Source organism: Pezoporus occidentalis, unplaced genomic scaffold (genome assembly GCF_034315485.1).
Source record: "Pezoporus occidentalis ecotype Australia unplaced genomic scaffold, CSIRO_AGI_Poc_V1 ctg279, whole genome shotgun sequence".
Classification (NCBI taxonomy): Eukaryota; Metazoa; Chordata; class Aves; order Psittaciformes; family Psittacidae; genus Pezoporus; species Pezoporus occidentalis.
In genome coordinates this window covers 732345-977704 of record NW_026914708.1, presented here as the reverse complement: position 1 = coordinate 977704, position 245360 = coordinate 732345, and the positions used below count along the sequence as shown (strand labels likewise).

Genomic DNA, 245360 nt, shown 5'->3' with positions numbered 1-245360 from the left:
CCTGCATGGTGCGTGCCTGGGGGTGCTGCCCCGCTGGGGTGCCGCTGAAATAAAGCACTGAGGATTTTGGAAGCTCTGCCAAGACCTTTGTGTGGTGCCCCCAGCCCGACCAGGACCCCGGCCTGGGTGCAGGATGTGGACCACGAGGGATGGGGCTGGGTGCAGGATGTGGACCACGAGGGATGGGGCTGGGTGCAGGATGTGGACCACGAGGGATGGGGCTGGGTGCAGGAGGTGGACCACGAGGGATGGGGCTGGGTGCAGGATGTGGACCACGAGGGATGGGGCTGGGTGCAGGATGTGGACCACGAGGGATGGGGCTGGGTGCAGGATGTGGCCCACAGGGATGGGGCTGGGTGAGGTGTGGACCACGAGGGAGGGGGCTGGGTGCAGGATGTGGACCACGAGGGATGGGGCTGGGTGCAGGATGTGGACCACGAGGGATGGGGCTGGGTGCAGGAGGTGGACCACGAGGGATGGGGCTGGGTGCAGGATGTGGACCACGAGGGATGGGGCTGGGTGCAGGAGGGAACCTCGGGGATGGGGCTGGGTGGGGATTGGACCAGAGGGATGGGGCTGGGTGCAGGATGTGGACCACGAGGGATGGGGCTGGGTGCAGGAGGTGGCCACGAGGGATGGGGCGGGTAGGATGTGGACCACGGGGATGGGGCTGGGTGCAGGAGGTGGACCACGAGGGATGGGGCTGGGTGCGGGATGTGGACCACGAGGGATGGGGCTGGGTGCAGGATGTGGACCACGAGGGATGGGGCTGGGTGCAGGATGTGGATCAGTGGATGTGGGATGTGGACCCTGGGGGCTGGGGTGTGGGACATGAACCCACCGCAGTATTGGGATGCAGGACGTGGATGCTGGGGCTGGGGTGCAGGATGAAGGGTGCGGGTAGAGGGGTGCTGGGGTGCAGGAGTATGTCCCCTGGGCGCTGGGTGAGGCCGGGGCTGGAGCCGGGCGGTGGCGGCGCTGGAGGGGCGAGTCCATCCCCCAGCAGCGGCTCCGCCCGCACTCGGCTGCTGCGGGGCCGGGCCCGGGGCCGGGGGCAGAGCCCCAGGGGCAGGAGCAATGGGGTGGGCGCAGCCGGGTGCGGGGCACGGTGCTGGGTCCAGGGGCGCTGCCAGGGCCTCGGGGTCCCTCTGCCCCCCCGCTGGAGGCTCCTGTGGGGCCGTGGTGGGGCCCTGACCTCACTGCGGCTGGGAGAGGAGCGGCCGTGAGCTCATCCCGCAGCAGCGCAGCCAAGGCAGGGCTGGTCCCGCTGCCCCTCCCGGCACCCCCCCGCGGTACCCCCGGGTGGCTCCGCAGCCCTGCTGCTGCCCGGGGATGGGGTCTGGCACGGGGACGGCCCTGGGGGCATCCCTGGGCATGGGGTCATCCGTGGGTATGGGGACATCCGTGGGCATGGGGGCATCCGTGGCCATGGGGGCATCCGTGGCCATGGGGGCATCCCTGGGCATGGGGTCATCCGTGGGTATGGGGACATCCGTGGCCATGGGGACATCCGTGGGCATGGGGGCATCCGTGGGCATGGGGGCATCCGTGGGCATGGGGGCATCCGTGGGCATGGGGGCATCCGTGGGCAAGGGGACATCCCTGGGGACATCCGTGGGTATGGGGGCATCCGTGGGCATGGGGTTATCCCTGGCCATGGGGGCATCCGTGGGCAAGGGGACATTCCTGGCCATGGGGGCATCCGTGGGGACATCCGTGGCCATGGGGGCATCCCTGGGGACATCCCTGGGCACGGGGATGTCCCCGCTGTGGCACTCCCGGCACCCCGAGGGTCCTGTACAGCCCCTGCAGCCCCCGGCTGTGGGACTCGCAGCTCTTCCTATGGGAGCTGGTGGCGTGACCCAGCCCCTTGGGTGCTGGTGCCCCCACCCGCAGCCGAGGGACCCTCACAGCACAGGTCAGATGAACATGGATGAAGGTCGGATCCTGCTGCTGCAGTGGGAGCGGGATCCCAAGGAAGGAGCCGGGTTCAGCGCAGCCGGGACCCAGGAGCCCACCAGGGAGGAGCTGGAGTCACACCGGGTCATGGGCTCCTAGGTGGGGGTCCAGGGGGGGCCGTGCTTTGCACTGGGCCCTGTGGGGCTGCAGAAAGACAGGGCTGTGGGATCGGGATGGGGATGGGACATGAGGGACATGGGGATGGGACATGGGGACGGGGTGGGGATGGGACATGGGGACGGGGTGGGGATGGGACATGGGGACAGGATGGGGATGGGACATGGGGACGGGGTGGGGATGGGACATGGACATGAGGATGGGACATGGGGATGGGGTGGGGATGGGACATGGGGATGGGGTGGGGATGGGACAGGGATGGGATGGGGATGATGGGGATGGGGCATGGGGACAGGATGGGGATGGGACATGGGGATGGGATAGGGATGGGACATGGGGACAGGATGGGGATGGGACATGGGGACGGGATGGGGATGGGACATGGGGATGGGACATGGGGACGGGATGGGGATGGGACATGGGGATGGGATGGGGATGGGACATGGGGACGGGATGGGGATGGGACATGGGGACGGGATGGGGATGGGACATGGGGATGGGATGGGGATGGGACATGGGGACGGGATGGGGATGGGAGATGGGGACGGGATGGGGATGGGACATGGGGATGGGATGGGGATGGGACATGGGGACGGGATGGGGATGGGACATGGGGATGGGATAAGGATGGGACATGGGGACGGGGTGGGGATGGGACATGGGGATGGGATAGGGATGGGACATGGGGACAGGATAGGGATGGGACATGGGGAGGGGATGGGGATGGGACATGGGGAGGGGATGGGGATGGGACATGGGGATGGGATAGGGATGGGACACGGGGACAGGATGGGGATGGGACATGGGGAGGGGATGGGGATGGGACATGGGGAGGGGATGGGGATGGGACATGGGGATGGGATGGGGATGGGACATGGGGGACATGGGGATGGGACACGGGGACAGGATGGGGACAGGACATGGCCGGAGTCTCCCGGCCCCGCAGCCGCAGCACCCACGCAGCCCCACAGGGAACAAAGACCCAGCTTGTGGCAGGCACCGGGCTCGGCCCCTGCTGCAGGAAGGCCCCGGGGCCGGACAAGGGGCCCGTGTGTGGCAGTGGGGACCCTGCCAGGACCCTGCCGGGGCCGGACACTGCCAGCACGTGCCAGCGCCGCGGGGCTGGAGGGGACGGGAGCGCGGCTGAGCGGCTGCTGCCATGGAGCTGCTGCCATAGAGCTGCTGCCATAGAGCTGTCACCATAGAGCTGCTGCCATGGAGCTGCTGCCATAGAGCTGTCCCCATAGAGCTGCTGCCATAGAGCTGTCACCATAGAGCTGTCACCATAGAGCTGCTGCCATGGAGCTGCTGCCATAGAGCTGTCACCATAGAGCTGCTGCCATAGAGCTGTCACCATAGAGCTGCTGCCATGGAGCTGTCACCATAGAGCTGTCACCATAGAGCTGTCACCATAGAGCTGCTGCCATGGAGCTGTCCCCATAGAGCTGCTGCCATAGAGCTGTCACCATAGAGCTGCTGCCATAGATCTGCTGCCATAGAGCTGTCACCATAGAGCTGTCACCATAGAGCTGCTGCCATTGAGCTGTCACCATAGAGCTGTCACCATAGAGCTGTCACCATAGAGCTGCTGCCATAGAGCTGTCACCATAGAGCTGTCACCATAGAGCTGCTGCCATAGAGCTGTCACCATAGAGCTGCTGCCATAGAGCTGTCACCATAGAGCTGCTGCCATAGAGCTGCTGCCATAGAGCTGTCACCATAGAGCTGTCACCATAGAGCTGTCACCACAGAGCTGTCACTATCGAGCTGCCGCCATAGAGCTGCTGCCATAGAGCTGACACCATAGAGCTGTCACCATAAAGCTGTCACCATAGAGCTGTCGCCATAGAGCTGTCGCCATCGAGCTGTCACCATAAAGCTGTCACCATAGAGCTGTCACCATAGAGCTGCTGCCATAGAGCTGTCACCATAGAGCTGCTGCCATAGAGCTGTCACCATAGAGCTGTCACCATAGAGCTGTCACTATCGAGCTGCCGCCATAGAGCTGTCACCATAGAGCTGTCACCATAGAGCTGTCACCATAAAGCTGTCACCATAGAGCTGTCACCATAGAGCTGTCACCATAAAGCTGTCACCATAGAGCTGCCGCCATAGAGCTGTCACCATAGAGCTGTCACCATAGAGCTGTCACCATAGAGCTGCTGCCATAGAGCTGTCACCATAGAGCTGTCACCATAAAGCTGTCACCATAGAGCTGTCACCATAGAGCTGCTGCCATAGAGCTGTCACCATAGAGCTGTCACCATAAAGCTGTCACCATAGAGCTGTCACCATAGAGCTGTCACCATAGAGCTGCTGCCATAGAGCTGCTGCCATAGAGCTGTCACCATAGAGCTGTCACCATAGAGCTGTCACCATAAAGCTGTCACCATAGAGCTGTCACCATAGAGCTGTCACCATAGAGCTGCTGCCATAGAGCTGTCACCATAGAGCTGCTGCCATGGAGCTGTCACCATAGAGCTGTCACCATAGAGCTGTCACCATAGAGCTGCTGCCATGGAGCTGTCACCATAGAGCTGTCACCATAGAGCTGTCACCATAGAGCTGCTGCCATTGAGCTGTCACCATAGAGCTGCTGCCATAGAGCTGCTGCCATGGAGCTGCTGCCATGGAGCTGTCACCATAGAGCTGTCGCCATAGAGCTGTCACCATAGAGCTGCTGCCATAGAGCTGCTGCCATGGAGCTGTCACCATAGAGCTGTCACCATAGAGCTGTCACCATAGAGCTGTCACCATAAAGCTGTCACCATAGAGCTGCCGCCATAGAGCTGTCACCATAGAGCTGTCACCATAGAGCTGTCACCATAAAGCTGTCACCATAGAGCTGTCACCATAGAGCTGCTGCCATGGAGCTGTCACCATAGAGCTGCTGCCATAGAGCTGCTGCCATGGAGCTGCTGCCATGGAGCTGTCACCATAGAGCTGTCGCCATAGAGCTGTCACCATAGAGCTGCTGCCATAGAGCTGCTGCCATAGAGCTGTCACCATAGAGCTGTCACCATAGAGCTGCTGCCATAGAGCTGCTGCCATGGAGCTGTCGCCATAGAGCTGTCACCATAGAGCTGTCACCATAGAGCTGCTGCCATAGAGCTGTCACCATAGAGCTGTCACCATAGAGCTGCTGCCATAGAGCTGTCACCATAGAGCTGCTGCCATAGAGCTGTCACCATAGAGCTGTCACCATAGAGCTGACACCATAGAGCTGACACCATAGAGCTGTCACCATAGAGCTGTCACCATAGAGCTGACACCATAGAGCTGACACCATAGAGCTGACACCATAGAGCTGTCACCATAGAGCTGCTGCCATAGAGCTGCTGCCATGGAGCTGTCACCATAGAGCTGCTGCCATAGAGCTGCTGCCATAGAGCTGCTGCCATAGAGCTGTCACCATAGAGCTGTCACCATAGAGCTGTCACCATCGAGCTGCCGCCATCATCATCCTCAGTGCTCAGGCACAGTGCCCAGGTCCCCCATCACACCCCAGCTCCATGGGCAGCAGGACACAGGGCTCCAACCCCTGCCTGCAGGTCTGGAGCAGGGCAGGACAAGAGAAGGCTCAGGGGGACCTGATGGCTGCCTACAAGTGCCTGAGAGGAGGATGGAGCCAGGAGGGGCTGGGCTCTGCTCCCAAGGAACAAGGGATGGGACAAGAGGAACCGGCCTCAAGCTGCCCCAGGGCAGGTTTAGATGGAGCTGAGGAACAATTCCTGCCCCAGAGGGTGCTCAGGCATTGGAACAGGCTGCCCAGGGCAGGGCTGCAGGCACCGGCCCTGCGAGGGTTCACACCCCGTGGAGACGAGGCCTCAGTGCCATGGGGCAGTGGTGGCCGTGGGGCGATGGTTGCCCTGGACGCCCCTGGAACCCCCCAGCCCGGTTGGTTCCACGGCTCTGTGCCTGCAGGAGGCAGCAGCAGCAGGACGCATCGCGCTCCCCGCAATGGAAAAGGCGCGAGGGGCAGCACAGGACACGGGAGCCGGGCAGGGTTTATTCAGGAAGCAACTCGGGCAGCGCTGGGTAGAGGCGAGCCCCGGAGCCCCGGCCCCGGCCCCGGCCCCCGCCGTGCGGGAACGCGCTCCCCCGGCAGCACCGGGGGCCACAGGGATGCGGCACCGGGCCCGGCTCACCCCAAACACCCCCCTGGGAGAGCCCAGTGCAGCCACAAGGGCCAAACCCGGGGCTCGCACCTCCGGAGCAGGGAATGGGGCGGCAGGTCCCACGGGTGCTGGGGATGGGGTGGCAGGTCCCCATGGGGTGGCAGGTCCCATGGGCGCTGGGGCTGGGGTGGCAGGTCCCATGGGGTGGCAGGTCCCATGGGTGCTCGGGATGGGGTGGCAGGTCCCATGGGGTGGCAGGTCCCATGGGTGCTCGGGATGGGGTGGCAGGTCCCATGCTGGGGATGGGGTGGCAGGTCCCATGGGTGCTGGGGATGGGGTGGCAGGTCCCCATGGGTGCTCGGGATGGGGTGGCAGGTCCCATGGGTGCTCGGGATGGGGTGGCAGGTCCCATGGGTGCTGGGGATGGGGTGGCAGGTCCCATGGGTGCTCGGGATGGGGTGGCAGGTCCCATGGGTGCTCGGGATGGGGTGGCAGGTCCCCATGGGTGCTCAGGATGGGGTGGCAGGTCCCACGGGTGCTGGGGATGGGGTGGCAGGTCCCATGGGTGCTCAGGGCAGGAGGGGGGTGCAGGGGTTCAGCCACCCTGAGCATCCCCTTCTCCATGCCAGGACCAGAGAGATGTCACCCAAAAGCGGAGGCTGAGAGCCAGGGCCGGGGCTGGGGGCGCCGGGGGTGCTTGGGGGTCCCCGGTGCCCCCGGGGCAGGAGCCAGTTAGTGCAAACGAGGTCTGTATTATTAAAGCTGGTGGGTTCGGGCTGGTGGCCCCGGGCCGGGGGGGTCAGCGCAGCTCGGGGGGCACGGGGCGGGCAGGGTCTCGCAGTCACAAGAGGACGCAGGGCTTCTTGGGCTTGGCCGGGGCGGGGTTGAGCACGGCCCTCACCGCCTCGGTGAACACATCCTTGATGCCCTCCTGGTTGAGCGCCGAGCACTCGAGGTACTTGACGGCGCGGATCTGCTTGGAGAGGCTGATGCCCTGCTGCGTGGTGATGGGCGCCTGGTTCTGCTCCTTGAGCCGCTTCATGGTCTCGGGGTTGTTTCTCAGATCCTTCTTGGTGCCGACGAGGAGGACGGGCACGCTGGGGCAGTGGTGGCACACCTCCGGGTACCACTTGTGCTTCACGTTCTCATAGGAGGGCGGGCTGGCGATGGAGAAGCAGATGATGAAGACGTTGGTCTGGGGGTAGGAAAGCGTCCGCAGGCGGTCGTACTCCTCCTGGCCGGCCGTGTCCCAGAGGTTTAAGTTAATAGTCCTGCCGTCCACCGTGTTCTGCGCGCTGTAGTTGTCGAACACGGTGGGGATGTACTCCTTGGGGAAGGCGTTGGTGGTGTAGCAGATGAGCAGGCAGGTCTTGCCCACCGCCCCATCGCCCACCACCACGCACTTGATGCTCTGCATCCCGGAGGCTCCGTGTGCCCTCAGCAGCCTGCAGGGAGAGGAGAGGGTCAGGGCAGGGAACAGGCCAGGGCTGAGAGCACCAGAGCCCCTCTGCCCGGACACCCACTCCCCCATCTGGGGTGCAGAGGGACAGGTCCCTCCATCCCACAGGTCCTGCAATGCGCGGAGCCCAAACACCCCCCAGTGAGGAACCGCATCCCCAGCCCAGGCCAAACTTGTGTCACCATGGCTCCTGGCCAGGATGCTGTAGAGCCCTGTGCCACATCCAGCATCGTGTGACATAGAATCAAGGAATGGTTTGGGCTGAAGGGAGCTTAAAGCCCATCCAGCTCCAACCCCTGCCCCGGGCAGGGACCCCTTCCATAGAGCAGCTTGCTCCAAGCCCCTGTGTCCAACCTGGCCTTGAACACTGCCAGGGATGGGGCAGCCACAGCTTCTCTGGGCACCCTGTGCCAGCGCCTCAGCACCCTCCCAGGGAAGAGCTTCTGCCTAAGAGCTCAGCTCAGTCTCCCCTGGGGCAGGTTAAAGCCATTCCCCTTGGCCTGGCCCTACATCCCTTGTCCCAAGCCCCTCTCCAGCTTTCCTGCAGCCCCTTCAGGCACTGGAGCTGCTCTCAGCTCTCCCCTTCACGCAGCAGAGGGTCAGGATCCCCTCCCTGAGCTGCTGCTCACGCCGTGGGGGTGCAGCCAGCACACGGGGTGGTTCTGTGCCTCCAGCCCAGCACACGGAAGGTACAGGCCGGAGGGCACAGGGGCAGCAGCCGCGGGCAGGTTTGGGCCCCGGGGGCTGTGGCCAGGCTGGAGCTGGGTGACATCCGCTCCAGCAGCTGTGTTTATCCCGGGGCCCGGAGCGTTTCCCTGCTTCCCTTCCTCAGTTCCCTCTGCAATTGCCATCAGGGGCCGCATCCTGCTCCCCTTCCTGCTGCAGGCTGGAGCCGGGCCGAGGCGCGTGTCCCCGCACGGGGATGCTGCAGCCCCTGTCCCCACCGGGACCCGAGCCCTGCCCGCCGGGATTTACCGCACCGGAGCCTGAGCGCGGCGGGCAGCGGCTCCTGTGCTGCAGGACGGGAGCGAGCGGGGGTGCCGGGGATGCTGCCTGGAGCCGGAGCCCGGCGCTGGGGTCCCCAGAGCCCCGGGACGCGGTGCTCGGGCAGGGGAAGGGGAAGGAGCCGGGCCCCGGCCCCTGCCCCCGATGGGGAAGCGGCTTCTTCCTCCTCTCTTCCTCTTCCCGCCCTGACACCGCTTCCTGCCGCCGCGGGGCCGGCTGCGCCGTGACCCCGGCCCCTGCCCGGGACCAGCGGGGGGGTCCCAGCGCTGCCGGAGCCGCCCCAGCGCCGGGGTCCCCATTGCCGCAGCGCTCCCATCGCGGGGCACCGGGGCCGCAGCACGAACCCGCGGCCGCCCCGCACCGGGCCCGGGGGGGGGTCACGCTCCGGCACCGGCCTCCGCCCGCCCCGGGGGCAAACCCAGCCCCGAGCCCCGGGGGTCGGGGTGGGGCCGCGGCAGCAGCGGGACCCCCCCGGGTCTGGGGGCTCGGGGCGGAGGGGCGGGAGCAGGAGCGCAGGGGCAGAAGCAGGGGATGGGGACAGGAGGAGGACGGGACAGCGGGAGCAGCGCGGGTGGAGCAGGAGCAGCAGCAGGGCACTGGGAGAAGGAGCAAAGGGAACGGGACAGCGGGAGAAGGAGCTGGATCAGGGGATGGGAGCAGGATCAGGGGCAGCAGGAGCAGCAGGAGGAGAGTGGTGGGAAAAGGACCAGGATCATGGTAGTGGGAGCAGAATCAAAGGCAGAAGAAGCAGAGTGGATGAAAGTGGGTCAGTGGGAGAAGGAACTGGATGAGGGCGATAGGAGCAGGAGCTGAGGGAGCAGGATCAGGATCGGGGAGCAGGATCAGGATCAGGGGAGCAGGATCAGGGTCAGGGGAGCAGGATCAGGATCAGGGAGCAGGATCAGGATCAGGGGAGCAGGATCAGGGTCAGGGGAGCAGGATCAGGGTCAGGGGAGCAGGATCAGGGGAGCAGGATCAGGATCAGGGGAGCAGGATCAGGGTCAGGGGAGCAGGATCAGGATCGGGGAGCAGGATCAGGGGAGCAGGATCAGGGGAGCAGGATCAGGATCAGGGGAGCAGGATCAAGGTCAGGGGAGCAGGATCAGGGGAGCAGGACAGTGGGAGCAGAAGCAGAGTGAGTGGGATCAGGGCTGAGGTGGGAGCCAGGGGGTCCCATGGCAGCCCCAGACTCAGGTCAGGGGGTCCCGGGGACACCCCATGGCCGGGGAGATGCATCCAGAGCCTGTCCCTGTTTGTGCATCCCTGGGGAAAGGACACGGGTGGGAAGAGCTGCGGGAGCCTGAGGCCAGTGTTGGCAGCAGAAGAGATGGGCAGGAGCTGTCTCCAGGGGCATGTGGGGATGGGGATGAAGTGGTGACACCCCCCTGCAGCTCCCCATCCCTTGGGTGACCCCTGAGCACCCACCGTGGCGCCACCACAGTCCCACCATGGAACACATTGAGCTCAATGCCCCGGGATGAGCTGGGACCAGTCAGCACCCTGCATCCCAGGAAAGGCCCGTGCTGAGTCAGCGGGTGAGGAAGAGGATGGGGCACATGGAAACGCTCGTGCCCATGACAGCATTGATGCTGCGGGGCAGGAGGCGAGGAGGAGGCAGTGGGCAGGGGACCTCCATGACCACGAGGATGCTCAGGGGCTGGAGCAGCTCCTGTATGGAGCCAGGCTGAGAACATTGGGGCTGTTGAGCCTGGAGAGGAGAAGCTGCGTGGAGACCTCAGAGCAGCTTCCAGTGTGTGAAGGGGGCTGCAAGGATGCTGGAGAGGGACTCTTCATCAGGGACTGCAGTGACAGGACAAGGGGTGATGGGTTCAAACTGAAACAGGGGAAGTTCAGGTTGGGCATAAGGCAGAAGCTCTTCCCTGGGAGTGTGCTGAGGCGCTGGCACAGGGTGCCCAGAGAAGCTGTGGCTGCCCCATCCCTGGCAGTGCTCAAGGCCAGCTTGGACACAGGGGCTCTATGGAAGGGGTCCCTGCCCGGGGCAGCTTTAAGGTCCCCCCCAGCCCGAACCATTCCATGAGGACCACAGGAGGGGAGGTGGGAGCTGAGCCCATTGGGGACCAGGACCCCCCAGCCCGGGCGGCGGCACCACCCCGGTCCCCACATCCTGACACGGGGCTGCAGCCCGTGGCCACCGGATGGGCGGCGCTGGCCCGGGGGCGCTGCGGGCCCGGGGTGAGCGGAGCCCGGCCCTGCGCTGCCAGCGCCCGCACAAGGCCCGCTCTGTTCTCCGGCAGCGCCTTTAACCCCTTCTGTGCCTCGTGGGGGCCGGGGCACATCCTGTGTGGGGCACGGCCCCGGGGGGCAGGAGGAGGAAGAGCCAGAGCGCGGGGGGGCTGCACAGAGCCTGGGAGCGCTGGGTGCTGGGGTGGGATTTGGGTGCAGGGCGGAGGCGGGTGGCGCACGCTGACCCCCCCCCCCCCAGCCATCACCCATCGCCAGCCCGGGGACGGGAGAACGGCTTCATCCTCCCTGCAGCACGAAAGGGGAAGCAAAACGCGCCCAGGGCATCCCCCGCCGGGGGTTTCCGCTGGGGGGGGACGGGGACGCAGCAGCCGCTCCCCGAGCTCCCGCCCATCACCGGCCCCAGGGACCCCAATCCTGGCCCCAGCAAAGCAAACCGGGCCCGGGGGCTGTGCTCTGGGAGCCTGCGCCCCGCTCTGTGCACAAGGGTCCCCACATCACACAGCACAGCCCACGCTGCGCCCTGAACCCTCCACACTGCACCTGGCAGCCTGCACCACACACCCTGCACCCTACACCCCACACCCTGCGCCCCACAGCCTGCACCCCACAGCCTTGCACCCCACACCCTGCACCCTCTGTGGTGCTGCATGTTGCAGCCCGTGCTCACAGGCCAGGCAGAGGGTCCATCCCATAGAGATGGACCTCCAAAGGATGGACAGTGTGTCCCTCATGGACAGACAGATCTGACCAGGACAGTGTGCCCCATGGACAGACACATGGGGTGTCCCCATGGACAGACACATGGGGTGTCCCCATGGACAGACACATGGGGTGTCCCCATGGGCAGACACACCCCATGGACAGACACATGGGGTGTCCCCATGGACAGACACACGGTGTGCCCATGGACAGACACATGGGGTGTCCCCATGGACAGACACACGGTGTGCCCATGGACAGACACACGGTGTGCCCATGGACAGACACACGGTGTCCCCATGGACAGACACATGGGGTGTCCCCATGGACAGACACACGGTGTGCCCATGGACAGACACACGGTGTGCCCATGGACAGACACATGGGGTGTCCCCATGGACAGACACACGGTGTGCCCATGGACAGACACACGGTGTCCCCATGGACAGACACACGGGGTGTCCCCATGGACAGACACACGGTGTGCCCATGGACAGACACACGGTGTGCCCATGGACAGACACACGGTGTGCCCATGGACAGACACACGGTGTGCCCATGGACAGACACACGGTGTCCCCATGGACAGAGAGCCCTGCCCAGCCCAACCCGTGCTGTGCAGCCGGCTCCATCTCGCTCAGTGGGAGCAGCCCCGGTGCAGCCCCGGTGCAGGCAGAGGAGTCCCCTCAGCTCCATCAATACTGAGCAGGGCTGCCCGGGGCTGAGCGCGGCAGCGGCAGCATCGGTGGGAGCCGGCACCAGCGCCCGGTGGGAGCGGGTGGGGGGCTCTGCCCGGTGCTGAGATGGGGTCCCTGCTCCGCGCTGCACCAGTGACACCGGTACCCCCGGCTCAGCCCCAGGCCCGGCAGCTGTAACCTTCCCACTGAGTCATAAAGTCATGGAATGCCTCGGGTTGGAAAGGACCTCAAGATCATCCAGTTCCAACCCCCTGCCATGGCCAGGGACACCTCACACTAAACCATGGCACCCAAGGCTCTGTCCAGCCTGGCCTTGAGCACTGCCAGGGATGGAGCATTCACAGCCTCCAGGGGCTGCTTTTCCTCGTGTCCCAGCTCAGCCCCATCCGGAGCAATTTCCCCATTTGATTTCCCCCCTCCAGGGCTGGGAGCTCCGCTGAGGGTCCGGCTCTGCCCCTCAGCACGGCCACGGTGCACAACACAGCAGCAGGGGCTGGAGCTGGCTACAGGAGCAGCCCCTGAGCCAGGGCCAGAGCGCCCAGGCCAGCACAGGGAATGGGGTGGACAGAGGGGTGGGTGGATGTGTGGGTGGAGAGATGGACAGAGGGATGATGGATGGATGGATGGAAGATGGCTGGATGGCTGGAGGGAAGGATGGGTGGATGGATGGATGGATGGATGGATGGATGGATGGATGGATGGATGGAAGATGGCTGGATGGATGGGTGGATGGAAGATGGCTGGCTGGCTGGAGGGAAGGATGGGTGGATGGATGGATGGATGGGTGGATGGATGGATGGATGGATGGATGGATGGATGGATGGAAGATGGCTGGCTGGATGGAGGGAAGGATGGGTGGATGGATGGATGGATGGATGGATGGAAGATGGCTGGATGGATGGGTGGATGGAAGATGGCTGGCTGGCTGGAGGGAAGGATGGGTGAATGGATGGAAGATGGCTGGCTGGCTGGAGGGAAGGATGGGTGAATGGATGGATGGATGGATGGATGGGTGGATGGATGGATGGATGGATGGATGGATGGGTGGATGGATGGAAGATGGCTGGCTGGCTGGAGGGAAGGATGGGTGGATGGATGGATGGAAGATGGATGGATGGATGGGTGGATGGAAGATGGCTGGCTGGCTGGAGGGAAGGATGGGTGGATGGATGGATGGAAGATGGCTGGATGGGTGGATGGATGGATGGATGGATGGAAGGGTGGACGGATGGGTGGGTGGATGGATGGGGCCAGGCCTCACTCCACAGCAAGTGAGCCTGTCACTGCTCACACCACCAGCAGAGGCACAGACAAGACCCAGGGCAGAGCACACCAGCATGGGGCCAGTTTACCACCTCTCAATGCTACGGTCAAGCCAAAGCCCCACATAGGGCACACACCAGACCTACCCCCATGGGCCAGCACCTCGAGATGTGCTGGGCTCAGGCACCTCCAGCATCACCAGAAATACCCCACTGCATGCTCCCATTTACCTGCACCTGTGATGCCAGCACCAGCCCCCCTGCTGTGTGACATCCCCCTGTGCCACCCCTGGTGCTTCAGCTCCACTGAGCAGAGTGAGCCCAGTGGGACCAGGCCCATGCACCCACCATGGATCATCTCCCCCCGGCACTTGGGGACCCAGGGGTGGCCCTGCTCGGCAACGGGACACACTGAGAGGTGGCCCCACAACCAGACCCACCACAGCCACATGGGACAGAGACACCCCCAGTGCACTGCGGTGTGTGATGGACACGGTGCTGTGAGCACTGCAGCGTGTGAGCACTGCAGCGTGGTGGCTGCTGAACACGTGCCACAGCACGTATGTGGCAGCATGTGACAGCGTGTGTGAGTGACGTGCGTGGTGCAGTGCGTGCAGTGTTGCAATGAGCATTGCGTGACGTGCCCCGTGTGTTGTAACTGGTGTGTTGTAAGCTGTGTGCAGCGTGAGGCCATGAGCGGTGGGTGCGGTTCATGCAGTGTGTGCAGTGTGCAGGATTGTACCTCTCAGTGGGTGCAGCATGAAGTGCAGAACCTGCAATGCCTGCACTGGGTATTGCAGTGGGTGCCGGGTGGGTAAAGGGTGCAGTGGGCAGTGCAGCAGGGGCAATGGGTGCAGTTCAGGGGGGTAGAGTGCAGGGGGAGCAGTGCAGGTGCTGCAGTGAGCAGTGCAACGGGTGCAGTGCAGGAGGAGCAGTGCAGGGGGTGCAGTGCAGGGGGTGCAGTGCTGGGGCACAGCGCCGCGGGAGCAGTGGGTGCCGTGCAGCGCCCTCTGGCGTGCAGTGCAGCCCGTGCAGCGCCTGCTCTCCCGTCCATGCAGTGCGCGGATGGGAAGGGGCAGCTCGTGCAGTGCGGGCAGTGACCGCTGCACGGCGGGGGGGCAGCTCCCGGGGCGGCGTGTGCGGGCTCAGCGCGGTGGCTGCAGTTGCAGTGGGTGCAGAGCCATGGATGCGGCAGCCCCGCGGAAGGGATCAGCCCGGACCGGTTCTGTCCCCGCTGCCGGCACCCCGGGACCCCCGGGACCCCCCCCCTGCGCCGCGCGGGCTCCGGTCCCGATGCCCCCTCCCCGGCCCCGACGGGCGGCTCTTGCCGCGCCCCGACCTGGCCCCCCCGGCCCCGGCCGCCCCATCCCTGCCCGCTCCCGGTCCCGGTCCCGGTCGCGGTCCCGCACTCACCCCGGGGCATGGCGCGCGGCGGGCGCGGGGCCGGAGCGGCGGCAGCAGCAGCAGGAGGAGGAGGAGGAGGAGCAGGAGGAAGTCAGCGGCCGCCTCCCGCCGCCCCGGGCGGTCCCGCGGAGAAACTTCCCCCCGGCCCCCGCCCGCCGCCGCTTCCTTCCTCCGCCGGGGCCGGGGCCGGGCCCTTCCCGCGGGGAGCTCCCGGGCATCGCCCCTCTGCCCGGAGGGGGGTTCCCGGTGCCGCCGCTGTGCCCGCCCCGGGACCCCCGAGCCGCAGGGAGAGGAGCCCCCGCCCCACGGCTGCTCCTGCGGGGGGTCAGGGATGGGGACGGGGACAGGGACGGGGCCAGGCCGGGGCTGGGGACGGGGGAACCGCGCTGCAGCGGTGGCGGTGCTGTACCGGGAGAAGGAGGGGAAGCGGGGGGCGCCCGGCCGTCGGGCACAGCGGAACAGCAGGCGGGGAAGTGGCAGCCGCTGCCCCGGGGGTCTGTGTGGGGATGGGGCGATGAATGGGAGAGGAGGGAGCAGAACCGGGCAGGGGGAGCAGCCCCCAGAGCATGGTCTTGTCCTGCTGGCTCCGGGCCAGGGGGACCCTGGTGCTGTGAGGGTCCCCACCAGGGCCAGGACACCAAGATGGGGGGTCTTGTAAGGGCGGGGTACCCCAGGATGGGGGTCCCCATAAGGGCCAGGTCCCACCAACGGCCGCCAGGGCAGCACCCACAGCACCCACAGCCCAGGACAGTCCCGTTCCCTGCACTAGGGCAGGAGGGTGTCATGGGAGAGATGCGGTGGCCCCGGGATGGAGGCGGGTGGGCTCCTCAAGGACCCTCATCCCGGGTGTGCCGGAGCCACAGGGACCTCCTGCCCTCACGCGGGACGTGCCCCCCTCCAGCACAGAGGAACCCATGGGACAGCTCCCCTCTGCTGGAAATGAGTCTGGCAGCTGCCCGTGGCTCCGGGCACTTCCCCATCCCCTCCGTTGCCAGCCCTGGCTCCCAACCCGGGCACCCTCCATGGCTGGCGGTCCCCATGGATACCAGTGCCCCCATCCCGCGTCCTGGGGCTGATAGCGCCCGCTTGGGGACAACAGTGACACCTCTCGGGTCGGCGGGGCTGGAGCGGGACGGGGTTGAGCTTCCGGACCGGCAGCCACGGAGCTGTTCTGGGGCCGGATCCGGCCCCTGGCAGGGAGCTCCGCTGTCAGCTCCGGGGCTGAACCCTCCGTCCCTGACCTTCCTGTGCCCCAGTGGTGCTGATGCCGCCGGGCCAATGGTGGCGATGCCACCAGGAGCATGTGGCCCTGGCAGGGTGCTGCAGTTCTCGGGGGTGTCAGAGTGTGGCAGCCCAGGCCCGAGCATCAAACCCGGTCTGTCCCCATGAGCTGGGGTGCTCTGATGTGTCGGGGTGCTCTGATGAACTAGGGTGCTCTAACGAGCTGGAATGCTCTGATGTGTCGGGGTGCTCTGATGAACTAGGGGGTGCTCTAACGAGCTGGAATGCTCTGATGTGTCGGGGTGCTCTGATGAACTAGGGTGCTCTAACGAGCTGGAATGCTCTGATGTGTCGGGGTGCTCTGATGAACTAGGGTGCTCTAACGAGCTGGAATGCTCCGATGACTCGGGGAGCTCTGGTGAGCTTGGGGTGCTGTGATTTGTTGTATGGTCAGAATGTTTTGGGGTGCTCTAATGAGCTAGGACGCTCAGCTGAGCTTGACTGCTCTAATAAACCGGGGTGCTCCCATGAGCTGTGGTGCTCTGATGTGTTCGTGTGCTCTGATGAGCTGGGGTGCTCTAATGAGCTGGGACGCTCCGATGTGCTGGGGTGCTCTGGTAAACCGGGGTACTCTGGTGAACCAGGATGCTCTAACGAGCTGGGATGCTCTGATGTGTTGGGGTGCTCTGATGTGCTGGGGTGCTCTGATGTGCTGGGATGCTCTGATGTGTTGGGGTGCTCTGATGTGCTGGGGTGCTCTGATGTGCTGGGATGCTCTGATGTGTTGCGGTGCTCCCTTGAGCTGGGATGCTCTGATGTGCTGGGATGCTCTGATGTGTTGGGGTGCTCTGATGTGTTGGGGTGCTCTGATGTGCTGGGGTGCTCTGATGTGTTGGGGTGCTCCCCTGAGCTGGGATGATCTGATGTGCTGGGATGCTCTGATGAGCCAGGGTACTGTAACGAGGTGGGGTGCTCCCCTGAGCTGTGATGCTCTGATGTGTTGGGGTGCTCTGATGTGTTGGGATGCTCTGATGTGTTGGGGTGCTCCCCTGAGCTGTGATGCTCTGATGTGTTGGGATGCTCTGATGTGTTGGGGTGCTCTGATGTGTTGGGATGCTCTGATGTGTTGGGGTGCTCCCCTGAGCTGTGATGCTCTGATGTGTTGGGATGCTCTGATGTGTTGGGGTGCTCCCCTGAGCTGTGATGCTCTGATGTGTTGGGATGCTCTGATGTGTTGGGGTGCTCTGATGTGCTGGGATGCTCCCCTGAGCTGGGGTGCTCTGATGTGCTGGGGTGCTCTGATGTGCTGGGGTGCTCTGATGTATTGGGGTGCTCCCCTGAGCTGGGATGCTCTGATGTGTTGGGATGCTCTGATGTGCTGGGGTGCTCTGATGTATTGGGGTGCTCCCCTGAGCTGTGATGCTCTGATGTGTTGGGGTGCTCTGATGTGTTGGGATGCTCTGATGTGCTGGGGTGCTCTGATGCGCTGTGCCGTTAAGCCAAGCGTGGTGCTCTGACCTTGCCGAGCGCCCTGATGTGTCAGGCTGCGCTGATGACCCGGGCTCCTCCACCGTCCCGGGGCGCTCTGCGAAGCCTCCGCCGGGGCTGGAAGCGGCTCCCGCCCCATCCAGGCGTCCCCCGCAGCCGCCCCTGCTCCGCTCCCTCGCCCCGCCGGCAGCGCCCGCACCTGCGCTTCCCCCTGCGCCCACCAGGGGCCGCTGCGGCCCGGCGGCCGGACCAGCGCGCGGCGGCGGCGCCAGGGCCCGGTGCGCAGCGGGGCGGGGGGGGGGGGAGCCTGGACGAGACCACGGCGCTGCGGGGGGGTGGCGGGGGCAGCCCCGGGAGGAGCCGCCTCTGAGGACCGGGAGCGGTTACCGAGGAGGGGGCCCCGGTGTCCCGGGAGAGACCGCAGCTGCGGGTGCGCGGGGACAGGGGTGTCCCGGGAGAGACCACGGCTGCGGGGGGGAGCAGGGCTGTCCCGGGAGAGACCAGTGCTGCGGGGGGGGCTGTGCCGGGAGAGACCACTGCGGGGTGGGGGGGCAGCCCGGATCCGGTGTCTCTCGCCGGGCCGGCGGCGTTGTCCCTGTCCGTGCCGGGGCAGCGGGAGGCGGCGCCCGGGCGGGAGCACCGGGGATAACGCGCGGTCCTTCAGCTGCTGCCGGCCGCGGGGAGCCCAGCCCGGGTGTGCGGAGCGGAGCGGAGCGGCCGGGCCCGGCGGCGGGGCCGATGCCGAGGAGGAGCTGACAGCGGCGGGGGAAGCGGCGAGGCCGACGCGGAAATGGATGTACGGTCGGGAGTGGCCCTGTGGGTGCTGTGCGGCCTCCTCCTGCAGCAGGGCCGCGGGGAGCGGCCCCCCGGCTCCCACCTGGACGAGAGCGCCATCGCAGGTGAGGCCCGGCTCGGCCCCCCCGTCCCTCCCTCCCTCCTTCTCTCCCGCGGCACCGGGGGTCCTGCATCACCCGGTGCCATGGAGGGATCCCGGCTGGGCCGCGCTGCTGCTCCGCTCCATGGGCTGGGATGAAGGGACCTTAAAGCTCCTCCAGCTCCGACACCTTGCACTGGAGCAGCTTGCTCCAAGCCCGGTCGCGTTCCCCGGTGTCCCGGTTGCTGAGGCCGGGTTTGCAAACCCGCAGCGCCGGGAGCAAGGGTCGGAGCTCCCAAAATAACCCCCGTTTGTTTGTGCGCCCGGGCTCCGGCCGTTCCCGCTGTGCATCGGGGCTCGGCCCTTACCCCTCGGGTAAGGACGTGCCCAGGCAGCCCCGGCGCGCTCCAGCCTCCTGCCCGCACCTTGCGCTGAGCCTTCCCCACCTCCAGCCTCGAGGAGCGGTCGCCAGGACCCAGCTGCCCCTTGTTGCCTGCCCTCCACCCCAAAATCCCCCCACAGAAAGGCAGGAGAAGCCCCAGCCCCGCCGGGTTTGGGCGGAATTCCCGGCCCGGGCTTTAGTGGCACGCGGCCGGCAGAGCAGAGCCAGCCCCGGCGGAGGGCTGGGGACTGGGGGCAGCGCCGTGGGCACCGGTGCTGCTGCGTGTCCTTGTGCCGGGGCCCGAGGTCAGAGCTGGGAGCCCGCTCCCTCAAACCTGCTCTAACCGTTGGTGTCGAGACAAGTCCCGAGCTCCCGGCCCGTTCTCTGCACAGCGCCGGTGCTTGTGTGCTGACACAGGACCCGGTGAGTGTGCTGCGAGCGCTGCAGGTGAGGACATGGGGCGCTCTCTGACCCGCAGCACTCGGCACGGCACGACCCTGCTCAGTGAGCAGAGCCGTCAGCATCGGGGCGGCTTCACGCTTCCACCACCGCCATCCACAGCCTGGATCCACTCCGGATCCAGGCACAGGCTTCCACGGGGGATAATGTGCTGGTCTGGGGTGGTGAAAGCGGGTGGTGAGCATCTCCATCCCCTGGGTGCTGCAGGGCGATGGTGTGTGAGCAGGGCTGGGGACTGGAGCTGGTGGAAGGCTTTGGTTACAGTGGAAGGTGCAGGATGAAAGTGGCCGCAGCGCCGTTGCTAAGCAGGAGTTTGGCTTCGTGTGTGGAGCTGGTTGGTGAGAACAGGGCAAGTCCTGGAACGTGGTATCAGGAGAACGATCGGGAACGCGGTGTCTGGTTGCTGGCAGGGCAGATTGTTTCATCCCGGCGGCGCGGTGCTCTGTGCGGCTCGCCTGGGGGGATTCCTTCCCTGCCCACTGCCCTCGTGCACGCCGCTCTGTGAGAAGTTGCTTTGTGGGTTCTTCCTTTGTGATCCCAAATCCTGAGGCCAGTTCACATCCCGTCCGCTCCATTAAGGAAACTGGATCTCTGCAGTCCTGCTGAAGCAAGGTTTATGCCTCCAAGGAATTTCCAGCGGAGTTATTTTTGGAGGCCCTGCAGAAGTGTGGCAGCCCTGGTGATTCAGCTGCTGGCTTGCTCCTCTCTGAGCAGAGGCAGAGCAGGGAGCAGCCCCGAGCCCTGCTCTCTAACAGCCCCCGCTGCAGTTGGGCCGCTCCTGCAGAAGAGGTGCTTCTGTAGCTCTTGTGTCACCACCGCTGGTGTATTTGGTTCCTTCTGGCTTCAAAACCCTGCAGAGCAGCCCGCGGGCCCTGCAGGGGATGGCTGCTCGCAGGCTGAACCACAGGCGTGTGGGTGAACGTGGGCAGTGAGGGATTTGCTTGGTCTGACCGTGGATAACTCGCAGTGTAACAGCCCCGTGCCCTGCCTGGGGCTCGCTGCTCCCTGCTCCCACAGCTTGAAGCTGGCGCTGACTCTGCGGTCGCTTGGCCATTAGCTCTGTAGCTCTTAGAGCTGCAGCAGTGCAGGAGGATCCTCGGCACATGCCGGTTTCCTTACGTGTTCCCTGGAAGCAGCGGGTGAGGCTGGCGGTGGCTGCCCGCGTCCGCGGCAGCGCGGGCTCACTGGAGCTGAGGGAGATGCGTGGTGGGCTCCTGCAGCTGCTCATCTCGGGCAGGCTTCCGAAGGGAGGTGCTCGGGTTTGTGACAGGCCATGAACTAAGGAGAAGGGAGCTGATGGCGCCGGTCACCGTTCCCTGCAATGGTTCAGGATGTGCAGGGAAGCGCTTGCAGGGAGCAGAAGTGTGAGTGCAGCAGCGTGGGTTCCTTGGGCTCTGGTGCTTTGATTCTGTGCACACTCAGGGCGTGCATCAGCATCATTTGGTGAGGATACTGTGTGCTGTGAGGATATTGTGTGCATCAGCATCATTTGGTGAGGATATTGTGTGCTTCTGGTTCCTAAGATGATTCTTAAATAAGAATTGGAAATGGGGTGGTTTTATCACAGGATCCCAGGGTGGTTTGGGTTGGAAGGGAGCTTAAAGCTCATCCGGTCCCAAGCCCCTGTGTCCAACCTTCCCTTGAACACTGCCAGGGATGGGGCAGCCACAGCTTCTCTGGGCACCCTGTGCCAGCGCCTCAGCACCCTCACAGGGAAGAGCTTCTGCCTAAGAGCTCAGCTCAGTCTCCCCTCGGGCAGGTTAAAGCCATTCCCCTTGGCCTGGCCCTACAGGCCCTTGTCCCAAGCCCCTCTCCAGGCTTCCTACAGCCCCTTCAGGCACTGGAGCTGCTCTCAGGTCTCCCCTGAGCAGGAAGCTCAGAGCTGGGAGCAGAAGTCCAGGGAAAACCAGACCTTCTCCTGGCTTAGGCTTGTTCAGAGCCAGACGTGGCTTTAACCCCTTCCTGCTCCATCAGATCTGAGGTCGGTTCCACTTCAGACGCACCGGAGCCGTTTGGCCAGGCCCGGAGAGCCAGCCCGGGGTGCGGTGTGGTTCAGAGCCATGGAGAGCAGCAGCCTGAGCCCAGCCCAGCTCAGAGCCCCCGGCCCTGGGGCACGCGTGTGCCGGTGCTGAGGCCCCGCAGGATGTGCTCACTCTCGCTCGGCCTCATTGTTTTCACCCGCTGCTGGTTATTTTTAGCCTGAATTTGTCTGGCTGCAGCTCCAGCCCCGGCTCTCCTGCACCCCCCCTCTAAAAGGGGCAAGAGAAGCTCCCTGTGGCCGTCAGTACAGGCACTACCTTTGGGTGCTGGGTTTATTCCCTTTCCAGTTCCTTGCTGTAGTCTGTCAGTTGCCCAAGTCTCACTGATTTAATGATGGACTCACAGCATGGCTGGGGTTGAGGGGACCTTAAAGCTCCTCCAGTCCTAACCCCTGGCACAGGCAGGGACCCCTTCCACTTGCTTCAAGCCCGTGTCCAGCCTGGCCTTGAACACTCCCGAGCTTTATTCTCCCTTCCAACACAAGCCATCCTGTGCTAATTCAATCTCGGTACAAACAGTGATCTCTCTCCATAGCCTGTTTCTCATTACATCACATTAACTGCTATCAAGCAGGTTGCTGCTATTAATTTTCCCTTGATTGCCTTCTGTGCAGAGCAGCGCGGGTGGACACTGAAATATTGCTGCTGCCTATTGCAGGGACCTCCCGGTGCGTTTGCACATCCAGGGAATGCTGCCTGCGAGGGGCTGGGCTTCGGATGGCCGGGATTCATCCTGCTTCCCTTAGTGGTGGTGCTTCCACTGCAGCTGTCTGCTTTGCTGCCTTCAGGCCTGTTCCATCTCTGTATGAGCAAGCATTCCCCTGAGCCTGGCTGCATTTGGGATTGAGATTGCTTTTAGTGATCCTGCACCCGTAGGGATGTGTCTGCCATGCTCTGCCTTGCTGGAGGCTGTCTGGGGTCTCATTTGGATGCCTCTTCTGGCTTCGTTTAGACAAATTTGGGATCCTGGTGTGAATTTTCTCTGTCTCCTGCAGCAGTTAAAAGATGGAATTGGGATAGCGTGGTGAGATTGACCCGTTCTGTGGCTGATGTGTGCCTGGGGGTGGGCAGGGGCAGGACCCTCAGTGCCTCAAAGCAGGGTTTGGCATTTACTTATACACCAAGGCACAGCAACGCCTCTTTCCCTTCCTCTCTTCTCCTCCTTCCCTGCCTTGATCCCTGCGTCGCATGGTTTCTGGGGTCACTGCTGTTGTTCAGGTGATGTTTAACACGTGGGATTCTTACCCCAGCCGGGGGGGGGGTGGTGGTTATAACAGGGTTATCAAAGTATTAAGATGATATTAACAGGAGAGCTGAGCGCACAAGCTCGGAGTTACTGTGTTTGCCTGTAGCGCTTGGAGCTCAAGCTGCATGTGCAAACAGAACATCAGTGCTTAAAATGAGGGTGCCGAAGGGGGCCACAACCACAACCTTTTACCCAGAGATTCATTTGAGAGGGGCAGAAGAATTCACTCCTAGGTGAGGATGCTGTGCCTGAGCAGCTGAGAGCTCCTGCACTCGTCATGCCAAGAGGAAGGGGTTTGTTGTGAGTTAATCCTCGGTTGCAAAACCTCCAGCTTGGCTGCTTTGGACCTTGAACTTGCAGCGAGATCTTTTGACATGAGCAGAATGGACTTAGGGGTGTCTGTGGGAAGCTGGATGTGGATCGCAAGTGGATGGTGGCTCCTTTATGCCAGTTTAAATGTTACCATTGCCAGGTGCTTCATGGATCGTTCCATTAGAGCATTTATTTGGTGGTGCTGAAGATTCCCTCACCCACATGATGCTAGAATTCACATTTGCCCTTTATTCCTTTGCCAGAGCCTCTGGTTTCACCCTCTGCAGTAAGATGCTTTTATGGGATGCCTCAAGAAAAAGCCTTATCAGTTGGAGGCAGAGGTCAGCATAAATCAGTGGTGGTGAGAAACAAGCAGCTGAGTGAGGTACCCTTAATCTGGCTGCTCCTTAAACTCCCAGTGCTGTGTAATGGAACCACTGCAGGATTCATTCCCTGTGTGCTGGGAGCCTCCGGATCCTCCTGCAGCCTGCCCAGGTCCTCAGCTGGAGGAGGACACCTCCCGCAGGAGCTGCTCTTTAACTCCGGTCAAGTCTTTCGAGGTACTCCTGCCACTGAGCAGAAGTTGCACATGTGAGCAGTGAGCAGCAGCGTCGGGCTGGGCAAGGGGGAAAGAGGAGGTTGGAGGATGCCTGGAAAGCGTGGCCAGGAAATAGTCCGTGTTCTCCAGCTTGACTGGAAACCGCCATGGATCGCGCAGCCTTTACTTCCTTTAGGAATGAGGCGCATTTTGAGGGCTCCTGGAATCCCAGGTTGTGAGGGACCTCAAGGATCATCTGCTCCAGCCTTTCGAGGCACAGCCCGACCCACACTGGATGCCCAGCACCCTGTGCAGCCCCATCTTAACAGTGTCCAGCCCTGGGGAGTCACCACTGCCCTGGGGACGTTATTCCAGTGGCTCCCTGTTTCCAGTGGGAATCTCCCAGGAGTGACTTGTGCCCATCACCCCTGGGCTTTCCCATGGGACTCCTTGTAGGAGGCTGAGCTGTGGGGCGCAGCCCTGCGCTCTGCACAGGGATCCGGTCACTCCGCTTGGTGCCCGGAGGTTCCTGGGGAAGAGCTGGGCCTCCCAGGCTGGAAACAGGCTGGATGTGGCCGTTGAGGCTTTTTGATGTCTCCATCACCAAATCCCATTTCCTCAGGGCCGCTGTGGTCCATGGCAGCCTGGAGCAGCTCCGGCTGTGCCATCTCCCACCGTGTGGAGTGAGGAGGAGCTCGGGTGCGGTCCTGGAATGGCCTCCCCCAGGGAAAACCAGGCAGGTCCATGGCGACTTCCCTCATGTCCTGCTTCAAACTGTGCCTTTTGGGTTGGCTTTCCTAAGGCGAGGCCGGGACATGTGGGGAGTCCCCGGCAGCAATCCTCCTGTCCATCCTTTCCTCCATGTGTGCTGAAGCCTCCTGGCATCCCTTGTGGGGTGGCCAGCAGTGTCTGTGGTGGTGGTGGTCTCCGAATGGAGGCAGTTTGCTTCTCTGCTGCTGGGTCTGTGGCTGGCTCAGGGTGTGGGGCGGTTCTGTCCTTGCTGAGTGCTGTCCCCTCCTGTTCCTCGGGCAGGGGACAGATGTCTGGTGCACGCTGTGCTTTAACCAGTGCTGCAGGGCAGCAGCCTTAGCATGCAGCAGCTTCAGTTCAAGACCTGCGTGGCTTGTGGTGAGGGAAGGGAAGGGAAGGTCATCCTGGTGTAATTCCGTGTGATCTGGGTGTAAAAAGGGGGGTGTACGAGCAGGGGATTGGGAAGCACCCCTTTGCCATGAGGTGATCCATCTGCTGCTAACAATCCTTCTGCTTGTCCAGCATGGAGGCTGATGGAAGCGGTGGCACTTGTCCCGGGGTAGTTGTCCAAGGCCAGGTTCGGTGCCAAGCTCAGTGACCCTTTTCCTCCCTTGAGCTGCACTTTGCTTTTGCCAGCTCTAATTGCACAGGCTATTAGTGTCGAAAAACCTGCTCAGCTCCTCATTTAGCTTTGCTTTTAACCCAGGCTACATGGGGAGAGGCACGCTCCCGAGCAGGCAGAGCAAGCTGGAGGCTGGGCAGCCCTGCTTCCTCCTGGGGCAGCTCTGGGCTCCGGCTGGAGGGACCCTCGGGTACCTGGAGGGGTTGTTTCCAGGGGTGCTCTGGCCATGCTGCAGGTTCCTGCTGTGACGGGATGGGGACAGGACCCCAACTGCTGCTGGGGTGAAGGTCTGCAGTGTGAGCTGGGAATCCCTCTGCTCCGCAATGGAAAAGGAAGATCTGATCACCTGTCTTTATGCCATAGTCAAGCACTATCAATAATGTGGGGTTTTTGGCCTCTTTGATGCTCTCCCCAATAACACAGTGGAGCCTTTGGATTCTTCTGTGTCCTCACCTCCTGCCCTGGGCGCTTCCCTGTGCTTCAGGAGCTAGGGAGATGTTTTATGTGGCCATCTCCTGCTGACCGTTGCTTGTGTGACCTGACCCAGGTGGGTCTCTGCAGGCTTTAATTGTTCCTTTATCTTCAATTTAATCAGCCCCATCACCCCTGTGTGACTGCTGAGGGTGCTGAGGCCCAAAGAAGCTGTGGCTGCCCCGTCCCTGGCAGTGCTCAAGGCCAGGTTGGACACAGGGGCTTGGAGCAAGCTGCTCCAGTGGCAGGGGTTGGAGCTGGAGAAGCTTTAGGGTCCCTTCCAACACAAACCATTCCATGATCCTATCATTCTGGGGTAAGGAAGTCGTTCAGATAACTGCATGTTTGTGTACGTGGATCATCTGTGCTTGTTTGCTTTATCTTTATGAAACGGTGTCGGGATGTTGGTTTGTTTGGATTATGGACCTATTTTTAAGTAACCCGTTTTTTCCACTTTGGAGAATGCATTCGCTCGTGTGCCAGGGCCTTTGCTGCCTGCATTTGGGAACCAGCAGGAACCGTGCCCTCTCTGCCTGGCAGGTACCTGGGTTATGAACCTTTGCTATGGGAGATGTCTGTGGGTCCAGAGGAGGGCACGGAGCTGCTGCGAGGGCTGGAGCAGCTCTGCCCTGGAGCCAGGCTGAGAGAGCTGGGCTGGGGCAGCCTGGAGAAGAGAAGGCTCCTGAAGGGGAGACCTGAGAGCAGCTCCAGTGCCTGAAGGGGCTGCAGGAAAGCTGGAGAGGGGCTTGGGACAAGGGATGTAGGGACAGGCCAAGGGGAATGGCTTTAAGCTCCCTTCAGCGCAACCCACTCTGTGATTCCATGACTCCAGAGTGCAGAGCAGGAGCAACCCGATAGGAAATGGTGATGTCTGTTTGCAAACACACACTCGTGCCACACGTTGGGCAAGAAAAGGAGCTATTTTGGGTAGCCGAGGGGTTCTGACATCGTTTTCCTCTGAAGGGCCGAGTCTTGAGCTCAGTTTAATTTATTCCTTCATGTTTTGAGCTCTGGTGCCTGGAAAGCTGCAGCTCCCAGTGGGTAGGAGCACAACGAGCATGGGAGCTGCAATAGTGCTCTGGGTCTGGAGTACAACTGAGCAGCCCTGCCCCTGTGCAGTGCAGCTTGGAAGGAGCTGCAGGGAGGGGAGACGTAACTGAGGATTAAAGCTGCTGAGCGATGCCTGCGCTCGGGGCCGTGCGGGTGCCAGCGCATGATGAACCTGTGAGGAAGCCGCAGGGAAAGCACTTGTGTTTGCCTTGATGCAGTCAGGCAGATGAAGGGGAAAAGCTCCTTTTTTGAGGGAGAAGCAGTTCCTGAAACCCTGTTTTCCAAGTCGCTGCGGTTATGGGTTCCTCAGGTGCGCTTTGCCTTCCAGCCTTGCGCTCTAAGCAGGTATCAAAGCGTGTTGTGTTGTGTTCTGTAGTGTGTTGTGTTGTGCTGGCCTGGAGGAGCTGCACTCGTTCTGCGGGAGCTCGGGGGTTCCAGTGCAGTGGGGATAACCCCAGCCCGCCCCTGAACCCTGGTGGGGTGGCTCTCAGCCCTCCCAGGGAAGAGCTTCTGCCTAAGAGCTCAGCTCAGCCTCCCCTGGGGCAGGTTCAAGCCATTCCCTTGGCCTGGCCCTACATCCCTTGTCCCAAGCCCCTCTCCAGGTTCCCTGCAGCCCCTTCGGGCACTGGAGCTGCTCTGAGGTCTCCCTGAAGTGTTTCTGTGAAAGTGGGTGCTTGAAGATCCTCCGTGAGCGCTGCAGAGGGGAGGCGGTGATCGGGGGTCCCCGTTGTTTCGGGTCTTTCTGGTCCCTGCGCAATGGACCAGCAATGTTTTACCTTGCTTTCGGAGCTGTGAAAGGATCGCTTGGCAGTGGCCCTGCCTTTTGCTCTGTGATTTGTGCAGCCTTGCCCGTCGGTCTGTGCGCTCCGCACAGGAGGACCTGGCTCCGTTCCTGCCCCGGAACGCCTCAGCCTGGCACACGGCAGCCTGGTGAAGCTCCCGAGGGCTCCGGGGGTGTGGGATCACGCGGGGCTCTGCTCAGAGACAGGTTCTGCCCTTCCAGGCTCCAGGTTCCCCCCAGGGGTGACCCGTAGTGGGACGCCACCGTGCTGGCACCGTGAGGGGGTTCCTCAGGGACATGATGAGGGTGGCAGCTTGGCGTGGCCCTCCTGCAGCTTGGACCTGCTTTGGGCACTCAATTAATCAAGCCCTGCCTGGAGCCCCTCTGGATAAAGGAGTTGCTGCTGCAGGAGGTGAGAAACTGGGGAGGGCGAAAATGAACTTGGACGATGCTGATGTGTTTGTGGGAGCAGTGACAGCAGCGCCCTGCGGGCAGGGGCACCGCTCCGTGACTCCTGCCTCGTCCCACCTCCAGCGCTGCGTGGGGAGGTTCCCTCTGGACCGCCCTGGTTCCTGAGGAGCTGGGCTCCCTGCCTTGTGGATAATCCGGTTTCCCTGGTTCCTGCTTGTTTTAACTTGTTGGGCCACTAAAACCAAAGGTGGAAAGGGACTTGTGGGGACAGCGAGGGCACCCCTGCCACGCTGCAGGAGGGGCTCTGTGGAGCTTGGCTCACAGCAGTGGCTGCAGGCAGGCAGTGGGAGATCTCTTGGCTTTAATCCCACCTCTGGGGTTTTTCCTCTTGGGAAGGGAGAAAAAAGGTTTGGTGCTTCTGTGCCTGGGTGAGGGTGGGTCTCAGCCCTTGGAGATGGTCGTTTAGAAGCTGTATTGAGCCGCATGGCTGTTCCTGTGCCGTCCTGGTGGCAGTGGGGATCTTCATGGAATCAGAGACTCATGGAATGCTTTGGGTTAGAGGGACCTTAAAGCTCCTCCAGCTCCAAACCCCTGCCACGGGCAGGGACCCCTTCCATAGAGCAGCTTGCTCCAAGCCCGTGTCCAACCTGGCTTTGAACACTGCCAGGGATGGGGCAGCCACAGCTTCTCTGGGCACCCTGTGCCAGCGCCTCAGCACCCTCCCAGGGAAGAGCTTCTGCCTAAGAGCTCAGCTCAGTCTCCCCTCGGGCAGGTCAAAGCCATTCCCCTTGGCCTGGCCCTCCATCCCTTTTCCGAAGCCCATCTCCAGCTTTCCTGCAGCCCCTTTAGCTCTTGGAAGACTCTTCCAAGCTCTCCCAGTCTTGAAGCAGGTGTTTCACCTGCCCATGTTGGATGCGGGAATTGCTCTCCAGATGTACCTGTTCCTTTCCATGGGCTAGGGAGGGAGCCGAAGCAGCGGGTGCTAGATGGGACTTGCGGTGAGGAATGGCATTGTCTGATACCACTGTGGAGCTCCACATGTGGAGCTCATCAGGAGACAGCTCCAAGCCCTCATCCTGCACCCTGGCCCCAGCTGCTGCTCCCTGCTTGCTTTAGCATCAGGCTCTGCAGCCGTCGTCCAACTGGTTTGATTTCCATCCCGTGGCTATTTTCAGCCCTGGGCCAGACAAGGTGAAGTGTCTGAGATGCTTTTGTGCTCCCTGTGGCTGTGCTGCATGGAGGGGTTCCCCTTCCCCTGCGGGCTCCCGCACCTCACCCCGGCCTGTCCTCTTCCATAGCCTCTGGCTGCTTTCGGGCCAGGTCTGTTTGCACCTGGGTCAGAGCCTTTGTAAGGACATCAGTGAGTCCCTGCACAGGCACCCTGGGCACGGAGACACCCAGATCCCACCACTGTCATCTCCCTGTTGTCCTACGAGGCTGAGGATGGGAGCACGGGGAGGACCAGGAACTTCGGTTGCACTTGACCTAGGTGGGCTCCGTGGAGGAGGAGCAGGAGAGAAGGCAGTGAGCAGGGGTAACCTGGGACAGAGGGCTGGGAAGAACGTGATGGAGTCCAACAAGGATGAGCGTCAGGTCTTGTACCTGGGAAAGCCCAGTCCCAAGCGCAGCCCAAGCTGGGGACTGGAAGCAGCTCCTGGAAAGGGACCTGGGGGTGCTGGAGGACCCCAGCTCCATCGCAGTGAGCAGTGAGCAGCTGAGCAAAGAAACCCAACGGGGTGCTGGGGAACATCCCCGGGGGCATCACCACAGGGATGAAGGTGCCCTTGTGCCACTGTGCTGGGCGCTGCTCAGGGCACCCCTGGAACATGGGCTCAGGTTGGGTCCTGCTGCACAGCAAAGCTGTGGCCGGGCTGGAGAGGGGCCAGAGAAGGGCCTCAAAGATGCTCCCAGGGCTGGGCAGCAGTGAGGAAAGGCTGAGAGAGCTGGGACTGCTCAGCTGGAGAAGAGAAGGCGCAGGGAGACCTGATCCATGTGCCAGGAGGTAAAGGGGGGCTGCAGGGAAGATGGAGGCTCCCTTTGGACAAGGAGTCCCATGGGAAAGCCCAGGGGTGATGGGCACAAGTTACTGCTGGGAGATTCCCACTGGGAACAAGCAGCCACTGGAATAATGTCCCCAGGGCAGTGGTGACTCCCCAGGGCTGGACCCTGTTAAGATGGGGCAGCACGGGGTGCTGGGCACCCAGTGTGGGTCAGGCTGTGCCTGGAGAGGTTGGAGCAGGTGTTCCCTGAGGCTCCTTCCCTTGGGATTGCAGGGTTCTATGATTGATTCTGGTGCAGCCTCACTGTAACTGCAGGGATGTGGCTGCACTGCTCCTGGTTCATGCCAAGAGCATCTGTACTGGGGCGAAAGTTGCCCAAGATGTGAGAGGAGGGGGATATTTCACCCCAGCTCTTCCTTATTCCAGCTGTAAATGTGTAAGTTGTTCGCTCTGGCAGTGGCACTTGTGATTCCTTTGGGACTGAGAGAAACTCACCCTGCTCTTCATTGGATCCCAGCCTGGTTTGGGTTGAAGGGACCTTACGGTTCCAGCCCCATGCCATGGGCAGGGACACCTTCCACCAGAGCAGCTTGCTTCCCCACTTCCAAGCCATTCCCCTTGGCCTGTCCCTCCATCCCTTGTCCCAAGCCCCTCTCCAGGTTTCCTGCAGCCCCTTCAGGCACTGGAGCTGCTCTCAGGTCTCCCCTTCAGGAGCCTTCTCTTCTCCAGGCTGCCCCAGCCCAGCTCTCTCAGCCTGGCTCCAGAGCAGAGCTGCTCCAGCTCTCGCAGCATCCCCATGGCCTCCTCTGGACCCGCTCCAGCAGCTCCACATGTCCAAAGTGTAAATGAACAGTTCCTGCTGTTACAAACCCATTTTACAGCCACCTTGTCTCCAGCCTGTCTCTTGGTTGCATGTGGATGAGGTGCGGGCTTGACCTGAGGTCTCCTTTTTCCACATCGGCCGCATTGTTCTGCTTTCCCCAAGCTCCTAATGAAGGGAAGTTGCCCAGTTTGAGGCAGAGGAGGCAGAATCACGGCCCCTTTCCCCTTAGTGCTGGTGCTGGAAGTGCTGCTCTCTGCCTGAGCAGACCACAGAGCACCTCTTCCTGTTTGATGAGGTACTAAATAAGGCTGAGAGCATCCGCGCTGCACTGCGGAAGCAGCTGTGTGTGTGTTGGGGTCTGGCAGAGAGCTTTCTGGTAGCCAGAGTTGTGCCTTTGGTGAGCACAGGCCTTTACCCTGAAGGTGGCTGATGGTGGTTGTGGATCCCAGTATCCCCAGCCCGCGGGGAGCTGGAACAGCCCGGAGCTGAGCTCCGAGGGGTTGGTTCCCTCTGACAGAGCCACGGGTTGCTCTCAGGTGGGTGCTGCTGCTCCGGGGTCCCTGCAGGGCCACGTGTGCCAGGAGAGCTGCAGGCATTGCCCCTCGGGGTTGGCTTGGACATACTGAGATGGGAGGTAATGTGTGATGCTCATGGTGAAGGGGGGAGCCTTGCCAGAGCTCTTGTCAAATACAAGCACTTGATAAACCAGAAGCTGTCTCCATGAGGCAGCCCAAGGGAAGAGCAGGCTCAGCTGCTGAGCGCAGCACATCCGTCACCTCATCCAGGACCATTTCAGGCTGGAGGCTGCGCAGAGGGGCTGCAGAGAGGCCGGGGTGCCCCGTGTCCCTCAGTGTGCCTGTGTATTGATGCAGAGGAGTTGTGTGTCTGGAGCAGGGGCATGAAGATGGGCACTGTGGTTCTCTTCTGCTTCTGGGGATGCTGTATGGAGCAGCCTGAGGAGCAGCTCCCCATGACCCAGCTTCAGGGTGCGCTGGAGCCCAGAACCCCCCCGTGTGCTGCGTGCACCCAGAGCGTGAGCAGCAGCTCAGGGAGGGGATCCTGCCCCTCTGCTGTGCTCTGGGGAGACCTGAGAGCAGCTCCAGTGCCTGAAGGGGCTGCAGGAAAGCTGGAGAGGGGCTTGGGACAAGGGATGTAGGGCCAGGCCAGGGGGAATGGCTTGGAAGGGGCTTGGAGCAAGGTGCCCCAGTGGAAGGTGTCGGTGCCCAAGGCAGGGCTGGAGCTGGAGGAGCTTTAGCGTCCCTTCAGTACAAATCGGGCTGGGATTCCTTCCCAAGTGCTGCCTGGAGCACGGACACCGATGGGGTTAAACCTTTAATGGGCCATTTCAGCAGGGCAGCTTGGCTGCAGCTGCCTGTAACACTGAGCACCGTGCCTCTGGTTTCCGCTGCTCCTCCAGCCCCACGTCCATGCAATCCTCACTCTTTACGTGGGAGAGCCGGCAGCCCCTCGCTGCTGGCTGTGGCGCAAGTACCACGTTGATGTCTCTATCAGGAGGACACCAGATGCGTGTTTCTGTTTGGATTTAACTATTTTTAAGCTGCCTTAAGCAGTGATGCTTTAATTCAGTCCCTTCAGGCTCGTGCAGCGATGGCAGTATTTTTATCTGTACTGTGGATACCACAGCTCCTATCTGCAGGCGGGAGGTTTATGTCATGCTCCCTCCCACGTGTGTTTTGATTTATTTTAAAAAGATAGTATTCCAAGACTAGTTTTTCTCATTTAGAAGCATGTGCCTTAAATAGCCTCCTGCGTGCTGGGGGCTGAGGGAGCCTATAATTACCTTACACAGAAATGAAGCGTTTCTGGATGCCGTTAGTGGGCACTTCAGTTGATTACTCACGTCAGCTCTAAACTATTACAGGCTGCTGTTTGCTTCAGCTTGAAGTGGATGCTCTGATGTCTTTTCCACACAGCAAAGGAACACAGCAGAGAACTTCAGAGGAACCAGAGAGTCGCAGACTGAAGGGACCTTAAAGCTCCTCCAGCTCCAACCCCTGCCACGGGCAGGGACCCCTTCCATAGAGCAGCTTGCTCCAAGCCCCTGTGTCCAACCTGGCCTTGAACACTGCCAGGGATGGGGCACCTCAGTGACCAGGATCTCACTGGTTTAAGAACACTGTTCTAACAGATGCTGTTGCTGTGAGGCGTGTGCAGCCCTAGGTCCAAGCTGCCATTGCCAGCGGGCACTGCTGAGGAAGGAGCAGGGTGATGTTGTTGAGATCATGTCCCCAGCCTCGATGACCACATCCGTCTCTTCCATGTGTAACTTGTGATTCAGCAGCCTGTGAGCTGCACTGCAGCACCCACACAGGCGGGGAGGGATGGGACAGGGAGGGAAAATGCTTTCTGTGGTCCCAACCCAAATGTAAGCTCCGCTGGGAATCATGCCATAGCCAGCGCTGGCTATGGCATCGCAGCAGTGGGTGCTGAGTGATGCAGGGCTCTCCTCAATTGTGAACCCTTCTGTGTGGAGGCTTTATGGGATGCTGAGGAACAAGTTGGTTGTACGCAAGTGTTTGCCCTCCTTGTGCAGCTCTGCCCAGCCGAGCACCCATGGTGCTCTGGAAGCGCTCGTTCTGGGACTAGAGCTCGGCATTCCCCAAACCAGGCTCTCCCATTCCCTTCCCAAGCCAACTGTGACTTATCCTGCTCACTGGAACTCCATGGGGCCAGTTTCTTACCGAGTCAGTAGTTATGAAAAAATCCTGTTTGTTCAGTTGAAATAATCTGAATGGGTCAAACTCGGCTCCAGCCTCTGGCCTTGTGCCTGTGGTGGCTTTGAATGGTGCATTCCATCCTTGGAACATGGAGGTGATGGAGATGGATGGATCACGTCGAGTCAGTCCTGGCACTCGCTGCAAGCTCAGGAGCTGGTCATTAGATAACCCACAGCACAGGCTGCAGGCACAGGGTGCCCAGAGAAGCTGTGGCTGCCCCGACCCTGGCAGTGCTCAAGGCCAGGTTGGACACAGGGGCTTGGAGCAAGCTGCTCCAGTGGCAGGGGTTGGAAGCTTTAAGGTCATTGCCAACCCAAACCAGTGTGGTTCCATGATCTGACACTGACCCTATGGCACGTGTGTGGAAAAGGTTCACCATGCCCTGGTGCAGTGCATGTACACACGTGTGTGGGAATGCTGTGACATGGAGGAGACATGGTGGTGCTGCTCAAGTCTCCTGGGGAGGGGAAAGGGGGATTCCTTTGTTCTGATGGTCTGAGTCACCTGTGAGCTGTAGGACTTGGGGACCCCTCGGGCAGGTTCAAGCCATTCCCCTTGTCCCAAGCCCCTCTCCACCTTTCCTGCAGCCCCTTCAGGCACTGGAGCTGCTCTCAGCTCTCCCCTTCAGGAGCCTTCTCTCCTCCAGGCTGCCCCAGCCCAGCTCTCAGCCTGCCTCCGGAGCAGAGCTGATTCATCCAGTCTGTGCTTTCTGCCTTTTAGCAATTTCTTTCACATAAAAATAACAGCCGTTAGCTCCTGGTGAGCCGTGCATCTCCATGCACCGCAGCCGCGCCGTGGGCTGGGGCTGACTCACATCTGCTGCGGGATTTGGGATTGACGTTGATTTCTTCCCAGCCCTCCCTGGGTTTGTGTCTTCCAAGGCACCTGTGAGGCTGGGTTTGGCCGTGCTGTGGTCTCCTGGTCTCTTCGTAGCGCAGCAGGGTTGATCCCAGGTCCTGCAGAGCAAAGGCTGGTGCCAGCGGTCACACACTGCATGGAGGAGGCCCTCAGTGCCGTGGGTTAGTGGTGGCCTTGGCAGTGCTGCGGAGCGGTTGCACCGGATCTTAAAGATCTTTTCCAGCCTGGTTGATTCTGGGACTCTGTGATTTGATGCACTTAGGACAATGTGTGTGTGGTGTGAGCAGAGCAGCCAGTGCATGCTCCCAGGTCCCGGGCGGCTGCATCCGCACTGCTCAAGACGAGGATGGGGTTGGATCTGGTGTGGGAAAGAGCTAAATCTCTCTAGAAGGGGGCACCTCGGGGGTGGGAAAGGCTTGGTGTTGCCTTGGGTTGTGTGGCCAGTGCTGCTGGGTCTGAGCTGCACATTGCCAGAGGTGAATGAACTGGTGAAAGTTCCCTGTCTCCAGTGAAGTTGCTTTTGAAGCACATCAGCTGTTAATGGCTGCCCCATCCCTGGCAGTGCCCAAGGCCAGGCTGGACACAGGGGCTTGGAGCAAGCTGCTCTATGGAAGGGGTCCCTGCCCATGGCAGCAGTTGGGACTGGAGGAGCTTTAAGGTCCCTTCAACCCAAACCAGGCTGGGATTCTATGAAGGGTCAGTGGCATGGAGTGAAGACATTCCTAAAGTCAAATCTGGCCAACTTTCACTGTTTGGTGCAGGTTTAATGGCTCAGGTTTGTTCAGCACGAGGGAAGGAGTGTGCAAGGTGGAATCAGTTACATGCTTCGTTTATTATCATGGAGTAACCCGATCTCAAGTTATTTCAGCTCCTTGGATCCTTTTCCTGCCTGTGGGATATTTTGGCTGCTGGTGCTCATCTTGTGAAGGAGCTGATGTATTTCCTGGCTGACCCTGGGCAAACCCTCCTCGCTCCCAGGGTGGTACTGGAACAACTTCTCTATCTTATTTAGACAGCCCAGCAGAAGCGTTCCCCAGTGCTGGGCCTGAGGGGGGCAAACAGGAACTTCTCAGGAAGGAAGTGGGTGACGTTGGCACTTTGAGGGCAGAGCACCCAAGCGAGGGTGCTGAGAGCTGGTCTGGGGAGGCCTGAGAGCAGCAGGGGGGGGACGACATAGAACTTGTACCTCCCCACCCCAACAGGGCAAGCAACAGGGGCTTGTGGTGGAGGGGGCATTGAAGCAAGGGTGAAGCTCTTCCCTGGGAGGGTGCTGAGGCACTGGCACAGGGTGCCCAGAGAAGCTGTGGCTGCCCCATCCCTGGCAGTGCTCAAGGCCAGGTTGGACACAGGGGCTTGGAGCAAGCTGCTCTATGGAAGGGGTCCCTGCCCGTGGCAGGGGTTGGAGCTGGAGGAGCTTTAAGGTCCCTTCAGCCCAACCCATTCCATGATTAAAAAGGGCTTTGCTGCTGGTTGTGGGAAGAATGAGGATGCTTGGAAGCGATGGGATGAAGCGTTGCTGGTGGCCAGGCAGTACGCTGGTGCATGGAGGAGATGAAGGCACTGATCGCAGCCGGTGCTGAGGTCTGACTGCAGTGCATAACCTGAGCAGGAGCCTCCATGGGTCACCGTGGGCTTTCTCCTGGGGCTGTCACGGTGATCCTGCAGGATCAGGGCATTGCCAGGAGCGATAGGTGCCACCAGCACAGCGGGCAGGCAGATCTGCCCCGAGTTCTGCACAGCCTCCTCTGAGCCCTGCTGTTAGGTGCTTTGGGAAGGTTTCTGGGAGCACCTTGCAGCAGAGGCCCCCAGGCGTGTTCCTGTCTTCAGGGGTGTATCAGAGATGCCGTGGTCTGACCTGGGCTGTATTTACATGTTTGCTAGACGGTTTAATCTGAGGTGGGTGCAGGGGGGTTGTTTGCATCCTGGAAGTGTTTTATCAAAGGGAAATGTGTGTCTTTGAACTCCTGCCGGTGCTGATGTGGTGGGTGAAGGTGTCTGGTTGGGTTACTGGTGAGGAAGCCTCAGAAGCTCTTTGCAGAGTGGAAAAGCGGTGACTTGAGGGAATTCCCCTTTACCTGCCTGCTGCAGACCCCACTGTGATCATATCCAGCCTGGAACAGGCTGCCCCATCCCTGGCGCTGCTCAAGGCCAGGTTGGATGGGGCTTGGAGCAAGCTGCTCCAGTGGAAGGGGTCCCTGCCCGTGCCAGGGGGCTGGAGCTGAATCAGCTTTAAGGTCCCTTCATCCCAACTATTCCATGATGCTATGATTGATTCCATGTCACTCCAGCTTTGCCTATGTGCCTATTGATGGTCTCAGAGGTGGTGGCACCTTCAGCAGCTGTTTGCAGGAGATTGCCTAGGTGATTGCAGAGCTTTTGTGTGTGGATGGAACCCCGAGGGGTGAAGGTGGGTCCATGTGAATGGGGAACGATGGCAGGAGAAGGGCTGTGCAGATGGCATGTGCTGATAGTGCCCGGGTCCTCATCAGGACACCCCAGGGGAGGGCAGATGTCCTTTTGTTCTGAAGGGAAGGATGGACCGCAGCTATTAAGAGATGATGGTGGGGTTTACAGGCCTGGAGGCACCAACCAGCAGGATGAAGAAACAAAAGAGTCCTGATGACTCAGTAGGTGGGGTGGGAGGGTGGAGGAGAGCTGATGGTGTCAGCTCCTGAGGGGCCCTGAAGTCCCGGTGTGGTCTGACACCTAAGGAGCAAGTTGGGACAGGTGATGAGCACCAGAGAAGCAATTGTCTCCTTCCAGGAGCTGCTGTAGCAAACATCTGTGCTGTGCTCGGGCTTTCTGGAGGAGGAGGAGCATCCTTCACACCAGTGTCACACACACAGCACAAGGCTTGCGCTTGCAGGGGCCAGGGGTTGTGTTGGAAGGGCCTGATGTGGGGTGTTACTGTGTGTGTGTGAGGCGCAGGGCAGGACTTGCTGGCCACTGAGCCCACATTAACATTATCAACCCAAGAGGGGACCTGGCACTTGAACAGGCTTTTTTGTGATGCTGGCCCTGGTCTTTGTTTCTTCATTTGGGGGATGTTACAACTGCATCCTGTGTTCCCCTGGAGATAACAGGGTGGCCCCTGCTGCCTGGAGCACCCTCAGGGCCATTCTGGTATCAGGGCAGGGGCTTCTGCTGATTCAGTCCCTTACAGGGGCTTTTCCTGGCCTTGATGCAAACACATTCCTCGCTGTTTACTCACTCCGTGGCTGTGAGCTGTAGGCTTGGTTATCAACACGTGCAGCCATGGCTTTAGTGCTCCTTCTGCTGCCTTGTATCACAAATCCCCGCCGGTTGTCCTTGTGGTTGCATGAAACCTGGTGAGATCACCTCAACCCATGTGCCTTGTGGCCTGAACGCTGGGTGGACGCTGGGATGGATGTGGTTTGGGGTTACATGGCTACAAGGGTGTTAACATGAAGAAACCACTCATGTTTTATCATAACATGACGTTTCCTGCTCAGAATTTGACCCTTGCCAGAGCGTTGCTGTAATAATAAGCACAGGCCTAGAACAAGATGATCACGGAGTATTTTGGGAGGTATGTTTTAGCCTGATTTCATTGTGCCTTGTGAAGCCCGGCCCAAAGGCAGGATAAATACCACGAGCATCCCGTGTTCCTGCTCTGTGCCCTTGAGATCAGCATGAGAAATCACTGCGGAAAGGCCCAGCCCAATGTGCTGAGCTGATCTCGCCATGCTTGTGCGGGGTAGGAGAGGGAAACCAAACCTGTGCACACCAGTGCTGGGCAGCCAGTGATGCTTCAAGTAACTCTGCCGAGTTCCCCTGCTTGCCAATTGAAAGCATTACACAGGCAGAAAACGCCTTCACGCTGCGGGTGCCATGGACCGCACCGGGCAGTGCCGTGAGCCACTCTTCCACCACCGGCTGCGTCCAGAGGTGTGATGGAAGAGCAGAGGCTTCCTGGCACGCCTGAGCAAGGGAAACCCTGCCTTCACCTTCCTGCAGCCCTGCCTTGTCCCTGCCTTCTCCTTCGGTCCCTGCTTGCTGCTGTTCCAGCTGGTTTCCCCTCATTCCACGAGTCCAGGTGTCATTACCTCCCGCAGTGTCCGATGGAGAGCTGGGCTGGCTGGAAGCGTAGATGGGTGCCATGGGCTAGTGGTGGCCTTGGCAGTGCTGGGACAGTGCTTGCACTGGATGAGCTTAAAGGTCTTTTCCACCCGGGCTGATTTTGTGATTCTAAGTGACACAGGGGGAGCGTTCTCAGCTCCCGCATGGCTTTGGGTCAGTGGTTTCTAGGGCTGCTGGGCTCTCCCGGCCGTACAGACAGGCACGAATCAGTGTGGAGTGAACTTCCTGAGGTCTGTGAATCATGGAATCAGGCAGTTCTCTGGCCCCGCTCCAGCACCTCAATGTCTCTGTTGGAGTGAGGTCCCCGGAGCTGAACTCAGGATTCGAGGTGCGGCCCCACCAGTGCCCAGTGCAGGGGCACAATCCCTGCCCTGGCCCTGCTGCCGCACTGGTGCTGATCCAGGCCGGGATGCTGGGGGCTTCCTGGGCACAGGCTGCTCGTGTTCAGCTCCATCACTCAGCACCCCCGGGTCCCGTTCTGTGAGCAGCCTTTCAGCCACAATCCCTCAAGCCAGGAGGGGTGCAGGGGGCTGTTGTAGCCCAAGGGCAGGACAGTGTTTCCATGGCAAATGTTCCCTCAAAGATAAATGTCTCCCAGATGCCTTATCAGTGGCGCCTGTCATTGGCAAACAGCCGACACCCGGGACAGTTCTTGATCCTCCTTGATCCCTGATGTAGCCTCTGTGAATCACAAGGGGGTTTCTTGTTGTGTGTTACCCAAGGAGCTTTGGGGGGTGTTTTCACTTCCTGGCTCCTGGCTGTTGGCTCTGCATCCCTGCTCTGCCGTTGCACTGGGTCACACCTCACCCGTGGCAATGTCGTAGGAAGGATGTGATCACCTTGGTGCTTACATGGACTCGGGCATGTGGCAGGATTTGAAGTGTGAGAAATGAAATGTGGAAGGAAGCCAGAAAATTCCGTTTCTAACAGGAGGCGGGAGACTTCTTCCATTGACGTTGTATAAACACGGAGCTCTCGCTCTCACAGCGTCCCCACGGATGCTGTGCCAGCACTAACAGCGTCCAGGGAGAAGTGCACTTCATGACATGGGAGGTAAATTCGAGGTGCACCCCCCCTTACCTCCTCCAGGGCATCGATGGACGTGGTGTGCGCAGGAGCAGCCCGGCAGGGACCTGCCCTCGGAGCACCAAGCGCTGAAGGGGTTGAGCTGGAAGCTCAGCCTTGTGGGGCCGTGCTCAGCCTTGTGGGGCCGTGCTCAGCCTCGTGGGGCCATGTGGGGCCATGCTCAGCCGTGTGGGGCCGTGCTCAGCCTTGTGGGGCCGTGTGGGGCCGTGCTCAGCCTCGTGGGGCCATGTGGGGCCATGCTCAGCCGTGTGGGGCCGTGCTCAGCCTCGTGGGGCCGTGTGGGGCCGTGCTCAGCCTTGTGGGGCCGTGCTCAGCCTCGTGGGGCCGTGTGGGGCCGTGCTCAGCCTCGTGGGGCCGTGCTCAGCCTTGTGGGGCCGTGCTCAGCCTTGTGGGGCCGTGCTCAGCCTCTTGGGGCCGTGTGGGGCCGTGCTCAGCCTCGTGGGGCCATGCTCAGCCTCGTGGGGCCGTGCTCAGCCTCGTGGGGCCGTGCTCAGCCGTGTGGGGCCGTGCTCAGCCTCGTGGGGCCGTGCTCAGCCTCGTGGGGCCGTGTGGGGCCGTGCTCAGCCTCGTGGGGCCGTGCTCAGCCTCGTGGGGCCGTGCTCAGCCTCGTGGGGCCGTGCTCAGCCTTGTGGGGCCGTGCTCAGCCTCGTGGGGCCGTGCTCAGCCCTTTGTGGCAGGGGCTGTGCGGGCCTCTGGCCGCTGCAGAGCCCCCGGCCGTGCTGAGCGTGGGGCTGCTCCAGCCCAGGCAGCCGGGCGGGCTGGCTTTGGTGCCTGACGCGGGGTTCTGTTCCTCAGCAGAGTTCTGCCGCATCGACAAGCCCCTGTGCCACGATGAGGACGAGCAGCTCAGCTTCGAGGCCGTGCGCAACATCCACAAGCAGATGGATGACGATGCCAACGGCAACGTGGACGTGGAGGAGAGCGATGAGGTACGTGCTCCGGGCTGCGCTGCCTGCCCCAGCTCTGCTCCTGGAGGGCTGTTCTCAGGGTAGTGCCTGCACTTGAGGAGTGAGGATTGAGGCTGCTGGCTCTGGGCTCTTCCCTGGCAGAGGCAGCAGTGTGCCGTCTTGAGCCGTTTCTGATCCGAGCAGTGTAGTTCAGAACTGTGATCTCTCGTGTGGGGCTTTGCCTCAGTGCTGGGGGTTTCTCAACACAATCTTCCTGCACACAAGGTATAGAATCATAGAATGGTTTAGGTTCGAAGGGACCTTAAAGCTCATCCAGCCCCAAGCCCCTGTGTCCAACCTGGCCTTGAACACTGCCAGCGATGGGGCAGCCACAGCTTCTCTGGGCACCCTGTGCCAGCGCCTCAGCACCCCCCCCAGGGAAGAGCTTCTGCCTAAGAGCTCATCTCAGTCTCCCCTGGGGCAGGTTAAAGCCATTCCCTTGGCCTGGCCCTACATCCCTTGTCCCAAGCCCCTCTCCAGCTTTCCTGCAGCCCCTTTAGGCACTGGAGCTGCTCTCAGGTCTCCCCTTCAGGAGCCTTCTCTTCTCCAGGCTGCCCCAGCCCAGCTCTCTCAGCCTGGCTCCAGAGCAGAGCTGCTCCAGCCCTCGCAGCATCTCCATGGCCTCCCCTGGCCTCGCTCCAGCAGCTCCACGTCCCTCTTGTGTTTATTCTTGGCCCTGGTGGGGAGTGAGCCAGGAGCTGCTGAGCCCGGGCTGGTGCTGAGCTGGTTCCCTCTCCAGAGGAGGGTGGTGGTTGACAGCCACCGGTGCCGCTTTGGAGCTCTGCTGGATGTGCCCTCGGCACCCCAGGCCTTGGCCTGATGGGGACAGTGCTGCACAGCCTGTGTGGCTTGTGGGAGGCTGACAGCATCTCCGTGGGGTCAGGAAGGTACAAAATCATGTCCTGCTGCTCCTGGGCCAAAAGGCTCCTGTTTTCCCCCATGACTGAAGGCACAGGGCAGCCGGCACCGCGCTGTCCGTGAGGACCACACAGCATCCCGTCCATGAGGAAGCCTTCCCCAGGGCATGTTGTTCCTGCTTCCCACATAAGGAAACCACCTTCCAGGAGGGAGAATCCCCCACCCAGGCCGCTGCAGCAGTTGAGTTATGGGGCAAATGAAGCTGTCACAAGGGCGCTTTGGGTTCTGGGATGGTGCCAGTCTCCAGGGCTGCTCCAGACCCAGCAGCCTGGAGCTCAGCACCCTGCAGAGCTGCTCCCAGGGCTGCCTGCTCCAAGGTTCCATTCCATTCCCTCTGCCTAAATCCCACTTCATGGAGCAATTACACCAAATGAAAGGCTTTCAGTTGCAGTCCCTTAAGTTTGGTGTTTCCTCTGGAGGCAGCTCCGGGCTCCACATGGTTTGGGAGCTGCAGCTCCACTGCTCCCACTGACTCCTGGGACAGCCCCAGGGAAATCCGCTGGCTCCAGGCATCCTGCTCACCCCTTACTGGAGTGAGGATAATCAAGTGTTAGGGCTGGGCACTAATGAGCAGTTCTATGTCTCTCTCAGTGCACCCATTGAGGGCTATTGCACAAGCTCTAACAGGATTAACTCCTCGAAGCTGTTGTACCCTCAGGTCCTTTTATGTCCGGATATTTCCACTGTGTGAGTAATAAAATCTGTTCCTCTAAAAGGCTTCAGAAGGCCCTGGTGCCATTGCAGTCAGTGCTCAAACCCCTCAGAGATGGCTCAGACCATGCCCAGGCCCTGTGCATCGCTTGTCTTGGACCTAGCAGCTCTCCTCCAGTATCGCTGTGTGCATTATTGTGGAACCCCAGCCTGGTTTGGGTTGAAGGGACCTCAAAGCTCCTCCATTCCCAACCCCTGCCACGGGCAGGGACCCCTTCCATAGAGCAGCTTGCTCCAAGCCCCTGTGTCCAACCTGGCCTTGAGCACTGCCAGGGATGGGGCAGCCACAGCTTCTCTGGGCACCCTGTGCCAGCGCCTCAGCACCCTCCCAGGGAAGAGCTTCTGCCTAAGAGCTCAGCTCAATCTCCCCTCGGGCAGGTTATGTTTAATCTTCATGCACCCCTCTTTCACCGGGCAGAGCTCCCACCTTGGGAGTGGGTGTAAAGGGTGGGATTTCACCCTTGATTTCCATAAACCTTTTGGAGAACCATGCAGACAGTGACTTGGGAAGCAGTGTGCTGTGGCACAGCGCTGGTGCCACCACAGCAGCAGGGGTGGGGAGCAGTGGCTGTGTCCCTTCAGTGTAGGATTATGTGCTTGGGATTGACTTGTTATTTGTCAGTATGTGGATCTGCAACAGAACAAAGATCTTAACATAGCTCCAGAACACAATGTAAGGGACTGATCTTGCCCAGGTGTTGAGCTGGGTTGGGTGAGCTGCCTCTTGCCCAGATGTTGAGCTGGGTTGGGTGAGTTGATTCTTGCCCAGATGTTGAGCTGGGTTGGATGAGCTGCCTCTGGCCCGGATGTTGAGCTGGGTTGGGTGAGTTGATTCTTGCCCAGATGTTGAGCTGGGTTGGGTGAGCTGCCTCTTGCCCAGATGTTGAGCTGGGTTGGGTGAGCTGCCTCTCGCCCAGATGTTGAGCTGGGTTGGATGAGTTGATTCTTGCCCAGATGTTGAGCTGGGTTGGATGAGTTGCCTCTCACCCAGATGTTGAGCTGGGTTGGGTGAGTTGATTCTTGCCCAGATGTTGAGCTGGGTTGGATGAGTTGCCTCTCGCCCAGATGTTGAGCTGGGTTGGGTGAGTTGATTCTTGCCCAGATGTTGAGCTGGGTTGGATGAGTTGCCTCTCGCCCAGATGTTGAGCTGGGTTGGATGAGTTGCCTCTCACCCAGATGTTGAGCTTGATGGGTTGGGTGAGTTGATTTGGGTGAGTTGATTCTTGCCCAGATGTTGAGCTGGGTTGGGTGAGTTGATTCTTGCCCAGATGTTGAGCTGGGTTGGGTGAGTTGCCTCTCGCCCAGATGTTGAGCTGGGTTGGGTGAGTTGATTCTTGCCCAGATGTTGAGCTGGGTTGGATGAGCTGCCTCTTGCCCAGATGTTGAGCTGGGTTGAGCTGGGTTGGGTGAGCCCAGATGTTGAGCTGGGTTGGGTGAGCTCTCGTTGAGCTGGGTTGGATGAGCTGCCTCTTGCCCAGATGTTGAGCTGGGTTGGATGAGTTGCCTCTCGCCCAGATGTTGAGCTGGGTTGGATGAGTTGCCTCTCGCCCAGATGTTGAGCTGGGTTGGGTGAGTTGATTCTTGCCCCGGTGTTGAGGTGGGTTGGGTGAGGTCCCTGCTAAACCACACTTCTCTGCTCTTTGCTTTTCTCTTCATCTTCTATCAGTTATTTCAATAAAAGGAAGAAAAGCAGTTCCCTCTCTTGAGGATGAGGCCGAGGTCATTTTGGAGCTCATGTTCAAGCACCTCTTGCCCAGAAGCAGATCCAGGCATCAGCAGAGCCTGTGGCTCTCACAGATGTTGGTCCTGGATGCACATGCCAAAGCTCCCATCCATGGCACATGGGCTCTGCCCTGGAGCACGGGGGGGCTCCGTGGCCAGAGCGACCTCTTTACTCCCATCCTGGTGTTTCCTTGGTCCGTTGGGAACTTTGTGTTCACCCTTGTTAGTTTGGCCTTTTGGGAGCAGGATTTGGCTGTGTTTTGAAGACCTGACTGGGCAGAAAGGGACCGACAGAAACAAAGGGTGGTTTCAGAATGCCCTAACTGTGGGTGAATTTTCACGCAGCAGCCTCGTGCTGCCCTTAACCCATCACTGCCTTTTCCTTTCTGGAAGTGGATGTTCAATGGAGTTTCAGCTGACAGCAGTGACCCCAATTAAAGCAAAGCCCTGTCCCCGGTGGGGATCTCTCCTAATTACTGCTCTATTTCTGCTCCACGCCCACTCCAAAGGCAGCTCCAGCACTTCAGGGGCAACTCTGGTGGAGGCTCATCCCGAGGAGTCCTCGGGTGCTGTTGGCCTGGTTTGCTAAGGAAACACGGTTTATGCTGCTGCTCCATCAGGCCCTGGCTCCTGTCAGCCTGGGCTCAGGTACATTACAGAAAGAGGACCTGGAGACAGGAGCTTGCAGAGAAGCACAGAATCCTGGAATGATTTGAGCTGAAGGGACCTTAAAGCTCCTCCAGCCCCAACCCCTGCCCCGGGCAGGGACCCCTTCCATAGAGCAGCTTGCTCCAAGCCCCTGTGTCCAACCTGCCCTTGAACACTGCCAGGGATGGGGCAGCCACAGCTCCTCTGGGCACCCTGTGCCAGCGCCTCAGCACCCTCCCAGGGAAGAGCTTCTGCCTAAGAGCTCATCTCAGTCTCCCTCGGGCAAGTTAAAGCCATTCCCCTTGGCCTGTCCCTACATCCCTTGTCCCAAGCCCCTCTCCAGCTTTCCTGCAGCCCCTTCAGGCACTGGAGCTGCTCTCAGGTCTCCCCTTCAGGAGCCTTCTCTTCTCCAGGCTGCCCCAGCCCAGCTCTCTCAGCCTGGCTCCAGAGCAGAGCTGCTCCAGCCCTCGCAGCATCTCCATGGCCTCCTCTGCCCTCTCTCCAACATATCCGAAGGGCAGATCTGTTTCTAAGGAGTCCTTGCTGTGCAGCTCATCCATGAGCTGCTCCTGGAAGGAGGCGAGGGTGCATCCTGCATCCTCCTCCCCGCCTGCTGACAGCGATGTTCCCGCACAGCAGCACCGTCCCCTCCTCCGAGTCCTTGGGGTTTGTTGTGGAGATCCTGTGCTGGAGGGAGCTGCAGGAGATCACTTTTCCCTCCTGTGCTCTGAGCTAAATATACAGAGCAGCAGCTGATCCCCGGCCCGGCGGGAGCTGGCAGCCGCCGCCTGTGCCGCTGGGTGACATTGCCACGTCCCCTCCCGGTCACGAGCTGACGGGCACCGGCTGCGCTGCAGGAGCTGGGCTGCCTGCGTTATCCCTCACCCAGGGCAGGAATGGGACCCAGGGAATGGCTTGAACCTGCCCCAGGGGAGACTGAGCTGAGCTCTTAGGCAGAAGCTCTTCCCTGGGAGGGTGCTGAGGCGCTGGCACAGGGTGCCCAGAGAAGCTGTGGCTGCCCCATCCCTGGCAGTGCTCAAGGCCAGGTTGGACACAGGGGCTTGGAGCAAGCTGCTCCAGTGGAAGGGGTCCCTGGATGTGGCAGGAGTTGGAGCTGGAGGAGCTTTAAGCTCCCTTCAACCCAAACCATTCCCTGATTCCATGATGAACTGAGGAGATGAAGTCGTTTTGATCAGAGATTATCAGACCAGAGATGCTGCATCTCAGATGTAGCTGCGCTTTGCCACAGCAGTTATGAGCCTGTGGATGTAAGAATAAGAAAGGCAGGTGAAAGGTTATCTCTAGTTTTAAATGCTTCTCTTCTCCCTCAAAGCTGAATCAAAACCTAATCCTGCTGTTTCTTCTTCTCCTAGTTCTTGAGGGAGGACTTGAATTACCACGACCCCACAGTCAAGCACAGCACCTTCCATGGGGAGGACAAGCTCATTAGTGTGGAAGACCTCTGGAAGGCCTGGAAGACATCTGAAGGTAATAAAACCCGAAGAAGCTACTTGAAACAGCCCGTTCTACCCCCCGTGCCATGAAAGGGATGAACACCTTGGATTTCATCTAACCTTGGCAGCACTGTGTGTCCCTCCTGGGGTGTACATGCTGCTGCCTTGGCTGCCCTGTCCAGTTCTCTTCTAGCTTCCTTTTTGGGTGACAGGATTGCATTGGTCTTGGTACTTCCAATCTGTTGATCCTGGCCTCTGACAATGGCCATAAAGGTATAAATTACTGTTTAGTTTCCCTGCCCTTAGAAATGTGCTTTGAAATACAGTCAAACACAGTCCAATTCCAGGTTCTCCTTCAAATAGAATCATAGAATGGTTTGGGTTGGAAAGGACCTTAATATCATCCAGTTCCAACCCCCCCGCCATGGGCAGGGACACCTCACACTAAACCATGGCACCCAAGGCTCTGTCCAACCTGGCCTTGAACACTGCCAGGGATGGAGCATTCACAGCTTCCCTGGGTAACCCATTCCAGTGCCTCAGCACCCTCACAGGAAAGAATTTCCTCCTTAGATCCAATCTAAACTTCCCCTGTTTCAGTTTGAACCCATCACCCCTTGTCCTATCACTACAGTCCCTAATGGAGAGTCCCTCCCCAGCATCCTTGTAGCCCCCTTCACACACTGGAAGCTGCTCTGAGGTCTCCACGCAGCTTCTCTTCTCCAGGCCGAAGAGCCCCAACAACCCAAACACCCCCTTTCAGGTGGTTCTGGGGTAGCAGCATCCTTAATGTTCCGCAGAGCTGTGTGGGAGCTCCCGTGCAGATCATGGTTTCCTCAGGAGGAGTTTGCTGAACCTGAAAGCTCCTTACTCTGGTGAAGAGAAGGGGGGTAAAGTCCTAAGCCTGGAAGTGGACACAGACCCATGCGATGCAGAACTGAGCCCGTGGCAGGGGCTGGAAACTGGGTGATGGCAAGGTCCTTTCCATCCCCAAGCGTTCCATGATCCTCTGTTGCGTGCAGGCTGTTAACAATTGGCATTATCCATCCTGGCGCATTCACCTGTGGAAGCTGAGTCACTGCTTGGAAACTTCCTGAAACTTCTCGATCTTGGAAGGAGCTTTAACGTTCACTGACTCTTCCCTGGCTGCTGCAGGCTGCCCCATGCGCTGAGCTCCTGCAGTGCTGGGTGTGTGCAGGCACCAGGAAGGTGTCCACGGGGGTCAGGAAAAGAATCACGGAATGGTTTGGGATGAAGGGAGCTTAGAGCTCATCCAGCTCCGACCCCTGCCACGGGCAGGGACCCCTTCCATAGAGCAGCTTGCTCCAAGCCCCTGTGTCCAACCTGGCCTTGAGCACTGCCAGGGATGGGGCAGCCACAGCTTCTCTGGGCACCCTGTGCCAGCGCCTCAGCACCCTCCCAGGGAAGAGCTTCTGCCTGATGTTTATTCCATTGTGCAGCTGCTCATGGATGGCTTTGCCTGAAGTTTGTCTGCATCTTGGCTAGGAAAGGGCAGAAATCATTAAGGGAGGTGGGAGAGCATCCCATGATAGTCCCCAGGTCTCTTTAATTGCTGAGCTGCTTTTGCTCTCCCTGTTGTGACACACACAGGACCTGGCATGTCTCTGGGCAGAGCTCCTGTGCCATTTTTTCCTTGTGTTTGGATTTAGTTCCTGCTCTGGTTTTGCCTCCCCGGCACTCTGCACATGCACTGATGAATTGTTACTGCTTCCAAGGGGTGGTCTCACAGGGGGCCAGTGTTGGAGTTTGAACTCAAGAACTGGTAGGATTGGGCTTGGAGAAAAGGTCTGCTCCGGATGTGGGTGCGAGAGGGCACCGGGGTCTGATGGGGCCGGGAGCCCGGGGGGGTGGTGTCTCCTGCAGCTGGTTTCAAGCCGAGCGCTTTTCCTGCCTCCTCTTGTTGTTCCTGGGCACACACGTAAAGTGAAAAGTTCTTTCTGCCCCCTTATGCAGAAATCCAAGGTGATGCTCATGTAAAGTGTAGGACTTGTCAGATGAAGCCCAGGGCTCTCCACTGGGGCAGCAGGTGGGATCCTGGCACAGGAGCTGCTCAGCTTTGCAGGAGGTGATGCTGATGCCACCAGCTTGTTTCCCAGGGATTTCTTGCCCAAAGAAAGACCTCTGGGGATGGAAGGCCAAAAAGAGGGAGAAGTTGAAGGCTTCCGAGGATCCTGGGGGCGGGGGGGGTGCAAAGCCAAGAGGTGGCTGTTGGCGTGGGGAGATGGAGGGACCTTGAGGGACAAGCCTGGAGTCACTGGCAGTGGTGGGGACCCCCTGGCAGGCAGCAGCGGTGCCCACGCTCCTTCTGTGCAGGCAGGAATCTGCATGGGGAGCTCCAGGGCCCAGCACTTCACAGAGGGCTCTGCAGAGCCTCTCGGAGTCCTGCCCCCGTGGGCACCATTCCCACCGCAGCTGGTGGCTGCTCCGGGGCAGGGACAGCCGCCGGCCGGGGCTGGGTGCCCTGGCCTCGTGCCCCGCAGCGCTCTTATCCCGCTGGGCTCCCTGCTGGCAGTGCTGCTCCCAGGGAACCGGCATCCCCCGGCCTGCTCCTGCTCTGACATCATCCTTGTGGCCACAGGAAGCTGGAGAGGGGCTTGGGACAAGGGCCTGGAGGGACAGGGCAAGGGGAATGGCTTGAACCTGCCCGAGGGGAGACTGAGCTGAGCTCTTAGGCAGAAGCTCTTCCCTGGGAGGGTGCTGAGGCGCTGGCACAGGGTGCCCAGAGAAGCTGTGGCTGCCCCATCCCTGGCAGTGCTCAAGGCCAGGTTGGACACAGGGCTTGGAGCAAGCTGCTCTATGGAAGGGGTCCCTGCCCGTGGCAGGGGTTGGGACTGGATGGGCTTTTAAGGTGCCTTCATCCCAACCCATTCCATGATGCTGTATCCACAAAGCAGGTTTCCCACGGTTCCTGGCTCAGCCACCATTAACTGTGGGGAGTTTCCCCCAGTGAGGGACTTTGCTGGCGCTGCGTTTGCCAGCGTGCATCCGTGACTCATCATGGAGATGACATCTTCTTTTCAAGCCTTGCTGCCGTTGCTCAGCGCTTGGCTCTCGCTCTGTCATCTTTCCATCAAAGGCGTTCAGCTCCCTGGGGGATGTTTCTCATGCTTGTGGGAGAAGTCACCGTTGACATTCAGGCTGTGCCGTGGAGCACTGAACTGCTGCAGCTCGCCCTGGAGCCAGCAGGAAACGGGACTTCTCTCCTCTTGGCTCATGGAAAGGGCACGTGAGAGAGGGACCAGCAGCATGCAGGGTGGTGACCGCCAGCACAGTGCTTGGGGCTGCTGGAGCCTGCCCCATCCCTGGCAGTGTTCAAGGCCAGGTTGGACACAGGGGCTTGGAGCAAGCTGCTCCAGTGGAAGGGGTCCCTGCCCGTGGCAGGGGTTGGAGCTGGAGGAGCTTCAGGTCCTTTCCAACCCAACCCATTCCGTGATCCTGTGACACTGAAGGGGTGCCAGAGGCACCGCCTGTGCTCGCTCCGTTGTCTGATGGCCTCATGGCCTGGTTTATTCTTTCCTGAGCTGGAAGCACAATGTAAAACCAAGCACCATGAAGCCTTTGTTGTCAGAGGCTGCTGTGGGGAGCACACCCGTCCTTTACCTTCCCTGGTGGTGTCTCCTAAGGGTAAACGTGTTGCAGCCCATCCTGCCTTCCTGAATCTGTAGCAGCCTGTTGTGCGCAGGACAGACTCCCAGGAATGATCACACCAGCCACCATGTAGGGGCTGAGGAGCTGCAGGATTGCCTGGAGCATCCCAGGGGGATTATTTCTTGGCTAATAGTCCACAGGATTTAATACCTCACTCCAGCTCACTGCGTACTCAATAGGAATGTGTTTAAACATCAGGGCTGTCCCTGCCTGTGGCAGGGGAGTGGAACTGGAGGAGCTTTTAGGTCACTTCCAGCTGAAACCATTCCGTGGTACTGAACTCTGGTGAAACATTGCTGAAGGTGACAGGGTGAGCTGTGCAGGTGATGTTGTGCTCTTGTTGCTGGTGCGATGACTTCGGTTGCTCACTAAAAATACTCAGCTTGCTCTCTGCCTCTCCTGCAGTGTACAACTGGACCGTGGACGAGGTGGTTCAGTGGCTCATTACCTACGTGGAGCTGCCACAGTATGAAGAGACCTTCCGAAAGCTGCAGCTGAGTGGACATGCCATGCCCAGGTCAGTGCTCCCCACATTGTCCCGTGTTCCTCTGGGACGGTGCCAGGGAATAAACCAGAGCTGAGGCGGCTCGTAACATCCCCTCTGATTCCTCGGCACCATAGAGCCAAGTGGCATTCCTGCTCCCCTCCAGTTACCTTTGGATGCTTCTCCTTTGCTGTGGTCCTCTGCAGGGGGAGATTTATCCTTAGGTGAGCATGTGTCTGCTGCGGGTGAAGGAAGAGGCTACACTTGCTCAGAGGAGCTGTGGCTGCCCCATCCCTGGCAGTGCTCAAGGCCAGGTTGGACACAGGGGCTTGGAGCAAGCTGCTCCAGTGGAAGGGGTCCCTGCCTGTGGCAGGGGTTGGAACTTCACTTTCTGGGTGTTATCCAAGTAGCATTTACATTCCCAGTTCAAGGGCTACTGGTTATGTACCTCTGCAGCACTGGTGTGTGGTGGTGGGAATCCATGCCCCTTGGTGCTCCAGCAAAGGAGACCTAAGCCTTGTGTTCCTCAAGAGAACGAGATGGGTGAAACCAAAGAGTTCAGTCCATCTCTATGGGTAAAGGTTATTGTCACTGAAAAGGGGCTCAAACTGACAGGGAGAGCTGGTTTTGAGGCAGTACGTGGTGTGCCCCAACATTTCTTCCATGTGAGAAGTGTGGTTTTATGGTCTATGGAAGATGTCAGGGGCTAGCAACAGAGCTCTGGTTAAAAACAATAATATCTGGGATTGGACACCAAAAGATGAGTTTTGATGAGAAATCAGGACCTGAGTTCTCAGTGAGACACACGTGGCCTTGGGTTTTCCTTCTTTCTTCATGTAAAGCCAAAGACACTGCTGCTTATCTCTTTCATGAGAGATCCTGTGTCAGAGGTGACAGTATCTGAGTGATTTCTTTAGCTGTGACAGCCTAAGCAGGGAGCTGTCAGCTCCTGCTCCTTGCGTTTCTCCTCCCATAAGCTCCGTGTTACTAATGTTTGCTCAGTTATTGATCCAAACGGACACGTCCAACCCTACTTTCCTTTCTGACTGATCTCCAGGCTGGCAGTGAACAACGCCACCATGATGGGCAGTGTGCTGAAGATGACAGATCGAAGCCACCGGCAGAAGCTGCAGCTGAAGGCTCTGGACACGGTGCTCTTTGGGCCTCCTCTCTGTAAGTGCCAGAATTGAGAGTCCTTTGGCTGCTCCTCACGAGGCTCTGCCTCTGCTCAGGCTTGAGCAGCAAAGATAGATCGGTGGGCAGCACACTTTGCCCTGCACAGGGGACCTCATCCCTGGTGTAATCCCTCTGAACCAGGGATGGGTTTGTCCCTGGGTCTATCAGAGCAGCTCCACAGCCCAGCAGCATCCTGCCCGCTGGGTTTCTGCTTCATCTGTGCTGCTGCAGACCCGCTGTCCTGCGGGATCTCCTGTGTCTCTAGGGTAAAACCTTCCCATGGTTCCTGTGCTTTGGTGCGGTGCAGCTGCCCAGGGCAGCGCCCTGCCTGCTCCCTGCTCCGGAGGGAAGCTGCTGCCGGGACCCGCTCCATCATCCCTGGGGCTCCTCAGTGACTCAGGCTGCCTCCAGATGGGGGAAACGGCTTTATCCTGGATGGGGAGGCATTTGGGATGGATGAGAATGAGGGACTCGGCTCCTTTGATGCTGATTGCAGGCGTCTCTTGGCATCTGGAGGCTCTCTGATGCTTATCTTGGCGCTGCTGGGGTGCTCCTTTTGCATTCGTTCTGTCTGGCTCATGTCTAGTGTCTATTAAAGGGACTTTTGTCTCTCTCCCTCTTACTCATGCCTTTGTCATGAGCTTTAGGTGCACTGAGGAGCTGAGCAGGGCCTGTTCCTGCTTGGAATCCTGCAGAAGAGATGGATTTTATGGCAGTTGTGTTGCCTGAGCACACATTGAGCCCTGTGTGCTGGGGCAGCAGCACAAGAGGGACATGGAGCTGGTGGAGCGAGGGCAGAGGAGGGCACGGAGCTGCTGCGAGGGCTGGAGCAGCTCTGCTCTGGAGCCAGGCTGAGAGAGCTGGGCTGGGGCAGCCTGGAGAAGAGAAGGCTCCTGAAGGGGAGACCTGAGAGCAGCTCCAGTGCCTGAAGGGGCTGCAGGGAACCTGGAGAGGGGCTTGGGACAAGGTTCAAGGCCAGGCTGGACACAGGGGCTTGGAGCAAGCTGCCCTAGTGGAAGGCATCCTGGCCCGTGGCAGGGGCTGGAGCTGGAGGAGCTTTAAGGTCCCTCCCAACCCAAACCAGGCTGTGAACAAGCCCAGCTCCCTCAGAGAGAAACGATGTCTTCCCCTCACTTTGTCGGGTCTGAGCCCCCTGTCCTTGCACCTTCCTTGTTTTCGGTTTGTTCAAATTCCTGAGAAAAGGTGCAGTGAGGTAAATCCTGGGAAGAGTGGCTGCACGGAATGAACCCGAGGCTTGGCACGGGTAGAGTTGGAACGGGGTGGTCCTGGAGGTCCCCCCTAACCCAGCTCCGCGTGGGCCCCTACGAGCGGGGAGGATGAGCAGCCCGGGCTCTACACTCGGCCTCTCTGCTCCGGCGTTCGAAGCACGTTCCTCCAGGCACCGTTTGCTTCTGCCTTCCCCCTTGGTCACTGTGGTGTCAGTGCTGGGGCCCGGGGCTGGCAGAGCTGCTCCCACTGCTGCCCAGCCCCGGGCTCCTGTGCTCCGGGGAGTTTTGAGGCAGCTCTCGGGTGCTCTGTGAGTGCTGAGTGCAGGGGATGGCTGGAGCTCGGGGGCCCTGCTCCGTGCCTCAGGAGCTCCTCGTGCCGCGCAGCTCCGCTGGCACTGGGGCAGGAACGTCCCGTGCTGCCCTGATGAAAGTGCTCGGTGAGGCAGTGAACGTCCTGCTTGGGGTTGCTCAGATCACGGAGCAGGAAGTTCGGGTTGTTGGAGGCTGAGCAGCTTCCGTGGGGGATTGCGGCAAGAGGAGACAGGCTTTCAGTATCGGCTGCACTAGAGTTTGGTGCTTTTTAGGAGGTGACACCTGGTGCTTTGTGCTCGTTGTGGTTTGTCTCCAGCTCACGCTGTGGTGTGTGGTGAGAGGTTGTTTATCCAAACCTGATTCCTTAAGGAAGGCGTTGCGAAACAGCCACTTTCAGCAGCCCGGAGCGATCGGCACGGTCGGGAAGTGCTCAGTGACCTTTGAAGCAGCTCAGAGCAGTGATGGATTTAGTGCTTCTGGATGAGTTCCTGCTACAGCCCTGCTCGGGTGCTCAGTGCAGGTGGTCTCCTGCTCTGTGCTGCTGAGAGAGCGGAGCTGCTGGTGGTGGGATGTGGCTCACACGTGCAGGTTTGTTCAGCCTGGAGAAGAGAAGGCTCCTTAAGGAGAGACCTCAGAGCAGCTCCAGAGCCTGAAGGGGCTGCAGGAAAGCTGGAGAGGGGCTTGGGACAAGGGATGTAGGGACAGGGCAAGGGGAATGGCTTTAACCTGCCCGAGGGGAGACTGAGCTGAGCTCTTAGGCAGAAGCTCTTCCCTGTGAGGGTGCTGAGGCGCTGGCACAGGGTGCCCAGAGAAGCTGTGGCTGCCCCATCCCTGGCAGTGCTCAAGGGCAGGTTGGACACAGGGGCTTGGAGCAAGCTGCTCTATGGAAGGGGTCCCTGCCCGTGGCAGGGGTTGGGAATGGAGGAGCTTTGAGGTCCCTTCAGCACAAACCAGGCTGGGGCTCTCCGAGTTTCATCAGGCAATTCAGCCAAGTTACTCCTGTGCTCGGGGCTGCCTTCCCTGGGAGAAGAAGCCCGCTTGGCTGGATTTAAACCATGGCAGCTCCCCGCATGTTCCTTCTCAAGAACAGCACTTGAGTTCTGGTTATCCTGCGCTTGACAATGAAACGTGCTAGGAAGCAGAATTTACACCCCGGCCGAGTGCTCCTTTGCGTTTCCTTGTCCTCTTCTCTGGAATGGAAGCTGCTGAGGTTTGTCCAGCGCTACGGAGCTGAGCCTGCCTGGCCCTGGGCACTGGAGGTGACGCAGCTCGAGGTGGGGCTGGCAGGGATTGCCCTGTGCTACACCTAAACCTGCCTTAGCTGAGGCCCTGTGCTGCGGGGCTGGAGCACAGCGGGAACAGCAGCTGAGGAAGCAATAAAGGAATAAAAGGCTGGAATAGGTGTGGGTGGTGGAAACCAACCCCCAGCAAGGCAGGCTGGCAGCCTCCTCGGGGCGTGAAGGCACAGCGATTCAAAGCTCCCTATCTGCAGCAGCTTGCCAGGAGCTGCTCCTTAGGAAGAGGATGTTGTGATATTCCATCCGGGATGGAAACGGGGCCAGGGTTCATCTTGTTTATTCCTTTAGTGCGGAATTTACAAGTGAATGTTCTCCAAAAACTGCTGGAACTCATCTGCGGCGCGTTGGGCGATGGGTCCTGTGCTGGGAACAGGAGGGGAGCAGTGCTTGGATGTCAGATGAGGGCTGGAGGAGGGTCCTGTCCCTCCCCGTGCGGGGAAAGACCCCTCCCTGCAGGCAGGGGCAGGTGTGTTTTAGCTGTCGTCATAAATCCCTCAAGGAAGAGACCTCAAAGCTCCTCCATTCCCAACCCCTGCCACGGGCAGGGACCCCTTCCATAGAGCAGCTTGCTCCAAGCCCCTGTGTCCAACCTGGCCTTGAACACTGCCAGGGATGGGGCAGCCACAGCTTCTCTGGGCACCCTGTGCCAGCGCCTCAGCACCCTCCCAGGGAAGAGCTTCTGCCTAAGAGCTCAGCTCAGTCTCCCCTCGGGCAGGTTCAAGCCATTCCCCTTTCGCCTGTCACCATCAGTGTCCCTGGTGAGCCACCCCCTGCACCCATCACCCCGTTCTGGCCATCCCTCACCAAGGTCATCTCCCTGTACCCAATATCTGTGTGTCCACTGATGCCTCCCAGTACTGGCTTTGCCAGTTTGGCTCCAGGATGGGTTTCCTGGTGCTGCTGGGCTCAGGGTGCTGCAGGAGGGAAGATGCTGCTGGTCTCTGGTCCAGCCCCGGTGTCCCTTCTGCTCACTGCAGAGCCCCTGGCCTGGGCTGCTGCACCTCCAGGCTGGCCACAGGACCTGTCTGCACTGGGGGAATGCTGCAAGTCACAGCTGAGGTGTTCCCAGAGGTTGAGGCTGGAACGGTCCCTGGTGGAGGGGAGCGGTGCTGCTGGGGCTGTGCTGGAGCAGCTTGTCTCACTGAGGAACAGCCCCGGTGGCTTTGAGATGGTGCCAGGGTAGTTCATCTGCTTCTGGGAAGAATACAGCTCCTGGAGCAGCTCGGCGGTGTCTGGAAGGGGTCCAGGTTTGCAGGAGAGCTGATCTCAGTGAGGAGGTGGTTCCTCCTCTTGGTGTGCATCTGGGACGCTGCAGCCTTGGTGTCAGAGCAGCACACACAGCCCTCGCCTCCCCATGCAGTGAGTGGGGTTTCCTTCCCAAGCTGGGATCTCACTTGCTGGGATCCCACAGCTCCCATCTCTTGTTTTTAATGCTGTTAATGCATTGATCCAGGGCTGGTGGGCTGGGGAGAGCATTAGAAGGGAATGACGCATTGATAGCTTTCAGCAGGAGCTGATGTTCAATCCATAGAATTCCAGAGGTGAACGTCACAGGTATTTAAGGAACAATTTATTGTCCTAAAGGTAAAATATGACAGAGTTCTTCATGAGCCGTGGAAGTGTTGCTGAGCCATGATCCTTACGGAGATAAGGATGGTCTCTGCCGAAATCCTGTTCATCATTCCTGATGGATGGGAGGGGATTATTCCTTAGCTTCAGGAACTGCGGCGGGGGGGTCCCTGAAAGCTGCATGGCAGCTCCTACCCCACTCCAGGAGAACAGGAGCAGCTTCTGTGCCCAGCTGTGGCTGGAGCCCCACCAACAGTTGCCTCCATCTGCTTTGCACCAGGGGCCCCAGGTCCAGCCCTGTGAGGATGTGCTGGTCCTCACTGCCCTGTGAGGATGTGCTGCTCACCACTGCCCTGTGAGGATGTGCTGGTCCTCACTGCCCTGTGAGGATGTGCTGGTCCTCACTGCCCTGTGAGGATGTGCTGCTCACCCCTGCCCTGTGAGGATGTGCTGGTCCTCACTGCCCTGTGAGGATGTGCTGCTCACCCCTGCCCTGTGAGGATGTGCTGCTTACCCCTGCCCTGTGAGGATGTGCTGCTCACCACTGCCCTGTGAGGATGTGCTGCTCACCCCTGCCCTGTGAGGATGTGCTGGTCCTCACTGCCCTGTGAGGATGTGCTGGTCCTCACTGCCCTGTGAGGATGTGCTGCTCACCACTGCCCTGTGAGGATGTGCTGGTCCTCACTGCCCTGTGAGGATGTGCTGCTCACCCCTGCCCTGTGAGGATGTGCTGCTTACCCCTGCCCTGTGAGGATGTGCTGGTCCTCACTGCCCTGTGAGGATGTGCTGGTCCTCACTGCCCTGTGAGGATGTGCTGGTCCTCACTGCCCTGTGAGGATGTGCTGCTCACCACTGCCCTGTGAGGATGTGCTGGTCCTCACTGCCCTGTGAGGATGTGCTGCTCACCACTGCCCTGTGAGGATGTGCTGCTCACCACTGCCCTGTGAGGATGTGCTGCTCACCCCTGCCCTGTGAGGATGTGCTGGTCCTCACTGCCCTGTGAGGATGTGCTACTCACCCCTGCCCTGTGAGGATGTGCTGCTCACCCCTGCCCTGTGAGGATGTGCTGGTCCTCACTGCCCTGTGAGGATGTGCTGGTCCTCACTGCCCTGTGAGGATGTGCTACTCACCCCTGCCCTGTGAGGATGTGCTGCTCACCCCTGCCCTGTGAGGATGTGCTGCTCACCACTGCCCTGTGAGGATGTGCTGGTCCTCACTGCCCTATGAGGATGTGCTGCTCACCACTGCCCTGTGAGGATGTGCTGCTCACCACTGCCCTGTGAGGATGTGCTGCTCACCCCTGCCCTATGAGGATGTGCTGCTCACCACTGCCCTGTGAGGATGTGCTGCTCACCACTGCCCTGTGAGGATGTGCTGGTCCTCACTGCCCTATGAGGATGTGCTGCTCACCACTGCCTTGTGAGGATGTGCTGCTCACCACTGCCCTCTGAGGATGCTCATCACTGCTCTGAAGTTCAGTGCAGAATAGAAGCTCCTTGGTGAGGAAAACTCCCAGCACAAACACTGCCTGAGGAGACTGGATGGAGAGCAGCCCTGAGGAGAGGGACTTGGGGTCACCATGACCTGGCAGTGGGTGCCAGAAACCTCCCATGTGCTGGGCTGTGTCCCCAGCAGTCCTTAAAGCTCCTCCAGCTCCAACCCCTGCCACGGGCAGGGACCCCTTCCATAGAGCAGCTTGCTCCAAGCCCCTGTGTCCAACCTGGCCTTGAGCACTGCCAGGGATGGGGCAGCCACAGCTTCTCTGGGCACCCTGTGCCAGCGCCTCAGCACCCTCCCAGGGAAGAGCTTCTGCCTCAGAGCTCAGCTCAGTCTCCCCTCAGGCAGGTTAAAGCCATTCCCCTTGGCCTGGCCCTACAGGCCCTTGTCCAAAGGGGTCTCAGGGCATGTTCATTCTATATGCAGACCATCCATCCCGCTGCATCAGTATATTCCTATACAGACAGGATACTTGGCTGGTTTTATCTGTTCCCTGTGCTGGCTCATGTCTGTTCCTCATTTCTGGCTCTCACTCAGGCAGAGCAGTTCCTACCAGGCCCAGACAGCAGCAGCTCACTCGAGTCACTCCAGGAATGGTGTTTCTGCTCATGAGGGTGGCCCTGTTAGACTCCAACACCTTCAGGCTGATCTGACTCCCAGTGCAAAGCGACCTACAGAGAAACCAAAGCTGGGCTGTGACCAGAGGGAGCCCATGGGGTGTAGTTTGGTGCCGTAACCAGGTCAGACTCCAGCACTTCAGCACATTAAAGATCACTGCAGGCCATGGGTGTCACTGGCAATGAGCCCCATGTGATGTGTCCCTTAGGATGCAGTCAGAGGAGTCAGAGCATTCTCATCCATCATCTGCTGCTGGGGCAGAAATGACCTCAAAAGCTGTTGTTTTTATGGCATATCTCAGCTGCTCTTGGCTGAAAAATAACTCTGAGCTGGAGATCCAGTACCAGGCTTTTCCGTGGTCTCAGGTTTAATGCCTTACTGCTGGGACACATCTGCTCCTCTGGCTGAGGGTCTGAGTCCAGCTTAGTGCCATCTTCTGCTCCACTGCTTTTGCAGTTGGTGTCTTCCCCTGTCCCTGTGGCTCAAGGTGATTTCTTCCTTAGGCTGAGGCTGCTCATGCCCTTCTGTGATGCTTCACCTAAAGCCTTTGAGTAGGAACGGCTCATTTTGGCCAGTTCTTTGTTTGTGTGTGTGTGTGTATTTGTACTCTTTATAGCTCCAGGCCATTGTGTGTGGTTTGTAACTGCACTGGTGTGGAACTCCTGCATCAGTGACGTGACAGCTTCAGGATATGAAGAGAAAATGCTGACCTAACCTGTCATCTGTGCTTGGTGATCGTGGAATCCCTGCCTGGTTTGCGATGAAGGGAGCTGAAAGCCCCTCCGGCTCCAACCCCTGCCACGGGCAGGGACCCCTTCCACTGGAGCAGCTTGCTCCGAGCCCCTGTGTCCAACCTGGCCTTGAACACTGCCAGGGATGGGGCAGCCACAGTCCCTGAGCACTCTGTTCTCACAGTCCCCGCTGTTCTGCCTTTGCAAGGAAACCCCAAGTAAATCCTTTATTGGGGCTGCACGAGAATGTAAAATCGTATTTCCAGCCTCTGCCCCCAAATGCTGACTTCCATCAAATCCAGCATCTTTTCTTCCCAATTCAAACACCTCAGCATCCTCCTTCAACACCTTTTCATCTTGGCTTCCCTACACTTTGCATAGCAGCAGTGATAACCTTTAGCTTCTGCATCTTCTGTCCTGAGATTCACAGTGGTACGGGGATGAGTTAAAGCAAACATCCCTGTCCTGTATTGGCTTCACCGTGAGATTTGGGTGGACACTAAATACTGCTCTTCCTTAGCTGGGGAATCCTGGCTCTGGTTTCTTCAGCACTGAACGCACACTCGGTGCCTTCCCCTCTCTCACGTCCGTCCCTGCTGTTTGCTGATGGATGGAGAGGGGGTTCCCATGGAGCTGGTGGGAGGTTCTGCAGCTTGGCCCTTTTGCACTGGGTCTGCCCCATCTCCGCAGTCACAGTCCCAGCTCCTCCATCCTTGTGCTTGGAGTTACTTGCACGGTGCTGGAGGAGCACGGTTGTCCTGGGGGTGCCTGTGTCCCATGTTGCCCGGCAGGGTATGTCTGTTGGATGTGGAACTGAACCAGTTGTCTTCCGCAGTCAAACGGAATCGATGTTTTCAGTATCGTCCTTCCCTGTATGGAACCTTCCCCACAGCTCCCTCTAACACCGTCTTAGGTCCCGTGTCCCGCTCTGGTGTGTTCATTGTCATCTTCTCTTGAATTCAGTGCTGCCTCTGGTCTCTTCCAGTGACGCGGCACAACCACCTGAAGGACTTCATGCTGGTGGTGTCCATCGTCATCGGAGTGGGTGGCTGCTGGTTTGCCTACATCCAGAATCGCTATTCGAAGGAGCACATGAAGAAGATGATGAAGGACCTGGAGGGACTCCACAGAGCAGAGCAGTCTCTCCATGACCTTCAGGAAAGGTACGTTTTGCGTGTCCACCCAGCCCGAGCATTCACCAGGCTGTCGCTTGTACCTGCAAGGTTCTTACTCGCTTAGGTTTCACAGATAATAGAATGGGTTGGGTTGGAAGGGAGCTTAAAGCTCATCCAGTGGAAGGATGAGCCATGGGCAGTGGAAGGCTCCTGCCCCGGGCAGGGACCCCTTCCATAGAGCAGCTTGCTCCAAGCCCCTGTGTCCAACCTGGCCTTGAGCACTGCCAGGGATGGGGCAGCCACAGCTTCTCTGGGCACCCTGTGCCAGCGCCTCAGCACCCTCCCAGGGAAGAGCTTCTGCCTCAGAGCTCAGCTCAGTCTCCCCTGGGGCAGGTTAAAGCCATTCCCCTTGGCCTGGCCCTACAGGCCCTTGTCCCAGGCCCCTCTCCAGCTTTCCTGCAGCCCCTTCAGGCACTGGAGCTGCTCTCAGGTCTCTCCTTAAGGAGCCTTCTCTTCTCCAGGCTGGACCAGCCCCGCTCTCTCAGCCTGGCTCCAGGGCAAGGAATCAAAGGGTTTATGGAGCAAAACATCCGTCTGAGCAGAGGGGATGGGAGCTCTCCTGTTGTACTCCCAGTGGTCACTTTGCTTTGAGGGCCTCCTCTATTTCAAGTAGGCACTTCCTATTCATTCACAGTTAAGTATATGGGAGCAGTGGAATTTCACACAGTGAAAGTACTCCCTGTCTGACTCATAGTGACAGTATATTGGGATCCCCACTCCCTGAAATTACAGTTTAAATCCATACCTGGAGGGGAAGAAGAGCCTCTTAAAGGTGTCACAGGAATCCTGATCATGCAGACTTTGGCATCCAGGCTGGTCAGGTTGTTTCATGCTGGCTTTTGATGGGGAAAAGGCATGCTGAATCCATAGAAGCAACAGAGGAATTGCTCATCCCCTCTTGAATCCTGTCTGCACGGTGATACCTGCCTTCAGGAGTGCTGCCTGGGAAGGATGGACAAAATACATCATTTTGGAGGATTCAGTAAGAAGCCCCACGCTGGACCCTGGGTTCTTGCCCCACTGCCCCTTTGTTTCTTGCCCTGAAGACAGGCTGAGAGCTGGGGAGAAAGGAGGGCTCCAGGGAGGCCTCAGAGCAGCTGCTCCAGGGCTGCAGCCTCTTCTTGCCTGTGTGCCATGAGCAGCCTTCAGGGTCTCTCTGCTCCTGAGTTTTGCTGGAAGGGCTTTTCCTTCGCGTGTGACCCCATCAGTTGGTGTCTGGGGGGGCAGACACTTGAGAGAGCACCAAGGTGAGGGTGCCAGACCGGGCACGTTCCCCGCAGGAATGCGGATACGTGACCTGTGTTCCCTTTGGCACAGGGGTAGAATCCAGGCATTTCCCCTGCACCTGCCGTGGGGCCAGCTCTACTCCGCAGCTGGTTCCACAGAGCTCTCAGGAATTCCAGAGCACAGGTTGGAAGTGGCCCAGAGAGAAGGAGGTTTATGTCCCCAGGCAGCAGGAGGTGGGAATTCCTCCCCATTGTCCACCTGGAGCCGCAGGGCTGCAGGCAGGGCAGGAGGTCTGCCTGGTGTCACTGAGGAGCAGGTCCCAGCAGAGCTCCAGGCACCCTCTGCTGTGGATGCAGGGTGTGGGGAACGACCTTGGGCCCTGCTGCCGAGGGCAGAGCCATGTAAACAAGTGGATGTTCCTGGGAATCAACTAATGCTCTAAAGCCAGAGAGGAAGAAACCCAAAACCACCAACACTGGACATAGCTGAGCCTTAAGCCAGAGCAGCTTGTGTTGTTTCTGCAGGGAGGGCTTGTCCTCTGCAGAGGGCACCGAGCTGGAGCTCAGGAGGTGGGAGCTGCATCCTTGGGCACTGTGGGGCATCTTGGTGCAGGATTGAGCTCATTCTCCTCTAAAGGGGGAATACACCTTCGCTTCTTCATCCCGGAGCCCCAGCGAGGTTCAGCTGTGGTCCGCAGCCGCTGTAGGAGCAGCAGAACCTCCAAACAGCATCAGTTGTTCTGAAGTTCTACTCAGAAACTTCTTTTCCAGAGCTTGAAGGGACCTCCTGTCCTGCCTCACTGGAGCTGGGTGCTGAGCAGACCTGCAGAAGGTGTGTGGTGCCTCTCCAGTTACCTGCCAGCTGCTAGTGCTGGTGCTGATGAACAAGTCCAGTGCCTCTGGAAGAGCTGGGAAGGGAGGATGGATATAAAAAGTCATTTTTTGTTCATCTTCAAAATACCTTCTGAGAACGTCCTTCACCAGTGACACTTTCCAGTCAGTTAAATGACCCATCAAGATCAAAAAGCTCATGTCCTAGCATCCTACTGAGGATGGAAGATGGTGTGAAGATATGGATGACATCGGCTTCTTGCCCTCATTGCCCTTTGATTCCTTGCTCTGGAGCCAGGCCGAGAGAGCTGGGCTGGGGCAGCCTGGAGAAGAGAAGGCTCCTGAAGGGGAGACCTGAGAGCAGCTCCAGTGCCTGAAGGGGCTGCAGGAAAGCTGGAGAGGGGCTTGGGACAAGGGATGTAGGGACAGGCCAAGGGGAATGGCTTTAACCTGCCCGAGGGGAGACTGAGCTGAGCTCTTAGGCAGAAGCTCTTCCCTGGGAGGGTGCTGAGGCGCTGGCACAGGGTGCCCAGAGAAGCTGTGGCTGCCCCATCCCTGGCAGTGCTCAAGGCCAGGTTGGACACAGGGGCTTGGAGCAAGCTGCTCCAGTGGAACAGTCCCTGCCCATGGCAGGGCTTGGAGCTTGGAGGGGCTTTAAGGTCCCTTCAACCCAAACCAGGCTGGGATTCCATGATGATTTCATGCTTACAAGTGTAGCTCTGTGTTGTCTTGTAGAGCTCAGGGCACGTGGTGCCCCCGTGGCTCAATCATCTGGGCCTGAAGGTGGCTGCACACACAGTCCGTGGTTCTGTCCATGGCCAACATGTGAACAGGGGCTCTGTGTCAGGAGAGCAGGAGGTTATAATGGAGATCACAGCGTTAGAGTGCCTTTGGGAATTAGCTGAAGGACAAAATTCCTTCCCTCTTCTGCGTCACAGGACAGGGGAATTTCTCCTTTCATGAGAGATATTTTGGTGGTTTGGGATTCGCACAGGCCTAGTATGGAAGAGCTTTAGGGCTGCTGCTCAGGGCAGAGAGCGTGGGCTTATCTGAGAACATGGAATGTCCTGGCAAGAGCCTCTTTGAATTGGGGAGAAAACACTTGAGTTTCTCAGCAGAGCTGTCCATTGGAACTGGGCCTTTTCCAAGAGGAGAGACAATGTGATGGCAGAGAGAGCCACGCTCTTCCAACTGGCCCACGAGGAGCCTGAGGAAGAGGGGTCCTTGCTGGGGCTGTCAGGGGCTTCACTCTTGGCCCCAAAGGCAGCGATGGGTCCCTGCTGCCTGTGCATGCCCAAGAGCACACCCAAGTGATGCCCTTCACCACCAGGCTGGGTACCTTGGTGTGTGCTGCAGGGAGCGGCAGTGTTTCCCTTTTCTGGTCTGGGATGAGCAGGAGCTGCTCCGGAAGGCCCACGGTGCCCCTCTCCAGGTGGGATCTTGGTCAGGTCCAGCTCACTGAGTGCCGCTATCCCTCTCCTCTGTCATAGGACACATCACTCTGCTGGTTTGCTTTCCAGTTTGGATGTTGATCTTGAGGGGAGATGATTTTACGAGCTTGAAATATTTCTGGTGGAGACGATTCCATTGGGGGCTTTTTCTTTTCATTTTATGGATAGTTTTACATGGTCACTGGGAGATCCGGGCTGGTCCAGCCTGGAGAAAAGGCTCCTGAAGGGGAGACCTGAGAGCAGCTCCAGTGCCTGAAGGGGCTGCAGGAAAGCTGGAGAGGGGCTTGGGACAAGGGATGTAGGGCCAGGCCAAGGGGAATGGCTTTAACCTGCCCGAGGGGAGACTGAGCTGAGCTCTTAGGCAGAAGCTCTTCCCTGGGAGGGTGCTGAGGCGCTGGCACAGGGTGCCCAGAGAAGCTGTGGCTGCCCCATCCCTGGCAGTGTTCAAGGCCAGGTTGGACACAGGGGCTTGGAGCAAGCTGCTCTATGGAAGGTGTCCCTGCCCGTGGCAGGGGTTGGAGCTGGAGGAGCTTTAAGGTCCCTTCCACCCAAACCAGTCTGGGATTATGATTCCATGAAAAACACCAAAACCATCCAGACATCACTGAAACCCTGAAGCATCTCATTGTGGTTGTGGTGGTGTCTCCTGCAGAGGGCCGAAGCTTTCCAGCTTCAATGGTTGAACCTTGCTGAATGGGTACAAGGACCATGTTAGTACTTCTTGTTGCCATATATATAATTCCTACCGATTTCATTGTGTTATGAGGAAAAAGAATAACTTCCAGGCAAGATTAAGACATGTCTCTGTTTGAAGGCTCTTGCAAGGAGAACATCCCATCTGGCTGGTTAGACCGGCTGAGGCAGATCTTCCTTTTTTGATTCATTAAAGCAAAGCTCCTCAGTTTGTAAAAACACTGAAAATTGAAGTTAATTTGAGGCTTAGTGGGAATCCTGGGACCACTTTGGAAAACGAAGGCAGTTCCTGCTGTGTGTTTGATAACTGAACCTGTGACTCCGGAGGTGATTTGGTTTCACCCTGGCCATGGGGAGCTTTCTCCTTGACGTTCCCCACAGAGACCCCTGTGATCCTAGCCCAGGGTCGCTCGGCGCGGGGCTGGGGAGGTGGTGGCCGGGCAGCCCTCGCGCGGTGGCCTCCTGCGCCTGTGCCTGTGCCAGCGGCGCAGCCAGCGCGGGGCTCTGCTGTCCTGCAGGCTGCAGAAGGCGCAGGAGGAGCACCGCTCCGTGGAGGTGGAGAAGGTGCACCTGGAGAAGAAGCTGCAGGACGAGATCAGCATCGCCAAGCAGGAGGCCCATCGGCTGCGGGAGCTGCGCGAGGGCACCGAGAACGAGCTCAGCCGGCAGAAGTACGCGGAGCAGGAGCTGGAGCAGGTAAGGCAGCAGGAGCGGCTCCTCGCCCTGCCTCCTCCCCGAGGAGCCCAGGGCTGCTCTGCTTACCCTGCTCTGCCTCGTCGCTTTGCCACTGCCCTGCGTGGAGGCAGGGATCTGAGGGTGTCTTCCCCTCCCCTGCACTCTGTAACCACGCTGCTGTGTGCTGGGGTCTGGAGCAACGGGCTGCGGCCACGCAGCATCCCGTCCTGTCCCACAGCAAGGGCCTTGAACCTGACCCGGGGCTGCACCCTCGGGTGACTTCTAACTCCCACTCCCAGCCCTGAGCCCTTTCTTCTGTATCTCTTCATGGGTTTAGCAGAGATTTGTGGTGACTTTGCTTGTGCTTAACGTGTTTTCTGATGGATCAGAGAGGTGTGAGAGGCAGATTTGCTTCCAAGGAAAGTCAGCACTAGATGAGAATACAGCAAAGTTAGAGTTGGGATGCAGTTCTCAAATCCACTAGTTTTATGTTTAGATGAGCAGGACAAACATGTCCCCAGCTTATACATCCTAATGTAGGTCTGGAATATTGTGTCTAAGGCTGCTGCTGGGCACAACGAAACACACTGGGTCCAGAAGGATACACAGAGCATTTGTGAAATAGTTCATTGTAGGCTCAAACCCTCAGACCTTCAGCAAAGGTTGTGGGGGAATAACGGAAATCAAGGATGGTGCTCATGGCATCTGCAGTAACAGAGGGCAGAGAGTGAGCATCTGGGAATTCCCTTTGCCCAACGCCACAAATCCAGTGGCTGCTTCCTGCTGCCCTGAGGGACAGCTCTGGCCTGACTGTAATTTATAGATCAGTTCAACCTGAGCTGGTGTGAGCTGGAATTGCATGAGCCAAGCAAGTGCCTTGGGAATTCCGAGGCCATCAGCACATCCCCAGCCTGACCAGGTCCAGTCTTTCATTGCCACCATGGAGGATGGGGAAGAAAACACAACAGGAATTGAGGGGTTCCACTGACAGCGGAGGAAGAAGTGTCCTGGGCCATCAGGTCACCAGGAACCACGGGGCAGTGTAGCCCAGGTGTGCTCAGTTTGCACACAGAAAGTTCCCTTCCTGCTTGGAATATCAACAGCCCAGAGATCCACAGGTGCCTGGGACCAGCTTTGCTCTGGTGATCACAGAATCCTGGACTGGTTTGTGTTGAAAGGGACCTTAAGGCTCCTCCAGCTCCAACCCCTTCCACTGGAGCAGCTTGCTCCAAGCCCCTGTGTCCAACCTGGCCTTGAGCACTGCCAGGGATGGGGCATCCTCCTAACTGCTCATCCAGCCTCCCCCCCGAGCCCCGTTTCAGGACACACAGCGGGACGTCCATACTCACACAAACAGAAATCCAGGCACTTTGGTTTGGGCCGCTAAAGAGGGGTGTGCAGCCTTCCTCTTGTAGCGCCAGGCCCTCGTACCCAGTCTGCTCCTCACCATCCCACCTCCCCTCCTCTTACGTTTGGTGAGACACCCGGGGAGCGGCGGTGACTCAACTGCTCTGTTGTTTCTTAGAGGCCTGCGGGAGGGATGCATTGCCAGGGTGAGTATTGGTTTTACCCAGCTGACCCACACTGTGTGCCTATAACATGATCACCGTCCCAGTGAGCTGTAGACCACCACCAGCATTAACCAGTCACTCCCACTGACCAGAAACCTCATCCCACTTAAGATATTGTTGGGTCCAGGGAATATTAAACCGAGACCCCCTTTTGCAGCAGATGGTTCTTAGCACTAAAGCGATACTGGGAGGGGCTGGGAGCTCCTGCTGGAGCCGGGGGGATGAGCTGGAGCTGCAGTGTGTTTCTGGGATGGGACTCTCCCATAGAGGGTTGTTCGAACTGATCCTCTCTCCTCACTAGCTCATCCTCCCCCAGACCATGACCCCAGCCAGGGCGGCAGCCCCAGAGGTCATTCCTTGCCCTATAAAGTGTTCTGATCAAAGTGGGATCTTGGGAATCTTCACAGGAGAACGTGGCCTCACAAAGTAACTCCTGCCTGCGTTGGTTCCCTGCGGAACCAAGGGGGTTGTTTTGGCCACTGCTCCTTGGCTGTTGTTCTGCACCACTGCCCTTTTCCACCAGTGCCCAGAAACATTCCTGACAAGGTCTGAGCACTCCTCTGCCCCACGTCCCTCGTGTCCCATTTCCTCATTCTCCATATTCCTAAATGCCGGATGCATGTGGATCGTGGTCACTTCTGCCTGAGGTAGGAGCGGCGCTGCTGGTGTCAGAGGGATAGAAGCAGACCTGCCTGGGGTCAGGTATTCTGTGCCAGTGATTTAGGCCATGTTGTGCTCAGCAGGACCACATCACACCTAAGGGATATAAGCAGTTGACCTCTCCTGTGTGGTGCCTCCTTGCTCCTTCTTGATGGATCTTGCAAATGTCCTCCAGGATCCATCCAGAACGGGACTTCACAGGATCTGTGTGTAAGCTGGTACCTGTGGCTCCCTGGAAATTACACCTGCAGGGCTTGTGTCAGGCTGCTGAAGTCTCTCTGCGTCTGTGCAATGGCAGAGAAGTGTTCTGGGTGCTAGCACTGAATGCTCTGTGTGAGGTTTGGGTCTCTCAGACTTGCTTGTCACCAGCTTCTGGTTTTGTAATGGCTCCTTTCTGCAGCAAGATGCAGGAAGTGTGTGGAGGAGGCTGAGCTGCGAGGGAGGAGAGTAACACAAACATGGAAGGGGTTGGAGGGGACCTTAAAGCTCCTCCATTCCCAACCCCTGCCACTGGCAGGGACCCCTTCCACTGGAGCAGCTTGCTCCAAGCCCCTGTGTCCAACCTGCCCTTGAGCACTGCCAGGGATGGGGCAGCCACAGCTTCTCTGGGCACCCTGTGCCAGCGCCTCAGCACCCTCCCAGGGAAGAGCTTCTGCCTAAGAGCTCATCTCAGTCCCCCTCTGACAGGTTAAAGCCATTCCCCTTGGCCTGGCCCTACAGGCCCTTGTCCCAAGCCCCTCTCCAGGTTCCCTGCAGCCCCAGCAGGTACCAGGAGGCTGTTGCCTGTCGATGGCCACGCTGCCGCGCTCCCTCTCCCTTGCCCACCACCTCTCCAAGCAACTTCTGCTCCTGTGCTGAGCGAGATGAGCCCTGCAGAGCCTTCCTCTTCTGCCGCTGTCTGACAGGGGCTGGGCTGGGCGCGGGCGCCGGGGGTGATGCTGCCGGGGCTGGGGTGCCCTCCGCTGCTGCAGTGCAGGGCTGCTTGTCCCGCAGGTCCGCATGGCGCTCAAGAACGCCGAGAAGGAGCTGGAGTCGCACTGCAGCTGGGCTGCGCCCGAGGCCCTGCAGAAGTGGCTGCAGCTGACGCACGAGGTGGAGGTCCAGTACTACAACATCAAGAAGCAGAACGCCGAGAAGCAGCTGCTGGTGGCCAAGGAAGGGGTGAGAGCATCCCCGTCCACAGCGTGGGTTGGGAGTGCAGCTGGCACAGTTGGCTGCTCTGCACCTTCTTCATTGCCGTTTTAATCATAGAATCCCAGAGTGGTTTGTTTTGGAAGGGACCTTAAGGGCACCCAGTTCCAACCCCCTGCCATGGGCAGGGACGCCCCACACTAGACCGTGTCGTCCAGCCTGGCCTTGAGCACTGCCAGGATGGTGCTGAGCCACGGCCTGGCCAGGGCATGCCCATGGCCTGCGTTACCACGTCCTCAGTGTGCTGCAGCCCAGGGAAGGTGCAGAAACGGGATCTCTGCCCGTGTGACAGCCCTGTGGGTCGTTAGTAAGCAGAAGGGTTTGCACCTATTAAGCATAATCCCTGCTTTCGGTCATTTACGTGCCCAGGCAACACCATGTTGAACATGGATATGATCTGTGGAGATGAATCATTTCTGCTTTCCCAGCTGGTTCAAATGTGCTGTGGCAACCAGAAAGCTCCGAGGTGCAGGGCTGCTGTTGTAACACGTTTGTGTCTGTGGACACACACGGCAGCCGGAGCTGGCAGAGTGTAAAACCCCTTCCTTGGTACGTGCTTCTCACAACCACACTAACTTTTCAGTGCTTTTCCCTCTGCTGTCCCAGTTCTCCTGTCCATGTCCTTGGTCTGTCTGAGTTTCAGGATAAGGCCACTAGATCTGTGAAGCTAAATCCCACTCCGCTTTGATTTCACACCCCTTTAAAGGGGAGACTTTTCCACAAAGGGGAAGAAAACCAACCTCAAACTAAAAACTGCTTCCCCAAAGCAACAGCCCCAGGGCATTAACTGTGTTTGGTAGTTTGGTCCTGGGAAAGCCAGAACAAGCTCCATCAGAGCCCTTCGCTGGAGGAACTGAACTGAGTGTTGGGAAATCGGGAGAAGGACCAGGAGGAGCAGGAGCCCCCAGCTGCTTCCTGGCTGCTGCAATCCCTCACCGGCTGCGGGAGGAGGGATAACATCCCTCGGTGAACCACAATTCACACTATTCACACGTGTGCAGACAGCTGCGGGGCCTATTTCTGGCTCCCCCATCCAGGACGTTCTTGGCTTGGAGGCCACCTGAGGTCCTCTTCTTCCTGTGACCTCCTTCTGTTGATGTTGCAGGCTGAAAAAATCAAGAAGAAGCGAAACACCCTGTTTGGAACGTTCCACGTTGCTCACAGCTCCTCTCTGGATGATGTCGACCATAAAATCCTGACTGCAAAGTGAGTGCCTGCTGAATCCCTTATCCCTGCTCCCCTCTCCTCTCTCCTCTCACAGATGTGAGCGTGCTGTAGCCTCCAGTGCTCCTGGTCTCATTTTGCTGCACTTGTGTCCTGTTGGCTGAGCTGGGGTTGGACTTGCTGCTTTTAACCAATAACCTTTAAATTGGGTCAAACCAGCAGTCACAGTTAGCAAGAGTAATTCAAACTGTCAGAAGGATTCGGGATGTGCTGGGATTCTTAACCCTTTACCCTGGGATGTCTGTTTACCCCGTGGTGTGTAGAATCCTGGAGGTGGAATGGGAGATGTCTCAGGCACCGGGATCCAGAGCTGACCCTCTGGACTCTGCTTGGGCACTTCGAGGTGTGTTTGTCTTTCATTGCCCACATTTCCCTGTGTGCCCCCTGCTTCCAGGCAAGCGCTGAGCGAGGTGACGGCGGCGCTGCGGGAGCGCCTGCATCGCTGGCAGCAGATTGAGCTGCTCTGTGGCTTCCAGATCGTCAACAACCCGGGGATCCACAGCCTGGCATCAGCCCTCAACATCGACCCCAGCTGGATGGGCACCCCCCGGCCCAACCCCTCGCACTTCATCATGACTGACGACGTGGATGACCTGGACGAAGAGATCGTGTCTCCCATGTCCATACAATGTACGTAGTCCTGTGCGCTCGGCCTGGGGCTCTGCGGGTGCTGGGTGCTGCAGCGTGGGGCAGGCCTGGAACAGCAGCTCATGTGTGCTAGGGGGAGCTGAGGTATCCGAGATGGATTTTGAGTGACCCAGGCCCAATTGTTGGTGGTTAAGGGTCAGGTATCATAATCCCGGACTGGTGTGGGTGGAGGGGACCTTAAAGCCCCTCCAGCTCCAACCCCTGCCACGGGCAGGGACCCCTTCCATAGAGCAGCTTGCTCCAAGCCCCTGTGTCCAACTTGGCCTTGAGCACTGCCAGGGATGGGGCAGCCACAGCTTCTCTGGGCACCCTGTGCCAGCGCCTCAGCACCCTCCCAGGGAAGAGCTTCTGCCTAAGAGCTCAGCTCAGTCTCCCCTGGGGCAGGTTAAAGCCATTCCCTTGGCCTGTCCCTACAGGCCCTTGTCCCAAGCCCCTCTCCAGGTTTCTTGGAGCTTGTTTAGGCAATGGAAGGCTTCTTCCAGGCTTCATCAAAACCAGGTCTGTGTAACTGGGTAGAAATTGGGGGGAGGAAATGAAGAGCCTTGGGGTTGGCATCTGTGCTGCAGGCCATGTCTGTCCATGCCATTAGGCTTTGGGTAGATGCTCTGAAGGTCTGGAGGTGAATGCCATGGTTGGCTCAGGGTGATGGGGGGATGAAGGCAGAGCTCTGAGAACCTGGGGTGTCTGCAGGATGTTAAGGCAGGAGGAACAGGGGTATCTGTGTGTTCCAGAGCCTAGCAAACACGAGGGGTTGGGGATTTATGGGGTTGGCTGTGCATAGGGAATGTTTAAAGCCTCAAACACATAACCGTATCCTGTTAGTCCCTGTGATTGGCACTTGCCATTAGAAACCATGGTAGGCAGCTCTCTAAAACACTTGCAAGGTGCAGCTGAGGGAGGGGTGTCTGAAGGAACATCCTAAGGAGCACCCAAAGCACAGAGGATGGGAGCTGCACGAGGCGTGAGGCTGCCTCCCAGGTCTGAAGCCTCAGCTTCTTCACGCTGTGCTCAGGACACCTCAAGTGAGAGCTTTGCAGCAGTTCTGTCAGTGCAGGGGCTGGCAGCCTGGCTGCTGCCTGCATCCCCCCTCCCTTCCACAGTGCCCATCCACATCCCTGCAGGAATAACTGTGTGGAGCCAGCGCTGGGCACCGCATTCCCAACGCGAGGGAGCGGTGGCCTTTCCCTGGCGGGTTTTTCCCTCTTGCTGTACCCAGACTGGTTCAGGATTGAAGCGGGGGGGTTCTCCTGCCCAGCCCTGTCAGGGTGCTGCTCACTGCCCGTGGTGGTTCTCCTGGTAAATCCCTGTTCTCTCTCCTGCTGGCCCATCCCAGATGCAGCCTGGCTTTTCGGGCGCAGGTTCAGTGACCGCTCGTCTCTGTCCTCGGAGGAACAGTCCCTCTGGAAATACCCTGGTTTGGTTCTCTTCAGTTATATCTTCATTTGGTTTGGTTCTGCCCTTTTTCTGGACTAAAATACATACACCAGTTTTCCAACTTTATGGCACGGCTGAACTAATGGCTGTACCTCTCTTCACTGAGCCCTCAGCATCTCGACTAACCCCGGGGAAGAGTCTGGTGGGATGAAGAAGAATCACAGTTCGCTGTAGTTCTCACGTGCTCTTGGGTTTGCTGTTCAAAACAATCCAGTAGGAAGTCTGGAGCCTTGGTTTCCCTTGGTTTTAGTCCTGAGGTGGAGATGAAGGATTCAGGCTGGGCTGGGAGGAGGTGGTACTGTCCCCTTTCCCATCCCACCTCCTTCTCCGGCCACTCCACTGCCAGCCAAGGCTGATCCTGGTCCATCCCATGGGGCTGCTGTGGATCACAGTGCCTTTCTTCCCTTGGGATCCTTAAATTAACTGAGGAATGCCAGCTGTGTGCTAATTTGTCCCCCTGTGCCCCATGCTGGGCCATGGGGATGACATGCGCAGCTCTGAGACCCTGAGCCTCCTGGTTTTGGCTGGAAGCCTCCCCTTCATAGAGTGATGCCAAATGCTGGCTACTGTGGATGGAGGAGGATGAGCACATGCAGCAGCAGGGCAGGTCATGCTCTTCCTCACGATGAAGAGCAGGGTGTTCGGCTAATGTGGATAAAACCTCCAGTGCCTGGAGGGAGGTGATGCTTGAGGGAAGTGAAGGGCTGCTGTGGCTTCAGTCCTGAGCTTATCATAGGGTATGTGGTGAAAAAGGAGAGCACGAAGGGGTGAGGTGTTGAGTTGGTAGATGAGGAATGAACAGCAGGGAGAAAACAAACCCTCTACAGGGAAAAGCATGGCCCAAGAGAAGGAGAAACCTGGAACAGAACCCCCCAGTTATCCTGCAAAGCTGGATCCCTGTCAGTGCTCATTGCTGCTGCACAGGAACAACAGGAGCTGGAACAGCCTCTGGTTTCCACAGAATGGGTTGGAAGGGACCTTAAAGCCCATCCAGCCCCAACCCCTGCCACGGGCAGGGACCCCTTCCATAGAGCAGCTTGCTCCAAGCCCCTGTGTCCAACCTGGCCTTGAGCACTGCCAGGGATGGGGCAGCCACAGCTTCTCTGGGCACCCTGTGCCAGCGCCTCAGCACCCTCCCAGGGAAGAGCTTCTGCCTAAGAGCTCAGCTCAGTCTCCCCTCGGGCAGGTTAAAGCCATTCCCCTTGGCCTGTCCCTACAGGCCCTTGTCCCAAGCCCCTCTCCAGCTTTCCTGCAGCCCCTTCAGGCACTGGAGCTGCTCTCAGGTCTCCCCTTCAGGAGCCTTCTCTTCTCCAGGCTGCCCCAGCCCAGCTCTCTCAGCCTGGCTCCAGAGCAGAGCTGCTCCAGCCCTCGCAGCAGCTCCGTGCCCTCCTCTGGCCTCACTCCCAACAGCCCCAGGTCCCTGCCCATCCACAGGAGCAGTTTCCTGCAGCCCCCACCAGAGCAGGAGGTTTTGTTCCCACCTTGACTCCGTGTGACTTGATTTTACTTAATTCAGCTCTGCAGCTCTTAAGAGAAAGAAACCTCTCGAACCGTAATGTGGGTGATGTCAGGAGCTCCAGGGGAGGCTTCCCCATGGACAGTGCAGTAAAGTGGGGAGCAGCAAACCTGGGTGGTGGGACCTTGTGAGGGGAACTGTGATTCACCCCAGGGATGTGCCAGCACCAAAGCTGCCCCAGTTATTCCTGCTCATCCCTTCTTCCACCTGAAATAGAGCCCAGCTGGGATCCCTCACTGTGACGGTTGAGGTCAGCTGAGCTGCAGATGTGTGTTCCAGCTGTCGGGGTTTATAGCAGTGATTTGCTGGTTCTTTGATTCCCAAAGGAGCTCTCTTTCCACTCCATTCTCAGCTTTCCTCTCTTCACCTTTTTAACCCATTTGTACATCCATTCGTTATGTATATAAGAAATCCTGAACACCTTATCTCCTGCCAAGGATGGAATGTCTTGTATGGAAATCACAGCTAATGGGTTAAATAGGACCCCTCTGGTTGTGTGCAGGGTGGAGATGCAGCCCCTTGGATCCTTGGTTTTCCATCTGCGATGCTCTGCTGATGGAGATGAGCAGCAGAAATGGCCATGCAGGGAAGGAGCCTCCCTCTGCCTCCCTGCAGGCAGACCCTGGCTCCAGCTCCGTGTGTAGGTGCTGTGCAGAGGTGGGGTAGGGAACAGGCTCAGGTCCCTGACCTGCGTTACTGGGCAGGTAGGACTGGGTGGCCTGAAAGATCATTGTGGCCAGAGCATCACAGAAGGGTTTAGGTTGAAGGGACCTTAAAGCTCCTCCAGTCCCAATCCCTGCCACGGGGAGGGACCCCTTCCACTGGAGCAGCTTGATCCAAGCACCTGTGTCCAACCTGGCCTTGAGCACTGCCAGGGATGGGGCAGCCACAGCTTCTCCGGGCACTACCAAGGCATGAAGCATCCAAAGGGTTTCAATGTCTGTGTTTGGGTGGGATGAATCATGCCCTGAAAGTACCAACTTCAAGTGTGCTCTGAAGGGAGCCTGGGTGGTAGCTCTGATGTCAACTTGGGCAGGATGAATCATGCAGCCACTTTCTGCTCGGAGCAAGATGATCAGATAAGGTGTTCAGCAAGCACCTACGTCGGGAATGTCAGAGTTTTCCGTGCGCTGGGCATTAATCCAGCATGTGAAGCAGTAGCACCACCTTAATGCTTCTTCTGCCATCAAAGCACTGTAGCTTGTAGCGCAAGGTGGGGTGGCCGCCGATGCGATGCACGGTCTCTTTGCAGCTCCTTCAGCCTTGTCCCCTTTGTCTCCTGCAGCTCCTGCCTTGCCCAGCACAGTTCGCCAGCGCCTGGTGGACCCCCAGCACGCCCATGGATCACAGAGGTTGGTAGAGAGTTATGTGCAAGGCCAGAATGAGCTGGGGCAGCCGGCCCAGTACCGGGCGGGCAGAGTCTCCCTCCGCCGAGTGCACAGCCTCTCCTCTGGACAGTCCTTGAGTTCCGAGCTGCCCGGCACCAGCCCATCACCTGCCGCCGCCACCGCCTCCTCCACCTCTTGCTCCTCCTCATCCACCTCCACTGCATCTGCTCCTGCTTGCCATGTCCACCCTCTCTGTTACCATCACACCACCTCCTCTTACTTCCTCCAGACGGACTCCATCCCTGATCTGCCCCCTCCTGATGTCACCTCTGGAGTTCGCTGTCGCACTGAGAGCTCTGGGTATACTGCTCTTTCTTTTCTAGCTCCCTCTTGCCTGCTGTGTCTCAGAGCTGGTGCTTGCTCGGGTGCTCTCTCCCCCGCATTCCTTCTGCCCTTTCCTTTTGGGCCTTCATGTCATGATTTACCCCCGTGTTTGTTTCTCCAACCGCTCTCCCGTGCCAGTGGAGCCTCTAAGGAGTGCTCCATGGTCCATCCCCTCCTAGCTGGGAGCTCAGTGGGTGCACAGCCCATGAGGAGTGCCTGTTTAACTGTAGCTAAGCCAAAGAGAGCTCCTGGGCACTTGCTACCGCTCAGTCAGTCGGGGGGATGCTCCTGTGAGAACCAAGGTAACAACTGACCAAGGAAACACTGACCTTATTTGAAGCCTTGACTCCCCTGGGGTCTTCACAAGCGAATTGCAAAGGAAACACGAGGGGTGGCTCCCAGGAGACGGGAGGTGGTGCCGAGGGAGGGGTTGGAGTCTGTGCTGTGTTCAGGAGGGGGCAGAAAACACCCAGGAGCTTTGTGGTTGGGGGTGACTGTTGGTAGGGGATGAGTCATGGTTGTGTTTGGGCTGAGGAGCTAAGGGGGGGGAGTTGAGCTTCTTATTGCTGGATCACAGGTTTAACTTGGTCCTAACAGCCAAGCGATGGCTCCTTGGAGACCTGTGTGCGGTAGGAACCGTTCACATCCCTAAATCCCTGATCTCTCCTGATTCACCTGCTGCCACTGGAGAGGTGAATGATTGGGTGGGCCGTGGACGGGGGACTCCTGTCTGGTCTAACTGGGGTGCAGTGAGCTGGCCTCCAGCAGGCACCCCAAGCTCAGATGTCCTGCACCCCAAGCAGAGGATCACCTTCCCTGGGCAGCTCTGAGGGCGTTCTTCTGAATGAGGTCCACAGGCAGCAGTATTGGAGGTGCTCCCCGCATGTGGGGCATGGATGCATCCAGCCCCAGAGCGCTGTGTGAGCCTGAGCCCAGGCAGGAGCTTCGTTTGAAGCTGTGGGGTCTGGGGTTTGTGTGGTTGGAGCCACAGGGTTCAGGGTGTTGCGGGTGCTCAGTGTGGTGTCAGTGCTGCAGCAGACAGTGGAAGGGCTGTGATGGGCCTTCAGGGAGTCATAGAATCATGGGATGGGTTGGGATGAAGGGAACTTGAAGCTTCTCCAGCTCCAACCCCTGCCACGGGCAGGGACCCCTTCCATAGAGCAGCTTGCTCCAAGCCCCTGTGTCCAACCTGGCCTTGAGCACTGCCAGGGATGGGGCAGGCACAGCTTCTCTGGGCACCCTGTGCCAGCGTCCCACCACCGTCCTCCCGGGAGCTGCCTGTGACCGTGGCTCAGTTGTTCCATCTCTGTTCTGTGCTTTGTCTTTGGTGAAACTCAGAGTGCTCTCCTTATCCTCAGAGTTAGGGAGCAGGCTCTGGGAAAGGGCTGGAAGTCCCTCAGTGAGGAAGCTGAGAGGGGCAACGTCCTTTCGTGTTTATTTATCCAGGCAGGACAGCATTCCCGATCACCACTTCTTCATTCATCCCAGCACGCTGTACCATTATTCCTTTTATCCATAGGGACCCCTGCCCGTGGGGGTAGGTGTCTCCTGGTGTCTCTGTTGTGGATGTCTCCCCCCTTGGGAATGTGTGTGTCTCGAAGCTGAGCTGCTGTTTGGAGCGGAGCATCCCTCAGCCCCAGGCATTGGGATTCTGCAATACTGAGACAGGGGAATTCCTGCACTTCCCCACAAGGAGCAGTTAAAGAGCAAGGTCTGGGGTAATTCAGGGATGTTTGGTTTGGGCTTAAGAGGAGGAGTGCAATTAGAACTGAAGTGAATCACTGCCTACTTGAGCACAGCTGCCAGGTTTGACTGATAAAGCTGGGAACGCTTCTGGTAACATCCCACATTCCCTGTTTGCCATCGACCTCCCTGCCTCGGTGGGAAGGAGGCTCATCCCAGCAGCGTGCGGCTGGGGACTGCTTCAGGAATAGCTGCGTAAGCATCATTTCTCTTTGCAGCTGGGCCTGTGACACTTAATCGCTGACCAGGGTAAAGTCTCAGTCCCCTGAGAGTGGCAGAGGGAAATGTGGGATGACTTTGGGATCCCCTTTGACAAGGCAGATGGTGCTGGGAGGTCCTTAGGAGACAATTAACAGGTCATCTCCTCGTTCCCCACGGGCACTGTAGGCTCAGTGGAAGGCAGGACTGGTTTCTCTCTCTTCCCATAGCAAAGACCATCTGGTGGTGCAGGATTGTTGCTTTAGCAGCGGGGTTTTGCAGTGAGAACTTTCCCCTGTAGAAGTGATGTGCTTCAGCTCCACAGTGACAGACGACTCCAAATCCATCCTCATCCATTCCCCGTTCATTTCAGGGAGCAGAAATGAAGAACTGGGGGCCCAAATGCCTTCTTACTTTGTTGCTTTTGGTTTCCTGTCCAACCGCATCGCCAGCAGATCCCGCTCAGATGCTTCCTCAGAAGCAGCGCCGCGGGGGCATGCCGCCGCACGAGCCCATGGCTCGCTCTTTCTCTTCCATGTAACCGGTCTTGGAGGCCCTTCCATGCACCCCTCGAGCTCCAAGGCCTCCCAAAGAGGCCAGCAGAACAGATGGGGAAGCTGAGGCTGAGAGAGGCTTCCAGGGAGTCGTTGGCAAGGATGAGAATGGAACCCCCCCATCCCTGGCTCCCGCTAGGAGGGGAGCGCTGCCCGGGGCGCCTGCATCGCTTTAGCCCCTCTCGTAGCCAGCAGACGCCGGTGTTGGTGGGACCCCACGAGAGAAATCCCCTCAGCCAAGCTGATCCCCCCCAGCTCTCAGCTCGGGGTCGCTCCTGCCCATGCGAGCTGTGCGGGGCTCCCCTGGTAGGGAGCTGCTGTCCAGGCAAGGCCAGCGCGTGGCCGCCGGTTGCTTTCCTGAACTCCTCACTCTTTGCTTCTCTTTTGCAATTGGCTTCAGAGGATCCGGTGCAAATAAGGTCAGAGCTGTTCCCGTTTCCAGGGCTGGTGTGTGGCTGTTGCTGTTCATGCTGGGGACTGGGTGTCCCTGGGAGGGGGAGAGGGGTTGGAGGCTGCTGCGTGCACAGAGGTTTCTGCTGCCAGAGCCTGCTTCCTGGGGATAAACCCGATGGAGATGGGAGTGTAGGACCAAATCCCCATGCCGGTGGCCCTGTTGCAGCCGGGATGGGAGCTGGCAGCCAAAGCAAAAGGAGAGTGTCAGTAAGCATAGAATAATGGAATGGTTTGGGTTGGAAGACACCTTAAAGCTCCTCCAGCCCCAACCCCTGCCATGGACACCTTCCATAGAGCACCTTGCTCCAAACCCCTGTGTCCAACCTGGCCTTGAGCACTGCCAGGGATGGGGCAGCCACAGCTTCTCTGGGCACCCTGTGCCAGCGCCTCAGCACCCTCACAGGGAAGAGCTTCTGCCTAAGAGCTCAGCTCAGTCTCCCCTCGGGCAGGTTCAAGCCATTCCCCTTGGCCTGGCCCTCCAGGCCCTTGTCCCAAGCCCCTCTCCACGTCTCCTGCAGCCCCTTTACCAGTGACTCCAGCAGAAAGCATCTTTCACAGCTGTACAGAGTGGAATCTTGGATTTGCAATGTCAAAGCCCTTTCTAAAGCCTCGGACTGTGTCAGGGTGAGCCCAGTGGAATAACAGCCATATGGCAAATCTGATTCTGCCATAGGGGAAGCCTTTGCTGTCCTAGTGCCTATATATGTATTTATATATATATATATATGTACAGATAGGCTATAGCTGTGCAGCTGCGGGCGTTGCTGGTGAAGGCAGGTGATGGTACGTGCAGCAAGGTCTGTGTGAGGCTGGTGGACCAAGCCCAGCTTTCGTGTCAGTCACCCTGGGCTTTCCTGCAGCCCCTGCGCTGCGGTGTAGAGAGGAGCCACCAGGGGAAGCCACTCGCTGGGCTGCAGAGTTGAGGCAGAACGTGTAATGCTCTGTCGCTCCCTCATCCTCCTGCCCTATCCTCTCTTCCTCCTCCACCACTGCCAGTCTTCCCTTGCTCCATGCTTTGCTCTCTGCTTCTTTCCTTTGCCAAGTCAGCCCATTCCCATTTCCTCGGCCTCTCGCCACGGTGGGTTCAGGTTCTGGAGCAGCACAGTAGGAAGCGGGTAGAACAGCAGCAGCACGAGCATCCTGCCTTCACGTAGTGAACGCATTGGCTTTGGTCTCAGACTGTCAGGGTCCCCAGCCATTCACACAGAAAGCCATGAGCGCTGCGGCAGCGTGGCTGGGATTGAGGGACGTGCCGACGTGAGGCTCCTGAGTATTTCCATGTTCAGTTGGCCTGAGCTTTCCAGGAGGATGAGAGTTCAGTGGCTCTGCTGCACCACAGAAGTGCTTCCTCTGAAGGCACCTTCCCGTGATCCCATCGAGGCTGGCTCTGTCCTGGGCCACCGTTTCCTCTTGAGCGTGTGCCACAGGATTCAGGAGCACCAGCCTTGTGAAAGTCAGCGGGATGGAATCCTGGAATGTTTGGGTTGGAGGAGACCTTCAAACAGAGGTCATCCGGTCCAGGGCAAAAACCAGCCCTTTTTCCCTGAGCCTCTCCCAGAATGACTGGCATTGTCCCGGTGATGTTCTTTTCTCCCTCTTGTCCCAGCGCTGGGCTCAGGAGTATCCCCTTCTCGTTGCTCTCCAGCAAAGCCAGTGTGCACCAGGGAGTCGTGTCCCCATGGATTCGCACCTCCCCGGCACAGAATCCCAGCCAGGTTTGGCATGAAGGGACCTTAAAGCTCCTCCAGTTCCTGGAGTGTTCCAAGGGCCACCTTGCACTAGAGCAGCTTGCTCCAAGCCCATCTCCACTCCTGGGCTCTCTCAGCGGATCCTGCGCTGGATCCTGCCCACCCGCCAGGGTTTTCAGTACCCCTTTTCTCCATGTATCCCCACGGAGCAGTTCAGCAAGGACCCAGGTTTATTCAGTTGGTTTGGTTAAAACCCACCCTTGTTCCCATCCCCGGGGTGATGATCAGAGGAGGATCTTTCCTGCCCCTCACCACACCTCGTGCTGTGCAGTTGCATTGGGTGCCGTTGTGCTGCTGTCACCTCCTGAGCATCCTCCCTGCCCTGCCTGGGAGCCTCCTCTGCAGCGAGAGCTGCTTCTCTCATCTTGCCTCTTGTGCTGCCTCCAAACCCTGATGTTACTGGTGGTGGTGATGCAGTAGGAGAGGATCCAGGGGCTCCTCGTGCTGTGCTGGGTGGGTTTGGTGCTGAGGCAGGACACAGTGAAACATCCCAGGGCTTGGCCACATGGGGGGCTATGTGCTGGGAACAGCCAGGCCCGAGGAACCGGTGAGCGCCTCCCTTCCCTCCTCCCACCCTTCTGCTTCCCCTCGTTTCTCTTCTCTCCATTCCCCTTTCCCCTTCCATACTCCTTGCCTCTGGCCAGCACAGGCTGTGGGTGAAGCAGAGGACAGGTCCCCCGTTACCAGTGCCAGGGCTGGTGGCCTTGTGGCACCCAAGCCTTGAGGCCAGCGTTAGGGTAGGTGGCAGCCAGAGCTCTTGGTCCAGCTCCACATTTCAGCAGGGACCGTGGGGACATCGGGTCCAGCAGCAGTGTGGGAATCCCCATTTCTCCCTTCTCCTACCTCCCACTCTCCGCTTCCAAAAGGGCCTGGGAGCCCCCCAGACTGGGCAATGCTCTTAAGCACCATTTGCAACCCCAAGTGGCACCAGGCTTGGGGGGCACAAACCACTGTGCAGCAGAGGGTCTGCAGGCAACGGCTCAGGCATGGCATGGGGAGCAATGGACCTCTAATTCCTGCCGCCGGGATTAGAGGTTTGTGCCTGGCTCACCCAGGAATAAGGGAGGCAGCGGCTCCGGGGCAGGGCAGCAGCACACACACATGGGTGTGAGCTGGGGAGTGCAGAGGAGCCCCAGAGGAAGGTGTCCCCACTCCTGCAGCTGGAAGAGCATCGGGGTCAGGGTTCTGCGATGCTTGGTGCTGCAGGGCCCCGCTCCACCAGGATCCAGAGTGGTCGCAGGGAATGGGAGGGAGCTGCCGGCTCAGCACAGCCCAGCAGCACCCAACCAGCCCTGGGTGAGGCTCCCCAGTGGCTGCAGCCACAGCCGCTGCCTTTGGACCTGTGAGCTCAGGGTTGGGCGCTTGCTGCTGCCTCATGGATCTGCCTCCATCCCTCTGGTTCTGCCTCCCTGTCCAAGTGCTTCCTTCCAGCTTCCCCATGGGATGAGCGAAGGTCGGTGCAGGCAGCGAGCAGCCCCCTGCGCTCGGGGTCCCTTTGCCCCATGTCCTGGGCTGGATGAGTCCCTCCATCCCCAGGGGTGCCCGACGCAGTCTCCTGGCACTGGGACAGCAGCAGAACCATGGATGAGGCAGTGGGAGCAGTGGGCTGCCCTGATCCTGCTCCCATGGCTCACGGCAAGCCACCGGCACAGGATGGGGCTGCCTTCAGGAGGGTTCCCTGCACTGCCCATGGGCCGGGGCTGCCCCGAGGGGTGTCCCTGCACTGCCCATGGGATGGGGCTGCCCCAAGGGGTGTCCCTGCATTGCCCATGGGATGGGGCTGCCCCGAGGGGTGTCCCTGCACTGCCCGTGGCTGCTGCATCCGCGTGTGCAGGGGTGGGGGCCGTGTCCCCGGCTCCGTGGCTCTGACGTCCTTTCCCTTCACCTTCTTCTGCCGCAGAGACTTGACTCGCTGCGACTCCGAGTCCTCCATCCCGCACCTGAGCGAGCACCAGCGCATCCCCAGCTCGGCGCCCAAGCTGCTGGCTGCCCGGCCCAACCTGCTGACCCGCTCCATCGAGGAGGCTGTCCCCGGCCCCCCGGCCAGCGCCGCGCCCACCCCCAACGGCGGCAGCCGGCAGGGGGATGCCTGCGGCCCGGCGGCGCTGCCGGAGCGGCTGCCCGAGAGCCCGCTGGTGCTGAAGAAGATGCTGATGGCGAACCACGGCCTGGAGAAGCCGTGCGGGCCGGCCGAGGGGAGCCACCCGGCGCCCGGCAGGCTCAGCCACCCGGAGGGCTCCCGCTCGCACAGCCCCAGCTCCACCGAGCCCGACACGCCGTCCCCCACCTCTGACTGCCGCGGCGGCAGCGCCAAGAGCACCCGCATCCCGCAGCTGGCTGCCAAGAAGAGCGCGGGGGACGAGGACAGCAGCGCCACGGGCGACGAGGCCGAGCTGGGCCCGAGCAGGAAGAAGTTCCCGCTGAAGATCTTCAAGAAGCCCAAGAAGTAGGAGGAGGGCAGGGGGGGCACGAGGGGCCCGCGCAGCGGCGGCGCTGGGGCGGGAGCGGTCCCGGCCCCCCCCCCCTCCGCGCGGAGCCGCCGCCGCACTTTATTTATTTCCTCATCTTGGAGAAGAGGAGCGAGGACGGAGCCGCCCCCCCCCCAGGACCCCCCCCCCGCCGCCGGCTGCTGCGGCCCCTTGGCTTTGCTGTGCATGGCTTCAGCCCCCGCGCCCCCGCCGCCCGCCCGCGGCCGGGCTCGGTCCCGGTCCCGGTCCCGGTCCCAGCCCGGGTTTTGTCCTTTCCATTGGGTTCTTTGGTCCTTGCGCTGCTCCCATCCCTGCCCGGGCCGGGGGGGGGCGGCTCGGGGGGAGCGGCCCCGCTCCCCGCTCCGGACGTGCCTGTGGACATCACAACGGTTCTCGTGTCCCGGGGCCTTCCCCCCGCGGCCTGGCCGGGAGCGGGGGTCCCCGGGGGTGCGCTCTCGGTAAGCAGGAGCAGTCCAACGCCCTCCGAGGGGGGCTCTGCCCTCGCTGGTACTTGTGCACCCGGGAGCTCGGCCCGCAGCGCGTCCCTGACCCACATCCCGCATCCCGGGGCGGCCGCAGCACCGCAGGGTCTGTGCGGTGGAGCGGGGCGGGGGGGGAGCCGTGGCCCCATCTTCACTTGCAAGGAGAACTGAGGAGCTCCTCCGAACCACGCACGTCTCGCTGGGACCCTGGGGATGGGGAGCGCGAGGGAAGGGCTGCCCTTGGGTGCAGAGCCGGGTCCAGCCGCTGCAGCCACACAAATGGAGGGGGTCCCGGGTGCAGGAGCCGTCCCTTGTCCCCGTGTCCCCATTTGGCAGGGCTGGAGGGAGGGAACGGGAGTGTCTGGCTGGGGACAGGCTCCATCCAGACGTGGGGTCAGCCTGGGGGCCCTGCTGCTGTTGGGCACCGGCACAGCCCATGGCAGGTCGTGTGGTCCGTCCCAAGCTGCTCCCCGGGGCTCAGCAGCTCCCGTCCTCCCTCCGTGGGTCACATCCCGCTGGTCTGAGCCCTTCTCTCAGCACATGGCCCCCATCGCAGGTCTGGATGCTGCGGGGAGCACCCAGGTCTGGGCAGTAACTGTGGCCAGGTCCAGCTCCATCGCAGGGGTGAGCCTGTTCCTAGGGATGAGCCTATCCCCAGGGCTGATCCCGTCACTGGGGCCGAATCCTGCTCCATCCCCAGGGATGAGTGCTTCTCCATCCATAGAGCTGTTCCCATCCTGAGGGATGAGTCCTGCTCCATCCCAGTGCCGGGGCTCCCAGCGGAGCCTCCTGCATTCCTCATGGCTGCTGCCTGGCCCGATGTGACCCCCTGAGCTCTGCACCAGGCCGGGGGTCCCTGTCCCTCCATCCCAACCATCCCGAGCTGCGCTGCTTCCCGACGAGGATGCAGGAGGAGGAGGAGGCGGGCGGGATGCTGGGACCTGCTCTGCACAGTGACACGTGTCTGTCCGGGGGGGGGCTCGCGCGTGTCCCGTGTCCCATAGCTGGTAGGTGACGATCCCACTGTTGCTTTGAGGCATGAACAATTCCTCTCCATGACTAAGTGCCTGATTCCCGTGCACGGGAAGGGAGGGACGCCCCGGGACAAGGGGGGGCCCAGGTTGGAGCTGCGGGTGGTGGCGGAGACCTGGAGCAGGAGGTTGGGGACCCGGCGCACGGCCACTGTTGCTGCATCTGCCAACTCCTGAGGATGGATTTTAGGTTCTTTTATTTGGGGGGTCATTTCATAAAACTTTTAAATCCAATAAAGCATGTAGTCTATTTTACGAGCCCACGGCTGCTGCTCCTGCTTCCGGCCCTTCCCTGATGGGCTCTGTTTGGTCCTTGCCCGTGGGGGGGATCTCCCTGGGGACTGTGCCCCCAGCAGCCACAGCCTGGTGCTGTCCTCTCCATGGGGTCTGAATCACACCCAGCTCCTCAGCACCAAAACTGACCCCGTGCTGCTTGGGTTGGTCGTAAATCACCCGTACTTAAGAGTCATGGAATAGGTTGGGATGAAGGGACCCTAAAGCTCATCCAGCCCCAACCCCTGCCATGGACCCCTTCCATAGAGCAGCTTGCTCCAAGCCCCTGTGTCCAACCTGCCCTTGAACACTGCCAGGGATGGGGCAGCCACAGCTTCTCTGGGCACCCTGTGCCAGCGCCTCAGCACCCTCCCAGGGAAGAGCTTCTGCCTAAGAGCTCAGCTCAGTCTCCCCTCGGGCAGGTTCAAGCCATTCCCCTTGGCCTGGCCCTGCAGTGCTTGAAGATGCTTTGAACTCTTCCAGCACATCTCCCTGTGGTCCTCTCGGTGTGATTGTGGCCGGGTCGGGGACACAAGATCCCGGATCCCACCGGCACCCATTTGCTGTCCTGAGAGCGCTGTCCCTCCGCAGCCCCCGGGCCCCCTCCCCGGGAGATGAGCAGCACCCGGGGCTCCCCACCTCCTCCGTTGCGGCAGCACAGGAAGGGGAAGCACCAGAGGCTGCCCGGCCCCACGCAGTACCCAGCCAGGACAGCAGGAACTCTTGCTGCCCGGCCCATGTCTCCCGGGGGGCGCTGGGGGCCGGGATCTCGGGCTGAGGGGCTGGTCCTGGCCAGCGCTGGCCGGTGGGGTCGGTGGTTGGAGCATCCGTATGGAAGATGTTGACCTGCGGAGGAGAACGAAGTGTCAGGAACCACTGGCTACAGCCTCCAGACCCCACAGGGCTCCTCGGCAGGGCTGGGCATGGCCAAGCTCTCCCTCAGAAAGGACCTGGTTCCCAAAGGGCTTTAAAGGTCTCCCTGAAATGGGAGCGATAGGCCGGGGGGGAGACTGAGCTGAGCTCTCAGGCAGAAGCTCTTCCCTGGGAGGGTGCTGAGGCGCTGGCACAGGGTGCCCAGAGAAGCTGTGGCTGCCCCATCCCTGGCAGTGCTCAAGGCCAGGTTGGACACAGGGGCTTGGAGCAAGCTGCTCTATGGAAGGGGTCCCTGCCTGTGGCAGGGGTTGGAGCTGGAGGAGCTTTAAGGTCCCTTCAACCCAAACCATCCTGTGAGTCTATGGTTGTACCTCCAGCTCCCACTTTTGCTGGGATCCTGCCCGTGCACTGGGCCAGGGGACCCATGGCCAAGGGCTGGAGCCATCACCTCACACTGCACCAAGGCAAGGCGGTGCTGGATGCAGGGAAGAGTCATGGCGCTGTGCACACTGTGCAGGCCATTGCGTGGCATGGCAGAGGTGGGGGGACCTGCAGGACACCTCTTGCTACCTCAGACCCGCACCCCGGCCCGGGGGCACCTCTGCTGAAGGGGGGATGAGCACGCTGGGGAGAGGGAAGGGACATTCGTGCCTCAGTTGTTATCATGGTGCAGGCTGGCAGGGCTCTGGGAGCCGGCGAGGCTGCAGCACGGCTGCGCTGCTCCCAGGGCTGCACAGGGAGCTGCAATCCCACAGCAGGCTTGGGGCTCCCATCCCTTCCACCAGAACCAGCTCCTTGAACACTGGTCCTGCCCCCCGGGAAGGTCACAAGGATCCCCCAGGGCATCCGTACCAGTGCCACAGCCGATCAGACAGCTCAGCCCAGCCGAGTCCTCAGCCCGCAGGGGATGGAGAACGGGCCCTCGGCAGCGTGGGGTTCTCATCCCAGCTCTGCCCCCAGCAAGCCCAGCGCTGCTGTGACTCAGTTTCCCCACCCGCTGGTCCCCAGCACCGGGACCTGAGGCTCCAGCACCCCGCGGGTCCCGGCAATGGGATCAGAGGCTCCTGCACCCCGCGGGTCCCGGCAATGGGATCAGAGGCTCCTGCACCCCGCGGGTCCCTGCAATGGGATCAGAGGCTCCTGCACCCCGCGGGTCCCGGCAATGGGATCAGAGGCTCCGGCACCCCGCGGGTCCCGGCAATGGGATCAGAGGCTCCGGCACCCCGCGGGTCCCGGCAATGGGATCAGAGGCTCCGGCACCCCGCGGGTCCCGGCAATGGGATCAGAGGCTCCGGCACCCCGCGGTCCCGGCAGTGGGATCAGAGGCTCCGGCACCCCTCGGCTCTGAGCAGGCACGGTCCTACCGGGGGCTCCGGCGCGTTGCGGTGCCCGGTGCCCGGTGCCCGGCATTTCCTGCTCGGCACGGAGGGACGGGGGAGGGACGGGCACGCTCCGCTCCGCTCCGCTCACCTGCAGCAGGTACAGCTCCGCCCCGGGCAGCCTGGCTTGGGGTGCAGCATCTGCTGCAGGAGTCCCCATCAGCCCCCCTGGAGCCAACAGCCCCCCCGCAAACGGTTCTTGCCGCTCGCTTCTGCAGCCGAGAGATGATTCTCTCAGCATCAAGCCTCTCTTGGGGTGCGGTTCCGTATCGGGCTCCCCAGACACCCATGGATGAGCAGCCCGGTGCCCTCTCAAGGCGTGGTCTCACGCAGAAGGGCTCTGGGACATCAGGGCTGTGGCACTGCCAAGATCCCAGCCCTGCTGCAGAGCGGTGTGAGGAGGCAGACAGCGACGCCAGGCTTCCACCCAGTGCTGAAAGCCAGCAGGCGTGAAGGCACGAGGGGGAGGTGGGGAGTGGTGTGAAGGGACACAAAGGGGACTGCTGCCCCCCAAGCTGAGCAGCCTCCGGGTGGAAGGGAGGAGCAGCTTCAGGAATGGCTCCATCTCCCTTTCCAGGTTATCATGGAATCACATGGTTTGGGTCGAAGGGACCTTAAAGCTCCTCCAGCTCCAACCCCTGCCACGGGCAGGGACCCCTTCCATAGAGCAGCTTGCTCCAAGCCCCTGTGTCCAACCTGGTCTTCAGAGAAGCTCTGCAGAGGAACTGTGGATGTGTTGTGTTGTGTCTCCAGCTTTCCTGCAGCCCCTTCAGGCACTGGAGCTGCTCTCAGGTCTCCCCTTCAGGAGCCTTCTCTTCTCCAGGCTGCCCCAGCCCAGCTCTCCCAGCCTGGCTCCAGAGCAGAGCTGCTCCAGCCCTCGCAGCAGCTCCATGGCCTCCTCTGGCCTCGCTCCAGCGGCTCCACGTCCCTCTTGTGCTGCTGCCCCAGAGCTGGATGCAGGATGCAGGGGGTTCTCCCCAGGGCGGAATCACCCCCAGACACCCATCACTGTCACCCTGGTTTCCAGTGGCTGTGCTCTCCTATCCCGTTTGCTGGGAAACGCCGGCAGCCAAAGAGGGATCAGAGCAGGTTTCCTGGGGTCAGAGCGCTGCTGCCTGCACAGGGGCTCAGGGTCAGAGCAGGAGCGGCGGCTGAAGAAATCTGTGATCTTCTACCCATGGGAGTCAGTGCTTCTCCTGCAGCTCCCCTGTTCCAGCCACGGAGTCACCTGCTGCTCTGGTTGGCATTTCCGCCTCCTTCCCTCTGCGTTTCCATGGGATGCTGGGTGAGATCCCTGATCCGCTGCTGCTTCTGCCTGTCTCGCACCACCACATTCCCTCTTCATACACCTGACGCACTGGCCCTGCCTCTCGTTGGCCATTGCCACCGCTCTGCAGCCGCAGCCAGCGCCTCCTAACCTTTGAATGGAGGAGGTTCCTTAGAAGGAGGAAGTAACCTTGAACCAGAACTATCCCCCCCACCGCAGCAGGGAAGGGGGATTTCAAAGGTTCAGCAGAATCAACCCTTTCCAACCAAGAGCCTTTTGCAGGATCCGAGTAGGTGGTGGATTACTTGTGCAGTGACGCAGGAAGCTGGCGACCCCTCTGAGGGGCTGTGTAAAGTCTTTGTGGGGTGGCTTCAACCTAATCTCAGTCAGGAGCAAAAAGGAAGCTGATCATGGGAGGAAACCAAAGGCAGAGTCACTCTGCCCAGGCATCAGCCACAGTGCTGCTCTACTGGGGAGTGCAAAGGCCGAGACCTTGGGGAGAGACAACCAGAATAAGGCAGTCTCCTCTAATGAGCAGCATTTCTGCACAAGCTGCCGGGTCAAGGGGTTGACTGTAATTCCCCCCAGAGAGGGAATGGAAGAAGGGTTTTTAACTTGGGAAACTTTGGTGGTCTTGTTTACCACCGAATCCCAGAGTGGTTTGGGATGAAGGGACCTTAAAGCTCATCCAGCTCCAACCCCTGCCACGGGCAGGGACCCCTTCCATAGAGCAGCTTGCTCCAAGGCCCTGTGTCCAGCCTGGCCTTGAGCACTGCCAGGGATGGGGCAGCCACCACGTCTCTGGGCACCCTGGGCCAGTGTTTTACCACCCTCGTTGTAAAGGATGTCTTCCTCATACCATAGGCAAGACAAGAGCGTGTGGGCAAGAGGTGGGAGCCATGTCCCCCTGCTCCATGGCAGGGTCACATCCTTTGGGTTTTGACTTCACATCGCATGCGTCTGAGGTTCTGAAGCAATCTTGATTTGGCTTTGGTGCTGTCCCAGCTCAGAGCTTGAGTGCCCTTGTGCCGGCCCCACGTGCTCTGTGGTAGCTTGGATGAAGCAGCCTGTCCAGGGAAAGGAGGAGGCACTGTGTGACAGCAGGAACCTGCTAGCACGGACACCGCACCGCGGCCACCGCCGGCTCCGGGCCGGGGGAGGTGAAGCCTGCGTGGGCTCAGGAAGTTTGGTCTCGTTGCTCCGTTTCCTTCCCAACCTCACCTCCCTGAGGGCCGGGTTTGCCTTGGTCATTGCTCTCCCCAGGCCGTGCAGGAGGGGAGCCGGCTGTGTGCAGCTGAGCCCACCACCCACAGCCACAGCCCCACCAAAGAACGAGTGCTCTGCCTGTTGCTGCCTTGTCAAAGAGCAGCGAAGGAAACACAAAGCTTGAGCACGAGGGTCCGCGAGAGAGAACAGCTCAAACGGATCCCAGCGCCGTGGTTCGTCCTTCCATAGGCTTAGCTTCAATCAAACAGAGAAACAACCCCAAACTGATCCCCATTTCCTGATCAGCTCCAGAACGTCCCTGCACGTCTTTGAGACGGGAGCCCTTTGAGCTGTCGCTGTCAGTGCAGTTTGTCTTGCTCAAGCTGAGCAGGACCAGGCTGAGACGCTGTGCACTGAGGACACTCAAGGCAAACGTGGGCACTGAGGAATCACTAGTTGCCATTTGTGCTCCGAGGCTGAACAGAATCAACATCCTCATGTGGGAAGTGACGGCGCTCACAGAGCCCCAGACTGCGGTGGGTTGAAGGGAGCTTAAAGCTCGTCCAGTTCCAACCCCCTGGCACGGGCAGGGACCAGGCTGCCCCAAGCCCCGTCCAGGGCAGCTCAGCCGAGGAACTGCTGCCGGTTTGGGTTGCTTTACGCACCGTAAACCTTTGGGTGCTTTGGGTGCCGCTGCCCGTGAGCCCTGCCTGGACCCCAGACGTTCTCCTGCCTCTGCAAGGAGCAGGCGCTGCGGAGGGAGCCGATGCCTGCGCAGGGGGCAGGGAGGGGCTGACCCTCGGAGTATGCAGGGGCAGGGTGGCCCCCGATCCACGTTTTGGGGCGGTCATGGGCTCCTCTCGGACCGCAGGAGCTCTCTCTGGAGGGATGCTGAGGGGAAAGTGCCCGGTCCTGCACTGGGACCACCACAACCCCATGGAGCGCTCGGGCTCGGGCAAGAGTGGCTGGAAACTGCTCGTGGGAAGGGGCCAGGTGGTGCTGAGTGACGGAGCCGTGCGGGACCGCCTCTCGCTCATTGGAGCGCGAGAAAGACAACGTCCGCGCCCGCTTTAGTGCCGGTACAACCGGTAACTGTTGGGCGCGCCGACCATCGCGGGACGGCGGCGTTTGTGCCTCCGCGGCCCCCGTACGCCGCGCCCTCTCACCGCCCTGCCCCGCCCCTTCGGGAGCGGGCTGCCCGCCGCCATCTTGGAAGCGGGCAAGGCCGGGGGCTGGCGGCGGGGCGGCGGTTCCCGGGAGCAGCGGCGGGGCGGACGGCGCGGAGCGAGGGCGCGGAGCCTCCGCTGGCCGGGCAAGGCCGCGCTGTCAGCCGGGGCCGCGGGGCAAGGCCGCGGTGGGGAGGAGGCCGTGCCCGGACGCAAGATGTCGGCCCGGGGGCGGAGCGCGGTTGGCGGGAGCGGGAAGCGGTGGGAGCGCGCCTGGCGCTGGGGAGCCGTTGGGCCGCCATGCACGTCGTGAAGCGCGGTGAGGGGCTCATGGCGCTGGTGGGGGCGGCCGGGGCCCCGCTGCTCTGCGGGGCTCCTTTCACGGCATCTGTGCAGGGGACGGGGGAACCTCTCGTGGTGCCCGGTGTGAGGGACTGGGGCCCCCCGTGCTTTGGGGGCCTCCGCATGGCCTCGGGTGAGAGGGGATGGAATCCCTCTCGTCTGGGGGGGTCCGTCCTTACCGCCACGCCGGAGGTGAGCAGATGGGGCTCCCCCTCTCTTGTGGGGGGTCCCTCTGGTTTGTGCACAGCCTCCGGGGCACGGAACGGTAGGGTCTGCGCTGGAGGGACCCTGGGGTGAGGGAGCCCCGCCGTGATTCGGGGGGAGGGATGGGACCCCTCAGTCTGCCGTGGGAGCCCTGCCGCCTCCCACCACGGCACCGAGCTCTGGGCTTGGTCCCAGGAGGGGTCCCCAGCCTTTGGGGGCCCTCAGCTGGGTCCCCCCCTCCCTGCAGAGCTGCTCCTGGGACTTAGGCAAAGTTTTGGGTGCCATGGGGTGGGAATGGCTCCTCCTTGGGCCTGACTGGTGGACGTGAGCAGGGTGTCCTTGCTGCTCCCCCCGGAGAGGGCTGGCTCCTTGCGGGAGGCGCTGGGCAGGAGCACGCCGGGCTTCACTGGTTCCTGACTAACGGGACCTGTTGTGCTGCACCCTCTCCTCCCCAGATGGACGCCAGGAGCGGGTCATGTTTGACAAGATCACGTCGCGCATCCAGAAGCTCTGCTACGGGCTCAATGCTGACTTCGTTGATCCTGTGAGTCTGTTCTGCATCCTCTGCTCTGCCCCCTGTGGCGCTCCCCCCTAAAATCCCGGTGTTCTCCAGTTACACTTCCTTGGCCAAAGCCAAGCGCAGTGGCCTGTGCAGGGGCTCTTGGCAAATGCATCCGTGGTGTGTTTCTTCTCATTGTGTTCCGAGTTTCTTTGTTTCACAGATGCAGAGTCTGAGACTGTGGTGGGGGAACAATCACTTTGCCTATTACTGTAAACTGCTTTTACTTCAAACATTCTTGAAGTCGTTGAGCTTGTCCTTAAAGAGAGTTCTTTGTTGCTCCAGTTCCCAGGTTTTGGTAGATTGCTCTCAATTTCCATCTGCAAAGCTTGAGCAATGTATATGGGAAGTAGCTCCTGATCCTCAATAAAACAAGGTGTTCTTTCTGTCTGAGAGAACCCTTCTTGTCACTAAAATTTCCTTGCTTTGCTTTATTGAGCTGTGTAGGGTGCTGAGCCCACTCCTGTAAGCCTCTCCTTCCCAAGCCTGGCAAGAGATGACTCCCTCTAGATCCACTGACCTCTGTGTGAGGTGTTCATGCAGCTCTGCAGACCCAGTCTCTTCTTTTGGAGTTGCCAGGTTAAGGCTCTTCCCATCTCAAAGACCTGATGATCTGTTTCTGTGTCTTAAATTGTCTGTGAAATATTTGCCATTCATCCTGTAGCAAGAAGGGCTCTGCAGCCACGAAGAGCAGGAGGAGCTTTAGGAACTCTGTCACTGCAACACAAAGAATGCTGGCTTGATCTCAGTGACACTGGGAGTAGATGAGGACACAGGCAAGATTCCTGGTCCTCCTGAATCTTAATTACTCCTCTCAATCTGATATAAGCACTGCATTCTTAGTTATTACACAGTAGTGTGTGGTACCTCTCTTCCTGGAATCGAGTTTCTCCTTTTCAACTTGGATCTTCTTGTGCCAGATGCTTTAGAAGCTGGTGCTAAAACTCCTTAAGCTGACATCCTTACTGTCAAAGAGTGATGTTTGAAAGTGCATGCCCTGCTTTTGGGAGGCTGTTGGCACTTCCAGTGTGTTTGGCAGTTACTTTGTTAGATCAAGCTTCTCTTCTCCAGTGCAGAATGTGCCCTTTCTTGTAGGGGTCAGTGTTAAATGCATGACAGAAAAGCAGAAAATACTTCGGAGTAGCTGAAAAAGTCTTTTCCCATGAAAGGTCTCAAGTGGGAGGTGAGGCTTGGAGTAAGCTATGAAGCAAAAGCCACTGTGTCCCTTCCAGGGCTGGAGTTCTTTTTTCTCTTGTCATGAAATGATTTTAAGAGCAGCACTTCCACGTCCCTTCAGGCATTTTTAAGTCAAGCTTCATTTGGAGTTTCAAAACTCCCAAGCAAATACTGTTTTAATCTGACTTCTCTGAACTTTGAACTTTGCTGCTACTCTGCCTTGAGGAAAGCGTCTGCAGGGAAAAAGCTGGTGATGATTCTGGACCGACAGTCCCTGTTTTCTGCACTCTTCCCTTGCTCTCCCTTCTGCCTTAGTATTTAACATTTTAGGAGTCAGTACTTCAGCAAGAGGGTTTGGCATCTTAATTTGCTTTCCTGCTCGTACTGCTTATAGTGAAGCAGATTTGACATCTTAAATGGTTGAAACATCATAACTCATTTTTTCCTCATCAACAGGTAGCTAACCTCCAGGGTTTTCCTTTTACAGGCCCAGATCACCATGAAAGTGATTCAGGGGCTCTACAGTGGTGTTACAACAGTGGAACTGGATACGTTGGCTGCTGAAACTGCTGCAACCCTGACCACCAAACACCCTGACTATGCCATCCTGGCAGCGAGGATTGCAGTGTCCAACTTGCACAAGGAAACCAAGAAGGTGTTCAGTGGTACGTGTCTGGGGGACTTGGAGAGAATCATGGAATGGTTTGGGATGAAGAGACCTTAAAGCTCCTACAGCTCCAACCCCTGCCATAGGAAGGGACCCTTTCCACTGGAGCAGCTTGCTCCAAGCCCCTGTGTCCAACCTGGCCTTGAACACTGCCAGGGATGGGGCAGCCACAGCTTCTCTGGGCACCCTGTGCCAGCGCCTCAGCACCCTCCCAGGGAAGGGCTTCTGCCTAAGAGCTCAGCTCAATCTCCCCTCTGGCAGGTTAAAGCCGTTCCCCTTGTCCTTTCGCTACATGCCCTTGTATAGCAATAGTCAGAAAGAGAGTAGGAGGTTTAGAGGATATAAATATGGAAATCTCTTTCTTCAGCAGGAGTTACTCAGTACCCAGGCTAACTAAAAATGCCATGGAAATGAAAAAACATGAGTTTTAGGGATGTGACACAAAATGAATTGCCTAGTTTGTGAAAAGTATCTGTATAAATAGATTGATGAAAAATGCAACTGATAGAAATGAGGTTGCACCCACTTTCTTTCCCATTTTTTCTGTTATAAACTATAAAAAACCCTTCTAAGAGAAGCACATTTATAAGGTGAACAGTAGTGAGCAGGTAGAAGGGAAGTTGTGTGTTTGTAGAGCTGGAGGGGATTATTTTAGAGGATGGTTACTCCTGCCCTTGAGACCAGATGACAGCTGATGCATGTGCAGCTCTGTGGATGTCCCTCTCTTTAATCCTCTTTCTGTTGCAGATGTGATGGATGATCTCTACAACTACATAAACCCTCACAATGGGAAGCACTCGCCAATGATCTCCAAAGAAACTCTGGACATAGTCTTGGCCAACAAAGATGTATGTAACTTATTGCACTTCTGGGTTTTATACATTCAGTGAAGTGGTTCGGATAACTGATTTCTCCTATTTTTAAGAAAGCCATGTTTGGTCCAGGACAAATTGCCAATGCAGAAACCAGTGCAGGGAGAACTGCTCCATCCTGGAGAGTTTAAAAGAGAGGATGTAGGAATTTCTTCATGTAAGGGTGTTTCTGCAGCAGATTCTATTTTCTCAGATGTAATAGAATCCCAGACTGGTTTGGATTGAAGGGACCTTACGATCATCCAGTCCCAGCGCCCTGCCATGGGCCAGGACACCTTCCACTAGAGCAGATTGCTCCAAGCCCCATCCAACCTGGCCTTGAACACTGCCAGGGATGGGGCAGCCACAGCTTCTCTGGGCACCCTGTGCCAGCGCCTCAGCACCCTCACAGGGAAGAGCTTCTGCCTTATCTCCAACCTGAACTTCCCCTGTTTCAGTTTGAACCCATCACCCCTTGTCCTATCACTGCAGTCCCTGATGAAGAGTCCCTCTCCAGCATCCTTGTAGCCCCCTTCAGACACTGGAAGCTGCTCTGAGGTCTCCACGCAGCTTCTCTTCTCTAGGCTGAACAGCCCCAGTGTTCTCAGCCTGACTTTATACAGGAGGTGCTCCAGCACCTGATCATCCCCATGGCCTCCTCTGGACTTGCTCCAGCAGTTCCGTGTCCTTGTTATGTTGAGGACACCAGCACTGCACACAGTGCTGCAAGTGGGGTCTCACCAGAGCAGAGTCCTCATAGTCATGATCAGCACAACTCAAGAATTTGACAAAAAGCACCTCTTGCTGTAGCAGCCTCTTCTGGGAGCTTGGAATGGAGACGTGAGCTGTGGGCTCTGATTTCAGGTTGTTCAGATGGGGAGGTCACTCTTGTCTGTATGTGTATAGACAAACAATTCCTTGGACTTTGATTCTGTGTTGCGTTTCTTGGTGTCTGGTTAGACTTCAGCAAATGGAGCCAGCAATTGTGCATTGTGTTTGGATATAGCCCTGTTAAAACTGTGCAGTTGTTGTTTCAAGCTTTTCCCTCCTTTATTCCTCTGAGCTGCTATTAGTTTCACTAGAGCTGTGAGGCCAGGACTGCCCAACAATGACAGTGTTGTTACACCCTAAAGTGAGGTACAAAACCCCTGATTGTAATGGTAACTTTTTCTGTTTTATTTCCTTTCAGCGCCTGAATTCTGCCATTATCTATGACAGAGATTTCTCCTACAACTACTTTGGGTTTAAGGTAAAAAGTGTGTTATTCATGATAACCAAGAGTGCTGTTTCGATGTTCTGGAGCCGAGTCCTTTGGGAAGGATGGAAACATCTAGATTTGGGCAAGCAGGGCACTGGATTGGGTGGGACATCAGTGGGTTTGATAAAATCGAAGAGTACCTGCACAGAACAGTTGCTCTCTGGATGAATCAAGTACTTCTTGGCTTCAGTGTGTGCCCTTGGCTGCTGTAATGTAACTGCTAGGCTCTTAACTGTGCAGCCAGCACTGAAAGTTGGTGAAAGCTTCCCAGCTCATGCCATTCCTCATGGGAATAATGTGATGCTGAAGAAACCAAAAAAGGGATTTTTTTGTTTCCCCCATTGTGTTGTGGAACAGTTTTGTCAGTGTGTCAGCCCACACTCAGCCTCTGTCATCTTCCACCCTGCTGGAAGCTCTTCCCTAGGCTGCTGTGCCCCCCCTGCTCTCTCAGACAGGCTGTGCTTTGCTGAGTTGCTTTAGGGGTGACACAGTGGGGTCTCTGGGGAGCATGTCTCCATTCCACAGCACTGCCTGCTTCAGATGGTTCTGGTAGATCTCTGCAGGAGCTGGGAGGCTTTGCCAGGACTTGCCACCACTGCGCCTGACATGGTGCCTTCTGGCTAGGGGGAAGTAGTTTGCAATGAGGAAACAACTAGAGGGTGTAAGAGGAGAGCAGCTGCAGAAGCAGCATAGGCAAGGGTGGAAAGAGGGGACCTTGAAGGGGGTGTGTTTTGTATGTGTATAGACAAACAATTCCTGACATTCCCTTCTGTACTTACTGCTGTAATCCATTGGGAACAAGCTTGAAAGGCAGCTGCTGTAGTTGTAGCCTTGCCAGATTTGTCGTTTGGGTGTTCGACACCCAGACTGTGATGTGGTTGTCTGGAAAGCATTGTCATGGTGGAGCTGCCACGCTTGGGGTTGTGGGGAACAAGCACTCCTTGTCTTTGAGCTTTCACTCGCTGTGGGTTGAGAGGCAGTGCTGAGCCCTGTGCCTGGGTGCTCCACTGCTGCTCCAGAGTGCAAAGCAGAGAATCGGGAAGCCTACAGTGGACTTCTGGCTTATTTTAGTCATTAGTCACCTCATCTGCTGTGCCATTTGCAAGGAGTGGAGTGCAGGGTTGGTGCTTCTGTTGAAGCCTGGGATAAGGAGCATGAAGATGCTCAAGTTTGGGGTTAATTAATAGGATTTTTATCAAACTGCATGTCTCCTAAATGCATTCTCTCTTTTTAAAGACTCTAGAACGTTCTTACTTGCTGAAAATCAACTCAAAAGGTAAGAAGTATCTCTATCAACTTCAAGTATTATCTAACTTAGAATCATAGAATAGTTAGGGTTGGAAAGGACCTTGAGATCATCCAGTTCCAACCCCCTGCCGTGGGCAGGGTCAGCTCACACTAAACCATGGCACCCAAGGCTCTGTCCAAACCGTTCTTGAACACTGCCAGGGATGGAGCATTCACAACTTCTCTGGGCAACCCATTCCAGTGCCTCAGCACCCTCACAGGAAAGAACTTCCTCCTTAGATCCAATCTAAACTTCCCCTGTTTCAGTTTGAACCCATCACCCCTTGTCCTATCACTACAGTCCCTAATGAAGAGTCCATACCCAGCATCCTTGTAGCCCCCTTCAGACACTGGAAGCTGCTCTGAGGTCTCCACGCAGCTTCTCTTCTCCGGGCTGAACAGCCCCAATGTTCTCAGGCTTTCTTCATACAGGAGCTGCTTCAGCCCCTGATCATCCTCGTGGCCTCCTCTGGCCTTGTTCCAACAGTTCCATGTCCTTTTTGTGTTGAGGACACCAGAACTGCACACAATGCTGCAGGTGAGGTCCCACAAGAGCAGAGCAGAGGGGCAGGATCACCTCCTTGGACCTGCTGGTCACACTCCTTCTGATGCAGCCCAGGATACGGTTGCTTTCTGGGCTGCAAGTGCACACTGAAGCCGGCTCATGTTCATTTTCTCATCAACCAACACCCCCAAGTCCTTCTCCTTGGCCTGCTCTGAATCTCTTCTCTGCCTTGGCTGGACAGGGTGCTCTTCTTGCTTCATCTCTTCTTGGCTGGACAGGATGCTGGGCCATGTAGTCCAGGTCATGGTTTGCCCAGAAAGCTTGGACCGGATGATCCTTGAGGTCCCTTCCAGTGGGATTCTGTGATTTAAAAGTCGAGACCACAGCTCGGAGCAGGGTGTGAGGGGATAAAAAAGAAACCTCAGAGGTTTCCATAAATCACTCCAGTGGAAACTCTGCTTTACAAAGCAGCCAGATGTTTATAGTGGGTGTTTTCTGGGCATGTGCAACTTCTTTTCTTAGGCCAGGACTCTGGTGGGGTTTGGTGGCAGTGCTGTGCTTGCATGAAGAGCAGCTGATCAATAAAGAGCAGCACTGAGGTGCGTTTGGGTGTTCCAAATGATGGCAGTGTGACCTGGCCCACTGTGCTTCACTTTCTGTATTAAGGACCCCGGTGCTTTGGAAACTGCCTGTAACCAAGGATTTAGAAGATGAAAGAGTTCCTGTCCATCTGATAACGTGCTCCATAATGCTAAGCACTTCATAACAAATTTAAAGTTGAACAAGCTACTGTGCTGTCAGCACCAGCTATTGCAGGCCCTAGTGTGAAAGGAACACCAGAAGGGTGAGAAGATAATTGTAATATCATAGAATCCCATGGGCAGGGACACCTTCCACTAGAGCAGCTTGCTCCAAGCCCCTGTGTCCAGCCTGGCCTTGAACGCTGCCAGGGATGGGGCATTTATCACTTATTGGGCACCCTGTGCCAGGGCCTCACCACCCTCACAGGAAAGAATTCTCTCCTAATATCTAATCTAAATCTCCCCTCTGTCATCTTAACATAATAAACCTGGAGAGCAATTGGATGCTGGATTGGGCATTTGATTGGATTCTAACTGTTAATACAGATGGGTTTTGTTTCCCTTCCCATGAGCATTAGTGCAGGTTGTTGAGAGGGGTTACCCAGTCTCCAAACTTGGAGTTCTTCAGAACCTGACTGGATCAAGTCCTGAGCAAACTGCTCTGATTCTCTCAATGGACTCTTCTTTGAGCAGGAGCTTGGGCTGGAGACCTCCTGAAGTTCCTTCCAACCTAAATTACTCTGGTTCTATGAAAGCCACGGCTCTCAAGTGGCCCATTGCACACTGTTTGTAGCTTATTGCTACAACCTTCATGTCTGTACTAATAGTGAATGTCACACTGACATTGTTTTTTCTCCTTTGTCTTTAGTTGCTGAGCGTCCTCAACACATGCTGATGAGGGTGTCAGTGGGGATTCACAAGAATGACATAGAGGCTGCAATAGAGACGTACAACCTGCTCTCTGAGAGGTGGTTTACTCATGCTTCCCCCACGCTGTTCAATGCAGGCACCAACCGGCCCCAGCTTTCCAGGTACCATGGGCTTCCAGGTTTGCTTCATGCATAACAGGGTGAAGAGAAAGTTCTGCAGATTGGGTCTGGTCAATGAAATGCTTTCACAAATAGCAGCTGTGCTTCTGTGGTTGATTAATGAAGGTTTGAGAAGCTGCTGTCAAATCTAACGTGAAAGTGTTGTCTTTGGGGAAAACTGCACAGGTTTCTGTAAGCTTCTAAAGCTAATGGAAGTGTTTCCATTTAAAAGTTACTTACATGCCTAGGGATTTGTAGATGACCAAATGAATCCTGGTAATTGTTTTGTAACACATGCTAAGAGTAGCAAGTGTAACTGATAAGATTTAAAACTGTTTTGCTTTGATAACAGATACCAGTATTACAACCATTGCTCAGGATGTTATCTAAACCTGTTCTTTGTTCCACTTTGCAGTCTGTGGTTATGCTTCATCTGTTTGCTTTGTGTAGCACGATAAAGAATCAGTGTTCACCCTTGGTGAACTGCAGCCCTCATGAAATACTTCTTGACTTCTTTCTGGTTTAACCTTTGTATGCTAAAGCTGTTTGTTTTTATCAGTTGTTTCCTGCTGTGCATGAAGGATGACAGCATTGAGGGGATCTATGACACTCTGAAGCAGTGTGCACTGATCTCGAAGTCTGCTGGTGGAATTGGCCTTGCTGTGAGCTGTATCCGAGCCACTGGCAGCTATATTGCTGGGGTAGGTGTGTAGATGGTGCTCCCAGCAGAGGTTAACCTTCTGCTTTCATTACATGTCTGCACTTCAGTTGCCAAATCAATGCAGCTTCTACTGACTCCATTGAACACAGCAGTTAGTCTCTTTTTGGTATGTTCTAAGGCAAAAAGGTTGGATTTCTGTGGTGTGCTGGCTGCCTAACAGAAGTCCTTCCAAAAAGAGGATCTTAGTCCACTGTTCGATCAGACAATTACCACTTTCATATGTACTAGCAACCTGGGAGTGTGCTCAGAGACTTGTGCATTAGCCCTTTACCTTTTTGTATGTCTGAGTGCTTGAGATCATCAGTGAAGCTGTGGCTGCCCCATCCCTGGCAGCGTTCAAGGCCAGGCTGGATGGGGCTTGGAGCAAGCTGCTCTAGTGGAAGGTGTCCCTGCCTGTGGCAGGGGATTGGAACTGGAGGAGCTTTAAGTTCCCTTCAGCCCAAACCCTTCTGTGGTTCTGAGGTCTGTGGATATGTTTGGTGTTTCTGTTACAGTGTATGTAACCTCTGCATGGCTTTACATTACCTAATGCAGAGGAAAGAACTTAGGAGCTACATTTGATTAACTCTTAAGAGCAGTAGCCAATATATCCAGTTTTCTCTCTTTAAAAACAGGTAGAGGAAGGGACTGCCAAGTAACCAATTGGGGTGGTGTTTTCCTGGCTTTCAGTGTAGGAGCTTTGCAGACTGCTGAGAGACAGCAAGGAAATGTAGGCCCGTCTTTTCAGGTAGATGCTTTTTAGTATTGATGGTTTTCCTGTGCCTCTGCAGACAAATGGCAATTCTAATGGGCTTGTTCCAATGCTGAGGGTCTACAACAACACTGCTCGCTACGTGGATCAAGGAGGAAACAAGGTACTGTCATTACATCAGGGTCGAGAAGGGAGCCTTGGGTCAGAGGGGGAAGATCCTCATCTGTGAAAGATTGACCCAGTAGCATCAGTGAGCTGGTGAAGTGGTTGTAGATGACACATCAAAATAGGGTATTTCGCCCCTTCATAATTTAGTGTTCTCCTTTCACTATGCATTTTGTCATGCAGGTTTGTCTCTTGCTGCATGATGGGCACGTTATAGCAGCCTCTTGTACTGGGTATGAGTCACTCCTTGAACACCCTCTAGTAAATTAAGGGACAAGACTGTAGGAAGCTTCTTGATTGTTTGTCTCCACACAGTCCAGAGGTCAGTGGAGGCATGACACAGTAAATCTGTGATTGTCGAGCTCCTGTTTACGCAGAGGAAATACAGTTGTGGTACTAAATCACTTTTATTGAGAGTCTGGAACTGGTGCCATGGCCCAGTTCCAATAGTGAGAGCAACTGTGGGGCAAAAAAGCATCTTGAAACGGTGTTATTGACACTATAAAGCTCCAGTTAGTTTAGGCTGTTGGGTACACTCAGGAGCAGTGCAGGAGGTTTTATCTTCAAGGCAGTTTGTCCTGATTTTGATCACATTTTACCTCTCAGAGACCTGGGGCTTTTGCCATCTACCTGGAGCCCTGGCACTTGGACATCTTTGAGTTTCTGGACTTGAAGAAAAACACTGGGAAAGAAGAGCAGCGAGCCAGAGACCTTTTCTTTGCGCTTTGGATTCCTGACCTCTTCATGAAGCGAGTTGAAACCAACCAGGTAAGAAGTTTCGTTGGTGTAGAATAGGTCTGTTACTGGAGAAATGAGACCAGCCCTGGGATGGGCTTCATGCAGGGCTGCAGCTCCATCTTCCTAACAGCAGAGGAACTGCTCAAAAGAGCTGCTTCACCTTATTTAAGAGCTAGGCTGTGCAGGTAGAGAGTGGAGTTGGAGAACTCCAGTGGGATGCTTTGCTTCAGTGCTTGATCTTCCAGCCTATGACTTGTGTTGTTACACTATTACACTGAATTTACTCTGGACTTTCATTAAAGCTTCAAATCTTCTCAGGCTTCACATGACTGCTTGTATTTACTTTACAATGGGTTGCATCTCCAGAACCAGACATTTCAGGACCGAAAGTGCAGTTTGGTCACCAATATCCATATAATGACTTTTTAAATATACTGACTCATCTGGTAAATCCCTTCCCCATGTCTGCTGGTAGAGTTGATTCCAGCTTTTTGGGTTCGGAAGTTGGCATGTTCCTCTTTGCAGCAGGGTCTGCTGATGAAGTTCAGTGCTTTTAATGAACAGGATGCCTAAAGGCTTTCTCTGACTGTTCTTCCTTCTTACAGGACTGGTCCTTAATGTGTCCAAATGAGTGCCCAGGCCTAGATGAAGTTTGGGGAGAGGAATTTGAGAAGCTGTATGAGAGGTAAGAAGCGTGAATAGACCTTGAAGCAGTGGCCACCCATTTGAAAAGCTGCCCTTGGTGTGTGATATCTGGGAGCCAAAGCATGGGTTTGTGGTGTTCATCAGTGAGTTCTGTTATTGGATTGATAAATGGACAAAGATGGGGAATGTCTGCTCACTATTTGCTCCAAACTGGGACCTGCTCAAGGTAGAGCTGTGTGTAACTGATTGTTTTAGCTTCTTAGAAGGAAATTCTGAAGTGCTCCCCATTTACAGCGGTCAATACCTTTGCTTTGAACTAGGTGTAATGAAAGATTTATTCCCTTTAGACAAGGACAGTCTTGCTACCCTGCTGTTACCACTCCTGGCTAGTTCACGAGTGAATGGGGTCTTGCCTGCTTGAGAACCTGATGTTGAGTTGCTGATTGTCTTTCACTCCTGTTTTGGAGAGCCTGAGAATTATTAAGCAAGATGTGCCCTACAACTAACTGTAAGAAGCATGGAGCCAGGAGGTGATGCTGGGGAGGGACTCCTCATTAGGGACTGTAGTGGTAGGACAAGGGGTAACGGGTTCAAACTTAAACAGGGGAAGTTTAGATTGGATGTAAGGAAGAAGTTCTTTACTGTGAGAGTGGTGAGGCGCTGGAATGGGTTGCCCAGGGAAGTTGTGAATGCTCCATCCCTGGTGGTGTTCAAGGCCAGGTTGGACAGAGCCTTGGGTGCCGTGGTTTAGTGTGAGGTGTCCCTGCCCACAGCAGGGGGGTTGGAACTGGCTGATCTTAAGGTCCTTTCCAACTCTAACTGTTCTATGATTCTGTGATTCTATGTCTGGTATCTGCTCCCAAGGAACAAGGGATGGGACAAGAGGAAACAGCCTCAAGCTTCACCAGGGCAGGTTTAGATGGAGCTGAGGAACAGTTCCTTCCCCAAAGGGTGCTCAGGCATTGGAAGAGGCTGCCCAGGGCAGGGCTGCAGGCACCGGGCCTGCACCGTGGAGACGAGGCCTCAGTGTCGTGGGGCAGTGGTGGCCTTGGGGTAAGAGTTGAAGTTGGTGATCTTGAAGGTCTTTTCCAGCCCGGTTGATTCCATGATTCCATGGTTCTGTTGCAGCTATGAGCAGCAGGGCCGCGTGCGCAGGGTGGTGAAGGCCCAGCAGCTCTGGTATGCCATCATTGAGTCGCAGACTGAGACCGGCACACCCTACATGCTCTACAAGGACTCCTGCAACAGGAAGAGCAACCAGCAGAACCTGGGCACCATCAAATGCAGCAACCTGTGTACAGAAATCGTGGAGTATACCAGCAAAGAGGAGGTGGGTGGAGAACAGCAGCTTGTGCTTAGGGAAACTCTGGCTGCTGCTGTTGTAGCTTTCTAGAGTAAGTCTGACTTGGCTGGGGAAGGGAACAGGTACCAAACTCCGGGGATGCATTGACTTGAGTACTTGCAGCTCCTCCACTGTCTCTTGAGTGGGTTTCTCCTCCTCCTTTCCAACTCCCTTGGAGGATTTGGTATAAAACAAGAGATCCCATCGATAAAAGCCTCTGAGAGCTTGAGGGAGAAGTGAGCTCTCTGCCTTGCTGGTGGCTAATGTAAGCATCTCCTCAGCTAATGATTCAGTAAAACCAGGCCTCTCTTAGTCCCAGACTTACACTGCAGTAGCAATTCCCCTTGAGCTCCCTGTGCACTACCCTAATCTTGGTGCTTCGCTGATGTGCTGTGTTTGGACCCCAGCATTGCCAGCAAAGGGGAAGGTAGGACACAGAACAGGGAATTTCTAGTGCAGTAAAGTTCTTGAGGCTGTTGTAACTGCAAGTATCTCCTTAGCCACAAGCTACCTGAGCCACAAACTTCTACTGCCTGAGCCACTGACAGTTCTCTAGCACACACTCCTTGGCATGTTCATAAAGTCCTGAAGAGCCTAGAAGAGGTGGAGATCTTTCCTGCTGCCTCCGCAATAGAAATCTTAGTTGACTTCTTTCATAGAATCATGAAAGCATTTAGGTTGGAAAAGACCTTTAAGGTCATCAAGTCCAACTGTTAACCTGACGCTGCCAAGGCTACCACTGAACCATATTCCTAAAAGCCAGATCTGCATGACTTCTAAATGCTTCCAGGCATGGTGACTAAACCACTTCCTTTCCAATTCTGAGGCTGGAATGAATGTTGGTGTTAAAAAATGACCAAGAAAATACCCTAAAACAGTCTGGACTTCATTGAGATCCTGCTGATTCTGTAAAAGAAATGCTGAGGCTTAGTTTGTGTGAGGATGGCTTGCAGGCAATAGGATTGACCAGGCCAGAGGACTGAATTTTTATGGTGATAACTAACTAAACCTTTCTGAGCTGTTGTTACCCTTTACAGTTCAGAAGCTAACAGAGAAATGAGTGCATTTCCCAGCCTTGCAAGCTGCTTGCTTCTTTGTTTCCATGTATTTTGGATAGAGAGCATGCCCTGGAAGGAGGATGGTGTGGGTTTTGCATGGGGTTTTGGCTGGGGTTCCTGTTTTCACTGTGTCTTCTCCCCAGGTTGCAGTCTGTAACTTGGCCTCCATAGCCCTGAACATGTATGTCACTCCCGAGCACAGCTATGATTTCAAGAAGCTCGCTGAAGTCACCAAAGTGATCGTCCGAAACCTGAACAAAATCATTGATATCAATTACTACCCCGTGCCAGAGGTGAGCCCTGAGCTGCTGCAGGGCTGGAGTGTGCTGGGGGCCTGGGGACAGGGCTTCTTGTTCTGGGGCAGCTCCAGTCTGGAATGGTTTGGGTTGGAAGGGAGCTCCTCTGGCCTCGCTCCAGCAGCTCCGTGTCCCCCTTGTGCTGTTGCTTCAGAGCTGGATCAGGACTGCAGGGGGGTCTCCCAGAACACAGCAGAGGGGGAGAATCCCCTCCCTGAGCTGCTGCTCCTCCTCTGGGGGTACAGCCCAGGACATGGCTGGTGTCTGGGCTGCAGGTGCACCCAGCTAAGTCATGTTGAGCTCATGTTGACTCTTGGGCAGAAGAAATAAGGGAGGGATTTTGTAAACCTGTTCTAGCAAATAGTTGGGAGTTCCGTTAATAACCTGATTGCAGGCATGACCCATTGTTAGTGCTGCCTTAAGCTTCAGTCCAGACAATTCCTTAGTGAAGCAGTTGCAGAAAACCCCTCTCCTTGAGATGGTTCTGCAGCTGGAATTTTTTTATGTATGATGATTTCCTTGAAGCACCGGATAGCACAAGGAATAGAGTGGGAAGTGGAACAGAGAGGAGGATTCTGGAAGGGTCCCAGGAATGTGTAACTCAGCCTCGCTGGTTTTATCCATTTTTTGGGGGGTGCATAGACTGATTTCTGGGAAGGAAAGTGTTTGGTATTGCTGAAGAGGAATGGGAGCAGGGTTTGTGGCATTGCAGAACATAGGGAGTCAAGCAAGAGCTGGCTGTTGGAGGAGGAAATAAGCAAATACTCAAAAGTATGAAGGCAAACCTACTGAGGGATCAGGCTTTTCTAGCACGTGCAATTTGAATGCACGACTTAAAATGTCTTCCTGGGGCTGTGTTTCAGAGTGTGCTTGGTGTCCAGTTCTGAATCACTGCTCCTTCTGTCAGGTTGAGCAGTTCTAACAAGCTGAGTCTGGGTCCTCACTCCTGCCCCAGCAGACAGTGGGGACTGGGCAGAATTGAACCGGGGGTTGTTGCAGCAGAACAAAAGGCCCATGAAACTTAAGGCAGTGGATGATGGTTCCTCTGAGAGATCCTTTCCAACCTTATCTACCCATCCTGTGCCTCTCTTGCTGTGCTGAAGGTAATGTTCTCTTTGCTAATGCCATGCAGGCAGAGCGCTCCAACAGGCGCCACCGTCCCATCGGCATCGGGGTGCAGGGCCTGGCAGATGCCTTCATTCTGATGAGGTTCCCCTTTGAGAGTCCCGAGGCCCAGCGCTTGAACCAGCAGATCTTTGAAACCATCTATTATGGTGCTTTGGAAGCCAGCTGTGAGCTTGCCAAGGAGCAAGGACCCTATGAAACATATGAGGGTTCTCCTGTCAGCAAAGGAGTAAGTACCAGAATGTGACTGTGTCAGAGCCAAAGCTATGGAAAGCAAACATGAGCATGCCTGGTCTTTTAACACAGGAAGAGATGTGTAACTGGAGCTCTTTAGCTGATAATACTGCAACTACAAATGGTGCTTGAGTTTTCCTTCATCATTCTGAAGTGCAGTATGAAATGCAGAACTTAAACTGAAGTGGAGAGAGCACTAAAAGAAAAACAAGACAGCCTGTGCTGCTGTCCCTTCAGTGCAGTTAAAATAGTGTGAGATTCTGATACAGGAGCTGAATTGAGGGGAATAGTTAATAGGAATCACAGGTCAATTTACAGTGTGTTAAAGCATGGAGAAGAGAGTGCCTTGTCTAATCTAAACTACCCCTGTGTTCTTCAGATTCTTCAGTATGACATGTGGAATGTTACCCCCTCGGACCTTTGGGACTGGAAGGCTTTAAAGGAGAAGATTGCCAAGTGAGTAGCCTTGCACATGTTGTGTTGGATGTAAAATACTTTCACTACGTTCTGACTGATAGGGTGCAAGTGCAAAAATGGTCATGGATGTTTCCCCCTGCCCCCGTTTCTTCAGAGCTGTTTCATGGATGGCTTTCATTTATTTTTGTCCTTGCAAGAGGGAGAGCTCATCCCGAGACTCTGATTTAGCTGAGCTCTTATTTCACCTGGAGTACATCAGTGGAATGGTTTATGTTCCTATGAAATGTAGTGATGAGTGAGATGGTGTCAGCTGGGCTCCTGCTGACTGGGAACTGAGCCTTGAACATCCTGAAGGCAGGAATTGTTAAAGCCTGAAGTGCCTGTAATGAAATTCTTCAATTTGTGTGGGTCTGAGTTTTAGCTTTAGTTAATGTCTGTTGTCTTCTCTGGACAGGTCTCAGGCTCTTCATGAGCTGCTCGGTTTGGCTTCCCTAGTGCTGTGGGCTTGTGGAGTGTCTGACAGATTGAGAGGTTTTTCTCTACACCCTTTCTCATGACTAAATTGGGAAAGCCTCATGGTCAGTCCAGAGGAGGCCATGGAGCTGCTGCGAGGGCTGGAGCAGCTCTGCTCTGGAGCCAGGCTGAGAGAGCTGGGCTGGGGCAGCCTGGAGAAGAGAAGGCTCCTGAAGGGGAGACCTGAGAGCAGCTCCAGTGCCTGAAGGGGCTGCAGGAAAGCTGGAGAGGGGCTTGGGACAAGGGATGTAGGGCCAGGCCAAGGGGAATGGCTTTAACCTGCCCGAGGGGAGACTGAGCTGAGCTCTTAGGCAGAAGCTCTTCCCTGTGAGGGTGCTGAGGCGCTGGCACAGGGTGCCCAGAGAAGCTGTGGCTGCCCCATCCCTGGCAGTGTTCAAGGCCAGGTTGGACACAGGGGCTTGGAGCAAGCTGCTCCAGTGGAAGGGGTCCCTGCCCGTGGCAGGGGTTGGAGTTGGATGAGCTTTAGGGTCCCTTCAACCCAAACCATTCCAGTATTCTACAATTACAGATGAAAATAGCAAAGACTTGAGTTCTGCTTCCATGTTGACCCACATTACAAGTTTTGTGAAGCTTCCCTTTTCTCCTGCAGGTAAGCTGAGGTTCGTAGGGTACCCTGAGGAGTTGTTGATTTCTGAGTGTGAGCAGGGTGTTCTGTGTACCTTAATAGAAGGCTCTTTTAGCTTTTTGCAGGCAGTTTTTAAACTGTGCTTGTCTTGGATCTCTTCTGTCTTATCTCACTTGGTTGAAGCTTTCTAACTCTTGCCTGTTGTTACTAGGTATGGTGTCAGGAACAGCCTTCTCCTTTCTCCAATGCCAACTGCTTCCACTGCTCAGATATTGGGCAACAACGAATCCATCGAGCCCTACACCAGTAACATCTACACACGCAGAGTCCTCTCAGGAGAGTTCCAGGTAAGAAAGCAAAAGAGCTTTTCTGTTTTCATGTCTTTTATGACTTTTACTGCTAGGAAAGACAAGGTGGAGACCACACATTTGGTAAGTCAGTTCGTCTGAAGGCCAAAAGCACCAAGGGGAATATGTAGATTGTTCTATATTCTGTGTTCTACGTGCTAGTAGTGCACAACAGGCATGGTGGAATGTGCAGAATTGTACAGAAGCACTGCTGGTTTTGTCTGTGTAAAACCCTTATGAGGCTTCTAGATGGCCTGCAGGAATAATTGCTAAGGGAATGATAAAAAGTGATGTTATTGAAGGCATGTGTGTGCTATGGGGAGAGTAACTGAGATGGTATCGCTCTCCACAACTACCTGACAGAGGATGGAGCCAGAAAGTGGCTGGTCTCTTCTCCCAAGGGATAGAAAAAGAAGAAACAGCCTCAAGCTGTGCTAGGGAGGTTTAGACTGGAGATGAGGAGCAATCCCTTCCCCAAAGGGTGCTCAGGCTGCCCAGGGCAGGGCTGCAGTCACCGTCCCTTGAAGCGTTCATACCCCATGGAGACGAGGCCTCAGTGCCATGGGGCAGTGGTGGCCTTGGCAGGCTGGGGAATGGTTGCACTGGATGGTCCTGAAGCTCTTTCCCAACCTGGTTGATTCTATGATTTTGTTTTATTCTTTCCCCTTCTGACCCCAGTCTTTCTGATTGTTTACACCTTTACTTAGTAATTCAGTTTGTGGTCAGTGGCTTTGTTAAACCCAGATCTCTCCATTTCCCATCTTTTGGCATTCCTCATGCAGGGGAGCTGCATACACTCCCCTTTCTTATTTGTGAGGTCCAGGAACTCCTCCTGGTACTGTCCTACTAGTTGGTGTCAGCCAGGCCTTGCAGACAGGTTTGCGTTGCCTGCAGTGGCCAGCAGCATCTCACGTTTGTCACGCTGTTGTTTTAACCTTGTCCCTCCTCTGATGCCTGTGTTCACGAGAGGGTTTGTCAGTACGTGTTTAACCATTTAAAAACCTGTGCACATTGGGGTGGATTTGCCTCCTCTTGGAAGCTGTCTCTGTGCCATAAGGCAGGCCTAGAGCTTAGCAGAACGTGCAGTGCTTTCCTTCTTTGCCTTTGCCCATTCCAGGTTGTGAATCCGCACTTGCTGAAGGATCTCACAGAGAGGGGCCTGTGGAACGAGGAGATGAAGAACCAAATCATTGCCCACAACGGCTCTATCCAGGTAAGTGTGAGAGGCCAGGAGAAGGCTCAGGGGCTCCTGTGCATCTGTGAAGTGCTGGGGCTGTTCTGCCACATTGTGCTTTTAGGGTGTGCTGTATTTGAGTGACTCAGGCAGGCTGGGCTGAAAAGCCGTGCAAGGTAAGGGGGATGTGTCTGATCTCAGTGGTAGTTTGCTCTTGCTGGAGCCTGCTCTGTAACAGAGAAGCCCAGTGGAAACGTACCACTAAATACTGCTGGAAACACAGAGTTGGGCTGCTCCACTGCAGACTGACCCTGCAAATGTTTGGATTCCCATTTATCATAACGCTGATAAAGGGGGAATTTCATAGCAGGGAGTAGGCTTGAGACAGGAGCTGAGTTTGAGAACCAGGAGAGTCTGTGTGGGGTGAATGGTTTATACTGTGAAGTTTGAAACGCTGCTGCACCTGTTGTGCTTGGAGTCAAGCTGACAAAGTGCATGCTGCACACTGTTCATGCTTTCTGTGAGACCTCACAACTATTTAGGGCACATGGTCTGTTTGCAAACAGCTTTTTCTCTCCAGTTCCCCAGAAGCTGTTCTGTTGAAGGGAGCAAGGTTTCTTTAAGCTTGGTGCTTTTCGGTACACGATGCTCGGCTTCAGTGCTGGAGTTGAAAAGCCTTATCCTGGTCAGGGTTGCTGAAGTCTCAGACTTTCAATACATCAAGGGGGCTGACAAGAAACCAGGAGAGGGGCTTTGGACAAGGGCCTGTAGGGACAGGCCGAGGGGAATGGCTTTAACCTGCCCGAGGGGAGACTGAGATGAGCTCTTAGGCAGTTCTGTGAATCTATGAACTTGATTTTATAAATATGAACATTTGGGCATTGGAAAGCTCTTCCTGTTCCTTTTAGAACATCCCTGAGATTCCGGATGACCTGAAGCAGCTCTACAAGACCGTGTGGGAGATCTCCCAGAAAACTGTCCTCAAGATGGCAGCAGACAGAGGAGCTTTCATCGATCAGAGCCAGTCCCTCAACATCCACATTGCAGAGCCCAACTACGGCAAGCTCACCAGCATGCACTTCTATGGCTGGAAGCAGGTACCTGGGCTGGTGGGGGGAGCCTTGTCCAGGGTCGAGAGCACATGGGGCTGATCTGTTCTGTCAGGAAATTTGCTCTGGCTGTTTCTCAGAAGGGTGAATCATAGAATAGTTAGGATTGGAAAGGACCTTAAGATCATCCAGTTCCAAACCTCCTGCCATGGGCAGGGACACCTCACACTAAACCGTGGCACCCAAGGCTCTGTCCAACCTGGTCTTGAACACTGCCAGGGATGGAGCATTCACGGCTTTCCTGGGCAACCCATTCCAGTGCCTCAGCACCCTCACAGGAAAGAGTTTCTTCCTTATATCCAGTCTAAACTTCTCCCGTTTCAGTTTGAACCCTTTACCCCTTGTCCTGTCACTACAGTCCCTGATGAAGAGTCGCTCCCCAGCATCCCTATAGCCCCCTTTCAGATACTGGAGAGCTGCTGTGAGGTCTCCATGCATCCTTCTCTTCTGCAGGCTGAACTGCTTCCTTCCTAGAATGTGCTGTTACCAGTGGAGTATCTCTAGAGCAGTGAAGCTGTGGGTGCTCTTAGCATTGCTCCTGTTAATCCTGGCTGGTGCTGGATATGACTGTGGGGCTGGAGCAGTGACAGGGCTTAGGGAGGCTGCCCTCAACAGCTCAGTTTGGCTGTTACTTGCCTCAGCTCCAGCTCTGAGGCTCAGGTTTTACTCTGCAGGGCTTGAAGACTGGCATGTACTACCTGAGGACTAAACCAGCTGCTAACCCCATCCAGTTCACCCTCAACAAAGAGAAGCTCCGAGAGCGGGAGAAGATTTCCAGGGAAGAGGAAGAGAAGGAGAGGAATAAAGCAGCCATGGTGTGCTCCCTGGAGAACCGGGATGAGTGTCTCATGTGTGGCTCCTAACGGATCCACCCTGCAGTGCCAGCAAAGCCATTCCGCCTGGAGCCCACCTTGGGTAGAAGCATCTGCTGTAACGTCAGGACGTGGAGGCTTGCTGGAGCTGTGGCAGGAGGGGGGTCACAGTAGTGGGTTATAGCTTCCCCTCCACTGGGGGGGTATGAGGATGGATAAGGGTGCATGAGAAGTTTTTATATTGCTTTAGTAGCTGGGAAATATAAGTGCTCTTTCATGGTGTTACATTGAACCCTGGAGGCAGGGCAAGTGTTAATGCCATCTACCTTAGAGACCTCTCCTGGGGACTTCAGACATTCATTTGCTCAAGACTGTTACTGATGGCTTCAGAGAAAGAAGCAGACCTCACTCTGCTTTCATTTGCTGGGGCAGCAGGAAAGCATCCCCAGGCCAAGTGTGCTGTGCGCTCACTGTGCTGTCTGTCACAGCCAAGCAGTGACTGCTGTTAAGCTTGAGGAGCTGGAGTGTGTACACATGTGCCAGTGAGACTTTCTCCCACCATTTCCTACCCCTTGCCCCACTTCTTCCTCTCCAGCAAGCTTTCCAAAGGAGCAGGCTGGTGATCGGTGCATCTTCTCCAGTTGCACTTGGGAAATACTCCCTTCCAGTTCTGGCCAGGAAGTGGCAGAGCTGCTGCAGCACATTACATTCTGTATTAAACCTTTTATCAGTCACATTCCTGGTAATGGGCTTCACTCTGGCCTTGGACAGAAACCTTCTCAAGTGCACACACCATCCTTTACTCCCCCCAGAGCTGCGTTTCCCCCCCAGCTGGTTATTTGATCTTTGAAAGCTAATACATTTTTACTTGTCCATATACTCCCCCCCGCTGCTCTGATGGGGCTGCAGCATCAGTTCTACAATATTTATTGGATTCATGTAGCACAAACCAGCCCTTTAACCCAGCCAAAGCCAATAAAGTGTGGAATGTGAAAGGAATGAGCAGGTATTGTGGGGAGGCTTTTCTGCGACTGAAACTGAACTGGAGCAGCTGGAGGCTGCGGCCTTGGTTGTGAGCCCTGAGCCTCCTGCACACAGCTCTGCCAGAGCACTGCCTGAAGGTTCCTGGGTGTGAGGTGAGGCTGAAGGCTCTGGCGTAAAGGGAGGCATGGCAGCACCCTGCTTGGTGTTTGCCGAGGCAGCTGTGCTTAACTCAGTTGGGTGTCTGTTGCACTGTGTGTTTTGAAGATTTGGGCCTAAGGTAGACTCAAAGGGATGAAGCAGTTTTGGGAATGTGCAGAGGAGGTTGGGGAGTTCACAGGATAGACCTGGGAATCTGCTAGAGGAGAGGCTTCAGCCCTCATCCTGTTTCTCAGTCCAGCACTTGCCCTATTGCCTCTCCTGTTGGTTTTTCTTACAGGGCACCACTGCAAGTCACAGAATCCCAGCCTGGTTTGGGCAGAAGGGAGCTTAAAGCTCCTCCAGTTCCACCCCCTGCCACAGGCAGGGACCCCTTCCACTGGAGCAGCTTGCTCCAAGCCCCTGTGTTTAACCTGGCCTTGAGCACTGCCAGGGATGGGGCAGCCACAGCTCCGTGGGCACCCTGTGCCAGCGCCTCAGCACCCTCCCAGGGAAGAGCTTCTGCCTAAGAGCTCAGCTCAGTCTCCTCTCGGGCAGGTTAAAGCCATTCCCCTTGCCCTGTCCCTACATCCCTTGTCCCAAGCCCCTCTCCAGCTTTCCTGCAGCCCCTTCAGGCACTGGAGCTGCTCTCAGGTCTCCCCTTCAGGAGCCTTCTCTTCTCCAGGCTGCCCCAGCCCAGCTCTCTCAGCCTGGCTCCATAGGACATGGGTGTCTGTTACCTCTGCTGTGGTTGGGCTATAGCAGTACTGCACAGGCTGTTTCTCTCTTGAACATCTCCCTATTTAACAGCAAGGTGCTGCTGCTCTCCAAGAAATAGCTCTGAGCTACAAAGGAAAACATAAAAGGGATTTAATGCTGGAGACCCAGACTGGTGCTGGTGAGCTTAAAGCTGTAGCGGAGGTGGTGAGACCACCTCCACATCTCCATGAGGCTGGGATGGATGCCTGCCTCTGTTCAAAGTGCCCCTGGGGAGCTGCTCTCCATGGCTCTGGGGAGGCAGTCGGGAAGAGGAGTGAGTCTTGCTGGAAATGGGCCTCTGCAACCCAAAGGTTGGACCAGAGTCCAGCCTGAAGGACCGTGAGGGGCACACAAAGCAGCTGCCTGCAGGAGCTGGCCTGGGCTCTGCTCCTGCTCGCTCTGGAACATCCCTTGAGCCCTCAGCAGCATCCCTGTGCCTGCTGAACCCCAGACTGGCAGCAGTGCTGGGCACGATGCTCCTCAGGCTTGGCTTGAGCTGATCTTTGTGCAGCTTTAGCAGTGGTCCAGCCCTGCATCAGGACAGCAGGAATTGTCCCAAGGTGGGACATGTCCATGGCAGGTGAAGGCTTGAACTTCATCACAAGGGATGTAGGGCCAGGTCAAGGGGAATGGCTTTAACCTGCCCGAGGGGAGACTGAGCTGAGCTCTTAGGCAGAAGCTCTTCCCTGTGAGGGTGCTGAGGCGCTGGCACAGGGTGCCCAGAGAAGCTGTGGCTGCCCCATCCCTGGCAGTGTTCAAGGCCAGGTTGGACACAGGGGCTTGGAGCAAGCTGCTCTATGGAAGGGGTCCCTGCCCGGGGCAGGGGTTGGGGCTGGAGGAGCTTTGAGGTCCCTTCATCCCCCAGCAGCAAAGGCTCCTTTCCAAAGGAGCACAAAGCAGCTGTGGGCAGGGACAGCGGGAGGCGTGAGCGCGTCTCTGTGTTTGCCATCTGATGGTCTCAGCCCCCACAGAAAGTGAGGGGCCACCGCCTACAGCGAGGGGGTGAAACACCAGAACCTGAGGCTTTTAAATGGGAAACAGAGCAAAGCCTTGCTCCAAGTCGAGCTCCTTCCATCCCTGCTGCACTGCGGCTGCAGAGTTAGGGCTGTGGTGCGGTGCCCTGCACTGCCCTGCCCTGAGTTAGGAGCACCCGGCTCCAGCGCACCCGGGCAGGGAGAAAAGGAAACCAGGCTGAGCCCGTGCAGCTCGGAGCCAGAGCTCTCAGAGCGTTCCCACAGGAGCTCAGTGATGGAGTAAAACCTGCTGTGAGGGCCAGGCGAGGACTGGGCCCCCAGGAGCAGCAGGGACCCAGTGCGAAACGCAGCCAAACCCGGGGGCGTTCCAGCCCAGAGCTCACTGCTCTGGCACGGATCCCTGCACACAGATCCCTGCACACAGATCCCTGCACACAGATCCCTGCACACAGATCCTTACATACAGGTCCTTACACCCAGATCCTTACACCCAGGTCCTTACACACAGGTCCTCACACACAGATCCTTACACCCAGATCCTCACACCCAGATCCCTACACCCAGATCCTTACACACAGGTCCTTACACCCAGATCCTTACACACAGGTCCTTACACCCAGGTCCTTACACCCAGGTCCTTACACCCAGGTCCTTACACACAGGTCCTCACACCCAGGTCCTTACACACAGGTCCTCACACACAGGTCCTCACACACAGGTCCTTACACGCAGATCCTTACACACAGGTCCTTGCACCCAGGTCCTTACACACAGGTCCTCACACCCAGGTCCTTACACACAGATCCTTACACACAGGTCCTTACACACAGATCCTTACACACAGGTCCTTACACACAGGTCCTTACACAGGTCCTCACACCCAGGTCCTTACACACAGATCCTTACACACAGGTCCTTGCACCCAGGTCCTTACACCCAGGTCCTTACACCCAGATCCTTACACACAGGTCCTTACACCCAGATCCTTACACACAGGTCCTTACACACAGATCCTTACACACAGGTCCTTACACGCAGATCCTTACACACAGGTCCTTGCACCCAGGTCCTTACACACAGATCCTTACACCCAGATCCTTACACACAGGTCCTTGCACCCAGGTCCTTACACACAGATCCTTACACACAGGTCCTTACACGCAGATCCTTACACCCAGGTCCTTACACCCAGATCCTTACACCCAGGTCCTTACACCCAGGTCCTCACACACAGGTCCTTACACACAGGTCCTTACACACAGGTCCTTACACACAGGTCCTTACACGCAGATCCTTACACCCAGGTCCTCACACCCAGGTCCTTACACACAGGTCCTTACACACAGGTCCTTACACCCAGGTCCTTACACACAGATCCTTACACCCAGGTCCTTACACCCAGGTCCTTACACACAGATCCTTACACCCAGGTCCTTACACCCAGGTCCTTACACACAGATCCTTACACACAGATCCTTACACACAGGTCCTTATACCCAGGTCCTTGCACCCAGGTCCTTACACACAGGTCCTTACACACAGGTCCTTACACAGGTCCTTACACACAGGTCCTTACACGCAGATCCTTACACACAGGTCCTTACACACAGGTCCTTGCACCCAGGTCCTTACACCCAGGTCCTTACACGAGCATGGGCAGGGCCCTGGGTGCAACCCAAAATCAGCTTGAGCCCATCCTAAATCCCGCTGTGACTCAGGGGCTCCACTCCTCAGCCGCCCCCAGGCTCCAGCTCCCCTCGCTTGGCTCCAGCGGTGCCCACGCCGCAGTCCATGGCGGTAGCGCTGCCTCCTCGGGCGGACCTGCAGGACGATGGCTGCGGCAGCGCAGGGGCTGGAGGGGCTCTTGGAGCAGCACCATCCAGCTGCAAACCCGCGGCCTCCGGGGCTGCAGGGGCTGAACCTCAGGAGCAAAGCTCCCTGCTCGGTTCCTTACCGAGGCAGTTCTGCACAAGCCCAGACTTTGCTAAATCAAGAGCTCAGGGAAGCACCGATCCTGTCCTTGCTTGCAGGACAGGCTCAGCACGGTAGAGGTGCTGCTGCTCTGGGTGGACAGCAGGACACGTACAGAAGTCACCATGGAGGGGGCAGGTCTTGGTCTTGCCGTTCATCCAAATGTGATCACAGAATCCTGGGAGGGGTCGGGATGAAGGGACCTTAAAGCTCCTCCATTCCCAACCCCTGCCACGGGCAGGGACCCCTTCCATAGAGCAGCTTGCTCCAAGCCCCTGTGTCCAACCTGGCCTTGAGCACTGCCAGGGATGGGGCAGCCACAGCTTCTCTGGGCACCCTGTGCCAGCGCCTCAGCACCCTCCCAGGGAAGAGCTTCTGCCTAAGAGCTCAGCTCAGTCTCCCCTCGGGCAGGTTCAAGCTAGGCAGCTCAGAACTGGGTTGGGGGGGAGTGGGGCTGGGGTCAAACTGGGGTCCTGCTGCAGGTCTGTGTCTGCAGAGCGATGGAAGAGGGATGTGGGGATGTCACACACACACACAGAGACATACACATACACACACATACACACACACACACACACACACACACACACACACACACACACATACACACACACACACACACACACACACATACACATACACACACACACATACACATACACACACACACACACACACACACACACACACACACACACACACATACACACACACACATACACACACACACACACATACACACACACACACACACACACACATACACACACACACACACACACACACACACATACACACACACACACACACACACACACACACACACACACACACACACACACACACACACACACACACACACACACACACACACACACACACACATACACATACACACACACACACACACACAGACATACACACACACACACACACACACACACACACACACACACACACACACACACACACACACACAGACACACACACATACACACACACACACACACACACACACACACACACACACACACACACACACACACACACACACACACACACACACACACACACACACACACACACACATACACACACACACACACACACACACACACACACACACACACACACACACATACACACACACACACACACACACACACACACACACACACACACACACACACACACACACACACACACACACACACACACACACACACACACACACACACACACACACACACACACACACACACATACACACCACACCGCCCCACACCGACACATACACACACACACACACACACACCCACACCCCCCCCCCCATACACCCCCCCCATACACCCCCCCACCCCCCCATCCCCCCCATCCCCCGCGCCACAGCCCTGGTTCCAGGCAAGGAGCTGCTGCGAGATCCCCAGTGCAGCCTCGTCAGCTGCAAAGCCGCTAATTGGGCCCTGGGCAGTGAGGCCCTGGGCAGTGGCGGCAGCAGCCATCCCTGCGGCTCTGCGCCGCAGTTGCTCATTAGCGCTAATTGGGCTATTCCCAGGGAGGGACCTGATGGAAAGCAAACACAAAGTTCAGCTGCTTTTAACTTCGACTTGGGGGAGGAAAACAAGTCAGCGGGCCGGACACCTCGAGGGATGCTCCTGCTCCACGGCCCGGCCCCACGGCCCGGACTGGTGCCCAGGGCCCAGGGGTGGGTGGTGCACAGCAGCGCCGGGAGACTGATGGCTGGGGTCCTGCTGGTCCCTGGGGTGAGGAGTGCTCAGCTCGCTGCCAGCACTCCGTCACTGAACACTGCCGGAGGGTCCTGAGCCTGGGAACGGCTCTTCCCCAAGCCAGGAGCCTGGTTATCCCCCTGGGACCATGCTGGGTGCATCAGATGTGAGTGGTCCAGCCTCTGCTTCCACCACCCAGCAACACCTGCTGGGTGACGGAGCTGAACACGAGCAGCTTGTGCCCCGGAAGCCCCCAGCATCCCGGCCTGGATCAGCACCAGTGCGGCAGCAGGGCCAGGGCAGGGACTGTGCCCCTGCACTGGGCACTGGTGAGGAAGCGCCTCAAATCCTGAGTTCAGTTCTGGGCCCCTCACTCCAAAAGAGACATTGAGGTGCTGGAGTGGGGCCAGAGAAGGGCAGCGGAGCTGGTGCAGGGCCTGGAGCCCAAGTGTGATGGGGAAGGGCTGAGGGACCTGGGGGGGGTTCAGGCTGGAGAAGAGAAGGCTCAGGGGGGACCTGATCGCTGCCTACAAGTGCCTGAGAGGAGGATGGAGCCAGGAGGGGCTGGGCTCTGCTCCCAAGGAACAAGGGACAAGATGGGACAAGAGGAAATGGCCTCAAGCTGCACCAGGGCAGGTTTAGATGGAGCTGAGGAACAATTCCTGCCCCAGAGGGTGCTCAGGCATTGGAACAGGCTGCCCAGGGCAGGGCTGCAGGCACCGGCCCTGCGAGGGTTCACACCCCGTGGAGACGAGGCCTCAGTGCCATGGGGCAGTGGTGGCCTTGGCAGTGCTGGGGAGGGGTTGCACTGGATGCTCCGGAAGCTCTTTCCCAACCTGGTTAATTCCATGATTCCATGGTTCTGAAATGCTGGGGGTGCCCTCACCTTTGTCCCCACTGCCGTCATTTTAGGGGTGCCTGTGGCCCCTGGCAGCAGCTCACGGAGGTCACTGTTTGTACCGAGATTGAATTAGCACAGGGTGGCTTGTGTTGGAAGGGAGAATAAAGCTCGGGAGTGTTCGAGGCCAGGTTGGACACAGGGGCTTGGAGCAAGCTGCTCCAGTGGAAGGGGTCCCTGCCCGTGGCAGGGGTTGGGAATGGAGGAGCTTTAAGGTCCCTCCAACACAAACCACCCTGGGATTCCATGACTGACGCAGAGAGCAGGAAGCAGGGACAGGCTGGATCACATTTCAGTTTCAGTCTTTCTCTCTCTCAGTGTCCCCATGACCAGAGTTCAGTGAAGCATCTCTTAGGGCATTGGTGGCAGGAGCACTTTGTACCCCACCAGCACCTACAGCAGTGCTGGTCCTGAGTGCTGATAACCCCCCTTTCACTTTGCTGACTGAGGAGATGCTGAGCAACATAAGCAGAGTTTGTAAGGACAGGTATGGAAGGTTCTTCATCCGAGCTGGAAGCGCCCTGTGCTCTGTCCTCAGCACAGCAAAACGCTCCCAGCTTCAATCTCACACTGCACATGAACTCCTTGTGGGTTTCCCTAGCCCCTGTCAGTGCCTGGGGAGGTGCCTGCCCCTTTCTCCTGCCCTGCAGGAGGGTGAGCAAGATGCTTGTCTAAGCTTCTCTGCTGGGGGATCACCTCTGCTCTAGTGCTGGACACCTCCCAGGTAGATGTCTTTAACCATATCTAACCTCAGGCTTCATAGCCAAGACGCTGTAAGGACAATATGCAATGGGCTGCCAGAATTTAAGGAGCCTCTGGGCAATGCTCGTAGCCATAGGGCTCAGTTTCGGGTTGTCCTGTGAGGAGCAGGGAGCTGGACTCATGATCCTTCCTTTCCAGCTTGAGATGTTCTGTGATTCCGTGAAGTTTTCCAGATGGGCCGGAACCGGGCGATATTTATGGTTCCTTTCAGACCAAACCATTCTGGGATCCTGTGTCTTACGCCAGTGTTGAGAAAGGTTTGGATGCGGAGAAGGGAGAAGGAAGCAAAGATGGGCGGATGCGTCCCACTGCGCAGGGAGCATTTGATTTTCCTTGCTCTGGAGCTGATCACCCCCCTCGCCGAGTGGTGGCAACTCTGCAGCACTCGCTGCAGAATTATGAAGTCCCTTTTCTGGAGCAGTCTGTGATCATTCCTGGCATGGGAACCGTGGGATATGTCAGGAACAGGGAACGGCTCCCACTTGGGATTCCTGGGTGCTTTTCTGAGCTCAGTGTAGGCAGCAGCGATGCTTCTACTCCGAGCAATGTCCCCATCCTGGGTGCCTCCTTTCCAGCTGATTCCTGCGGGGCTGGAACTTGGGTCAGCTCATTCCTTGCATTGGCCTTAGAACAACAGAGCCATGGAATCAACCAGGTTGGAAAGAGCTTGAAGATTACCAATTCTGACTGCTCCCAGCACTGCCAAGGCCACCACTAACCCGTGGCACTGAGGGCCTCATCTACACAGGGTGTGAACACTTGCAGGGACTGTGACTCCACCAGTGCCAAGTGATACCTGGGGAAACAGGAGTGCATTGGTCAAAGGAACCAGCCCAGCACCCATCAGGACTGGCCCATCGGTTTCATTACCTTTTCTCTTTTAACCTCCCTGTCCTTACCTCCACTGTGGAGCCAGGCTGGGAGAGCTGGGCTGGGGCAGCCTGGAGAAGAGAAGGCTCCTGAAGGGGAGACCTGAGAGCAGCTCCAGTGCCTGAAGGGGCTGCAGGAAAGCTGGAGAGGGGCTTGGGACAAGGGATGTAGGGCCAGGCCAAGGGGAATGGCTTTAACCTGCCCGAGGGGAGACTGAGCTGAGCTCTTAGGCAGAAGCTCTTCCCTGGGAGGGTGCTGAGGCGCTGGCACAGGGTGCCCAGAGAAGCTGTGGCTGCCCCATCCCTGGCAGTGTTCAAGGCCAGGTTGGACACAGGGGCTTGGAGCAAGCTGCTCTATGGAAGGGGTCCCGGCCCGGGGCAGGGGTTCAGCTGGAGGAGCTTTGAGGTCCCTTCAACCCAAACTATTCTATGATATGACACTGGTGTAGCGTAAGCCACCACCATGTCAGCGTTAGGCATGTGGTCTAGGTTCACTCTGTAGTCACTGGAGAGAGATGGACATTCCTGGAGGATAATTCACTGCTCTTCACACCTATTCCATAATGGGATCAATCCTTTTCTGGTGGTGCCTCCTCCCCTCAGCATCTGACCTCTCCTTGTCAGCTTGTGGCACACTGAGTCGCACCAACTGCCCCAGCAGCTTGAGCATCCCTTCCTGGATCTGCTTCATCTTTAGGCCATAAATGAGGGGGTTGAGCATGGGAGGGACCGTCAAATAGAGATCAGCCACCAGGACTTGGACATGAGGTGCTGAGCCGAAAGAGAACATCTGCAGGTACATGGAGAGAAGGCCACCGACGTAAAAGAGCAGGATGATGGAAACATGGGACCCGCAGGTCCTGAGGGCCTTGAGACGAGCCTCTTGGCATGGCAGCCTCACCACGGACCTGAGGATCATAGCGTAGGAGAAGGCGATGAAGGCTGAGTCTGTCCCCACCAGCAGCGTTGCCACGACGATGCTGTAGAGGTGGCTGGCAGCGGGGTCGGCGCAGGCCAGCGCCACCACGGCCATGTGCTCGCAGTAGGAGTGAGGGACCACCCTGCTTCGGCAGTAGGGCAGGCTGGTGAGGAGGCACATCAAGGGGATCATGACACCAGTGCCCCTGGCCAGAGACAGCAGCCCTATCTGCAGGGTCCTCGAGGTTGTCAGGATGGTGCGGTACCGCAGGGGGTTGCAGATGGCAACGTAGCGGTCGAAGGACATTGCCAGGAGCACCCCTGACTCCACTGCGGTGAATGTGTGGATGAAGAACATCTGGATGAAGCAGGCCTCAAAAGCAATCTCCCTTGAATCCAGCCAGAACACAGCCAGCATTTTGGGAACCACGGCAGTTGAGAAGATGAGGTCGATGACAGCCAGCATGCAGATGAAATAGTACATGGGCTCGTGGAGGGTTTTGTCCAGCGCCACAGTGAGCAGGACCATGCCATTTCCCAGCAAGGACATGACGTACGTGAAGCAGAATGGGATGGAAATCCACATGTGGAGAGCTTCCAGGTCAGGGATGCCCATCAGGAGGAAAGGCAAACGGTTGGTGTTGGAGTGGTTGGTGGCTGACATGGCCCGGGTGGGTGAGATACGTCTCTGCTCCCCACTTGCGTTCCCTGGAACAGTGATGGAGAGGTTGGGGTTTGCTGCCAGGGGAGCTCTGCAGCATCACCAAGTTCTGGTGCAGGCATTTGGGGGAAAACCTGAGAACGTGTTACCTACAGACAGGGCTTTGAACTGATGCTGTGCTCAGTGCTTTCCAGAGGACACATCACTGGAGAGCCCTGGCCATCCAAGTGGCCACCTTCCCTTTGGCTTCTCCTTCCAGCCCCTCTGATTTACCTCTAGCTTTTGCCATAAGCATACCTGTGTGCCCTATGTGCAGTTCTGGTATGCCCAACATAAGGAGGACATGGAAGAGGTAAAGCAAGTCCAGAGGAGGGCACGAGGATGCTCAGGGGCTGGGGCACCTCCAGTATGGGGACAGGCTGAGAACACTGGGGCTGCTCAGCCTGGAGAAGAGAAGCTGCGTGGGGACCTCAGAGCAGCTTCCAGTGTCTGAAAGGGGGCTACAAGGATGCTGGGGAGGGACTTTTCATTAGGGACTGCAGTGACAGGACAAGGGGTGATGGGTTCAGACTGAAACAGGGGAAGTTCAGGTTGGAGATAAGGCAGAAGCTCTTTCCTGGGAGGGTGCTGAGGCGCTGGCACAGGGTGCCCAGAGAAGCTGTGGCTGCCCCATCCCTGGCAGTGCTCAAGGCCAGGTTGGACACAGGGGCTTGGAGCAAGCTGCTCTATGGAAGGGGTCCCTGCCTGGGGCAGGGGTTTGGGACCGGATGAGCTGCAAGGTCCCTTCAACCCAAACCAGTCTGGGGTTCTATGAGCTGTCTAAAGGCTGACAACATGGTGTCCTGCCCTGCTGTGGGCAGAACTGGGGCATAATGACCCCAGGCTGTTTGGTCTTTGCCCACCCTTTGTGAGCAGTGCAATGGCAGGGTTTAAGGACTTGCTGCAGGGACTTGCAAGGGTCCTCCCTCGTTGTGCCCGGCTCAGGATGAAGACTGAGCATACAGGTGCAGGTCACACAAGTTCCATCCTGCTGCTGCCTTGGGTCAGTGCAGAAGCTGCACCGAGACAACACGTCCGTGGTGAAACTGGGCTGAGAGAAACTGCAGACAGAGCAGTGATGCTCCAAGCTGTCACCCAGCACCAAGGGGACAGAAGCACCTCTGCCAGCCTCTAGCTGATAGCTGCAGTCAGGAGGGTACAATTAAAGTGGTGCTACCCCTCCTCCATGGAGACCGAGTGCCAAATGAAAGCAGAGCGGTGTTCTGTCACAAACACTGGCGTTTTACACCCATTTTTGCCTCTCTGGAGCCCAATAACATGGGATTTGCTATCACTTGCTTTGCTGGAAGAAACTGCAGTGGTGCAGGCTTGTGGGCATCCAGAGATGAGAACCTCCATCTCTTCGCTTTTGCCTCAAGAGTTACTTATCCTCATGGCTGTAACCATGTGGTTTTCTTCCCATTTGACATTACCTGTCTGCTCCTCCCAGCCACAGCATCCTCCTCTACCTCCTGTGCTTGGCCAGAGAGCCCTTTATGGCCCCTTCATTGCATGAAGGTAGGTACTGCCCATGACCAAGGGGTTACTCTTGGTAAAGACCCAGAGCACTGCAAATTCTCCTCTCCCCTCACCTCTTCCACTCTGTCTTACTGGGAAGGTTTCTGCACATTTCCAAGATTACAACACCTGTTCTGAAAAGAATAAAACCTCTTCCATTTCCCTCATGCACCAGCACCGGGCCCCTTGGGTCCCAGCGTCAGCCTCTCAACCTCCGTCTGCTGCTTGCCAGAGTCTCTGCTCCCTACTCTACTCCCTGCCCCCAGTAGCTAAATACTCTGGTATTTAGCTATTGCAGACAATTCCTTTGAAGGCCCAAGCCTGTGCATCTCTCTAAGCTCTTCTACATAAATAATGCTGGGGAAAGGCAAGTTAAGGCACAATTTGTGCTGAATTTGGGGACACCTGCTGAAAGCCCCACAGTCACTTCTAGTGTGGGGCCAGCCGCTGCAGCGTTGCTGCAGAAACACAGGCTTTTTGTGATGATGCTTCTGACAGCTTCCTTTTGAGGGCTACTGATCACCCAGCTCTTCACCCCCTTTGCTGATGCTCCCCAGGCCTTGCGCTGTGCCAGCCCCTCAGCTCGGAGCAGCGTGGCGGAGACACGTTGCTGTTAGATAACTCTGTGATGATTAACTAAACTTGCCGTCCCATCAGCAAACGAAATCAGGTTTGTTTGACAGGGGCTGTTTCCTGCAAATCCACCTTGATTGCTTTAATTTCATTTGATTCCAATCCTTTAATTCTTTATTGACCAAATCTCCTGTTAAGTTCTTGGGCGCTCTGCTGGGCATTGACGTCAGGCAGAGCAATCTGCAGCTAATCACATCATCGCTCCTGCTCGCTCAAGTAATGGCCTGAGGAAGCGTCTGCAGTGACCGCGGCATGCCAGGACTCACAGAAGTTGACAGAAGAGGCCGAAGTCCTCCTTGGCCACCTCAGGGATGCTTTTCCCTTGTGCAGACTACCCAGACCTGCAGCTCTATTTGCTCTCTGTTCCTAGCAGTACATCCATTCTGTTCAACATCCTTCTCAGCTACCAATCAACCAAATTAACGTTACAGCTGGAGTTCTGACTGCCTTTCCCTCCGGTGGCCATGGACCTCTCTTCTCCATGCAGAGAGGCAGATGCTTGCATCTGCTTTTATGTGGTTTCTCTACCTAACAGCTTCTAACTCCCCTCAGATCCTGACCAGCTCCCCCATTTCACCCTATCCACGGTGCTTTGGCTGTGACTCCTGGTGCTCCATTCCCTCCCCTGGCTACATCTGTCCTTTCCTGCAAGTGTGTAGTGGAGCTTGGCCCCCAGCTGCCCTTGTTCAGGACACCTCCTAAGCGACTCCGCAGGTTCCTTGTCTGAATTCCCTCTGCCTTTAAGTTCCCCAACTCTGGGAAATGGAACTTCAATGAAAAATCAGCACTGCGCATTGGGGTCACACCACCGGGCCCGTGGAGCCACCAGCTTTCCTCCCTGCAGCTTCAATCATCTGCGCTCCTCACAGTTCGGGCTGGATGCAGAACCCTCCGAGTGAAGGAGTGGTCCCTGCACTCTCCCACAACACTGTCTCCTTTGTCACATCTTCCAGCCTGAGCTCTCCCCATCTCAACCCCTGCGTCCCTTCCCTCCTCATCGCAGACGCCTCAGGGGCAGTGGGGATTGTCTGCTGCAGCAGAGTCCTTCATGGAACTACAGAGGCATGGAATGGTTTGGGTTGGAAATGACCTTGCAGCTCATCCAGTTCCAACCCCTGCCATGGGCAGGGACACCTTCCATAGAGCAGCTTGCTCCAAGTCCCCAGCATGAGAAGAATGTGGAGCTGTTGGAGCAAGTCCAGAGGAGGGCATGAAGATGCTGCAAGGGCTGGAGCAGCTCTGCTCTGGAGCCAGGCTGAGAGAGCTGGGCTGGGGCAGCCTGGAGAAGAGAAGGCTCCTGAAGGGGAGACCTGAGAGCAGCTCCAGTGCCTGAAGGGGCTGCAGGAAAGCTGGAGAGGGGCTTGGGACAAGGGATGTAGGGACAGGCCAAGGGGAATGGCTTTAACCTGCCAGAGGGGAGACTGAGCTGAGCTCTTAGGCAGAAGCTCTTCCCTGGGAGGGTGCTGAGGCGCTGGCACAGGGTGCCCAGAGAAGCTGTGGCTGCCCCATCCCTGGCAGTGTTCAAGGCCAGGTTGGATGTTATAGATTCATCCGTACAGATGAAACCAAGCTGACTCTTCCGCAGCAGTGCCTGGGTTTGGTTAAAAGGTTGGGATCTACTTGTTCACTTTCCTAACTCAAGTCCTATTTTTACCTAACAAATACTCACAAACCAGGGCTCTGCAGCCCAGTTCCAGTTGAGAAAAAACTCCAAAAGCTTAAAAAACTACTTTTAAAAATATTTCCCAGCAATTGCCTTTTCCCAACTGACTCACCCTGGGCACCAGACAGGGCAGATACTGACGTCCCACCAACCTCCCTTCCTTTGGCACCCAGAGCTGTCTCCGTGCCCTGGCTGATGCCCGTCCTGCCATAGAGGCACTCACCTTGCTCTCTGCTTGCTGCCACCACTGGGGATGCCCACACCGAGAAGAGAGGAAGCATCTCCTGTGTGCAGGGGCATAAATCACCCCAGGCAATGCCGGCGGGAGCCTCCTGGATGGAGATCCCCAGGAGCACCCGGAGCCCTCCCCAGGCACCCTCTGTAATGGCCTCAGCGGGGGGGGTTGGAGGACAGCAGCCTTAGTCCCAGCTCAGCTCTCTCTCGTCCCATTTCCTTTCCAAGTGGTGGGTGTCAGGAGCTGACCGAGTCCGGCAGGCATCGGCTGTCTCCAGCGCAGTGAAAACCTTCCCTGTGTTTCTGCCTGGAGCAGTGCACGGGCAGGCTCATTCCTGGCTGTGCCGAACCAGGAGCTGCAGTCTCTCCGTCCAAAGAGCACGAACTGTCCTTGCCCCCACGAGGCTCCCATTTCACCCAGCAGCAGGCTGAAATGTGCAATTTCTCCACAGTAAAAGCAGTTTCAAGGGAGCACAAACATTCTGTCAAAGCTGTTTCAAGATGTCAGGAAAAGTCCAGCAGAAAGTCAAATAATCACGAGAAAGGCAGGAAGAAAAGGTTTTGAAGCACGGAATGACCCAGCCAAACCTGTTTTGAAGCTGAAGGTGTTTCACTGAGCTTAGTTGTTAAACTAATGTAGAAATGAGGACTAAGCACAACAGTTTGGGTGGGATTCATCCCAACAAACACGGGTGGCTGTTGTAGACCTGGTGCCAGTCCATGCCTGGAGCTGGTCCTCCAGGTTGCCTTCATAACCATGGTCTCAGTGATTTTAGGGCAGTATTCATCCCAACCTAAAGCTGACACCTGAAATAGGGCAGAGGAATGGTGCTGCACCAGCACCTTTCAGTGCAATGATGGAAGGGGATGGTGGTGACTGTGTGGACCTCTACCCCGAGTGCGTCTGAGGAGGACAGGGGCTGTCCCGCTCCCTGCTGTGGGAGGAAACACGCCATCTCTGAGCGCTTCCCTTCTGATTCCTTGTGTTAATGGACACAGTCCCCCGAGCTGAACCCTCTGCTCTTCCACCACCCTCAGACCCAAGGGAGGTCGTGGCTCCTCTCCTCGAGCAGAGGACCATGAGCACCTCTGAGATGAGGCCATTCACTTCTGCTGAATTCTCATCTCTCTTTCATCACTGGCTTATCTTAAACATCCTAATGGGAGCTGTCACATAACCTGGCACAACACCTGGGCAATCATAGAATCCCAGACTGCTTTGTGCTGAAGGGAGCTTAAAGCTTCTTCAGTTCCAGCCCCTGCCACGGGCAGGGACACCTTCCACTAGAGCAGGTGGCACCAGGGAAGTCTCAGCAGGGTTGGGTGCTGCAGCTCCTGAATGGAGCCTGTTGGACGTAGGTGCTGGCTCTGAGGGCTCAGAGGTGTCTGGGGTGCAGCAGGTCCAGCAGCAGCAGGAGCTAACTGGGCTCAGCACACTCAGACCCGGGCCCGCTGTGCTCCAGGCCCCCAGGCAGCCTGGATTTTGCTGGTCAGGTACTTTTGCTCACCACCACAAGCAGACACAGGACTGCTGAGTGTCTCCAAACAGACCCAGTGTTTATTTGCACGTCTTCAGGCTGTGGCCACCAGGACACAGAGCTAGACCCCACTGAGCGTCTCCCCGCTCCAGGCTCCTCACCCCGCTGCTGTGAGTTGCTGGATGGGCAGAACGCTGTGAAGAGCTCGGTTTTGGGGATGCTCAGTTTCCATCATGACCCAGGAACGTGCAGAAGCTGCTCTGCACTCAGGGAGGATGAGCCTTTTGTGCAAGAGAGGCCCAGGGAGGAGAACCTCTGTGGTCACCGCGTCTGCAGCGGTGACAGTCTCCCATTGCTGGCCCTGATAGTCAAGCAGAGACTAAAGAAGACAACACAGGAGACATTTCCCCACTTGGAATGGAATCTGTGTATTGACACAGTTATACCTGAGGCCCTGAAATGTCATTTAAATAATCACAGGGGTGTTGATGGCATCAGGAACATCTCAAAAGTCAAAGGTGGCTCTCACTTCTCTGAATCACCTGGGAAGAGGGAAGGGAAATAGGAGCTCATGTTTGCTCATGCTCCCAGTCCCACATAACTCCCATCACAGAGTAGGGCCTCATGTGCTTATGGAGGTTCTCCCTCCTCCTCTCATTGCTTCTGTTCACCATGTGCACTTAATGGGAATTTTGGTGCTGTCTCTGCAGGGACGGAAACACCTGGGAAAGCACTGACCCTGCGTCAGGCCCGAACCTTCCTGGAAAAGAGCATTTTGAGCAGAGCCCCACGGATCTGCTTGGTCCTCATGCTGTAAATGATGGGGTTGAGCATGGTGGGGAGGGTGAGGTAGAGATCACCAAGCAGAACCTGTGCAGGCACGGACATGGTGCTGCCGAAATGCTGCACGTAGATGGAGGTTATGCCAGGGATGTAATAGAGCAGCAAGACACAGATGTGGCACCCGCAGGTGCTCAGCGCCTTCCAGCACGATCGCTTCTCCAGGACAGTGTTAAGGACCATCCCATAGGAAGCAGCAATGAAAGCCACATCCATCCCCACTATGAGAGAGGACCCAACCACACTGTAAAGCTCGCAGGGTCTGGGGTCTGCACACGCCAGCTTGGCCACGGCCATGTGCTCACAATAGGAATGGGGAATTACATGGGAATGGCAATAGGGGAGGTTGGTCACCATCCATGTCAAGGGGAGCATGAAAAGCTGGGATCTCAGCACAATAGCCAGGCCTATGCGGGCAATGGTTTGGTGGCTCAGGATGGCTCGGTACCTGAGGGGGTGACAGATTGCCACGTAGCGGTCCACAGCCATGGCCAGGAGCACTCCCGACTCCTCCGACGTGGTGGAGTGAACAAGGAACATCTGCACAAAGCAGGCCGTGCCACCGATCTCGGTGGAGTTGAGCCAGAGCACGCTCAGCATCTTGGGCACGACGGACGTCACCATCACCACGTCGACCACGGCCAGCATGGCCAGGAAGCAGTGGACGGGCTCCCGCAGGGACTTGTCCAGCCCAATGACCAGCAGCACCGCTCCGTTTCCTAGCAAGGCGATGGTATAGGCTGAGCAGAAAAGGGTGCCCAGGCCGGAGGAGAACGCTTCCAGGAGGGGGACACCCACAAGGGTGAAAGAGGAGGAGCTGCTGTTGGAGGGATCAGGAGCCATGCAGGCGGATGAGGCTTTGTGCTTAAACCAAGGGAGCCCACTTCTGAGCCCTGCGATGTGCACAGCCAAGGGGGGAACTGTGGGATCTCTGCATTGGTGCAAGAGCCAAGTCAGGATTCCAAAGCTGAGGGTGAGTCCCTTGCATGCTGCAGGAGCACCACAGCAGACCATGGGCGGCTGGGGGAATGGATCAGGAATGGTGAATAAATGGGATGTGATGGCTCAAGGGCTCAGTTCTTGGCTGGTTGCTCAGCTGGCACTTTAAAATGAGCTGCAAGAGGAGAGAATCGGGTCAGCATCCAGCTTCCCTCGGACAGTGCTTGTACCTGAGCAGCCGGGTTCCTGCAGTGGGCACAGCACGGGGAGTTCCTCCAGGTCTGTAAGGCAAAACGTGACCTCAGGAAGTGCTCTGGAATGATAAATGTGATCATGAAAAGGCCTTTTGCTGCCCTGGCTTCGTTCTGTCCTTCAGCCGTGAGAGAAACCTGCAAGACTGGGTGGGAGTAAGAGGAAAAGATGAATTCCTGGGGTTTGTTCTGCTGGGAGGAGCTTGAAGTCAACAGAGAAACTGCAGGGACCAGCCCGGGCAGACAAGGAGCAGAGCCCGAGCGCGCTGGGCAGCAGCATCTGCCCGGGTATTTGTGCCCAGACTGGGCTCCTGCTCCTGCTCCTGCTCCTGCCCCTGCTCCTGCTCCTGCTCCTGCTGCTGCTCCCCCGTGGTGCCCGGGAGCAGGCAAGTGGTGACCACCCCAGCGCCCTGCCCTTGCCTGCAGGATCCTGCACCAGCAGCTTCACAGCCAGCAGCAAGGGGGGGGCCTGGCTGACAGGTCCCATGCCGGGAACAGCATGGAGCAATTCCCGTGGGCAAAGCCCCCCAGGAGGTCAGGTAGGGTAAAACTGACACAAGACGTGGCCGGGGGGCAGCAGTGGAAGCAGCAAGGACAGAGGTTCGGGGTGGGAACCAAGGAGACTTTGGGAGGCAACTGAGGAAAGAGCATCAGGAGTTTTCAAACAGAGCATCGGGAGCTGCGGGCTTTGAACCCTCCACTGAGCTACGGCTCAGCCCCAGGACTGGGGTTGCTGCAGGAGCTGCTGGCTGGAAAGCCTGGTCAGGACAGGAGCACTCACCTGAGCTAAACGGGTGTGAATTGGGACCCTGGTGATGGTCTGCATCTCCCACAGGGATGCCTCGGGTACCGGGGGGCATCCCAAGTGGCTCTGGACATCCAGGGAAGAGTCAGTGGAGCAATGGGAACCTTCCAGTGCGTAAAGGGGCTGCAGGAAAGCTGGAGAGGGGCTTGGGACAAGGGCCTGTAGGGCCAGGCCAAGGGGAATGGCTTGAACCTGCCCGAGGGGAGACTGAGCTGAGCTCTTAGGCAGAAGCTCTTCCCTGTGAGGGTGCTGAGGCGCTGGCACAGGGTGCCCAGAGGAGCTGTGCCTCAGACATGAAGCCCTCATGCACAGGAGCATCCGTGGCCACCTACCTGCAGGCACTGACGTGTGTCCGAACCCAGAGCCCCGGGTGCCTGCAGCCAAGGCAAGAGGGAATTTGCTTCCAGCAGCTCTGTTCCACACCAGGGCCTGGCTCACGAGGGTTCAGTGTGGCAGCAGCAGTGAAGAGCCCTGATCATGGCACGTGCTGGCCTGGGAGGGCGAAAAGCAGCACAGGGGAGCTCTGCAGCTGAAGCACAGGTTCTGCTCCCGGTCGGAGGGGAAGGACGAGCCCAGGAACCTGTCTTACCTGTAGGGCTGTCACCTGCAGCAGCACATCTCTGTGGGCAGCAGCACACCTCTATGGGCAGCAGCACACCTCTATGGGCAGCAGCACACCTCTATGGGCAGCAGCACATCTCCATGGGCAGCAGCACACCTCCACGGGCAGCAGTACATCTCTGTGGGCAGCAGCACACCTCCACGGGCAGCAGTACATCTCTGTGGGCAGCAGTGTGGGTATTAATCCAGCCTCTGGGAATTCCCTGAGGGACAGCAGACACAAGAGGCAGAGATCAGGCTGTGTCCTCTGAGGAGATGGAGATTGTCAACACTGCTTCCTCCTGTGTCGTTACCTCTCCCCTTCAGCATCACCCCGCTGGGTCTCAGGGTGCCGGTGCTCTCCAGAGCCTGGCGGTGCCCATGAGACCAATGCCCAGAATGTAAACTGGAGATGTGCATCTAAAGTGGAGAAAAAGCCCTTTGGTTGTGCCAGAGAGAGCAAAATGCTTTGGAAACTCTGGGTTTCCACTCTTGTCTGCACTCAGAACCAGCACAGCAACAGGGATGTCTCTTGACGCCCCAAGCAGTGTTTGTGCAAGAAGTGAGGCAGGGAGGTGGGATCTCACTGCAGGTCCTGAGCCTCGGCTGCATCAGGCAGTTCATGGGTGAGGAAGGATGCCTGCTGATCATGGGATCCCAGCCTGGTTTGGGTTGAAGGGGCCTTAAAGCTCCTCCATTCCCAACCCCTGCCACGGGCAGGGACACCTTCCATAGAGCAGCTTGCTCCAAGCCCCTGTGTCCAGCCTGGCCTTGAACACTGCCAGGGATGGGGCAGCCACAGCTTCTCTGGGACCCTGTGCCAGCGCCTCAGCACCCTCCCAGGGAAGAGCTTCTGCCTCAGAGCTCAGCTCAGTCTCCCCTCAGGCAGGTTAAAGCCATTCCCCTTGGCCTGTCCCTACATCCCTTGTCCCAAGCCCCTCTCCAGCTTTCCTGCAGCCCCTTTAGGCACTGGAAGCTTTCAGGTCCCTTCCAACCTAAACCATTCTATGATTCTATGAAAGGAAAGCATTGCTGTGCTTCCCTGAAGGGGATGGGAAGTGCTGCAGGAGGCCTGGCTGCATACAGGGAATGGTTGTGTGATACTGGGAGCAGCGCATCCTACCTGGTCAGCATCAGGCCGTTACAGTGGAGGCAAACCCTGTAAGCTGGAGAACAGATCCACTGCCTGGCAGGCCCCAAGCAGGGCACCTACCACTGGTGCTTCCCAGCCCCAACGTGGACCAGGACCAGGAGACTTGGCTTGGAAGGGTCTGGCATCCAAGCTGGGCAGGAGGAGCGGCGCTGTGCTGTGGGTCTGTTGGCGGTGTGCAGATTGTACTGCTGTCAAGGGAGGTGTTATTGGGAAATGGGGCTGTACACGGTTCAGAGGGCACTCGAGGGCAGCAGGCAGGAGGCACTGGAAGAACTGAGTCTGTACGCACCAGCCTCATCTGGTGCTCACCACAGCTCCTTTTAAGTCTCCCCTTGCCCCTCTAGCTCAGTGCAGGACACATGCAGGACCTCAGACTTCCCTCAGAGACCAGACTCCCACGCCTTGATCTCCATGCACTGAAGGCACAAGCAGAGCCGGGTCCGTGGGTGCTGTCAGGAGATGAGTTTTCATCATAGCTAAATTCAGGTACAGCTTTGCTGAGGAGAGCAAGAGGAGCTCAGTCCCTGTTCTCTGCTCCCCGTCTTTAATCCACGCTCCTGCTCCTCACCCCCAGGCTGGAGCTTCCCAAACTCTCATTACACGTGCTTACACGCCTAGGGAAAAGAGACAACACAGAACATCGGGGGGCTCATTAAATACTGGGGGTAAGAAAGCCGTGGAACAATGTTTCACAGCTGATGCTGCTTTGGTGTTTCTAAGAAGACAGAACAAAACCTCACGCGACTCTGCAGGGCGTCAGTGTGACCTGGAGACCCTGTTCTAAGTGAGCAGGTTTCTTGTGACTGCTGCAGGATCTGGATGAGCGTGTGTAAGTGTGCACATCCCGCACGTCCCCCTCACAGCCAGGCACCAAGACCAGGCAGCTGCTAGAGACTAATGAATAAATCCGAAAGAAGTGGATAAATGGAGAGCTACAGATGGGGTGAAAAGGGTACATGTGGAGGATTAATGCTACCAGCTGCTAAGGGGGAAAATGACTGCTACTGCTGAACCCAGGACAACAAGGAACCCAAAGTGGAAACAGTCTTTATCAAGAGCTGAGATGGAGAGTCAAGCAGTGATACAGAGCCGAGGTGATACAGAGCCGAGGTGATACAGAGCCGAGGTGATACAGAGCCGAGGTGATACAGAGCCGAGGTGATACAGAGCCGAGGTGATACAGAGCCGAGGTGATACAGAGCCGAGGTGGTACAGAGCCGAGGTGGTACAGAGCCGAGGTGGTACAGAGCCGAGGTGGTACAGAGCCGAGGCGATGCAGAACAGTTAGACTCAATTTATCTTTCCATTACGAACAGGAACATAGAATTCACTTGCTAAAAAGAATGTTTCACCAGTCAAACTTTCCGTGGTGCTTTGAGGGTTTGGCCGAGATGAGGAAGGGACCATCCTGCTGCCGTCATTCCCTGCTCCAAACACCATGCCTTGTCACCTGGAATTAGCAATGGGCTGAGGTCAGGACCTGGGCTGGAGGCTGGATCCCTTTCTGCCAGAGCAGGCTCAGCACCCGCTCCTGGATTGGCCCCTGGCCCTCATCCTGTAGATGAGAGGGTTGATCATGGGAGGTGCTATCAGGTAGAGGTCAGCTGCCAGGATGTGGAGGTGCTCAGGGATGCTCTGGCCCCAGCGCTGAGTGTAGAAGAAGAGCCCGGGCAGGTAGAAGAGCAGGATGACTCCAGTGTAGGAGCCACAGGTGCCAAAGGACTTGAGACGAGCCTCCATGGAGGACAGGCCTGTGACCACCCTCGGGATCAGCACGTAGGAGACAGTGATGAGGATGGAGTCTCAGCTGTGATCCCATAGGTGCTGCTGGGCCGGATGTCCCCAGAGACCAGCTTCACCACCAAGATGTGCTTGCAGCAGGAGTGGGGAATGATGCGGGGGGCACGGTAAGACAGGGTGGTCACCGTGCATGTCAGGGGGGTGAGGACCAAGGCGCCACACACGCAATGGTGGGGCCAATCAGGATGGCAGAGTAGTGCAGGGGCTTGCAGATGGCTGGGTATCGGTCCAAGGCCGTGGCAAGCAGGACCCCTGACTCTGCCATGGAGAAGCTGTGGATGAAGAACGTCTGGGCCATGCAGCCCTTCAAGTTGATGTCATGGGAACGGGACCAGAAGATGCTCAGGAGCTTGGGCATGGTGGACGTGATGAGCACGAAGTCAATGGCAGCCAGCACGGAGAGGAAGTAAAACATGGGCAAGCGCAGGTTTGGGCCCATCCTATTCACGAGGAGGAGCGTGATGCTCTCCAGCACTGCCATAAAGTACATGGTGCAGAATGGGAAGGTGATCCAGAACTAAGCATCCTCCAGCCCAGGGATGCCTGTCAGGATGAAGGACAAGGGACTGGAGTGATTTGGGTAGCACATGAGGCAGGGCTGGAGAGCTGGAAGGGAAGACACAGGGAAAGTTGGTATAGACAATGCCAATAGAGAAAGGAATGAGCTTTAACAAGCCCTGCTGTGGACTCCAGCCACAGACAGAACACCCCTGCCTGTCTTCTCAGGCACACAGACCTGGTGATCCTTATGGGTCCCTTCCAGTTTGAGATATTCCATGGTGTGACACTCCTGTCTCTTACCCAGGTACACTCAGTCCCACCATTGCCAAGAGGCAGACACACAGGGTCCTCACCCAAACATTTGCGGTTGTCTTACCTCTCCTCCCATGCTGGCCTCTGGCTGTTACCTCCATCCTCCCCTCCATAGCCTGGGAGTTACAAGGTAGAAGTTGAGCACATTTAGTTGCCATCAGTACAAAAATCAAAGGTGGGAGAAGGGGAAGATCCAGAACACTCTGAGGATGCAGCTCAGCAGGACTGTGGTCACCAGCACACCTCTCCGATACAAACCAGATCTGCTAGTGCCAGACGTCCCTGCCCGTGTCAAGGGGCTGGAACTGGATGATCTCAAGGTCCTTTCCAACCCGAAGCAGCCCATGGTTCTATGACTGTCCCTGTTTTACAGGGGAAACAAGGTTAAATCAGCCGCTGGCAGTGCAGAAATTAGCTGCATGTTCCTCAGGCGCTTGTACCCTGCTTTCCTCAGTGCACCAAAGAGCCAGACTTCATTTCCTCGGCTTTCCAGACATTTGACTTCCTTGACCCCTAAATAGTTTAATCTCTTCCAGACTGCTTCGAGTCCTCCAGATGACACAAACCAAGAGGCATTTTAATCATTGCTGTCTGCAAGGTAAGGGCAAACACTGCAAAGCCAATACAGAAAATGCTGCCAAGACTTGTTATTCGTAATAGTTGATTGCAGAGGACTGTCTGTGGCCAGGTACCTTGGCTGTGAATTCAGGGAGGCAGAAGACAGCCCAGCAGGAAATGTGTCTCGTGGCAGGGTTACCTATGTGGAAAGGCCAAACATCCGAGATCCTGTAATCCTGTGCTTGGAAAGAAAGCAGATCCTCCCTCCTTCCTCTCTGTCACAGGCACCTGATCTCCAGTCCCACGTGCTGCTCTGGGCAGCGGTACCTGTACTTCATCTGGTATAATAAAGCTACCAGGTTATTAAATAATGCTGCTCAAGCACCATCAGACTCAGTTCTTAGAATCAGAGAACAGTTAGGGTTGGAAAGGACCATCCAGTTCCAACCCCCTGCCATGGGCAGGGACACCTCACACTAACCATGGCACCCAAGGCTCTGTCCAGCCTGGCCTTGAACACTGCCAGGGATGGAGCATTCGCAGCTTCCCTGGGCAACCCATTCCAGTGCCTCAGCACCCTCACAGGAAAGAATTTCCTCCTTAGATCCAATCTAAACTTCCCCTGTTTCAGTTTGAACCCATCACCCCTTGTCCTATCACTGCAGTCCCTGATGAAGAGTCCTTCCCCAGCATCCTTGTCGCCCCCTTCACACACTGGAAGCTGCTCTGAGGTCTCCACACAGCTTCTCTTTTCCAGGCTCAACAGCCTCAACTTCCTCAGCCTATCTCCATATGGGAGCTGCTCCAGCCCCTGATCATCCTGGTGGCCTCCTCTGGCCTTGTTCCAACAGCTCCATGTCCTTTTTATGCTGAGGACACCAAAAATTGGTGAGGCAGGATTTCCCCTTGGTGAAGCCATGCTGGCTGCCACCAAGCACCTTGTTGATTTTCATGTGCCTTGGCATGCCTGCCAGGAGAATCTGTTCCACGATCCTGCCAGGCACAGAGGTGAGACTGACTGCTCTGTAATTCCCTGGGTCATCCATTTTCCACTTCCTGAAAATGGGGGTTATGTTTCCCTTTTTCCAGGCCGGGAACTTCACCTGACTGCCAGGATTTCTCAAATATGATGGCCAGTGGCTTAGCAACTTCATTTGCCAGCTCCTTCAGGACCCGCGGGTGGATTTCATCAGGACCCATGGACTTGTGCATGTTCAGGTTCTTAGATGGTCTTGAACCAGATCCTCTCCTACAGTGGACCTAGGTTCATCATTCTCACAGTCCCTGTGTCTGCCTTCCAAGACTTGGGTGGGGTGGTCAGAGCCTTTGCCATTCTTCCTGGATTCTTCAGCATGTTCATTGCATGCTGTACCAGTCCTGTTCCTTTAGCAGGGTCTGGTTTCTTGGGTGCACTTCAACACAAGAAATGCCAAGGAATCAACCTTGCTGGTTCAGTCTCTGACCAGCCCATTTGGGTCATGCAAAGAAGCTGCTCCCACTGCACTTGTTTCATCCACCTTACACCACCTCTATATTCCCTGCATCCTCCTCTTGACATGCCCTGTGCCAGCAAAGGTACCCCCAGATCCTGTGCACACACACACACACAATGACAGGTATCTAGTGCTGCATCCTGTACAGAGCATCACACCTTGAGGTTTTCTCTTTCATCTCCCCAAACTCAATCAGCCTCGCATGGACCTCTCCTACCACCATGGCAAGAAAAGCTGATCGAGTTTTATTTGTGCAGTCAAGTAGCAGTAACTGGTAAAGTCACAAGTTTTGCTCATTGCAGTAGTCAAACCCAGAAGATTTTTGAGATGAGGCGCCTTGACCTCAGCTTCCCATTAGATTTGTTGCAAACTTGTGATTTATTTATAAACAGTGAAACAGGTTAAAATCCCCTCAGAGCATGAGATGCTCAGGACTGAACACAATGCACACTGAGCTGAAAACTTTAATTGCTTCCGTACTGGCAAAGCTTCCCCTGGCTTTGTGAGGTTTGAAGAGCTGCTGGTGCTTCAAGTTGAGCCTTTAACTCTTTTCTCACTCAGTTCTGCCAGATCTGCCTCTGCTGCTAAGCAACAACCATTGAATTTACCAGATACGATACACTTAACATTGTGTGCAATCCTTAGACACTGTAAATCTCCCAGCCATGCAGCTTGAGGCCCTCAAAACCATACAGCCAGCTCCCTTTGCAACCACATGTGGATGCAATGGTGCTAAAAGCCATCCAGCCCTCCTGCTCAGTGCACAGCTGCCACAAAACAAAGCCCCCCTGGATTTTGGGGTTTAATAGAGCTAGATTCTACAATTCCATGATTCCAGAGTGGTCATCCTGTGTGTATCCCTGCCCCAGTATAATCACAGAATGGTTTGGGTTGAAGGGACCCTAAAGCTCCTCGAGCTCCAACCCCTGCCACGGGCAGGGACCCCTTCCATAGAGCAGCTTGCTCCAAGCCCCTGTGTCCAGCCTGGCCTTGAGCACTGCCAGGGATGGGGCAGCCACAGCTTCGTTCAGAAGTGATCTCTGATAAGAAACGAGCACAACCCATTGCAAACCCTTCACCCTTTCCTCAAATCATCTGTTTCAGAGCATTCTCCTAGTGTCAAGCCTGTGTCTCACTGGACCTCGTGCCTTTTGTCCTTTCTAGAAGGGAGAAGAGCAAATTATTACCTTCCTCGTGGTGTCTGCCGTCCTCTTCAGGTTTGCACAAGCAAGGACAGTGCCAGAGCTATGGTCAGGCAATTGCAGGTCTTCCCAGGCGCCCGGGCTAGCACATGCTCCACCTATGTGATAACAGCTTGTCTGAATCTGTTTCACCAAGGACGGGGCTGCAGCCCAATGCCTAACCCTGCTGTAAGTGACCTGCGCAGGAAGCGGAGCGAGGTCCTGACCGGCCGTGCTCTACCACAACAGCCGCTCAATGCGGGATACATAGAACTAATAAAGTAGCTCCTAACTCAGGAAGAGCTGAAGGCCACTGATGTATTGAGGTATCTGCATAGTGCCTTTCTGGATGGATGGCTCAGAGCTTGGCACCTTGCTTCAAAACCCTGCTATAACACCAGATTGAACGAATAAAATCACCTACCCCTCTCACCCGGATGATGGGACCTGTGGTACCCACACCACCTTCAAGCCCTGCTGCTCCCTCATACAACCAAACAACCCCTCAGACTGTCCAAGGACCTGTGTGGAAGCATTTATAGCACCCGAGGAACCTCATCAGCCCAATCACTCACTGCTGGGGCCTCAGGTGGAATCACCACAGAGGAGAAACTGCTGCCTGGGAATAGCCAGGAATAGCAATGCTTTGTGAGCAAACCCGCTCCTCTCTGCCCCTGCAGGGGTTACGTGTCTCAGCAGCACCGAAGAGATCTCGGGTCTATAACCAGGGGAGATTTGATCTCCGGGGTAGCAGCTGTGTTCTGGTACACGCTCAGCAGTGTGTGTGTCCTTCAGGCTTCATCCTGGTGGTGTAAAGCTCACTTCGGGTTTGGATCCAGTGTCACTGCGCTCCTTCTGGGGCACAAGGTAACAAGTGGATTCTTAGGGCTGGGCTTTAATATCCTCTTTCATCTGAGGATCCTGAAGCATCCATGAACTTTAGGGAATGCTTTGAAAATGGGTGCTGATCCTTTGGACCTAATTTAGGCATCCCCTGTCCTTGCAGTCTGTGAGGGGGGAGGTCATGTATGAACCACAGGTGATCATCGTGGTTCTCTTCATCACGGACTTGGATCTGTTGTCTGTTGGCCTCTACCTCAGGATCTTGAGGACTGTGTAGAGCCTGGCATCCACGGAGGAGAGGCGGAAGGTATTTGGACCTGCATCTCCCATATCTGCGTCGTCCTGCTCTGCGCTTCTCTCGTCACTAACGCACAGGTTTGGTTGCCACATTGCCTCTCATGGACACATCTTGATGGCCAGTTTCTACCTCCTGTTCCCCCCTCTCCCATAAACCCCACTGTGTGTGGTGTCAAACCCAAGCAGATCATAGACTCCCAGACTGGTTTGTGTTGAAGGGACCTTAAAGCTCCTCCATTCCCAACCCCTGCCACGGGCCGGGACCCCTTCCACTGGAGCAGCTTGCTCCAAGCCCCTGTGTCCAACCCAGCCTTGAGCACTGCCAGGGATGGGGCAGCCACAGCTTCTCTGGGCACCCTGTGCCAGCGCCTCAGCACCCTCCCAGGGAAGAGCTTCTGCCTAAGAGCTCAGCTCAGTCTCCCCTGGGGCAGGTTAAAGCCATTCCCCTTGGCCTGGCCCTATGGCCCTTATAGATGTCCTGCCCATGTCCTAATATCCAGCCCCGCTTCATCCTCCCCTCCTGCCCTGTTTCCAGCCTCGGGGGGTGTGAAATGTGCCAACTGCTTCTGAATCCTGTCCTGTTCCCAAGCACAGCGCCCTGCTCCCTGTCCCAGGGAAAGGCTCTGAGGGATCAGAGGGTTCCCCCGTGCTGGTCCACAGGCAGAGCTCCTGCAGGGAAACTGAGGCACCAACAGGGCGGCTGATCACCCAAGTGCCATGAAATGCTCAGGGCAGGATCCCCTCAGGACAAGGGGATGCTTCCTGCTCCAACCTTGGTCTGTGCCTGGGTGCTCACTGCATTTTCTCTCAAGACAATCTAACTCCTTGCCTCCCATCCATGCACAAATTCATGGCCCCACGGGAACTAACCCCAGCCACATTAATTCTGCAGGATGCACGTGATCCACTTCAGACAGCTCCCACCTCTTCTCACAGATCTTTCCATATTAATGACCTGAGACCTGGGAGAGGATTGTACGTATGTGCGGGCTCCGTTTCAGCAGCTCACTGCCCACAGCAAGCAGCAGGTCCTGCTTAGCAAGCTGAGGAGGATGCTGAGTCCAGAGGTCAGCCTATGTAGCAGTGGAAACGTTTCAGAGCAGCCAGCTTTGAGTCACTGAGCTGATGGTGAGCAGGAGGTAATCAGTATTCTTGCTTGAGATGCACAGGCTGCGTTTCTTCTCCTTTTGTGTGCTGAGAGAATGAGCTGAGGAGCGCTCAGGTCCTCTCCAAGAGCTATTGATGCTGCTGGACCTTTTAACAGGTAGGGGTGGGGGGAAGAGGAACAAAACCACCTTGCATTGGTAGGCAACTGGGAAAGAGTGGGGCTCGGGGTGCTGGCCCTCGCTGGGGGTGATGCCCACTCCTCAGGCACAGGCACAAACCATCCTGGAGCACAAACCTTCTGCATGGGCCTTCCCCCCTCCACACCGACCCCTTCCTCCAGCCCTGCACACACTGTGGGGTCAGGGGATCAGCTCCTGAGTCCATGGGGAGGAGCACAAACACCTGTGAGCACTGATTTTCTCCCCATCTTTTCCATTGTGGTTGTCCTCGTACGACTTGGACGCGGTTTCTGTTGCCTGAGTGATGTATTGCTGGCGAGGTCTGATTCATAGGTCACTGCTGCAGATGCAGCGCGAAGAAAGGATGAAACCCACAACATTTCTGCTGAATTAATCCATCTACCTTGTTATTTCCTCCAGGTCTCAGAATACAAAGTGGGCTCTGCGGCACCGCTGGCATGTTTATGAATGTGGGCTCTTACAAAAGCAGATCTCTGTTTGCAGGTCCACCGAATTTATGTGCCACAAGAACAAAGTCTGGGCTGTTTTCCCGGTACCTCTGTGGCTCTTGCACCTCTGACCTGGCTTTTGCAATCAGAGCCCCCCAGATAAAAGTCCCCACGTCCAGCAACTCATGTTCTATGGGTGGATCACTGCCCACGCTGGGGCCCTGCTTGCTCCCCCCAAGCTGTTCTCAGCAGCTCTTCCCTTCCTCCAGCCCAGACACCGTGGCCAAGGAGAAGGAATAAATAGTGAATTTTCACACTTGTGGGAGGCTGCCACTTCAGCTGAGCAGGGAGCTGAGGCGTTGGGCGTGCTGGGAAGGATGTGAAGTGCGTTGGGATGAAGCTCTTTATGAAAGCACTAAACCCAGAGTAGTAGAGATGGGGGACTGTGGGAGAACTTTGCAATGCTGAGTATCCTGGGCTGCCTCAAAAGCAGCGTGACCAGCAGGTCCAAGGAGGTGATCCTGCCCCTCTGCTCTGATCTCATGAGACCCCACTTGCAGCACTGTGTGCACTGCTGGTGTCCTCAACATCAAAAGGACATGGAGCTGTTGGAACAAGCCCAGAGGAGGCCACGAGGATGAGCAGGGGTTGGAGCAGCTCCCGTATGGAGCCAGGCTGAGAACACTGGGGCTGTTGAGCCTGGAGAAGAGAAGCTGCGTGGAGACCTCAGAGCAGCTTCCAGTGTGTGAAGGGGGCTGCAAGGATGCTGGGGAGGGACTCTTCATTAGGGACTGCAGTGATGGGACAAGGGGTGATGGGTTCAAACTGAAACAGGGGAAGTTCAGGTTGGAGATAAGGCAGAAGCTCTTCCCTGTGAGGGTGCTGAGGCGCTGGCACAGGGTGCCCAGAGAAGCTGTGGCTGCCCCATCCCTGGCAGTGTTCAAGGCCAGGTTGGACAGAGCCTTGGGTGCCATGGTTTAGTGTGGGGTGTCCCTGCCCACAGCAGAGGGCTGGAACTGGATGATGTTAAAGTCCTTTCTAACCCAAACCATTCTATGGTTCTATGATTCTATGAAGTGATAAACTGCACAGTAAATTTCAATATAGATTCATTAAAACTGAGCTGCTCTGTCAAAGCACAGCCCTAATTTTGTGGAGCATTGTGTATGACCTGTCCATTCCCACTCAGAAACAGCTGTTATCTGAGTTATCATTGGAGTTAATGAGTGTTGGACTTAGAACTTGACTCCTTGGGAACATCAGAGTCGCATCAGTCCCTTCTTCACTCCAGACTCCTTTCCTCTCCTTGTTATCACTCAATGCCCTGGGGAAGGTGATGGCTGTTGCAGGTCAGGGGCAGTACACAGCAGTTCCTCTCTGCTGCTCCTTCCTTCTTGCTCATTTCCAGGGGTCCATGGGCTGATCCACAGGCTGCAGTCCCTTTGGGGATGTACCTGCTCCAGTGTGGGTCCTCCACAGCCCCTAGTGGGAGTGCTTCCACCACCATGGAGCACCTCCTATTGCTCTGCCCTCCATGTTCCCTGTGCCGTTTCTCTCTGTTCACTCCTCTCTTGGTCTGACATTTCCTGCCCTTTCCTAAACATGTTTCCACAAGCACCCCTGTCTGGCTCAGCTCTGGTGCAGGAGGCTGGACCTGGATGGTCTTTAAGGTCCCTTCCAGTTCTAACCACTCTACGACCCTGAGATGGGTCTGTTACTGATGTAGCTGGAACCATCTGTGTCCTGTGTCTGGCACATGGCAGCCCTTCACCTCCCTCCTGGCCACCCCTGCAGCCCCTCTACAGCCAAGCCCTTCCCATCCACATCCAGTTCCCCCCTTCCCCCCCACCCATCTTGAGCTGCTATTACAGACACTGTTTGCTTTGTGGTGTGTGGATAATGAGTTAATTTGTTCCTAACTCAGGAAATGAAGCTCTTAATCAGATTTGTGCTGGAAATTTCTGCTTCCACAAAGTGGCGTTTGTCTGTTCCTCCCAGAGATAATTTCCTAAATTATAGGCAGTGAATAAATACCAGAAAAAGAAGGCACAGTGAAAAAGTGAATAGTAGATGGAAGTGGTTTATAGTGTCTGTCTGTCTCATCCTGCCTGGGGTGCACTGGGATGCACTGCAGGGAAAGGAGCAAGTCCCAGCTCAGCGTTAACTCCTGAAGGGCTCTGACCGCATCCATAAAGCATCAATGGGATGAGCTCGTGTTGCCTTTTATGACAGCACTAGTGCTTATTGCATGAAGTGTGTTTGCTCGACAATTTGCAGTCATAAAACATTGCTATTTGTGTTGTGATAGTGGCTGAGAGCCTGCCAAGGGCTAGGGCAGCACGCTGCAGAGTCAGAGCAGGACATCCCCTGTCTCCAAAGCCACCAATCCAAGGCAAGGGAAGTCAGGAGCTGGGTGCAGTTCTGTCACCAGGGATTGTCACTGAAATCGGGATCCTGCTCTGTATCTGTTTGGTTCTCACCCTGAAGAAGGAGGTTGAGCACCGCAGGCACCAGGATCACAGAATCCTAGGATCCTAGGTTGGAAGGACCTCAAGGATCATCTGCTCCATGAGCTGCACAGGGGCACCCAGGAGGGGGAAGGCCCCAGGTCCCGCCCTGCAGAGGTTTCACAGAGCAAGGGAATTTTCTGCATACACATTTTTCACCCAATTTCTTTCTGTTTTCCTCACCCAAACCTGCCTCGCCCCCTCTGTCACACTGCTCTGTTTCCAAAGGCAGGGAAGCCTGCCTGTAGCCAGCCCCATGGTGTCTCATCCCTGAAGAGCACAGAACTCGCTGTGCTCCGGGTGAGCCCCGTGGGGTTTGCTCTGGGTTAAAGGCAGCTCCCCAGCCCTCTGCAGTGCCTGCCTGCAGCACTCTGCACCCCGGGCCGCTCCTGCTCCCCAGCCCCGACCTCTGCTGTCACCAGGTAAGTGCAGGGTGGGCTGCAGGAGGATGGCAGGACAGGGATGCTCTTCCTCTGCAAGGGCAGTGTGTTTGAGGGCATCAGAACAAGGATTTGTGGGATTCTTTGGCAGAAACATCAAAGCAGCATACGGGAAAAGTGCTGGGAGCAAATTGCTTTAGTAAATCTTACTTTTGATCTTCTATACGGGCTTCCTGCAAAAAACCACCCTAAAAAGCTGACCTTGGTCAGTAATTACACATTTCCTTCATTCTCTCAAGTGTTGCACAAGCAGGATGTGTAAATTCATTTCACAGGCCCATAGACTGGTTTGGGTTGAAGGGATCTTGAAGCTCATCCAGTTCCAACCCCCTGCCACGGGCAGGGACCCCTTCCACTGTGATGACAGCCTGGGGTCAGGGAGCTCCTGGATGCAGAAGGAGGAGAAGGGGGATGAGACCTGGAGATCAGCCCTGGGAATGAAGGATCAGCCTTGCCCATGCTGGTCCTGCAAGGCAGAAGCATCTGGACACGAGAGGGAAGGGGGGATGCAGGGGAAGATGAAGGCAGAGAGAGATCAGTGTTTGTGCTGGACCGAATGTGATCAGACGACAGAGATAACATCCCCCTGCAGGATGAGAAGCAGCCTCATTCTGTGTGGCTCTGCATTGATTCCTTCCCTTTTAGTGTAAGCATGGCAAAATTAATGCTTCAAAGCGCCTTATCAGCTAAGCCTGCAGGTCAATTAACCAAACCACCCCGGTGGGAGGAAGATGGGTTTGTGCTTTCCAGCTGGCAGAAAGGTGAAATGGAAAGAAAGAAATCCAGAGGTTCAAACGAGACCAAGAAGCTGAAGTGGTGCTTTGTCTGCCTGAGGCTGCTAGGAAAACCAAGAGGAAACCACCAGCTTTCCTGGGCAGCTTCACTGCCCCTGAGCATGAGCACCAGATGTGATGCCCAGGCACAGGAGGCTGGGAAGGCAGGGGAGATTTCCAGATCATTATTGCAAACAGGCTTCTCTGCCAATGCAGTTGAATTCAGGGCATCTTAAAGGCACCAGCTCCACAGCTGGTCATAGCCGCACATCCTCAGCTCTTGCCACACAGAGCATGTCTCTATTCAGCTGGAATTCAGCTGGAATTCCCACACTGAGGAGCACAGAATGGGTAAGTTTTGTCCCCGACACACTGGGACCTCATCTGCTCTCAGAGGTAAGTAAGTGGAGTTTTCACATGGCCAAAGGGTCAGACCTGAAAGGCAGCAGTGGGAGAGCAGCTCTGCCTGCAGACTGGTGCTGGGCTCACGTTGGTGCTGTGCTCTTGAGCAGCCCATGGTGCAGGTCTTCAGAAACCACTTCAGAGGAAAGAGTCACACGGGGACAATATAGAGCTGAGTGCCCTGGGATGAGGGGAAAAAGTGTTCTGAAACTGAACCAAGCAGCGTGGGAGAGGGAGAACAGAGACAGCAAAAGAGGTAAGTGAGGGTGTAAAGAAAGCCAAGGAGGTGGAGATCCCTCTTTGCTCCTGGCAGTGGGGGCAAAGGCATTGTAGAAACCTGGAGAGGGGCTTGGGACAAGGGCCTGTAGGGACAGGCCAAGGGAATGGCTTTAACCTGCCCGAGGGGAGACTGAGCTGAGCTCTTAGGCAGAAGCTCTTCCCTGGGAGGGTGCTGAGGCGCTGGCACAGGGTGCCCAGAGAAGCTGTGGCTGCCCCATCCCTGGCAGTGTTCAAGGCAAGGTTGGACACAGGGGCTTGGAGCAAGCTGCTCTAGTGGAAGGGCTCCCTTCATCCCAATCCAGTGCATGATCCTGCAGTTTAAAGGCTAGGGATTGAGTACAACGAGGGGAGACGTTAAACGCCTCTTTATCTGCTGCTGTGCGCAGCCCAGACAGTGATCTTGGGACTGGTCTGCTGTGTCTTCAGGCTGATGTGATGGTTATTCATGAGGGCAGCTGCACAGAGGGTTTTTGGCTGTTGGAGCCTGTCCTCCCAGCACCACTGCAGATGGGGTACCTGGGGTGTCTCATAGCAGGGCTTTTATTCCACAACATTGTTATTTCCAGCCCCTCGGACCATCCGTTCTTGAGACGTCATCTTCCAATGGGACTGAGTCCAGTCCCCTGCCCTGCATCCTCACCAGCATTCCCAGTCTGCCGGTGAGCAGCTACTGGGTGGCATTGCCTCTGCTGCCTCTACCTCCTCATGCTCCCGGGGAGCTGCACCTTGCTCTGGGTGACACGGACAGCCCACAGGCTCCATACGCCCATGTGTACGCTCTCCGTGCTGTCCACGGCAGAGCTGGGTTGTCCCTGCCACCATGCTGGCCATTTTCTGGTTTGAGTCCACCTCCCCGTGCTTCGAGGCATGCGCTGCGCAGATGCACTTCATCCACTGCTTCTCTGCCGTCGCGTCGGGGGTCCTGGTGGCCACGGCTTTGGACCGCTCTGTGCTATTTGCTCCCCTCCGTCCTACACCTCTGCCCTCACAAGCTCCCTCATAGTGAAGGCAGGGGGGTGATCTTCATGCAGGGCACCCGCGTGGTGCCCCCTGTTGCTGTCCTGATTCAGAAGCTCCTTTCTGCAGGTCCCGTGTCCTGTCTCACTCCTGCCTGCACCAGGACATGCTGAGGCTGCTGTGTGGGGATGTCCTGGTCACCAGCTCGTACGGGCTGACTGCGGTGACACTGACCAGGGGCTGGGACTCCCTGACCATCCTCCTGCCTTACGTGATGATCCTCAGGGCCCTCCTGAGCATCGTCTCCCAGGGAGCACGAGCCAAAGCTTTCAGCACGTGCATCTCCCACCTCTGCGCGGTCCTGGTCTTCCACATCCCGCTCCTCAGCTTGTCCATCATCCACAGGTTTGGGGAGAGCCTCCCCCCCCCTCACATCCTCCTGGTGCCTCCTGCCCTGACCCCACTCGTGTGCAGCTGGAAAACCAAGCAAATCCATGGGAGGATCCTTGTGCTGCTCTGCCGGAGGGGGACCCAGCAGTGGATTTAATGCCAGAGGGGACCAAAGCGATGCCCCAAAGCCGATTTCTCCCTTTCCTCCCCAGCCTGGCTGCTCATGGGCAGTATCATCTGGAGAAAACCACTCGTTCTCCTTCACTTCCCAGGAGAAGCCTGTCACCTCCCCTGCAGTGAAGCCCCTTTCCTCTGCACGGAGGGATGGATTGCGGCAATCCCCACTGCTCCTCTTTGGGATGCCCCACCTCTCAGAGAGCCTGCAGGGCTGTTGTGGCCCTGTGGGAAGCTGTTCTCCCTGCAGGTGGGGAGAGAGCAGGCTGCTGAGAGCAGGCTCTGGCAAGGAATCCACTGCTGGAGCAGCAGCTCTGGTCTCTGAAGGAACACAAACGCTGTTGCCAGACCTGGGCTTTTAATTACAATATCCCCATGTTGGCCCATTATATGGAAGCGTCAGTTCCCAGAGTTACGCGATGAGGTTTCATTATACAAACAATGTGATTCACATCTTTGCAGCTATGGAGACAGAAGCTCATGGCCCAGGGACTGCAACCTGAGGACACAAACCCAGAGAAACGAGCCAGGTCTCACTGCAGGGCCTGCAAGGGGAGGGTTTGGGTTTTGCTGTCTCATGATATCGAATCCTCTGCTAAAAGCCTTCTGAAAACATGACAGGAATCTCTCCCCACCTCCAGGTTATGTTCCAGATGAGGATGGGCTGGTCTGGAATGGAGGTACAGGGGGCAGTGGGGTGCAATGACATCCAGGGTGCTCTTTGTACATTGCCACTTTTCCTTCGGGACACACATGGTGTGTGAGTGACAGCATCAGGCTGTCATTAGGGGAGCCTCCAGCCCATCCCAAAGCAACCTACCTCCTGATTAACACCTTTGTCACTGTGTAAAGCCAAATCCCTGTGACCTGCTTGGGTCTGCAGGGTGATGCCAAAGCATTTGCTCCTTTCTGACCCCAAATCAGCACCTCCAGGGGGCTGATCTCCTCCTTTGGGCTATCTCAGCCCAGCATTTGCCTCATCCCAGTAGCTGAGTGGTGGAGAAGCAGGGTGAAAAGGAGGAGAAAGAGAAACCACGAGCTTGCGGCCCCATCTCAGGGGAGGGAGCATGCTGCAGGGATGCTGCGAGCAGTGCTTGTGCTGGGGGGGTGCAGGCAGAGGAAACCACTGATTTCAGTGCAGGCGCTTGGCAGGGTCGGTGTCCAGCCACACAAAGAGCTCAAGAACTGGAGCTTGGGATGTTCTGGCCATCTGCCAGCAGGCTCCAGCAAACTGGGAGGTGCTGGATGCTGCTGGGATGTGCTGGGGACTTTCGGTGGGGAGAACAAATGGTGTCTCTCTTCTGCTTTTCCTTTGCTCCCCACGCACCCCAGACAGCTCCAAAAGCTGCTTTGGTCCGTGTTCTCCTGCTGTGCTCAGTGCTGCTGTGGAGAACCCAAACGGCAAAGATCAGTTCTGAGGACGGGACACAGGGGCTTTGGTGCTTTTATTTTTGGCATGAGAATCATGGGGAAAGTACCAGAGTTTTTCCTTGCTTTCATGCTCTGTCTCTTCCCGAGTCTCTTCAGTGTGCTCCCTGGGAGGTGCCAAGCACTATAGCCAGCAAGAACACACGGGTGCTGCTGTGCACGTGGCAAAGCATCGTGTTAGCCCCATGCTGGGAAGGGACCGGTGTCTGCAGGGGAAAGGTGCAAAACCAAAGGTGGGTGAAGGTGGCTGCACGGCAAATGTGAGTGTTCAACACGCAGACCCCGGCCTCGTGGCTGGGAAGCTGCCAAAAGTCTTTCCTGTGCTCTTCCAAGGGTTCATGAAGGGCATGACTGAAGATGGGAACCTCTGCATGTCCAGGTAGTGCCTGCTGGAGGCGTGGGGCAGCTCTGATCTGCCAGCAAGAGGTCAGAAGCTGGGGACCTTCATTATAGCCTCTTCACAAGGTGGTCTTTAGCTGTGCTTACATAGGTATTTGTCTGCAGGGCACGTTGAGAGTATGGGAGGACATTGTTCACTGATCTGGTAAAGGGGCTTTGGAGTCATCATGTGGCTTTTACACAGAACGGCAATAACCTCAGGCACTTAAAGGAACCACAAACACCTCACACTGTCACAGGGCTGGCTGGCGGTGCCTGGGTTGGTGCGTGTAAAACGTTGCTCACCAGTTACACACAAGAACCAAGTAAGAAATGACTTGAGGATGCTTGTTCGGGTCCGTGCGGGCAGCGCACGTTTTGCAGAAGCGGGCTCAGAGCACCTGGTGAAGAGCTTGTTAAAGCTCTGTAGGACACGCAAAACAGGAGAGCCTCAAAGAGAGAAGAACACGTGGGACCCCTCGGCCAGCGCTGAGGAAGGTGAGTGCTCTTTGCAAACAGCCCTGCTCATGGCAGTGAACACGGTAGGCTGCTAGGGCAGGGCTGCAGTCACCGGCCCTGCAAGCGTTCACACACCGTGGAGATGAGGTCCTCAGTGCCATGGGGCAGCGGTGGCCTTGGAGTGCTGGGCACGGTTGGACTGGATGAGCTTAAAGGCCTTTTCCAACCTGGCTGGTTCCATAATTAGTTTCTATCTATCCTAAAACCACCTCACCCACACTACAGGGTAACCTGGCAGGTACCACGCAGCAGCTTGGTTCAGGTTCCAGTATGAAATGGGCTGCCTTGAGATGTGCAGAGGCTGCTGTGAACCAGACTGAGTCAGCTGAATGCTCTGGCTGAGCTTATTTTGGCTGGGTGGTTCTGTTCAGCAATGAGCAGAGCTGAGCATGGGGAGCAGAAGCTGCTGGAGCCTTGGGCTGAAAGCAGCCGGCTCCCACCTAGATAAAGCAGAACTTAATTTATAACCTGGTCTTATTTATGCAAGCGAAGGCTTTGAGACCAGTGCGGATTGGAAGATAAAGGAGGTACCTCCCTCTGCAGGGAGCAACTAACCAGAGAGATAGGAAGGAATTGAGAGATAAGAAGGAATTTGCATGCAGACAATGATAAGGAACTAATGACGGGTTCCCCCCTCTTCATCTTCTGCAGTGACAGGACAACAGGGAATGGGTTCAGACTGAAACAGGGTAGATTAGGTTGGAGGTAAGGCAGAAGCTCTTCCCTGTGAGGGTGCTGAGGCGCTGGCACAGGGTGCCCAGCGAAGCTGTGGCTGCCCCATCCCTGGCAGTGTTCAAGGCCAGGTTGGACACAGGGGCTTGGAGCAAGCTGCTCCAGTGGAAGGGGTCCCTGCCCGTGGCAGGGGTTGGGACTGGAGGAGCTTTAAGCTCTCTTCACCCCAAACCATTCCATGGTTCTATAATGAGGAGAACCCTGACCAAAATTCACCACGGGACCAAGAGAGAAGTGCAAGACTCATGCTCAGCACCTGATGATCAGGTGCATGGAACATCAGGGTATAAAACCCCCGTAATTTCTTTGCTCTGGGTCCCTCCCTGGCAGCACCAGCTCTGGCTGCTCCTGTTCCTGTCCCACGCAGTTATCACATTATTATTCTAAGAATGAGGCATAGCCTCACAGAAGGGTTTGGGTTGGAAAGGACCTTGAGATCACCCGAGACTGCTCTGGGAAACGCAGGGTGAGCAATTCTCTTTAGCATCCACCATTCCTGCAGCTCCCCTGAGCCCGGCTCTCCTCCGGCTGTCCCCGATTCCCAGCTTCATTTAATCATTGACAGGCGTGCGTGTGCCCAGCGCCGCTGTTTGCTCCTCTCTGTTTGACTTTCCGAGCAATAACGTACACACCAGTTCTGCTACAAGTGCTTCCCACGTGTCCATCCCGTCTCTTATCTGCATCTGCTCAGCCCTGCACCTCCATTTGCCACCACACAATTCCCTTGTGCAGGCAAAATGCGTGAGCTGGGAACTTCGCAGCAGCGCCTTTGCAGGCTGGTAAATACAGGAGCTCTGGTGATGCGAGAGTAAATGATGCCCAGACGCTGCCTCACGTGCGTCTGATTCTGGTCAATATTTGCTTTGTACCAATCTCCTCTTGGAGCTGTGTGTGAAAGCTTCCTGCTGGAGGGGCCGAGCACGAGCTGCCCCTGCGATGGCTCCAGCTGGTTTTGTGTTACCTGATTTCACAGCGTTTGTCTTCCCAGAGGATGCGGCGGCCGCCGCAGAGCTCCCTACTGTAAAACTCCTCTGCTGCGCGAGAGGTTAAAGATGGGCCCTAACTATGAAGTGAAGGGAGCCTACAGACAAACTGGGTCGGAGCTGGGGTACTCTGATGATACCACTGAGATACTTCTTTCATTCCATTATCTCCAGTAGCACCCATCCAGCCCCTCTGCTTCTGCATCTTGAGAACTTTGCAGTAAATCAACATGAATGGGGGGACCCTGAGAAGGGTTCACTGGGAAAATTTGCTTTATCTTTGGACTGGGACAGGGAGCAGTGTTCTGACTCTGTTTAAGTCCACAAAATCCTCTGCTGATGCCTCCACACCGCTGTGTTTGTACATCACTGGCCAGAGCAGCTTTTAGCTCCATCTAAACAGGTTTCATGCATTAATCTCAACCCTGAGAATGAAGTAGGTCATGGCTGAGGCCAAAAGTGAATTGGACATTTTAAGTACACAAAGTGGGACACCGTTAAAGGCTCACAGCTTGTCAAAGTGCTGAGGAAAAACCCCAAGAATCCAGCTTCTGGGTTTCCCTGCATTCAGCTGGATTCAGTGTCCCAGATCTGGGTCTGGGGTTCCAGCTCCCATGCCAGTCAGAGGTCCATGAAGCCCACGGAGCTGTGGAACACATCTGCTCTAAGGTGAGCTGAGATGCTCTCAGGGTTCAAACAAGGAAGGTTCAAACTAAATCCCAGCCCCAAACCCACATCCTGGATAGCAAACATCTTGAATTGCACCCGGTGAGTGTGACCCGTCGGGGTGCTGACAGCTCTGCAGGTCATGGCTGAATAAACCCTCAGCTTTGGCTCGCAGGTGTCCTTCGAGGAGCTCAAGTTAGGCTTCAGGATGTGCAGAGTAATCCTGGCCTCCAGCTGTGGGAGAAAGTGAGGCTCATGGCTGCTGAGCCCGACCTTGCTGGATCAATGAGGGGCACGGGTAGACCGTGCCTGGGAGCTGCTGCTCACTGTCACCAGGGCATGGCTCCCCTGTCCTCCTCCTCTTCCTCCTTCTCCTCCTTCTCCTTCTCTTCTTCCCCTTCCCCTTCTCTTCTCATTCCCCTTCTCCCCTTCTCCTTCTCCTTCTCCTTCTCCTTCTCCTTCTCCTTCTCCTTCTCCTTCTCCTCCTTCTCCTTCTCCTTCCCCTTCCCCTTCTCCTTCCCCTTCTCCTTCTCCTTCCCCTTCCCCTTCTCCTTCCCCTTCCCCTTCTCCTTCCCCTTCCCCTTCTCCTTCTCCTTCCCCTTACCCTTCCCCTTCCCCTTCCCCTTCTCCTTCCCTCTCAGCAACTGAGTTAAACATGGCAAGTCTTGTGTCTGCCAGCCCTATCATTGTATCTCTTCTTGCAGAGAGGAGGAGTTTATCCAGCCTCATTTAGAAGCCCATGAACATATTTCAATGCAAGGGATGGACCAGATGAGCTCTTCAAGTCCCTTTTGACCAAATTGTCTGTGAATTCTAGGATTAGCACAGAGCAGACTACTTGAAACTGCAGCATCATGGCTTGGATGGTCCTTAGGGCACTTAGTTAGGTATTCATCTCTGCCTCCATTGCAGGGCGCTGCATTACTGACTCAGCCACGGCATCCAGAAACTATTCCTCAGCAACAACAGCATCTTTAACCACCAGACACCCATCATGATGGATGGTCTCTGTGCTCCAATCTCCTTATTCTTGCTAGAAACTACATCCCCGTGTTACAAAGGTGAAGAAAAGCTTCCATGCACTCAGACAAGTTTCGGGTTTTGTCCTCAGATCCAGTCCTACCAGTACCCTGTGGCTGCCCTTGTGGTGCTTCATCTTCTGGCCCCTGAGATGATGACGCTGGACATCACAGAGCAATGTCTCAGAGCCCTGAAACCAGCACCTCTCCCATCACTCTTCCCCAGTTCCCACCTCTTCCCTTCTCCTGCAAGGACTCGTGCTTGTTCACAGCCTGGGGAAGCAGCAGGAGGGACACCCAGGGCAGCTCTGCAGGAGACCTGAAAACCAGATTGTCCAAAAGGCAGAATTTTGGTCACAGATTTGCTTTCCAAGGGGATGTTGCTCTCAAAAGAACTGGAAGATCGATGCGCACCAATCTAATGGATCTGTTTCCTTTTGCTTCCACCTTTTGTTCTGGAAAAGAGAAGGTGGAAGCTTTTTTTGGGAGGCTTTTCTGCCTTGAGAAGTTATTTCAGATTCACGTCTGGTCTGTGCAACAACCAAACAACACCCGGTGCGTGCAGGAGCAGCAGCAGGGGTCTGACTCCACTCAACGTCAGAGTCACTCGTACGTCAGTTATCAAATCCCCTTCATCCTTCCCCGGTCCCTTTCGGAAGCGGAGCCGTCTGACGGCGTTGTCTCATTTGCCAGATTGGATTTCAAGCAGGTCGATGATGTCTCAGGGTTTGCTTTGAAGAACTCGTGCTGCAGAGCAGCGATGTAATGTCATTACTGCCCCGCCGCGGCTCCGCGCTCAGCCTCCGCCGCTGTTACCCACATGCCCACTGCAATATCTCCTTCAAATCACGTCTGATCACCTAAGCCCACAAACCACGTTGGTGAGATCAAACCCGGCGTCTTCTCCAGCTTTTCACGGTGATGGTGTGGAGCCTCTCTTTAAACGTGGCACGTTCAAAGGGGTAAAGGCAAAGTGGAATTCCTGTGGGACATGTGCAGTGCGATCCGGCCACCTGGATCCAGATAGGGACTGGAACCCCTTTGGATTGATTGATTCATTGGCACAGGAAATCTTCCTGTAGGGCAGGTAGTGGCTGTTCCTGCCCTCAGTGAGCACCTGGATCCATTTGATCCCTTTTTAGGCACTCAGGGATGCACCTCAAGCAAGGTGATCTTTCCATATGTACTTTTTGGGTTTGTTTTTGGCAGAACAGTGGTGTCTCTGCTGGTAATGCCATGTCCTCTCATTCCTCTCTTTCTGGTGACCTCAGGGCAGCCTCCAGTGTCTGAAGGGGGCTACAAAGGTGCTGGAGCTCTTCATCCAGGACTGCAGTGATAGGAGAAGGGGTGATGGGTTCAAACTGAAACAGGGCAAGTTCCGGTTGGAGATAAGGCAGAAGCTCTTCCCTGTGAGGGTGCTGAGGCGCTGGCACAGGGTGCCCAGAGAAGCTGTGGCTGCCCCATCCCTGGCAGTGTTCAAGGCCAGGTTGGACACAGGGGCTTGTGAGGAAGTCCCCACAAAAGGATGCTTGTCCAGGAGCCTTGGCACTGCTGAGTTTGGGGACCAGGCACGTTCTCATTGGGGTCACACAGCAGCAGCGCGTTTCGCAGCTTTGCCTCCACATTCTTTGCCCATCAGGGTTAATTCATCACATCCCAGATGTTCGTTCAGGCAGCATTATCCTGCTGGTGGAGGCTTGGGCCGTGCTGTACATGCTCTGCATGACGCTGTATTCTAGCAACTTACATTCAGGTCATGCTGACCTACGCTCACCTCTCCGTTGCCTCTGAATCACCTTTATCTGCCAGCTTTGCTTTACGCAGGAAAATGAAATAGAGGGCTTGCAATGTTTGCAGATACCCCCAGGATTGTTTGATTTTCCACCCCACGCACTAAAAGCAGAGGCTCTGCTGCTTTGCCGCAGCACTCCCTGTCCTCTGCGGCTTCTGGATCCCCCCATCCTGTTATCCACCTGATGTACCCAGCCAGGCATTAACTGTGTCAATGTTTGCCCGCACAAGGGCTCATTCCCTTCCCGGGCTGCAGCGCGCTGACCAAGGGCAGCAGCGCAGGAGCTGTGTTGAGTTCACTTCACTTCACCCAGGGCTTTGTGATGGTTTCAGTCAGAGGCACTGCTCAGACAGCCCGGGCAGCTCGTCCTCAGGCTTCAGCACAGGCTTCGGCACAGGCTCAGCTCCACGCAGAGGACCATGCTGCAGTGAGGTTGCATGCCTCGCAGCTCCTTCCAGGCTCTGTGTGGGGTCACCCTGCTGTTCCCAAGGTGGTGTAGTTGAATTAGACAGGTTTCAGGGTGGATGACAGAGCTGGAGACTGCAGTGCTCTGGGGGAAGATCGATTCCTGTTTGCAGCCACTGACCAAGGGGTTTTGCTTGAAGAGATGCACGAGGTGGACACTAAACCCAGGAGCATCGGTACACGAGAACCTGGGGAGCCTGGGAGGGTTTTACCGCAGCTGCTCCTGGTGCTGTCGTGGCAGGAGCTCGGCACAGGAGCAGGGGCCAGTGAAGGTCTCTGCAGATGTGGCAGTTTCACAGTTACAGGAACAGTCACGCCTGGGCTTCACCTCCTCTCGGTCCTGCCTTTCACAGGCTACACAAAGCCTCGCCGCCAGCTCAGATACCTCAAACACAGTGCAGGAGGCCTGCTGTTGGCACCAGGCACAGCAGTGAGGGCACGGTCCCCTGTCAAAGCTGCTTAAAGGGGTGATGTTTGCAGATGTGTCTGCAGCAAATCCTGATCCAGGGGACTCGTTTGTCCTCCCCTCTCCCATGCCCATGTACAGCTGCCCCTGGCCCGGGTCCTGGCACATGTAAGTCCCTCCTGCACTTACTGCAACCCAGACTGGAGCCTCCCTTCTCCATCCTTCCCTGGGACTTAGGACATGGCTTAAGGGTGGACGTGGTGGTTTTAGGACTTGATGATACTGAGGGTCTTTTCCAACCTAAATGATTCTGTGCTTCTGTGACTTCTCATCACAAAGCCTGGCCCCATGACATCCTTCCGCAGCATCTACCCACACCTTCCAGGACAGGACCGTAGTCCTGGCCCCACCAGTTCCATCATCTTCAAGCACAACCCTCTCACACACACAGAGAGCAGGGATCAGCAACAACGGCCCCTGCTGCTGGATCTTAGGTTTCTGCCCCATCGCATGTGCCCTGGGTGGTTACCTGGTGCTACAGCCTCATCCCTGCAGCCCAGAGGAGAGGGATTCCCCCTCACAGTAAGCCCCAGAGGAGATCCCAGCGCAGCAGAGCTGCCCAGCTCAGGCTGTGTGGTCCTCTGGGGGATCTGAAAAGAGGCTGGTCCATGTCCAAGCCCCCCCCACCAGCTCCTTTCCTCAGAGCTATTTCTGCCCCTCAGTAAATGGGCGACTTGGATGAACGTTGCTTCACTGCTGGTGATGCCAGAGCTGCCGGTGCCAATGCTGCTCCTTGGTAGGAAGTGAAAAGAGCAGCCTGCCAAGGAGCAGACCTCCCTTCTGGGCTGCAACCCCCCTCCCAGGCAGTCGCTGCAGCCAAAGAAACCCGTGTGTGCTCAAACAGCATTCGACTATTTGAAACTCTCTGAAGCAGAGGAGGATGGGACATGGAATGGCTTGGGCTGCGAGGACCTTTAGGTTATCCAGTCCCACTCTCTGCCACGTCCAGCCTAGCCTTGAGCGCTGCCAGGGATGAAGCAGCCCCAACTTCCTCAGCCTGTCTGCATACAGGAGCTGCTCTAGCCCCTGATCATCCTCAAGGCCCTAACTGCCTGCCAGCATCCCCTGCCCTGGACCTGCCAAGGCTGGAGCAACCCTGAGGGACCCTGCTGGGCTGGCAGGAGGCAGAACCCTCCCAGCAGCAGCCTTTGAGCCTCAGCATTCAGTTCAGACCCATGTGTGGACACAGACGGTGGAATCCTGCACTAGGAGGAAAAAGGAAAGTCAGAACTGGTTCCAGTGTGGTCACTGGGGCTTGGAGCACCCTGCTCCAGTGGAAGGTGTCCCTGCCCATGGCAGGGGTTGGAGCTGGAGGAGCTTTAAGGTCCCTTCAACCTGCTCCTGTTCTCCTGGATCTTCCTCACACCTTTCCTGTCCTTGTGTTTCTCCAATGAATGTTCCTTTCCTAAATGCTACGAACAGGGGTTTATAAAGGCTATTACATGGGAAGACCAAGCTCCCCACCTTTCCCTTCCCTCCTCCCCATCCCTGCTCACTCTCCTGCCCCTGCTCACGTGCTGAGCTCTGGCCTGTACAGCAAATGTGATCAGGAGTGACTCACATTGTCGGCATTTCCAGCGACGGAGCAATGTGTGCCAAGTGGGGGTGAGTCCCCCTTAGCTGCTGGGAAAGCAGGGGGGTTAAGATGGGAAAATAGATCAACAGATCCTTGGGCCTCTCCCTATCTACATGCAGTTCCTGTGCTTCTGGGGAAAGGGATTAAGCAGAAAACCACCAGGAATGACTTGGTGGGAAACATCAGCCTGCCTTCATAGGGGAGCTGCTCCAGCCCCTGATCATCCTTGTGGCCTCCTCTGGACTTGCCCCAACAGTTCCATGACAACGATTTGCTGGTGTCCATCCTGGGCAGTGCCCCGGCATGGTCTGGTTTACAACTACACACGTATCCTTGGGTCCAGTGGCTGCATTTACAATAGAAACCTCATAGGAGAACAGGCAAACCCATTAGCTCGCCTGTGTCTTGGTTTGTCAGCCACAGAAATAGGGGTTAATAGTAATTTTACAGTAATCTAGATACAACAGGGCCATCTGCGAGGTCATCCACTAATGTGTCAGTGTTTGGCTTGGTAATATTTAGTTTGGTTTTATTGTGCAATATCTCACAATTCTAATTAAACCGTCCGTGTCTCACGGGTCAGAGGGGGATAGATACAACCTCAACTCTGTTAACCCCTCAGGGAGATGCTGCAAGCACTCTTCTGTCAAGATTTATTGCTATTTGCATTACAGATCCACTCTGCAATAAGAACGATGCGCGTTGCCAGCCCAGCAGTTGCCAGCCATAAATCACAGCGAGCTGTAAACGTGTCGCCCAGAAAACCACCAGGAGCGAATCCTGCCGCCGGGAGAGCATCGTAAATGGGAAAGGATCATTTCCTCCTCGCTCGATTCCCCTGGTGCGGCTCACGCGGTTTGTGCGTGGGGAGCTGGGGCTCCGCCGGCTCCCGGGTGATTGGGCAGGGTCAGACCTCGGGGCGCGTTATAAGTGCTGCCCTCCCAGTGCCGGGATGCGGACGTGGGTTCTTCCTCTGCATCACAACGGGGTTGTGCTGCCTGCGAAGGTCCCAAAGCCGCTGGGCCCCCGACGCCGCGCTCGGTAAGTACCGCGAGCAATGGGCAGCACCTCCGTCACTGCACTCCTGTGGGTTATGGGGCTGGATGCCAGTGAGGTGGGGAGATGTGTGTCTGAAGCGCTGCTCAGAGGTCCGCACCACTCCATGGGGTGCCCTGGGCTGGATGGGCTGGAGGAAGCGGGTGGCTGGGATTTCAGGCAGCGCTGGCACCATGGTGCTGCTGGCGATGATGCACCCTTCATGGTGCTGCTTACCAGTGTGCTGTGGGCTTTGTGCAAGAGCCAGCCTGCTCTTCCACCCCCTGGCCTGGCTCAGCTGCTGGGAATGGCACGCTGCTGTCCCTGCCTGGGAAGTCAACAGAAACTGGGCTCTGTGGGTGCTGCATCCCCAGCGCCCCTTTGTGATCCTCCTCCCTTGGCTGAGCTCTCCCTTGGTTGCTTGAGTTGGCAGAGACGCAGTTGTGAAAACAGCAAAGTCTCCTCTTGGGAAAACGGAGGATCTCTGAGCCTCAGCCTTCCCCAGGCTCCCAAGCCCTGCTCTTGCCTACGCTGGGAGAACCCTCAAAGCACCGGCACTCCGCTTAAGTTATAGGTGAAAATCAGTCAGACAGGCAAGAAATCAGGAGGTGGCTTTTGGGGGCAGGAGCAGGAGGGCGAGCACCGTGTCCTGCGCGAGGAGCCTGCACCCGTGCCTGTCTCCTTCCCCAGTAGTCTGGGGAGCATAAATGCCTTGGGCAGATGTTTCCTCCCTGTGGCAGGGTGCTTGGCTCGTCCAGAAGCAAACACTGCCCACAGCTGCCTTTAGCCTTTTCAAGTACGTCCTGCACTGTCTGGAGGTTTGTTTCCTCGCCGGGGCTTGGCTGCAGTGTGAAAGGTGTATTTGCTGCACCAGGATAGTCAGCTGGGAGGTGTAGCATATGTGTGTGTGCTGTATGTCGTATATACACATATAAATATATATAAACACATTCCCATGCGTGCTTGATATATATTTCTATATTTTATGTATTTTATATATTTATATATATTATTTATAGACACACACATATATATATACACAGAGAGAGAGAGAGAAAACACAGAAGGAAAAAAAGCAGCTTGGAGTGGGATCCGTATCTGTAACACATAGAAGCACATAACACTCCAGAGCAGCTCAGGGAGGAGCAGAGGTAGGAGAGCCCATTCCTAAATAGCTTCATACAGCACAGTAGGAGTTGCCAGTGTCCAACAAAATCAGGTTGCAAGTAGGTCTTCTCATAGGAGGAGCATCCCTTATGGACCCCGGTGAGTTCTCACCAGTCTTTTCCCACTGTGCTCCAACAGCCTCTCCTCTTTATCCACCTCCATATTCCAGGAAACCTCTTGAACCTCAGTAACTCTGAGGGCTCTGATACCTGCCGGATGCTGCTGGGAGGGAGGCACTTAGGGACCAACAGGCATGCACAGATTTGGGTTTCTAACACAACCTCCAGAAACAGCTGAATTGCAGGAGGCCGCAGGTTGGTTCTCGCTGCTCAGATGCTGTTGGAGTGGCAGAAAGGGACAGCTCTTACCTTTGGGGAGCTCCAAGATGCCCCTTAGGACCAGAGATACTTCTGGACAGTTTCCTTCTGTCAATGTCAACTGCTGTCGATGCATTAGGAAAGCACTGGCTGCCCATCCACATCTCTGTCAACTCCTGAAACATGGAACCATAGAATAGTTAGGGTTGGGAAGGACCTAAAGCTCCTCCTGCCCCAGGCAGGGACCCCTTCCATAGAGCAGCTTGCTCCAAGCCCCTGTGTCCAACCTGGCCTTGAACACTGCCAGGGATGGGGCAGCCACAGCTCCTCTGGGCACCCTGTGCCAGCGCCTCAGCACCCTCATGGTGAAGGAGGGCTGTGACTTGTGTCACTTCAGCAGCTGACACTGACTCTGACCAAGGCAGTTCCTGACACTCACGTGTAACTTGGCAGTGAAGTGGAGGAAATGAATTGACTTCAGGTCTTCCTGGGTTCCCATCGGTTACTTGGTGCTTCTGCCCTGGAGCAGGAAGATTCATCCTTGCTAAGCTGTGGGATTTATTGCTGTGTTAGAGTCTCGGGTAGACTGAGAGGCTAATGGAGCCAAATTGCATTAGGAACATAATAACTACGTCATGGATGATACATGTGTTTATTCAAAATTGAACTGTGTTAGAGTAAACCCTCCTGCTCACAACTGAGGCACTCTCTGGCTGCTCGTGGTCATTAAGAAGGCGCATTAAGTCTGAAACCGCATGTATTTCTCTTCCTTAATCAGCTGTGGTTTTGCATATCCACTGCTTTCCCCATCCACCCAGCCAGTCATTCTGTTACAGAAGGCAGAGAGGAGGCTTGGGGACCCCATCAACCACTCCAGCAGCTCTGCTAGGGTGCTCTGTCGTGTGTAATGTAGGAACCTGGGTTGTGTTGAGATGGTCGAATCCTCCAGGAGGACTGAAACCTCATTGATTCATCAGATAATCCAGCTTGGAGACACTTCAGAAGATCTCTAGCCCAGTGCTCTGCTCAGAGCAGGGCCAACTATGAGGCCAGACAAGGCTGCTCAGGACATCATCCAGCTGGGTCTTGAAAACTTCTCAGCATGGAGATGCTCAGCCTCTCTGTGCAGGCTGTTCCAGTGCTTGACCATCCTCATGGGCAACATTTCTCATCATATCCAGGCTAAACCTCGCTTGTTTCAATCTGTACCTGCTGTCTCTGCACTGCTGTGCAGAGCCTGGCACAGCCCCTGTAGGTAGGTGAAGGCTGCTGTTGGGTCCCTGCAAAGACTTCTCTTCTCCAGGCTGAACAAGCCTCTTTCCTTGGTCTCTTACCCAGGGGCATTGCTCCAACCCTCAGCCATCCTGGTGGCTTTCTGCTGGCCTCTTTCTTGGTCTCTTACCCTACGACATTTCTTCAACTCCCACCCATCCCAGTGGAGCTCACCAGAGCAGACGTCTGCAGGTTTCTGTAAAGGCCTCACTCACCTCATACTCTTGATTCCTGTGTGAAAATCCCACCATATCCCTTGTGCCCTTTTCCCTCTGATTCAGACCCAAAGACTTTCCATGGGTGCCTCCACATTGCCCCTGAACCTGCAGCTTCTTTGACCTGTCATTAGCAAAGTCACAGGCACCTCACAAGTGGGGTTTTGCTCCTTTATTTCCCTTCACCCAACAGTGAGGTGGATTCTGAGATGAGCGACAACTTGGATGTGGGAGCTGCTGGAAATCCGCCTTGCCCTGGTGGCCAGCTGAGAGCAGCAGCCTCCACGTGCCTGACTCCCTGAGATATTTTGCATTTGTTTCCAATGAATTTCTTAACTAAGAATTCTGAGTTAAAATTCACCATGTTCGTGCCCTTTGACTCCGGTTAGCATCAAAACCAACCCAACAGCTAAACTGGGTTAGGATGGCTGTAGAAAAAGCATTTGCTCGCTCAGTAGAGCATCTCAGCCTGTGCAGTCTGGGGACATCTGTAAACCAGAAGCAGTCACCAGGAATCTTTTCACTTTTATTAAAAAAATAAAGCTTTTTTTTTTTCCTTTTAAAGACAGAATGTCCACCCTTTCCCTCCATTTTATAGTGTAATGTTAAACAAGAGCGTAGTCAGATGTGGCACTATGGTAGATGTACCAGTGTCCTAAACAGCATGGGTGACCTGCATAGGTTGGTGGGGAGGTGGAGGGATGTGGCACTTGTCATTACCCACTTCTGTACCCAGAGGAGAGTCCAACCGCATGGCGTTTCTGTCGTTGGTTTGTTTTAGGTGTAGGTCATGTGAGAGCTGAGCTGGGATGGAGCATGGCTTACACACCACGGGGGAGGTCAATGGCTCGTTCTATCAGCCCTCAGCTTTCTTCATGACGGGCATCCCAGGCCTGGAAGCCTTTCACCACTGGATCTCCATCCCTTTCTGCGCACTGTACCTTATTGCTCTCTCGGGAAACTGCATGATTCTATTCATCATAAAGAAGACCCAAAGTCTTCACGAACCCATGTACTACTTCCTCTCCATGCTGGCAGTCACCGACCTAGGCTTGGTTTTCTGTACCCTCCCCACTACCCTGGGCATTTTTTGGTTTAATGTGCGAAGGATTGGGTTTGATGCTTGCCTCACTCAGACGTACTTCATCCACACACTGTCCTTCATTGAATCCTCTGTGCTCCTCGCAATGGCATTCGACCGCTTCATTGCCATCTCCCATCCTTTGAGACATCCATCCATACTGACCAAGACGACTGTCATGAAAATAGGTCTGGCAATTCTAGTGAGAGGCATGGTCTCCCTTCTTCCCATCCCCTTCTTGCTCAAGAGACTGACCTACTGTGGGAAGACTGAGCTTTCTCACTCGTTTTGTTTCCACTCTGATATCATGAACCTCGCGTGTGCAGATATAAAAGTCAATGTCTTCTACGGTATGATTATTCTCTTATCAACGGTGGGGATGGACTTCATCTTCATCGTGCTGTCCTACATCCTGATCATTAAAACTGTGGTCAGCCTTGCAACCAAGGAGGAGTGTCTCAAGGCTCTGAATACATGTGTCTCCCACATCTGTGCTGTTCTAGTGTTCTTCATCCCAATGATCTCACTGTCCATGATCCATCGCTTTGGAAAGAACATTTCTCCTCTGGTTAACACTTTGGTGGCCTACACCTACCTTATAATTCCTCCTGCTCTCAACCCCATTATCTACAGCATAAAATCCAGCCACATCCGTGAGGCTTTGATCAGGGCACTGTGGAAGAAGAGTGAATCCGACTGGTAGCTCCTGCACCACTTCTGCCAGAAAGCACTAGTGGACTGGTTTCTTGGCCAGAAGTAGTAGACTGGTTTCTTGGTGCTCCATTCACACAGGTCACTCCAGATGTAAGAGCTGCACATCCACTCGGATGCTGTCCCTCAACCTAGAGCTGTGACCTTCCATGTTTTGTCCCAGCATGATGTCCCTTCCAGCAGCCTGCAAACTCCTCAAGAGTGAATGCCAGTGATGTAGACAGAGGGAAGCCCCACTCAGAGGGGGGCAATTGAAGGAAAATGGGCTGCATGGCTTTCTTCTGGCAAGTCAGAGAATTACAGAATCAACTCGGTTGGAAAAGACCTCTGAGATCACATCCAGTCAATGGACCTTTCAGGTCATTAAGTCATGCAATGGGGTGAATAAAGGACATGCGATGCATGTTGTGCAAGCTCTGGTAGCCAGATAACAGCAAGTAAGTTTCACTCAGACTCCCTTGCATGGGGTCATCGTTCCCTCACTGCATGCTACAGCATAGGCATAGCTAACCTGGGCAGCAAGCTCAACAGGGCCAAGAGTTTGGAGCCACTTTGAATATTCCAGTCACTGTCCAGCTGGAAGCACCCCACAAGATGGAGCCCAGCTCCAGAAGCATGGAGAATTTTCCGAGGGTTAGGTCCTGTTAAGCTGGCCAACAGCACTCTCAGTCCTTGTAACAAAAAGCTCAGCCTTTATCTTTACCTGTGTTTTTGAAGTGTGATACCATCACAGTGATGGAAGCCTGCTGCTTTTGCATCTCTTTGTGATGTCGTTGACTCCTACCATGTTCCCACTCTCAAGTTCCAGCCATTGTTTTGCATTGAATGTAAAGTGTGTGTGCAACATCTTCAATAAAACACATTTATTCATTGTGAAAAGGCAAAAGAGCTGGTTAAGCCATTTTGGTTTCTGTTTGTATGACAGAGATACCAGGTTGGAGTTGCTTAAAATCTTCAGTATTTGCTGTAGGTGAGTGAAGGATTGCATGGGGTGTGTATGAAGTATGTATGAATTATGTATGAAGCATTGCATGAAGTACTGCATGAAGTAGGTCTGCATCGGGATGGTGCTTGGGGGTCTGGTGCTGTGAAAAAAGCATAATGGGAATGGCTGACCTTGCTGGCCCTAAGGACCACTGCAGCCTTCCAGCTGAGATCTGCCAGGCACCCACTGAACCCTTCAGAGGGATGGGAGGAAACACCCAGGGCTGGGAGGTCCCAACATCCTATTGCTCTGCATAGCGTGCAGAAAGGTTCCATGGCCCCTGTGCCTTCCTCCCTCCCACAGACAGAATAAAATGGCCCCAAATCTTTCATGCCTCCAAATGCCTCTTCACACTAACCCAGGGTTAGTCTTTCTATTCTGCTCTACACAAACCAGCACCTGGAACAGAGAGAAAAGCATAATGAGGGAGCATCTCCACTAGGAAAAGGGAAAGGGAACATTCCCAAGGGGATGGTTCCCAGGACGCTGTTTGTTTTGTGTGAGTTATTTTGCTGAGGATCCCAGTGGGCCCTTGCACGGGGTAAAATACTCCTCAGCACAGCCTCAGATGCTCTGCCTGAGCCTCGGCACAGCAGGTCTTGGGGTGGAGGTGCCTTTGCACTGTGATAGCTCCCAATGGGAGCGCGCTTTGCTACTGCCACAGGGAAGATCAGCACAAGGGAACAAACAGAGCTCCCAGCAGAAAAGCCTAGAGGAGAGCTTTGCTGCAGCGATGCTTGTCTTGAGGACCCTCACACAGCACTGCTCCCATTCTGAAACCTTCCAGAGCTCAGCCATTCCCTGAAACAGCAAAAGCCCGAGGAGCCTCTGCCGCAGGCAGCAGAGGTGTGGGGAGGAACCGTGTAGGAGACACAGCAGCACACTTGTGAGCAGAGCTGGAGACCACGGTGGAGTGAGGGCTGCAGATGTGGGCATCTCCATCAGCCACCGCAGCAGAGCTTCACCTGCCGCCCTGTGTGCTGCCCAGCCTGTGGAGCTGCAGGGTACCAAGCGGGCAGCCGAGATTTGGGAACCTCTGCATAAGGTACTGTCTTTTAGAAGCACATGTTCTAAAGCCTTTGTGGCTGCCTCTGGGAGCTGTGGTTTAGCGTCTGTGTGAGGGAAGAGAGATGAAACACAACGCTGCTAATTCCTATTCTGTGATGCCCTGAGCCCTCTTTGTGCCTTGGGATCACTGCCACTATTGCCAATGGATTTATTTCCACAGGAAGAGCAGTGTGAGACATATCAGAGGCATAGCGGAGAGGAGAGGAGAGGAGAGGAGAGGAGAGGAGAGGAGAGGAGAGGAGAGGAGAGGAGAGGAGAGGAGAGAAAGATGGAAAGAGGAGGAGAAAGAGAGAATGGGAGGTGGAGGGAAGGGGAGAGGGAGAGAGGAGGAAGAGAAGAGGAAGAAGGAGAAGGAGGAGGAGAAGGAGAAGGAGAAAGAAGGAGAAGGAGGAGGAGAAGGAAGAGGAGGAGGAGAAGGAGGAAGACCATTCTGCCACCTCCATTTGGTTCGCACTGCCAGCTCCTCATGACCCAATCTTTTTCTGAGCCCTGCCCTAAGAAACTCTCCTGTTACCCTCCTGCATGCAGAGCGATGCTGCAGACCCTGCTGTGCTCTGTGGCTGCGTCCACACTATAATTAAAAGAGGGATAAGGCTAATTCTGTCCTGGAGACCCCTGATGCTTCCTGACCAGCTCCACAGCTCTTCCTCTTCACTTCCTAAGAACGAGGGCCTTACTTCACACCCAGTGGATGCTAATCCCTGCCCAGTGCTGCACGCTCCTTCATTCCTGGGGCAGGGCAAGCTGGAAGCAGTGTGGGATGTCAAGGAATGGGTTAATGGTGGTGGGATGATGCTCCAGCCATGTCCTGCTCACTTTAGTGCAGGCATCACTTGTATGGATCCCAATACAGCAAGTGCCTGCCCAGAGTGAGTGACGTGGCCAGGACTGGGCAGCACAGCTATGAGCAGGTTCAGCTTTTCTGCTTACAGGTCGTGACAAACAGCCAGGAAATAAAATCCCCCAAACTACACATTTAGTCAAATCATCGATTAAGATGAGTTCAATTTTGGTGGGAAAATACCTTGAATTTGAGTGATTCCTTCTGGTTTTCATTTTTCTCTTTTCCCTCTGAAGCAATAGTTTGATTTGGTTTACACTTTCATTTCTGGTGAGGTGATATAGAGAAATGGCTACATATTCAAATGGTTCCTTTTGAGGGGTGCATACATTCCTCCCCCACTGCCATATTGCAGTGGAGAGATGGACTCAGATGGTGCAGACAGTCCCATTGCCTGCTCCGTCCTGGGAAGTTGGTCTTAGGCCTATTTTGGTTCCCTGGGAGCAGCTGCTGCGGCTGCTGCTCATGGTCCTCCAGCTTGGGTGGGTTTGCTGCCTGAATGTGCTCACCTCTCTTTAAATGCAGTTACTGGGGTTTGTAAAGACACGGATCCAGTTTTCATCTCTACAGCAGGAAAGGTCCTTAGGGAACCTGCCCTTCACCCCACTCTTCATTAGCAGCCCAAACTCATCAGTCACTTCTGCATTTAGTGATGCCAAAGGACTGAAGATGAACTGAAACACGCAGGGATTATCGCCTTCAAGTGCCTGCCTTTCACAGCCACATTCCCTCAGATGCTTTACGATGACCCTCACGCTGTAACCACACCTGAGGGGCTGGTAGGAACTTGGCTCAGATACCTGCTGGCAGTCACTGAAGGGCTTTGTTCATTCAGCTTCCGCCTTCATGGAAGGGGTTTGCTGGAGATTTCATCACTCGAATAGCTTTGAGATGACTTGTCAGTAACAATTCACTTGCACTGCGTGTGAATTGTGTATTAAAATCTAAAGCATAACTTATGTGTTAGAGACTCACGATGGAAACCCCCACAGCAGGGAAATAAATCCAGATGGCTATTTCAGGAGAAGGGCTTTGCCACAGATGTGCAGTAAAAAAGATTAATATTGTTTCCACAGATGAATGTTACTTTAAAACTCGTGTATTAACTGCCTGCAGAGCTTGCCATAAAACGCTCTGCATCCCTGTTTTACATGGGTAGGGAGGAAATAATCGGAAAGCTCAGTCATGTTGCAGACAGCAGTGATGTGCTTAGAATCACAGAAAGGTTTGGGATGAAGGGAGCTTAAAGCCCATCCAGCTCCAACCCCTGCCCGGGACAGGGACCCCTTCCATAGAGCAGCTTGCTCCAAGCCCCTGTGTCCAACCTGGCCTTGAGCACTGCCAGGGATGGGGCAGCCACAGCTCCTCTGGGCACCCTGTGCCAGCGCCTCAGCACCCTCCCAGGGAAGAGCTTCTGCCTAAGAGCTCAGCTCAGGCTCCCCTGTTTCAGTCTAAATGTCCCTGTTTAAGCTCTCCCAGGCCAGGCTGGGGCTGGCGCTGCCGCTGCATCAGCCTTTGACATTCCACCTCAATGCTTTCAAAATCCCAGTATTGAAACAAATCTGATCCCTGAGAGCAGAAAAGGACCTGGAGCAAAGGCTTCATCTCCCTGCCCGTTCTCCTCGGTGCGCGGCACTCCTGGAAGGTTTACAGGCACACAGTGAGGGCAATAATCAGATTTTCTTCTCTTCTCCACTGATATTCCATCTGTTTTCAGGCCAAAAGGATGAAAATCCAATTTGTGTGTGCAGACGAATGAACACGTGTTGCCTCCCTGCAGCACTCGGGAGTGCTGGACCGTGGGAGGCAGCTCAGCCAGCTCCTCAGAGAGCATTTCCAACAGGGCAGAGAGGCACATATGGAAAAGATGAACTGAAGTTTAACAGGAACCACCAAAAATCTGTTGAGTGTTTTCATTTTGCTCTTTATAAGTAGAAGAAAACTAGTTCAGCTCTCGGGTTTATCACTTAAAAAGTAGATTTTAGTGTTCTGCATTTAAAAGAATCCAAGCAATTCTTGTTCAGATTCACATGCCAGCATTTTGTGGCTCCATGTGTTATTGCATGCAGCCATAATGGGCTAAAGGAATACAAAGGGAGTGCTCTGCATTGTGGTAACGCAAAGATTCCTTTGGATTTCACAGTCACGGCCCTGTGGGATTCCCAGTCATGGGAAAGGGCTACTAAAGCTGCTGTTTCTCTTTCCCTTGCAGCAGGGGATGTGCCATGGCATAGCATGACTGCTCTTCCCTTCACATGCCATGCCCTTCCGCAACAGCTCTGACCTCAGCCCATCCTCCTTCATCTTGGCCAGCATCCCGGGGCTGGAGGCTGCCCATTTCTGGATGTCCATCCTCCTGTGCTCCATGTACATCCTGGCGGTCACTGGGAATTGCGTAGTCATGCTCATTGTGAAGATGGAGCCCGGCCTGCACGCGCCCATGTACTTCTTCCTCTGCATGCTGGCTGCCATCGACCTGGCCTTGTCCACTTCCACAGTGCCACGCATCCTCTCCTTCTACTGGTTCGACAGCAGGGAGATCAGCTTCGGTGCTTGCCTTGTCCAGATGTTCCTCATCCACACCCTCTCGGCCGTCGAGTCCACTGTGCTGCTGGCCATGGCTGTGGACCGGTACGTGGCCATCTGCCACCCGCTGAGGCACGCTGCCATCCTCACCAACGCCACGACAGCCAAGATAGGGCTCGTGGCCATGGCCCGGGGGGTCCTCTTCTTCCTGCCGCTGCCTTTGCTGCTCCTGCCCCTGCCGTTCTGCAGCTCTCGGATGCTGTCGCACTCCTTCTGCCTGCACCAGGACGTGATGAACCTGGCCTGTGCCAACACCACCCCCAACGTGGTGTACGGCCTCACCGCCATCCTGCTGGTCATGGGGCTGGACGCCGTCCTCATCTGCCTCTCCTACGTCCTCATCCTCAAGGCTGTCTTGCGGCTGGCATCATGGAAGGAGAGGGTGAAGGTGTTCGGCACCTGCGTTGCCCACATCTGCGTGGTCCTGGCCTTCTACGTGCCCCTCATTGGGCTGTCCGTGGTGCACAGGTTTGGGAAGGACCTGGCTCCACTCGTCCACATCATCATGGGGAACGTCTACATCCTGGTGCCTGCTGTGCTCAACCCCATCATCTATGGGGTGAGGACCAAACAGATACGGAGGAGGATCCTGAGTTTAGTTCATATCTATGACAGAACTGCCCAGTGACCTGTGCCCTGCTGCTGCCTCCTGCACCCTCATACTAGACAGTCTTGTTTTACACTTGGAGTCCTTTGTGCAGGACTGTTCATTGTATGGCACATAGCACATGGTAGGAGACTGAGGTGCTGCCACAAAGCAAAAAGCAAATAGCAATTGTAAACTCCTGCCGAGAGTCTTTACACTCACCAAGCTTGGAGACAATCATGGAATAGTTTGTGTTGGAAGGGATGTTAGAGCTCATCCAGCTCCAACCCCCTGCCACGGGCAGGGACACCTTCCAACTAAACCAGGTTGCTCCAAGCCCTGTCCAACTTGGCATTGAACTGCCAGGGATGGACTCTACCACAATGACCTAAACCCAACCCTGATCCAGCAGGTAACACAATGGGAAGGATAAGGGGCTCAGCAAACTAATAAGGATGTCTTGACTTTTTGCTTCTTTGTTCCTGTATCACCCATAATAGTGGCAGAACTGAGTGAATGTTACAGTGGGGTTTGACTGGCTTTTGAGCGATAATTCATGGTTTCCACTTGTGTCCCATTCACTTTATGGAGGAGCTGATAGAGAAGGAGGAAAGAGGAAAATAAAAGTTATAGAACATATAAATCAGCACTGATGACACCATGCACATGGAAGTGTGCTTGAAGGTCTAAGATTTGAAGTGATTTAGTGTTAGGCCAGCTTGTGCAGGTTTTTATCCAGTTGGGTTCTAAAAGCCTTCAAGGATGGAAGCAGCACAACCCCTCTGGGCATCCTTCCTTTGCATTGCAAGTGCTTCTGCTGCCCCTGTACTTGCTGCAGTAATAAAAGCAAGTTCAGCTGCGAGCAATAACTAAACTTTTCAAGAAAAAGAGGGAAATACGTGGCATGAACAACAAGTTGCATCAGGGAGGACAGGAGGTCTTCCTAAGGGCTTCACTCAGGGGTTCTCGCACCTTGCCCATAACTTCTAGGTGAGCTAGAAGAGGTGTCTTACCAAAGGTAGGCATTCCCTTGCCTCGGGGCCTCCAAATGACAGCAATAAATTGTGGATTTGTGCAGTTTCTTCCAGTTGCCGGCTGACACTGGGTGCAGCTGGAGTCCTTTGTGCAGTCTGTGCTCATGCAGCATCAACCACAGCTTGTTAGAACCTCCTGTGCTCAGTTAAAGCATGCTGTACTCCACAGCAAGCACTTGGCTTTTGGTGCTTTCCGAGTCCTTGCCTCCTTGGGCTTCAAGGCTATTTTGCCCCTGTCATTTTGCAGTGTCCTGGTTTATCAGAGCTGGGAGAGGTAAAACAAATTCATCAAAATGAGCCCAGTCTGTTCCTGCCGGGTGTGACTGGGGATGCATGAAGCATTTCTCCAGGTGAGTGATGGATCCAAGCCCTTTCCGGGCACCCTTTGTGGCACTGACAAATGGCTCCTGCTCATTCTCCAGATGTTCCTTGGGGTTTTCTTTCCTTTTGTGCTGAGAGAAAAAGTAATAAAGAAAAATGGATGAACCATCCCCAAAATGCTGGGTTATTTTTCCTTGCCTGTTCCTCAGACAGACAGTTAATAGAGCTCAGAGCATCGGGGCACGGTGAACTTCTCATGGGGAGAGATGAAAACCATGTGGGATTCTTGATCTTCATCTAGTTTTCCAAACTTCAGTCATGGGGACTGAAGCCCCTTCCCTTCCTTCCCCTTCCCCTTCCCTTCCTTCCCCTTCCCTTCCTTCCCCTTCCCCATTCCCTTCCCTTCCCAGTTTTACCTGAATTTGGCTGTTTCTTGCCGGAGACAAGCCCTTGTTGCCTCTGTTTGCCCTGGCAAACAGCTCAGCACTGCCCAAAGCTTCTGTGGAGCAACAGGGCTGGTGCTGTGGAATTCATACGTGCACCACACACTTTTCACACCAGCTTTTCCCCCGTCTCCTGGGCTGGACACCCTGTGGACACTGGAGGGCATCAGGTGTGACCCTTGTGCAGACATCCCACTCGGTATGGTCCAGAGGAGTGCGGTCTGCAGGCTCCAGGAATGCTCCACCAGGCAGGACAAGGACTCCCAGTGGAAGCTGGCAGGATGCTTTGCCTCACAAGCACTCTCCTGAGCCAGAGCAAGCAGCTCTCGCAGGGATCAGCGGCTGTGTGGGAAATTGAGCTCCCAGACCCTAGCTCGTGCCGCTCTGTTTGCCACTGACCGGGTCAGGTCGATGGTGTTTGATGCTTTTTGACAGGACTCAGGAGTAGGCAAACAGGGCTTCATGTCTGTGAGCTCTTCTGCCTCATCCCACCCTCCCTACTTCCTACTTGTTAACAGCCTGTGCTGGAGAACCATAGGATCTTAGAAAGGTTTGGGTTGGGAGGTGTCCCTGCCGTGGCAGGGGGTTGGAACTGGATGAGCTTTAAGGTCCCTTCAACCCAACCCATTCTGTTGATTCCATGAACCTATGAAGTGGTGATGGTCCTCATAGAAGGAAATGGGTAGAATTCAACTTTAAGCATTAACCTTTCTTCTGTAAGGAAGGTAAAACCTACAATAACCTTATATTAGCAAACGGCAGAAGTCCTTTGTAAACATAAACCCTTTCAGACATACCAGCAATCCTCCCTGATGCAATTTCTTGGAGTGACCTGTCACAGGAGATCATTGCTAACTGGGCTGCACTATGTTAATACACACAAAATATCCCAATAAACAGGCAAATATGTTTTCCAGGATCCCTGCTCTATGTCTGGGAGAGGCAGCAGGATGAGGGGGAGGTCAGACAACCCAAACTCAGTTAGGAAACTCAAGCACATTATGGTCCTTTGCTCTATTCTTAGTACTAACCGAAGGGCCCTGATGGATGGGGAGGACATCTCTGACCTGGCCCCATGTTCCTTGCAGCTCTCTATCTTCCTGAGCAGCCCTGGCTATTGTGGCCACCACGAGGAGCCTCCAGGCCCTGCTATCTCTCAATGAGCTGGATCCAGTGGGGAAGCAAGAGGTGGAGCCCCAGAAGAGGACACGCACTTCTGCTGAAGCAAAGCAGACATCAGGCTGCAGACAAAACAGGAAATGAGACCTTTTGGCACCATTTCAGTAGAACACTTATATTTCAGCTCAGTTCATCCCTTTTCTGCAGATAAAGCAGTAGTTTCACAGACCACAGGCGAGAGGCAAGGGGGAAGCCAGAGAAGGAGAGGTACAACTGCAGTTCAGTTCATCTAAGAGCTGTTCTCAGAGCACCCATGTCATAAAACAGGGCTGCACCTTTCTTGTGGGCTGATGCTCACCCACTGGGGAGGTAGAACCCCGTTTTTCTTAAGGCCTCACAAAATATGTTCTTTTTTTCCTTTTCATCTCCATTAAGAACACGGAAGCTGCGCTCATGACCAATGTCCATCCATTCCACCACCCGGCTCCTCCAGGGCAGGAGGAGGTCTTCTAAGAGACGTCTTTTTAAAGGAGGTCTAAGAGATGCCTAACCCAAGGCAATTCCACAGTAGCCTCCCAGTGACATCTGCTCTTAATAGTAGGTTTTCATCACCCCCTTTGAGACAGTGGATCAGCCAAACAAGCGGGAATCAGAGGCACCCAGTGCCCGGAGCCCTGAGGGATTTGTGGAGTGGTGATCCAAAGATGTGTGCGCTGGCAGCTGGGATTCAAGATGCTCAGGTTTGGGTATCACTGCACATTTGAGGAACAGTGATCTGCTTTTCCAGGCTGCTTTTCACACCTGTGCTCTTGAGACTGCCAGATACTTTCATCAGTGTTTCTGCAGACCCTGTGTTAAAGTGATTATTAGTTCTAAAGGGAGGAAGTGCCCTTCCTGAAGAGGTTGTTACCCTCAGACCCTTCTCCTGTCAGCGATGGCTGTACATTCACATGTACACCTCATTTACCCAATGGGGTAGACACCAGGGTGAACCAAACTGCCCCCCCCCCGGCCGTGCCTGTTCCCCACTGTGGGGTCCCAGCAACCCTCTGGGATGCTGATACCTGTGACTGTGGGGGAGGACAACCCCTGCCTGTGTTACAGCTTGGCAAGGAGGGTTAGCAGGACTGAAATCTCAGCGTGCAGAAGTGGCTCCTGTGTGACACAGGGAGAGCCAGAGCTCTCCTCCCTTGGAGAAGGTGATGTGGTTACTGTTTACTCCATTGATGCTGGAAAACAGCACTTACGTTGGTGCACACAGGAGCATCCAAGCCCAAAATCCTTCACTCCCGGGCCAGAGATGTTCAGACGCTGCCTCTTGGCAGCAGACTGGTGGATGCTCCTTGGCTGGGTCCCGCAAAGTGCTGCTGCGCTCTCTGGGTTCTCAGCTGTGCACAGCTCCAGCTCTCGAAGATGCAGAAACCACTCAGTGCAAAGGCTCTTCAATCCGGTCTTTGCTGCCAAGGTTATTTTTAGGGAAGGAAAAGAGCGCCAAGGCTGATGCTCATGCACAGAAAGAGAGAAAAGAGGTACAAGGAATAATGATAAAAAAAGAGCTCTAAAATGAGGGTGAAGCTCGGAGCCAGCAGAGTCCTGCTCTGCAGCACACACACAGGAAGGATGTGGGAATCTCATTCACAAAGCACTGGAAACCACACTCGGATGTCAATGTGAGGAGTGCCAGTGCCAGAGCCCGGGTCCAGGTATCCGCATGCTGCTCCTTCTCTTATCCTTCTACAGGACAAGGAGAACCTGGAGCAAGGACCAGTGAACTCCCTCCATGACCCCCAAACCCAGAGGTGGGCTTTCTGGATGAGTCTGCTTTCACCCTCCATCCAGGATACCTCCCCTTAAGTCTTTGTGCCCTCTGGTGCAACACAGTCAATACAGTACCACAGCACAGCTCTCTGCATCCTGGCATAGAGAAGCTCATCATTCAGTCATGAACCAGGTACTGTGTCCCTCCATCCCCATCAGCTTTCTGCCTTCTGGCGCTGTAGCTCCCCATGGTAAGAACTGTTCACCAAGGCAAGATGCCTTCTTGCACCTCAACAGACTCTGAAGACTGGATCCCCATCAGTGGAGTGAGAGAGATGTGAAGACAGCTTTGATTTATGGCATGCTTACTCTCCTGTGAATTCTTTTGCAGGATAAGGGGGATCTTTGACTGGATGAAGATGCTGCACTAGGGAATGACCAACAGTAGCTTCCTCAGACCTTCTCCTTTCCTTTCAATAGGAATCCCAGGAATGGAAAGTGGGAATGTGTGCCTTGCCCTCCCTTTCTGCTGTCCATGCATTATTTCCATCCCAGGAAATAGAGCAACCCCCTTTGGCGTCAAAGTGCAGCATCCATGAGCCACACATCTCTCCCTGTGCGTGCTGGCTGCTGGCTATTGTGGAGCTGAGAGTGCTGCTCTTAGATTCACAGGACACGAGGCTTGATCCCTGCCTCTCCCTGATGATCTTCATTTGGTGCTTCTCCACTTTTTAGGGGCATTTTGGGTAGGCAAGATTCCCACTTCCCAGTGGCTCCTGGGCTGCCAGCCATGGCCAGGCCAGTGTTTGACATGGGCCAGATGAGGTCTTTGTGAATGGGGTTGGCTTTCATGCTGTAGATGAGGAGGTTAAACACAGGTGGGACAAAAAGGCAGATACTGGCCATGAGCACGTGGCTGAAGGGTGCAGTGTTCTTCCTCTACTGGTCCATCCATTGATGGGTTGACCATGGGGACACAGGACACGAGGACAACATAGAAGTGAGAGGGCTTTGGTCTGCTCCTCTCTGGACATGCCCAGCAAACCATCCCCAGCCCCATCTTTGCAATCCTGGCACTGGTGAGGATGGAGGAGCACCTCAGCAGATGGCCATGTGATGACCAAAGGCCATGGCCAGGAGCACTGGGGACTCCTTGAAGGAGAAGGCATGGATGCAGAGCACCTGGGTGAGGCTGGAAGCTGATCTCTCCAGCCCCAGCCCAGAAGGCATGCAGCACCATGGGCAGGGTCCACAGTCAGGCTGAGGTCCTTGGTAGCCAGCATCAAAAGGATGGGCTGGTGGAGCCTTTGACAAGCAGGATGGTGCCATTCCCAGCACTGCAATGAGGTACCTCAGACAGCAAGGGAAGAAAACCCAGCAATGGAAATGAGCCATGCAGGGAATGCCCATCAGCGAGGAAGCCAGAGCTGCTGCTCCCTGGGGACATGCTTGGTGCTGATGCTCTACCTCCCTTAAAGGCCCCTTTTTCATTAGCAAGCTGAGGTAACGCAGGATTCGATTTCGCAGGGCAATGGGAGCAGTCTGGTTTCTCAGGTTGCAGATGTCGGTTCTTTTCTCCTCCTTGAAGATGTGACAGAGCAGAGTTGAGCACTTTGAGATGCTGGGTCAGGCCTTTTTCCTGCTTTATGTTCCCCAGGCTCCTCATCTGTAAAGCCAATGACACCATCATCTATTGCATGGAGGCCACATCCCTGCAGGACATTGCTGCAGCCTCTTCTCTCAGCTGCTGTGAGCAGCATTGCTGTCCCTCCCTGGCACTCAGGGATGGTCTCTGCTTCCATGTGGGTCCCTCTCCAGTCCTCTGTATTGGATCTGCAGCCTTTCCTCTTGATTCCTAGCCTTTTCCACCCCTCTACTCTCAGTCCCTAATGCACACAGCCTCACCATGCAGGACACTGGGGCTTGGAGCAAGCTGCTCTAGTGGAAGGTGTCCCTGAATGTGGCAGGGGGTTGGGACTGGGTGAGCTTTAGGTTCCCTTCAACCCAAACCAGGCTGTGGTTCTATCATTGCCAGAGGACAAGGGTCCCTCTCACCATCCCTGCCTCCTGTCCTATGGAGCTCTGCAAAGCACTTCCCTGTACCCATGGCTCCAACCATGGCTCATCTTCTGGCAGCTCCTGCTTGGCCTGCACCTTCCCCCTGTGCTACCCCATCACCTGCCCTTCAGGGGAAGGCGAAGGGAAAGGGGCTGCAGGTTTCTCCCTGTTCTGTGCCCGTGCAGCTCCCAGCGCTGCGTGGCCTCGACACGGAGCGACAGGAGCAGCAGCAGCTACTGCAGTGTCTCTGTCACCCATCCTGACCCCACGGGGCATGGCCACTGCTGCAAGTCCACATTTGACAAGGCACCGGCTACTCAGAGCATTGCCATCCCCCATAGGAGATCATTTACTGTTCTAGTTGCTGTTGCCATTGCCACAGCTCCTGGCGACCGCACGCCGAAGCTGCTCAAAGTGACAGGTATCTGTGTGTCACTGATGCAGCAACTCCCATCCTCAGCAGGGGTGCTGTGTTACAGCTCTCAGCCGCGGGTAAATGCAGCAAGGTGTGCACAAATCCAGCTCTCGTTTCTTCTGCACAGCTCTCAACAGAGGGATTCCAGTGCACAGCCCACGGACACCACAGGGAAACACAGTGCTGTGTGAAACATGGATCATAAGGGAAAAGCGGCACTTAGAGGGCTGAAGCTTTGAGTACAGGGATGGTGCCTTTTGGGGTAACGAGTAAACAAGTGAGTTAGAAAATGCTCTTTTTCATGTGCTATGTATTTGTCAGGGTTTTCTGTTGCTCTCCTGGGGGCTGCCGTGGCTGATGTGGAAGAAGTCAAACTTCTCCAGCGCTCAGCACTCAGGGAATTCACTTCCCATCTGCCTCTGCAAACAGGGAACGGGGCATTCATTGTTCAATGGGGGAACGTGGCATTCATTGTTCAATGGGGGAACGTGGCATTCATTGTTCAATGGGGGAATGTGGCATTCATTGTTCAATGGGGGAATGTTGCATCCATTGTTCAATGGGGGAACGTGGCATTATTCAATGGGGGAATGTGGCATTCATTGTTCAATGGGGGAACGTGGCATTCATTGTTCAATGGGGGAACGTGGCATTCATTGTTCAATGGGGGAACGTGGCATTCATTGTTCAATGGGGGAATGTGGCATTCATTGTTCAATGGGGGAACGTGGCATTATTCAATGGGGGAACGTGGCATTCATTGTTCAATGGGGGAACGTGGCATTCATTGTTCAATGGGGGAATGTGGCATTATTCAATGGGGGAATGTGGCATTATTCAATGGGGGAATGTGGCATTCATTGTTCAATGGGGGAATGTTGCATCCATTGTTCAATGGGGGAACATGGCATTATTCAATGGGGGAACGTGGCATTCATTGTTCAATGGGGGAATGTGGCATTCATTGTTCAATGGGGGAACGTGGCATTCATTGTTCAATGGGGGAACGTGGCATTCACTGCTCAGTGGAGGCATGTGGCATTACTCATTAGCACGCCATGAAGAATGGAATCAGGCTATTTCCAGCTGCCCCACTTCCCACACAAAGCTCCAGACATCTGTGCCTCTGCTCTCCCTTTGCCAGCTGAATCATGAGCTGGGTGAGTTAAATCAGCAGGCAGCTTTCCAGGGCGCTGCAATCATCTTCAACATACAAATAGATTCAAGCATGGTCTGGGTGTACAGATGTGAACGTGCTCCTCATCCTCATCATTTGTAAGTGCCCTCTGGATGTCCCACAGACGTCTCTTGCTCGCTCTGTGCATCAGTGACTGTTCTGGCCTGGGTGAGTAGCCATTAAACTGAGAAACCCAAGCCACGGGGCTGCCCCAAAGGATGGCCACCGGTGCTCCTCTGTGAAGCACTTCGATTGCTCCACAGTGAGCACAAGGAAGGAATATTCCTCACCTCCTTGTTGAGGCACACAAGCAACGTGTCTGCACACAGGGGAAGGATGGGTTTGTGCTGCCAAGCTGGGTCTGTGCCATGGGGGAGGCTCCGGCCCTGGTGGATGCTCAGCTTCTACCCAGAAGGATGAACACGGAGCCTGCAGACAGAGCATCATCCTTGCTCAGTCGTGCTTTGCAGAACCATCTGTCAGGCTGTCTGTGAGCAAGGACCAGAGGAGTCAGTTTCCCATCACTGAGTGTGCTCAGCACCAGCCACTTCAGAGGCAGGAGCAAAACATGCCATTGGCACATCTGTGTTTAGTGAATGATCCTGGGGAAAAACCACAGTTCTTAAAGCTTCACTTCAAGGCTTTAGATCCTGTCTGGAATGCAGGATCTAAACAGCACCCACTGCCGTTGTAGCCCTGGGTGTTGGTCCCTATAGAAATGTCCATTCCCTCCTCCAGACATCAGCAGCTGCATCCCTGCAGTGTCCAGCAAGAGACACCCGGGCTGTGGAAAACACTGAGAGATGGTTTGGGGGGTGAAGAAACAGCGATGGGCAATGAAGATGTATGTGGATAGATGGACAAGCAGGCAGCAAGGGCTGTGCTGGCGATAGCTGCCTGGGTGGTGAGGTGGTGGGTTTGGAGTGCATAAGGGCTGGGACAGAGCCCCTTTTCCTCACAGTAGCTCCTCTGATGCTGTTTTGGGTTAATGACCAAAGCAGGCTCGAGGAAACACCGACGTTTTCTTTATCTCTGAGCAGTTCTTACTCAGCACCAAGGTCCTCCCCGCCCCACCAGCCAGGGGGCTGGGAGCCTATGGGCTAGGCAAGGTCAATCGGACCCCTCTGGTCTGAGAGGCACGGAGATGTCTGTCCAAGTATGGCTGTAATACAACGTGCCGTGTAAAAGCTCCCAGCAGTGGCTGCTGCAGGGGCATGGAGCCATTCGGTGCTGCTGCTGCTGCTTGGGGGAAACAACATCTTGATTTACTTCTCAAGAGCAATGAAGTGTCTTTCGCAGACCCTGAACAAGTACATTAGCATCCATCCTCCTTTCCCTTGGGAAAGCACCACAAGCAGCTCGCACGGATGGCTGAGCTGCGTTCTGATCACATCCCAACCCCGCCAGCTCGGAGACCTGTCTTCTGGAGCTCTGACGCTCCTGACAAAGAATTCCCTCTAGAGGCATCTAATCCTTCCTTACCCTGTATGTAACTCCAGCAGAGGCAGCACAGAGTCACTTAAGGAGTATTTTTGCTAATTCTAAGAAGTGAATTGCTTTTTTTTCCCTGCTCCTGTTATTTTGGCAAGTGTGGGGATCAGGATGGATAAAAATAGTTATTCCCGATAGTCCTTTGGTTATCCTGCTCCTTCCACTGACAGGAAGCATCAAACAAGAATCCCTTTAAAGGCTCTGGGGTTTGGTTAACCCGTTACAGGTTTAAGCAGGAGGTTTGAGGGTTCCATCTCAATGTGCTGCAGCATTTTAACAAGAGAGAAACCCCACGGCTGTTTGTCTCCTAAGCACGAAAGGCACCGCCACACCTTTCACTGCAGGGACTCCATTCACTGTCCCAGCACAGCTTCCTTAACACCTATAAGACCTGCAAACAAAGATTATTATGAGAGAAATGCGAAGGTTTATTTTCCATCCCACCGTCTGCAGACCTGGGGGCTCTGTTCTCACGATGGGTCTGCAGGGGGGCAGGCTGCAGGAGGAGAGGGGGCATCTGATGGCTGAGGAGAAGCACCATTTCCTAATGCTTTTCCCCACCAATTTTCACAAGAACAAATCCTCCTCTCATGGAATCTGCTCAGTAGTTAGTCTGTGCTGTTGTTATGGAAATTCCCTTCCTTTCCTCCCAAAGCAACACAATGTGCTCATCCATCAAAGCTTTGCAGTGCTGTCTTGGGTCTCAGAGAAGCTGCTGTGACAGGAGAACAACCCATCAACCTGCTGGATGAGCTTCCCGTCATTTCAGGCTGACATTCATGGGCATCCAGGAGGTTTCTGTCTTTTCTAAACTAGACCTGAACCAAATCTGAGCTGTGCAGATTGCAATTCCTAAGCAGTGAGAGGACACCAAAAGCACTGGACCAGCCTCATGGTCACAGACCTTCTGGTACCCACATTGCCTGGGTGTGAAGGACATCATCTTACCCCAATTTCCACCTCAGTCTGCTCTGTCCATGGAAACTCTGCTACCCTGTGTGCCAGCAAAGCAGACCAAAGCCTCCACCAGCCCTGCATAATGTCCTCCCCTCGCTGACCTTGGGCTGCGTCTCCAGCACTCCAGGGGTGCTGTGGTCCTTGCCCATGGGGATGAACCCCTACCCCCGTGTGTCCCAGCTCTTCCTCATCTTCTTCCTCACCTCTCTGGACTCAGCAGTGCTTTTTGCCATGCCCCTTGTCCAGCTGATGGCTTCCTGCCCCCCCGGGCCTCTGTGACCACGCCAAGGGGCACGAGGGCAGCCGAAACAGGGCTGAGGCACCCACAGAGGAGCATAGCCCTGATCATACCCGGGTTCTCCATCTCCTCTGGCTGCCTGGTGACCAGGGAGCACCTTGTCCTGTCCCCTTCGCCTGCATCCCATGGTGACCTGCCTGCCCTCCAGAGAGATGGCGAACAACAGCGTCTGTGCCCGGGACCTGATTTTCTTCCCCAGGGGTTCAGATCTCCTCTTCATTTTGTTGTCCTCTGTGTGGTCTGTGTGACACCTTTCAGCATTGCCTCCAAGGACAAGGGCTGCAGGTTGCACAGTCTGAGCCTTCTTCATCCCAGAACCTGGCTTGGAACCCTGCACAGGTTTGGGAAGGAGGCACCCCCATCTCCCACACCGTGATGGGAAAATCTGCATCCTCCCCCCACCCCACTCCAACCCTGTCCTTACAGCATCCAAAGGAAGCAGTTACAGAGGCACCTTCAGGTGGGGTCTTTCCCTTCAGAACAAGCCATAGGTGAGAAAAGCCAGCAAACTTCTGCAGGCTCCGAGGGCAGAACCACGGGGTAACGCAGTGGGAAGGGCACTGCGGGAGCCCTGCTCGGATTCCCCGCCCGAGGCAGGGTCAGCACACACTGCCTGCACAGCCCTGGCAGGAGCTGCTTGTTCTCCCTGGGTTTGGCTCACGGGAGCCGTTTGCTGAGCCCAGGTGAGCTGAGGACATGTTCTGAGGGATTATGACCCGAAACAACCGTGTTCTCCATGAGAACTCCAGAAACTTCAGAGCCAGGACCCTGCTGCCCCGGGTGCTGTGAACAGCTCCGGTTGTCAGCCCCTTGTGCAGAGTCTCCGGTCTGGGTTTAAGACAGGATTTAAGAGTAAGATAAACACAGTCCCGACCATCTTCATGGGGGCGTTATTAATGTGTTGCATAATAAAATAGCTAAAAAAAGGAATTTGTCACCGTTGTCCCAATGAAGGAACAGCAAAGCCTGACTCACAGCCTTGCTCCATGCATCATGAAAGCCACTCAGATGGGAGGAGGAGGGCCAGGCATGGCAAAACCCAGCTACCAGTTACCATGGTGGGGTTTATTCACTGGGTGACACTGGGAACTGAATGCCCCATCCCTGGCAGTGTTCAAGGCCAGGTGGGACAGAGCCCTGGGTGCCATGGTTTAGTGTGAGGTGCCCATGGCAGGGGGGGTGGAACTGGATGATCTTAATGTCCTTTCCAACCCAAACCATTCTATGATTCTGCCTCAGTCTGCAAGGGGGGGTCATTGGCACTGTGGGTGCATGGGGAGGAGGCTCCGATACGTACATGCATGATCACCCCCCTTGGGAAGCAGTGGATTCTTTGCAATCCCTCATTATTCCCATGCCCCTCTCTGGAGCACTGCCTCGTGCCAGGCCCCTTTGCATGGGTTTCCCTTCCCGGCCTGGCAGGGAGCGCACGAGGGAGCACTCCAGAGCCAAGGAATCTCTGCCTGCAGCAGCCCTCGGAAACCAGGAGCGAGCCCACAGAGGACGGAGCTGCCCCGAGCACAGCCTCCGCTGGCCCCCCCCTCCGCGGCGCAGACACAGGGACCCTGCAGCCGTGGTGCTGGGGAAGGACTTTATTTGGTGCTCAGTACCCGGCGAGCATCCCCTTGCGCCCAGCAGCGCCGGTGGCGGGGCAGGGACCCCCGCATCCCGCGGGGGATGCTCAGTGGTACTTGCGGGCCAGAGCGTGAGCCACGACACCCACCAGCTTCTGCCAGGCGAACTGGCAGGCAGGGGTGAAGTCCTTGGCGAAGTGGGAAGCCAGGACGATGATGAGGATGTCCCCGAGGAGCTGGAGGGAAAGAGGAAAGCAGAAGGGTCAATGCTGCAGACCACGGCGCAGGGACCGTAGCTGGGGGTGCCCTGCTGGAGCCACAACCCCCTGGGGAAGGCTCCCGCTGCACACAGCTCCACAACCTCACCCTGTGCTGCTGTGTCTTCAGCTCTAAACGGCTCCTTCCTTTCTGCAAGCTCTGCCTCCTAGGTCTTCCTGCTGCAGGAGACTCCCCCCCAGTCCCTCTCCTCCCCACACAGCACCATGCAACCCGCAGGCTGCGCTTCCTCCCTCCTGACTTCTCCCCCGAGGCTGGATTCCCCTCTGGAAAGGACCCTCACATGCTGCACTTCCCTCCTCTTCCTCCTCAGCATCATCAGAGTGGGCCTGGGGCTGCAGGGCCGGCTATGGGGGCTGGTCTGGCTATGGGGCTGCAGGGCTGGGTATGGGTCATTCCGTGTTCCCTGGGACTGCTACAACAAAACCCTCAGCTTTTCCATAGAAAACGCTGGGATTTGGGGAAAGTTTCCATTGATTCTATAATTCTAAAATTACGTTTGCTTCATTCTTTAAGAAGTGAAAAGAACAAAACGGAAACTTTAAAACTATTCCCGGACATTCGGGGGATTTTAAAGCAATATGGCCTGGGGAACCACTCCACCAAATGGTGGTTTTTTCTCTTTAGATGTAAATGAAGAAAACGATCTGGTTTTACATCGAAGTGTTGGAGAGAGGGTCCTATCCCCGCAGGCAGCACACACAGGAACCTACCCTGTGGTTCTCAAGCTGCTCATCTCACGATTTCCTCTAGTACTGTGCTTCGCTTCCCTCTGCCCCCTCCAGTCAGGCTGCACCTTCTCCTCCGTGTCTTTCATCCCCAGCCAGATCTCCTTCAGGTCTCCCAACACCACCTCCTCCCCACTGCTGTGCTGGGGCTAGAAATGGGGCTTTGAGGTGTGAAAGTCACCAAAACTGTTAAAACCAGCCCCAAAGAAGCTGTAACCTCACACGGGTACCACCAGCCAAAGAGAGCACCCCTGACAGTGCTGCGGGGGCAACCCCCTGTTCCAGAGCAAAACCTGCCTCTCCCCACACGCCACTGAAGGGGCTGGGGCTTGCAGACACTGCTCACCCTGAAGTTCTCAGGGTCCACGTGCAGCTTCTCGCAGTGCAGCTCCGACAGCCTGGAGTAGGTCGCCTTGATGTTGTCCAGGTTCTTGACGGCCTCCCCGAAGGAGGTGAGCACCTTCTTGCCGTGGGCACGGACCTTGGGGTTGCCAATGATGGCCGTGGGGCTGGACAGGTTCCCGAAGGAAGAGAAGAACCTCTGTGTCCAGGGGTAGACGATCAGGAGCCTGCGGGGACACAAGGCACGGGCACGTCAATGCTCCCCAATGGAAGCGCCACAGCTCCTCTGCCCACGGGGCAGAGCCCAGGGCTGGACCTACCTGGCCAGGGCCTCGGCTCCGCATTCCTCCACGTTGACCTTGCCCCAGAGGCTGGCAATGAGCTGCTTCTCCTCGGCTGTCCAGTGCACCATGGTGGCGGCGGAGGCTGCGGCGGCGGCAGGAGGAGGACACGGACCCGTGGCTGCGCTGCGGACCCCACGCAGGCTTTTATCCCCTGGAGCAGCTCCTCCCCGTGGGGCCATTGGCTGGGGAGCGCTGGGGGTCCCCGCACGGGGCAGCAGAAGGGGGTGGTCAGGGTGTGGTGTGTGCAGAAGGGGCCTCTGGTTATCCTGATCACAAGAGCTTTATCCCTGCCCTTCTGTGCAGGCACCCCCCGAGCAGCGTGGGCCCCTCTGCAGGGAAAGGGCTGCAGAAGCCACTGCAGAGCAGCTCCGTCAAGGTTTAACATGGGGCTCAGTGAGTGCGAGCCTGGAGCCGTGGCTCTCCCAAATGCTGGGTTTGCTTCAGCCTCTACCAGCAAAATCATAGAATCAATGAACTGGATTGGGAAAGAGCTTCAGGAGCATCCAGTCCAACTGCTCCCCATCAATGTCAGGGCCACCACTGCCCCATGGCACTGAGGCCTCGTCTCCACGGGGTGTGAACCCTTGCAGGGCCGGTGCCTGCAGCCCTGCCCTGGGCAGCCTCTTCCAATGCCTGAGCACCCTCTGGGGCAGGAATTGTTCCTCAGCTCCATCTAAACCTGCCCTGGTGCAGCTTGAGGCTGTTTCCTCTTGTCCCCTCCCTTGCTCCTTGGGAGCAGAGCCCAGCCCCTCTTGGTTCCATCCTCCTCTCAGGCACTTGTAGGCAGCGATCAGGTCCCCCCTGAGCCTTCTCTTCTCCAGCCTGAACCCCCCAGGTCCCTCAGCCCTTCCCCATCACACTTGGGCTTCAGGCCCTGAACCAGCTCTGCTGCCTTCTCTGGACATGATGGATGCTCCTGCCAAATGCAGCCCCTGGCAGAGCAAACCCCGCAGGTCCCAGCACTGCAGGAGAGCTCCAGCCTCCTTCCTCCACTGGGACCTGTGGGCAATGCTGGTGCTGTTCAGAGGATGCCCAGGCTTTGCCACTGAAATCTGCATTAACTCTGCATTAATTTCCTCCCCCTGTACCTGGACCTGCTTGGTTTACTTGTCCCTTCTGGAGCAGGCAGAAGCTCACCCAAATGTTCTCCCCTCGGATGTGACAGGACCAGCCAGGTGCTGTGCTGCTGGGCAAGGAGCAACTATCAAACAGGATCACCCTTCCCAACCTGCTCTAGTGGAAGGTGTCCCTGCCCGTGGCAGGCAGCTGGAACTGGAAGGAGCTTTAAGGTCCCTTCCAACAGAAATCATTCCATGATCCCACGATTTTCTGCATAACAAACCCAAAGAAACAGTGTGCTTGCTGGAAGCAGAGGGGCTTTGATCCTGACCCCAAAGCACCTGGGGCAATCCACTGTATTCCTGTTGTTCTCCATGGGATTTGGGTTGGGCTAAGTAAGAGGTGCTGGATCTTGTTGGATGGGGTGTTTAGGTGGCCAGGCCACAGCAGAGCTCAAGGGCTGACCAAGCTCCTCTCCAGACTTTAGGGCTTGCTTTCCTCCATGGACCACCTCCTGCTAAGCGTCTTCTTGGCCTCCTACTGAAAACACAGGAACGAGGAGGAAAATCAGTCCAAAGAAGTATTGAAAGACAGTATCTCCTTCCCCCTGTAGCTGGGGACGCTTTCCCATGGAATAGGGATGAATTGTCTCTATCGGAGTTGCCTACATCTGCCTTTCCTGCAGGAAATCCAGTGCCTGCGGGCTGCTGAGCTGGAGCACGATGATAAATCACATCCAGCACCTCGCTGGGGAGAGGGCATGCAGCAAAAATGTCTCAGACAAACTGGGAGCAGGGAAAGCAGCGCAGGGAGAGTACATCTCGCAGGACCTGTTTGCTGGGACACAGGGACCAGGGTGTCATCCCCTCGCTGGGGATGGGGATGGGAATGATGCCATGGGCAGCACCAGTGGCACTGCATCCATCCTGCCATGCTGCTGGTGCTGGGGATGGACACCCTCATCCCTGCTCCTGGGAAGGGGTATCCTGGTGGGAACATGGACAGGGGGCAGAGCACAGCCCTCCCTGCACTGACCTGTGGGGTCTCACCTGAGGGCTCTGCTCAGCTCATTTCTAGCCCAGACGCTTTGCTTGCAGGAGACCCGCTTGTTCACGTAAGTCAGTCTGAGGTCTGTCAATGGTCATCTCGTATGAAAGTCTGTGGAAATCTACCAGAAAACCCAAGAAAATTCACCCAGGAACCTTTTTTTTCTGAACCTGGACACCTGCCCCTCGTGCCTGCCCAGACCCCCTGCAGGGAGAAAGCACTTTGGGACTTAACTACAAACATCTTCTCCCCTTCCCGGTGTCTGCCTTGGCACCAGAAGCAAAATCATAGGATCAGCTCATTGGACCGGACGACCTCTGCAGGTCCATTCCAACCCCAACTGTTCAATGATTCTGTTCCTTTGAGCAAGAGAAGGGGCAGTTATGGTCACTTCCAATACTCTGCAGTGGGTCAGGGCAGAGGGGGGATGCCCACAGGTGCGGATGAAGCAGGGGCAGGGCACAGTGCAGAGGGTGCCGCAGGCACAGGGCCATGGAGCGGGGCCGCCTGCGCTCCCTTTAGGAATCCAGCACGTCCCTTCTGCAGCGTCACGCGCGGCTCGGACGGCGCTGCCCGTGCTGCCCATGCCAAGAGCAAGCTCTGCCCTGGAGGCTCCTGCGCTGCAGGCACCGAGCACCCGCAGCGCGGGGCGCGGGGCAGCGGCTGACGCCCGCCTCGGGGGTGATGGCAGCGGCAGGGCTGCACCCCTCGGCTGCAGCCTGGGCGGCACGGGGAGAAGGTGAATAAACAAAGTCTGGCCGTGTCCTGATAGCAAAATGGTTATCTCCAGCCTGCCCCCGCCCAGCGGCGGCTTGGCCACCGTGAGTCAGCTCTTTTCGGCAGGCTTTGCGCGGGGAGCGGGCTTGAAGCGCTTGATTCAAGTCTGCCCTTTATTTACTCCCTCAAAAACACGAATCTTCCAATTTGCCTGCAATAAACACGCGGGTTTCACACCAAAACAGGGCTTCAAAGCAGACTTCCCGGTGCCCGACCGCAGGGCTGCACCTCCCCAGCGCTCTGTAAGTGTCGTTTCCAAAGGCAGATGCCACACAGCCCCCCTGAACCCGCACACACAGCAAACGGGGCTGGCGTTTTCCGGGAGCAAAACACGCTCCCTGCTCAAGCGGGCACCCGGACCCCCGCATCCCCCCCAGCCCTCGAGGCTGCCAAGGACACTCAGACTCAGCAGAGACTTCACAGATGAGCTTTATTTGGCTGTTAGAAGCTGTTGGCTCCGCAGCAGCAGTCAGCGGGTGCCGAGGGTGCTGCCAGGGCTCCGGTGCTGCTCTTTAGTGGTACTTGCGGGCCAGAGCGTGGGCCACGGCGCGGACCAGCTTCTGCCAGGCAGCCTGGCAGTCGGGAGTGAAATCCTTCCCGAAGTGGCCGGCCAGGACGATGATGAGGATGTCACCCAGGAGCTGGGGGAACAAGAACAGCCTGGGGTTAGCAGCACCCCACGCATCCCCATGGCAAACACTCGCATCGGACCCAGGGAAACCTCTGGGCATTTCATAGGGTTGGAAGTCCCCCTGGAGTCCTCAAGGTGGACGTTAGGCTTGTTCCCTGCTCTGACTCTAAAGATCTGGGGTCTCCACTGTGGGGAGAGCGAGCAAAACTTCTCCAGGAGTTTTGTGGATTACATTATCATTTCTCCCCTCTGGCTCTGTTTGGGAGTTTCTCCGGAGCAGAACTCACAGCTCCCGTTCCCCTTTTGCTTTTGGCATCTAGCTGATACCTCTCTTTCCTCGCTCACATCTCCTTTCTCCTCTGTGCCAAGCTTCGCTCTTGCTCCTTCGCTTTCCCTTGGCCAAAACCTCTTCCTGCTCAACAACTGCTTTCACTTTACTCCCCCCTCCTTTTCCGCACTGAAACCACCTCCTCGCCCCCTTCCCGTCTTCATCCTGGCTTGCACCCTTCAACGGCCTCTCCGTTACCCAGCACCTCCCAGCCCCTTTGATGCCCTCTCCCCAAGCTGCCCGTTGGTCCCTTCCCTCTCCATCCCTCTCCTGCAGCTCCCCCTTGCCCCAGCCACCAGCCCCTCATCCTCCTGCACTGGCACATCCTGGGTACATCCCTCCCGCGGTGGTGGGACGGGAGCCGCGCCGGGAGCTGGGCTCACCCTGAAGTTCTCGGGGTCCACGTGCAGCTTGTCGCAGTGCAGCTCGGACAGCTGGGCGAAGGTGTTCTTGATGCTGTCCAGGTTCTTGACGGCCTCCCCGAAGGAGGTGAGAACCTTCTTGCCATGGTTGCGCACATTGGGGTTGCCGAGGACGGCAGAGGCGCTGGACAGGTTCCCGAAGGAAGAGAAGAACCTCTGTGTCCAGGGGTAGACGATCAGCAGCCTGCGGGGACACAAGGCACGGGCACGTCAATGCTCCCCAATGGAAGCGCCGCAGCTCCTCTGCCCACGGTGCAGAGCCCAGGGCTGGACCTACCTGGCCAGGGCCTCGGCTCCGCATTCGGCCACGTTGACCTTGCCCCAGAGGCCGGTGATGAGCTGCTTCTCTTCGGCTGTCCAGTGCACCATGGTGGCGGGAGGAGGGTAGCGTGTGGCTGCCGCGGGTACGGAGGAGGTCTGGGCTCTTGCTCCCGAGGGGTCGCACGCTGGCGACCGGCGCTGCCCGGCCACGCTTTTATACCGTGCGCCCGGCTCCTCCTCCTGCCCCACACCCCCCACTGCCTGCGCCGGGGGGGCCCCGCAGCCCTGGCACCCACGGGAGGGGACACGGTGTCAGGGTGGGGCCCAGGGCACGGTGCCCAGACCCACACGGGCGCTTCCCTGCCCCTCCTCTGATTTCCAGCTCCAGTGAAGGGGCGTGAGGGTGCTCAGGCATTGGAAGAGGCTGCCCAGGGCAGGGCTGCAGGCACCAGCCCTGCAAGGGTTGGCACCCCGTGGAGACGAGGCCTCAGTGCCATGGGGCAGAGGTGGCCGTGGGGCGATGCTTGCACTGGGTGAGCTTGAAGGGCTTCCCCAACCCGATTCGTTCTATGAGTTTTCTCCACCCAAAGCCCCAGCACGGCAAAGCTGGTGCCTCCTGATGGCGCAGACCTCAGCGCCTGTGTGGGTGCAAAGCCAAAGACTTGGGCTTGGGGCTGTTGGGTTCTCCCTCTGAACGCAGCAGTGTGTGAGCGGTTGCTCCTTGTCCTCCTTCGGGACGTGTCAGGGTTTGGGTTCTCCTTGTTCTTTCCTATCAGTTTTTTGACAGTTTGACAACTGAATTCTTCCCTGTGAGGGTGCTGAGGCGCTGGCACAGGGTGCCCAGGGAAGCTGTGGCTGCCCCATCCCTGGCAGTGCTCAAGGCCAGGTTGGACACAGGGGCTTGGAGCAAGCTGCTCTATGGAAGGGGTCCCTGCCCATGGCAGGGGTTGGAGCTGGAGGAGCTTTGAGGTCCCTTCAGCACAAACCCCTCCATGATTTCATGATTCTATGGCCCTGGTTCAAGCCTGGGGGTGCCCCAGTTCCCAGCCCTCACACTCAACAGCGCTGTGTTTGCTACAGACCTGCTCCGGAGCCTCTGCCTCCTCCCTGATAAGGGGCGGGAGGAATTCACCACCCAGAAACCTCAAACACTTCCTGAGCTGCTCTCGGTGCCTTGGGGATGCTGCAGCCGGAGAGGGGGGCAGAGGCTTTGGGGGGGGGGGGGGCTCTGCCTGGTACGGACAGTGCTCAGCTCTCTGTAGGGCAGGGAGCAGATGCTCTGTCCTCCTGGACCCAAAATTAACGTTCTTGGTGTGTTTTTTACCATAACACATGGTTGTGTCTCTTGCTTTCTGCCCTTAATAATCATAGAATCACAGAATCCCAGACTGGTTTGGGTCGAAGGGACCTTAAAGCTCCTCCATTCCCAACCCCTGCCACGGGCACGGACCCCTTCCATAGAGCAGCTTGCTCCAAGCCCCTGTGTCCAACCTGGCCTTGAACACTGCCAGGGATGGGGCAGCCACAGCTTCTCTGGGCACCCTGTGCCAGTGCCTCAGCACCCTCACAGGGAAGAGCTTCTGCCTAAGAGCTCAGCTCAGTCCCCCCTCTGGCAGGTTAAAGCCATTCCCCTTGCCCTGTCCCTGCAGGCCCTTGTCCAAAGTCCCACTTAGTCTGAGAATGATGATGATTTAGACACAAAAAAAACACCAGAAAAAAGCATTTCTCCTTCCCTGAAGGAGGTGACGATTGCCCACATCTCCCACTGCACGTTTTTGTACAAGGTTTTGCTCCACTTGATCCATCCAAGACATGAACATCAACCCCAGCCACGTTACCTGATGGCTTATTTCCGTTTGTGTCTCGTAACGTGAGGTGAGGAGGTGAGCACCTTCTTGCCGTGGGCACGGACCTTGGGGTTGCCGATGATGGCCGTGGGGCTGGGCAGGTTCCCGAAGGAAGAGAAGAACCTCTGTGTCCAGGGGTAGACGATCAGGAGCCTGCGGGGACACAAGGCACGGGCACGTCAATGCTCCCCAATGGAAGCGCCGCAGCTCCTCTGCCCACGGGGCAGAGCCCAGGGCTGGACCTACCTGGCCAGGGCCTCGGCTCCGCATTCCTCCACGTTGACCTTGCCCCAGAGGCTGGCAATGAGCTGCTTCTCCTCGGCTGTCCAGTGCACCATGGTGGCGGCGGAGGCTTTCCCTGTGGCTCCCCTGATCAATGGAGGAAACGGAGCCAGAGTCTGCCCCGGGGTTTTTACACACCGGTAACGGCCTGTGCTAATCCCAGTTCATGGAGCCATTGACTGGGGCTGCAAAAAGAAAGATGGTTACTTTGGATGCTGTCCAAGGGGAAAAGAGGCCCCTTCCCCCTCTGCCTTTGAGTGGACAAGCATCACCGCATCCCCATGCGCTTGTGGTCGCAGCCCATGTGCAGGCTGAGCTGCCTGTGTGGCTCCTCCCCAGGCCAGGTATCCAATATTACAGAGGTTGCTGAGGCTGGGGGCTGAACACGGGGTGCACACCCAAGAAGACACACGGTGATGTTCAGAGTTTGTAATCTCCTCCTTGAATGTTTCCAGACCCTTAATGGTGCCCTGCACTCCTGGGACACATCCTGAACAGCTCTCGCTGGGCATCATCCACCCCAGCTCAAAGGACCAGAAGCTACTGGGAATCAAGGATTGAATGATCACCCCAAATCTAGGCTCCAAGCTTTAAATGCAAAAGCCTCCTTTCTTGTCTGCCCTAGCAAAGAACTTCAGAGTTGTCCATCATTGTGGAGGACCACGGAGCTGCTGTGGGGGCTGGAGCAGCTCTGCTCTGGAGCCAGGCTGAGAGAGCTGGGCTGGGGCAGCCTGGAGAAGAGAAAGCTCCTGAAGGGGAGACCTGAGAGCAGCTCCAGTGCCTGAAGGGGCTGCAGGAAAGCTGGAGAGGGGCTTGGGACAAGAGATGTAGGGACAGGGCAAGGGGAATGGCTTTAACCTGCCCGAGGGGAGACTGAGCTGAGCTCTTAGGCAGAAGCTCTTCCCTGGGAGGGTGCTGAGGCGCTGGCACAGGGTGCCCAGAGAAGCTGTGGCTCCCCCATCCCTGGCAGTGTTCAAGGCCAGGTTGGACACAGGGGCTTGGAGCAAGCTGCTCTATGGAAGGGGTCCCTGCCCATGGCAGGGGTTGGAGCTGGAGGAGCTTTAAGGTCCCTTCATCCCAAACCATTCCATGACTCCACAATCACTGTCTCTGCTGTTCTCAGCCTAAGCTCTCCCGTTTCTCAGGAGTTCATTTTATTTCGGAGCTTGGCTGCCCCGTTACTGCATGGGGCTGATTGAATGTCCCCCAGTCTAATACCTGGGTGCCACAACTGGGCATGGTTGTGAGCCTGACTAACCCAGAGCTGGGCTGTGCTCCAAATGAAAGGCAGAACCAGGCAGGAGCCATGTTTGTATTTTTAGACTCCTGGCAGAGGCATGCAGTAAGCCTTGTCTGCATGGCACGGGTCAGTGGGTTTGCTCTATCAGCCACCAGCACTGACACACTCCTGAGAGCTGAGGCTGTTTGCGCTGCAGAGGAGTTCTCATACCCCAAGAGAAATAAGCCTTGTCCTGGCAAGGCAGCATTTCTGCTGCTGGTTTCGCTGCCGTGACCACATTGCTTGTCCACATTTCATGACTCAGTTGCAGGGCTGATCTCTCACCTCATGCAGGATGGAGCCTGTTCTCTTGCCTTCTTGGCAACTGTCGTTACAAATCTGAGGAGCACTCTGCTGTCTCTTATCTGCCTGCTCCACATAACTCTGAGTTCTTCCAGCAGATCAATACCACCCCTGCGGTTACTACAGCTTCAAAAGTGTGACTTTTTTCCACCTTTCTGTCTGACAGGGCACCTCAGTCCAAGGTGTTTCTCACTAACAGGAGAGGCTGTCAAAGAATCAAAGCATCCTTACCAGCCTAATTGTGCAAACCCTGATGCCCTGAAAGATGCACTTTAAGTCATGCAAGGAGGCTGTGGCAAAGCCAGGGACCAGCTCTGCCTCCATCTGTAAGGGGTGACCTGGCCCGAAGCTGGATTCTCTCACTGCAGCTCTAGTCCTGCCCTGTGTCGGTTCGTGCACGCGCTCCATCAGTTAACACAGACCTGAGCAATGAGGAGGCTGCAGTGTCCGTGACTGCTCCATGGACGGAGCTTCCATCCTCTGTTAGCAGAGCTGGAGGCGTCCACCCTGCGCTACCCCAGCACCACCCCGTAGGGCAGCTCCAAATGCCCATCCCAGGCGGGAGGTGCTAAAGCAAGAGCAGCATCCAGAGGTGAGCAGCCCCGGGGGCTTGCTGAGCTTCGCCTCATCCCTCCCTCCTCCTCCAGCCCTGTCCCCACCAGTCCCTGTGGCTCCTCCTCACCCACTGCTGTGGCAGCAGCATCTCCAGAGCTCCCGGTGCCACTGACAGGGAACATCCTCCCATCCTGGCAGGTGATTCCTCCTAAGCGCTTTTCACATCATCGCCAGCAATTACATTGGTGCCACAGGGCAGCCATCAGCTGGGAGAAAGGGGGAAATGAGATTAAATTCCCTATGAAAGACCCCCCGGGGCTCTTCACTTGTCGCGTTAGTCACAACAAAGACATTCTGAGGAGCAGCCGCACTGCCAGGCCCAGGGGCTGCTCACAGCACACAGGCAGTGGTCCATCGCCTGTCAGAGCATCAGCTCACAGCCGGATAAGGCCCCAGAGGTGCCTCGGGGGTGTCAGTGTGTTCCCAGCCCGGACACCCGGAGGATTCACTCCCTGTGTGCTGCGGACAGCAGAGGCATTGGCCAAAAGCAAAGGTCTGAGAGCCCGGGCAGCCCCGATATCCCGGAGAGCCCTGGCAGCCCATACAGTGCGGGCAGCCCGGACATCCCCTGTGCTCCGGCTGCAGCTTCTCCGGGATCCTCCTCACCCATTTTAGAGGAAAAAAGTTCATTTTAGCACATTTTAATCGATGTGCGGGGGGCAGGGACCGGGCCACCAGCGTGAGGATGCTCTGAGCTGCCAGCAGAGCCCTGTCTGCTGAGGGGGCTGTTTGGTGGCACAGGGAGGGAGGGGAAATGTTCTTCACAACATGAACGGTGGGGGCAGTTTCTGTTGCTGCCTCCCCATTCACAGTCGAAGGCAGATCCTTCCCCTGGTGCGCCCACAGCAACACCTGGCAGCACCCTTATCCCAGAAGGAAAGCTGTCTGCCTGGATGGGTGTCACTGCGCTCAGGACTCCTGCCTGGAGCATCCTGCCAGCAAGCTGAGCCCATGGGTGTGAGTGGAAGATGCCCACAGTCACTCCTCACCTCACGGCCCCACGCTGATCCATGTCCTCTTCCACGGATGGGGACATTCCTCCTTACAGGAATCCCATCAATGGCAAAAGGCGACTCTCCTGAGACAAGCAGAGGTTGGTGGTCACTCTGATTGCAGCGGTCCCGCTCCAAGCTTCACCAGAGCCCTTATCAGCAGGAGCGGTGGCAGCTGTGCCCAGCCTCCACCCCTGGACCTGGGCCAGGCCCCTCTCTCCTCCAGAACACGAAATCTCCTGTGTCTTGAGCAGCACGGCTCGAGGTGCCTGGTTACCACTTCATGTCATGGAACGAGTCATGGAACCACAGACTGCTTTGGGTTGAAGGGGCTTAGAGCTCCTCCAGCTCCAACCCCTGCCCCGGGCAGGGACCCCTTCCATAGAGCAGCTTGCTCCAAGCCCCTGTGTCCAGCCTGGCCTTGAGCACTGCCAGGGATGGGGCAGCCACAGCTTCTCTGGGCACCCTGTGCCAGCGCCTCAGCACCCTCCCAGGGAAGAGCTTCTGCCTAAGAGCTCAGCTCAGTCTCCCCTGGGGCAGGTTAAAGCCATTCCCCTTGGCCTGGCCCTACATCCCTTGTCCCAAGCCCCTCTCCAGGTTCCCTGCAGCCCTTTAGGCACTGGAGCTGCTCTCAGGTCTCCCCTCCAGGAGCCTTCTCCAGGCTGCCCCAGGCCCACTCTGATGATGTATTCCTGAATCACGCAGAACAAGGTCTCCCCACTCCGAGCAGCACACGTCTGTCCTTGCTGCTCTTCAGTTGTTCCTGATAAAGCACTGCTGGAAGGGATGCGCGGAATCCTCCCATTGCAGTGCAGAACACTCTCCCATGGAGCCAGTCTGGGTAAAGCAATAACCTCTGCTCAGGCCCGTTTACAAGCTGCCCTCACCCCTCCCTTGGATCATACACACTTGATACCTTGTTCTCACCAAAATGCACACAAGTCACGGCAGGAGCATTCTCATTGCTGACCCAGGAAGCGCTTTTGCTCAGCACTGCAGAACACACCAGCGCAGGAACGGGAAGGGCTGGATTTCTGCCCCATCAGCGCTGGCTTCGGTGAATCTCCGTGGATTTATCCCCTTGCACACACCACAGGTTGGGTGGCTCAGGGCCAGAGGGGCCCTTGCTTGCCCTGCAGCTGGTCCTCCGCTCCCTCCTGCGTGATTTCAGCGAGCTCAGAGACACTGCGTGGGCTGGGACATGCCCATCACTGTTTGAGGCCAGTATCCCCCAAGGTCCCACGGGAGCTCTGTATGTGATGCGCACCCCAGCATCACTCTGTGCACGATGGTCCAGCCCATCTCCCCCCTTTCCCTGCCTCCCGCCCCACAGGAAGCCTGAGAGACACCAGAACACAGGCAGAACTGCAGAAATTGTGGGGTTTTATTGACTGTCACAGCCACATCGCCCTGCGGGGGGTTTAATGGTACTTGTAGGCCAGAGCATGGGCAACCACACCGACCAGCTTCTGCCAAGTGGCCTGGCAGGCAGGGGTGAAGTCCTTGGTGAAGTGTGCGGCCAGCACGATGATGAGGATGTCTCCCAGGAGCTGGAGAGAAGGAAAGGAAACGGATCAGTGCGGTCCTGAGCACCCCTTCCCCTGCCAAGACCCCATTGCTGGTGGGTCCTGGAGGCTGCGACCCATTGTCAGTGTAGGAAAACAGTCCTGTGCTGACAACAGACAGCAGCAGCCGCCTCCTCTGCCTCTTCCCACACCTTTCTTCCAGCTCTAGACATTATTCCCAGACACTTCCTCTTTCCCGCTGTGAAGCCCCAGGACTATGTGGGCCTGGGCAGTTTGGGGTCTGCTTCCTACATCCCGAAGTCAGGCTTGAGCAGAGACTGAGCCAGAAGCTGTCAGCCCCATCCAGCCCTCTCCATCCCACCAGCCTGATCCCCCTCCTCTCCCACAGTGACATCTCCCCCCCACACCCTCATCTCTTTTGCTTCATTCCCCTCCCGCTCCCTTCCCTCATGGGCTGACCTTGTCCCCACACTCAGACAAGTCCCCTCTGACACCAGCCTGCATCTCTTCCCATCGGTTCCAGCCCCTGCCCATCCCAAACTTGCTTTTCCCTCTCCTTCCCTGTCTGCCAGCCTTGGAAAAAGGAATAAGTGATCCCAATCCCTGGGACCAGGAGGAGTCAGGGAGAGGATGCCTCAGCACAAGGGGACTTCCCTCCATGCTCTCCATCCTCATCCCACTCGACCTCCTGGCATCCTGCTCTTCTCAAGCAATGTCTGCAGGAGCCTCCAGGCTTTCAGAGCATCACCCCATGTCTGTCCCGTATCACATGCCCACCCTGTTCCCCAGTTCCCACCCAGGCCAGGCCCTTTGGTAACCAAAACACACGCTATCAATGCCTGTTTGAAACCCTCCAGGCACTGAGGCTCTCGGGATGGAGGGAGGTCAAGCCCCGAGCTCGGCTCACCCTGAAGTTCTCGGGGTCCACGTGCAGCTTCTCGCAGTGCAGCTCCGACAGCCTGGAGTAGGTCGCCTTCAGGTTGTCCAGGTTCTTGACGGCCTCCCCGAAGGAGGTGAGCACCTTCTTGCCGTGGGCACGGACCTTGGGGTTGCCGATGATGGCCGTGGGGCTGGACAGGTTCCCGAAGTTGTCAAAGAACCTCTGTGTCCAGGGGTAGACGATCAGGAGCCTGCGGGGACACAAGGCACGGGCACGTCAATGCTCCCCAATGGAAGCGCCACAGCTCCTCTGCCCACGGGGCAGAGCCCAGGGCTGGACCTACCTGGCCAGGGCCTCGGCTCCGCATTCCTCCACGTTGACCTTGCCCCAGAGGCTGGCAATGAGCTGCTTCTCCTCGGCTGTCCAGTGCACCATGGTGGCGGCGGAGGCTGCGGCGGCGGCAGGAGGAGGACACGGACCCGTGGCTGCGCTGCGGACCCCACGCAGGCTTTTATCCCCTGGAGCAGCTCCTCCCCGTGGGGCCATTGGCTGGGGCGCGCTGGGGGTCCCCGCGGGGGGTCGGTCCCTCCATGGGGTCGGGTCCGTGCGAGGTGTGGTCTGCAGGGACAGCCCCGGCACTCGATCACTGGGCTCAGGACGCGGCTCCCTCTTATCTCCTGCCCTGCCCTGCTGACCACAGGCAGGAACGGGTCACCCCATGGCCTGCGACAGGCACTGACCCACGGCCAGGAGCTGCTGCGAGGGCTGGAGCAGCTCTGCTCTGGAGCCAGGCTGGGAGAGCTGGGCTGGGGCAGCCTGGAGAAGGCTCCTGAAAGGGAGACCTGAGAGCAGCTCCAGTGCCTGAAGGGGCTGCAGGAAAGCTGGAGAGGGGCTTGGGACAAGGGCCTGTAGGGCCAGGCCAAGGGGAATGGCTTGAACCTGCCCGAGGGGAGACTGAGCTGAGCTCTTAGGCAGAAGCTCTTCCCTGTGAGGGTGCTGAGGCGCTGGCACAGGGTGCCCAGAGAAGCTGTGGCTGCCCCATCCCTGGCAGTGTTCAAGGGCAGGTTGGACACAGGGGCTTGGAGCAAGCTGCTCTATGGAAGGGGTCCCTGCCCGTGGCAGGGTTGGAGCTGGAGGAGCTTTAAGGCCCCTTCCAACCTGAACCATTCCATGCTCCTGTGTGCAAGGTTACACGCACTTGCAGCAGCCTCACACCAGCAGCACCCAGCCATTGAGTCTCCGCAGTGTTTGCAGGCTCTCTAAACCCGAGGGACGTTTCTCTGACAGGAGGGATGACCGGGTCTTGGAACTGAAGCCTCCACAGACCCTTCTGCACTGGAGCACACACCTGGGGACGCTGAGCGCCGCTGCTGGGGCTGCAGCTCCAGACACACAGGGAACCCATGTCCCTAAGCAGGCCCCTTCCATCGGGCAGAAGCCTGGACAGCATCAGCCTTTTGGTCCAGCCTGAGCCCTGTGTGGAGACCCACGGGTGTGCGGCCATGGTTGGTGTTAATGGAACAGGGATCATGTCCTCATGCTCCAGTGCTGAGGAGTCCCTCTGGGATGCTGTGCTGGGGCTGTGACTGGAGCCGGGCTCCTCTGCTCTGCTAATGTGTGTACAGGGTGCACAAGGCAGACTACACTGGCCTCTCCCTGCTTGGAGGTTAAATGCCTTGCACCAGGAAAGCAGGACATGTTACAACCCATTATAGGATGCAAGCTTGGAAGGGACCCCCAGGAGCATCTGATCCCATAAAGAAACCCCAAACCAGACCAGCAACATCCATTCCACCAGTTCAAGGCCTGACCAAAGGCTTTTGCTTGTTTCCCATTGACCTACAGGGGTGTTTTTCAGGCTTCAGGTGAGGCTGTGCTCCCATGCTGAGGAACACAGCACCGGGATGCACGGGCTGTAGGGCATCCTCAGGAGAGCATGGACGCTGGGTCTGTCTGGAGGCAGTTTAGGAGGTTCCACTCAACCCCCTCCAGTGACAGATCAGTACTGGTGCACTGATCCCATTGCAGACACCCTGAGCAGTGCCACGAGCCCATCGCTGTGGGGCTGTGGGTCATGTCCCGGCTCACTGCCGCAGGCTGCTGCCATCATCCGTGTGGGGGTGAATTCCTGAGCCCAAGGCAATGCCCAGAGGCCCTTCCCCAGGCAGTGGCCGCTCTGATAACGCCCCTGAGCCAGGCTGCTCCCTGCAGATAACGGCACCAGCACCCGCTCGGCCCCTCACCTGCAGGGACAGAGACACCATCACCCACCCTCAGCCCCTCTGAGCATGCAGACGGTGCCCGTTTCAGTAACGGGGGGCTCAAAGGGTGAAATCAAACACGTGCAATGCTCAATCCATTGCTGACATTCCCGTCATGCCCATGGCAGGGGGCACAGCGCTGACCGAAGCAGCTGTGTGCTCAGCTGGGGGACAATGGCCCTTCCAGCTATTCCTTCTCATCCTGCAGCCTGAATTCCACTGCTTGCATTGAAAATGAAATCCAGGCTACATCTAGGTCTATTATTAGGGGTGGGTTCGCCTCAGCTGCGGTCGGGGTCTCGTTTTCAGCTCTGCAAAGCTGAACTCCAAAAGAGAACAGATAAATGATGCTTTTCTTCTGCATTCGAACCATGAGCATGGGAATGCTCAGGGAGGGGTGGCAGGGAGCTGGGTGTGAGGCTGGGACAAGCAGGACAACGGCCAACAGAGGCGTGGAGGAAAATACTGACTGCAGCATTAACATCAAACTGAAATGTGGTTAATGAATGCTGTTTTGTGCAGAAAGCCAGGCAGAGACATGCCTCGGAGGGAGCATCCCCAGGCCCTGGTCCCACGCTTCGTCCCACTCAGGGTCTGCTGTTGCAGGGAGCAGGACCACAGGATGGATAATGACAGTCACAGGGAGCTGAGGGCAAGGGGAGGGCAGAGGACACAGGAGGCTGAGGCTGTTTTCATCAAGCCAAGCTCATCTGGTGCTGCTCCTCTGCATCGATCCCTTTTTAATGACTTGGTTTATACGCACTGTAATTCTTTAAGCTCTCTCGAGTCCATAGGACAGGCACTATAAAACCAGGAATAATGGCAGGTGAATCAGCCAGATAATTGGGTTAGGGTCACGCAGGAGACCGGGGATGTGGAGAGTCCAAAATAGCAATAAGCTCTTACAGCCACCCTGTGAATTCCTACAGGAGCCTCAGCCTGCCCCAACCCGCAGCTCTGCTGTGTCCAGTCCTGCACCGGTGCCTTGATTTAACCTGAAAGCTTCCCCTGGGGCACGGCTCAGGCACTGACCCTGCCAGGGCTGCTGCAGGAATGGTGCTGGGGACTAAAGGGGCTTCAGCCTCACGCCCAGAACCAGAGCAAAGCCTTCCCAAAGCCTTCCCACCAGCACAAGGAACCCAGAGAGCGGCTGCCCTAACCCCCCTTGGAGGGATGTGGTCAGCGATGGCTTCGGGCAGGCTGCTCTGAATCACCACCTCCCACAGCTTCCCCTGGCTGGCACTGGTGCTCTCCAGCCTGAACATGAGCACCAAGGGGAATGCCTGAAAATGCAGGTTTTTCCCTTAGGAGAGAAAGGGAAAATAGGAACGAGCAAAACCAGGGGCACCAGTGGAGATGTGGAGCAGACTGGAGTGCAGAGCGGGCAGGCGGGGAGCCGGCTGTTCGTGCTGCAAGGAGACTTCTCCTGGAGCTGTGGCTCTCTGCTTTCAGCACAAAGACATTGCAAATCCCTCCTGTGCCCTAACATCAACCTGAGGGGAAACCCAGCTGCAGGTTCACTGAATCCCTCTGCCCTGAGGTGGCTCTGCAGTACCAGGATCCTGGTCTAACCCTCTGTACCCTGTGGGCCCACGGAGCATCCCTTGCTCTCGCTGCTCTGTCTGGATTTCATCCACGCACTGAGTCACTGATCCCACAGGCAGAGGCCCCCATGGGTTAGTTCACATCCGAGCCTTTCGCTTCATGGGTTTGGTTTTGAGGGAAATCTGCGGGGTCCCAACCACAACAAAATCCAAACCTCCCTGGGGGTGGGGGCTGCAGAGGGGACCCGGGGCCATGGCAGACGTGACCTGACCCTGTTCGTACACCCCTGTCCCGTAGCCCTGCAAAGGGATTCCCCAGGACAGAGCCCTAAAGCCAGTCCAGTGTCACAGGCTGTGGGGGGTCAGAGCGCAGTGAGCTGAAGGCAGGAGAGGGTAAGGTCAGGCGTAAAGGCCAGGATACACAGGGGAAAGCTAAAGATTGAATTAAACAGCTTCTGAGTGACCCCGAGCACCAGAACTTGGGCAAAAGCAGCTTTTTTACTGATGTCTCATTGAAGCAGGTTGGTCCTGCCCATCACCAAGGGCATGCTTTGTTCTCAGCCCTCACCCTCACTGGGGTTTCCATCTGCTCAGCACAAACGGGACACAGGCTGCAGGGAGGAGGGTCACAGGCACCCCCTGTGAGGGAGCTTGCTCCAAGCCCCTGTGTCCAGCCTGGCCTTGAGCACTGCCAGGGATGGGGCAGCCACAGCTTCTCTTCCCCTTGTCCTGTCACAGCCTGCTCCAGTGGAAGGAGTCCCTGCCTGGGGCAGGGGTTGGAGCTGGAGGAGCTTTGGGGTGCCTCAACCCAACCCATCCCATGGCTCTTTGTAAACCCACAAAGCATGGAGCACTCTCTGCTGCTGGACCACTTCTCCCAGAGCTTTGCTTTGCACTTCTCTGCTGGTGCAGCATCCCCGGCCCCTGCAAGGCACCACAACAACCGGTATCAGCCCTGCAGAGGCTGGATGGGACCCCACAACCCTGGCTGTGCCCAGCTCCCCTCTATCACCATAGGGCAGCCCATGGGCGCCCCACGCCCTGCACGCCCCACACCAGATAGCTCCTCACCACCCTCTCTGCGCCCCGAGATAAAGCCGTGCTGCAGATGGGACAGCCTGGCCTCTGCCCCTGCATGTACCACAAATGGGCCCTATTGGTGGTGGGGCTGGGCTCCATCCATGGCACATGGACCCCCTAAGGAGCACCTCCATCCACACAGCAGCTCCCACAGCCTCAGCACCCTCACAGGGAAGAGCTTCTGCCTAAGAGCTCAGCTCAGTCTCCCCTTGGGCAGGTTAAAGCCATTCCCCTTGGCCTGGCCCTACATCCCTTGTCCATCCCTTCCCTCTCCTCATCTCCTGCTCTGCAGTGCCCAGGGCCCTGGGAACACACATTTAGGGGTCCTCACATTGCTCAGGGACTGGGGATCAGCTCCCACCCTCCTGAGCAGCTCTGTTGTACGTGCTGTGCTGTGCTGTGACCGCTGCCTTTGAGAGCCAGGCAGTGCTGAAGGAGACCCTGAGATCCTGCCCTGGGGCACCTCTCACCTGCCCTATGGGACAAAATGAGAGGCAAACTCCCACGGATTTCCCCCATGGATACCAGGGCTGCATAGTTCATGATTCCATGAGAATGACCCACAGAAAAGGTCCCTCCCGGGGTCCATCCAGCTGGCATAATTATCATACCTCGGTAACAGCACCATGACTTACAGTGCCCTGGTAGGGAAACCTACAAAGCAAAAAGCCCTCAGGCAGTGACACAGCCCCATGGGTGACTGTGTCCCTGCAGTGCCCCCGTTCTGCTGTCTCTTGCGGGCAGCTCAGCTGAGCCATGGCTAATCCAAACCCGGGTCCTGGTGGTCTGCAGCACCCCCGAGGTTCTGCAGGCACAAACAGTGTCTGGAGCTGGTGCTTTACTCCCCTGCTGCCGCAGGGCTCAAACTCACAGTGATCAGCTCAGGAGAGCAGAGAGGCCAGAAACACCCATTGCCCAGGGCTGAGCGCAGGGTGCCTTAAGTCCCAGGAAGGGAAGAGCCGCAGAGCTGAAGAGGTGCTGGCACAGGGGTCAGGATGAGCCCATGGAGCACAGAGGGTCCAGGCTCACCCCCGGTGCCCAGCCATGGGCAGGCTGGAGACCATGCTCAGGGCCCCAGACAAGAGGCATGAATGGTAGAACCATGGGGACCAGCCTGGTTCGGGATCAAGGGACCTTAAAGCTCCTCCAGCTCCAACCCTGCCACGGGCAGGGACCCCTTCCACTGGAGCAGCTTGCTCCAAGCCCCTGTGTCCAACCTGGCCTTGAACACTGCCAGGGATGGGGCAGCCACAGCTTCTCTGGGCACCCTGTGCCAGTGCCTCAGCACCCTCCCAGGGAAGAGCTTCTGCCTAAGAGCTCAGCTCAGTCTCCCCTCGGGCAGGTTAAAGCCTCTGAAACTCCTGGGGCTTGTGCAGTGCTCCCAAGGCCCACGTGGCTCCAGATCCCAGGAGCAGGCACCAGCCACATCCTTTGCTCCATTGCTAACAGTGCCCGGTGCTGCCTCTGCCATCAGCCCTTGCCCATGCCTGTGCCCTGGGAGCACCCTCATACCGAAAGGTGAGGCTGCTCTGCTCCCATCCCCTCAGCTTCCCTCACGTGTGGTCACTCATGGAGCTCGGGGCTCCTTGGGCAGACTGAGATGAGTCTTGCTGCAGAACAGCAGAGGATGCACAGGAAGGTGTTTGGTTCTTGTGCTGGGCAGAAGGCACACATCTAAACCCCTTAGACCCCAGGGTAAGGGCAAGGTGCCCTGCTTTCCCCCTCAGCATCCTTCCTCCAAGCAGCAAGTTAGCTCCAAGGGACCTCCCAGTCCTTAGCACCGCTGCTGCAGGTGTAGCTGCTCTGCCTGTCATTGCTCAGCAGAGCCCTCCTGTACCCACAGACACCCACCCAAGAGCCCCGGCACTGGATGGGAACCACGAGAGCCGTGTCCCATCCAGTCCAGGGCACCAGTGAGAGATGTCCCTGTGAGCAGGGAAGGCTCTCATGGGGCCAGCCGGTGCACTGCTGAGCCCAGACAAGGACTTTTGTCCTGTCTGTGGCACAGGACCAGCAGGGTCAGTAGCATGCAGGTGGTTACGTTCCCCTGATGCTGTTCAAGCAGTTGGCACTGGCAATGGACAGAGTCAGACCTGTTTCTGTGTTGGGACTAGGATTAGGGAGGCAAGAAGGGAGACCTGGCCGCAACCTGGCCCCAACCACTTGTTCAAGTAGAAAAAGTGGCTCTGAAAGTGGGGTGGCACCTGCAGCAAACCCTTTGTAGCCAGCAGGTAGCTGTTCGAGGGCTGCCCGCACCATGGACCCCTCATAGGAGAGAGCAGCCCCTGCCCCAAGTGATGCACCCAGAGCCTGTGCTTGGGGCAGAAGCCCCAGCTGCCCTATGGAAACCCTGGTGTTGAGCAGCTCATCCCAGCACCTCTGTGGTGCCAGCACTGCTGGGTGAATTAGGGGCTGGCCTGGACATGGTTCACAGCATCAATCCCTCATCCCAGCACCATGCACCAGGCATCACCCAGAGAGTCCCAACAACACCATCTCTGTGGGGCTGACCTGAGATGGAGGTCAGGGGATGTCCCACAGACCCTGTTTCACCCCAGCCCAGAGGACACTTTATTCTGAGGGTCCCCTTCACACATGGAGTCCCAGACTGGTTTGGGTTGGAAGGGACCTTAAAGCTCCTCCAGCTCCAACCCCTGCCACGGGCAGGGACCCCTTCCACTGGAGCAGCTTGCTCCAAGCCCCTGTGTCCAACCTGGCCTTGAGCACTGCCAGGGATGGGGCAGCCACAGCTTCTCTGGGCACCCTGTGCCAGCGCCTCAGCACCCTCCCAGGGAAGAGCTTCTGCCTCAGAGCTCAGCTCAGTCTCCCCTCGGGCAGGTTCAAGCCATTCCCCTTGGCCTGTCCCCTCAAAGGCACCCGGGCAGCTCCGCCGCCAGCAGCCGGGGGCCGGGCTCCCGTGCCCGTGCCCGCTGTTTGCCTGCTCCTGCTCTATGGCTGTGCCAGGCTCCCGCTCCCGCAGCAGCAGCGCCCCGAGCACCGGCACCCGCAGCCCGGTGCTGAGTCACGGCAGCCGCTCCCGCCCCGGCTGCGGGGGGCGATAACTGCGGCACAAACAGGAGCGGGGGGGCCGCGATAAGAGCCGGGGCCGGGGGCAGCGCTCCCGTTCTGCTGTGTCAGAACCGTGACGCAGCAGAACCGCTCCCGGGCGCGGGGCGGCGGCGAGCACGGGGGTGGCAATGGTGGAATTGCCCCTTCCGTGGAAGAGCCGGGACCCTGCCCCCGTGGGCAGCGCCCGCTGCGCACCCTGCGCCGGGCTCCAACACTGCCCCCAGCCGCGGGCAGAGCCACGGCAGGATTCGTGCTCCCACACGGATGGGGGGCACAGAACCGTGGAATGGTTTGGGTTGGAGGGACCTTAAAGCTCCTGCAGCCCCAGCCCCTGCCCCGGGCAGGGACCCCTTCCATAGAGCAGCTTGCTCCAAGCCCCTGTGTCCAACCTGGCCTTGAGCACTGCCAGGGATGGGGCAGCCACAGCTTCTCTGGGCACCCTGTGCCAGCGCCTCAGCACCCTCCCAGGGAAGAGCTTCTGCCTAAGAGCTCAGCTCAGTCTCCCCTGGGGCAGGTTCAAGCCATTCCCCTTGGCCTGGCCCTACATCCCTTGTCCCAAGCCCCTCTCCAGCTTTCCTGCAGCCCCTTCAGGCACTGGAGCTGCTCTCAGGTCTCCCCTTCAGGAGCCTTCTCTTCTCCAGGCTGATCCAGCCCAGCTCTCTCAGCCTGGCTCCAGAGCAGAGCTGCTCCAGCCCTCCCAACAGCTCCATGGCCTCCTCTGGCCTCACTCCAACAGCTCCACATCCCTCTTACACTGCTGCCCCAGAGATGAATCAGGACTGCAGTAAAAGTGGCCTCTTCCACTTGGATTGAGGAGCTTTGGGTAAAATGTCCTTTAGGAGGATCCACAGCACAAACCGTTTGTTTGGCACCATTAATCTGTCCAGACTCAGCTCCCGTGTATCACAAGGCACAAAATTCCCTCAGGATCTCCTGTCATTGCAGGATCTGGTGTTTTGCACGAGGCCCCTCCAGGCAGGCACAGTTGGGATCTGAAGGCCCCATCCCTGCCCTGGGAAGCTCCTTTTCCTTCGTGTTTCCTTCCCCTAGTGTGAGGTGTCCCTGACCGTGGATTGGGTTGGAGGTGCATGATCTGAAGGTCCCAAACCATTCCATGATTCTGTTTGGAACGTGGTCTTCCCTGGGGCAGGCTCTGTGCCAGTGCATGGATGCAATGGGGTGATGAGGACCCACAGCCCTTCAGGCTGACACAAGCAGAAGCAGGGAGGCTGTGGCAGGGGTTGAAGGGGTACAGGAAAGCGGGGCTGGTCACACAGTCCCTGGGGCAGGATTGTCCCCCCCGGCCCCGCTGTCTCCCCACAGCCGCCCCCCAGCACCGTGAGTGGTGCCGGTGGCTCTGCCCCGTGAAGGTGCGGCTGTGGGGGCCCGGCCCCGCGGCCAGACCCCGCTGCCGCTGTGCCCCCGGAGGCGGGTTCGGGGCTGGGCGGCAGCGAACCCACGGCCGTGGGAGGGTTCCCGCTACCTCTAGTGTCGGGGAGACCCCGGCAGCCCGCGGAGCCCGGGCCAGGGCGAGGGGAAACTGAGGCACGGCGCTGGACACCCGCCTGTGCGGGCGTCTGTGCCTCGGGTGGCACCGGCACCCCCCTGCGCTGCGAGGATGGGGCAGGGGGTGCCTGGTGGCACCAGGGCTCCACTGGACCGCGCTCCATCAGCCGGAGGACACACTGAGGCTCGGACGCCCCGGTCTGGGAGCTGGTTTTCCAGCCGGGCTGTGTTTGGTGCTCACCACTGTTCACCTGGGGCTTCATCCAAAGCCACTCTCTGAAGCACAACACGGGTTTGGTCCCCGTGTGGTGACGGGCAGAGGAGCACGGAGCAGGGCTGGGGAATGAGCTGACCCCGGCTACTCCAAGGCTTGGTTTATGCCACTCGTCTCCAGAGGTGGCACCAGCTTGAAGCCAGAGCAGCAGCACAGCCCAGTGCTCTGCATCCCCATCCGCACACCCACCCCAAACACCGCTGCAGGTCCATCCTGGACCATGGATGGCCCGTGCCCCGTGGGATCCATCCTCTCGTATGGGGACAGGCCGAGGGGAATGGCTTTAACCTGCCCGAGGGGAGACTGAGCTGAGCTCTGAGGCAGAAGCTCTTCCCTGGGAGGGTGCTGAGGCGCTGGCACAGGGTGCCCAGAGAAGCTGTGGCTGCCCCATCCCTGGCAGTGCTCAAGGCCAGGTTGGACACAGGGGCTTGGAGCAAGCTGCTCTATGGAAGGGGTCCCTGCCCGTGGCAGGGGTTGGGGCTGGAGGAGCTTTGAGGTCCCTTCCAAACCCAAACCATTCCAGGATTCTATAGACCCCTCCCTGTGCCACTTTACCCCCCGGCACAGGTGGAGTTGTTCCTGCAGTGGGTTCTTCCACCCTGTGTGTTCTAACACTGAAGCTCAGGAGCTCGGTTCCTGCACTTGGATGTGCTCCTGGCTCCAGGTACTGCTGCTGCAGCTGTTACTGGTGCTGCAGCATGCGTGCACAGGCTGTCCTTCGGGAAGGGGTCCTTCGTGCTGCTTTGCTGTCCCTGTGCCCACAGCTGGTGCCTGTGCTTGCAGGGACCGTCCCTCCCTTTCCCTGTCCGTGTGAATTGCATTGTCCATGTGTAGCTGTGTGGGATTTCCACCCAGGATGGAAACGTGCTCTGGTTCTCTATGTTCACCCTGGAAACAGGGCGACGGCCACCGCTCCTGGGCCACCATCCCTGGCTGCCATCAGTCTTGTGTTGAGTGCCTGCCTCCAGCCTGGGTTGCTCCCTTGGTCAGCAGGGGCTGTGATGCTGCAGGATCAAACCTCCATCACAAACTCAGTGGCTCAGGTCTGTATCATTTCCCCATTGCAGTTCCTCCTTGCAATAAAACCACATTCACCATCTCCCCGTGCACTCTCTTTCTTCATTGCTGCTTTGCTGGGGACAGAGGGAAGAGACACCCCGAGGAATACAGCACTAAATGGTCCTTTAGATACTGAAATCTGACCATCCACATGCACTGGGAGGCTCCCGAGCTCAGTGTTCAGCATCAATATCCCATTTCCCTTCCCTGCCAAAGCCATTAAAGCATTTTGTTCCCATAATTTCCTCCGGGCACAAAATCTTCCCAGGGCATTTATTTTATTAGTGTGTAGCTTTCAGAAAGCTTCATCCATCAGTAGTAAAACTGATGTAAAACCCATCCCAGCACGTAGGGAGATGCTCAGGAACCTTCCGCCTCTCACAGGAACCTTCCTGAGGGCTGAGAGGATCCCAGCCTGGTTTGGGTTGAAGGGATCTTAAAGCTCCTCCATCTCCAACCCCTGCCACGGGCAGGGACCCCTTCCATAGAGCAGCTTGCTCCAAGGCCCTGTGTCCAACCTGGCCTTGAACACTGCCAGGGATGGGGCAGCCACAGCTTCTCTGGGCACCCTGTGCCAGCGCCTCAGCACCCTCCCAGGGAACAGCTTCTGCCTTACCTCCAACCTGAACTTCCCCTGTTCCAGTTTGAACCCCTCAGCCCTTGTCCTGCTGCTACAGTCCCTGAGGAAGGGTCCCTCTTCTCGCTGTGTCTCCTTGCTGACTGCACCTGATGTCACATTTAAGAGAGGCCTGAGGGTCTCCATCCCTTTTTGAGAAGCTTCCCTTGCAGCGCATGGGGGTTACCAGTTATAACCAGTCCCCAGAAACCCTCCTGCACCAGGCTTGCACTCTAAAAGCCTCTGCTTGTGTTCAGAGGTTGGCAGCCTGGTCTGGACGAGGATTCCCTGCTCACTGCAGGGGTTGGACTGGATGAGCTTTAAGGTCCCTTCCAGCCCAAACCATTCCATGATTGCATAGAGCTGATGGAGGAGCCCTTCCTGCAGAGAGCAATGCAGACCTCTCCTGGTGCCAAGTTTTGAGCCAAGCAGCCAGGCTGCTGCTCGAGGCATAAGCACAGGGCATAAGATTGGGCAGAGCAGAAACTCAGGGCAATTAAAATCAACCTCTGGCCCCTTCTGTACCTCCGGGTGGAGCCTGCACCGGGAATTGTGGCTCCTGTAGCTGAGCCTCTCGGCTGCTTGTGTCTCCTCCTTCCCTCCATACGGTGTGGGACGAGCTCTGAGCAGTTCCTCTGGGGGACCAGAGGGAAAGCTCCCCCACATTGAACCTGCCTCTTTGTGCAGGCCCAGCTCAGTCCATGGGGCTCATTCTGCCTTTGGGGGTGTCCACAGGAGCTGCACGGGGCCGTAAACCTGGAGCTGAGACAGGGAAGGGCAAAGATGCTGTCGGGTAGAAGCTTTAGGGATTTGAGGAAAGAATGGTGATACCCTTGCAATTGTCTGAGCAGAGAATAGATAGAGATAAAATATAAAATATAGATCAGATATTTTTTAATGGAATGGCTCTGCAGTTACTGCAGTTTCCAAACCTGTGGAACCTGTGGTAGATGGTCCTTCAAAGACAGAGGTGAGGACCAGTGTTAGGCCTGAGGAGAAACCTGCAGGTACTGTGGGAAGGTGACTAGAGATTATGGTCCTTGAGTGCTGTCCCCATCCTTCCTGGTGACATGAGTGTGCAGAAGGGAAGGCAGCTCCACCTCGCCTCCCTGTATTTCCACTGCCAAGAGACATCCTTTCATATGATCATCTTGTCATTTCAGGGCCAGGTTGGACACAGGGGCTTGGAGCAAGCTGCTCTAGTGGAAGGGGTCCCTGCCTGTGGCTGGGGGCTGGAACTGGAGGAGCTTTAAGGTCCCTCCAACCCAACCCCCCCATGATTCCATGATCCATGATTCGCTGAGCTCGGGACCACAGCGGGATCAGCGCGGCTGGAGCTGGGTTCCCCCGCTGCAGACAAGAGCCTCGGCAGCAGCTCCTGGAGGTGTGGAGCCAGGATCCCGCAGAATCCCGTTCCCCTTCCCCGGGATCTGCCCCAGCCGGGGCTGGGCCCCATAGCGCGGCTCGCGGCTTCCCTCTGCTGGGGGACGCGGGACCCGGGACGCGGGATGCAGGACGCGGGATGCTCCGTGTCCCACCAAGCCAGACCCTGCGGCCTCAGCCCACGGTGCGCAGGAGGGGCCAGACCTCCCCTTCGGACACCACAAGTGAGGAAGCGAACCCATGGGGCCTCCCAGGCTGCCTCATGCCAGACGCACCCCGCAGGCTCTCACCCCGTGTCAGGACCTGCACGGGAGGGCTGTTCGTCCTTCTTGCCTTCCTCTTCCCGATTTCCTCCTCCTTCTGCAGCAGGGACAGAGCCCAGGAGTGGAGTCCCCCTGAGAAGGTCCTCACCTGAGTGGCCACTGAAGGCGTTTTGCAGATGAGCCCCGGTTAAGCCCCAGTCAGAGCGAGGATGCGTGCACAGAGACCTGCACCCCCCAATAGAGCCGCTGCGTTCCAGGGGTGCCTGAGCTTTCGTTTGAGACTTCTAGGCTGAAAACCCAACAGATGAGGAGCGTGACACCCGTGTCTGCTCTTCAGACGTGGCCACCAGCGTGGAACAGGAGAGGAAGCCCTGACAGCTGCTGGGCAATGCCAAAACCCACTGTCCCTGGGACTTGAGCAGTACATTACTGATTTCCAGGCTTTAGAAAGCAGGTCTGCTTGTGCCACAGGGATGCCATAGGGGTTACAGGGGGCTGAGGACCTTAACTAAAACCATGAGCACTCAGAGCCACTCTGATGTGAGGTTTATGTGCTACAGCGCCTGTGCTGGGGCTGGGCAGCCCTGAGGATGCCCGTGCCAGGAGCAGCGACAAGGACTCATTGCCAATGTCCTGATTTTGAGATGAGCTTGACAATCTGATCCTGCAATGTTGGTTTTGGTCACAATTGGCCTGAGAAAGGAAAAAAAAGAAGGAAGAAGGGAAAAGAAAACGTCTGGTGGAAAGAGAAAACACCTGGCTGGAGTCAGCCTCTCTGGTTTGAGTTCAGCAACTGAAAAGAGATACAGTGCTTCATTTAAGGTGCCCAAGCCTGACTCTTCTCATTGAATCATGGAATGGTTTGGGAAGAAGGTACCTTAAAGATCATCCAGTTCTTCAGGTGTTCTCCAGACACCGGCCTGATGCCCCTATGCTGCATTGATGTGAGTCCCAGCGAGGGGACCCTGGCAGTGCTCAAGGCCAGGTTGGAACAGGGGCTTGGAGCAAGCTGCTCTATGGAAGGGGTCCCTGCCCATGGCAGGGGTTGGAGCTGGAGGAGCTCTAAGCTCCCCTCATCCCAGATCATTCCATGGTTCTCAAAGCTGCAGCAGCTGCTGGGGTGCACAGGGAGGACTCTGCACTCGCAGACCCTCTGCACGCTGGGTCACTGGAGGGATGCTGGGTGCACATCTGGTGCAGATGTGGCTGGAGGAGGCCAGACCAGGGAGCTGTGGCACCACACAGGGCAGGCAACCTGCCTGGGTCCCCAGCAGGGCAGCAGTGTGTGTGCATGGGAAGCAAGCCAGTCCCTGCCTTTTTTAGACTTAAATTGGTGATCAGGTTTCCTGCTCAAGGCTGCCTTGGACTAAACTGCATCACTGATGAAAGAGGAGGAATTAGTGGGGAACCACAGACCAGAATTTGGGAGAATGAAGAACTTTGAGAGGCTGAGAAACAAGAGAGTGGAGGAATTACTCAGCCACTCTGCGGACAGTGAAACCATCGCTTGAGGTGGGAACCCTCAGGAAATGTTCCTGCCTTGAGCAAAAAGCAGGGGATTGGAACTGGATGAGCTTTCAAGTGCCTTCAACCCAAACTATTCCATCATTCCGTGATTCGAGGATAGGTCTTGACCATTTGTCTTGTCCTTACTCCTATCTCTGTCCCCCAGAGCCAAGCATCAGCTCATCCTGGAGGAACAGCCAGAGCAAAGCACGCTTGAGCCTCCCCATGGCTCATGCCAGGAGATGGCAGAGGCAGAGCCTTGCCTCAGGAAGGTGTCTGGAGGCAGGACCTGGTGAGAGCACCCGTGGTGTGATGGGTATGAAGTGCTGGGGAATGGGACACTGCAGTGCCAGCAGCAGAATTAATTCTTCCCTGCTCCAAGCCCTTTGGTTGGTTACCTGGAAGCAGAAACACATGGTAAGTGCATGGGTTAATCGTGCATTAAGGAAGATCCCCAGCTCCTTGTGCATGGGCTGACGGCCCATCCCGAGCACAGCAGCAGGTTTGAGCCCTGGAAACACCAAGCTCATGGTGCAGGTAGAGAATCCCAGGCTGGTTTGTGCTGAAGGGAGCTTAAAGCTTCTCCATCCCAGCCCCCTGCCATGGGCAGTGACACCTTCCGCTAGAGCAGCTTGCTCCAAGCCCCATCCAGCTACGCCTTTCCCTTTGTGCCCGACGCCCCAGGCAGACCGATGGCAAAGCCATCCTCATGGGGGGTCTCCAGCTCAGCCTGCGTCTGGGGCGATTCCTGCAGCAGAGCCCCCACGCGAGGACCTCCCTTGTCAGTTCATCTGCAGAGCCACAGAGCTGGCTCTTGAGAGCACCCATCTCGTGCCAGCCTGTGCCCCTGCCTGCTGGCTAATCTTTAACTCCCCTTTGTACCCACTGGGACTAACTGTTCTTACTGATAACCCCTTCCGCTCCTGCATCCCTGCTGAACTGAAGCACATTCCTGATCTTCCTAGCACGGTATTCATGGAGATATTCAGGGCTCTGCTGCAATATGTTTAATTATTGAAGCGTTTCTCCCTCTTCCCACCAAGGAAAGCAGACACATCATTCCCCATTAGACAGCACTGGAAGAGGAAATTAGGTCTGGTTCAATTATTTCTGCAGTTATTTCACTCAGTTCTCTCATGTCTTCTCATTAAGAACATCCACCCTGCGCAGTGCAAGAAGCCACCTCTGATCACACTCATGGCCACCTTCCAGCTGGAATTCCAGGGCTTAGAGTTACCCAAGTGATGAGTTTGCCCTTAAAAACGCAACCTGAATCCTCGCTGCCACCCTGAGCTGTGCAACTCCATCACCACCCGTGGGTGACCCCAACAGCCTGGGGTTAAGAAGGGCTTTGCTGCTGGTTGTGGGAAGAACAAGGATGGTTGGTAGAAATGGGATGAAACTTTGCTGATGTTCTGTTGAATTGCTGCATGTGCAGGAGATGGTGGCAAATGGATACCAGTAATGAAGAAGTTACTGAACTGGGAGATTCAGTGTATGAGTGTAGCCAGTGCCAGACATGGCCTCAGCAGTGCTGAACTGGTGGGGAACCATCCAGCCCCAATCCCTGCCACGGGCAGGGACCCCTTCCATAGAGCAGCTTGCTCCAAGCCCCTGTGTCCAACCTGGCCTTGAACACTGCCAGGGATGGGGCAGCCACAGCTTCTCTGGGCCAAGCATTCCACCACGGTCATAGTGAAGAAAGAGGGTGCTGCCTGAACAACTGTGTGAAAACAAGGAAACCTCATCTCAGAGCTGGGAGTCAAGGCAAGCAGCAGAACACCATCAAAACACCAACGCCTGATCCCATAGGATGATGAAAGCTGCGTTTGACAGAAACATGGGATCCATGCCAGAGATCTCAGAGCCGTTCTCTCAAGCTATATTTAGTTGTGAGCGTTGCTGCCTTCCCAACTGGAATTGCAGCTTGGAAGGTTTTAAAAGGTTTTAAAAGGCTTTCTGGCTGTGGGTTCATCTAATAAAAGACAACCACGAGCTAAATCTGTCTGACATTCACAGCTCCACGCTCGCAAAGCTATTTTATAGCTGCAACAAGCAGCACCCCTGCTCGCTCTGCAGCCTGAAACAGCCCTACCCATCACTTCCCACAGGCACCAGAGTCTTCCTTGGGGACTTGTGCCCAGCAGTTCCCTTTGCACTTGCTGGATGCTGGCATCAAGGATATGCTTTGGATATCCTTCAAGGATATGCCAACAGACGCATGTTGACATCAAGCATAAAGATTAGGAAAGAGCTGCTCGTTTCAGATTCATTTCCATCAAGGACTGCTAGGGAGGGAAGGGATTCAAGTCTTATTTCCCAGATTGCTCCTACCGTGAGATGAAACAGGGCTGGAGAGCTGAGCAGCAGCATCAATAGACCTGGAGGAGGAGAGGTTTAACATCTTGTTTTCAACTGAGCCCTGAGGCGCGGGGATTTGCTGTGCAGGGATTTGCTGTGCTGGGAAATGCTGTTCCTCACTCCAGAGGCTTTCCTTAGGGCATCTGCTCTCCAGAATGGTTAAAAGTGTCTCACATAATGAGTTAGGGCTGTTCAAAGCCACAAGTGTTGGTGGGAAAAGGCAGTGTGGCTGAAGGAAAAGGCCCGTGAAGGCACAGTACTGTGAAAGCACAGGAGCGATGATTTCCCCCCCTTGGTCTTACCCAAGTGACCATTTTTCCATTAAAGCATCGTGAAGCCCCAAGCATTACCCAAAACATCACTTCAGTGTGGGCTGAACAACCGAGCACAGTGGAGACATCAGGAATTTCTCCTTGCTGTATGCGAGGACCTTGTAGCAGCGATGCTCTGAAATCCTCCAGACTTCCAGAAGGATGCTGGTCCTTGTCTCTGGTCTGTACCTGTCCCATCAGGGTACCTCAGGCAGACGGGAAGTTCCTCATCTTAGTGGGGCTACAGCTATACCAAAGAAAGAAGAAATACAGACTGGACCTGCATGAGTGAACTTCCCATCGAGTTGCCACGAGCCAGGCGAGGGAGCGATGAAGCACGATCATGGAATCAGAGTGGTTTGGGTGGAAAGGACCTGCTCCAAGCCCCTGTGTCCAACCTGGCCTTGAACACTGCCAGCGATGGGGCAGCCACAGCTTCTCTGGGCACCCTGTGCCAGCGCCTCAGCACCCTCCCAGGGAAGAGCTTCTGCCTAAGAGCTCAGCTCAGTCTCCCCTCGGGCAGGTTCAAGCCATTCCCCTTGGCCTGGCCCTACAGGCCCTTGTCCCAAGCCCCTCTCCAGGTTTCCTGCAGCCCCTTTAGGCACTGGAGCTGCTCTGAGGTCTCCCCTTAAGGAGCTTTCCCTTCTCCAGGCTGAACCAGCCTTCAGACAGCTCCACACAGCTCCAGCACATGGAGCACAGCAGTGAAGGAGCTGTCAGTGCCCAGATCTCCATCTACCCCAGAAGCTGCATCCATCATTCCTACCCCCTCAGACTCCTACATTACAGATCCCAGACCCACCACCTCCCAGGTCTCCAGCAGCCTTGTTCCACCCCCAGAGCACTTCCACCCCCTCTGTAGGGCACAACTTGGGCACAGCAAGGCTGGTTCAGAGCAATGGTTTATTGTCATCCCCACCCCTGAGGGAGCCAGAGCAGGCTGAAGGACCAGACCCCAGAGCTCAGCAGAAGACATCAAAGCAGCTCCTCCATCAGAGCAAAGACAGCCTTGCCCTGCCTCAGATGGTGAGGAACACTACCTCCATCACCAGCTGGAAGCAGAGGCAGACGAAAGTCCAGAGACAAAGGTCCAGAGGCAGACAAAGGTCCAGAGGCAGACAAAGGTCCAAGAGCACAATTCATGGAAGCACTGGGCTGTGCACCCAGTCTGGACGGAACCAAGCTCCCTGTGCCAGCTCCTCTTGCAGGGCGGCAGCAGCAGCAGCCATGTCCCTCTGGAAGGAGTCATGGGGACCCCCACCCATGGGATCCACAGCCCCCAGCTCCATCAAGGAGCACCACGATGGCTAGGGGCAGCAGGACCAGGACGGGCCACGGCAGAGCACCCTCGGCTCCGCTGCTCTCGGGAGCCGCGGTCTCCATCCCAGCAGATCTCTTTTTCCATGCATAGTACTTGGCCACAACCACGTTGGGGTTGCCCTGGGCAGGGTCGAACCACATCTGGATGCAGCGCCCGCTGCCCCGCTGCTCCGTGCTGTACCTGTAGGAGTTGGACCAGATCTTCTCGCACAGATCTTTTGGCCGGGGGAAGACCTGGCTGAAGGGTCTGCACATGGAGCCCCAGGGGCAGCGGTTCGTGCCTGGGGACAGACAGCACCACATCAGGAAACGACAGCGTGAGCAAGGACCCTTTGCCTTTATCCTTCCACCTGCGGGGATGAGGCCACCAGCCCATCGCTGCACCCGGGCTGATTCCTCAGCCTTCTGGCTGGCAACCCCATAGACAGGTAAGAGCTACTTACAGAACCACAGCCTGGTTTGGGTTGAAGGGACCTTAAAGCTCCTCCATTCCCAACCCCTGCCCCGGGCAGGGACCCCTTCCATAGAGCAGCTTGCTCCAAGCCCCTGTGTCCAACCTGGCCTTGAACACTGCCAGGGATGGGGCAGCCACAGCTTCTCTGGGCACCCTGTGCCAGCGCCTCAGCACCCTCCCAGGGAAGAGCTTCTGCCTAAGAGCTCAGCTCAGTCTCCCCTGGGGCAGGTTCAAGCCATTCCCCTTGGCCTGGCCCTACAGGCCCTTGTCCCAAGCCCCTCTCCAGGTTCCCTGCAGCCCTTTAGGCACTGGAGCTGCTCTCAGGTCTCCCCTTCGTGCACCAGAGGGGCAGGATCCCCTCCCTGAGCTGCTGCTCATGCTCAGGGGATGAGCAGAGCACACGGGGGGGTTCTGGCTCTGAGCTCACGCTGTGTGGGTCATGGGGGTCCCCCATGGGGCAGTGACGGGTCCTGGCTCCAGCCCTGCGCAGGCAGCGGGGACACAGGGGTGCTCTCGCTCCGCTCTCCCCACCAACCTGTGGCCCAGTTCCAGCCCTTGTGCCAGTTCTCCTTGCACGTGACGAAGTCCTTGCAGTCCTCCCACCACTGCTCGCAGTCCTCCCGGCACAGGGGCACGTGCAGGATCCGCTCCCGACGCCAGCTGCTGTCGGCCTGCGAGGGATGGGACCACGCTGGTGCTTTGACCCTTCAGAGGTAATGGGCAGGATCCGCCCCATCCCGGACACCCCCAGGCCCATCCATTGAGCCCCAGAGCTGACCCCAGCAGAGCTTCAGCCCCAGCCTTGACAAGCAGCAGCTCACCCATCACTTAGGGCCGGCCAAGCAGAGGCCAGCGAAGTCCTTCAGATCTTCCCACCCACCGGGAAGGTTCACAGCATCCCCAGGAAGCACATCCCCACACACCAGGGTACGCTGCCCACCACCGGGGATCCCACCTGGTCAATCCACGGCCCCAGGTTGGGGGAGCACTCGTACAAGCACGTGTCCTGGATGAAGTGGCGCTTGCAGCGGGGGGGCATCACCCCGCAGTGGTTCCAATTGAAGCTGTACAGGTAGGACTGGTCCCGGTGGGCCTCCAGGCTGGTGTTGGCCGTGCAGCAGGCGTTGTCCTTCCAGGGAGCACACTGCAGAGAGCAGGGGACAGGCTGGTCAGGGAGCCAGGGGATGCTCCAAGGAGCTGGGGCCAGAGCTCTTCAATTGGCAGGAAGAGTCCCTAAAGCTGGCAGAAGGAGCAGACAGCAGCATCTTTCCTTGCCATCCTTCACCATGCTCTGATCTGGGGTACCGCAGCTCGGAGAAGGGGAACCTTGTGGTTAAAGGGGGGGTACACTGAGGTGACAGACTGCTCCTACCACAGCTATTGGTTAGAGGAGAGCACCAAAAACTAGTCCTCAAATCCCCCACAGGGTTTCTTCCTCAGGCAAGTGATTTCCAAGCACAAACCCAGCCCATATCGTCTGGGGAGGGGGATACAGGGGCTCCAACAACTCCACCCAGCACATCAGCAGGGTCTTACCTGCTCATAGAGCATCCCCTCAGGGCCAGGCTTGGTCTTGTGGTGCTTGGCATCCATGCAGACGTTCAGCAGCGAGTCCCTCGCAGGTACCACGGTGCAAGCAGCCAACAGCAGGAGCATCACCCGCCCCATCCTCATCCTCATGGAATCAGGGAGCTGATGGAGCTGCAGGAGTGAGACAGGGACAGCACAGGAGGGGTTTGCCACAGGCAGCGGTACACGAGGTGCTGTGGGGGCAGAGACTCCCGAAGACACACCAGAACATCAGCAGCCCACAGCACCAAGTGCAGGCCTAGGATCAGCCACACACTGTCCTCTGTGCAGCATCACAGACGGCCCTTCAAGTGCTGGCGCTGTTCAAGTGTTAACCTCAAGCATCCCTGACGGGGACGTGATGCTGTGAGACCCCTTCAAACCGGGTCCTCTGCGCTGAGCCACCCCGCAGAGCTTCCAGCTCCCAAACCTGCAGCCAGACGCTGCCAGCTATGGGATGTGTTCAGCGAGAGGCTCAGAGGAGGAGGGTGATGGCACCGTCACACCAGCGCCTCGTGTGGGCCAGGAGCTGCGCCTTGCATTGAGGGGGTGTTAAACCGGACAGCATCGCCTTTGGTTCATCGGGACCTTCGGAGACCCACACCCGAGGTCCCCAAAGGGGGCCAGACTCGAGCAATAAGTACCAGTTCACACAGCCATGGCTCAGCCTCCTCTACCCCTGAGAGGCCGATGGGACTTCGAGGCATTCACTTACAGAAACAACCCAGAGCAAGCCCCCAGATTGAACCCCACCAAAAAACCCAACCAAAGCCCCACAAACTGCCCCAAAACCCCCAAAATAACCCCCAACCCCTTCTCCCTCCCTTCCCAACAGGCAGCTGCCCCCCCCCCCCTTCTCCCTCCCTTCCCAACAGGGCACAAAGGTCTAAACCAAATTACCTTTTAAGAAGCACTTTGCAAAACACAGGAGGAAGTCAAAGCATTTACAGCACTAAAACAGCATAAACCAGCCCAGGAGGCAGCAATTACAGAGCTGAGGATGCAGCCACAGGCAGCAGAGGACGAGGAAGCAGCCACAGGCAGCAGAGGACGAGGAAGCAGCCACAGGCAGCAGAGGACGAGGAAGCAGCCACCCCACATCAGAACCCGACACCCACACATCTAAACCCCCATAACCCTACCACCAACCTCAGAGCCCAGGGCACCTCCAGGCCCTCTGCAGCACCTCAGAACCAGCCAGCCCAGGGGCTTCCTGGGGCAGCTTTGATGGGGCAGCTCCTGACACAGGTGCTGGCGCTTGGAACCACCTTGCCCTGGTGCTAAATGAGGTTTAACTTCTCCCAGCACTCGTTACCTTGGAAGCGGTTGTTTTGGGGCCGACCGGCTCGTCTGGCCCCTTGCACCAGCAGCAGCCTCGTGCTTGGGAAACAATCCAGGGTTTCCTCCCAGGGAGGGCTCTTATCGCCTTGGCCACTCACAACAACCTCTTTTCCTCTGCTCCTGCTCTACCATGGGGTTTTGATTTGCAGCGTTGCCCCAAGGAGGGGCACATCCAGGACCCTGCGCTGGCTGAGCTTTGCATCCAGGACCCTGCGCTGGCTGAGCTTTGCATCCAGGACCCTGCGCTGGCTGAGCTTTGCATCCAGGACCCTGCGCTGGCTGAGCTTTGCATCCAGGACCCTGCGCTGGCTGAGCTTTGCATCCAGGACCCTGCGCTGGCTGAGCTTTGCATCCAGGACCCTGCGCTGGCTGAGCTTTGCATCCAGGACCCTGCGCTGGCTGAGCTTTGCAGGTCCCTTCCAACCCCGAGCCGTCTGTGGTTCTACGATGGTGCGAGCCTGCTTTAGTGATGAATGACCCCCATACGTTCACTCTGAACCTGACGTGTGCTGCTTTAATTTGTCATTAACTCCCTCTCTCATCAGAAGTGACAGGGAGCAGATCCCCCCCCATCTCCAAGCCTTTCCCCCTCCCTCCCATCTCCCCTCCATTGCCTCTTCCAGCAGAGCCACATTCTGCCCACCCTTTTCCCAGTGCAAGCCCTTTGCTCCGCGCGGCTCCGGGGCTGCAGCAGCCATCCCGATGCTCCGCGTGTCCCGGCCTTGGCCTCGCTCAGGAATTCCTGGTGCCGGGTTGTTTTGGGGAGCGCTGGGCACTGAGTGCATTGCGGCGCCTTCAGAACAGCGACGGCTTGTTCCTGGGAGATAACTGCTGGCCACCAGCCCGTCACCTCCTGTCTGGAGGCTTCCGGAACCCCCAGGGCATCCTGTCTTTGTCTCAATGCCTTTTCTAACCTGCTGGTTTGTGGTTGGTGCCTCAGCCCTGCCGGAATCACTGAGACCCCCTAGAACAGCCCTTTAAATGCTGTTTATTTGAGGCAGCAACAGAAAGAAAGAGAGGGTGGAGGAGACAGAATCAGGGAATCATGGGATGGGTTGGGTTGAGGGGACCTTAAAGCTCCTCCAGTTCCAAACCCCTGCACCGTATCCTCGTACATAAGGGGATGGGTGGGTACATCCACCATGGTTCCAGGCAATGATTTTCCCTCTCAAGGGTGTGGGATTGAATTGCTTTGGATGCTTCTTCCCTGGGGTCTCATTTGGGTGAGCAGATGCTGGGGAACCACTCCAGGGTGTGCTGAGCACCCCAGGGCCTGCATCAGCAGGGACCTCAATGCTCTCACCAACACATCACTGCTCAGTGCCACTGGAGACCACAGGTCTCATCAGAGATGCTGCTCACGTCCCACGTGGCTCCCACTGCCCCTGTGCAGAGCAATGAGTGTGTTGTTGTGATCAGAACCTCATTAGGGCTAAAAGCAAACACTCCATGTCTAAAGCCAAGAGTTAATTGGTAGCGTAACTGAAAATGGACTTAGCACAAGAATCAGGTAGTGCCGTGGTGCTGGGCTATGGGTCCCTGGCAGGACCTGGGCCACAGCCAGGAGGATGCTGAGGACACCTTGAATGGGATTCAGCATCAAGGAGGGGGGAAGCCCTGGGGTCTGGGGGGCCCTGTGCAGACAGGAGCCCAGCACCAGCACACAGAGACACTCCATGGATGCATCCATGTTTAACATCTCACACTGGAGCTGCACCCCAGCGCTGAGTCCTTCAGGAGTGAATCAGCTACAGGAAGAGCAGAGAGAACCCCAGGTCCCTGAGGGAACCTCTGAGGCTTTCCTCCTTTCCTCACAAAACCGGTGAAAATGCAATTTAAAAGTGAGTGTAAGGGGGGTTCCTGATGGACACGGAAAAGAACGGATGTGTTTCCCCTTGGACAGACTTTGTTGCTTCAGACTTTCCCCTGCGCTGTTCCATCACCACAGTCTTTGTTCCCTGAAAGACTTCAGACTTTGAAGGTGGTTCTAAAATCCCAGACTGGAGATTCTATAACACAACTTCTGGATCCCTTTGTGAGGGGGAATAAGGATCTTCCTGAGCCCCTGCACACCGGGGGCAGGGTTCAGGGCAGTGGATGTGAGCAGCAGTGCTCATAGAGGACAAGGAACATGGGTCTGCCCAGAGCTCAGGGGAGAAGGAGCTCTCCTTGCCGTTCACAGGGATGCTGAGCCCTGGGTGGTGATGGAGAGGCAGCAGATAGAGACTGCAATGGGAGATTTGTTCTGCTGCTGCCCTGCAGGGAAGATCCACTCATTTACTGTAGTGGGTGACACACTCCTGTGCTCTGCTTGCTGGAAGAGAAACTGCCTCTGCTTGATAAAGTGCTTTAATAGCCCTTAATGAAGAGGCAAGTTCCAGTGAGCCGAGAGGAAAACCTGGGAACAGAAAGCAAGGAAGGAGTAAAACAAGAAGGGAGTCAGCTGTAAGAGATACATGAATGAAACCAGAGCCAAGGGTGATCCTCCTTGGAAATTAAAGCTCCTTCTTGACAATGAAGTGTCTCAAAAGCCTCTTCCCATGGCTTTTGGGTACGTCCCATGGAGGTTCTTGTCTTAGCCCTAGAGTAAAGCACAGAATTTGTTTGGGAGCCACAAAACAAGGTGGAAATCGGCCTCTGGGCACATAAGGTGGGGAAATAAACCCAGGTGCACATGGGAATGCCGGAAATGGGCTGCTGAAGTGTGTATTCTGACTCTTCTGCAGCAGATTTGTGTCGCTATGGTCACAGAATCATGGAATCATGGAATGCTTTGGGCTGGAAGGGACCTTAAAGCCCATCCAGTTCCAGCCTCATTTTGATGGTTCTGTTTCTTCCTTGCAGCTATGGAACAGGGAATCTCCCCAGGGAATGTCGCTGGGGTCCGTGACTTTGACCCCCTCCTCCAGTCCGTCCCCCTCAGAGTGTCACAATTCCCATCCCTGTCCTACCGGTGATAACAAGGTACCTGACTGCCCGCCCGAATGCACGGCTACGGACCCACTCGTGCGGGATCACCTTGTGAACCCCGGTGCTGCCCTCCTCCATCGCCAGTTGTGTACACAAGTGCTGCTCTGGGTCAGACCCTTTTTCTCCTGGTTTCAGGTGGTTTTGGTGTTGGTGAGCGGCTGCTGGGCCCCCAGCCCAGTATTTCATAGCCTGATACCTCCCCCAGCAGGGCCAACTGGAGTGGTCCTCACTGACACATCTGCTGGAAAAGCGGCTCTTCGCCAGGCACCGAGACAAGGTGGTGTCAGCGCAGAGCTCCTTCAGGCACAATTCTCACACTAGTCAAGCATGGAGATAAAGGGAAACTTCTTGGACACCCACAGGAGCAGCAAGAGGCGTCTGTCTCATCCCCACTAATGCCGTTTATATCCCCATCCCTGGCAGTGTTCAAGGCCAGGTTGGACACAGGGGCTTGGAGCAAGCTGCTCTAGTGGAAGGGGTCCCTGCCAATAGCAGGGGGTTGGAACTGGAGGAGCTTTAAGGTCTCTTCATCCCAAGCCATTCCGTGATTCCAGTGTGTTTTGTGCCTCTCCCTGTTACTCTCCCCTTTGAGCTGCAAAGCTCCTGATCTAAAACTCAGTGAGCTGATGCTCCCACCTTCCACTTTGTCCTCACAGGGACCCAGAAGGGTTTTGGGAAGAGGCAACAAAACCAAGCAAAGGCAGATGACAGTTTCTGTGCAAGGAGATGCTGCTTGAACCAGGACCTTCAGCCTGGAGGAGGGATGGGGAAGGCTTGGGGAGGGCTCTGTAACACCTTGTGTGGGTGGGTGGATGGAGGAGGATGCTCCGGTGTAATCACTCACTGGTGCTTCATGCGAGAGTAGGAGGAGGCATCCAGCAAGCAGCAGGTGGCAAATTGAAGCCAAATTACAGGAGGTTTTATCAGGATTAAGCTTCGGAATGTTCTGTTGGGGCCAGCAGCAGCACGAGTCTGCAGGGGCTCAGCTGAGCGGGGACATATCCACAGGAGCGGGGATCAAACCCATTAAAGGCTGTTCCACACCGGACTGCTCCTGGCTCAGGAAGCACTGGAGCCTCGGATCGATGGACATGGGCCGAGAAATGATGGCTCCCTGTGGAGGGACCGTTCTCGCCCCCAGGCACTGCCCAGGCAGACCCTTAAAATGCTGTTTATTTGAGGCAGCAATGTGAAGAGAGAGGGTGGTGTAGAGAGAATCATGGAATCCTGGACCAGTCTGGGATGAAGGACTCTCGACCAGCAGCGCGGACCGGGCGAGGGCAGCGCGGTCCCAGGAGGCCCGGGCGGACGCTCAGGGAGCTCCGCAGCTCACTACGGGTGCAGTGCAGGAGCCGTTTTGCACCCCCGATGCAGTGAGGAAGCCGCTGGCGCTGAGCCCGTGGTGTGTAAATCACCTCCTGTGCGGGAGAGCGGAGCCAGCGTGAGCCCGAGCGCCCAGCAGCGATTCACAGACCGGCAGCGGCACCGCGGGAAGCAGCGGGGGGAGAGAGAAGTGGTTGCGTTCAGGCACAGGTTTATGTAAGAGCTGTGCTGCTGCTGAGCTGCGCTGGGGCGCACTGGATGGGAGGAACAGCGGTGTCAGGAGTTACTCCCCCTGAACCATCAGCAGCGGAGTGAGGAGTCCGGCAGCAGGGAGTTGAAATGAGGAACACCCGGCTGTGCACTGCGGGGCAGGGCAGGGCGCTCCCGTCGGAGTGCTCGGAGAGGGGCAGGAGCAGGCCAGGGATTGTTGGGAGTGAGCAGAAGGAGCCCCCGGGGGTGACTTCAGCAAGGGAAGTGAAAGGGAGTGAGAGATCATTGATTTCCTGAGGAATACTGGGAGAGCACGGGGCGGGTACCAGGGAAAGAGCAGCAGCGAACATGGATTTATTGGGATCAAATTGTGACGAAGCCATCTCCCTTCCCCTCTGGATGGGAAGAGTGTTGTGACGGGTGGAATAAAGAGGGAATTTAACCTGCCTGGGCTGAAACTGTGCCTGGGACGCGTTTCACACATTCAGAAGCAAGGAAAAGGGCAGAGGGAAAGCAAAGCTCATTGGAAAACAGACTTTTCCAAAGCAAAGTTCTCAATTATCCATTGTCAAAATGCAGCAAACAGTGGTTTGAAGGAACCTCCTCATTCCTGCAGTGATTCACCATTGCCTTTACTGAGCTTTTAAGGGAGCAGCAATTTCGTTGGGTCTTGTGTAACTTGGGGTGGTAGATCTGATCTTCCAGAGAAGACCTGGCCTTTCATCACTGCATTCCATGTGCACATTCCAGACTGAGATATTATCCCACCTATTTGTCATGTCTTGTGTAGCTCCAGCATCCTGGTGTTGGGACTGGGAGATGGCTCATGAATTAGGCAGGGAGAACAAGGCAGAAGGACTAAAAGCACCACACGGGAAGATGACATTCGGAGCATCCTGACACAGTGGATGGGAAGCCAGGAATGCCATTCACATGCTGGGAATGGGAGTGTTTATGTCAGTAAGCACCAGTATCAAACTGCTTAGGGCTTCCTGAGGGAAACTCCTGTATTCCAGTTTGTGCCCATCATACTGGGAAGAGCCTGGCTCTGTCCTCTTGCTGCCCGTTTTCATGTATGGCTGATATCCCTCCCCTTTAAATACTGGGACATGGGGATAAGGTCTCCCTGGAGCCTTCTCTAGGCTGAACCAGCCCAGTTCTCTCAGCCTGGCTCCAGAGCAGAGCTGCTCCAGCCCCTTCATCACCTTGGTGGCCCTTTGCTGGACTCAGTCCAGTCTGTCCATGTCTCTCCTGTACTGGGAAGCCCAGAACTGGACGCTGAATTCCAGATGTGGCCTCACCAGTGCTGAGCAGAGGGGAAGGCTCCTCTCCACCACTGGTCTTCCTCATCCCAACCCCAGCAGCAAGGAAGAGCTGGCTGGAAGTGTCCACATCACAAGCAGTGCCTAGAGGTGACAATGTGAAGAACGGTACTAGAATTAAGAAACAACAGTTCCTTCATCCCATCAAGGCTGAAGTCACATTCGCTTACTCCAAAACTCAAGAACAAACACAAAAGGGCCTTTTGGAGAGGTGAAGGAACTTGAGCATAATGGAAGAAGAAACCTCCGAGTATTCCTGGATGAGACACAGGAGGAGGTGATGGAAGGACATTCTGGTATTCCCATAACTGGGAAGCAAAACTAAAGCACCCACAGTTGTCTCTGCAGCAGTGTTCTCTCATGGAGGAGGCAGCTTTGGCTCATTCCACAGCAGCAGGAGACATGGTGCCTCTATGGGGAGGAACCGATGTTGGCAGAAAGTGACCCCCAAAACCTTCCCCCCAGAAAAGCAACCTGAGCCCATGTTCCAGGGGTGCCCTCACCAGCGCCCAGCACAGTGGCACAAGGGCACCCTCATCCCTGTGGTGATGCCCCTGGGGATGTTCCCCAGCACCCCATTGGGTTTCTTTGCTCAGCTGCTCACTGCTCACTCCGATGGAGCTGGGTCTCTCAGGGCCCCCAGGTCCCTTCCCCTGCTCTGCTCCATACGGGCACATCCCAGCCTGTACTGCACACACTCACAGACCCCATCTCTGCTGCCCACAGTGAGAGTAAATAACACTTTGTGCTTCTGCCTTCATCCACTGCAGGGTCAGGGGGCTGCAAAGCCCCTGGGTCCCCTGTAGGTGACCGTGTGGAACCTTGGAGGATGCAGCAGTGGTTTCCACCACACCATTAAGCTGCCCCCATTAAACAAATGATAAAGTCTTGATGAATTAACTGCACTTTGCTGTGGAGATAACAGTAAATTATAGATGGACCTGCAGCTGGAGCCGGCTCTGACTCAAACATCAGCTCCCTGGTCCCCAAGAGCTTCAGACAGGGAAATGGGGCAAGATTTACTCACAATTTGTTCACTAAACCACAGCCCCAATGCGTTACCTGTGAGTGATGAGAAATAAAGCAAAGTCCTGCAGGACACTGTCAGCTTCCACCTCAGAATACTAGGGTATTAAGGCATTAAGCATTTTTGGGGCTGTTTTCAGTTAGTAACTCAAATGAAAAGGGTGTTTTCTGTCAGTTAATGTGACCAGCCCCATAACTGACTGCACGAGGCTGCTCCAAGGTGATGCTCTGCAGCCTCGGGCCAGATCTGCAGCTCTGCTCTGGGCAAAGCATCGCCCCGATGCCACCCGTTGCTGTGCCAAGGGATGCCCAAGAGATGTTTAAGCTCTTGGCCAGATATCGCAGGAAAGCAGCTACCCTGGGTAGGTTTGGATGGGATCTGAGGCAGAAGCTCTTCCCTGGGAGGGTGCTGAGGCGCTGGCACAGGGTGCCCAGAGAAGCTGTGGCTGCCCCATCCCTGGCAGTGTTCAAGGCCAGGTTGGACACAGGCCTTGGAGCAAGCTGCTCCAGTGGAAGGGGTCCCTGCCCGTGGCAGGGGCTGGGGCTGGAGGAGCTGTAAGGTCCCTTCCAAGCCAAACCGCTCTGTGATCCTACTGAATCATAGAATCAACTGGGCTGGAAAAGACCTTCAGATGATCAAGTCTAACCTCACCCCAGTCCCCACTAAACCGTGTCACGTGCAAGAAACCCCTGCAGCTATGGGGAGATGAGGTCTCACGGACAGAAGAACGCTGCAGCACACAACTTCACATGCACCCTGCTGCCTTTAGTGTGTGCTGAGGTGGAACGCAGCCACCCGCAGAGGAGCCATCATGGGTTCACCAAGATGAGCTGCTCATGGTGTCTTGTTTGCTGGCCGGGCCTTGGCCAGTATCTCAGCTGCTGCGTGGAGCTCTCCACCCGTGTCCAGCAGCGCCCGCAGGTTTGCGCCCTGGTCCTGGAAGCCCATGGCGCTGAGCTGCTCCATCTGCTGCTCAAACAATCCCTGCAGCTCCTCCTCGTCCATCTCCACCTCGTCCTCTGCTCCCTCCTCACCCAGCTCCGCGCTGGCGTTGTCCTCGGTCTCGGTGCACGGTGGTGACTCCTCCATGCTCTCCAGCCCCAGCTCCAGCTGCGCGTCCCCCAGGCTGAGCAGGAAGTCCGGAGCCTCCACGGAGAGGGCCTGGAGGCCGAGCTGGATCTGCAGCAGCGCCTGCAGCGCCCGGGGGTTCCGCAGCACGGACGAGATCTCCGCCTGCTCCAGCTCCGGCGGCAGCTGCTGTTGGTCCAGGGGCAGGGAGCTCCCATCGCTGGGTGCGTGCGGGCTCAGCACCGCCTGCGCGGGGCTGCCGGGCTCCGCCAGCGCGCAGCCCAGGTTGTGCATCAGCTCCGGGCTGCCCGCCAGCTGCCGGACCATGCTCTGCACCGCGCCGGAGCCACCGCGGTCAACCCTATGGCCGGGGAGCTCTTGCTCGGTGCCACCGGCGCTGCCGGGCTCCAGAGCCCAGGGGTTGGGCAGCGGGCTCCGGTTCTCGGTGTGCGCCGGCAGCCGCGCTCCGCTCGGCGATGGGCGGCTCTCCCGGGAAGCAAAGGGGTTGTGGACCATGTGCTCCTCCACGGCCTCCAGGATGGGCTCCTCGATCTCCCGGTAGAGCTGCTCCAGGGCGCTGTACCCGCCAGGGATGCTCTCGAGGTTGTTCATGGCCAGGTCATGGTTCCTTATCATCTCCTGCATGACGGCGGGGCTGCTGAAGGCCTCCAGCGTCTCCCTGATGGTGTGCGGGTTGCTGAGGATGTGGCCAATCTCGGGGTTCTCCTCCGCCAGCTGCTGCAGCTGCGGGTTGGACACGATGAGGTCCCTGACGAGGTCGGCACTGACCATGGGGCTCTGCAGCACCTTGGTGAGGAGGCCGGGCATGGACACATCCTGCTCCTCAATGCTGCTCAGCAGGTCCAGCACTCCCGTGGAGTCCAGGCCCAGGAGATGGACGCCTGTCACCCCGAGGAGGAACCCCATCAGAAACGCGTTGTTCCTGATGGTGTTCAGCTCCAGGCCTGAAGTGAGGATCCTGGACAAGAGATCCTCCATGGTCTGTGCCACGACCTCCCGGCTGGAGGCCAGGACCTCAGACAAGTTGTGATGGATCGAGCCTGGGTCCTGCAGGTCATCCATGCTTCCCGGGCTGGAACGGTTGCGGCTGGGAGGTTGCAGCAGCGTGGTCGCTCTCCCTTGCTCTGCCAGGCTGTCTGCTGCTCTCTTCTGGGACCTGATGACCACATGGATGCTGACCCCATTACGAACTCCATGCTGGCTCAACGTGTCCTGATCCTGGAGGACCTTCCCAGCAAACACCAGGACCAGCAGCTCGGGGGGTGTTTGGAACCGCTTGGACACTTCCTCCTTGAGCTCCCGGATGGTGCTGTCCTGAGCCACCTCAAACTGCTCCTTCTGCTTGAGGGTCTTCACGGTCACACTGATGATGCCCGAGGGCTCCATGGTGACAAGGGGCTGGCTCGGGAGCGGGGCCGAGCTCTGCTGTGCTGGAAGGCGCCGGCCACGGGGGGCAGCGGAGGCGCGGGGCCGGGGAGAGCTCACCCCGCAGGATCGTGCTCAGCGCTCCCGCCCCACTGCGGCCCCTGCCCAGGGCAGCGCCGCGGAGCCCCCTGTGACATCACACTGGAGCTGCGGGAGTGGGGCCAGGGGGGGCCACGGGAACGCTCGGGGGCTGGCGCAGCTCCTGCGTGGAGCCAGGCTGAGAACACTGGGGCTGTTGAGCCTGGAGAGGAGAAGCTGCGTGGAGACCTCAGAGCAGCTTCCAGTGTGTGAAGGGGGCTGCAAGGATGCTGGAGAGGGACTCTTCATCAGGGACTGCAGTGATAGGACAAGGGGTGATGGGTTCAGACTGAAACGGGAAGTTCAGGCTGGAGATAAGGCAGAAGCTCTTCCCTGGGAGGGTGCTGAGGCGCTGGCACAGGGTGCCCAGAGAAGCTGTGGCTGCCCCATCCCTGGCAGTGCTCAAGGCCAGGTTGGACACAGGGGCTTGGAGCAAGCTGCTCTATGGAAGGGGTCCCTGCCCGTGGCAGGGGTTGGAGCTGCATGGGCTTTAAGGTCCTTCACAACCCGAACCCTTCCATGGCTCTCTGCAGCCGAGGAGGCAGTTCTAAACCCAGGGAGCTGCTCTGCTCCAAGGGGGATGTGGCGGTGGCCAGGTCCTGGACCAAACTGCCCAGGTCACTGTGCCATGGTCAATGAATCACCAGCTCAGCCGTTAACATCCGCAAGGCCGTGCGTAATGGGCAGTAGCCGACGGATCGGGGCGATTTATGTCTCTGACGTGGTTAAACGTTACCTAAATAACCACAGGAGATGGAGCCAGAGCGTGCGCGCTTTGAATTCCACTTCCCGCTCTTGAGGGACCTTTCCATCCCCCTCGGCTCGGCTCTGGGCAGCTCTGGCCAGCAAAGACCCTTGCTGAGGACTTGGCTCTCCCCGGCGCGTGTGAGAAGTGAATGAGACCTCAGAGGCAGTGGGAGGGAAGCGGGCGTCAGTGGAGCCGCAGCGAGGAGCGGTCTGACCTCAGTGGAGGCTTGGGCAGGCTCCTCATGGTTACCAGCACTACAGAGCAGTCAACCCATTCCCCTTGGCCTGTCCCTCCATCCCTTGTCCCAAGCCCCTCTCCAGCTTTCCTGCAGCCCCTTCCGGCACTGGAGCTGCTCTCAGGTCTCCCCTTCAGGAGCCTTCTCTTCTCCAGGCTGGACAAGCTTCATGGATTTTGTCTCACCCTCCAGCACTTCCCAGGCCCAAAGGCTTCTTTCCATGGCCTTTAGCAGCACAGACGACACTGTGACCACTGCTGCAGAGCACCACAGAGCACCTGACACTTGCTTTGCCTTCATTACATCAAAAGAGGACCAAGAACCAACCCCAACTGAGCACAGTGGGATCAGAGCGCTCCTCTCTCCCCATGGGCTCCCTGTGGCACAGCTGGGACCCTGGTGGAGCATCATCCAAAGCGTTCCCTCCAAATGCTCCTTCCCTCAGTTCTCTGAGCATCTGCGGAGCCACCTCCACCAGAGCCCTCATCCCTGGCACAGCCCCTCTGAGGAGCAGGACTTGGCCTCCACCTCTGTCCAATTCTCTGCCTTTGCACCATCTACAAACCTCAGCAGCAGCGATTTTACCCTGGTTTCTGCAGCACTGGTAACAGCCAGAGAACCATCAGCCCCCACAGCCCACCAGTCCCTGCTGAATCCCACAGGAATGTATGGAGAAGTAGTTCTCAGAGGGGAGCAATCACTGAGAGAAGAGTTTGCAGTTCCCAGACTCCATCAGCATCTGATTTACTCATCATTTATTGATGGCTTTGCTACAGTGAGGTAGGTTTAATAATATTTGAAGGTAAGGAAACGCTCAGGGTTGTGCTCTGGCCCTAGGAAACTTCATCACCCACGTGTGGAGCTCAGCAGGAGATGAAATGAGATGATTCTGCAGCAGCTGAGCACCACAAACAGATCCTGATTGCCATTGATCCCACCCCTGCCCTTTCCACTCTTTATTGATCAAGTCTCATATTCACTTCACTGTTTCACTTGGAGCTGATGCCAAATGGAGCCGCCTCGAATTTCTCTGCAGACCCATTTTAAATGTAAGCACAAGTCAGAGACTTGTTCCTGTTTGTTTCTATCCTGGTTCTGCTGAGCCTGGGGTCATGGAATCATGGAATCCCAGAGCGGTTCAGGCTCCAATCCCCTGCCATGGAGCCAAGAGGGGACGAAGGAGCCAGGAGGCAATGAGGGCTCTGCTGGACCCGATGGTTTGTGGGCTCGGCCACAGTGACCGTGGGGTGTGGGGTCAGGATCCTGAGCAGAGGAAGCAGGGCCTGGTCTCCTCCAGTGGCATCACCATAAGTGGTGGGAAGGGGAACACACCGGGGCAGGATGATGGGGACTAGGAAGGACATGTGCTGCGGCTGCCAATGAGCCTCAGCACCCAGCACTAAGAGGAGATGATGGGTCTGGCCCCAGAGTGCCAGCAGCACCTGCCCTGCCTTAAGAAGAGCCCTTCCAGTGAGAATCATCAGGGGCACCTCAGAACAGCCCCGGTCATCACCTGCACCACGTGCACACACAGAGCTGGAGGCCAGATGGGCACGTGGAGTTCTTTGTGGTTCTGCACCACCACTGAAGCCAATGGTCCCACTGAGAAAACAGCTTCGTACCCGAGAACTTCCACTCCCCACATGGGTTTAAACATGCCTGCGGGTGCAGTCACTGCTGGAAAAGCTGCTGCAGCTCTCTGGAGCTTCCAGAGCTCTTCATTACTGGCACCCTTCAAAACACGGCTCATTTCTAATCAGAATCCCTGCCTTCATCTCCCTTCCCTCAGACGCCTCCTCCAGGGCACCACAGTGATCCTGAGCATCAGGGCTCCTCTCCTGCAGCTCCCACCCGCAGTGACGGTGCCTCGGAGCTCTCTGCAGCCCTCATGGCTCGAGCTCTTCCTCCAGCACATCAAGACTTTGTCTTTGTGTCTCCTCCCTCCAGACTCCGCTCAAAGCCCAGCCCAGAGGCCAGGAGCGGGCACCGCTCCGTCCATGAGCAGGTCCGACCCCTCCAGCACCGTGACTGGCGTTATCCTGCTCCTCCCCAGCCGTCTGAGGCTAAAACACATCGTGGGTTAGAACCAGCCCCAGAAAGGGCACCCGGGCCCAGAGCCACCAGCTCATCACATCCTAGAATCAGACTGGGTTGGGTTGAAGGGAGCTTAAAGCTCCTCCAGCTCCAGCCCCTGCCACGGGCAGAGACCCCTTCCACTGGAGCAGCTTGCTCCAAGCCCTGTGTCCAACCTGGCCTTGAGCACTGCCAGGGATGAGGCAGCCACAGCTTCTCCCTTCAACCCATTGCAGTGTCCCACCACCTTATGGAGCAGAATGTCCATCAGCACTGTGCTGTCAGGACGAGAAGACCAACAGGTCCCACTGAGCACATGCTGCCCAAGTCAGTGCCATGCGGAGCACGGGACAGAACAACCTCTGTGTTCGGCGATGGGAGGTGGGCAGGTGGGAGGGTGCTGTGGCTCTTCCATGGTCTTGAGGAGCTCTGGTCCAGCCCAGGCTGCAGGAACCAGAAGCCTTCTGACAGGTCTGTGGCTGCTGCTGTCAGTGTGTCGTCCTCCGTGCCCTAATCAAGCACCAAACCCCCCATGAAGCAGTGCAGAGCTCACCCCCCTTCCACCAGAGATGTGGAACTCTGACAACGTCCCCTGAGGTCTCCAGAGCTGCCTCTGCTCCCACAGGTCCTCATGAGCATGGAGCAAGGTGCGTGGGACACTCCAGCAGTGCTCAGTGCACCAAGGTTTGAGCCCTGCTGCCCTGGTCACTCGTGAGCTCCACCAAAGCAGAGGCTTTGGTCTGCATGGACAGCGCTGCTGGGGAGGGAGAGGTGAGGAAAAGCCGCTCCTTGCTGGTCACGTTGATGATGATGTTAAACTCAGACCCTATGGCAATGCCCAGATGTCCCTGCTGCTCCTCCCGCCGTACCTCAGTGCTCCCTCTCCATGTCTGAGGCAGGTTGTCACTGACCTCAGGGAGGAGGTTATTGGTGCACCCGGTGTATCCGTCAAGCAGAGAACAAGAAACTGAGTTCAGGGAAGCTGTTTGGTGTTGGAGCGACAAAGCAGAGGGTGATCCCACACCACACACCAGACATGGGCAGAAACGGATCCTGAGGAGGAACAGGCTTCACCCTGAGCTCAACACTGAGCACAGCGCTCCTGCAGTACCCTGTGGGGTGTGTGGGGTGCAGGAGAACTTGTCCCTTTGCTCACCTTGAGAGGCTTGAGTTGAGCTCTGGACATTGTGGCTTGGGGGATACGTTCCACAGGACAAGAAACCCTTTCCTGACCTGCCGGGGCTCTTCAGCATGTACACACCTGCAGCAGGAGGTCCCTCAGCAGTGGAAGCTGTACCCATGCAGACAGGAGGACGGTGCCACGGCACCTCCAGCTCTGGTTCATGTGCCAGGCTCCGATGAGGTGTTCACCATCCAGGCAATGAGGTAACAGGCGAAGGAGCAGGCACGAAGCTGCAGGACAGCACACCCCACAGCAGCAGTGGTGGCAGCTCAGCAGATCTAAGAGCCTTGGTGCTCCTCGGCTGAACTCTGCCCGGTCTCTGCTGGAGGGACCATTCAGCAGAAGCATCTCCAGGGGAAACCAGGAGCAGTGAAGGGGCTGGCGACCCAAGCCCACATTTCCAAGACCCCACCACCCTCGGCTTCTCTTGAACATCTTCTGTTCCTCCAGCAGCGCTCAGCACCTTCTCCCCCAGCCAGGACAGGGGCACCTCCCCGTGGGGCAGAAGAGGCGGGCGACGCGCTCCCGGATCTGCCGCGTCCTCACCCCGTACACGATGGGGTTGAGCATCGGCGGGACCACGACGTAGAGGTTGGCCAGGAGGATGTGGACGTGGCTGGGGATGTGGTGGCCGAAGCGGTGCGTGAGGAAGGAGAAGAAGGCGGGCACATAGAACATGAGGATGACGCAGAGGTGGGAGCCGCAGGTGCTCAGGGTCTTGACCCGCGCCTCGGGGGACGGGAGGCGGAACACGGCCCGGAGGATGAGCACGTAGGACACGGCAATGAGCACCACGTCCAGCCCCGAGGAGAGCAGGGCCGTGGTCAGCCCGTACCACACGTTGGCCCTGATGTCGGCACAGGCGAGGCGCGCGATGCCCATGTGCTCGCAGTACGTGTGGGGCATGACGTTGTGCCCACAGTAGGGCAGGCGCTTGAGGAGGAAGATGGGGGGGAACATGATGCAGAAGGCGCGGATCACGGCGGTCGCGGCCATCTTCCCGATGACCGAGGGCGTGAGGGTGGCCGCGTAGCGCAGCGGGTGGCAGACGGCCACGTAGCGGTCGAAGGCCATGGCCAGCAGCACCGAGGACTCCACGATGAAGCTGAAGTGGGTGAAGAACATCTGCGTGACGCAGGCGTCGAAGGAGATCTCCCGCGCGCTGAACCAGAAGATTGCCAGCATTTTGGGCACGGTGGTGGTGGAGAGCATGAGGTCGGCGACAGCCAGCATGGCCAGGAACAGGTACATGGGCTCATGCAGGCTCCTGTCCGTGGCGATGACGAAGAGCAGGACCGCGTTGCTGAACACAGCGGTGATGTACATGAGGCAGAAGGGGACGGAGATCCAGACGTGGGACTCCTCCATGCCCGGGATGCCCGTCAGCACGAAGGTGATTGGGTCAAAGCTGCTCTCGTTGAGCTCGTACATGGTGCTGCCGGGCTCAGGGCCAGCTCTGTGCAAGAGAAGGGACAGCTGAGGCCTGGAGAGCCTGCTCTCAGCCCAGTACACATACAAAGGTGAACAACATAGTCTTCAATTTCCATTCACCTTCCATCCTAAGCCATTCCTGAAGGGCAAAGGATTGATTCACTGTGTTTTACTGCACAAAGAAATCCACTCATTTGATGCTATCAACCCTACAAACTGCCTGTAAGGAAAACATCTTCTCTGTGCTTCCATGTGCACCAGTCCGGGCCAGGTCCTCCCCATCTCCATCTCCCCATCTCTACTGCCATAAAAAGGCTTCTCAAAGTCAAAGGAGTCAAAGAGGGGAGACTGAGCTGAGTTCTTAGGCAGAAGCTCTTCCCTGTGAGGGTGCTGAGGCGCTGGCACAGGGTGCCCAGAGAAGCTGTGGCTGCCCCATCCCTGGCAGTGGTCAAGGCCAGGTTGGACACAGGGGCTTGGAGCAAGCTGCTCCAGTGGAAGGGGTCCCTGCCCGTGGCAGGGGCTGGGGCTGGAGGAGCTTTAAGGTCCCTTCATCCCAACGCATTCCATGCCTCCATGGCACAGCAGTGTCTCTGTTCAGGTCAGTGACCAGGTCACCTCCGAGAGCTCCTTGTACGAACCTGCAGGGTAGGAATGAAACTGCACCAGGGCCAGCACTGAGAAGTGTCTGGAACGTGGCTCCCATTGAATCCCCACCTCTGAAGGTTGTGACCACCCCAGAGCCCTCTGTAACACTTGCACTTGATGATCTTAAAGTTCTTTCCAACTTCATTATCCCATGATCCTACACTGGACACGTAACTCCCCATATTCCCACCTGTATAAACACGTCCACCTCATTGCAGACACCACAAAGTGCTCTTTGTTCCTCTCCCCCATCCACAGGGATCACCGAGACATAAACACCGAGGGGGAAAGGAGAGTGCAGGGCTGGAATTCCTTCTCATGCCCAGACTTCCTGATTGACCTGGAGCAACTCTCCCCCTGGGAGATTCCTGCCTTTCCATAGGATCCCAGCCTGGTTTGGGTTGAAGAGAAGAGACCTTAAAGCTCATCCAGCTCCAGCCTCTGCCATGGGCAGGGACACCTTCCACTAGAGCAGATCAACACCACCTTCACCTGAGCTTCCCAGGATATGGAAACATCTCATTCACAAGCTCCTCTATTCCCTCTCACTCTTCCCAAAGGAGGAGGCATCACCCCAGATGGGGTTTGATGGAAAAAAACTCACCAAGGAGCAGCCCAAGGAGGAAAGAGGAACCTCAGCCCCAGCTGCTGGGGTCACAACTCTCCTGCTCCCGAATCCCAGTGGGAACATCAGCCCGGAGCCTTGTGCAGTTTTAAATGCTCAGTGCATTAACCATTAACAGCATTAACACGTCCCGCCCTGGTGCAACATTCCTGCTCCCGGCATTTGCATTCCAAGATGCTTTGCTTCATCCCCACCTGGACACCAGCCCCTGAGCACAGGCAGGGCACACTCCAGCCTGGAGAAGAGAAGGCTCTTTAATGGGAGACCTGAGAGCAGCTCCAGTGCCTAAAGGGGCTGCAGGGAACCTGGAGAGGGGCTTGGGACAAGGGCCTGTAGGGCCAGGCCAAGGGGAATGGCTTTAACCTGCCCGAGGGGAGTCTGAGCTGAGCTCTTAGGCAGAAGCTCTTCCCTGGGAGGGTGCTGAGGCGCTGGCACAGGGTGCCCAGAGAAGCTGTGGCTGCCCCATCCCTGGCAGTGCTCAAGGCCAGGTTGGACACAGGGGCTTGGAGCAAGCTGCTCTATGGAAGGGGTCCCTGCCCATCGCAGGGGTTGGGACTGGGTGAGCTTTAAGGTCCCTTCATCCCAAACCATTCCATGATTCTATGATCTCTGATGTTCGGGATGGCTTTTATCCCCCATGTATGAGATGATTTGAACACACTTTGCCTGCAATCAACATGGGGAACATCCATCAGTGCAGCAGCAGAAGAGTCTGAATACAGAAGACTGTGAATAAATGCTTTATTTTCCATCCTAGCACCAAATGAAATGATGCAAATGCAGGCTCCGTGCCGCGGAGCAGGCAGCGCGGTGACGCGCTGAGGGACGGGCTGGGATACAGAGTGACCGGGACAGGACGGAGAGGTGGGAACCTCCTGGAGCTCAGCCCTCAGGGCAAAGGCAAGGGCCTGCCCCTGGGTCGGGGGAATCCCAGCAGACCCAGGCCGGGGGAGGAGCCGGGGTCTCACCGGTAGCCCGGTCCGGAGGGAGCTTCCCTGGAGCGGGCAGGTGCTGCTGTCCTGGGGGCGGCGGAAACCGGGACCTGTTCCTGGGATCAGCCTCTGGTTAAAGGGAGAGGTGAGGGGCGTCCGGAGGGGATGGAGTGACCTGACCCGACCCTGCCAGGAACCGGGCAGCCTCGGTGGGCTCTGGAAGGGGGGATCCCGGCTTCCCGCACGGCTGCCGGGAAGCTCCTTCCCCCAAAGGCACTGGGAGGGCTCAGGGACGGGATCAGGAGGGAAAGGCGCTGGCTCAGCAGGCGCAGTGCTCTCGCTCACAGCACCCCCATGCCCCCGTGAAGCGCGGACGCGGCCGTTCTAACCCAGCTCGTTGGGATGAGCCGTGAGCGGGCGGCAGCACAGACCCGTCCTGAGGGGGAGCAGGAGCTCTGCTGGGGACACCGGCTCTGGATCACCCCCACAGGGAGAACGGGCGCGGGGGGGCCCGGTGCTGCGCGGGCGGCACCAGCTCCACATCCGCACCCGGGAGCGCTGCGGAGATGCCCCGGGGGCCGCGGGACGGGGCTGGAGGAGCTTTAGGGTGCGTCCAGCACGAACCGCGCTCGGACCGCACCGGACCGGACCGGACCGGACCGGACCCGCGGCTCCGGCCTCGGCTCGGCTCGGCTCGGCTCGGCTCAGCCCAGGCCCTGCCCTGCCCTTCCCTCCCCTCCCCGCCGCCGCCGCCGCCGCCGAACGGGGCCCGGGCACTACCCAGCGGCCCCGAGCGCTGCGCAGGAAGTGACGTCCATCTCCCGCGCCGCCGGAAAGCCACTTCCGGCGCCCTCCAGGATAAAAGGCTCCGCGGGAGGCTCGCGGCCTCCTCTTCGCCGCGCGGCCCAAGATGGCGGACACGCAGGTGAGGGGCGGAGCGGAGCCTGCCCGCGGGCCTGCTCCGGACACACCGCGGAGCCCGCTCGGCCTCGGCACGGGGCGGCTGCGGCCCGGAGACGGGCGGCGGGAGCGGCCTGAGCGCCGCGGTGAGGCGGGGCTGGTGACTGCGGGGGGCCGGGGCCGTGCCCGGCGATGGGGCCCCGGAGCCGCCGGGGTCAGGGGGAGGATCCCGGTGCCGATCCCGGCGTTGGGGTCAGGATCCCGGTGCCGATCCCGGCGTTGGGGTCAGGATCCCGGCGTTGGGGTCAGGATCCCGGTGCCGATCCCGGCGTTGGGGTCAGGATCCCGGTGCCGATCCCGGCGTTGGGGTCAGGATCCCGGTGCCGATCCCGGCGTTGGGGTCAGGAATCAGAATCCCGGTGCCGTTCCTGGCGTTGGGGTCAGGATCCCGGTGCCGATCCCGGCGTTGGGGTCAGGATCCCGGCGTTGGGGTCAGGATCCCGGTGCCGTTCCCGGCGTTGGGGTCAGGACCCCGGTGCTGTTCCCGGTGCCCCCCGTGACCGTTCCCGTTCCCCGCAGACGGAGCGCGCGTACCAGAAGCAGCCCACCATCTTCCAGAACAAGAAGCGGGTGCTGCTGGGCGAGGGTGGCAAGGAGAAGCTGCCCCGGTACTACAAGAACATCGGCCTCGGCTTCAAGACCCCCAAGGAGGTGACGTGGGGCAGGGCGGGTCCCGGCACCGCCCAGGCCACCCCGGACCCCGTCCCCAGGGCCCTCATCCAGCCCCGGGCTCGGTGCTGGCTCCTGCAGGTGGTGACCAGCACCACCGGGTCCTGCTGCCCCACGCCTGGAGCACTCCGGGGGGTGGCCCCAGGGCAGGTCCCAGCACTGAGCCTGGTTCAGCCTCATCCCATGGGCCCAGACCCCTCTGTGAAGCCTCCCCCCTCCTGCAGCTCAAGGCTCCCACCCAACTTGGTGTCACCTTCGCGTCGACCACGGGTGCCCTCGCTCCCCAGCACTGGCCACGCGTGGTCCTGGAAGCGTTTCTCATCCATCTGCTGACTCCTCTCTCTGCAGGCCATTGAGGGCACCTACATTGACAAGAAGTGCCCCTTCACAGGCAACGTGTCCATCCGTGGCCGCATCCTCTCGGGTGAGTGGTGGTTCCTCGAGGGGCAGCACCCATGGGTGCTCATGCTCTGTCCTGGAGCTCCTGGCAGCCCCAGTAAGGTTCTCGGGCAGCACGTGATGTCTTTCTCTCACGATGGTCTTCCAAGCCCCCTGGTGAAGGGGCTCTGCTGACAGTGCCATGTGGCTTTACTGATGCCCAGCCCGAGGACCCAGCCATGGTAGGGTCCTGCCAGATGTGCTGCTGCCCTGGGCAGATGTTGGGGCCAGGCAGTGCAGGCGTGAGGGAGCGTATCAGGCTCTGCTTCGAGGGGCTTAGGAAGAAATGATGTGGTTTAGAATCAGATGTGAAGTTTGGAGCCTGGGGGTGAGGAGCAGGAGAGCCCCGTCCATTGTGGCAGAGACCTTCAGAGCCCCCCAAGGGATCTGCCAGAGCTTATTCTGGAGGTGAGGGAGGAGAAATGGGTGGGTGCTGAGAGCCTTGGGTTGTCCTCATCCTGCTGATCCATGGAGCTGCTGGTAGGCTGGAGCAGCTCTGCTCTGGAGCCAGGCTGAGAGAGCTGGGCTGGGTCAGCCTGGAGAAGGCTCCTGAAGGGGAGACCTGAGAGCAGCTCCAGTGCCTAAAGGGGTTGCAGGGAACCTGGAGAGGGGCTTGGGACAAGGGCCTGTAGGGCCAGGCCAAGGGGAATGGCTTTAACCTGCCCAAGGGGAGACTGAGCTGAGCTCTTAGGCAGAAGCTCTTCCCTGTGAGGGTGCTGAGGCGCTGGCACAGGGTGCCCAGAGAAGCTGTGGCTGCCCCATCCCTGGCAGTGTTCAAGGCCAGGTTGGACACAGGGGCTTGGAGCAAGCTGCTCCAGTGGAAGGGGTCCCTGCCCATGGCAGGGGTTGGAGCTGGAGGAGCTTTAAGCTCCCTCCAGGCCATCCCACTCCATGACTGTGTAACCACCATGTCCTTGTTGTCCCAGGGGTGGTGACCAAGATGAAGATGCAGCGCACCATCGTCATCCGCAGGGATTACCTGCACTACATCCGCAAGTACAACCGCTTCGAGAAGCGCCACAAGAACATGTCCGTGCACCTCTCACCCTGCTTCAGGTACCTGCTGGCCCCATGGGGGGGTTGGGGGGGTCACCAGACTGTTCCACACTGCTGAGCACTGCCTGACACCAACGCTGAGCCCACCCCTGGTGTGGAACCCAGCAAGTGCCCACCTCCACGTGGCTTCATGGCCCCGTCTGACCCGGAACCTGCCTCTGGTGGTGATGTCCAATCTCACGATGGTCTTCAGAGCCCCCCAGCATGGGCCTGCTGACAACGCCAGTGGCAACTGCTGAACCAGAGACAGGTTCTGATCAGGTCACAGATAACAAGGGGGTGGCTTTAACCTGCCCACGGAGTTAGTGGGGAGTTAGGAAGTTCTTCAGCACGAGGGTGGTGGGACACTGGCACAGGGCGCCCAGAGAAGCTGTGACTGCCCCATCCCTGGCAGTGCTCAAGGCCAGGTTGGACACAGGGGCTTGGAGCAAGCTGCTCCAGTGGAAGGGGTCCCTGCCTGTGGCAGGGGTTGGAACTGAATGAGCTTTAAAATCCCTTCAACCCAAACCATTCCATGATGATCCCGTGTTCCTCACTTAAAGGCTGAGGACGGGCTCAGAGCTGGTGGGTTTTGTCCACCACTCAAGTCCTGAGCCTGTTATGCAGAGCTGGGCTTCCAGAACAGCCTGACCTGGTGTCACAGCCCCCCTTGTCCACCTAAAGAAGGGGTTAGCATCCTCCAGGCACCCCTGTGTGACCAGGAGGAAATCTCCCTGTCACTGCGGGGTTCCCTTCCATGCTCATCTCTCAGCCACCTCTTGAGCCTCAGCCCAGTGGGGAGCGATGGGCTCCATGGGGGCAACAGCTCCCCTTGGGGCTCCAAAACCAGACCAGCTCACTTTAGATCTTCATCTGAGGTGGCCTCTGGTGCATGTCACTGGGGGCACTGGGCAGTGGTGCCCAGAGGCCGTGGGGAGGGGAGTTGGGAGCGGCTGCAATCCCAGGAATGTCTGTGCAGGGACGTGCAGATCGGGGACATCGTCACGGTGGGTGAGTGCCGGCCCCTCAGCAAGACCGTGCGCTTCAACGTGCTCAAGGTCACCAAAGCTGCGGGCACCAAGAAGCAGTTCCAGAAGTTCTGAGGCAGCAGCTGCAGAAATAAACGTGATGGAAAGGTCCCTGTGTGTGGTGGTGCCAGGGGGAGCGGCACGGGGGCACCGGGGCGTCCGTCAGCCATGGAGTGGGGCTGGAGAAGAGCTCAAGGTTGGACAGGGCTTGGAGCAAGCTGCTCTAGTGGAAGGGGTCCCTGCCCATGGCAGGGGTTGGAACTGGAGGGGCTTCAAGGTCCTTTCCAGTCCGACCCATTCCATGATTCCAAGTGCTGCAGAAGGCTTCAGAGGCTCCATCGCAGCAGCTGCTAGATCCTGATGTTCCCATCACCCAGATGGGATCCCAGGAAACCCATTCCTGGTTTTCCAGCCTCGGGGCACCAGGAGGCTCATGTCATCCTTGGGGAGGCGGACCTGGGGCTTGATCCAGTGGAGCAGACCGGAGCAGAGATGTTCCCACTGGGAAGGGTGGGGAAAGGTGCTGTGGCCAGCAGAGCAATGAAGACACATCTTGGAGGCCACTCTCTGCTGTCCCTCATAAGGTGTGAGGGGGACAGGGTGTCACCAGAAGGGCTGGGCCGTGTCCACAGAAGGTGTCGCCATGAAGGCTTCTGGGTCCATGTCTGAAACCAGCCCCGTGGAGAGCCAGGGCTTGGATCCACATGGACAAGGGATCCTTGTGCTCTGCCTCTGGCTTCCAGTCACCGTCCTGCCCATGGGCTGTGTGGGCAGCTCCTGCCATCCCAACCCTGTTTGCTCCACCACATCAAGTGGTGCCACGTGGAGCATCCAACCGGCTCCGATGGGATGGAGCCCCAGCGTCTCCCCCAGAGCCCCCCCTGCGTCCTGCCCAGTCCCTCACCTACTGCTGCCGCTGCTCCCAACCCTGTCCCTGGCAGGGGGAGCGCAGCACGTGGTGTGGGAGAACATCATCCTCATCATCCTGCTCTTCCTTGGAGGGTGTTTGCACCCAGGTGTGTCCCTCTGCACCTCAGTAACCACCCTCCCCTGTGTCACACCCCCACACACACCTTCCATGTCAAACCCCCCCGTGCACCCCAGTGTGTGTGTCCCATCTGCACCCCCTGCACCCCTTCTGCTGCTTGGGGGGGCAGCCCCACACCCCCATTGCCAGGTCCCCCTAGCGCAGGCAGCAGCAGACGCAGCCTCAACAACAAACCAGCCCCTTTATTGCAGCTGGGTCTGACCCCCAGAGCCCCCCCATGCACCCGCCCCACACCCCTCCCAGGGCACCCACACCCCCCCAGCGCGCCCCACGAGCAGTTGGTGGGTGCCAGGGCTGCAGCCACCCATGGAGGGGGCCAGGGTCCTGCCCTGCCGCTGCCCCCCGGCTGCAGAGGTCAGAGGGGGGGCTCGCCCTCGGGGGGCTGGCACAGGAAGGGCGAGGTGACGGCGTGAGCCTGCGCGATGGCCGCCAGCTCCTTGAGGAACTCGCTGAAGATGACGGCGCTGTAGACCCCGTTCCGCACGCGCAGCGCCGGGCTCTGCCGCTCGCCCCACGGCCACGGGCCCCCCGCGCCCCCCCCGGCCCGTGGCCCCGGTGCTGGGCCCAGCCGCAGCCGCGTGGGGCTGGAGCTGGGCCGCAACAGCAGCTCCCCAAGCGACGGCCGCCGGCTGCGGGCTGGGGCCGACAGTCAGGGGGGGGCATGGACACCCCCACACCGCGGGAGGCCAGTGCCCCAAGCACCCCTGACACCCCCTGACCCACTGCGGGGACCCACACAGTGCCCAGCCCCTGTACAACACCATGTCCCCATCTCATATCCCCACATCCCATGTCTCACATCCCGATCCCATGTCCCCATCTCATATCCCCACATCCCTCCACCATGTGTCAATCCCATATCCCTTTCCCAGGTCCCCACCTCATATCCCCCATCCCACATTCCCTTATCCCGTATCTCCCACCCAACATCCCCATCCCATGTTCCCACCCCATGTCCCATCAGTGCCCCCATCCCGTCCCCCTCATATCCCTTTCCCATGTCCCCATCACATATCCCCACATCCCTCCACCATGTCCCCATCCCATATCCCTTTCCCAGGTCCCCACCTCATATCCCCCATCCCACATTTCCCTATCCCATATCTCCCACCCAACGTCCCCATCCCATGTTCCCACCCCATGTCCCATCAGTGCCCCCATCCCGTATCCCCATCCCATGTCCCCTCAGGGTCCCCATCCCATGTCCCCATCCCCTGTCCCCACCTCATATCCCTTTCCCATGTCCCCATCACATATCCCCACATCCCTCCACCATGTCCCCATCCCATATCCCTTTCCCACGTCCCCACCTCATATCCCCCCATCCCACATTCCCCTATCCCATATCTCCCACCCAACATCGCCATCCCATGTTCCCACCCCATGTCCCATCAGTGCCCCCATCCCATGTCCCCATCCCCTGTCCCCACCTCATATCCCTTTCCCATGTCCCCATCACATATCCCCATCCCATGTCTCCCATCCCATGTCCCATCAGTGTCCCCATCCTGTATCCCCATCTCATGTCCCTTCAGTGTCCCCATCCCCTGTCCCCATCTCATATCCCCATCCCATGTCTCCCATCCCACATCCCCATCCCATGTTCCCACCCCCTGTCCCATCAGTGTCCCCACCCCATATTCCCATCCCGTGTCGCCTCAGGGTCCCCATCTCATATCCCCACCCATATCCCCAACCCCTGTCCCCATCCCATGTCCTCACCCGGGGTCTCGCTGCGCCGAGGGGGAGTCCCCGTGCCCGAGCCCTCGGTGCCCTCGAGCCGCCCGATCAGGTACTTCTTGGCCTTGAAGAGCAGCACCGGGAAATCCTCCTGCGTGGCCGCGAACGCCTCGATCTTGTTCTTCACGGAGCCCAGGACCTGCGGCAGGAGCAGAGGGCACAGGAGGGGCTGGGACCCCCACCTGGGACCCACCCAGGGCCCCAAGCGAACGCCGCACCGGTACCTGCAGCAGGGACTTGACGCTGGGCTGGAAAACCATGTTGGTGTTGAGCAGGAAGGAGCGGAGCAGGGGCTGGGGGTAGCAGGCGAGCTGGGCCACGAGCCCCGTGAGCAGCACGTTCACGTACAGCGAGTTGTGGGGCATGTTCTCCAGCTTGGCCAGCAGCGCCGACACGAAGGGACCTGCGCCGGCAGCGGCGGCTCAGCCGACACCGGCACCTGGAGCCACCGGCACCACCGCGAGGCGGGGGGGGCTCATGGGCAGTGGGACCCCCCCACGTGAAGGGCTGGCTGGGGTCAGCCCTGTGGCCAGTGCGACCCCCTGGTACAACCCCATCTCCCAGCTGTGAAGGGCTGGTTGGGGCAGCTCCACATACCCACATCCCACCTATGGAGGGCTGCTTGGGGGCAACCCTGTGGCCACTGTGACCCTCTGGTACAACCCCATATCCCAGCTGCAAAGGGCTGATTTGGGGCAGCCTCGTATCCCGCTGTCCCACCAGTGAGGGGCTGCTTATGGGGCAGCCCCACCACCCCATGGCCTCACCTGTGAAGGGCTGGTTGGGGGGCGGCCCCACAGCTCGTGGCGGGGAAGCCACTGCTTGTGCCAGCGGGTCCGGTGGCCGCGGGGGGGGGCTGGTGAAGCTGGTGAAGGTCTCCTCCTCCTCCTCATCCTCCTCCTCCTCATGTGGCACTTTGGGGGGATCGTGGGGCTCGGTGTCCCCCTCATCCCCATCGTCCCCATCGCTGCCATTCTTCATCCTGGCCTCAAGCCTTTGCAGCTCCTCGGTGAAGGCCTCGATGGTGCCGCCGTTGGGCTCCGCGGGCGCGTTGGCCAAGAGCTCGTCCAGCACCGAGTCCACAGCGGGCAGCGGCTCCCGCGGCCGGGGCCTCCCCTCGCCCCCGTCCTCCTCCTCCTCCTCCTCCTCCCGCTGCCGCCGCCGAACTTTCTTCACCACCACATCGCCCTCGGGCCGGCCCGGAGCCGCCGGCGCGTGCGTCCCGTTCACCACCGGCCCCGACTCCCGGCGCTCGGGGCTGGGCCCGGCCGTGCCGGTGTCACCGGCGCCACCACCGGGGGGTCCCTCCGGCAAACCCCGTTTCTTTGTCCGTGGGGATGGGGGCCGTGGGGCAGTGGTGTCTGTGGGGAGCCCGTCCCCATCGCCCCGCGGCTCCTCGCCATCGTAGGGCGCTGACCACACGCGGCAGGCCCACGCGCAGCGGTCGATGCTGTGCCGCGCGTCCCGCAAGTATTCCAGGTAATTCCCGTCCAGCTCCGACACCTCATCCCACCTCCCAGCGCGGTGCCCAGGGCTGCCAGAGGGGGTTCCGGGAGAGCGCGGGGCCGCGCCATTGCCATCACTCGCCGCATTGTGCTGCCGCATGAAGAAGGAGAGACGGGATGGGGTGGACGGCTTCGGCGCCGGTGCCGGTGCTGCGTCCGTGGTGGGGCTGCCAGGACCTGTGGGGAGGGCAAAGGGCTCAGGGCTGGGACTGGGGGTGACCTGGCAACCCAAGGAAAACCAGGCTCAGCATGGGAATAAAGGTTGACCTGGCAGCCCAAAGGACATGGGGACAGCACAAAGGCAGCTCAAGGCTGGGATATGGGGTTGACCCGGCAGCCCGAGGGATACAGGGCTGGGCTATGGGGTGATCTGGCAGCCCAGGGGACAGAGGGTTGGGATATGGGTGACCAGAGGACACAGGGACACTGGCTCCGTACCCCTGCTCCAGGCAGCCGGTTCCTGGTCGCGGGGGGGCAGGGGTGGGCTCTGGGGCTGGCAGCACTGTGGGATGAGGGACAGGAACTTGGCGGCTGTCCTGCCATAGATGTCCAGGTCTCTGACCGCCCGCTTCTGGCTCAGCATGAGGTGGCTGCAGGGCAGCAGGTACCTGGGGGACACACACATCAGGGGACACGTGTGTGGGGGGAACACACATGCAGGGGGACACGTGTTGGGGGGACAAGTGTGTGCTGGCAGGACAGGGGGGGTACCTGAGCACCAGCTGCAGCATCACGTCCTCACAGTTGAGGCTGAGCAGGGTCCGGAAGAGGCTCAGGGACACCATGCAGAGCTGGGGACAGCGCCACATCAGGGGATGCAGTGGGGCAGCCCATTGGGCAGCGCCATGGGGCAGCCCCGCAGCGGGGAAGGGCCATGGCTGGACAGTCCATTGGGGTGTCCATGGGGCAGCCCTGCAGTGGGGCAGCAGCTCAGGGCGCTGTGGGAGGTTCCGGGGGCAGTCTGTGGGGCAGCCCCCGGGGCAGCCTCGGCACTCACCCGGGCGTTGCTGTTGATGCGGGCAATGAGCGTGTCCAGGATGGTGCTGCCGTCGTGGCGGTGCAGCAGGAGGAAGCGCAGGAAGGTGCGGAGCAGTGCCGGGGCGCTGGCGCTGCGCAGGAACAGCTCCAGGTACGCGGTGCTGGCCACCGCCTCCTCCACCGATGTCTGCGGGCACGGCATCGTGGGGCTGGGGCTGGCCCTGGACCCAGGGGCAGGAGCTGGGAGGCAGGGTCTATGGAGCAGGGTCCATGGGGCTGTGGGACTCACCTTGTGCAGTGCCGGGCCCATGACGGGCACCAGGAACCCGTTGTGGATGTATTCCACCAGCTGCTTCTGCACCAGCGGGTGGGCGACCTGTGGGGCACGAAACAAGGAGCATGGCCATGGCCAGACCCACAGCAGAGTCACGAGCCCCACAGTGGTCTCCTGCACCGCGGCCCTCCCTGGACCTCCCCCCCCCGCAGTACCTGAAGAACGGCATTGCAGAACTCAAGGCTGTTGATGAAGAGCACAAGCGGGGCCACCCCCAGCCAGTCGCGGCGCCGCAGCCGGTGCCATTCGTCACCTGGTACCTCCAGGCGCCGCGGCAGCGACGAGTACAGAGCGCTCAGCCCCGCGGCCAGCACCTGTGGGGACACGGGCATGGGCATGGAGACCTGCATCCAACACCTGCATCCAACATCCCATCCCGACCTCGCAACCCAATATCTTCGTCCAATCTCCGCCCCTCCAAGTTCTCCATCTCCATCCTGACATCTCGAATCCTCCAAGTTCTCCATCTCCATCCTCTCCATCTCCATCCTGACATCTCCATCCTGACATCTTGAATCCTCCAAGTTCTCCATTTCCACCCCCTCCACTGCCATCCCCTCCGCCTCCACCCTCTCTATCCCCCTTACCTTATCTCCATTCTCCATCCCCACTCTCCATTCCTCTGCCTCCATCCCCTCCATCTCCATCCCTCCACCTCCATCTTGTCCATCCCTATCCCCTCCACCTCCATCCCCTTCATCCCCATCCTTCCACCCCCATCTCCCAGTTCTCCATCTGTACCGGGCAGAAGTAGGAGTTGTCGGTGATGGACTTGGCCACGGCGTGGTTGTTGGCCGACATGGCCATGATGAGCAGCAGCGCATCCCTGGCCTGCTGCCCCAGGACGCCCTCGTGGTGGATGAAAGGGACGAGGAGCGAGAAGATGATGATGTTGGCGGGGCCCTGCTCAGAGGGGCTGTGGAAGAAGAGCTCCAGGATGGCGGGCTCCTTGGCCACGCAGACGCAGAGCTGGTTGAGCAGGAGGACGAGGCCGTGCTGCAGCGCGGGGGACGAGGGCTGCGCGCACAGGCGCAGGAGGCGCAGGAGCGGGGCGCGCACGGCGCCGTGCCGCAGCACCGCCTGCCGCGCCTGCGCCAGCAGCACCTCGTAGAGCCGCAGCTGCTCCAGGCGCTGCTCCTCGGGGAAGCCGCTGCGAGCGTGCCAGCGCAGCAGCCGCGCCAGCACCTGCTCCTGCGCCACGAACGCCAGGATGGGTCCCGGCTGCGCCGCGCCCGCCCGCGGCCGCTCCTCTGCCAACAGCTGCAACATCTGCAGCGAGTGGTTCCGCACTGCTGCCACGTCATCCGGGGTCGGGGGGCAGCCGCCACGCTCCAGCACCCGCAGCACCTGCAGGACGGGGATCGGTGAGTGCCGGGGTCCATGTCCCCATGTGGTGGTGGGACCTGCTGGCAGTGGGGTGGGAGCACCCGCAGCACCTGCAGGACGGCCATGTCCCCATGGTTACGACATGGCACAAGGTATGGTGGCAGCAGCATTGAATGCAAGGGTCCATGTATGTTGGTGGCGGGACACGACATGACACAGAGCGGTCCATGTCCCCATGTGGTGGTGGGACATGACGTATGCTGGCAGCACTGGGTGCTCAGGTTCCCATCCCCATGCCATGTCCCTGTGATGGTCCATGTCCCCACATAGCAGTGGAGAGCCCTGACATGACATGTGGTGGCAACACTGGGTGCCAGGGTCCATGTCCTCATGTGGTGGGACATGATAAGATGCCTGGTGGCCACATTGAGTGCCGTGTTCCCTTGTCCCTGTGCCGTGTTCCCATGTCCCCACAGCTCACCTGGGACCAGTGGTTCTTGAAGACCATGAGGCAGGTCTCGGGGTCGGCAGTGACGGGGCTGGTGGCGCCGGTGCTGCGGGGGGGCCTCTGCCCGCCCGCCCGCGGTGTCAGCTTGGACAGCCAGCTCATCCGCTCCATGGCCAACGCGCTCAATGGCACCAGGACGGGGCTGCCACCGCGGGGACACTCACCCCATGCTGGTGGCACACAGGGCTGCACTGTGGGGACAGCGGGGCTCAGAGACCACAGGGACAGGGCAACCCCATAAGGCCTCCATCTCCATCCCTCCACCTCCATCCCTCCATCTCTATCACTCCAACCCCATCCCAACATCTCCATCTCCTCCATCTCCATCCCTCCATCTCTGACCCCGGCACCACTCGGCAGCACAGGGAGCACCGGGACCCAGCAGCCGGTGCCATGGAGCACGTGGCAGCCCCAGGCCAGGCCTGGCGGTGACGGGATGGAGCAGCCAGGTGACCACACGGTGCCAGAGCACCGGGAACAGCACGAGGAAGGGGATGGGCGGGTGCCAGTGGCGTTCCCAGCCCTGCACTTTGGACTGGGAGCAGCCCAGCCCCAGCATGGGGGAAGCTCCCAGCACCCAACCAGGATAATGGGACAACTGGGACAGCCACCCCGGCTCCATCCTACTCCATCCCATCACCTCCACCCTACCTGGCTCTATCCTATCAGCTCCATCCCAACCACCTCAATCCCACTGGCTCCTTCCTCGTTCCATCCCAACACGTGTCCCTGTTGCAGGACATGGCTCTGGCCTCCCCCGTGGTGCCAGGTGATTCCCGGTGCCCACTGGCACACAGACACCGGGACGAGCCCCGGCACAGCCGGGAGATACCGGCCCCATGGCAGCCCCATTCGGGCAGCTCTGTGCACATCCCCGTGCCGGTGCTCCCGGAACAGCCGGAGCCCCGTGCCCGGAGCAGGGTCCCGGCAGCCCGGGAAAGGCCTTGTCGCGGTCCCCGCGTGTGACCGGGGCCGGCACAGGGCACGACCCGGTGCCCCGGTACGAGCGGGGGCCGGTACCGGATCCCGCCGCCGCCTACCTGGGGTCAAGGTCACGGCAGCTCCGTCCCGTCAGCGCCGACCCTGAGGGGATCGAGGAGGCGTCGGGCGGACGCTGGGCCCGGCCCCGAACCCCGGTACCGGCCGCGGCCCGGTTCGACTCCGGCGGCGCGGCGCGGCCCAGGCCCGGCCCCGA

At 57.2% G+C, this 245360-nt stretch overlaps 15 protein-coding genes, 1 long non-coding RNA gene, 2 other non-coding genes and 1 pseudogene across 31 annotated transcripts in view; 9 read left to right on the top strand and 10 right to left on the bottom strand.

Annotated features, from left to right (window-relative positions):
• Nucleotides 1-6930: 6930 nt before the first annotated feature.
• On the bottom strand, nt 6931-15127 carry RHOG (ras homolog family member G). The gene is made up of 2 exons (XM_062625294.1): nt 14936-15127; nt 6931-7639 (listed from the first exon to the last, which is right to left on the bottom strand). Exon 2 carries the CDS (start codon nt 7609-7611, stop codon nt 7036-7038), a length of 576 nt encoding a protein of 191 aa, XP_062481278.1. The 5' UTR covers nt 7612-7639; nt 14936-15127; the 3' UTR covers nt 6931-7035.
• Nucleotides 15128-18165: 3038 nt separating this feature from the next.
• Nucleotides 18166-81348, top strand: STIM1 (stromal interaction molecule 1). Of its 8 annotated transcripts, XM_062625279.1 has the most exons (14): nt 18166-18534; nt 39972-40105; nt 45496-45610; nt 49651-49762; nt 50787-50902; nt 59145-59322; nt 64054-64231; nt 67435-67602; nt 68738-68838; nt 69251-69486; nt 70838-70918; nt 73740-73806; nt 77062-77080; nt 80763-81291. In XM_062625279.1, exons 1-14 carry the CDS (start codon nt 18426-18428, stop codon nt 81153-81155), a joined length of 2007 nt encoding a protein of 668 aa, XP_062481263.1. In that variant the 5' UTR covers nt 18166-18425; the 3' UTR covers nt 81156-81291. The 8 variants fall into 8 exon arrangements, with proteins under 8 accessions (XP_062481263.1, XP_062481260.1, XP_062481256.1 ...); XM_062625276.1 differs by lacking the exon at nt 77062-77080 and having other exon boundaries at nt 80763-81348; XM_062625272.1 differs by lacking the exon at nt 77062-77080 and having other exon boundaries at nt 73740-74142; nt 80763-81348.
• On the top strand, nt 64854-66262 carry LOC134167054 (uncharacterized). Its single transcript, XR_009966056.1, has 3 exons — nt 64854-65261; nt 65736-65763; nt 66083-66262. It is a non-coding gene; the product is annotated as an uncharacterized LOC134167054 (long non-coding RNA).
• A 7887-nt stretch (nt 81349-89235) lies between the features above and the next one.
• Nucleotides 89236-110437, top strand: RRM1 (ribonucleotide reductase catalytic subunit M1). Its single transcript, XM_062625281.1, has 19 exons — nt 89236-89326; nt 90009-90097; nt 91776-91953; nt 92703-92803; nt 93996-94055; nt 95301-95340; nt 97306-97468; nt 98025-98166; nt 98957-99040; nt 99649-99810; nt 100386-100465; nt 101554-101755; nt 102969-103118; nt 104254-104475; nt 104860-104936; nt 106208-106343; nt 107461-107556; nt 108426-108614; nt 109301-110437. The coding sequence occupies exons 1-19, from the start codon at nt 89308-89310 to the stop codon at nt 109487-109489; spliced, it is 2379 nt and encodes a 792-aa protein (XP_062481265.1). The 5' UTR covers nt 89236-89307; the 3' UTR covers nt 109490-110437.
• An 8617-nt stretch (nt 110438-119054) lies between these two features.
• LOC134167062 (olfactory receptor 52K2-like) lies at nt 119055-120101 on the bottom strand. Its single transcript, XM_062625310.1, is given in 2 exon segments — nt 119055-119147; nt 119149-120101. Coding segments are annotated over 2 exon segments (1044 nt in total). The 5' UTR covers nt 120100-120101.
• A 5658-nt stretch (nt 120102-125759) lies between these two features.
• On the bottom strand, nt 125760-127441 carry LOC134167044 (olfactory receptor 52I2-like). The gene has a single exon (XM_062625290.1). The coding sequence runs from the start codon at nt 127342-127344 to the stop codon at nt 126406-126408; it is 939 nt and encodes a 312-aa protein (XP_062481274.1). The 5' UTR covers nt 127345-127441; the 3' UTR covers nt 125760-126405.
• Nucleotides 127442-131539: 4098 nt separating this feature from the next.
• Nucleotides 131540-132638, bottom strand: LOC134167046 (olfactory receptor 52J3-like; annotated as a pseudogene).
• Nucleotides 132639-137118: 4480 nt separating this feature from the next.
• On the top strand, nt 137119-144874 carry LOC134167061 (olfactory receptor 51G2-like). Its single transcript, XM_062625308.1, is given in 7 exon segments — nt 137119-137208; nt 143937-144055; nt 144057-144156; nt 144188-144314; nt 144317-144382; nt 144385-144441; nt 144444-144874. Coding segments are annotated over 7 exon segments (990 nt in total).
• Nucleotides 144875-155828: 10954 nt separating this feature from the next.
• On the top strand, nt 155829-160880 carry LOC134167042 (olfactory receptor 51G2-like). The gene is made up of 2 exons (XM_062625288.1): nt 155829-155956; nt 159703-160880. The coding sequence occupies exon 2, from the start codon at nt 159731-159733 to the stop codon at nt 160703-160705; it is 975 nt and encodes a 324-aa protein (XP_062481272.1). The 5' UTR covers nt 155829-155956; nt 159703-159730; the 3' UTR covers nt 160706-160880.
• Nucleotides 155840-167803, top strand: LOC134167043 (olfactory receptor 51E2-like). The gene is made up of 2 exons (XM_062625289.1): nt 155840-155956; nt 165820-167803. The coding sequence occupies exon 2, from the start codon at nt 165868-165870 to the stop codon at nt 166819-166821; it is 954 nt and encodes a 317-aa protein (XP_062481273.1). The 5' UTR covers nt 155840-155956; nt 165820-165867; the 3' UTR covers nt 166822-167803.
• An 11621-nt stretch (nt 167804-179424) lies between these two features.
• Nucleotides 179425-181807, bottom strand: LOC134167049 (hemoglobin subunit epsilon). The gene is made up of 3 exons (XM_062625295.1): nt 181091-181807; nt 180775-180997; nt 179425-179660 (listed from the first exon to the last, which is right to left on the bottom strand). Exons 1-3 carry the CDS (start codon nt 181291-181293, stop codon nt 179532-179534), a joined length of 555 nt encoding a protein of 184 aa, XP_062481279.1. The 5' UTR covers nt 181294-181807; the 3' UTR covers nt 179425-179531.
• Nucleotides 181808-184408: 2601 nt separating this feature from the next.
• On the bottom strand, nt 184409-185843 carry LOC134167052 (hemoglobin subunit beta). The gene is made up of 3 exons (XM_062625300.1): nt 185656-185843; nt 185340-185562; nt 184409-184638 (listed from the first exon to the last, which is right to left on the bottom strand). The coding sequence occupies exons 1-3, from the start codon at nt 185745-185747 to the stop codon at nt 184510-184512; spliced, it is 444 nt and encodes a 147-aa protein (XP_062481284.1). The 5' UTR covers nt 185748-185843; the 3' UTR covers nt 184409-184509.
• A 6480-nt stretch (nt 185844-192323) lies between these two features.
• LOC134167050 (hemoglobin subunit rho) lies at nt 192324-194095 on the bottom strand. Its single transcript, XM_062625296.1, has 3 exons — nt 193707-194095; nt 193391-193613; nt 192324-192507 (listed from the first exon to the last, which is right to left on the bottom strand). The coding sequence occupies exons 1-3, from the start codon at nt 193907-193909 to the stop codon at nt 192379-192381; spliced, it is 555 nt and encodes a 184-aa protein (XP_062481280.1). The 5' UTR covers nt 193910-194095; the 3' UTR covers nt 192324-192378.
• Nucleotides 194096-211693: 17598 nt separating this feature from the next.
• On the bottom strand, nt 211694-231757 carry LOC134167045 (folate receptor gamma-like). 3 transcript variants are annotated; one of them, XM_062625293.1, is made up of 6 exons: nt 231644-231757; nt 216584-216665; nt 213907-214071; nt 213326-213514; nt 212906-213041; nt 211694-212197 (listed from the first exon to the last, which is right to left on the bottom strand). In XM_062625293.1, the coding sequence occupies exons 3-6, from the start codon at nt 214048-214050 to the stop codon at nt 211842-211844; spliced, it is 825 nt and encodes a 274-aa protein (XP_062481277.1). In that variant the 5' UTR covers nt 214051-214071; nt 216584-216665; nt 231644-231757; the 3' UTR covers nt 211694-211841. The 3 variants fall into 3 exon arrangements, with proteins under 3 accessions (XP_062481277.1, XP_062481275.1, XP_062481276.1); XM_062625291.1 differs by lacking the exon at nt 216584-216665 and having other exon boundaries at nt 231644-231745; XM_062625292.1 differs by lacking the exons at nt 216584-216665; nt 231644-231757 and adding an exon at nt 215089-215234.
• Nucleotides 229103-231719, bottom strand: LOC134167041 (olfactory receptor 52B2-like). The gene is made up of 2 exons (XM_062625286.1): nt 231644-231719; nt 229103-230419 (listed from the first exon to the last, which is right to left on the bottom strand). The coding sequence occupies exon 2, from the start codon at nt 230392-230394 to the stop codon at nt 229420-229422; it is 975 nt and encodes a 324-aa protein (XP_062481270.1). The 5' UTR covers nt 230395-230419; nt 231644-231719; the 3' UTR covers nt 229103-229419.
• A 1626-nt stretch (nt 231758-233383) lies between the features above and the next one.
• Nucleotides 233384-236837, top strand: RPS11 (ribosomal protein S11). The gene is made up of 5 exons (XM_062625299.1): nt 233384-233521; nt 234076-234207; nt 234574-234649; nt 235590-235719; nt 236678-236837. Exons 1-5 carry the CDS (start codon nt 233507-233509, stop codon nt 236799-236801), a joined length of 477 nt encoding a protein of 158 aa, XP_062481283.1. The 5' UTR covers nt 233384-233506; the 3' UTR covers nt 236802-236837.
• Nucleotides 234737-234829, top strand: LOC134167064 (small nucleolar RNA SNORD35). Its single transcript, XR_009966058.1, has one exon. It is a non-coding gene; the product is annotated as a small nucleolar RNA SNORD35 (small nucleolar RNA).
• On the top strand, nt 235879-235967 carry LOC134167063 (small nucleolar RNA SNORD35). The gene has a single exon (XR_009966057.1). It is a non-coding gene; the product is annotated as a small nucleolar RNA SNORD35 (small nucleolar RNA).
• Nucleotides 236838-237943: 1106 nt separating the features above from the next.
• FHIP1B (FHF complex subunit HOOK interacting protein 1B) overlaps nt 237944-245360 on the bottom strand; it is a 7697-nt gene continuing 280 nt past the window's right edge. Inside the window, exons 2-13 of one of the 5 annotated variants that reach the window (XM_062625267.1) lie at nt 245206-245248; nt 244139-244356; nt 243073-243678; nt 242487-242645; nt 242287-242373; nt 242017-242184; nt 241731-241810; nt 241458-241627; nt 240282-241196; nt 239739-239762; nt 239497-239653; nt 237944-238410 (exon numbers count right to left, since the gene is read on the bottom strand). In XM_062625267.1, the coding sequence (XP_062481251.1) occupies nt 237957-238410; nt 239497-239653; nt 239739-239762; nt 240282-241196; nt 241458-241627; nt 241731-241810; nt 242017-242184; nt 242287-242373; nt 242487-242645; nt 243073-243678; nt 244139-244276 (2958 nt within the window). In that variant the 5' untranslated portion in view covers nt 244277-244356; nt 245206-245248 and the 3' untranslated portion in view covers nt 237944-237956. Of the gene's footprint in view, nt 238411-239496; nt 239654-239738; nt 239918-240281; nt 241197-241457; nt 241628-241730; nt 241811-242016; nt 242185-242286; nt 242374-242486; nt 242646-243072; nt 243679-244138; nt 244357-245205; nt 245249-245360 lie in introns of those variants that run through there. The other 4 variants (XM_062625269.1, XM_062625271.1, XM_062625270.1 and 1 more) reach the window with 4 other exon arrangements.

Bases quoted from the DNA above. Each gene is read 5' to 3' on its own strand.
- RHOG (XM_062625294.1), bottom strand. From the start codon at position 7,611: ATGCAGAGCATCAAGTGCGTGGTGGTGGGCGATGGGGCGGTGGGCAAG.
- STIM1 (XM_062625272.1), top strand. From the start codon at position 18,426: ATGGATGTACGGTCGGGAGTGGCCCTGTGGGTGCTGTGCGGCCTCCTC. The intron at 49,763-50,786 runs GTCAGTGCTCCC...ACTGATCTCCAG, and splicing joins AGTGGACATGCCATGCCCAG to GCTGGCAGTGAACAACGCCA. The intron at 69,487-70,837 runs GTACGTAGTCCT...GGCCCATCCCAG, and splicing joins GTCTCCCATGTCCATACAAT to ATGCAGCCTGGCTTTTCGGG.
- RRM1 (XM_062625281.1), top strand. The intron at 97,469-98,024 runs GTACCATGGGCT...TGTTTTTATCAG, and splicing joins AACCGGCCCCAGCTTTCCAG to TTGTTTCCTGCTGTGCATGA. The intron at 104,937-106,207 runs GTGAGTAGCCTT...TGTTGTTACTAG, and splicing joins TTAAAGGAGAAGATTGCCAA to GTATGGTGTCAGGAACAGCC.
- LOC134167044 (XM_062625290.1), bottom strand. From the start codon at position 127,344: ATGGCTCCTGATCCCTCCAACAGCAGCTCCTCCTCTTTCACCCTTGTG.
- LOC134167042 (XM_062625288.1), top strand. From the start codon at position 159,731: ATGGAGCATGGCTTACACACCACGGGGGAGGTCAATGGCTCGTTCTAT.
- LOC134167043 (XM_062625289.1), top strand. From the start codon at position 165,868: ATGCCCTTCCGCAACAGCTCTGACCTCAGCCCATCCTCCTTCATCTTG.
- LOC134167049 (XM_062625295.1), bottom strand. From the start codon at position 181,293: ATGGCCCCACGGGGAGGAGCTGCTCCAGGGGATAAAAGCCTGCGTGGG. The intron at 180,998-181,090 runs GTAGGTCCAGCC...GTGTCCCCGCAG, and splicing joins GGAGCCGAGGCCCTGGCCAG to GCTCCTGATCGTCTACCCCT. The intron at 179,661-180,774 runs GTGAGCAGTGTC...CTTTCCCTCCAG, and splicing joins TGGACCCTGAGAACTTCAGG to CTCCTCGGGGACATCCTCAT.
- LOC134167052 (XM_062625300.1), bottom strand. From the start codon at position 185,747: ATGGTGCACTGGACAGCCGAAGAGAAGCAGCTCATCACCGGCCTCTGG. The intron at 185,563-185,655 runs GTAGGTCCAGCC...GTGTCCCCGCAG, and splicing joins GGAGCCGAGGCCCTGGCCAG to GCTGCTGATCGTCTACCCCT. The intron at 184,639-185,339 runs GTGAGCCCAGCT...TTGTTCCCCCAG, and splicing joins TGGACCCCGAGAACTTCAGG to CTCCTGGGTGACATCCTCAT.
- LOC134167050 (XM_062625296.1), bottom strand. From the start codon at position 193,909: ATGGCCCCACGGGGAGGAGCTGCTCCAGGGGATAAAAGCCTGCGTGGG. The intron at 193,614-193,706 runs GTAGGTCCAGCC...GTGTCCCCGCAG, and splicing joins GGAGCCGAGGCCCTGGCCAG to GCTCCTGATCGTCTACCCCT. The intron at 192,508-193,390 runs GTGAGCCGAGCT...CCTTCTCTCCAG, and splicing joins TGGACCCCGAGAACTTCAGG to CTCCTGGGAGACATCCTCAT.
- LOC134167041 (XM_062625286.1), bottom strand. From the start codon at position 230,394: ATGTACGAGCTCAACGAGAGCAGCTTTGACCCAATCACCTTCGTGCTG.
- LOC134167045 (XM_062625291.1), bottom strand. From the start codon at position 231,730: ATGTTCCCACTGGGATTCGGGAGCAGGAGAGTTGTGACCCCAGCAGCT. The intron at 214,072-231,643 runs GTGAGTTTTTTT...TCACTCCTGCAG, and splicing joins CCTCCTTGGGCTGCTCCTTG to CTCCATCAGCTCCCTGATTC. The intron at 212,198-212,905 runs GTTGGTGGGGAG...GTCTGTCCCCAG, and splicing joins GGGCTGGAACTGGGCCACAG to GCACGAACCGCTGCCCCTGG.
- RPS11 (XM_062625299.1), top strand. The intron at 234,208-234,573 runs GTGACGTGGGGC...CTCTCTCTGCAG, and splicing joins GCTTCAAGACCCCCAAGGAG to GCCATTGAGGGCACCTACAT. The intron at 234,650-235,589 runs GTGAGTGGTGGT...TTGTTGTCCCAG, and splicing joins CCGTGGCCGCATCCTCTCGG to GGGTGGTGACCAAGATGAAG.